The sequence below is a fragment of the Synchiropus splendidus genome, chromosome 7 (assembly GCF_027744825.2).
Source record: "Synchiropus splendidus isolate RoL2022-P1 chromosome 7, RoL_Sspl_1.0, whole genome shotgun sequence".
NCBI classification, from domain to species: domain Eukaryota; kingdom Metazoa; phylum Chordata; class Actinopteri; order Syngnathiformes; family Callionymidae; genus Synchiropus; species Synchiropus splendidus.
In genome coordinates this window covers 18,772,141-19,040,143 of record NC_071340.1, presented here as the reverse complement: position 1 = coordinate 19,040,143, position 268,003 = coordinate 18,772,141, and the positions used below count along the sequence as shown (strand labels likewise).

The 268,003-nt window shown below is 46.5% G+C and overlaps 36 protein-coding genes across 75 annotated transcripts in view; 19 read left to right on the top strand and 17 right to left on the bottom strand.

Annotated features, from left to right (window-relative positions):
* Nucleotides 1-4,261, top strand: part of LOC128762299 (AP2-associated protein kinase 1-like) — a 15,973-nt gene extending 11,712 nt beyond the window's left edge. For 4 of the 10 annotated variants that reach the window (XM_053870457.1, XM_053870458.1, XM_053870456.1 and 1 more), the window contains one exon: nt 2,225-4,261. In XM_053870457.1, coding sequence (XP_053726432.1) covers nt 2,225-3,018 — 794 coding nt within the window. In that variant the 3' untranslated portion in view covers nt 3,019-4,261. Of the gene's footprint in view, nt 2,203-2,224 lie in introns of those variants that run through there. The other 6 variants (XM_053870460.1, XM_053870453.1, XR_008415551.1 and 3 more) reach the window with 5 other exon arrangements.
* A 278-nt stretch (nt 4,262-4,539) lies between these two features.
* On the top strand, nt 4,540-7,250 carry med22 (mediator complex subunit 22). 3 transcript variants are annotated; one of them, XM_053871161.1, is made up of 5 exons: nt 4,540-4,646; nt 4,848-5,005; nt 5,078-5,158; nt 5,593-5,801; nt 6,868-7,250. In XM_053871161.1, the coding sequence occupies exons 2-5, from the start codon at nt 4,883-4,885 to the stop codon at nt 7,046-7,048; spliced, it is 594 nt and encodes a 197-aa protein (XP_053727136.1). In that variant the 5' UTR covers nt 4,540-4,646; nt 4,848-4,882; the 3' UTR covers nt 7,049-7,250. The 3 variants fall into 3 exon arrangements, with proteins under 3 accessions (XP_053727136.1, XP_053727135.1, XP_053727138.1); XM_053871160.1 differs by having other exon boundaries at nt 6,862-7,250; XM_053871163.1 differs by lacking the exon at nt 6,868-7,250 and having other exon boundaries at nt 5,593-6,778.
* Nucleotides 7,251-7,440: 190 nt separating this feature from the next.
* Nucleotides 7,441-9,774, bottom strand: c7h9orf78 (chromosome 7 C9orf78 homolog). Its single transcript, XM_053870279.1, has 9 exons — nt 9,614-9,774; nt 9,406-9,465; nt 9,281-9,332; nt 9,135-9,205; nt 8,951-9,028; nt 8,573-8,770; nt 8,361-8,497; nt 7,862-7,966; nt 7,441-7,790 (listed from the first exon to the last, which is right to left on the bottom strand). The coding sequence occupies exons 1-9, from the start codon at nt 9,688-9,690 to the stop codon at nt 7,690-7,692; spliced, it is 879 nt and encodes a 292-aa protein (XP_053726254.1). The 5' UTR covers nt 9,691-9,774; the 3' UTR covers nt 7,441-7,689.
* On the top strand, nt 9,727-13,585 carry nfu1 (NFU1 iron-sulfur cluster scaffold homolog (S. cerevisiae)). The gene is made up of 8 exons (XM_053870280.1): nt 9,727-9,886; nt 11,623-11,723; nt 11,819-11,954; nt 12,585-12,651; nt 12,718-12,835; nt 12,909-12,972; nt 13,042-13,216; nt 13,325-13,585. Exons 1-8 carry the CDS (start codon nt 9,828-9,830, stop codon nt 13,358-13,360), a joined length of 756 nt encoding a protein of 251 aa, XP_053726255.1. The 5' UTR covers nt 9,727-9,827; the 3' UTR covers nt 13,361-13,585.
* Nucleotides 13,586-13,947: 362 nt separating this feature from the next.
* Nucleotides 13,948-29,044, top strand: gfpt1 (glutamine--fructose-6-phosphate transaminase 1). The gene is made up of 19 exons (XM_053871606.1): nt 13,948-14,035; nt 16,626-16,733; nt 17,315-17,422; nt 17,511-17,636; nt 17,774-17,832; nt 18,857-18,988; nt 19,067-19,128; nt 19,299-19,378; nt 19,464-19,572; nt 20,315-20,478; nt 21,639-21,734; nt 22,044-22,141; nt 22,253-22,373; nt 22,621-22,778; nt 24,896-25,010; nt 25,179-25,306; nt 26,235-26,402; nt 26,595-26,756; nt 27,821-29,044. The coding sequence occupies exons 1-19, from the start codon at nt 14,029-14,031 to the stop codon at nt 27,863-27,865; spliced, it is 2,046 nt and encodes a 681-aa protein (XP_053727581.1). The 5' UTR covers nt 13,948-14,028; the 3' UTR covers nt 27,866-29,044.
* A 1,864-nt stretch (nt 29,045-30,908) lies between these two features.
* antxr1a (ANTXR cell adhesion molecule 1a) lies at nt 30,909-51,732 on the bottom strand. 3 transcript variants are annotated; one of them, XM_053869947.1, is made up of 18 exons: nt 51,551-51,732; nt 48,631-48,702; nt 48,503-48,574; nt 48,133-48,214; nt 48,021-48,054; nt 47,556-47,635; nt 47,215-47,283; nt 45,935-46,015; nt 44,923-44,983; nt 44,744-44,842; nt 40,711-40,780; nt 40,551-40,629; nt 39,964-40,059; nt 38,060-38,101; nt 35,910-36,005; nt 35,295-35,462; nt 34,657-34,737; nt 30,909-31,875 (listed from the first exon to the last, which is right to left on the bottom strand). In XM_053869947.1, the coding sequence occupies exons 1-18, from the start codon at nt 51,730-51,732 to the stop codon at nt 31,504-31,506; spliced, it is 1,836 nt and encodes a 611-aa protein (XP_053725922.1). In that variant the 3' UTR covers nt 30,909-31,503. The 3 variants fall into 3 exon arrangements, with proteins under 3 accessions (XP_053725922.1, XP_053725923.1, XP_053725924.1); XM_053869948.1 differs by lacking the exon at nt 51,551-51,732 and adding an exon at nt 50,040-50,249; XM_053869949.1 differs by lacking the exon at nt 51,551-51,732 and adding an exon at nt 50,046-50,249.
* Nucleotides 51,733-53,547: 1,815 nt separating this feature from the next.
* On the top strand, nt 53,548-71,668 carry limk2 (LIM domain kinase 2). 4 transcript variants are annotated; one of them, XM_053869944.1, is made up of 16 exons: nt 53,548-53,997; nt 55,030-55,126; nt 60,576-60,711; nt 64,403-64,512; nt 64,581-64,766; nt 64,976-65,081; nt 65,726-65,937; nt 66,011-66,197; nt 66,371-66,457; nt 67,602-67,733; nt 67,938-67,994; nt 68,141-68,206; nt 69,468-69,642; nt 69,715-69,770; nt 69,846-70,003; nt 70,685-71,668. In XM_053869944.1, the coding sequence occupies exons 2-16, from the start codon at nt 55,086-55,088 to the stop codon at nt 70,878-70,880; spliced, it is 1,905 nt and encodes a 634-aa protein (XP_053725919.1). In that variant the 5' UTR covers nt 53,548-53,997; nt 55,030-55,085; the 3' UTR covers nt 70,881-71,668. The 4 variants fall into 4 exon arrangements, with proteins under 4 accessions (XP_053725919.1, XP_053725920.1, XP_053725918.1 ...); XM_053869943.1 differs by lacking the exon at nt 53,548-53,997 and adding an exon at nt 54,580-54,912; XM_053869945.1 differs by lacking the exon at nt 55,030-55,126 and having other exon boundaries at nt 53,552-53,997.
* Nucleotides 71,669-86,450: 14,782 nt separating this feature from the next.
* Nucleotides 86,451-92,407, top strand: LOC128762261 (eosinophil peroxidase-like). Its single transcript, XM_053870375.1, has 14 exons — nt 86,451-86,519; nt 86,708-86,767; nt 87,646-87,733; nt 87,803-87,978; nt 89,044-89,176; nt 89,532-89,661; nt 89,756-89,962; nt 90,085-90,445; nt 90,534-90,694; nt 90,769-91,027; nt 91,097-91,267; nt 91,374-91,611; nt 91,685-91,884; nt 91,969-92,407. The coding sequence occupies exons 2-14, from the start codon at nt 86,710-86,712 to the stop codon at nt 91,977-91,979; spliced, it is 2,193 nt and encodes a 730-aa protein (XP_053726350.1). The 5' UTR covers nt 86,451-86,519; nt 86,708-86,709; the 3' UTR covers nt 91,980-92,407.
* A 13,996-nt stretch (nt 92,408-106,403) lies between these two features.
* LOC128762279 (eosinophil peroxidase-like) lies at nt 106,404-111,448 on the top strand. The gene is made up of 14 exons (XM_053870412.1): nt 106,404-106,443; nt 106,630-106,689; nt 106,947-107,034; nt 107,096-107,271; nt 107,921-108,053; nt 108,337-108,466; nt 108,561-108,767; nt 108,890-109,250; nt 109,340-109,500; nt 110,078-110,336; nt 110,406-110,576; nt 110,689-110,926; nt 111,000-111,199; nt 111,284-111,448. Exons 2-14 carry the CDS (start codon nt 106,632-106,634, stop codon nt 111,292-111,294), a joined length of 2,193 nt encoding a protein of 730 aa, XP_053726387.1. The 5' UTR covers nt 106,404-106,443; nt 106,630-106,631; the 3' UTR covers nt 111,295-111,448.
* A 1,476-nt stretch (nt 111,449-112,924) lies between these two features.
* On the bottom strand, nt 112,925-118,677 carry LOC128762217 (noelin-like). Its single transcript, XM_053870299.1, has 6 exons — nt 118,432-118,677; nt 118,154-118,303; nt 116,843-116,998; nt 115,185-115,404; nt 114,431-114,537; nt 112,925-114,306 (listed from the first exon to the last, which is right to left on the bottom strand). Exons 1-6 carry the CDS (start codon nt 118,498-118,500, stop codon nt 113,644-113,646), a joined length of 1,365 nt encoding a protein of 454 aa, XP_053726274.1. The 5' UTR covers nt 118,501-118,677; the 3' UTR covers nt 112,925-113,643.
* A 192-nt stretch (nt 118,678-118,869) lies between these two features.
* LOC128762265 (formin-binding protein 1-like) lies at nt 118,870-124,801 on the bottom strand. Of its 3 annotated transcripts, none has more exons than XM_053870382.1 (17): nt 124,470-124,801; nt 124,036-124,151; nt 123,790-123,840; nt 123,560-123,707; nt 122,701-122,763; nt 122,533-122,628; nt 121,710-121,838; nt 121,498-121,644; nt 121,222-121,395; nt 120,847-121,032; nt 120,705-120,719; nt 120,516-120,625; nt 120,227-120,359; nt 120,020-120,153; nt 119,811-119,941; nt 119,570-119,728; nt 118,871-119,437 (listed from the first exon to the last, which is right to left on the bottom strand). In XM_053870382.1, the coding sequence occupies exons 1-17, from the start codon at nt 124,497-124,499 to the stop codon at nt 119,409-119,411; spliced, it is 1,851 nt and encodes a 616-aa protein (XP_053726357.1). In that variant the 5' UTR covers nt 124,500-124,801; the 3' UTR covers nt 118,871-119,408. The 3 variants fall into 3 exon arrangements, with proteins under 3 accessions (XP_053726359.1, XP_053726357.1, XP_053726358.1); XM_053870383.1 differs by having other exon boundaries at nt 120,847-121,002; XM_053870384.1 differs by lacking the exons at nt 120,847-121,032; nt 121,222-121,395 and having other exon boundaries at nt 118,870-119,437.
* A 605-nt stretch (nt 124,802-125,406) lies between these two features.
* Nucleotides 125,407-128,454, bottom strand: med27 (mediator complex subunit 27). Its single transcript, XM_053870972.1, has 8 exons — nt 128,145-128,454; nt 127,223-127,367; nt 126,890-127,020; nt 126,620-126,713; nt 125,922-126,029; nt 125,800-125,841; nt 125,658-125,735; nt 125,407-125,587 (listed from the first exon to the last, which is right to left on the bottom strand). Exons 1-8 carry the CDS (start codon nt 128,345-128,347, stop codon nt 125,453-125,455), a joined length of 936 nt encoding a protein of 311 aa, XP_053726947.1. The 5' UTR covers nt 128,348-128,454; the 3' UTR covers nt 125,407-125,452.
* A 1,193-nt stretch (nt 128,455-129,647) lies between these two features.
* On the top strand, nt 129,648-136,610 carry LOC128762574 (netrin-G2-like). Of its 4 annotated transcripts, none has more exons than XM_053870908.1 (15): nt 129,648-129,754; nt 129,881-130,224; nt 131,242-131,500; nt 131,562-131,707; nt 131,773-132,011; nt 132,076-132,242; nt 132,316-132,339; nt 133,962-134,300; nt 134,579-135,049; nt 135,442-135,639; nt 135,721-135,795; nt 135,865-136,032; nt 136,101-136,241; nt 136,306-136,392; nt 136,460-136,610. In XM_053870908.1, exons 2-15 carry the CDS (start codon nt 129,988-129,990, stop codon nt 136,606-136,608), a joined length of 2,700 nt encoding a protein of 899 aa, XP_053726883.1. In that variant the 5' UTR covers nt 129,648-129,754; nt 129,881-129,987; the 3' UTR covers nt 136,609-136,610. The 4 variants fall into 4 exon arrangements, with proteins under 4 accessions (XP_053726883.1, XP_053726882.1, XP_053726879.1 ...); XM_053870907.1 differs by having other exon boundaries at nt 132,804-134,300; XM_053870904.1 differs by having other exon boundaries at nt 132,801-134,300.
* Nucleotides 136,611-138,726: 2,116 nt separating this feature from the next.
* On the top strand, nt 138,727-140,742 carry endog (endonuclease G). 2 transcript variants are annotated; one of them, XM_053870393.1, is made up of 6 exons: nt 138,727-138,931; nt 139,608-139,795; nt 139,866-140,007; nt 140,075-140,184; nt 140,244-140,325; nt 140,384-140,742. In XM_053870393.1, exons 1-6 carry the CDS (start codon nt 138,761-138,763, stop codon nt 140,585-140,587), a joined length of 897 nt encoding a protein of 298 aa, XP_053726368.1. In that variant the 5' UTR covers nt 138,727-138,760; the 3' UTR covers nt 140,588-140,742. The 2 variants fall into 2 exon arrangements, with proteins under 2 accessions (XP_053726368.1, XP_053726367.1); XM_053870392.1 differs by having other exon boundaries at nt 140,232-140,325.
* LOC128762270 (transcription termination factor 1-like) lies at nt 140,632-144,180 on the bottom strand. The gene is made up of 11 exons (XM_053870391.1): nt 144,081-144,180; nt 143,491-143,832; nt 142,364-142,509; nt 142,112-142,291; nt 141,969-142,047; nt 141,779-141,903; nt 141,522-141,717; nt 141,280-141,372; nt 141,145-141,210; nt 140,994-141,079; nt 140,632-140,917 (listed from the first exon to the last, which is right to left on the bottom strand). The coding sequence occupies exons 2-11, from the start codon at nt 143,799-143,801 to the stop codon at nt 140,754-140,756; spliced, it is 1,446 nt and encodes a 481-aa protein (XP_053726366.1). The 5' UTR covers nt 143,802-143,832; nt 144,081-144,180; the 3' UTR covers nt 140,632-140,753.
* Nucleotides 144,181-146,422: 2,242 nt separating this feature from the next.
* LOC128762269 (myosin light chain 4-like) lies at nt 146,423-147,028 on the top strand. 2 transcript variants are annotated; one of them, XM_053870388.1, is made up of 2 exons: nt 146,438-146,452; nt 146,495-147,028. In XM_053870388.1, the coding sequence occupies exons 1-2, from the start codon at nt 146,438-146,440 to the stop codon at nt 147,026-147,028; spliced, it is 549 nt and encodes a 182-aa protein (XP_053726363.1). The 2 variants fall into 2 exon arrangements, with proteins under 2 accessions (XP_053726364.1, XP_053726363.1); XM_053870389.1 differs by having other exon boundaries at nt 146,423-147,028.
* An 80-nt stretch (nt 147,029-147,108) lies between these two features.
* Nucleotides 147,109-149,575, bottom strand: LOC128762948 (uncharacterized). Of its 3 annotated transcripts, none has more exons than XR_008415594.1 (8): nt 148,915-149,575; nt 148,297-148,378; nt 148,079-148,184; nt 147,962-148,013; nt 147,806-147,857; nt 147,604-147,746; nt 147,359-147,516; nt 147,109-147,293 (listed from the first exon to the last, which is right to left on the bottom strand). XR_008415594.1 is itself a non-coding variant. In XM_053871556.1 (8 exons), exons 1-7 carry the CDS (start codon nt 149,137-149,139, stop codon nt 147,362-147,364), a joined length of 837 nt encoding a protein of 278 aa, XP_053727531.1. In that variant the 5' UTR covers nt 149,140-149,258; the 3' UTR covers nt 147,109-147,293; nt 147,359-147,361. The 3 variants fall into 3 exon arrangements, 2 of the variants coding, with proteins under 2 accessions (XP_053727531.1, XP_053727532.1); XM_053871556.1 differs by having other exon boundaries at nt 147,359-147,538; nt 148,915-149,258; XM_053871557.1 differs by lacking the exon at nt 148,915-149,575 and adding an exon at nt 148,435-148,575 and having other exon boundaries at nt 147,359-147,538.
* A 457-nt stretch (nt 149,576-150,032) lies between these two features.
* LOC128762946 (disabled homolog 2-interacting protein-like) lies at nt 150,033-156,926 on the top strand. 3 transcript variants are annotated; one of them, XM_053871552.1, is made up of 18 exons: nt 150,033-150,734; nt 150,954-151,056; nt 151,163-151,335; nt 151,555-151,829; nt 151,893-152,101; nt 152,185-152,329; nt 153,267-153,411; nt 153,473-153,709; nt 153,768-153,963; nt 154,105-154,310; nt 154,391-154,482; nt 154,567-155,004; nt 155,080-155,345; nt 155,595-155,705; nt 155,788-155,910; nt 156,009-156,088; nt 156,155-156,242; nt 156,324-156,926. In XM_053871552.1, the coding sequence occupies exons 2-18, from the start codon at nt 150,991-150,993 to the stop codon at nt 156,492-156,494; spliced, it is 3,021 nt and encodes a 1,006-aa protein (XP_053727527.1). In that variant the 5' UTR covers nt 150,033-150,734; nt 150,954-150,990; the 3' UTR covers nt 156,495-156,926. The 3 variants fall into 3 exon arrangements, with proteins under 3 accessions (XP_053727527.1, XP_053727528.1, XP_053727529.1); XM_053871553.1 differs by lacking the exon at nt 150,033-150,734 and adding an exon at nt 150,735-150,877; XM_053871554.1 differs by lacking the exon at nt 150,033-150,734 and adding an exon at nt 150,765-150,864.
* A 1,030-nt stretch (nt 156,927-157,956) lies between these two features.
* Nucleotides 157,957-162,481, top strand: pomt1 (protein-O-mannosyltransferase 1). 2 transcript variants are annotated; one of them, XM_053870259.1, is made up of 20 exons: nt 157,957-158,102; nt 158,283-158,428; nt 158,502-158,608; nt 158,678-158,728; nt 158,801-158,947; nt 159,023-159,131; nt 159,205-159,264; nt 159,350-159,443; nt 159,545-159,700; nt 160,038-160,168; nt 160,230-160,325; nt 160,398-160,484; nt 160,554-160,650; nt 160,771-160,863; nt 160,930-161,041; nt 161,115-161,212; nt 161,279-161,392; nt 161,474-161,600; nt 161,676-161,853; nt 162,150-162,481. In XM_053870259.1, the coding sequence occupies exons 2-20, from the start codon at nt 158,316-158,318 to the stop codon at nt 162,331-162,333; spliced, it is 2,154 nt and encodes a 717-aa protein (XP_053726234.1). In that variant the 5' UTR covers nt 157,957-158,102; nt 158,283-158,315; the 3' UTR covers nt 162,334-162,481. The 2 variants fall into 2 exon arrangements, with proteins under 2 accessions (XP_053726234.1, XP_053726233.1); XM_053870258.1 differs by having other exon boundaries at nt 160,392-160,484; nt 162,150-162,478.
* Nucleotides 162,482-163,159: 678 nt separating this feature from the next.
* snapc4 (small nuclear RNA activating complex, polypeptide 4) lies at nt 163,160-170,564 on the top strand. Of its 4 annotated transcripts, none has more exons than XM_053870372.1 (21): nt 163,160-163,269; nt 164,768-164,872; nt 164,934-164,959; nt 165,101-165,197; nt 165,280-165,338; nt 165,406-165,522; nt 165,584-165,709; nt 165,769-165,853; nt 165,917-165,998; nt 166,067-166,168; nt 166,238-166,310; nt 166,389-166,553; nt 166,633-166,783; nt 166,860-166,966; nt 167,656-167,750; nt 167,819-167,913; nt 167,978-168,072; nt 168,147-169,229; nt 169,316-169,853; nt 169,924-170,178; nt 170,279-170,564. In XM_053870372.1, the coding sequence occupies exons 2-21, from the start codon at nt 164,770-164,772 to the stop codon at nt 170,293-170,295; spliced, it is 3,471 nt and encodes a 1,156-aa protein (XP_053726347.1). In that variant the 5' UTR covers nt 163,160-163,269; nt 164,768-164,769; the 3' UTR covers nt 170,296-170,564. The 4 variants fall into 4 exon arrangements, with proteins under 4 accessions (XP_053726347.1, XP_053726346.1, XP_053726349.1 ...); XM_053870371.1 differs by having other exon boundaries at nt 165,277-165,338; XM_053870374.1 differs by lacking the exon at nt 163,160-163,269 and having other exon boundaries at nt 164,855-164,872; nt 164,934-165,025.
* Nucleotides 170,565-171,353: 789 nt separating this feature from the next.
* ccdc180 (coiled-coil domain containing 180) lies at nt 171,354-183,767 on the top strand. The gene is made up of 34 exons (XM_053869687.1): nt 171,354-171,437; nt 176,003-176,076; nt 176,153-176,208; nt 176,281-176,384; nt 176,460-176,579; nt 176,886-176,996; nt 177,065-177,160; nt 177,222-177,385; nt 177,461-177,580; nt 177,640-177,713; nt 177,782-177,870; nt 177,953-178,072; nt 178,155-178,328; nt 178,987-179,240; nt 179,312-179,441; nt 179,507-179,582; nt 179,644-179,717; nt 179,835-180,016; nt 180,327-180,496; nt 180,616-180,796; nt 180,876-181,025; nt 181,134-181,278; nt 181,529-181,645; nt 181,719-181,796; nt 181,861-181,944; nt 182,003-182,265; nt 182,331-182,405; nt 182,474-182,540; nt 182,595-182,730; nt 182,798-182,958; nt 183,021-183,146; nt 183,202-183,323; nt 183,389-183,476; nt 183,554-183,767. The coding sequence occupies exons 2-34, from the start codon at nt 176,072-176,074 to the stop codon at nt 183,683-183,685; spliced, it is 4,044 nt and encodes a 1,347-aa protein (XP_053725662.1). The 5' UTR covers nt 171,354-171,437; nt 176,003-176,071; the 3' UTR covers nt 183,686-183,767.
* On the bottom strand, nt 171,573-175,860 carry LOC128761987 (trichohyalin-like). Its single transcript, XM_053869686.1, has one exon. The coding sequence runs from the start codon at nt 175,757-175,759 to the stop codon at nt 171,638-171,640; it is 4,122 nt and encodes a 1,373-aa protein (XP_053725661.1). The 5' UTR covers nt 175,760-175,860; the 3' UTR covers nt 171,573-171,637.
* entr1 (endosome associated trafficking regulator 1) lies at nt 183,707-186,109 on the bottom strand. Of its 2 annotated transcripts, XM_053869692.1 has the most exons (8): nt 185,911-186,109; nt 185,691-185,850; nt 185,565-185,625; nt 185,422-185,495; nt 185,188-185,299; nt 185,059-185,121; nt 184,639-184,778; nt 183,707-183,924 (listed from the first exon to the last, which is right to left on the bottom strand). In XM_053869692.1, the coding sequence occupies exons 1-8, from the start codon at nt 185,939-185,941 to the stop codon at nt 183,810-183,812; spliced, it is 756 nt and encodes a 251-aa protein (XP_053725667.1). In that variant the 5' UTR covers nt 185,942-186,109; the 3' UTR covers nt 183,707-183,809. The 2 variants fall into 2 exon arrangements, with proteins under 2 accessions (XP_053725667.1, XP_053725665.1); XM_053869690.1 differs by having other exon boundaries at nt 185,422-185,625; nt 185,911-186,105.
* chek2 (checkpoint kinase 2) lies at nt 185,602-191,338 on the top strand. The gene is made up of 15 exons (XM_053870834.1): nt 185,602-186,586; nt 186,642-186,766; nt 188,569-188,701; nt 188,772-188,862; nt 188,938-189,034; nt 189,092-189,145; nt 189,218-189,282; nt 189,341-189,440; nt 190,125-190,211; nt 190,296-190,459; nt 190,527-190,639; nt 190,702-190,787; nt 190,839-190,904; nt 190,975-191,100; nt 191,231-191,338. The coding sequence occupies exons 1-15, from the start codon at nt 186,280-186,282 to the stop codon at nt 191,336-191,338; spliced, it is 1,722 nt and encodes a 573-aa protein (XP_053726809.1). The 5' UTR covers nt 185,602-186,279.
* A 40-nt stretch (nt 191,339-191,378) lies between these two features.
* Nucleotides 191,379-192,876, bottom strand: gstt2 (glutathione S-transferase theta 2). Its single transcript, XM_053869693.1, has 5 exons — nt 192,418-192,876; nt 192,261-192,348; nt 191,884-192,034; nt 191,648-191,824; nt 191,379-191,588 (listed from the first exon to the last, which is right to left on the bottom strand). The coding sequence occupies exons 1-5, from the start codon at nt 192,539-192,541 to the stop codon at nt 191,442-191,444; spliced, it is 687 nt and encodes a 228-aa protein (XP_053725668.1). The 5' UTR covers nt 192,542-192,876; the 3' UTR covers nt 191,379-191,441.
* On the top strand, nt 192,142-195,280 carry LOC128761993 (putative uncharacterized protein BRD3OS). Its single transcript, XM_053869694.1, has 2 exons — nt 192,142-192,803; nt 193,152-195,280. Exon 2 carries the CDS (start codon nt 193,383-193,385, stop codon nt 193,659-193,661), a length of 279 nt encoding a protein of 92 aa, XP_053725669.1. The 5' UTR covers nt 192,142-192,803; nt 193,152-193,382; the 3' UTR covers nt 193,662-195,280.
* LOC128761990 (bromodomain-containing protein 3-like) lies at nt 193,769-203,094 on the bottom strand. 2 transcript variants are annotated; one of them, XM_053869689.1, is made up of 12 exons: nt 202,958-203,094; nt 201,154-201,433; nt 199,525-199,636; nt 199,267-199,404; nt 198,554-198,701; nt 198,306-198,469; nt 197,839-198,234; nt 197,622-197,750; nt 197,271-197,477; nt 195,280-195,500; nt 194,910-195,208; nt 193,769-194,837 (listed from the first exon to the last, which is right to left on the bottom strand). In XM_053869689.1, the coding sequence occupies exons 2-12, from the start codon at nt 201,243-201,245 to the stop codon at nt 194,722-194,724; spliced, it is 2,022 nt and encodes a 673-aa protein (XP_053725664.1). In that variant the 5' UTR covers nt 201,246-201,433; nt 202,958-203,094; the 3' UTR covers nt 193,769-194,721. The 2 variants fall into 2 exon arrangements, with proteins under 2 accessions (XP_053725664.1, XP_053725663.1); XM_053869688.1 differs by having other exon boundaries at nt 193,769-195,208.
* A 249-nt stretch (nt 203,095-203,343) lies between these two features.
* On the bottom strand, nt 203,344-207,253 carry qsox2 (quiescin Q6 sulfhydryl oxidase 2). Its single transcript, XM_053871369.1, has 12 exons — nt 206,821-207,253; nt 206,524-206,624; nt 206,387-206,435; nt 206,207-206,312; nt 206,048-206,138; nt 205,142-205,287; nt 204,928-205,071; nt 204,732-204,861; nt 204,538-204,660; nt 204,328-204,478; nt 204,055-204,240; nt 203,344-203,982 (listed from the first exon to the last, which is right to left on the bottom strand). Exons 1-12 carry the CDS (start codon nt 207,053-207,055, stop codon nt 203,501-203,503), a joined length of 1,944 nt encoding a protein of 647 aa, XP_053727344.1. The 5' UTR covers nt 207,056-207,253; the 3' UTR covers nt 203,344-203,500.
* An 85-nt stretch (nt 207,254-207,338) lies between these two features.
* On the bottom strand, nt 207,339-216,383 carry ddx31 (DEAD (Asp-Glu-Ala-Asp) box polypeptide 31). Of its 3 annotated transcripts, none has more exons than XM_053871366.1 (21): nt 216,260-216,383; nt 215,372-215,489; nt 215,217-215,306; nt 214,457-214,533; nt 213,445-213,520; nt 212,925-212,968; nt 212,442-212,512; nt 212,273-212,382; nt 212,142-212,183; nt 212,007-212,071; nt 210,825-210,944; nt 210,659-210,765; nt 210,390-210,598; nt 210,189-210,332; nt 210,069-210,128; nt 209,953-210,003; nt 209,748-209,887; nt 209,139-209,223; nt 208,654-208,765; nt 208,357-208,561; nt 207,339-208,276 (listed from the first exon to the last, which is right to left on the bottom strand). In XM_053871366.1, the coding sequence occupies exons 1-21, from the start codon at nt 216,289-216,291 to the stop codon at nt 208,168-208,170; spliced, it is 2,067 nt and encodes a 688-aa protein (XP_053727341.1). In that variant the 5' UTR covers nt 216,292-216,383; the 3' UTR covers nt 207,339-208,167. The 3 variants fall into 3 exon arrangements, with proteins under 3 accessions (XP_053727341.1, XP_053727342.1, XP_053727343.1); XM_053871367.1 differs by lacking the exon at nt 216,260-216,383 and adding an exon at nt 215,680-216,198 and having other exon boundaries at nt 207,340-208,276; XM_053871368.1 differs by lacking the exon at nt 216,260-216,383 and adding an exon at nt 215,834-216,198 and having other exon boundaries at nt 207,340-208,276.
* Nucleotides 216,384-217,112: 729 nt separating this feature from the next.
* Nucleotides 217,113-221,133, bottom strand: ak8 (adenylate kinase 8). The gene is made up of 14 exons (XM_053870813.1): nt 220,979-221,133; nt 220,815-220,896; nt 220,673-220,722; nt 220,523-220,612; nt 220,162-220,209; nt 220,007-220,082; nt 219,710-219,781; nt 219,304-219,504; nt 218,959-219,081; nt 218,799-218,888; nt 218,583-218,724; nt 218,434-218,514; nt 218,237-218,366; nt 217,113-218,178 (listed from the first exon to the last, which is right to left on the bottom strand). The coding sequence occupies exons 1-14, from the start codon at nt 221,042-221,044 to the stop codon at nt 218,089-218,091; spliced, it is 1,341 nt and encodes a 446-aa protein (XP_053726788.1). The 5' UTR covers nt 221,045-221,133; the 3' UTR covers nt 217,113-218,088.
* Nucleotides 221,134-223,045: 1,912 nt separating this feature from the next.
* Nucleotides 223,046-225,922, top strand: LOC128762556 (bile salt-activated lipase-like). 2 transcript variants are annotated; one of them, XR_008415563.1, is made up of 13 exons: nt 223,046-223,118; nt 223,197-223,344; nt 223,428-223,547; nt 223,621-223,818; nt 223,880-224,010; nt 224,094-224,201; nt 224,262-224,382; nt 224,465-224,651; nt 224,719-224,922; nt 224,989-225,186; nt 225,254-225,361; nt 225,426-225,573; nt 225,782-225,922. XR_008415563.1 is itself a non-coding variant. In XM_053870876.1 (12 exons), the coding sequence occupies exons 1-12, from the start codon at nt 223,047-223,049 to the stop codon at nt 225,508-225,510; spliced, it is 1,680 nt and encodes a 559-aa protein (XP_053726851.1). In that variant the 5' UTR covers nt 223,046; the 3' UTR covers nt 225,511-225,613. The 2 variants fall into 2 exon arrangements, 1 of the variants encoding a protein (XP_053726851.1); XM_053870876.1 differs by lacking the exon at nt 225,782-225,922 and having other exon boundaries at nt 225,426-225,613.
* A 1,495-nt stretch (nt 225,923-227,417) lies between these two features.
* kazald3 (Kazal-type serine peptidase inhibitor domain 3) lies at nt 227,418-229,061 on the bottom strand. The gene is made up of 4 exons (XM_053871379.1): nt 228,515-229,061; nt 228,295-228,455; nt 228,076-228,223; nt 227,418-227,764 (listed from the first exon to the last, which is right to left on the bottom strand). The coding sequence occupies exons 1-4, from the start codon at nt 228,978-228,980 to the stop codon at nt 227,685-227,687; spliced, it is 855 nt and encodes a 284-aa protein (XP_053727354.1). The 5' UTR covers nt 228,981-229,061; the 3' UTR covers nt 227,418-227,684.
* Nucleotides 229,062-229,899: 838 nt separating this feature from the next.
* LOC128762550 (glutamate receptor ionotropic, NMDA 1-like) lies at nt 229,900-242,743 on the bottom strand. Of its 3 annotated transcripts, XM_053870869.1 has the most exons (21): nt 242,289-242,742; nt 241,529-241,785; nt 240,449-240,583; nt 240,214-240,390; nt 239,727-239,789; nt 238,889-238,986; nt 238,517-238,638; nt 236,341-236,515; nt 236,122-236,272; nt 235,578-235,664; nt 235,362-235,497; nt 235,168-235,295; nt 234,930-235,094; nt 234,734-234,852; nt 234,033-234,145; nt 233,822-233,970; nt 233,471-233,628; nt 233,238-233,399; nt 233,061-233,170; nt 232,844-232,989; nt 229,900-232,757 (listed from the first exon to the last, which is right to left on the bottom strand). In XM_053870869.1, coding segments are annotated over exons 1-21 (2,718 nt in total). In that variant the 5' UTR covers nt 242,290-242,742; the 3' UTR covers nt 229,900-232,691. The 3 variants fall into 3 exon arrangements, with proteins under 3 accessions (XP_053726844.1, XP_053726843.1, XP_053726845.1); XM_053870868.1 differs by having other exon boundaries at nt 235,168-235,497; nt 242,289-242,743; XM_053870870.1 differs by lacking the exon at nt 239,727-239,789.
* Nucleotides 242,744-243,215: 472 nt separating this feature from the next.
* On the top strand, nt 243,216-246,259 carry ciz1b (cdkn1a interacting zinc finger protein 1b). Its single transcript, XM_053870903.1, has 8 exons — nt 243,216-243,544; nt 244,823-244,958; nt 245,034-245,116; nt 245,175-245,306; nt 245,534-245,628; nt 245,695-245,788; nt 245,864-245,968; nt 246,024-246,259. The coding sequence occupies exons 2-8, from the start codon at nt 244,910-244,912 to the stop codon at nt 246,129-246,131; spliced, it is 666 nt and encodes a 221-aa protein (XP_053726878.1). The 5' UTR covers nt 243,216-243,544; nt 244,823-244,909; the 3' UTR covers nt 246,132-246,259.
* A 3,407-nt stretch (nt 246,260-249,666) lies between these two features.
* prdm12b (PR domain containing 12b) lies at nt 249,667-254,149 on the bottom strand. Its single transcript, XM_053871395.1, has 6 exons — nt 253,936-254,149; nt 251,024-251,089; nt 250,837-250,961; nt 250,593-250,748; nt 250,416-250,530; nt 249,667-250,341 (listed from the first exon to the last, which is right to left on the bottom strand). The coding sequence occupies exons 1-6, from the start codon at nt 254,147-254,149 to the stop codon at nt 249,884-249,886; spliced, it is 1,134 nt and encodes a 377-aa protein (XP_053727370.1). The 3' UTR covers nt 249,667-249,883.
* A 5,266-nt stretch (nt 254,150-259,415) lies between these two features.
* LOC128762310 (far upstream element-binding protein 3-like) lies at nt 259,416-264,861 on the top strand. Of its 2 annotated transcripts, XM_053870482.1 has the most exons (18): nt 259,417-259,555; nt 260,339-260,444; nt 260,511-260,541; nt 260,670-260,716; nt 260,827-260,898; nt 260,975-261,032; nt 261,155-261,317; nt 261,395-261,493; nt 261,828-261,929; nt 262,005-262,107; nt 262,182-262,282; nt 263,103-263,241; nt 263,587-263,747; nt 263,810-263,880; nt 263,951-264,036; nt 264,112-264,183; nt 264,287-264,381; nt 264,444-264,861. In XM_053870482.1, the coding sequence occupies exons 1-18, from the start codon at nt 259,466-259,468 to the stop codon at nt 264,450-264,452; spliced, it is 1,605 nt and encodes a 534-aa protein (XP_053726457.1). In that variant the 5' UTR covers nt 259,417-259,465; the 3' UTR covers nt 264,453-264,861. The 2 variants fall into 2 exon arrangements, with proteins under 2 accessions (XP_053726456.1, XP_053726457.1); XM_053870481.1 differs by having other exon boundaries at nt 259,416-259,555; nt 263,951-264,183.
* Nucleotides 264,862-268,003: the final 3,142 nt, after the last annotated feature.

Here is a 268,003-nt window from a genome sequence, read left to right as displayed (position 1 = left end):
ATATTCTTGTCCGAGTATCAAGATGTGGCGTGATGATAGCCTTCCACAGTTCAAGATGAAGGGTACGTGAGTGAGATGCTGATTCACTTTGGGAATCAAGGGGATTTTAATTCATAGTTGGTGCTTTCACATTTGCTCCTCAGATGTGGTTTGAGCACTATTGTTATGCTTTTAATCTTGACATTAAAGGGGCCACCGTTCTCAGTCATGCAATAAGCTCTGCTTCTGGAAGCATTGCACAGTCTGAGTAAACATGGGAAAAGCCTTTCAAAATAATGTCTCGACTTCACCAGTGAAGTGGCCGATCCCATAGATGAGTGCTGGTCAAGGTCTTCTTCTGTTGTGCTCACGTCCATCTCAGTTATCAGGTCAAACTCAATTACTACTAATGTGTTTGAAAACTTTACTGTTGTTTTTCTTCTTTGGTCGACTTTTCTGCTGATTCGTGGCCACGACTTTTATCTTAACGACAGTAGAACGATTTGGATAGTCAAGCTTGAATTTAAGCCAGCATCACCAGTGTGGACTGGCTGTGTAACAGTGGAGTCAATGTGTGGTTCAGGTTACTATGATGTCGTATCGGGAAGGGAACGTGGTAGAGATTGAATCAACAGCGTCGCGCTAAAGACCTGAAACGTCTCTTCAGAGAGGCAGTTTTGGAACAGTTTACCACGCTGTGCTGCTTTGAAGCTAGAGATCATTGCTACATTATCGGTGACGTTGGAGCACGCCTTCCTTCATGATGTTCACGAGCAGATTTGGTCCCTCTTACACAGTTTACCCATCAAAGAATGATCAAACTTCCTGTGAGTAGATGTCGAAGCTTTTGTCTTCACTGGTGGAGGAAAGTGTGTTTCATATGTGTATCATTGATGTGAAGGTTCATTGTGCTTTTGTGTGAATGTGTATACTCTGATATGTGACATTAATATGCAGTGATTTGGCTTTTAGATCTGAGAATTCTTTTATTTTCAAATTTTTATTTTCAAAAGTAAGGAAGCTCACTCCTCAGAGTAGATCTATCCTGGTGCGTTTCATGCCTCCTTGAAGAGAATAAACCAGTTTGTTTCTCACGCCAACAAAATCTTCTCTGTTTGCTCATCTATGCAATCCCATGATGCTTCATGTTTTCACCTGTCACTGAAGTGCTGTGTCTCGATCTGGCCTCCGCTGTTCAGTTGTACTCCTCTTGCAGTTTAGACTAATGTTCTGAAAGGACTGCGGCTAGGTTTCAATACTTCAATTCTTCATGTTAAACATGATCTAGGGTCAGGTGTGTGGAAGGTGTGAGTACTTTGCTATTCCGTCTCTCTCCTTTATCATGGCTGGTACAGTAAAATAAAATAAAGTACCTTCATAAAAATCTGCATCAGTGAGTCAAGTTTTCAATCATGGATGAGATAATGCCTCATTTTCTTTTGGTGTTGTCGACATTGGATTTAGGAAGAAATGCTTTTAATAAACTGAAGGGGCATTATGTTTTGAAAAATACACATGTTCAATTATTTTCACCCTGTGTTGAACAAATACTAAGCCAAGTCATTGTTCAGTGAACAATGTTCACCTACAGTAGATTTTCATCTAAGGACATGTTGTGATGGTTGTGTGTCAAGGAGTAGAATATTACACTTTGGCTGTGTTCCAGATCACTGTCTGGTTCCACGACTGCAAGTCACTCTCTTTCAATGGAGAGCGGCGGTGTGAGGGCTGGCTGCCTGCATCACAAACAGGAAACCATTGACTTTCATTACTCTGCTTTGTTCAACCTGGGTGGATGTCGTATGATTTAAAAACCTCCCTCTGTAGATGAAACAATAAGCTGTCAACCCAGAACCTGTTGTTTTCCTCTAATGTCTTCAACTAACCTCCCCAAGATCTGCCTTCTAACAGCTGCCGTCCACTGCTGAGGTAAGACTGCCCTGTCTGCTCGCCCGTGCTGACCTGTCTGTCTCTAACCGCCTCCACCTGTCAGTCTCTGTTCCCACGGACGCACTCTAACCTTGTCAGTCAGATCTGTCCTGTTTATAAGGACCAGTAGAAGCAGGAACTGTCAGAGAAGTGCTGCAGCTTTTCCCTGTTGTGTGTAGTTTGTATTTGACTGTACTGTGGTAGTTCGTTTCTTGCTGTCGATCCATCGATTGTGCGGCCGCTGCTATGTCAGTTGAAGTGCTATGTTCTCAGCTTAGTCTGATCTGCTTCTCTTCATGTCTGTTCTCTGATGCAGAGATACCTGCTGAGAGTAATGGCTACTCCGTGCTGGCCCACGACCAAGACACCGACTCTCAAGCGGCCGAGGGATGTGTGCACTCCAGCGATGAAGATGAGGGAAAGGAGGCAGGTGAAGAAGAGCCGCATGATGAGGAAGACACAGAGCAACCCGTCGCTGCTCACGACTGCAGCGGCTCCAGACCTTTGCTGCAGGACTCTGAGGATGAAGAGGACCAGTATGTCCAAAACTCCAGTGTTATCCCTCCTCACACCTCGGCGACCTTCCATCAACCGTCGGCATTTACAGAAAATCACTCCCAGCCAGAGCACCAGCCGTCCGCTGCAGACGTTTTCTCCAAAGCGCCGTTCTACGTCACGCAGGGAGACGCCAGCGACGTCTTTGCAAACGCTCCGTTTCCTCGGGGTCCTCACCCGCCGCCACAGCCGCACGACGTCTTCTCTCAAGCTCCCTTCGGGAGACGGAAAGACACTCCAGCAGCTCAGTCCAAGCCGGCCTACCCTCATGCAGGCGGGGTGCAGAGTGTCGCTCCTGAACATGGCCTTCTAGCTCTGGCCGGTGCTCATCCATTCCGCCCTCAAGCTTTAGCCAAATACTCCCGACACTTTGAAGGTCCGGTCCCTCCTCAAGCTGCTCACGTCACCACCACCAGCAGCAGCAGCAACAACAACCAAACTCTAGCTGGAACCATGGCTGCTGGGCATCCTCACTCATGGACTTCAGGAACGAGTGTCGCAGACCCCTTTGTCTCGGCTCCTTTTCACCTCAGGGCCCCGCAAGACAAGCCCTGAGAAGAAGATGTCAGCAGCACTGGCCTATGCAATATCAGGCTGTCTGGACTCAGCTGCAGCTGGACTGCAGGCCTGCAGGGGTCTCCCTCCTCACCTCTCTCTTTATCGCTACTGTCATTTCGGTACGAGTATCCTCATCGGTTTGGTGTTCAAGCATTTGATTGTTCTCTTGCCTACCTCATTGACTTTTTGTCACAGTAAGGGAAGCCCAAGATCCAGCGCAGCTTTGCCGAGTAAGCCTTCATCATCATCATCATCGTCATCATCATCCTCATCGGCTTCACTTTAGTGCTGCTGCCGCCTTATTCCCCGCCTGACCCATCATGAAATGGCTCACTAGAGCAGATGGTGCCAGACTCAGGAGGTCATTTTGCACAAGAGGCATGAATCAAACGTGGACTGTCGTGATTATAGCCACCTGGTCATTGGTGTAGTCACGGGGATGCAACGACAGGTGACCTGCAACCACTCAGCGGAAGAAATCGCTCATCATTTTTTTAAAGATGTTTTAAGATATTTTTCTTTACCCTCTTTTTTTTTTCTTCAAATCTGATCATTTTCTTTCGATATGGGTTTTAGGATTTCTTAGTTTGTCATGTTTTTCCGGTGCAAGATGCCCTTGATCGTCTCGCGCAACTTCATTCCTGATGCTGCTCTTCACTTTGTTGCTCACCAGATGGAGTGTCACTCACACTCACTTTCTTATGCAATGAATGCACTTGAATTCATCATGACCACGAAACAATGTTTTTGCCGTGTGACATTTTAGTCATGATGTTCGCTCAAACATTTTTATTTGCAGCAATACAGATAACTTTTATTTTTAAATAACTACAGTGGGGCATGGGCAGTGTCTTCCGGACCCTAGATTTCTTTGTTTTCTGTTGCAATGTAACACCAAGGATTTGAAGTCTGACAGTCTTTATTTTCGTCTTGTTCCTCTCCCTAATCATTCTTGGGTTAAATGAAGGTTGCACATGGTCGCTGACTCTCTTTCCCTAAGAATGTTTTGATTGTGACACTGCTGGCAACTGTGTTTGCCCAAGCCTCGTCTAATCTGTTGGACCTAACATGGAATTGAAGCACTCTTAAGTTCTCCATGCTGCACATTCTGCCTTTGAAACACTCTGTATGTCTTATGAAATATTAAATGAATGTAAACCTGATCTTATCGTGTTATTCACTTGAATTACAAGATAAAACAAAGACTGTATGTGTGTAAACATTCTACCAAAATGTCAACTGTTTCTTGGCATCACTCTTCGCCGGGTCTCTGCATGAAACTCATCATCTGTATAAGACATTGAACCACCTTGCCTGGACCATGACATGAATCTGGTGGATCTACACCAAGTCAGTTGCAGATGCTTCAGCTTCATACGTCTATTTAAACCATAGTGTTTTCAGTGGTTCAGCATATGTTTCGTCGTTGGATCCAGTTATGTGATTACACTGCGGTCTTATCTCCTTATTTATTGGAATTAATATCTATGCGGGATGAGTGGCCTGTCGCTAGATGGCGGTGATGAGCAGACCAGCCCAAATCGCGGCATTTCTAGTGCAGTAGAAGAAGAATTTTGACGCTTGACTGTTGTGATGCTCATATAGTTTACAAAGCATGTGATTAAGTAAGTCAACCAAACTGTTGTCTACTTTATAACCATAATATTGTCTTTTGTTTCTCTGCATTAACGCAATGATTCTCACCAACAGCTCGAATGATAACGTGTAGATGTTGAACGTAGCGATGCTAACTCGTTAGCTGCGATGCTAATAGTTTCGCGGTCCGTCGTCGATTTAACTTTTCACCCTATTTTTTTTAAATTCAGGGACTTAAAGTGGTGCTTCTCCTTTGCTGGGTACAATGGCCACGCAGAGAGCGCTCCCGCAGAGCAAAGAGACTCTTCTCCAGAACTACAACAAGAGACTGAAGGACGACATCCGCTCCATTATGGACAATTTCACCGAGATCATCAAAAGTGCCAAGGTACACTGGAGACGCGTGTCTGACTCCAGTCCACTGTAATAGGTGGTAACAACGTGCTGCACAACTCTCCAGATCGAGGATGAGACGCAGGTCTCCAGAGCAACACAAGCGGAACAAGATCACTACGAGATGCACGTTCGAGCTGCAAATATTGTGAGTAGTCTTTTTTTTTTATTCGAGGTTCTTCAACATAAATAACAAAAAAAAGCAAGAACAACAATGACAATATAAAAAGGATACAATATACAAAGAGTATGACTTGTTCACACCAAAAATAAAACAAACCCACAAGCAGAAAGAGATGCATAGCGAAACTAAACAAATGACAACCAAAAATACACCAGTTCATGGTAATACATTTTACTTATTTACCCAATGTAATATTTTACGTTGAATAAGACTGTGTCTCGCACATGTAGATGATGTATGTACACATCTCAAAACATTTCTCGAGAGAATACTGTGTTCCTTTTTTCTTTAGAGGTAGTTGTGGCAGTATATTCACTATCAACTGCTGTTACAACATACGTGCGGTGGGTCCCTCCACCTGAACTCTGACCGTTTTTCATCTGCTCTCGCTCACCAAGGTGCGAGCCGGAGAGTCGCTCATGAAGCTGGTCTCGGACCTGAAGCAGTTCCTGATCCTGAACGACTTCCCCTCTGTGAACGACGCCATCAGCCTCCAGAACCAGCAGCTGCGAGCTCTGCAGGAGGAATGTGACAAGAAGCTCACGTCTCTCAGGGACGAGATCGCCATCGACCTGTATGAGCTAGAGGAAGAATATTACTCCTCAAGGTACAAGTAGGACACTTTGTAGACCCACCACCCCATACCCTTCTGTCGTCACACATCCAGTCTCACCTTCCATCCCCGGTCACTCGAGCAGTTCCAGTGTGAGAGTTGCTGATGTGGCACGGGGGGTTGACGGGAGTCCAAGTGCCTTACGTCAAAACAGGGTTTTAGTTCGTAGTTTTACTTTAATATCAATAAATATGTTAGGGAAGTAACATAAAAGTTACAAAGTAACTTTTGCATTTTAAAAATATTTAGATATAAAACTGTTTTTTAATCATAGTTAACAACGCTGTGTTCTATATGCTCAAGTTTCTCTCACTTTTCGAAACTAGCCAGGTGCTGTGTCAAGGTTAGTTTATTGGGAGGAGTATTCCTCCTCCACTAAAGCAGCGCTGACTGAGATTACCTTTAGAGGCTGCTGCCACTGATAGTGACAGCTCTGATAGTGAACTCTGGCTTGGTAAACGCAGCGTCATCTCTGCCACAAATATTATTGAATTGATTTCCAGGATAATTTATGTGGCAATGATAATGGTCATTTGAATCTTATGATGTCACAGTGGACTGACAATATTTATTTTCTTAAAAATGAATGTTTTTATCGACTGCTATATTTGGTCGTCCTCAGTTTGTCCCGATAAATGAGCCTCGGGGGGGTTGAATGGTAAAATGATTCACATCCATCGTCATAGTTTTTGTGGCTCATTACGTGTGTATTGGTGCTGGAATCTGATGTGCAGCTGTTTCATGAGATTAAATATGAAATTTAAATAAAGTAGAAACCTGGACAGTAGTTGGTCTGGTGCAGTTTGGAGCATGTGCAGTGTGGCCTTCATCACTCTCTGCTATCGCTCTGCTTTCCATCAGTTGCTAATCTCACTGAAAAGTCGTTTTAATGAGCTTGGTCCGTGCGCTGGTGCTGGTGTGTGTGTGTGTGCGCACATGTGTCGCTGCGCTGCTTCTGCTGTGCATCATCCTCTGTGCTTGTTCTGATCTGCTCCTCTCCTCTGCTCCTCTCTCTGCTGACGCTTTACCTCCTGCTGGTTTTTGCTTTGCAAAGCTACAGTCAGTGGGACAGCACTGACCTCCCCCTCTGTGAGGCCTATCGGCGCCGGGACAGCTGGGCCTCTCCTGGCGGCAGCTCCACACACGAGGAGCAGCAGGATGCAGATGCAGCTCAGGCTCAGGAGACCAGTCAGCAGCTGCATCACAACGGGCACAGCAACGCTGCTCTGGAGAAACCTTGATGTCGATGACTCAACCTGTTACTAAAAAGCATTTTTTTGGCACGTTTTTGGCAGCTTAGTTCACATTCCCATTTTTGTTTTCTACCCAGAGAAGTGGCTTCTGAATCAACTCTGAAAACATTAATTCAGCAGCAGTTAAAGTTGTGTTGCCATTTTTGTACTGTGTTCATTTTTCAGTGTTTGTCCCTCAATAAACCCCTTCTCCAGCAGCGTCTCTCCAGTCTTTCTTTCCCTCCAACTCTGTCACCGAGACCTGTAATTTTTTCATAATTATTGAGACAAAATAAAGTCATTCAATTATAATATCCTAAACAAAGGCAACAACAAGTTGCTCTTTGACAAGTTCTCCCACACGTCCATCACACTGCGACACTGATGATCAACACACAAGCTCGAGTTTCCATTTTTAATTAAAAGTGAAGAACTTTCTTCGAAAATAAATCCTGGTTTTTGCATTGTTTCCACATCACTAACACCATTTACCTTAATTCACATGAAGATATTCTAGAAAGAAAATGGAAAAAAACATATTTACAAGTGACAAAATTCATTCTCCATCTTTAAGGTTTCAGGGATGGATTTGATAAGAACCAGTCCATGGTGAGCTGTAATACATGAATGCATGAGCGAAACTACGTTGCTTAATAACGTCGATTCATCTTCTTGAACTTTTCATAGTGGTAGTCGTCCGTCGCCTTCTCGTTGTTGGGCCGCTTGCGGAAATTGGGGGGCGTCGGTGGAGCTGGGTGACAGGGATGGATGTTTTATTTCTGTCACTATGACACCATGCCACCTTGTGGAATCGACGCTTACCTTCAACACCTGGCTTCTCCGTGTCGCCCACTCGCAGCGGCCTGGCTTTGGGCTCCTCTCTGTGTCTCTGATGCCTCTGTGGTGCGTTTGCATCCTCGTGGTAAACTGGAAAAAAAGAGATTTTTAACACTCACACTTACAGCTGGAAAAAAAAAACAATTCCTTTGCATCAACTACAAGTCCCATATTAGTCAATCCATCTTGAGTATTTGATGGTGCTCAAGAATGTACGATGAGGAGGATTTTCTCAGACGTACTTTACTCTGCTACTGATCTATTTGATCTAACAAAAAGCTTGTTACCACTGTCACTTCCTAAAAACATAAGGAAGGAAGTTTCAACTTGAGTTCAAAATATTTATTTTGAAAACAGGTTAACCGGTATGAAAGAAACCACGACTCAGGATGTGGCAACACTGGCACTGATGCAGGACATGTTGAATATCAGTGGGGCACATGCAAGTCTAACCAGTATCTGAACAATAAAGACATGGACTCACAGCGGTTGTGTTGAACGTAGTTGACAGCGATGTTTGTGGGTACGAACGACGTGCCGTTGTCCTTCTTCTTGTTCCTCTGCTCTGCCAGAAGCTTAGCTTTGGCCTCCTCTGTCTGGATGATGTTCTTAATCTTTGCGCTGGGAGGAAAGAGGAGTAACACAAGATAAATATTCAGTGCCTCTCCATCGTCTCTTGCAGAGTTCTTGACTCACTCGATGCCCAGATCCACCTCGGGGATCCCACTCAGCATCTGATTGGACAACATCTCCTCCGTCTTCTTGGCTGAATTCACTCGAATGTTCTCCGGAAGCTCGTACAGATGATCTTCAGCATCCTTCACCTTCACTTTTTGCTCCTCGGCTTCTACAAGGCCTTTCTTCCTTTTCAGCTCCGTTTCAATGTATTTCATCCTAAATTGAGCAATTTAGAGCGTTTTATCCTCAAGATGTAATGTATACGGATTTGGTCAAAGCACTTTCATTCTTTAACCAACTACGGTTTTTATAGTCCCATGAGGCCTTTTGATGACAGCAGTACTGCTTGTATACATTTTCCAGTACTTAGTAAAAGCGAGCATGTGTGTTACATACATGTCTGCATCCTCATCCCTTCTGTTGGTTTCAGCTGAAAAGGAGGTTCCCAGGTTCAAGTCTGTTTCTTCTTCAGTCCTGTGCGATAAACAAAAAAAGCGTAGGCATACTCACATGGAGCTACTCAATGACTAACTATTGTCATCTGTTATGACAATAGTTAGGTTATATTACTGTGACTTACATGTCCCTGTTTCTGTCCTTCACTTTCTTCATGTCTACTACACCTCCCGTCTTCAGTTTAAAAGGGTCATTCTGAAAGGAAAGGAGAGTAAGAAGAATAAAACCGCAGTTAAGCACATAATGTCAACAAACGGCGACATTTCTTACATCAATTTCCGCCTCGGGTGGTAGTTTCTCCCCAACCAGCAGGGCGGTCACACTAAAACGGTAAGACAAAGTTTTCAACATGAACGATCAACCGATTATTAGGATGATCCAGCGTGAAATTTTACCTGACTCCCTTCTGTCTCTGGCGCATACTCTGTATTTCTTTCAGCTCGTCCACTTTAGATCTAAATTCAATACAATACAAATTAAAAACAAAGTAAGTGTATGCGATGCCACTTATTAGCATCAAAATTGTCAACATTAGCTCCGTTTGCTACGATGCGACAACACCGACGTGTGCGTTCGGGTATACATGAATCGACACGTTTTCACCTGACTTCTTCTGCGGTTTCATCGTCCTCTTCGTCGGATGAGTTACGTCTCTTTCTAAAACTTTTGTTTGATGGCATCTCTGCAGACTATTCGCGTGTTTTCGCAGTATTCGAGCGGACACTGGCTTTGGCGGTAGGGGAACACATTAATGTGCGCACAATAACAGTGCGTCACTTCCGCCTGCATCCGCTTGCTTTAGGTAACCAAAACAATCATGGCGGCGAGCAGGAGACTCGTTGGGTTGCTCAAAATTTCAACGAGACTTTCTCGTCCGTAAGTGTCATTTTTTTGTGACAGCATCTGATAAACAGCAACAGTAAGTGCTGCGGTTTTGCAGGGCAACGTTTTAAAGTTTTCATTTCTGTCTGTTTATAGCGTGCGCGTAGATGACGCAGTGAGTTAGCGGTCAGCAAATGACTGAACTTCAGTGTGGAAGTTACTCAGAAATGAATCGAATGTTGGGTACATTCAGTTAAGTACATGTTTTTTGGCGATAAAATACAGTCATGCAATGTGAGTGCTCCAACCGAAGCATCGCATTTAACAGGACGTGGTTAGTTGTTGCCATACACATGCACTGAGATGCCATGTGATGTAGTATTAGTTTAATTTTAAAAAAATGTACAACGTGTTTTACCTAATCATAATCATATATCATACTTAGCAGACATTACAAGATATCTACACTCTAGTGATGTTGCTTAGTGCTTGTTTGTTTTGTACTCATTTTTGCTGTAAAGTGGCTTAAAAAACTTCCTTTTAAACTATGAAATGTATAATTTAATTTTCATACATTATTGCTTTCATAATTGTTACAATACAATATGCTCCTATAATTGTGACTTTATATCATTGTTTTAAACGTAAACATAAATCCATTGTTGTCAATAAAAAATAAAATTGTTCCCAGTAAAAACAGAGACATTTACTTTCTTTTGTATGTGGTCCTCAGAAATCAGTTTAAATAAATGTGGTGGTTTTTATCCTGAGTCCACTTTTTACACTTTTTTCTTGTTGAACTGTTGATTTGCAATTGTCATGAGTCTGTTCTGTGCCAGGCTTTTTGCAATTGCTACTACAGTGCTACCTCAGTTTTCGAACATCTTAGACTTCGAACAGATCAGAGTTTGAACAAAGATTTTGAGATTTCTTTGCTTTGGATTTCGAACGAAAATCCAGAACTCGAACCCCCCGAAAAAAAGCCGGAAAAGACATAACGTGCGCGGACCGATCAGCTGACTCACAACGCGCTTTGTTATTGTGTGTAATGCAGTTGTGTCCCGTTAGCTGCATTTACTGGCTGTTTTTTTTCTTCATGTTGAGGTGTAAAACCTTTCCTGTCTCCGCACTGGACCGTGGTAGAGTGTCACAGGGGAGGTGCTCGCTCTCTACACCTCTGAGGCTGGAGTGCACACTCCAGGGTTTGATGTCCTGTTGTGGGCTGGAGCTGGGACAGGGATGAGGCGAGTCTGGGACAGAGCGTTACTTGGTTTATGACTTTGTCACAGCCAAACTGCACAGAAGCGCACATTCAGAGCTGGACATGCACCGGGCACCTCTTCACTTCTGGAGAGACGTCACTCACTCGGCAACCCCTCCCACATGCAGCGGCCACACACATAGAGGAAAAATCAATTCAGATTTCGAACAAATCGCTTCTCGAACAGTGGTCTGGAAAGGATTGTGGTCAAGAACCGAGGTACCACTGTATTTGCTTAGTACCGGTAATCATTCTTTTTGTTTGTGTCCCATTATATTAAAGAAAAAAAGCCTTAAATACTACTTATTAGTGAAGGTGCATCTTTGTGCCAGGGGGGATTTGAGCCTGGAACTTTCAGCAACAGCATAGGACACAAATAAACGAAAAGAAAAATTAGATTTGTCCATGTGTTCCAATATGAGTATAGAGTATTATCAAATACAGGTTACTAGTTTATGGTTGTTGGAATGCAATGACTCATGAATTTACGCCGGTTAAGCTTAATATTTTCACCCATGTTCTGTCTCAGTCTAGCTGTTGGTGGTTATCAGAGTTCTGGGATTCACTCTCTGTCACGCAACACTGGAGTTTACGGCAGATATCCTCAACCTCCCCTCTGGGTGGTCCCAGGTCTGTATGTCTGCTTTGTCTGTGTGGTTCTTTAGGTGAGATCACCATGTAGTGACCTTCAAAACAGTCCCATGTTCTCATTTGTCTTCTCTCAGAGAGGACCATGTTTGTGCAGACGCAGGACACGCCGAACCCAAACAGCTTGAAGTTTTTGCCTGGTCGGCCTGTCATGGAGTCTGGGACCATGAATTTCGAAGGCCCTCGTGATGCATACTGTTCACCACTAGCCAGGTACACAGCGCCTTTAGCTTAGAATGTGAAGTAGCACAATTTACAGTTTTTTCCTATTTACCTAATTGGAAGTAATAAAAAAAAAACTAAAAAAACGACCTGAAATTTAGCAACAAATGAACAGGAATTGTCACCAGACTGCTAGAGAAGTACAATATGTTTGGAAAGAATTAGGTAGATTCTCACAAGTGGATACATTTAAGATGCTTCATTTTAACTACAGAAATATGCTGACAGCCACTGCTGTGGTCACCTGCTTTCTCTTTTCCCTTCCAAAGTGTTACTACTCACCTTTATTCTCCCAATCCAAAGATAATAATTGCAGCAGTTTGGTTCACTCTGTGTTCCTGGAGGAGCTCATTGCTGACCCCTGTGCTCCATCATGCCAACATGACCAGAACCACCCGCTGCAATCATTTACTGCAGCAGAGCTAGTACGTCACCTTCACTGAAGATGTTGTCATCAATGGGCTCCATTAATTCCTTCAGTGCTAAAATCTTGGAGATTAGAAATACTACCACAACTAGTACTTGTTAATTACTTGAACAACTGCTTGGAATTGTATATTTGTGGGTAGAATTCCGGCAATAATTTGAACCAGAGGACTTTTATTTTCCTTGTGTTTTCAGGCAGCTCTTCAGGATTGATGGCATCAAAAGTGTGTTTTTCGGTCCGGACTTCATCACAATAACCAAGGTAAAAAGAGGTTCATGTCAGTTGGCTCCGGAAAATGAGACGAGCTTCTTCCTTTCAACTGTTTAGTCGGATGAGAACATGGAGTGGAGGGTCATCAAGCCAGATGTGTTCGCAGCCATCATGGACTTTTTCACCTCAGGGCTCCCTGTTGTCAATGAGGAGTGTGCACCCAGCGCCGACACAGGTAACTTCACGTCTCACATCTCAAGAGACAGAAAAGTTATGGCCGCTGCTGATGGGTTCCTGACTTATTTCAGCCCCATCAGAGGATGATGATGAAGTGGTGGCCATGATCAAAGAGCTGCTGGACACCAGAATACGGTAGCTACCACGGTTACAATGACGATACCTGCCTCTGATCAAAGCCTGAAACCTTTCATCCTCGCTCAGACCAACAGTGCAGGAGGATGGCGGCGATGTTATGTATCGCGGCTTCGAAGACGGCGTGGTGAAGCTGAAGCTGCAGGGGTCATGCACCAGTTGCCCCAGTTCCATTGTTACACTGAAGAGTGGAATCCAAAACATGCTGCAGTTTTACGTCCCCGAGGTCGAATCGGTCGAGCAGGTTTGTGTTCACGCCAGATGACGTACTCACTCACTGGTGAAGAAAGGAAAATATTTAAATGTCACTTGTCTTTTCAAATGAGCGCAAATATTTCTTTTTCCCCTTCAGGTGAAAGACGATGAAGAAGAGGCTGCTCAAGTGTGAGACATTTCAGCAAGCAAACAAGCACTTCAGCAGAGAAATGAACATGAAATCAGCCTGTTATCCACGTTACGCCGACAGTGTTTCCTATTTGTGGGGCAGAAGCAGTGATTTGTCAAACCGTTGTTCCACTGAAGTGGCACTTCTCTTTCCTACAGTAGTTGTACAAGCCGCTTAACCGACGTCATGTGGGTTAAAAACGCACACCGTAAATAGAAATAAAGATGACTCAATTTAATATATCTGTAAATGGCTTCTTTACTTGCTACTCTCACTACTGGACGCCCAATAAACCAATGTGTGTGTGTGTGTGTTGACTGATAAAATAAAGAGTGCCCCGGCGGTAAAGACGGTCGCCGCTGTAACAACCGCTGTAACAACAGCAGGCACAGATGACTATGCCAACCTTCAGGTGGCAGACATCAGGGACCCAGTCCCGCCGCGGTGTTGACCTTAGGTGTGCCCGCGCGCTGTTCTAGATCCGGATCCTGCTGCCTGCCACGTCAGAGCTCGCTGCGTCACGGAAGAGCGCGTGGACGTTCCAGCCGCTGCAGTGTTCGACCAATCGCTGCGCGCCAGAAGTGAGAGGCGGGGCCAAGAGACCCGGAAAGTGCCGAGGCTTTCCTGACGGGCTTTCAGTGAAGCTGTAACCTGGCAGCCCGAGCGCAGACATGTGCGGTGAGTGCGGCACCATTTCTACCTTTGCTACGCGGTACAGGCACGAACATTGGGAGGAGTAAACTTAACTGGCTCCCTGCTCAGCAACACATTCAGGAATACATTGGCCCATCATTTTTCAGGGTGGCTAGCCCGAGTTAGCAAACACGGGCTGCTGAGATGATGCTTTGGTCGCCTTCATCCGTTTTCTTAAAACTACGAATTTTTCGTACGTTTCCTGTCACATTTTTACATTTGCATGTGACGAAATGATCATTTGTCTAACGTTCTGCAGATTCCCATAAGATGTAAAGTCATTTACGAGAGCGAGTAAAACTATATATATATAATATGTTAGTAATCTGTATACATACACTAACAAACACGTTTGTTAGTGATGTGTTTCCATAGGTTGGTGGTTCTGTTAAAATATCACCAATTAAACTGCACACAGGGAATTTGAAGTTTTCATTTGTTGGGTGTCACAAAAGTACCCTGAAATACGACCTCCAATTTTTGTATGTTGGTTTCTTTTTTAGATGGTCTTGTTTTCTTAATGTGTTGCTGATCAATCGTCTTGAGTCAGTTATTCAATGCAGTATTCAGAAAACCTATATATGTGCACCAATTTTCTATGCTTGATTTGGACCCCATGATTCTCCGTGTGCTGTCAGTCTTATCAGCTGAGGATATGTCACCTCACTAATGCTCCCCACGGACTGACAGCAGCCTCATCTGTCTCCCATCATTGTCATCCCAGTTTCTCACACCACCAGCTCGACCCGATTGTGTGGTATCCTTAACAAAACAGAGGGCTGACTATTCATGTCCCGTTTTACAGTTCACTGTTTTGACTTGTTAAGTGAAGATTTAAATTATGCTATTTTCAGGGTTCATAAAAATATTACCGGTGTCATATCTTTCAATTAATTTCATTTAACACAACCATTCCATCTCGACACTCAATGCCTGCAAAGTGTTGTGTACTGTACAACAAAAGGCTTGAATGTGGTATGTGGTCCAGGTATTAGTCAAAGACATACCTGGGAATCCTGTTTCTTTGACTGTTATCTGGACCAGTTGTCATATTTAAACCTTGTGTTGCTTGATGATCCAGATCACCAGGCTTTCTGACAAACATTGTGAATATATTATATACGTCAAACACCTTCTTTTTGTTCCAATCAGGTTTACACATTTAGGGAATTTATCTATTTGTGTTTTGAGTTGTCTATCTGGCATCATAGGAACTTTCATTTCATTTATATCCAGACATATAGGTAGGCAAGGCTTTGTCCGGTTTCTTAAACCAGATATATAGATATATACTACTTTTCTTTTGCTTCTCCAGAACAGAGGTGGCTTGTACAACTTTTTTTTCCCTCTCAAAGCCACAGCTATTTCTCCAGGCCTCGCTTGCATCAATGGCTTCTCTGTTAAACAGAGCTGGAAACAGGTTTTGCATCTGCGTGTAGATGTGTGTGACACCCTTTTTGAATTTTGGGTGGATGATATTCAACCGTCGGCTAAAGTGTCCGTGCGTTAAATCCCATCCCATGATGTTACAGTTAGTTTTTATTTCTGGGAGAGCAGAGGATGCCTTTACTTTACCCAGGGCGAGTAATATCCGGTTGCTTGAAGAAAGTATCATGATACAATCTATTGTTACTGAGAACGCTTTACTGCCCAAAGGAAAAACTAGATAATCTCATGTAAAACACATTTGACTCACACTTCCTGATGTATCAGTTCACCGCAGCAAAAGGACCAAAATTAGCTGAAACCCTCAGCTCACATATAAAACATGAAATGAAACTGTCCTTTCACTTTTTCAGTAACCGACTATTACCAACTATTCAAATGGCAGTAACATTTTTCCCCATTTTTTTTTTATAATCAAATTCGATTTCAATGCATTTATGTTTCCATTTCTTAGCTTAGGTTATCAAGATGAATCCACTCACTTAATCTCTGTCACGATGTGATCAGTAGTTAAAGAAAACCTGTAAGTCACTGTCTTTGGCGATGACGTACAGTAAATATGCTACATTATCGTACCCTGCTCCAATCACTATAAATGGGGAGTGATCCGGGGAGGAGAGTGTTTAGACTACTGGGGTTCTGAGAGAGAAGATCTTTTTCTTCTGTCGATTATGCAGTATTTTATTGAAGGAAAGTTACTATAGTGCTCTGAAATTTAATGTAAATTTAAAATGCCCTGAACTTTAATAACGGGGTGTAAGAAAATATGGATATGCTCAAATATTGTGATACATAATTGTGCAATATTGTATCGATATTTTTGCAGAAATATCACACTTTTTAAATAATATTTTATTAGAAGAACATCATCATACGATGCAGACATACTTTCACATATATTTTCTTTTTTTTTTATCAACCAAAACAAAATTCTTTGCTCCATTCCTTACCTCTTCCTATCTTCAACAAATAAACATCTATCGAAATATGTGAGTCAGACATAAAGCAATAATAACATTGACAGAAATACGAGTGAGAGAAGAATACAAAAACAAATGAAACAGAATGTACAACAGCAAAAAAAAAGTCACTGACATGGAATATTAAATATTACTTTTTGTGCCCACAGGAATCTTTGCCTATCTGAATTACCATGTGCCAAGGACTCGACGTGAGATCCTGGAGATCCTTCTCAAAGGCCTGCGACGTCTGGAGTACCGAGGATATGACTCTGCAGGTGGAGATCAGCTCTTATCATTCATGTGCTCTGCTTTGTTTATCTCACCCATTTGCCACACCAGTGTTGTCTACACGATAGTGGACAGACACCACAACGGATGCAAACCAGAAAGGAAAACCAGTGGATTTCAGTGTTACGTTGCTCTGCTGTGTCGCTTAAAAATAGCTGTGCCATCATGCTGATGAGACGACATCCAGCAGAACAAGAGCAGAGAAGCTTGAAGGAGCAGCCATGGGGATACGTTTTTGCAAATTGAAATATGTATCAATGTGTTCTGGAGCAGCAGGAACGATGATTAGTACTTTTTTGGCAGAAGTTTCTGGCAGGAAATCGCTCCAATTTTAACATCAATAGGGATTAAGTGCTGTTTTTGAGTGGCCTGAAAAATGAGCCAGTAGCTGCCCTTGCCTCTGAAAATCATGGATACCTTCATATTAGGTTGGTCTGCAGAGACTAGTAAGACTCACCCGCTGGGGTGGATTACACCTTTATTACCTACTCATGATACAGACTGATAGGAATATTGACCAGTTTTCTGAAAGTAGCTGTTGATGTGACGTGGTTCTGGCTTGCATCAGGTGTGGGAATCGATGGTGGCAACAGCAAAGAGTGGGAGCTGAATTCCAAGTCCATTCATCTGATCAAGCAGCGTGGAAAAGTAAAGGTCCTGGATGAAGAAATCCACAGTAAGTTCTTCTATCATTTGGTCCGGGTGATATTCGGGTGAAGTTATTCCAGAGCCTGACACCTTGTTGTTGAATGGTGGTTTAACAGAGCAGCAGGATATGGACCTTGATGTGGAGTTTGACGTTCACTTGGGCATCGCTCACACGCGCTGGGCCACTCACGGTGTGCCAAGTCCGGTCAACAGTCACCCGCATCGCTCTGACAAGACCAATGGTCAGTAGCTTGTTTAATTAACATATGAAGAAATGTTCTGTTCGCTTGACCTTGAGTGACTTCAGTTTTTGTGTCATTCCTTAATTCTGGTGTTAAAAGATTCTAGGCTTATGTGTTTTCACCTTTCATGTCTGCAGAGTTCATCGTCATTCACAATGGCATCATCACCAACTACAAAGATCTGCAGAAATTCTTGGTGAGGCAATGTTCTGTTGTTTCTATTGTTGTTACAGCTTCAAATGTGAAACCGCAAAAAGGTCTTTACTGCTGTTGCATGACAGTAATTGGGCTTCATAACACAATATATCCGTCAGAGTTATATTGGCAAATAATTAATCAGTCATTAATGAAGTATTTTGTGATGGGCTGTATTGAATATGAGGCGTTTGCAATGGTGTTTCATCATCTTCATCTTCTTTTGGTGCGAGACAAAGGTCACATGTTGGCACTTCTGGCCTGCACCATCCAAGATATGGAGATCTGGGAAGCTCTAGGTGGGAGTCAGGTTGGCGGGTGGGCACCAATACATCCATGTGTTCACCGACGTGACAGGCTGGTTTGGGACTTGTGGGTATGGGGAGACACACCTCAGCATAAAAGGAGATGCCTCGAGATGGTCACAGTTGAAAAATGTTATTCGCCACCTCGCCGCTCATGCCACAATGGTGGAATTTATGAACAGGCTGGGAGGCGTGAGGTCACTGCATTTGCTTCGAGTGGTGGCCTCCACTCCCATCTAGGCAGATGTGAAGCTTCTGCCCCTGCAGGGTCATCACATCCCCAGCTCCTTGAATGTGAGTGCAAACCAGATGATCTGTCACCTGCAGCAGAGTGAGGTCTGGTGGGGCGGGTTTTCCTCTTTGTGAAGTTTCTGTGTCTCAGCCAAGAGGGAACTCATCCCTTTATAAACCATTATCAAGGTTCTGTTAGAGGCCCAGGTAACTATGTGCAAAATGCATGTAAGTAAGCAATAAGCGACTCACATGACCTGGCGGGATGATTCATCTTATCTAAAATGGATTTCAAAGTGATTTATGAGCTTGTAAAATCAACACTGTTGAGTGTAGTGGAAATGGGTTGATAGGTTAAGAGTTGAAACTCAATTGATGAATGAAACCTCCACCCGTTACGTGTGACTTGGGTTTGTGGGCTCCTGAAGTCGGCTTTGTGTTATGAGGAGTCTTTCTCATAGCCGGTGTTTTTCTCCTCTTTCTCCACAGCAAAGCAAAGGTTATGAATTTGAGTCGGAGACTGACACCGAGTCCATTGCCAAGTTGGTGAAGTATATGTATGACAACCGTGAGGCCGATATCAGCTTTGCCACCCTGGTGGAAAGAGTGACCCAGCAGCTGGTAAGCACATCCACATGTGCCCCTATTTAAATGCGCTGACCAAGTATCAGACAGCCATGCTTCTGTTTTGTATTCAAGGAAGGAGCGTTCGCTCTGGTTTTCAAGAGCGTCCATTACCCTGGAGAGGCAGTCGGCACAAGGTAAACAAAAGAATCCATTGTAATAGCTCTCAGAAGTCATTAGTGACCATAAAAGATATAATCTATTCTGTTGAGTTATCCTGTCATGCTCTTTCCTCTGCTTCATAAAAAGTGGGCGTGTCCTCTGCACCTTCCAGCGAATGTGCTTTAACCTCCTCCACTTTGTGTAGGCGAGGAAGCCCATTGCTGATCGGAGTACGGAGCGATCACAAGTTGTCCACCGATCACATCCCTGTCATGTACCGCTCCTGTAAGTGTCCCGAGCTGCTCCCAGCGGCTTCCTCCCCTGTAATCGGTTGGGCAGGAAGTAATGAATTGAACTTTGTTGTTTCCAGCCAATAAAGACAAGAAGAGCGTCACTGCTTTGCCCAGGACAGACCAGGACACGTGCCTCTTCCCTGTCGATGAGAAGGCTGTGGAGTATTACTTTGCTTCTGACGCAAGGTAGTGGCGCTGCGCCAGTCAATCATTCTCCCAGTGTTGGCTTGCTCCAATGATAGTGCTGTTGTTTGACAGTAAAACCTGGTTAAGTACACCCAGCACTTGGGTTATGATGTGGAGGTCTTTTCCATTATGTCTTCCAAAAAAGCTGAACATAACCTGGTTCATTTTGTTCAGTGGCAGGCTGCCAGTTATGCTCCACTGAGAGTCACCTTTCCATTTGTTTCTCAGATTAAGAGGTGTGTTTCAGCAACACCCACAGTCAGTGAGGACATTATGAAGCTACTAAATCAAAAACTAATATCCCCTGACTGAGGCTGGGAAATTCTCTCTGGAAAAGCTAAAGTACAGTCCAACATGAATAAGTCTGACTGACTACCTTCTGTAGAAGCTCAGTGCAACATCCACTTTTTTTTTTTTTTTAAACTGTGCATTAGATGGGTTAAAGCTTCACTGATCTTACCCCCACTAAAAGTGTCAGGTAATACATAGTTGTGAGTAGCATGGAGAGGAAAACACTAATAATGAATGTTGCTAAAATGGTTTCTATCAATGTGTCTATGGAAGCCACTTCCACTTACCAGCGAACCAACAGTATCTACATCAGTAACCAGTTGTTTAAACAATTTCAATATTTTGCCCGTGAGTCAGTGATTTTGGGTTAAGTCTGCTACAAATATGTCTACGTTCTTAAATACTAGTGTCAATCTCATGTCGTTTTTTTTCCTCCTATCCCTCGTGACAGTGCTGTGATCGAGCACACAAACAGGGTGATCTTCCTGGAGGACGATGACGTAGCTGCTGTGTCCGAAGGCCGACTCTCCATCCACAGGATCAAACGCACAGCAGGAGACTACCCGGCACGAGCCGTCCAGACCCTGCAAATGGAGCTGCAGCAGATCATGAAAGGTGATTTAAACGGCCGTTGCCTTCTGTTGCTCCCATCTTGCTTCTGGCTATATTTACAGCGCAATCCCTCATGCTCAGCCCTTTAATTCATCCTGGTTGTTATTGGTTCAAGTCGTAAAAAGAAGTCCATCTCGGTTATACTGGTCACCCTTGGGCTATTTCACGTTGCTTTATTAGGTACTAATGATGTGGCCTGTCCCCCACAGACCTGTGAACTCCCTCCAAAGGGCTCTCACCTATACAGCCTGTGGGCAAGGCTGCTGAATTCCACTCAGCACGAGTTCATTGTTCTGTTTGTCTGTACCAAGCAGAAGCCCATTTAACTCTGATACAGGACACATTTACCACACTGTAAGAACATCTGGCAGTGTATTCATTTAAAAACACCTCACACCCCGCGCAACTTTGAAACAGGTTTGCTTCATTGCTTCTTTTTAAATGGTTACATGTCCACGGTTTGGCATCTCAATAGTAATAATTTCTGATCTCAATTCATCGCAGCTTAATGGTATCAGAATATTTGCCACAAGAAGCCACATTTTTTTCAATTTGAATGAATTTGGTATATTACTGAATCAAATGATGGACCCATACATACATTTAAACAACATCAGTTTGACAATAGCACAATAAATCATGATGGTGTCTATATTCAAGGTTTTATATCTCCTTATTTAAACTAAAGCTCTTTTAATGTCTTGAAAATACTTGTATAAGAATTTCGAATACATTCAGAGTAGTGGAAACCCTGGCCATTGTGTAGAGAAAAAGTCACAAAGTCCCATAACTAATCCTCCAGCAGAGGGCAGAGCTCGCCAGCGCAGTTGTAATGAAAAATTCCATTCTAGTCCTGTCATTACTCACCCTTCCTCTTCCTCTCCTCTGGAGCCGTTCTGCTGAATAACCTAATTTATGTGACCCAAATTGCTGCCGGGGCTGTCCAAACACACAACCCACCAAGTCAAAGGGTCTGTCCTGAAGGTTAGCTTGCCCCGTGGTTGGGATTGTATCATAAAAAAGAACAATAAAAGAGTTACTCCCTGCGTCTAGGAACTTGAATGAGCCGTGATGCATTGTAAAGATAACTCCTGCTTCTCTGTTGTGTCTTATATATTAAGGCACTGTTGTTTGAAATGTGTCCCTCTGTTCTTGTGTCTCAGGAAACTACAGCTCTTTCATGCAGAAAGAAATCTTTGAGCAGCCAGAGTCCGTGGTCAACACCATGAGAGGAAGGGTCAACTTTGATGACAACACAGGTGAGAGAGAGAGACGGCCGTCTGAGTGGAGCCCGCCTGACATTAATGAAGTTCTCCTGGTGTGACACCTTGTAAACGCACTAACTCACTCCAGATGTGTTTGTTTTGACTCAGAAAGTCTCAGATATTTGAATATGTGTTGTTGGTTTTTTAAACTGTGGTCTTATGTTGGAGTGACCTCTTCTTCTTACTGTCTCTGCTGCTGCTCTGATATCATCTGGAAACGTTCCGTCACCAGTATAATATGATGAAAAACACAGAGCGCCACACATGATTTTATAATTGGTGAAAATGATTCTGGTTTTCTAGTCACCCTGGGTGGACTGAAGGACCACATCAAAGAGATCCAGAGGTGTCGCAGACTGATCCTGATTGCCTGTGGCACCAGCTACCATGCCGGGGTCGCGGTGCGTTGATACTGACTCAGCCTTTTTGTCATTTGAGTGTCTTTGACCCTACGTGAGCTGTTTACGTCTCCTATAAGAACCGTTCCTGAATCTGTCTTGCTTCTTCGACAGACTCGGCAGGTCCTGGAGGAGCTGACGGAGTTGCCCGTCATGGTGGAGCTGGCCAGCGACTTCCTGGACAGGAACACTCCAGTTTTCAGGGACGACGTCTGCTTCTTTATCAGCCAGTCAGGCAAGTCATGAGCCCCATGTGGTCGGCATCTGGTGCACTGTTTAAACGCATCAATGGAACATCCTCTGCTATACAGTTTGAGAGCAAGCAACTGACTTAAACACCTTCAGTTTGAAGTCGTCTGCTGACTTATGCCAAAGCTGTTTCATATCCCAGATATTCCCCCTCTGTTTAATAAATCATTGTCATTTATCATCCAAAGTGTTACATGGCCCAGATATTTATTCCGTGGCTGCCTCTTCATCAGGGGAGACTGCCGACAGCCTGATGGCCCTGCGTTACTGTAAGGAGAGAGGGGCTCTCACCGTGGGCATCACCAACACAGTGGGCAGCACCATCTCCAGGGAGACTGACTGCGGAGTCCACATCAATGCTGGGCCTGAGATTGGAGTAGCCAGCACCAAGGTGAGGCTGCATTTTTCAACCCGTCAGTCAGTCTTGTTCTTTTTTTTTTTTCCAAAATGTATTTATTTATCATTTCAAAATATTACCAGACACAAACTATATTACCAGTAACCAGTAAATACAATTATTTCTATAGACACAAGTGACAGATGACAACAATATTGAACACCCACCCCATTGCTTCTCATGCAAACTTCAACTTCATGCAGTGGCTTCATCATAAACAAGATTGTAGTCTTTACCAAGTCATTAGTCATTTTTTTTATATGTTGTGGTTTGTCCTTTTTCCCCCGTTCCTACTACACACAATCACACTCGTTCCAAAAATGTATTTATAATCAGAGTACTCCATCACGTGTCCCACCCACTGCCACTCGATGAAACCCAGATGAAAACTGTATCCAATGTCACACTTTTTTTTTTTTTCATAAATACTGTTTTTCCCGACTCTGCTTTGATCATTGGGGGACCCCAGGATATAGTTTGATAATCCCATCTCATTGATCCGTAATTCTCAGTTCCCTCCTTGATCCCTGAACCTGAAAGGACTTTGCAGGTTTTAGTGAGGGAAAATCTTGGAGACTCACTTACAGGGGGAGGATCAGGTCCTTGCCTGGCTTCAACAGTCATATGCTGCTCCAAGACACCAGCACACGCCTCAGAGACGCCACTGTTAACTATTTCGTTGGCCCGGCTCCACAGTCGCACTGAGGCCAGCCGGTCCGGAGCAGAACAGCCTGACTCATCACATTCATGAAGAACAAGTTCTGCACCCCAAATCCGAGTTTTCATTCTACTTTTGTTTGAGTTTCACTATCTTCATGACCACGTCTGTTTCATTACTCTCTAATTATCATTGGAATGGGCAACAGACATTGCGGTTTTGAACTTTCAACATCAAACAGATTGAATTTTATGCAACATCAAAGCTGACAAATGTGTCTAACAAAGTGCTGAGGGACTGTGATTAGTGCGTTTCTTGGAGGGAAAGAAATGAGTAGAGGGTTTACAACTGTTTTCCTGGCCAACCACTCTGGGACTTCTGGCTCCGGAGGGTCCTGTGAGAGGGCTTTGGCTTCAGATGGACCGCAATCGAATTGTTCAATTGGGCATGGCCTGTCTCCAAACATGCCATTAGGCCATGTGAGGCGGGCGATCATGGCAGAGAGCGCGTTTCAGCTGCGCTGAAATTCTCAGTGCTGACAGTTTTCAAAGTTATTCACTGATGTCAGAATATGTAGGCATGGTTTTCCAGGCTTGACGGAGCTCCATGCGACTACTGCGTGGCATAGTAAAATTCCCATCTGGTGCCGATTAACGGATGGAGACCACAGTTTTTCATGCAAGATGGCGGTTAGCATGCAAACCTAACCGAGTCTATTACAGGCTACACTTCTTTATGGATCAGGTTGGCTGTAACTAGGTTCTGTCTCAGCCTGCTCCCCATCAGCGAGGACCACCACCCCAAACAGATCCGCTTTGATTCAGCTTTAGTTCATTTCTTTCCGTCGCTCTGTCCATCGGCAAATCCACTGCAGATTCCCATCTCTAAAACATTTCCTTAATCCGATCCAAAAAGGCTCATTTTGCTCCAAACTGTATTTGTGCCCATTTTTATCCTTCGATTCAGGTTCTTCTGAATGAGACCTCAGCAGTGACATGGTCATGAAGTCAAAAAGAACGTTTCATTCACTCACTAACACGCCAAATTTGGCTTCGGCCTCTTTCCCTGCCGAGGCCCTCTGAACTCTGTCCTGCTTGGGACTTTGGTCTGTTTGGTGGCATTTTCTATCCTTTCTGTTCACATCAATGCAAATTTCAAATATTTATTTTTATTTGTACATTTCTTCTGTTCATGCATTGGATCAATATCTTGGACCAATATAGCCTCTGCTCTTGGCTTTAATAGATTACACTAAATGCTTTTTATTCATAATAAATCACTTTCATATGTTATTATGTCACGTTTCTTTTGTCTGCTTTTTTAATAGTCAATTTGAACACAGATGTTTGATTTTATATGCAGGCAAATGTAGCATAAATGATGAGTGCTGACCTCCTGTACCATTTCTGTGGAGGCTTGTCTCAGTTGTGGCTCCTCTGTCCGCCCCCCGCAGGCCTACACCAGTCAGTTCGTGGCCTTGATCATGTTTGCGCTGCTGATGTGTGACGACAGGATTTCTGTGCAACCCCGGCGACGTGAGATTATCCAGGGCCTGAGGGTCCTGCCAGGTCAGTTCCAAACGCTCCCAGCTAATACTGACTCACCACCACATGATGAGGGAAGCCTGAAGAGCTCAGAGTCCATTTGTTGCTTCAATTCAAATCTAGAACAACACCATTTGTCATTTACTTCTCCCTTTTATCAGATTTTAACCCGACTCTTCTGTGTCATGTCAGATTTGATCAAGGAGGTCCTGAATCTGGATGATGAGATCCAGAAGTTGGCGACAGAGTTGTACCAGCAGAAGAGTGTGCTGATCATGGGCCGGGGCTACCACTACGCCACCTGTCTGGAAGGAGCACTGGTCAGAATGTGCAGCTTTTTCTCTTCCAACTCAAACATTTTAGAAGTATTTCCTCCAATTTAGCTGAGGCCTGGTGGCCACCCAGGCGTGGTCAGTAGAGCAGCGAGTGTTCTGGGCAGTTTTGTAATTATAAAGATCCAGACTCCAGCTAAAATTGTTATAAACATTATCGACGTTTGAACAGGTTATTTGCTTGTGTTGGTTGTTTTACTATGTGTGTTATTGTTACGGATACATTGATACCTGTGTGCTAGTACTTGCATTTGAGTACTTACCGATACGGGGTACTTACATCATTACCCATAGTTACTTTGAGTTTTTAAAATGTTCCCATATATAGTTATTTGAACAATATTCCTCAGTGTGTTTTCCTTGTACATGGGTGACAGTCACAATTTCAGAAGTACACACACAACTTTTCATAAACTGACATCCAAAAACTGCGCACTGGTGTAAAGTGGTATCGGTTTCAGTGCCATTCTGTGAGTACAAGTACTCAAGCCCCTGGTATGGGACCGATACTGGTATTGGTATGCAGTGCATCTCTAGTTATTGTTATGATAAAAGGAGCATAGAATGTTAAAAACAAATTCATTGTTTGCAATGTTGTATGCGAAAGAAAGTTCCTGTTGGTGGTGGAAATGAGCTAAAGGCAACATTCCTTTGCAATACAATCCTGTGCTGGAGCCGTTTCTGACCTGCTTCCACATCCCTCCGAACCAAAGTCAATGTTTTCTGGCCCAATTGGATGCCTTTAGTTCAGCATGCTTCAGTTTGAGTGTGGAATCTCATTTTCAAATCACATTTTGACTGAGTTTGTGTATTTATTCTGCCCTCTGGGTGTGATATCATTTGGAGTTGGGGCTCTGAAAGGAGCGCGAATGTTTGTGTCCAAACATCACAGTTGAAGACTTTCTTTTCCCTGCAGAAAATCAAGGAGATCACGTACATGCACTCGGAAGGCATCCTGGCTGGGGAGTTGAAACATGGGCCACTGGCTCTGGTGGATAAACTCATGCCAGTCATCATGATCATCATGAGGGACCACACCTATATCAAGTGTCAGAACGCCCTTCAGCAAGTCGTCGCCCGCCAGGTACCAAGAGATGTATTCTCAAATGGATGAAGATAAATATTGGATGACAGATAATAAACGTGGGGGTTGTGGAGCATGAGTTTTGGAGTAACTCAACGGAGCGGCTGGTTCCCCATGATGTCATCTTTGGTTTTAATCGGCAACAGACCTCGGTGTGTAAGGTGTGAGGCAATGTTTTTGGTGACCCGGCAGGGCCAGCCCATCGTGATCTGCGACAAAGACGACTACGAGACCATCAAGAACTCCAGCCGCACCATCAAAGTGCCTCACTGTGTGGACTGTCTGCAAGGCATCCTGAGCGTCATCCCACTGCAGCTGCTGTCCTTCCACCTGGCTGTGCTCCGAGGATTCGACGTGAGTGTGTCAGACCTTCAGAATCGCATTTTGATACTCAAATGTTGCAAAATTTATCTATTATCGGTTACGCCGTTAATGAATTTCAGGGGCATCACATGTAAAAATTTTACACATTGAAGACATAAATAAACTAAAACTCAATGTTCAGACACACAGTGACTTTGAAGTCTCTTAAACATTGTAAACATCTGCAATGATAATGAAGTATATGAGAAATGGTTCTTATTAATTCACTTTTGAAATTCATAACTCAATCCTTTTGCTATCAGATGAACAGATATTTTATGGGCCCCTTCTATTGCTTCAATTGTGCGATAACATTTGGCAAAAACATTGCCAATAGGTCCAGATGCAACAAGTCATCCTGTGTCCAGAGTAACATCCATTGGGTTTGCAATTAAAAAATCATTTTAATTCAGACACGTTTTAACATACCCCTTCAAGAAGACAAAAAAAATGAATGCAGCGACTATGCTGAGAAACATTTCATTTGATGTGAGACATTGCAGTTTGGTGAGTCCCTTGAGACTTTGCTATGTCTGTGGAATATTTACATACTGACTGACTCCCAAACAGAGAGCACAGCATTAATGGAAGTTGAAACTTTGGTGAAAAAGCGCAGAAGTGCTGGCGCACGGAAGCGTCCGTCTACTGCTGGCGCTTTAAATGGCATGTTTAATTTGAAGGCACTTCCCTGTGCAGCATTGTCCCGCGCATGTCCTGCAGGATGTGAACTTTAAATGATCCACGGCAGACACAGCGCTGGCTGTCACATGCGATCGGCAATGACAGGTAGTGATCGGCATTCAGCGATCACGATCGGTGACCAATCGATCGGAGCATCCCTAGTAAAAAATGGTCTGCAAAAAAAAGACCCACACTTTACTGAGTCACAAACGGTTCTCACACTGAAACCTGGTTCAAACTTGCTGAATTCAAATGTAAACAATTGAGATAAGCCTCTGGTGTCCAAGCACCTTGCCTTCCTTAAGACAACACTTGAACAATATCCCCTTTCATCCTGTCATTCTTCTCTTCTGTTCTGCTGTAATTGACCGCAGGTGGACTGTCCGCGAAACCTGGCCAAATCCGTCACAGTGGAGTGAAGCTCCATAAATCATCTCAGCTGCACCTGAAGGATGTGGGTGTGCCGACACACACACACCAGCTGTGTACTGATAGTGTACCTAGAGAAGATGATGTCACCTTTCATAACCCGCCCCTTTAAAGCAATGTATATGTGACAGTAGCGTGCACCGCTGTTTAGTTCATGTAGCTCACGTCTGTGTTTTTTCAGTGCATTTGATCAGAGATGACGTTTGTCTGGCGGGAGCTGGGCTGGCACAACTCTCTCTCGCTCACTCTCTCACTCTCTCTTGGGACTGGAAAATCTGGTCGTGATCTAACCTGTGAGCAGATTTCAACGCAGTAGAGCGACTAGTCTTTGAATCGATCTCCTTCTTGTGCACTTCCGTGAGCTTCAGTCGGCGTACTTTCTGGCAGCTAATCATGTGACATGTCTTCACTGAATCCCTGTCTGTTTGTTGTAGCCAATGACTGTAAATCAGTAAACAACGCTGTGATTTGCTTGGTAGTGTGACATCATGGATCATTATGGGATGGGGCTGCCCTTTTAAACCTTTTTATCCTTTCCTCCAGACTGACTGTTTTTACGCTCTAGTTTACACAAAACTGAAGTAACTTTGTTGAGCTGAAGTGCAAACGGCGGGCGGCCACTCGCCAGCCCAACCCCTGAATTCACGCGTCACAATACTGGGACCATTTTAAAGTCATGCTTTGTTTTCTTTTCTAAAGATGATCAGGAAATGTTGGTATTTATCCCTGTTGATAACGTCCTCAACCAAAAAAAACGTCTTGTTTCATTTTTGTAAACCAAAACCATTGTATGAAACATGTGCATCCTGGCCTCAACAAGGTGTTGTAATGTGCCATCTGAAGTAACATGTGAGTAGCACTCACCAGTACGTCCCACTTCCTGTGTCCTCAATCAGTTCACGACTCGACATTTCATTCTAGAGTTACCTTTTCTCAACCATGCCTTAATTTCACGTCTTGCATGGAGTTGGGGTGCGTAGCATGACGCGACTGCTGCTTGTGATCCGGCCCAGTGAGGAGAATGGTTTCTGCTGAGGCATTGATGAAGACAATACACTGAAACATCTGCTGCTGTTTAATATCGGAACTGACACAGAATAAATGGTCGAGCAGCTTTTGTGTCTGTGATTGTTCATTTAAAAGGTCACTTTTGTCATGTGGTGAATACCCTTCTTTTCCCAGTCTTGTTTTGTCTTATGAATTGTGCCGGCATGCCTTGTTGAAGGTGTGTGCTTTGGACTGGGCGTCCAACAAACCTGGTCTTCGCCAAACCACCTGGAGACTCTGAATAAACAGTCTCGACTTTTTTTCATGGCCTGAACTTCTCCCTTTAACAGCACGGAAGGAATCCAGGTGACATCTTCCAATAGCTTTTGATCAAGAACAGATTGGACAAACAGAATGTTGACTTTGTTTCCTCTCTATTTAGTAAGTGCTACTTGATACTATAGCTATGTGCTTGTTACATGTTCACAAGCGGAACACTTTCTCCTTATATCTACACAATTGTAGTGTTTGTAAACACTACAAAGTAGAGAAGTGTGAACATAGTTTTAGATTTTACTTCCTTTTCTCGGTGTTTTGAGGGTTTATATTAAGTTCTGTTTCTCCTCAGGAATTGGAATTAAAATTGAAGTTGGAGACCCAGATGTCTAGGTAGGAGGCGTATACCTGTAAGTCATGAAACTCCCTTGCAGCAGAACGGTAACGTGTATTATATATTATTGTTTATTTTTTATTCATTTATTTTTAATTTATTTTTATTCATTATTATTGTGTCGTGTTCATTGCTGGACGTCGTACCAAAGCACTTTCCTAGTTGGTGGGATCCTCACTGACCTTGGCAGTAAAGTTGATTCTGATCTGACCTCTTACCGAACGTCTCCTACCTGCAAATGTGAGGGGAAAATAAAAAGAAGGATTTGATGGCGCTTTCTACCACGTGCGTAATATTTATTTCCGTACAATCCGACGTTTGTCATTGGTCGTTTATGAAGTATATGTCCATTCGACCTTGGACTGCAAATCTTAGAGCTGCTGTTTCTCGGCATTAGGAGTTGCCACTGTAGGTGGGTCCATGTGGGTTAGTGGGTTTGGGCCTCTTCACTGTAACCTCACTATCTTCATCTGCACAATAGAAGCTCTCTAAATCCCCCGGCTGTCGGCATCGGACAGGTGGACCCTAAACCGTGGTGACCAGGGTGAGAGGCCTGTTTGACTCTCTCATGTGAGAATTGGAATATAGCATGATGCAACAACATGCATTTGCTGTCAATTCCCTCTGTAATATAAACAGCTGCTTCAGTCTGTTACTCTGAATGAAAATATGGTCTGCTCTTTGATGATCTAATCCACCACACAAGGCCAGCAGACACCGCTGAACGCTGGCATCACCTTGGGCTTCAAAGCAAAATATCTTTCCACTGACATATCTGTGTCGAATGAAATCGTTCAGCTACTCTGTGTTGAAATAGATGTGACTTTTTGGAAGACTTGACAGTGAAGAACATTCTTGAGGAGCGACCTTTGTGATCACATTGCTCTTCTCAAACGTTTTCTGTCAGTTGCTTATTCCACTTGTCCTCTGTCTCTCTCTCTTCTGTCTCATAAATCATGTTCAGCAACGTTACTTTCCTGCAGCCTGTCCACGTTTCCTGAAGAGAAAATGTCTCAAATTTTCCAAGATACTGCAGCTTGCTGCATTTGTGGATGTGACATAATGCAAAATATGACCATCTGGAAGTGATTAGCTTTCCTCTGCAGACGCCCCCCCCTCTCATCCTCAGACAGTGGTTGTGTTGAGCCGCTTTCATCTGAATGAGGCTGTTTCATGCTTATGCAGGACTAATGCATTCACGTTTACAACGGCGCTCAGGTTTGTGTGGTGGAAACAGGTCAACCTATTTAAATGTCAGGCAGGATTGAATGGTTAGGTCTAGGGTAACCCTTTTTTTTTTTTAAATAAAAATACTTTTTCAAAAGTCAAAAAAAGCAAAAAAAACACGTTTTTTTCTCCAAATTGTATTTTGTACAAAACATAAAGTTAATGGTTTGCTGTTGGACAAACAAGACAGTGTGCAAAATGTTTCCCTGATTCTGATGTTTCTGCTTTACACTCAGATATAGTTCAGCGTTCCAGCCAAAGCAGTAACTGCAGACACCGATTCCTTGCTCCCTCGCGCAAAAGCTAAGCTGCGACTCACACAATAGATCCCAGTGAAAAAGCTCTGTACGCGACAACTGCGCTTGCTTGCATTGCCCGTCATTCCAAAACAGAGTCGGCAAAGATAAGGCAAAACAGGTACCAGTATCAAGAAGTGATATATTAAGGGGATAAATTGAAGTATATTTATTGGGGCAGGGAAATGACATCGGCGCAATGAACTCGGCCAAAATTCACTTGATGGTTTGGTCGACATCATCCCGGCTCATCTGAAGCAAATGTTTCTGAGCCAGTAGATTGTTTTTGGAGGAGAGTAGTCAAACATGTGAGCAATTGCACTGTCGCACTGTACGTGTATGAATGTCCCAGTGGACGAATAGCTGAAGACAAGGCCTCTGGAGTCAGGTGAGCCTGAAGGAACTGATGCTTCTGTTTTACTTTAGTCCTCTTTTCCTGGCTTGACTTCTACAGGCCAGGTCGTGGTGGGGGCCGGGCTGGTGGTGGAGCTCGTCCAGGTGGGGGCCCCTGTGGGGGCGGAGGTAAAGGACCAGTGGGGGACGCAGGTGGTGGAGATGGTGGCACGGGGGGTGTGAAGAGAATAGCATAAGGCGGCGGCGTGGTCGGAGGGGATGGAGTGTAGGAGGACGGAGGGGGTGTTGACGGCAGCAGGGGAAGGGTGGAGGAGAAGGACTGAGGCGATGGAGGGCTGGTGGGTGTCGGTGGAAGAGTTCCCTGCGGTGGAGGTGGAGTTTTGCTGTAAAGAGATGGAGCCTGGCGGTTGTAGTTTGGGTAGCGAGGAGGCGGAGACTTGATACGAGTGAAGTTGATACATCTGCCCTGAAATGAAAGAGTCGCACGGATCAGATGCAAAACACTCCAGAGTTGAGCGTGTGACCCGTTCACTCTTTAAGGTTTCCCCATTTGGCCCCAAGTCCCCAGTATGGCACCTAGATACACACACATATATGGGCTTGTTTATGCTACTTTGTGGGGGGACCAATTCTTGACAAAACACTATCCTTGTGAGGACTGTATGACACTATGGGGACATTTTGCTGGACCCCATGAGCTTGAGGATGAAGACTTCAAATTAACTGGGTCATTATAACTGGGTTTCAGTTTGGTCCTGGTTAAGGTGAGCCATGGGTTTTGATGGTTAGGTTTAGGGGGAGAGGCTGGGGAAAGGGTGATGGCAATGAATGTTCTTGTACCTCTGTCTTTGTGAGAACCTGTATGAGATTTTAAGACATTTTGGCTGGTCCTCACTGTGTTAAGCCTCATTTTAAGGGTTAAACCAACAAAACAGCAATGTTTTTACAATTGAGTTTTAGTTTGGTTAAGTTTCGCCATGTATAGCATACATAGATTCATAGTTGTGCTGAGTAGGAGCTGTCTATTTTTAGTCCGACATTTTGGCCCTGAGCGAATCAAGAGGTTTGTTTCTGGTCTGTGTGTCATTAGCTGATCTAAGAGATTGACATAACTGAAAACAGCAAAATGTGGCCTCTCGGGATTTGTTGACTTGCATCTCTGTCCACAGTCGCTCCCCTGCTATTCCTTTCTAACAGCTCCAACACATCCAAAACAAATGGTCAACTTGGTTTTTAAGGGACTCCACACCCTTTTTTATAAGCTTTTATATGCTTTGCTTTGTAAAACCTAGTTTTGTAAACGTGTGTGTGTATGCATGCTTTTTTTTTTTTTTACTTTTACAACATTATTACAATTAATTAATTACAACCAAAAATAATTTAATTTAATTTAATTGAACAGTTTGCTCTCCAGACAACAGGGAACCTTTGTAAGTGCAGGAGTTCCTGGTCCACTGATCACACTGATGCACAAGACACGTGGCAGCTAGGATGATAACAACAACAACAAACATGGAGGAATCCCTGAACAAAAGCAAACAAAAGCATCTGTTTGCTTTTGTTCAGGGATGTTTTTCTCTACACAATGACCAGGGTTTCCACTACTCTGAATGGACTTGAAATTCTTATCAAATTGAAATTCTTATACAAATATTTTCAAGACATTAAAAGAGCTTTAGTTTAAATAAGGTGATATAAAAACTTGAATATAGCCACCAATGTGGTTTATTGTGCTATTGTAAACTGATGCAAAATAAACAATATATTGTTGTTTAAATGTATGTATGGGTCCATGGGTGTTTTTATTCAGCTATGCTTCCTCAAATGTCCTAAAGCGGAGTCGGACAAAACCGACAGCAATGGGTTTCCTGTTGACCAGCTGAAGGGAATAATAAACAATACACGCAACTAATATCCTGTTCGACTTTATCACCATAATCCAATGTTATTCGCTCTCACTGAATTTTTTTTTAATAAACTAGACTGGGTGAGTGATTATGAGGGTAAAAGCTTAAAGGATACAACCAGTTGGATCACTGAGCTCCTGAACTTCTACTGCTGAGATCACATAAAGAGAAGTAATGAAAACAGGCAAGAGAACTGGCTTGTGAACTGCAGCTTGTCGAAGACACCACACTCAAAAGTTTATTTACTCTGAGAGCAAATGAAGCTGTTTCACAGGACATGGGAGTTAAGTTCTAGGGAAAAACAGCAGTGTGGACGTGATTGTTACTCAGACTTATTACAGGAAACTTGATGCATCGATAAAGAGTTTGACTAAAAAATACAAAAGACAGCACAAAGACAAATGGAGCGAAGCATAAAAACTTCAAACTAGTGATGAATAAAGCTGAGTTGTTATGATCAAGTCTCCTTCAGTGAAACACACAATCTAGGTACCACAGACACTAACAGCATCTGAAGCTTCTGAAGCTAAGCACTGGAAATATTGGACAAATATGAGCCACAAAGATGTGTTTCTAACACGATAACACTTGAGATTCTGGGGGAACATGTATTCACTATGAATAAGCATGATCTTTACTGTGAACTTTTGGTGACTATTCCAGGGTAAAATCTAGTCACTTTTAACAAGACACTTAATATTTTATAATGATGAATTACTGGCTAATATGCGACAAATACACATATGAATAAGTCACTTATTTGGGGTAGTGAATGTTGCCTCATCTGAAGTGTGAACATCTTTATATTCTACCAAGAAAACAGTAAGTTTAGCGTAAACATGGTCATGGGTAAAGTGATGTAGCAAACTTTAGGACAGATGCTAATATGTTGTTAAGGCTTAAATGGCAAACCGGACTTCTAAGCTGAGATGTTGAGGACCACCATAGGAGATTTCGAAGTATGTGATTCATTTTATGTTGTTAATTTACACTTATATTTACACTTATATTGACAATTTAGATTTGAATCTACACGCTCTCAGAACGTCAGCGCTCTCCATCATCCCTCTGTCCACGGCCGCCAACACTGGAGCGCCTCTTTACATTCAGGTCTCGTGACTCCTGCAGACCTTTGCATTGCAGTGAAATGCAGCCAGTTCCATTCGCAACTCACCACAAGTTTTCCCATGACTGTGTTTGCCCCTCATCGTTCGCAGCTGCTCTCCTCTCCCCACAAACATTAAGCTCCTCAAAGGTTGCCAATGCATGACGTCACGCACCGACAGGCTTTCCTGGTGAGTGGTTATTGCTGAGTAATGTGATGCGTTGGTGTCCCTCACCTTGTCACCAGGATGTGGCCTCATCACCGACACGCGGTCGTAGCCTCTTTTGAGCAGAGTCCAGAGTGCATCCAGTTTACTCTGCAGAAACAGTCATGACATCAATTCATCATTCATTTCCTTTTTTGCCAGGGAATCTTTTAAACCCAGTGCAACATCCTGGCTAATTTAACATAAATTCCACTCGTGCAACAGGCTGATCGGTATTGTATCAAACCCCGGAGGGTTTCTTCGTTGGAACCTGAGAGAAGGACTCGAGCTGCAGCTGTTTCTCCTCACAAATGCGCTGGCCGAGCACTCTCCCTCCCCAGAGGTCACTCCGCCTGCCGTCTGGTTTCTATTAGCCGTCCCCCGCTGACCGGGGTTCTTTAACCCAGATCTGGTCCGGAGAGCGAGTCGCACACCAGTTCTCTCAAAATTCATCTTTATGTTCTCATGATATTGCTGCACTTAAACATCCTCAAGAAGCGATAATGTCTAACCGATGTTAGAGTTGCATGCAAACAACCACCGGAGCTTAACTTAACAAAGCTCTAAGCCGATAATCGGCAAACCGGGAAACTCATTTCCCATTTAAACTGTTTTGTTTCTGTCTTGTTTAGCTGTGAGGCACTTTTCTAGACGGCATGGTGCGGTACCTGGATGGGTGAGTACCACTTCTGCGGGCCTGGGGCTCTGTACATGCCATTGTTGAGTACCCTGGTGGGAGGGTCGCTATACTCCTGCTCTGGCATCTTGACCTTGGCATTCTTGGCTTTCTCCAGTTTTGCTCCTTCTTCTGTGGAGCCTTTCTCTCCCCAGCGAACCTGAATGATCACATGCATGCAGTCATCCACCAAAGAGTTGCAGCAAAAACCCCGCAAGCTTGAGCCAAAAGACCCTTCAGTTGAGCTCATGCCTCAACTTAGTTTCACTGAACAATGACTGTCAGGTCTAATTCCTCAAAACTTCTCTCAATTTTGCCCTATTTTCATGCAAGATTCCATCAAAGTGGACTTGTCGAGAGCTGAAGACATTCAGCTTCAAGAAATACAGACGATTGCAGGACAAATGACTGTTATTCTGAGTAAACTACCCAGCAACAAGCAAAAATAAATGTCCCCCCTTGTTGTTTCGGTCCATTGGGTGGACCAGAGTTTCTAAAGGGTGTAATGAGTTCCTGCTCCACATATCTTATCAGATTGAGCCCTGATTTGTGAACTCCCTTTCCAAGGTGTGTCAGCATGAAAGAAAGAAATGTAGCGTAAAACTACCTCCATTCTTTTAATCCCACCAACTCCTCTCCCTCCATAGTAGGAGGCGTCTACCGTTGGCCATTTCTTCTTGGGCGTCTCGAAGTCGTCGTCATCCTGAAAGGCAGTGACAGGACACTTTATCACACGGACACCAGTTCGACCTCCTGAATTCGTCACGCTGCATCAGTTCAGTCTCGCGAGCTTGAGCCATCATCTGCACCATTTTAAACAAGTGTCTGTGCATAAACAGCAGGGAGGAGCCCACTTTACTCAGGCCTCTCACACGACACCACTGGCTTTGTTTCTAAGGGTCCCCATCATCTGTCTGCACTCACCACAACACCCCCCACCCCTCCTTTGTCTTCTGGTTAGAAGATCAAAGGCGAGATGCAAAACCCAACGGCCAGATTTCACGATGGTTTGAGTCTTAAATGCTTCGGGTAATGATCTTCCCATCAAGCCAGGGAAGCAAAACACGGAATTCCACTTTGTTTTTTTTTTTCCTTTAGGACTAATTCTTAGATTTGCCTCCATAAAACAACAGTAGTTAGAGTTTGAACTTTCCAACTGTGTTGTTACTGTTGTTCAGAAAGATGCTTGAAGAGACTTTGACTTCTATTGAAAGGAGACACGCTCTTCAAGGAGTGTAGTCAAGTCAGCTTTGCTTGTTATTTCAGAAGGGCGTTAACACACCACGCACATTTGGACTAGCGTGGATCTTATGCAGCTTTTGTTGTTAATCAAATCCATCAGAAACTGAACTCTGACTTTGAGAATCCATGCACCTTTCATTCATTCGTTTTTTTGTTTCAAAATAAAATCAAAAGAAAATGGAATTGTTCTTTCAATTCCATCCGACACAGCTGGCGTGCATTTGATCATCAGACTTTCCATGGATATCAACCCCTCCACGGCAGCTTGTGTCGCCAGATGGTTTCTTCGCTTCCTAATGGTAAACTCTCCCACTCCTTCTCTCTCGCCAAGCTCCCTTTAATATTCGAAATTCCGTGCGCGCTTGATTTCCGTTTCACCCGCCTCCTTTGTTCTCGTTCTCCTCGCTTCATTTCTGTTTCATTTCCAGGTAGGTCTCACTTTTTGTTTTCTCATCTATATAGTTATTTTTTTGTGTGTGTATTTGTGTGTGAGTGTTTTCCACCCCCGAGTGCTTTATGTTTATTGGCGTCGTGATTAACTTCCAAGTGCGTTTTTTCCCCAGCCACAGGTTCGGGCGCCTTTCGTTCTTCGTTCCTGGGTGTCTGTGTATTACTTCGTCTCTGTCCGTTAAAACAGAATGTATGTCTCCATGGTCGACTGAACTAATCCACGCTTGCAACTCGTTCGTTCTGACGCTGCAGGTGTCCCTGGATTGTGTTTCGGGATCAAGTCGTGAATAAAGTAGTACGGGAAAAAAAATAAAAAATTTAGCCTTCTATTGTTCTCCGTTTTTCTGTTTCACCTTGTAAACAATGTTTTTTGTTTTGTTTTTCCATATTGTGTTTCAAAACAGAAAAACAAAACCGTTTATTTGATTTTATTTTGAAACAAACAAATGAATGAACGATAGGTACCCGGATTTTTGAGGAATCTGCATCAACTTGGTTTGAATTTAACCCAGTTCACCTTTATGCCGGTGACTGGATGTATCCTCATGTATTCAAGTGCTCATGCTGTAGGTCATACAGCAAGCCGGACAGATCTGGGTGGTCTGGAGCTTTGTGCTCATATTGATGCAGAACTAGCCAATACCAGAATGTTCAATATCAAATTGACAAGTTTCAGGGCCACAGGCAGCCGGAGCCTTTGTCCACACCCCATGAGAACAATGTCAGAATAGGTATGGCATTCAAACATAAAGTGTTTATTCACTCATGCTTATTTTCCTTAGTTCATAATTGCATTAATATGGATTGTTGCAGATGTGTGTCGGCCATTTTTTTAATTGCCCCCCTCTGATTTCTGTCAGGAAGATGGTGCCAAATATCCCAATTTGCTCCTCTATTATTGTTTGTTTCTTTCACCACTGACATTGTTTATTTATCATTTTCATTGATAACGGTCATGTTTTTTTTTTCTACCATCCATTCCTTATCCCAGCTAACCAGGGTGAAAGGCAGCAGGACACACACACACGACAGGCAGCCACTCACACCTACAGACAAAATGCTCACCGAACTGTCCTCTTCAACTGGTGGAGGTGGCTCATGGATTATCTGTGGGATCATAAACAACATGTTTGTCATTTGGGAGGAGTCTCGTTGTAACATGTTTTAAATTATCGCTTCTTCCACAGTGTTGTCTGCCTACAACCGGATAATTACACAACAGCGCATGGATGAGGAGTCATTTTTCCTCTGAGTCTCCTCCATTCACCCAAACCATAAACTGACCTAGAAATCTGCCGTCCAGATTTCCCTGAAGAGATTTTTGAAGTTGGAAAATGCAACAGGTCCATAAATACTTCTTTCATTTTTCCATACTCAAGATTTACATATTTTCAACCTCTGATGTTTTGCCTGCCAACTGCAGCAATAAGGATAAATTATTTAGGTTATTTCAGGATTTTGCCATCCAGTAGTTCTGCACCTGACAGAGGAGCCAGGGTTTTAAACAGAGTAAATAAATACTGCACTCGACGAATTAGGCCATTTAGATGGTTTCTTCTGATTTTTCCTTCTATCTGTACGACTGCTGGAAACAACAGTTTTTCCCCATGGTAACGCCGCGCTGCTTTTCCTAAACAGAGCCACACAAATTTAAACTGAGATGAACTGGACATGGACAGAAGAAGTTGAGGGAGAGCAGCCACGTTTTTAAAGCTGACTCCTTCCACTGGCTGGTTTAAACGGCCCCGTTTCCAGAGATGGAACATTGGAATCAATTCAACGAAAGAAAACGTCTTCATTGTTGAAAAGGGCAACGTAGATCTACAAAGTGTGTTTTCAGAATGTTTTGACGTTTTTTGTTGTGGCACTTTTGACTTCAGCTACTGTCACCTTCTTTAATGTAAATCAAGTCCAAACCTACTTGTTTGAGTGACCGCGTGAAATGTCTGCTGCTTCTGGCAGAATGACAGCATTCACCTTCCATGACCTTTTTAACACCAAACCATCTCAACAGACTCATAGTTAACTGAAACACACTTTCATCAGTGGGCCTTGACCTTTTTGAAATGCAGTCAGCTGGAAGGCTGCAGGTCACACGCCCCTAATAACTCTGAGAGCCTGAACTCTTTACCACCACGCTCTTGTTTTCAAGACGCAGCTGCAGTCATGTCTGCCAAGACAACATCATCCACCCAGGTAGCTTCAGCAACATGTGATTCACTATTGCTACCATCTCTTTGGGGCGACATTATTATTACAGAACCCAGTTTTTATTTTTGCTGGCAACTTGACTTCAGACTGTTTCAAAGTCAACAAAGATTTATCAGGAATTCTTTCTATCTTGCTTTCTGGGTCAGCAGGGCTTTATGCAGCCTCACTTCTGCGCTCACTCTGACAATGGTTACTCAGCAAAACGTTTGCTGCGCTTCCAGAATGCAACTAAAATAATGTTTGAGATTAGTGCATAGATTAAATCCAAGGTTTCCACTGAGAGTTTTTGAAGCTGTGGACCCATAAAAGACAAAAAAAAACAAAACAGCCAATCACAAAGCGAAAGAGAAGCAGATGGGAAAGTTTCGCTGAATTGGTGACAATAAAAAGATTAGTTTTTAATCTCTCTCCGATTAGCAGCGGTCCATCTCTTCATATGTCCGGCTGGAATGCACGACTTGAGCAACAGACTTCAGTATTACTTCCGTGATATTTCAGTGAGAAAATCACCATAATCATGTCCACTTCCGTAACGTGTTTTCCACTTGTTTTCATGTTTCCACTTCAGTTTAATACGTTTGATCACGTGAGATTTCATCTTTAAAAAGAGACCGTTTTTCTGAATGGCATGTTGGTGCGTCACCATCGTTGATATGTAGCGGAAACCCTCTATTAAATAGGCAAATTTTTTCACTCTCACACACAATTGAACGACCTGTTTTGGTGACTTGTATAACCTCAAATATCCGGTCACTTACCACAGTGCAGCAAAGAGGCCAGAACCACCAAAGTAGGGCCAGAACCAGAAGCAGCATCAGAATAAGTAGCGCGACGGCCAGGATGGTCCCATCAGACTGCAGCACAGACAAATGCATAAACACACACAGTCTTTTCTGCATGAATACGGTTCTGTCTTCATGCGGCGGCGATGTCCTTGACTCAGAAAGCTTGTGGCCTACTCTCACCACTTATCCAGGTCTTTAGATCTGAATTCTGTCTCTTGACAAGAGTAAATAGTTACAGAAACATTGATTTGTAACTCTTAATTCTATCCCACCATCGATCAGACCTGTGGTCCCCTCCCAAACTGGAGAGGCGTAGAGAACCTCCTGAGGGCGGGAATGAAGTCGAATTCTTTCCCGATGACACGTGCCTTTCTATGAGTCACCAACAGATGACTGAGCTCCTCGCCCTATCTCTTGGAATTTTCAGTGATGAGCTGGAATGCTTTGGCCCTTTAGCTTAGCTTGTTTTTCTGATCAGCAGCTCCCTCGCTGAGTGAAATCCCTCCTGACTCTATGTTGATGTGTGAGTGACTTTCACAGAAACAAAAGAAGGCACTTACACATCTGACGGTCGTGATGGTGACTGAACTGGATATGAAGCTCAGACCTTCGTTCATGCTGACGTACAGGTTTGCTGCCCTGCCAAAACAGTGCTATCATTTCAGTCATACTTGTGTGTGAGGCCGAGCATAATCCGAGGAAACAAGTGTTGAGACTTACATCCCCTCGTCTTGGAGCACTGGCGCAGGACATAGCAGATACGTGTCTTCGACGACCAGGGGCTTCACCACTAAAGTGAGGAAGAGGTCGACAGACACGATCACAACCTGACAGTCTCACCTGCAGCATGATTCAGTCATAAAAACCACATGGTTTGTCCATGATTTGATGAGGCAGCTGGTCGCACCCTTAATAAGGCTAAATGAGCAAGATGAATATGAACCAGGCTTTTGTTGTCAGGCGCTCCGCAGACAGCTGCTGCGCAAGAGCCTTTTTGTGCAGATATTTCCCCCAGCTTTTGTTTTAAAACTGAAATCTAGGTCCCTTCTTCTTCCAGCTGGCTTTTTGGACAGCAGCTCACACAAGCCCTTGTTTATCCTGGCAGCGGGAGCGTGGAGTCCAAGACTGAGGAAATTACAGCATGAGCCACATTGGTCAGGGTTGTTTCTCGTCGCATGTTGCTGCTAACAAAGCCATGAGATCAATAAATAGCAGATATGGTTCAAATCAGAGTTTCCCTCGGGGTCTGTCCTGTTCACAAATAAGCCCTCCATATTTTGCGATTGTTTTTCGGAGCAGTCAGCAGTTTTGGGATGCGGCATCGCAGATCTGGTTCCGCGATGATTCATTCGGCCTTGTTGAATACGTCAACAGTGAAAACTAGTTTGAATAATAGTGCTGATTGAAACCCCAAAAGGCAGATGAAGATGAATATGAGAATCCGTCCAACCTTCCATTGTCATCCGTTTATCTGAGGTTGTGCTGCAGGGGCAGCGGCCCAAGCATTGAGGGCCAGACATTCCCCGTAACAGCAAACCTCCTCCAGCTTCAGAGGCTTTGCCAGGTCAGCCTTGAAATCGTAGTTTGTCCTAGTCTCCTCCTAGTTAGACGTGGTCCAGGGAGGCTTCAATGCAAAAGGGAAGCAGTGGTGGGCCTTCTAGATTGACTGAGTATCGCCATATATCTCAGAGGGAAAAAGCCAAGGCACCCAGCAGGAGTAGACGGTTGACCGATAAATGGCCGATAACTCCAATGTTGCCTTTTGCCTAAGCTCCAATATGAGTCTCAGACGTAAACTTCATACACCTTATTCCATTCATCTGTCTTTTTAACACACATCTATCTATTATCCAGTGGCTGACCGCAGGTTTGTTCCTTCACATGCCACTACGGGAAACACTAATGGCCCCTTCCCACTATCCCCGTTTGCTTGCTTCTCCGACTGCCCAGTTGAGTTGCTATCATTGTTCATCCTGACAGTTTTTTTTTGGCCACGGCAAGTAAGTAGGGAACAAGTAGGTGCAATATTCATCTAGTAGATCGAGTATTGATGAATAATCCTACGATCCAACTGTATCGATCTGTGCTCGATAGGTTGCCCTTTCTAACAGCATATATCCATCTAAAATCATTAAAAAAATTAATCAAATTGTATCGACATCAGGAAAATACTCTGTGTATTTAGTCACAGCAGACTTTATGTCAATTTGTTTTTCTGCGCTTTTATAATGAGAAAGACATTAATCGTCGCTCACAGCACACGGATGACGGTGTGGAAGCAGCGGATCGAGCCAAGAGCATTATGGTCCAGTGTTAGCAATCATTTTGCAATAATTGAGATATAATATATAGATCGTGGTCGTGGTTTGTAGGAGGTGTAAAGGTGAAGTAAAGTAGAACTGCAACATGACAAATCTCTCCAACCGACCGTCGCGACGCCTCCAACACTGAGGTCAAGTGAGCCGCCAACCAAATGTGAGCTCCCTGTTCATTAAAGTGAGAGTAGTACCAGGTGCAAGGACTGTGCAGTTAAACTGGAGAAATGTTTTACTAAGCTGCAAATAAGACTTAACCTGGCTGTACTTTAGTTTTATTATTATTCGTATAGTTGAGGTTTACTTGCTGTTGATTCAATCTCAGGTGTTGGTTGCACTTTTTTTCCCAAATAAAATGCGACGGTATCTGCCTATGATTATTGACTTATTTGTACCCAGGATTCATTTATACTTGATTCCCTGACCAGGAACAGACGCGCTAGTGCAGTACCCATGTTATTATTTCACTTTTATACTGGTTAGAATTTCTGGCTTAAAAACTACTGAATCGATTTCATGTCACTCAATCGTAACTAACTGTATTGTTCTAAATAAACTGATATTGTTCTTATCGGCAACCTCCAACCGTGATGTGAACTGAGACTTAGTCATCCCCAAAAACACCCAAAGTGGAATAACTGTTCTTTGTGTCTCCAGCATGAGGGAATCGTCAAAACCTAAATGACCTCACACACCATGGTTGGTAATAATTGAAGAATAATGGTGACTATCTTAAACAATCGAGATGATAAATGATGTCCTGCTTCAGATTATCGCATTAGACTGAACAAGTCATCATCTGGCTCAAGATTCATGAACAATAATGATGCAGTCCCACGAGTGTGTGCACTTATCTGGATGTCCATGTAAAACCCTCCTCTGGTAACATCTGTCACCGAGGTTTAGCCGAGCTCAGCACAAGCCAAATGCACTTGCAGTGTTTACCGCTACTATTTCCCAGATTCTCAGACTGAAGCATCAATTCATCTGTTCGACATATGTATTTCAGGAGTCATCTTGAGCTGATCTAAGTGTATCAAAGGGACAGTCGTATTACTTAAACAAAGTCATTTACTCCACTCAGGGCAAGTTCTTCTAGCTATTGTAAATCAAAATGTACTTCTGATGTGAATAAACACCAGCTGCAGGACTGAAGTTAAAAGAATGTACAGAAGTGCGGAGGCAGGGCAACATCAGTGGGCGATTGTAATGTAATTGTTTCCGTCCTGTCTGCAGGCGGTGATTCAAGTCCTCCAGTCAGATATGTGTTGACCTGAAAGATTATAGTTTAATATAGAGGTGGGCAATTACATTTCCTTAAGGGCCACAGTAGAAACTCCTAAGAGTTGTGAGGGGCCATCATCAAAAGAAACACGGCAATGACTGCAAAACATGACGGAAAAATACATACTAAATACGAGGACAAAATGAACCTAAAAAGATTAAATGTTAGTAAGGATTTTAAGAAGTGTCAGTATAAACATATGCATTCAATTTGAATATAAATCAACGTAACTATGGACCAAACATTCCAGATAAAAAGGCAATTAATTTCTAAATATATTTTCAGTATTTCTTCAATGTATTTTGAGGAACAAGAAAAACACACAAAAATGGCCAATGAAAAGAAGACCTTTTTTAGTCTTTTTTAGTCAAAACAAAATCATGCTTTATTTACTGCTGAAGTGGTGGTGGTGGTGACTAAAAAACAAAAAACAAAAAAAAATGTCAGTTATAGTTTTAGTCTGACGTCAAAAGGGCCTCGAAAAATACAGGCATCGGGCCGCATATGGCCCCCGGGCCACACTTTGCCCAGGTATTTAACCTTTGTTGATGTGTCTGAAAAACATGGCAATGTTTATATAACTAGCAGTCCATTTAGGGCATGTGGGGAGTCTGTCTGAATGACACACTCACTGATCATGACTGTACAAAAACGTGGGTTTTTTTAGACGACACAGGCTTAGTCGGAAGGCCGGATGCATCCATAGTTGCTGCCGAGAAAATATGCTGCTTTGTAATTAGCTACAGATGAACATCAGGTCGGATGTGGTTTCAGCTGCTCTCATATTAAACCACTGGCGATGCTCGGTGGAAAACTGGAGGAACTGTATTCATCCCACTGCCCTGTGTGTGGCACTGGCCTCAGCAGGCTGTAAAGCTCCACCGCAACACCAGTAATCCACCAGCATGACGCCATGTTTGATCGCAGTTAGTACAAGCTGCTTTATCACCCATGGGGAGGCTGATCATGAGGTGCCCACCCGGATGGGTCAGACTCTCCTGCAGCAGGAAGGATGCCTTGCAAAGTTCTACTGAGCTGGGACGCCAGTGAAAAATGGAAACTGTGACTATTAAGTTGTTAATTCAGATTCTGCTTGACTCAACTGCGGTCATTTCCATTAGAAGTTTAAGTTCGGCTACTCATACATACTTACTCTTCGTCAGGGTGTCATTGATCCGAAAACTACACAAGACCTTTTCAGCGTTCCGTGCATGGAGGAACCCATTCCCTCTCACCACCACCTGGAAGGACTCTGAGGAAATAGATGTCGACAACGTAAAACACTTGAAAATGAAGTGTCGTTGACTGCTGACATGCATTTTCTTGTCTTACCTCCTGCGCAGATACTGGAGGGCTCTGCTGCCAGAATCTCAATGCAGGACTTTTTCAGGATCTGGTGGAAACAAAGCTTAGTTTTAATGTCACCTGGGGAGCCATTTAGAAGACCTGTTTTTGCACTGCCCCTTCCCTGTCCTCCATGGTTGTTGTACGGTATTGCTCTACTGTCAATGCTGCTGCAGTTCAAAACATGGTGCTGCTTTTCAGGAATATAGCTGCAGACGACACACTAGACAGACTCACAGAACACTGACCCCCTCACATGGGGCTAATCACAGCCAGATGACTGCCAGATGCCCGACCTCCTGCTCAGGTCTGACACGGAAAAAATACCCTCTCAAATGAAGAAATACACCTAGTTCTGCACTGGCCTTTAGATACACAAGAAAACCTGTTGAGTGAAACAAATGCACATAGTCTTGACACAATTTTCAGAGCTCAATGAGGTCATTTCAATTCTTACCAACACAGACAAAGCTTTTCAAATGAAGGTTAGATGCTTCGAAAATGGAAACTTGACACAGACTGTGCATACATTGCACAGTCTGTGATTTCAAGCATGCACGACTGGCCTTACCAAGACTTTAGTACCACCCATACTAAGGAAAGAAAGGCCATAACTGATGACCAACATTCCTCCATGATCATGCAGACCTATGTTGCTCAACATCAGGGGCATGTGTCTCTTTCTATCCCAGAGTTCTAGACCTGGCTCTTGCCATCTCAACAACAACAACTCCCTCCCGTCTGGGTTTGTCTGCTTGAGTGATCAGCTCGTCCAGAATGCAGCAGCTGGACTGGATGTCAACCAGCCAAAACTCTCCCAGACTTCCTCCTCCTGATCTCCAGCAGCCCACCTCTACCAACTCTCAGGCCCCGTCCAATCCCATGGTTGCTTCTTCACCAAACCTTTTCAAGGTACTGTCAGACTGAAACTGTCTTCTGTTACATTATTGTCTGAACATATTTTTTATCCCCACCAACCTCGCGCCAAGGCAAAACTTACAGAGTCGATGACCCCTTGTAAGGCGTCAAATCCATCATTGACTGGAAAGACATGGTCCTTACTGTCTGCGATCTTTGCCAGCTGTCGTGAACAAAATAGAGCCAACGGTCAGTCAAGTTTCAAATGTCTTCATAAGCAAGAACTGGACTTGTTTCATCAGATATTAATGTGTTGTGTAAAGGTTCGTCTTGATTGCAAAAGGGATGTCTGCAACCTTATCCTCCTTTAGTTACATTTCAAGGTGAAACACTACATTGTTTATAAATGGCTTATATTCAAATGAGAGGACAAACTCAAGGACAAGCCTCAAAATGTCAGCTAGTGTCCCTGGACTTATGTGCAATAACCTGCTATGTGAGTACACTGTTAATACTGTCAAGCTTAGTAGTATACATTATGTCTTTATTTTATGAGGGAATACACTGCAAATACTGTTCAGATGGTTCTTTTTATTTGCTCTTAGTAGTATATATTATTATTTATTTGTAGTAGTAGCATTATTAGTAGTATTTATTTTTATTTCTATCTTGCATGTTTGTTTGAGTAACTTCATCTTCATTACTCTTTTATTTTCAGCAGGAGTTGTGGTTGTAACAAAAAGCAATTCCCCACCGGATAAATAGTGTTTCTGATTCTGATAGCAAGGGCTCATGAAAGTCTTTGCACTTGCCCATATGCAAAGTAAAAAAAATATTTTAAAACATTTATAGTTGTGTGCATCAAATGGCTGATGGCCCGGTTTACACTCCTCATCAGGAGGAGTCATTTCAAACATGAGAAAGCTACAGAAGCAGAGTGCGACAGAAAGCACACACCTCCTCCAAGCAGCTCCTTTTACCACTTTGTAAAACACACCATACATGCAAATCAAGATGTGGACTTCCATGATAGGAGAATGAAGAACTATATTGTCATTGTCGTTGCCAAACAAGTCAGTGACAAGTCCTTTAAAAACCTCTTGGATTGAGATGGAACTCCAGAACCACCAAAATCCACTTTTTTTGTTCCATGTTTTTTGTATGTTCCAATCTTTTCAGCTTATTTTGTTGCTGAGAGACATACCAATATCTTATGATGTGTTGGTCTTGTGGTGTTTGTTTGTGCTGATCAGAAAGTCGTGTATTTCTCATAGATCAACAGATTAATCATTGACACCAAATGGTCCATATTTGTGAACATGCAGGCCTGGATAACTTTGCCAAGATAAAAACACAACATTTAGACTTAATGTTGCCCACAACAGAAGCTGTGAATGCAAATATACAGGAAGGACCATATACCTGAGTCTCATTGAAGTCTTTCACGCCCACACAGTAGACAGAGGCTCCGAGTGTTCGCGAGCGGTTTGCCTGTGAAAAGATTCACAACAACAACAGGAAGAGCATCAGCACCTGGACTTAATTACGACTCTGCATTTCACAACATTTGACCAAAACATGGGCCCGAACACTTGTTTATGACTGGAGTGTGAGCTTGAAAAGCAGCTGAGCAACACTGTGTTCCTGCTTTCAGCACCACCACCAGGAGAAGCACATTGACAGTGCTGAATAACTAATATATTCGTAGTGCTCTAGCGTGCGTGCCGGCAACTGGTTTGACTTCGTGTGACCTTTTCTCTCACCTCTCTCTCGGCGTAGTAGAAGAGGTCCTCGTGCAGCTCTCCATCTGTCAGAGCAATGATCACACTGGCGGTGCGATAACCTGAGAGCAGATAACAGTCTCACGTCAGCTTTGTAAGTGATAGAACAGAATCTACTTCCAAATCAAACTGACAGTAATGATCTTTTTCTACACAAGTGACACCAAAGATACACAAAACGTTAGCTCCAGGTCAGGGACAAAGAGCTGCTCATGTCAGGACTGAAGCTGGCTGTCATGTGCTGTGATGTGTAATCTGCTGAGATTTCCATTCGAGAGAGGAGAAGGAGAGGAGAAATGTATCCATGTTAAAAAGTCATTATGTTTTCGAACCACTAAAAAAATAAAGGGATATTTTATACTCATTCCATAATGTATGGCAACTTTTAAACGCTAAAGTCTGGCTTCCTTTGAGAACTTTGTTTGCGAGGCTTTTGTTGGTACACACCTTCTGTGTTTCCGTAATAAATCTGCTCACTGGCCTGTTGGAAAGACGGTGTTGGGGTTAAAAAGCAGCCCGACAGCTCAGACTTTCAGATGCAGATGCTGCATCTTCTCACCCTCAGGATGCCCTCATGCATGAACGTGTCTCCTCCTGGTTGAACCCCCTGGAGCTCCTCCAGGCCTCTTCGGATGTGTTCCCTGTGAGAAAGTACAAAGTAAACATTCACTATTCTAAATATTGAGTTGTTCCTTCAACAAAGAGCAGTTGCTCTGTGAAAATAAGTTAAGCAACAGCTGCAATGCTCTGGGAAACACCATGGGCCACAAGCAAAGAGCACATAATGAAGCAGTGACCAGCACAGGCAGATACAGTAAAGAACTGTGGCCGGCTGCAGCCACTCTGTGGTCAGAATGCATTGGACTTTCAGCGGGACAAACTGGGAACTAATGGATTTAGTGATGTTTGGAAAGGAGATGTGAACCCACCTGTCCTCTGTCAGACTCATTAAAATAGTTCCTTCAGTTGAGAACACGATGAAGGACATGCGCAACTGTGGACTACAGAGAGACATCAGTGATTTTTCTGGTCCCAAGTCTTGATATTTTCACCTTACCTTATGAATTTATGGGCAAGATGCTCAACAAAGTGATAGATTTCAGTCCAGTGGTGTTGTACACTTCCAGATCTGGAAGGAATTGAAAACAAGAAGTGCATCATTCCAATATATTCAACCCCAACTTCAACTTGTAGACTAGATATTCATATCAATTCTTGGTCTTCATGATTCTAGAGCACCATGGTAGCATGAAGACCAGGGGGCAAAGCTGTCTGACTACCCTCAGCTGTGGGTATGAACTCAGGATCAGGACTGAAGCGCATAAAATGGGCCACAATCATAACGATTATCAGATTGTTTTGTCCGGATTTTGCTCTTTCCTGACCAAGGATGGTAAACGCCCCATTACAGTAACTCTTATAAGATCATCCTATCAGAGAATCCTTATGTCTGGGGTGTGCTGAGAGACTTTGTCCAGATTATCGGCAAGTAATATCGGTATTGGTAAATAAAAACCATAAACATTAAACATGATCAACATCTTTACATGTGGTGCGAGCCATCGCTCCCGACCAAAACTGTGATGCGGAATGGAACGCAGCCAAGCAAGAAGCGACCCCATTTTATTTTATGTCATGCGTCCAGGTCTGAGAGAACACATATTTCATCCATGCGAGTCCCAGTCGTTTACTTGTTATAATGTATCAGTCTAATTCGTCCGTTGAAAGACACGTAAAACCATTAACATTGTGACAGTTTTACTACTTTATAGGACGTTTGCTCTTACGAGATTTCGGGCTTTGATGTCAGAATCTTTATGTGTGTGGTGTCAATCAGCACACGCCACACACAACAGCCAGCGGCAATTTTTGTCTTCATGTGTTTGGTAACTGGCATGTACAAAATCGCTCAAGATAAGATCAAAAATCCTTATGTGCGTGCCAGACTTAAGAGAAATGCCAAAACAGGGTTTGCATAGGCAGAATGCCAGGACAAGATGAGCGGAGGTGAAGACCTCAGCTGAGATGACTTGGGGATCATTTGAGGGTCTTATTATTTGGTTTTTCCAGCCACAGTCGGTGGGCGAGACACTCGGCCCACATTGAATCCGTTTTCATGAAAACGTGAGGACCACCCCAGAGACTTTGGTACGAAAGAGGATTAGGGCCAGTGAAGAAAAAAAATAATAATAATAATTTTATAATTATTACGTTTTCTGACTTTAAAGTCAGAATTCTGAGATTAAAGTGAGAATTCTCTCTTTAAAGTCAGAATTCTGAGGAAAAAAAGGTCAGAATTATCAATTTTAAGTCAGAATTCTGCCAATTATTTTTTCTTCTTCACTGGCCCTAATCCTCTTCCGTATTTTGGCACAGTGAGATGAACTGAAATAGTATGACAGTTAGTGATGATGTAATCCTATTTCTGATCACTTTCTTTTGCAAACTAAACATTTTCATGCTGACCTTTACCATGGTGCCGTTTGACTCTGGGCTTCAGTGGCTGGAATCAGAAACAGCCTTTTATGCCACTTCGCCAAGATGAAAGATAAAATCTTGACATAAATCTTGAAGTGCTCTTTCGGTGCCTATTGCTGAATAACAATTAAACGCTAATGTTGCACTAAATATTGGCCAGTGACCCAAAAACAAAGTTATACAGATGAGTCAGATGACCCTCTCCACTCACCAGAGTAGTAGGACATGCCTTTATGAAATGATTGCCTTTGTGAAATAAATTGTTCTTAAACTGAACCTGCAAATTCTTTGTGTATCATTGTCCTTCCTGATCGTGTCTTTTAGTTCAGCCCTCATAGGAAGTTCCCACAAACTCAATTTAATCTTCTGTTACCATGACGACAGCAAAGATTGTAGGGCCAAGGAGCTGAAACTCCCAAACATCTGGACCTGATAAAGAGTGGATTTTGCAGAAAAGAGATCTGACTGATACTGGGATTGGTCAGCTGGGGCAGGTGGGCTGAAAATATAATGCAGATCACATGGGAACTGCTTATTTGGACCACTGAACTGTCACCCTTTGAGGAAAATGTAATACAGAAGAGATTCATTACTCTACAAGGGTCTTGTGTTTCATTCTGAAGATAAGCAACTTAGTGCACTTTCTTAACAACCTGCAGCCAGTAGATGGACTGTTTTGCACAGGTTATTATACATGTTGCTGAGGCATGTACAGCTTTAATATTGCCATTAAAGGAACTTCTCTAACGTCCTGCGGTGCTGAAAACACTGTCCACATCTGTTGACATTCAATGGGCTTTTGGTCCAAATAGCAATTGTTCATCAACAAGTTATGCAAAATGTTGACATTGTGCGCTTTATATTTGTTAGTTTTTAAAGCACCAAAATCTTCTTCTCCAGGGTCACGATCTTGAGATGGATGTGGACGTGGATTAACATTGTCAAACAGAACACAGCATCCATGGTTTCCAGTAAATTCCTATTTGTCTGACGCTAAAAAATATGAATCACGTTGCACTTTGACCTACATTTTTCATGCTACCAAGTAGAAAGCTAATATTTTTCACTAATTTGATGGATAATTTGAACAGTATCTTTTTGATGTACATATGTAGCTACCTCTCCAAGGGACATTCCTATCAGTTCACAAACACCTCATCCATCAGCTCCCGGCCCGGACCCTTTAGTTCAGACCTTGACCTTTCCGACCTGGAGCAACCTTCTTTATTGTGTCAAGTTTGATCAAGGGCTACACATTGCCCTCGATCCTGATGTTGGACATCATCATCTTTCTTTAAAATTCATTTCATTATTTTACTATTTCATATTTTACATAGCATCGCAACTTTGTAGGTTGAGTTACGTCAGTATATCCACTCCTGATTTGTTTACATTTTAAATCAGCAAACAGAATGATACAACCAACACAAGCACATGTGACAGGTTGCATGCAACTGTTCACATGTTGTCTGGAGATAAATGATGATAACAATACTCACTTGTCTAAAACAAAGTACAGATCGAAGCCTCCGAAGCATGAGGAAGACTTTGCCTCTTTCCTGCCCTGGTTGGGTCCAACATTTCCAAAAGTAAGAACCAGCAGAGTTGCAGCAAACAGCACTGCAAACCAGGAGCCTCCACTCCAGCTCACAGACATTCTCCCATATGAAGACACACACATGCAGGTGAATATAGTGAAGTTCCTTTAGACTGCAAGGAGAGAAAAAAAATCCTTATTGTGAATTATTCCTCCCCAAAAGTATTCAGCATCCAGGACAGTGATGATCCAGCATTAAGCAGAGAGTGAGGGAGATGGGGTTGCTGCGGGCACCTCTGTCATCACTGAACTCAACTCAACAAAATGTGAGGCACAGCACCACCTCTCTCCCCACACTCTTTTTGTTGGTCAGCTGCAGCGCCAGAGACCGTCAGACTCGGATCACACACTTTTTCTAAGGGAAAACACGGCGGTGTGGTGAAGACAGCGCGCTCTTTGGTGCCACCTGGCGGGTTAAAGGCTAAACTGAAATCAGGGAAATTAAACTAGGTATGTACATTATGTGTTTATATATATTTATGTTTATATGCGTTTATATTTCAATTAGGAGACTGCTTTGGAATAAAGTGCTGTCATGAACAAAATAAAATAAAATAAAATAAAATAACAAAGACTGATCACCAATTCAACAGTCTGATGGCCGAGGGGAAGAAGCTGTTCCTGTGACGGGAGGTTCTGGTCTGGATGGACCGTAGCCTCCTGCCAGAGGAAGGAGGGGAAAACGGTCCATGACCAGGATGAGAAGGGTCGGCTCTGATCCGACCTGCACGTCTCTGGGTCCTGAAGACATCCAGGTCCTGAAGAGGTGGCAGGTTGCAACCGATCACCTTCTCAGCAGAACGCAGGATGCACTGCAGTCTGCTCTTGTCCTTGTAGGTGGCGCTGTTGTACCAGATGGTGATAGATGAGGTGAAGATGGACTGGATGGATGATAACTGTGTAGAACTCCACCAGCAACTTCATCGGCAGTCGTAGTTTTCGTAGCTGCCTCAGGAAGAACATTCTCTGCTGGGCCTTCCTGATGAGGGACCTGATGGTTGGCTCCCATTTGAGGTCCTCGGTGGTGGTGGTTCCCAGGAAGGAGTCTACAATGGGAATGGGCGAACAAGCCAACATGAGAGAGGACAGAGAAACTGTTACTCTCCTGAAGTCTATGACCATCTCCACTGTCTTCTGGGCATTGAGCTCCAGGCTGCACCAGGACACCGGCTGACTCATCTCTATCTGAAATGAGCCTGATGATGGTGGTGGAAGAATTGTGTTGAAAGCAGAGCTGAAGTCCACAAACAGGATCCTGGTGTAGGTTCCTGGGGAGTCAAGATGCTCCTGAATGAAATGAGGGGCCTGGTTCACTGCATCGTCCACAGATCTGTTGGCTCTGTAGGCAAACTGCACTGAGTCCAGCAGGGGAGCAGTGATAGATTTCAGGTGGGATAGAGCCAGGTGCTCAAAGGACTTCATGACCACAGACGTCAGTCCCACCGGCCTGCAGTCATTCAGTCCTGTGATCCTGGCCTTCTTGGGATCAGGGATGATAGTGGAGGACTTAAAGCAGGCAGGAACATGAGAGGACACCAAGGAAGCATTGAAGATGTCCGTGAACACTGGAGCCAGCTCAGTAGCACAACGCTTCAGAATGGCAGGGAAAACTCTGTCCGGACCCGATGCCTTCCGAAGGTTCAGCTTCCTGAACTGACTAAGCACTTCCTCCTCCATGATATGATGGGGGGGGGGGTTTGTCTTTGCTGTCTCAGTGACATCGTTCGCCTTTGTTGTGTCACTAAGAGACAGCATAGTCCTTTGCTGCAAAGTCAAAGAGGGGGCTGGAGAGGCCACAGAGGTGTTGGAGCAAAACAAATCAATAAAACAAAATGACCTTGTCAAAATAAATGATAATAATAATAATGACAAAAACTTCTTGACGGGACAGTTGAACCATGCCACATGGCATGCCAAGAAAGGAATAAAATGAAAAACTCAATTTAAACAATGACCAATAAACAAACAAACAGTTTTTCACTGATTCCAAAACAATATGCGAAGACGAAAGGTAGAACGTCTGGCATTATTGGATCAGGTGAACAACGCTAACAGCAAGGTCTTCCTGAAAATGTAAAACAAATCGACATGGGAATGAAAAAAGTCATTCATTAAATATTAGTCTTTGTTTCTTTTTCATAGTTATTACGTTACTTCTCAACTTCACACACATTTTTATTCACGTGTTCTCTCGCAAGTCGCCCCCTTTGATCACGTCTGACGTCATAAAGACGAACCATTGGGCGATGCAACTTTGTTAATCATTCTGATGCAGACGCCCAGCTGGCTCAACGCTCCCAGAAGCTTCTGAATGTCCTGAGGAAATAATACTGTCCGGTGACTAAAAACGTAAGTGAATCATTGACCTTCTTATCTCGTGTATTTTACCGTGTTGTGTTTCTGCCTTCCGAGTTTGTTTCATCGCCCAACGTTATGCCTCTAAATAACACATGAAGTAGCATTGTCGGTTGCTAGCAAACAAACAGAACGTAAACGAGCTGTCAAAAACGACTTTTTGCGTTTTACAGTCGTTGCCAATACATTCTGTACCCAGCTCATCTCGTGTTGAATGGGAATTTAGTGTTGTGTGCACACCGCATATACAGAAGGGGGCGCTGCATCCAGTCTATCGTGTAGACTGGCGGATTTGGACGTGTGTTTTTTTCCCCACTTGCTTCAACATGTTGCTACGGCTCACAAAATATTCTGGTTCCTCTGAAAAATGTACGTTATTGTGAATTATTTTGAATTTATAACAGACGAATGGACAGGTATTTTCTTTCATGTTATATCGTCACTCGTCTTTTTTTTTTCAAAACAATTGGCAAGGTCGACCTGTTGGTGCTAAGAGAAGTATTTAATCGAAGGTCTTGCTCCCTTCTTCTCTCTTTTTTTTATTTATTTATGAATCCCTTTATGTTGACGTAGTGCGACTTTATGGCCTGTAGGGGGCTCGCGTGTTTCCAGGTGCTACATTTAAGCACTTCCGCTCTGCAGGCAGGAATGTGGAGAGTGCATGACGTCACCGATCCTGCCAGCAGCGAAGCGCTTCTCCCTGCTGCCAAGAGTGTTTGGTTACACTTTTTCTGTAGGGAGCTGAAGGAATTTGTGATTTTTTTTTCCTGGTCGCGGAGACCTGGACTGTGTGGTTAGGTGGTTACACGACGGCTGTGCAGCGGCTCCTCGGTCCATTTATTCGCTATGGCGCTCTTTTAAAAGCTGTAAGCGACGACATTTACAGAAGGTAGATGGACGACTCAGAAGGTGAGCAGTGCTCTTTAGGTGTAGTCCATATTCACGTCGTTCCCCTTCTTAACTCCTGACGGTGGGTAGCACCAGACCGCGCAGAGGGTCTTCACGTTGTGTTGTTTATTCGAGCAGGAGCAGACGGTCGCTTCTGTGCGGGATGCGGTGGTCGGATTCAGGACTCGTTTCACATGAAAGTCCTCCAAGACTCCTGGCACCACGCCTGCTTTCAGTGAGTGTCCAAGCTTCATTATTTCATACACAACCTCCAAGAAGACTGGCGACTTCACCTTCATCTGGCTGGAATGCGGATTCTTTTGTGCATTGCGCTGTTGTGTTCCTCCTGCTGAACAACATGGTTCTGTTTGGGTTTGTTTACAATTGTCCTTGGGGATCGTCCGAGAAGCGTCGGCATTGTAGTCTCAATATTCTACTTGTTGTTGACTATGCACCAGTTGGTGTTGAACGTTTCTGTCTTTATGGGGCGCACTTGTTACCGTGCTCCGGGGGTGACAGTCTATCATTGACAATATAAGTGTCACTTTGTCCTTCAGAGCAAGAACTTGACTGCAACACCCTTTTGAAAGCTTAATGATTGTTCACCCTGAGCTGATGTAAGATGTGTGGTTTTAACAGGTCACTGCCCCCTGGTTAAATATCTGTGTTGAGTAATGTAACGATCTTTAGTTGTTAGTCCAGCGATAGGATTGTGAACGTACGATTCACATATCATATCCTTTGTTGATTCACAGGCCATGTTGAGGTTAAAGGTCTCTATGTAGTGTCCAGTGTTTGATAAATGACTGCAGAGAGGGCTTTAATGTTGTGGCTTTAGTCCAAAACTGGGTATGTGCTTTAGTGTGGTCGTCATTAGTCAAAAAGTATAACATCAAGCTCAACATTTGGTCGCAGGTGAGAGACTGGAATCACGGTTTGTTGTGATAATTATTATTTTTTGTATGTTTGCGTGTGAATCAGTGTTTTTTTTCTGCCCTTTTGTGGATCTTGATTGTAGCCCCCTAGTTTACCACCGAACACTGAGCTGTCTGTCCAACATCCAAGGTGCTTACATTGGTTTACTTCATACAGTAAAATAGAGATGCAGTCTTTTTGAAACGTTGTATGAATGTTTTTTGTAAATAGAATTAGGGTGCGCCTAATTGTTGTATATCTAGCCCTTGTAGCTGGGGCCACTTTATGGTTGCCGAAGCACAAAAATCTATTGTGTTTAATAAGAATTGACACATTTCTAAAACCACATGAATAACATTGTAAAATTGTGCCTGTTCTTTAAATTTAGAACTGGTGATTTGTACATGCCTAACATGAAGTGTCAATGCATTATAGTTCATTCCATCTAGAGCTGGATGTTTTGGGAAATCTCACTGATTGTTAACTCCAGATCATCTCACGATCATTAGTCACTGCCATTATGTTGTTGACTTCCTAATCATGTTGTGGTTTTCTACTCTGTCCTTTTGTTAAGCCAAATGTTATGTGGTATTAAGTATCTCAGCTAAAGTTCCAGTCCTTTTAATTATGGTGCCACCCTGCCCTGTGTCTGGAACCAACACGTTGAAGCATTCCTGCACACTGACATCGCTCATGTTCCAGTAAGAGTTTTTGAGAACTATAGGTAACAGCTCAGTTAAGCGGTCTGCATTCCTTAAAGGCGATTCATAAGTGTGAGTCTGGCTTTTCAGACACTGTCTGAAACATCAATAAGGCCATTCATATGCTGTGTTGTCCTCTGAAACGTAAGGTTGATATTATCCCCAATCTGAGATATGAAGTTCATCATATTTATGATATAGTCATGAAACATTTCAATGCATTTCCTTTTTATGATTTGAGGTTGTTGTAAATATGGCTGGTAAAAAAGCTACTTCTTCACCCTGCGCTGTCAGTTCAGACTTCAGTGCAGCTTCCCACTTTTCTTTTTGAAGGTCAGGAGGTTAGTTGCAGTGAGGAGTGAACGGCTGATTCAGGTGTAGTGTGGTCAGCCAATAGTTTTCTCTGTGCATCAGTTCAATGACAACATAATTAATCAGTTGAATCTCATGTCCGTCACCAGCCTGTGACTAGTAGCTCTCACGCGTTGAGTCATTTTGATTTCATGTGCGCAGCTAGCATTGGCACTTCTACACAAATAACACTGAAGTAGGAGAACTGACTCACATGCTGCGTGTAATCAAGTGCTGCTGAGCCGTACTAACCAGGGTTGCCCCCTGGATTTTCCCCCCAGTGTATGGTGGTCAAAGCCCCAACGCTGCTAAAGTGCTGGGCAGAACCATGTTAACTGTATGAAATATGCCTGGGCAGAGTAGATTTGCTTGGTTAGACATGCACATTTCTGATTTCCATTAGTTCAGGACTGAGGCAGAGATACATCATTGTGGACAGGAAGGCAATCGTATTTGGAAAACTATAGCCCTCCCCCCGCCCCTGAGATAAAAATCTACTAAAAGTGAAGGTCATTAAGTCCGCTATTAATGGTTCCTCCCTTACTCCAGCCAAAATGCCAACAGCGCCGCACAGTGCAGTACCAATGTGGATTTAAGGAAATGACTCATGTATATTTTGTTGTGTGGGCAAGAGCACTCCATTGTTCATTGACAAACCACCTGAGTTTGTTCAGCCTCCCTCTGTTCATCCGGAACAGATGAAAGGAAGCGTGGAGTTTTCATAAGGTCCATTACATAATGAATTTGAAATATATGCTCCGGCCTTAATGGCTAGTAATTACAGCATATCAGACTTTTTTTTCCATGATCGCCCTTTTGTGTTAAGGGAGGTTTGTTTTTGTGCTGCGCCTGAACAGATACTAAATGTCTGACATTCCAGATGAAACGGTGGGCTCTTGGAGTGTCTGCCAGTTCGAGCAGAGCAACTTATTTCATTGGTAAACACATCCTGCCAGCCATCACATAGTCTATGTGCTAAGAAGGTGGCTCAAACATGAAGTCCTGTCAGTTCTAGTTTGTTTTTCAAAGACAGAATCTCCAACTGCAGTCGCCAGAAAGAGGATTTTCAAATCCGTGAAAAGTACTGTTGCAACTGTTGCATGCCTGCTGGTGTCTATGATGGAATCAGGTTTATACTTCAGATTAGGGAACATGTATCACCATAAATAAACTATTTACATGTGTGTTAGCGACATATTAGCCTGTAATTAAACATTATAAAGCACCGATTATCATCTTGTTCAACCAGATTATACGGAATGGTCACCGAAAGTTCATATTAATTGAATATTATCCTGCAACTCGCTTTATGATAGTTAGTATAAATTCACAATTATTCACCATTATGTGCAGCAGAAAGCCCTGTGAATAGTCTGTTTAAGACGCAAGGCACCTTGGGATTTTGCCTAGAAAATTAAATGAGATCAAGCACAAGAAAACCCACGGGTGGGTCATGGGCGGCCAAGGATTCCTGTTCACCATGTGAGCAGCAATACATGGTGACATTTGGCCTGACCTTTGATTATAGATAATAATCCGTGTCGCTGAGCATGCACTTCCACATATTCATCTGGTCTCTGCTTCAGGCAGAATTGGGTTTTTTAACAACTACACCCCCATTACTAGAGGCGTCATTGTGGGGAAAGGCTTGGGTAACCTTTGCCTCATTCGTTTGCCCTATGGGGACCGTATATCTTCTCAGAATCATCTGGATCTGGAGGGACTTAAGCCATTCCACACCCACATTGAAGTCTGGAATCATCTTCATCCTTAGTGATCTATATATGTGGGCATTAATGCTCCTTGTTATTAAAACGGTGACAGTGTTCTCTTCAGTGCTAGCTCCTCCCTCACTCTCTTCTTCTCATGCCACTATGGAGAGTCAAACATATGGTCTTCACTTAGCTCTCTCCAAACTAATGCCAGAAAACTCAGAAATGTCTTGAGCTGATGCCAGAGTCAATAAGCCTGGGTTTTCGTTACCTGCAAAACAAAGAGCAAACGGCGGACATGTACCACATGGGTTTCTTTATATAGTAGCCAAACAAGGTTGTCTGATGTCTATTAGGTAGGATTGTTTAGACTTCAGTAACAAAGTTTGTTGCTTTCACTGGAAGAATGTTAATTATGGTGTGTATCCATGTGGTCGTTAATCACACCTGACATTCTGTCTGCTTCAGGAAAAATGTCCAATATTTCATATATGGTTGCAGCACCTTGTCAGAGATTTCAGTCTCCGAATCTTAGTCTGAGTTGCGGGGCCTTATTTCTGCAGCTAAACCTGCTGGCAGATTTGCATAACCAGTAAATCTTGTCTGATGGCTGTTGACAGACTGCAGGTGCTTCCCAGGCTCCTAGCAGCTCCAGCATTCTTCCGTCTGGACCTTTTTCCCCCCAAAATTCACCATCACAGGAAATTAAACTAAAGGATTTCAATGCTCATTTTAGATGCTTTATGTGAAATGTGATGCGTTCAGTTTCATGGGTGTCCAATGATGATGGCTTCCTGAAGAGCAATAAATCACTTAATGAGACATGTGTTCACACATCAGATATTTATTTGTGCCGCCTACATTTAGTCTTTTGGCTGAATCACTTGGATCGACTCCACCTGCTGGTTTTACTTGGGACGATTTGAATTGTTAATAAAGATTATGAATGATGGAAACTGTCAAAGTAGCTCTCTTGACCCAGATCACCGATCTGTGTTGTGATCTGGGTCAAGACAGAAATATGACCATATGGTGCTCTAGTTCATCGTGCCACCGTTTCAGGCAAGAACGTGGGTATTGCTTGGTTTTACTGAAGAATTCTAATATATGTATTAGCATGTATCAACTACTTATTCACATTAGCATTAGAAGCATATTAACCCATCATCAATCATTCTAATGTATTGATGGTGCAAGTCTCGCTATATTTTGCTCTGGAATACGCACAACACTGTAATGACTGATTATTAATAGTAAATTTTATTCATGTTTAATGTTTTATAAGTGTAGCACTCTAATTTGCCGTCCATCTGTTACTGTATTTATGTATTTATGGCATGTTGCTGACTGAAAGACTTGGTTATCTCAGCTGGTCATAGCTGAGATGTGAGTGCTGCTCTGGGCTCACTTCACGACTCCTCATTGTCCAGTGTTCATGATCCTAATGCTCAGGTCATTGGATCATCTTGAGGAAGAGGTTGTGTTCATCACGTAGAGATCCAAGCAAAGTATGGGCCAAGCAGAAACTAATGTTCCATTTGGAACCATGACAACACATCATAATCTTTATTACATACAGTGCTACTGAGTGTTGAGTGTGACCTTTGACTGTGGGACTAAGAACATTTGTCTACCATCAAGCCAGACATGAAAGTGCTCAGTGTGAGTGAAAACCTATCAGTTGTGTTGATAACCTTTGCACCCAATGATTGTGCTGCAGACAGAGAGCGAGAGAACCGTTCTTTGTGTCGTCGCTCTCTTTTCATTGAATGAAAACACGCATGCAAGACCGAGCACATTTCAAGTATGTGCCTTGTACAGTAACATGCCCAAAATGGAATCTGAAAACCCCCCCGAGCTAATGTTCCGAACCTTAGCTAACCTTCTACCTGATGCGATGTATTGTTGTAAGAGAGTCAGAGAAGGGGAAAAACAAAAAATGATTTTTATTTTTTTGTTTTGTTTTGTGCCACCTCTGACTTAACGCTGCTCTCGCTCCACTCAGGTGCTCTGTGTGCTGTGATCACCTGACAAACTGGTACTACGAGAAAGCTGGGAAACTGTACTGTCGCAAACACTACTGGGAAAAGTTTGGAGAGCTCTGCCATGGTTGCTCCCTGCTCATGACTGGACCTGCCATGGTGAGACTCCCACACACACCTTTGTCAAATACATTTCAACATTGGTTAATATATTGTCTTGTTTTGAATAAATATGTGCGTTTGCCCAGTACAACAGTCACATGTTCCATTAGCGGGTCCCTACAGGGGTGTAGTAGATTCAAAAACAACATGAGTGCTATTTATTATTTATTACCATGGCATACCGTGCTGTCACTCAGTAAATGTGTAGAATTTATGGACTAGATACACAAGCTGTTAGAAGAAACTTGTTAGGTTCCTCATTTGATGATATATTGGGAAAAAAAGAGGACACTCGATTTAATGAGAATCTGGAGCCTTTCTTATTCCGTCAACCTTATGTTGCCGGCATTACCGGCATATTATTTCCCATGATCTGGATGCAGTAATATGGAGTATGTTTTGAAACTTTTTTGCAAACTAAAATGGCATGTTCAGGAACACAAGCCTGTAAACCTCCATGTGACTTTACAAAGATCAATAATCAAAGCAACGTTCACTCACCTTGGATATATGAGGTAGTGTATTGTTGTTAGTGGTGTATACAAGTACTTTTACATTGGAACATGTTCATTTACAGTTAATACTTGTGTTGTTTGACTTCTCCAGGGAAAAATCTAGTTCGTCCAATACTTTATGATGATTAATTACTGGCTAATATGCTGTGAGTACACATATGAATTAGTAGTTTAAATAAACCGCTTATAAATGGTAATAAATGTGCCATAATCTGAAGTATGGCCATAAGAATGAAAACAGAGGCTGATGATTTGAGGAAAGGGGGCGTGGCCTTGTTTTCTAAACTCAAGAGAATCAAAAGCTCATCTTATGTCTGACTCGACTAATTGTGTCGGGGTTTTTCAGAGCTGCATGTCAGGTTTGAAACCAGGCCTCTGCGAGAGCTGCCAACATTTCCCCCCCTCTACTTAAATAATACCAGAATTCCCTCGAAGCGTTTCAATGCTCTCTGTGTTCCCGTCTCTCCCTTCCACTTGAGATTTGTAATAACATGCATTAGAAGCAGGGGAGCTTTTATTATGACGATTACATTCGCAGATGAGCTTTGTCAGTCACTCCATGAAGACCTGTCTGCTGCAGTGCCAAGTTCTGTGAACCTATTTTATCCTGCCATTGAAACATTGCAAACCTTGCTCCAGTTTATATTCTCAGTGTTAACAGGCAGACGTGAAGCAGCGTCTCCCCCAGAGGCCATGTACAAAATAATATTGCCTTCACTTGTCCAGCGTGGATCCCAGCTGAAGTTTTCTATTTTTTGCCGAAAGGCAAAACATAATGGGCTCCTTTATTTGCTGTTGGCATTCGGCTCATCAGCCAGAGTGTTTTTGGCAGAACAGACTTGGCATCAGTGCTTCTTATCCAGAAAGAGAATCATTGTGGCGACTTGCAGAGGAGGATTCTGCAGAGCTGCTGGTCCAACTTTCCACAAGACTATTGTTTTTCTCCTGTTGTTATTATTTGTATTTGATGTCCTGCCTGGCCAGTGTTCTGTGGAATATTTGCTTTTGGCCATTTTTGTAATTCATGTGTGGCAGGCCTGGCTTGTGAATAGAAACATGAATTCCATCTAGCAATTTTCATTCTTGCATTTTTTCCCCCCCTGAACATTGTATTTTGATGAGTTAAGTCTGGCTTGGAATGAGACTTCAGATGTGTGCTTTGTTTAATCTCAGAATTTTTTTAGACTCATAATAGTAATTTAATTCAAATATGTGTGAAGTGCTGAAAACGAAGTGTTCCAGTCAACCACACACATAGGAAGAAGAAGAAGAACTCCTCACTGCTCACCTTCCATGTTTTTAAACAGAGCCATGTCCAGTCTTTCTTAATATACCAGGGTTTTTGCTACGGCTTAAATGAGAGGCACCACGCCTTCAGAAAAATCATTTCTTTCTACAACTGAAATCTCATATGATCTCGTTTTGAAGTGAAGTGGAAACCTTGAAACGAATGAATAACACATATTGCAGACTTAAGTCGCACATTCCGGCCAGATATATGAAGAGACAGACCGCTACTGAATGCAGAGAGATTTCCCATGATTTAAAAACTAGCGTTTTTCTTGTCACCAATCTAGTAAATGTTTTTAAAAATCCTGGTGGAAACCCTGTATACTGTGTCAGCTGAGATCAAAATAAGCCTTGATGCTTCTTGGCAGTGTTGCTGGCGCTGAGCTCTCATCTAGTGAGACGACTCAGTGGTCAGGAACATCAAAGGAGGCGCCCTTTTCTCACCGGGGTCTCAAAATCCAGACAACACAGACCATGTCACTTCCTGGCATTGTATCTAGTAAGCCAAATTGACTGATGGTGACTGTTTATCATGAAGCTGTTGGACGTTGTATCATGATGAGGTGATATTGTCTGCCGAGTCAGTCATTTTAAATGTCATGTCATGTCCCATGAACTAAATGTTTAAATGCATTAATGGTGAATTCATTTCTGTCCGCAGACATCTCAGACTTTGGTGTAAAAGTTGGGTATTTTATTTCATTTGATTATGGTCTGCCACGGTGGAGTGGTGGTCTGTTTGCGTTTGCAGCGGAATGTGTGTGATGTCACTGGCTGTTGGCTCAGAAGCAATGAAGTGCAGTCAGACCAATGTCCAAACGCTTTGGCTGACATCACTTGAGATGTCTTTGTAACGCAGAAGAGTCCTTTCCCAGGCTTGGCTCTGGAGTTTTGAATGAGAGAAAAGAGGGAGAGAGAGCATGAAAGAAAGTCCACATTGTTGCAGCATCCTGCCACGACCTTTTACTATTGCGTTACAGTTTTTATTCTGTGTACTGTGGCTTGCATTTATTCATCGACAAACATCCTAAAGATTGGGGGGGGAAATTAAGACAAAAGTAGCAAGACATGTAACTGATTTGTGAACGACTTCAGAAACTTTACAACACTGGTTATTTATTAGGGCCTTGTTTGTTTTTAGGCAGGATAACTCCAAAACAGACCAACATATTTCAATAGCTCTTCCATGGTTGACTGGAAATGGGCTAGCTTGGAAGTGATTTGATGTTGGTGGTATCCTGTGCACCCTATAGTTTCCCCCTGTTTATTTTCGATGGGCCCAGTGGTGAAGAAAATGGACGTACTGGTTTTATAAAATGCAGCATACAATCGCATCACTGTACTACATCAACATCCATATGACTATGATGACCAGATGCAGCTTGTCCAATGTGTTGAAGGCTTTCTCCTGGCTGCATTTTTCTACTCCCAATTCTTTTTTGTCTTCATCATAAATCTCCTTAGTTTCCAGGTTTCCTAGGCAGACGGCCTGCAGTAGGTGCCGTTAGTAGCCTAGACCAAGATTATATTACGCATCACCCCAAAACCTCATGACCTCAAGTTGCGTGAGAAAATGATGAAACCCAAACAAGCAATCAGCAGCTTAGTCACTACATGAGCGAAGAGAGTGTGAATGTTACTTTTTTTTTGAGAAGAGTGTCTCAATGATGACATCATAGCAGATTCCAGACAGACTGAGAGTGAAGCAGGTGTTGAGGTAGTGTCACTACGTGCAGCGAGAGGAGGTGGGGCCAACATTAGCACGCGAGGGAATGAGCTGGTGTCACACAGTTTGAGCACAGCAAGACTGAGCCAACGCTAAATCCACTGTGAATTTAGGTCTGCATTGGATTTGAAGTATCTGATTTGTTTCTGGGCTTCAGGTGGCAGGTGAACACAAGTATCACCCCGAGTGCTTTGTTTGTTTGAGCTGCAAGGTGGTCATCGAGGAGAGGGACACCTACGCCTTGGTGGAGAGATCCAAACTCTACTGGTGAGTCAATATTGCTCTCTTTTGTTTGGGTCTGTTCAATCCCTCACTGTCACCTCTGCTTCAATTAGTGGAAAGTGCTACAAGCAGGTGGTTCTTACACCCATGTTGGAGAAGCGTTCGCACGACTCAGTCCTCGACTCCCTGCCCCACACCGTCACACTTGTTTCCATGCCCTCCGCCGCCAATGGCAAGAGAGGGTTTTCGGTGTCTGTGATTCGGGACGTCAATGGATCCGCAAGTGTTCAAGTCAAAGAGTGAGTGGGAGCTGACTGCAGACGTATGTTGTGCGCAGCATGAGCAACGCCTTATGTAATATGTCACCTAGCAAGTGAGGAGATTTCCCTCTGAATTGTGGCACTGAATGAGTAGCAGATGCCCTTTAATAGTTTCATAGTAGATGGACTTTTTTTTTCTGCCTGCCCGTATATTCTTGTCAACTTGTTGGCTGCTGTTGTCCTTCCAGAGTGAGGGGGATGCTTATTAGTCCAGAGGTGCGGAATGCCATCCATGTTGGAGACAGAATCCTGGAGATTAATGGCCTTCCAGTGGGAACCTTGCTGGAGGAGGAGGTGAGACATGTCTCCGCACACACCTCATGCAGTTATATGACCTGATATAAAAGCTGACAGCTACAAGGTAATGTGCAACCGATGTGATCGTTCATTAACTATATGCAAAATTCCTCACATTCCCCGTCGTTTATGACATAGTTGGACAGGGAGAGACCGGTATGTTCAATGGCTGTCGCTCTCTTTCCCACAACCTCGCCCAGTCACATTTGTATGCATGCCAATCCAGCCCTTGTTTGCCTTGGTGATTGTTTACACGAGTTTCTGCTCAATAACATTAGCATACAAAGTCATGGCTGCGTCCAGTCCCGGCGATACCCCCAGCAACTACTGCATCTATTTACCACACTACTCCTACCACCATTACTGTTTCAATTTGTGTGCACTGGCCTTTCATATCCTGCTATGTATCTAAGTACAACCACTGCTACTAATGCAGCTACTTTGAATTACACTGCTACTACTATACTACTGTACAATACGACTACTTCTAGGAATGTCTGTACCAGCCCTGCCACTACTTTTATTATTACTTTCTTACATTACACAACTGTACTTGTGATGTGTTTTTGTTCGACAACAAGATTATCTTGTGAAACTGTAAAACCAGTCTGAAGTTTTTTTTGTCATTTTGTCTGTTGAAGGTGGACGATCTGATTCACTGCACGAGTCACACCCTTCAGCTGCTGATTGAATACGACCCAGTCAGGCAGCGTTTGGACCGGCTGAGGCTCAGCTCACCTGGGAATCACCACGGGGTCCCAGCAACCTCCCGCATGCGTCTGTCCTCACCGTCTAATGCCGTCCTGGAACGCACCGACGCTGATGATGGCACGCTCAAGCGCCGCTCGCTGCGGTGAGTGAAAGGAGCCAAAAATGCAGCTCCCATCCTGGCACTCGATGATTGATGAGGTCATGACCCCCAACAGGCGCAGTAACAGCATATGCAAGTCTCCAGGACCGAATTCTCCCAAAGAGTTGCCCTTCATCACGCGGGATATTGGACGCTCTGAATCGCTGAGGTCGTCGAATAGCTGCTCACATCGAATCTTCAGACCATGTGACCTCATTCATGGGGAGGTTCTGGGGAAGGGCTTCTTTGGGCAGGCCATTAAGGTTAGTGGCCGGCCCGTGCTTTAGTCAGCAATCCAGTTTTTCAGTTGTCTGAAAAATAATGCTGTTGAAACTAAATACATCATTCTGTGCGACGATATGCTTGCTTGTGGCACATACACCTGTGGTGATGTGTGGAACTATCTGTGTGAGACTTTGGTCTTTTCCTCCCTCAGGTGACTCACAAAGCCACTGGAGAAGTGATGGTGATGAAGGAGCTGATCCGCTGTGATGAGGAGACTCAGAAAACCTTCCTTAAAGAGGTAAGTGGTCGCAGCACTTCCTCACAGACTCTGCTGTGTGGGATAAGAGCATTGAGTGGCATCTTTTCAGACCTTGATGAAGACACATAGGGTGTTACCTTGGAGGTAAAAAAGGTGGAATGGAGAAATGCATCAGAAAGCTTTGTTATTGGAATGAAGTGTGTCACAAACAGGGATGCAGTACTTTTCCTTCTGATCATTACTGACTGCAGTAGTGAATACTAACCCTCCCAGAAACATAGGTGCTTTCACTACTCCTTTGTAGAACAAAGTGTTGTTTAGACTTGAAGATGTTGCCAGAGATCAATTCTATTACTTTGGATTGTGTCTTTTATCTACTTTGCAAGATTAAGACAAACTATGTTGATCTGTTTATAAATTGAATTCTGCTTTCTGGAGATGCAATGTTATAAATAATGTTCACTTGTTAGTTAGAGTAAGTCGTGCTGCTCTGATACGACACTGGCCTTAGTCGCAACAGAACCAACGCCATCCTGATCTTACGACGTGGGAGGTATAATACATTTGGCCTGAGGGTGGCAATAATGCGCCCTCAACGTTGCTCACAATGAGAAACCTCTAACCCAGAGGTGGGCAATTCAATTTCCTAAAGGGCCACATGAGAAACTGTAACTGTTGTGAGGGGCCACCATCAAAAGAATGACAGCAATGACTATAAAACATGCTGGAAAAATATCCAAAATATATACATAAGTAACAAGGGCAAAATGAACCTAAGAAGATGAAATGTAAATAAGGATATTAAGAAGTGTAAATATGGCATGAAACCTATTGAAAGATTTCATTTTATATGCACTTAATTTGAATATAAATCAACTGTGGACTAGACATTCAAGATTAAAAGGCAATTTATTTCAAAATATATTTTCATTATTACCTCAATGTATTTGAGGAACAAGGAAAACACAAAAATGGTCAATGAAAAGAAGAAAATTTTACATGCTACATTTACTGCTGAAGTGGTGGTGGTGACTATAAGAGAGAGAGCAAAAAAAGGCAGAAAAATTTGGACATGTTAGCTTTAGTCTGACGTCAAAGGGGCCATCGGGTGGCATACAACCCCCGGGCCGCACTTTGCCCGGGTCTACTCTAACCGCTGGCCGTCTTCCTCCCTGAACTGCAGGTCAAAGTCATGCGCTGCCTTGACCATCCTCACGTCCTGAAGTTCATTGGTGTCCTCTACAAGGACAAGAAGCTGAACCTGATCACCGAGTACATCGAAGGAGGCACGCTCAAGGATTTCATCCGAGACACTGTGAGTCAGGCCTCCGACAGACGAACACAAAACCCACAGTGTGGGAGGGGTAGTCTGAGTGACAGGGGCTTACCCCGAGTCAACTCTGGTGGAGGGGGCAGACTGTCACCTGGAGACATTTCGGAGGCCTGCCCTGCACCTCAACAACAGGCCCCTATGAAGGGAGACAGAGTCAATTCATGCTCTCATTCCTCCTCCCACCAGGACCCATTTCCCTGGGAGCAGAGGGTGAGCTTCGCCAAGAGCATCGCCTCCGGCATGGTGAGTAAGCTTCTGCCCACCGCTGTCTTTCGCCTCCTGAATTCACTGAATTCACAGTCTCGGTTAAGAGACACAAACAACCTGAGATTGGTTTTCTTAATCCTGAACTAAATTGTGTTAATTCCATAAGCATCTGTGTCTTTCAGGCTTATCTTCATTCCATGAGCATCATACACAGAGATCTCAACTCTCCCAATTGCCTAGTCAAACTGGTAAGTCGTGTCACCACTATGTTTTAGTGCCACTGCTGTGACCATCCCAGGGGTCCAGTGGTGAGAGAGCTGGAGCGTGGACTCAGTGCCTCACTAATCTGACTAGACACTAGGGATGAGTGATAACTTATCGTACACGATATACCGCCAAACACAATCTCCAAACACACTACACACTCGCTGCATTGGACCTGCACACGTGAGCATGACGCCGGCATTTGACAGTTGTGGAGAGTGTGGTGGACTTTGGTTCACGATCGCAGTTTTCAACGTATTTTTAATACTGGGAACCTTTGATAATGACACTGGTCGACTCTGAGTCTCTGAATCCGTGTTTATTTTATTAGATGGAGTGGTCCTCATAGGTTCTCTGGCAGAGTCGTCTGCCTTGGTTCACATCAACACATGCAGGTGTCCTGCTGCGCTGGCGCTCTGTGGTGAAAATAGTTGTACGGACCTCCGCTACGGTATTGGCGGCGGCAGCAGCGTCCTCTTCCGCGTCCCCATTAGGGTGCACTGGTCGCAGACACACTCTCTCATGCTATGACCCGGCATCAGTTAGGGACCATCAACAAATTCTAAAGCGGTAAAAGTATTAGTGAAATCTTCAATACGGCAATGAAAAACAAGCATTTTAGGAGAGAGAATCGTGAAAAAGGTTTGTCAAGAGAAAGGACTGGCAGTTTGTATAATGATTTGGAGAATAGAATATGACTAAATGATCATTTATTCACATGATTTCTAATATTCCTTCAATAATATCTAGGAAATGTGTCCAGACTGGTTCATAGTTCAAGTCAACTGCTAAGAGACGTGAGATACAGCAGACAGACGGCTCAATTTAACCCCTAAATAAAAGTGGCAGAGCAGTCTGTCAGACACCAGTGGCTTCTACCAGAGACGTGAAACATTGAATTTCTCATCTCTGCACTTAGTTAACTGTTATATTTAAACATAAACAAATAATGATATTGGAGACAAACTCCACTAATACCTTTCATCATAAAACAGTTTCAAGAGAGACTGCAGTGTCCAACACATGGGATAGAATGAAAATGTATTAATCGTGATAATTATTATTAACATTTATGGCGATAACTTATTATCACCCATTGCTACTAGACACAGCTGCAGTCAGGAAGCTACAGGTCCACATCGTGTTCACTGTCAAAGGTGTGATGTAAGAAGGTGTGGCTCAGGAGCTTCAGAGCTCCACCATCAAACTATGTCCATGCAAACTGTGAGCCGTCTTCATCCACAGGACAACACCGTGGTCGTGGCTGACTTCGGCCTCTCGCGGCCGATCGTCGAGGAGAAAATCAAACCGTCCAATGAGAAGACGTCCAACAAGAAGCGAGTGTTGAGGCGCATCGACCGAAAGAAGAGGTACACCGTGGTAGGGAACCCTTACTGGATGGCACCGGAGATGCTGAACGGTGAGTGGGGACGGGGTTTCTGCTGACTCGGCATGTGCAGCGTCTGACCCACATGTTGTTTTCCGTCCCCAGGGAAACGATATGATGAGAAGGTGGACATCTTCTCCTTTGGAATTGTCCTCTGCGAGGTAAGACGGCGACGGATATTTGGATTGTCACTTGAAGCAGCGCCCGTCTCTCACAGTGCTCTGCTTGTGGGTCAGATCATTGGGAAAGTCTACGCAGACCCCGAGTGCCTCCCCAGGACTCTGGACTTTGGCCTTAATGTGGGAAAGTTTGTGGAGAAGTTCCTTCCTGAAGATTGTCCTCCCGCCTTCTTTCCGCTGGCTGTAGCATGCTGCGACCTCATACCTGACAACCGGTGAGTTTTGTCTCGGTCCCTGGCTTGAGTTTGAAGAATCAGGTCCCTGTTCCATGTTCCATTTGGGACTGCACTGTTGGAACTAGGGATGCTCCGATCCATCGGTCACCGATCATGATGGGCCGATACCTGCAGTATCGGTGAACTGCCGATCACAACAACCGATCACGTGTGACAGCCGCCGCTCAGATGAAGCCCCACGGCTCGCTGCTCGCTGGCCGGCAACATGTCTGCCATGAAAGTTTTTTCAATCTGTCATGTAAAGTTTGCATCCTGCAGCACATGCACGGGAAAATGCTACGCAGGGAAGCGCCCTCAAATTAAACACGCATTTATATTGCCAGCACTAGACAGAGACAGAGCAGAGAGCAATGCAGTGCTCTCTGTCTGAGTCCCACTACAAGCAGCCATTATGTGAACAGTTCACGGACACAGCAAAGTTTCTAGAGATTCACCAAACTTTGACTTCTCACTTTCTATTTTCTGCCTCCTTGAAGAGGAATTTAAAACGTGCCTGAATTAAAATGATTTCAAGGTTCATTTCTTCACATCATGCACACAGAAGCTCAGTCCATGTGATCGGTATAGGTGATCGGCGGCAGCTAAAGTCCTGGTCGGAGCTCCCTTAGTCCGCAGCGCTCCTCAGCCTCCTCACTCACTCCTGCTCTGGCTTCTCCCCAGTCCGTCCTTCCAGAAGCTGGAGGACTATTTTGGAGCCTTGTCTCTGAATCAGGAGCTGGGCATCCCACTGCCGGGCGAGCTGGATGAGTTCCACCAGAACCTGAGCCAACTCTACTGGCCCAAAGATGGTTCCCTGCCTGGTGGCTCCCAGGCGGCATCGCCGGACTGCTCCAGCACCACCAGCGGCAGCGGCTAGCGCCTGTCCGTGTTTACACCTGCCACAAACTGCTGCACTAGAAACAAGAGGAGAGAAGCTGTAGCCGAGCCAATCTAGAGAACTGGAGCACCTGATGGAGCTGGACCAACCACTTCACCAACGCCACGTGGTGATGATGGACGACGCATTTCAAGACAATAAATAGTTGTTTTGGGTTTTTTTTGTTTTTTTTAGCCAAGTTTCTGTCGGGGTTTACAAATATCAGTGTTGAGCGATAAAACTGCTGACTGCAGTCCTCCGAAAGCCTTCCCCACCTTGGGACAGATTCCCACGTGACAGCAGTTGTTTTTGTGCTGCTAAAATTGGGGTGGGGAAACGTGCGGGGCCCTTATCGACCACTAGAGGGAGCACTTCACTGCTGACGCCGCCGCTGTCTGGTTGGTTGACACATGCCTGTGCGCAGGAGGCGGGTGGAACGAGAGCCGCGGTGACAGGACGTTCTCCGATGCAGATCGGGAAAAGCCAGTCCAGCAGAAAGAGAGGATTCTGCACGTTGGTCTGACCGAGACATTGATTCCTTGAAACCTTTTGTAGCCAACTTTGCCTGGTTGTGACCGACGCTGTACATTACGGGATTGACTTTGTTGCCATGGATTTGTAAATAGGTTTGTACATAAGCCTGTGATCGGTCGTTTGCAAATGGGAAACATTTCGTTAACGGTGGACGTGGTTCAAACTTGTTAGCACCTCATGCAGGGTACTAGGACCTGTAACCACTATTATTTATATTGTGATAGTTTTTTCATGAATAAACTCTGTGAAATGGATTCTGGCCGAGCTGCTTCTTGTGAGTCGTCCTTGTGGTCTTTTTAGGTCGTTTGGACTCGTAAAAATAAACTTAAATAAACTCTGGCAATACACAAGAATTTAGAACATCACGGGGGAGGGGGAGTTGAATAATATGATTGTATCCTTGGCAAAGTGATTCATGAAATAATGGTGTGGTGAAAATATTTATTTCAAAACTCGATTGATTCAAATGCAAAAATCGGAATTTTGCTGATTTTTATTTATTTTCTTTTTCTATACCGCAAAACGCAAATGACTTAAAAACAACTTGTCTGGCATCCTTGGGCCGCTTGAACATTAAGGGAAGCAAAGTATTTTTATTTTTTTTTAATTGGTCCAGCCAGAATAACGCTGACTAAAAATGCCAAAAAATGTTGACAGGACTGAAATTGCTGAAAAAATGACTTAAAAACAACTTATCTGGTATCCATGGACCACGTGATCATCAAGGGAAGCAAAAAAAAATGTTTAAAATGTATAAAAAGTCGAAATTCTGGTGATTTTAAAAAGGACAGAACAACACTGACTAAAAAAAGTCATCTTTTTCAAAACTCAAGAAATTACTTAAAAGCAACATGTCTGACATCCTTGGGGCACGTGAACGTCAAGGGAAGTGAAGAAATGACGCCTGGATAAACCTCACAGCGGACTTTCCTGTGCTGCTACTCGGCTTAACTCACGCGCCAGCAGGAGTCTTGTCCGCTGGTCACTCGCGGTTCCTTGGGGTCAAAAAGCATGCGAAATAGATTCTGAACCTCAGGAAAAAATTTAAAATGAATGTATCAAACTGAATTGATAATAAAAAGTAGAATATCCTAGATACCAGTTAAACACCAATGTCTGTAAATGAATAAGAGACTACAAATAAACCAACTAGTAAATCAAAACAAATGATAAAAAAAAATTTAATACTGTTCAATTCATTAATAAAAATATAATTTCTTAAACAGAAAATCGAATTAAAAATGCACCATACAAAAATAAAGGTTAGGGCTAGAGATATAGCAGTTTAGTGTCTAGTATAAGGACTGGGTGTCAGGGTTTTGAACTTTGTTGTGTTTTTCAATTTACACGTTTACTAAAAACTAATGAAATTTAAAAACAACACCAAAAATAAATAAATAAATAAAATCTTCCATAATGACAATTGTGTAAAAACTAAATGGTAAAAATATATTTTAAAAACAATATATGTTATTTCGATATTATTTTCTTTTATCAATCTGCTTTTCAAATTTTTTAAATGCATTTTTAACATCCACAAGAGAGATGATGAAAATCCGAACATAGTCAGCAGATGGCAGCACATTTTCATGAATAGAATCCGCGGTTCACACTAAACAGCGAGGCCATGTGAGAAGTGTGCCGTCAAATTCAATTTAAAAAAACAAAGATAACACTTAAGATGTGCTTTTATTATGATTGTGGACTTTTGAAAAAATAAATAAATAAATAAACCTACACCTCAGTTCAAATAAATGTACACGGTGTCTAACAGATGGACAGAGTAGTGAAGTCTGATGCAATACATTTTGATGTAAGTTAAAAAAAAGTTAAAAAAGACATAAAAAGACATTAAGACTACATACGTGGAGGGCATTAAAAATCACTTTAATATAAATGCATTTTTATGTTAAAAAAAAGACAAATCACAAAAGCAATAATAAAATCAAAACATTTGTCAAACATGACATGAAGTTCATTTAGTACAATATCGGCTTCATAAAAATTCATCACAAAAAAAATGAAAGTGATACACACATTTTGTGTTAATAGTATTTGTATTTTCTCGTTTAGAAATTCATTTCATGTCCGTGAAGCCAGGGGGCAGCCACGAGTCACCTTGCAGCCTCGTCTTCCTTGAGACTGCGGCTCCATGTTCCGTCTGACACCAGCACCAGCTACATACTGGCGACACATCCAGGTGATTGGTTGAGGCAGACAACAGAAAATAAAACACATTTGAGTGAAATGTAATTTCATCAACACAGAACAAACTATAGTTCAGAAGTTGTGGAAAGAGAAAGTAGTGCAGCTGTGGTGAGGTAAACTGCGAAGACTGTGAGCAGCCGTCTGGTGTCGCTGAGACAGAGAGAGACAGAGAGAGCACCACAGGTCTGTTGCTGCCTCCAGGATGCTGACAGAGAAGTGCAGGCAGAACATAGGAGTGTAAATGAGAAACAAGTGTATGAGAGAGACAGCTCATGAAGAAAGGTTTCGGCGGTGTACAGCTCAAGTGTTGCAAGTGTGTTTAGTCTGTCAGGGCCTGAATGTCGGTGCGACACTGCACAACCGTGGCTGCAGCAGCCGGGCCGCTCCTCTCTTGGTGATGCCAATGAAAGAATGCAGTCAACTGTGAAACTGTCAGCGGAGGTGGGACCCTGCCAGTCAGGCTGCCCATGCATCATTCCTCCCGCCATACGGAACATCTCCTGGTTCTGTTTTTAGGTTGAAGTTCCGGCTCTTTGTGATGCGAGATAATGGGTGTATGACTGATTCTTGGAAGACGGCAGCATTTTTCGGGCTTGCCATCTGAGACAGTGACGGTGCATCATCTCCAAGTCCAGTTCACAACTAACTAACTATCTAAGATGCATGAAAGGCCAACAGACACTCAACCCTCAGAAAGCACTGACCTTTTCCATGGTTTCTAGCCGAATCAACAGGAAGGCAAACATGGGAACTCTCCGCTGGAGTTCTCTGTGCGGTGTATGAGATGCTTTTGATAAAATAGAGATTGTAATGCGACAATAGAGACAGATTATGGGAGCAGCTGAGCAGTACATTTGAAGGTATTTCACCTTTCTCAAGCCAAAGGAAACAACACAACGCCACACCTGAAAACATCATTGCAACCAGATCAATCTGTCCGCAAACCTGGCTCCATTGTTCTCCTTACGTCATAGCATCAGGTCATGAGCAGGTAATGGCTGGGTTCTTTTGTTTGTCTGTTTTATGAAACTTGTGCTTTTTCTTGTTGATTCAGTCGACGAAATGCCTCGGAACTTGGCAGTTCCAGAGACAGAGGTTCACTCTGTGAGGAGACCAGAATCTGTCCCTCACTGAGGAATACGACCCTCTCACAGCTGCGACCACCTTGGATGGAAATGAAGGATCTCTGTACTGAACTATGGAGCAGCTCACTGGGGGCCATTCTTCTCCCCCCAGTCTCACTCACCGCTGAAGTAGACATGGACCACTATCACTTGACTCTGAGGTTTTATGCAGACACAGCTCAACAGTGGCCATCCATAACAAACAAGTGTTTCCACCTGCCATACACCATATCTCCAGTGCGTTCAGGGTCCGTTCACCCCCAGAGGAGGGAGATTCAGAGAGAGTCCGCTCACTGGCTAACTGTGGCCCATTAGCGACTGTGATCCACTGCTGTTGGTCACTGAGAATAACAGACGGAATGCTGATGAACTAGTAGACCAAGAGGAGTGTTGCCATTTGGCCAAGCTCCTTATTCACCATCAGAGAATGGCACAGTGCCCGAATCAGGAGCATATGGCATAACAGGCAGAACAGGAACTGAGTTTTCAATCATCAATCGTTTTTCATAACTGCAGAAACTCCAGGCTTCAGGTGAAAGTAAGGGAATGGAGCAGGGTTTTTCATTGAAAAGGGTTCATTGAAAAAATCCAGAAATCCAGAAACAAATTGCAGAAAATGTAGTTGCTTCAAATGAGTCCAGAAAGTGGTGGGCAATATGGCAAAATATATCATGATCTATGTCTGTATTTACTGTTTGGATTTTATCACTTCTCTTTTGCATGATTTTATAGTAGTTTTGAGTTTCCAGACAAATCCTTAGCATTCTTTGCCTGAACTTGCTTCATAAAAACAATATTTCTTTTTCCCTTCACATTTGGGAGCACATTTGTTTTGTTGTGTATTTAGTTTTTCACCAACTTTTAAACCACAAAGCAAACTTTGACAGTCTATGAGTATCAATAAAGTGTCACGTTAGCTGTTAGCTCTGTTAGCTTGCAGTCCAGACAGTCTTTGGTGTCACAGGTCCGACAAGGATCACTCCCTCCATCGATCTATGGTGAAAGTGTGTGGTCAAGTTAGAGGTAGCGCATCAGGTTTAAAAACAGCAGGAAGCTGCGCATGTGAGCGGCTTCTTGGCTGTAAGTGTAAGTTTCGTGACAAAAGGCATGAGATTGATATCTACTCTCACTGAAATGCCATCAGTGCTTCCCCTCCATGTGGCAGGATCAGTTTAACCAAGAGTTCAGCTTTCTCAACATGGCAACAGGAGCAGGTCTGTCAGCTCCCTGAAGAACAAGGCTTTTATTAGATGAACACCAAAGCATCTCAGTTCCCCGCAGCTCACCATCCCTCAGAGCATGGAGACAATGTGACAACAGCATCTACCCAACTGCACACAAAATCCTTCACAAGTTAAAAGACTGAACTGTACTGTTGGTTTTTTGTCAACCATCTGACCAGATTTAAAATGGTTTACACCAAGTTGACTATGCACAGAACCACTGAAGAAAAAAGCTGTGCACCAATGGCCTACTTCCCGACACAGACGTGGGTGAGCGCTGTAATGGCTCCCTCCACTCTGGCTGAGTCATGGCTCGTGACTCAAGTAGCTGGGTCTAAAATATTGCATTCAATGTTGTGCTACATGACTCCTGTCTTTCACTCAGTTGCAAGTTGCAAAGTGGATTACAACCAGCTGTATTCCAGGTGTCGAAGACCCTGTGGTGCACCACGGCCCACGTCTGGTTTGTCCCGCCACTGAATCATGAAGAACATGTCAGTGAAGGGTTTTGACGTCTCGCACAGGAATGAATGGGATGAGAGATGAATGTGATAAAACATCAACACTGCTGTCAAGAAAGGTACATACAGTAAAGTGGAGTTCTCACTTGCTCCTATAGATACTTATTCTATAGAATACTTGGTGTCCTCTTTTGTTTTTCAACATTTGCTCCGAGGAGACCACGCCCCCCACACACTAGTGGGGAGACTTGGTCTTGGTCTTTTTAAGAGGCATTAATTCTGACTTTATTAGCTTTGATTGGAACGACTGCTCATTGCAGTACGGACATATCTCCACCTCTCTAGCTCATCTTCCACTTGCTCCCTGCTCTCACCACAGATCACAATGTCATCTGCAAACATCATTGTGCATCACTTGAACATACTTCTCTGCCACTCCAGACGTTTGTTAAAACACTGTGTCATTGAATAAAACAACAAGAGGGCAATTGGCCCACGGATGCTTTAAAACACATCAGCCATTTCCAGAACCTCAGTCCACAACATTGGGGTGAAGAAAAATGGGACACTAGACAAGCAGTCTAGTGTCTAGAACAGGGGTCACCAACCTTTTAGCAACCGCCAGCTACTCCACGGGAACTGTGTGATCCAAAGGGCCGCCATCGGTTCAGTACACGCTTCTCAAATCCCGATATATAAAGAATGGTACTCAAATACTTGTGTAAGTGCTGAATTTTGACAATACTTACCAATGGTGTCACAAAAAGGAATCACAATATCAAACATAATAAGATGGTTATTACATGATTTCTTTTTTTTCGTGGGCTACTCCCTTGGTCTCTGCGGTCTACCTGGTGCCCGTGGAGGTTCCCGCGATCGGTCATCATGTTGGTGACCCCTGGTCTAGAACATCAAGTCAAATTTTTCATATACAGTTGTCCATATTCTGTTTACTAGCACTTGAAATCGGAATTCGAACAAAAATTTCGAGATTTTTTTGCTTCGGATTTCAAACAAAAATCCAGAACTCGAACTCGAACAAAAAAAGCCGGAAAAAACATAACGTGCGCGGACCGATCAGCTGACCCACGACGTGCTTTGTTATTGTGTATAACGCAGCCTCTGTATGCAGACGTGTCCGTTAGCTACATTGACTGACTGTTTTTTTCTTCATATTGAGGTGTAAAACCTTTCCTGTCCGCACTCGCTCTCCACACCTCCGAGGCTGGAGCGCGCACTCCAGGGTTTGATGTCCTGTTGTGGGCTGGAGCTGGGACAGGGATGAGGCGAGTCTGGGACAGAGCGTGACTTGGTTTATGACTTTGTCACAGCCAAACTGCACAGAAGCGCACATTCAGAGCTGGACACGCACCGGGCACCTCTTCAATTCTGGAGAGACGTCACTCACTCGGCAACCCCTCCCACATGCAGCGGCCACACACATAGAGGAACAGCGCACCTGCAGCAGACACTCTACATTCACTCCTACAAAAGCCTGTTTTAAGGCTTGGAACGCATTATTTCTTTTTCCATTCATTGTAATGGGAAAAATCTCTTCAGATTTCGAACAATTTGCTTCTTAAACGGCCATCTGGGACGGATTGTGGTCGATAAATGAGGTACCATTGTATATGATATTGAGCAACCTCCACAACAACTTTTTTTTTTTTTTTGCCATTGGCGTTTCTTGTCTGGTGTCGCCAGAGGAACATAGGTCCTGATCATCCATCTCATGGCCTCCTTTACCTGAACATGACTGGTTGTCATCCTCTTCTTCTTTCATTTTTAACATTCTGTAACTTTATCTCCAAACTTTTCCACCGACCGTTCCTGCGATATACACAAGTGTGTTACACAAATGATTTAGGGAGCGAATGTTATGTAAATGATGTTGGATTTTGCATACGAGACCAATATAAGCAGCAAATACTGTATCTGTGCTACCTAAGCCTGTCATCCATGACTCTTATCCATCACTTCCTGCAAGAAAGGACACGTTTGCAAAAAGTGTGTGAAGTTGTATAATATCCAGCAAACACAACCTTTCTGTGCAAATATTTTCAGTGTATTACCTTATCACTCGGATTGACAATGATGACAAGTGATGAAACCTTGTGTGTACATGATGTGAAAAAAGTAACCTCCTCCTCCTCGAGGAGGCCTCATAACATGCTTCCCTGCAGAGCATTTTAGCTTCCTGCTTCCTGCTGTTTGAAGCTCAGAGTAGATATAGTTGGATTACCTTCGACTAAAAATTGGGTCTTGACAATGAAATTCTCCTCACCATTCTTTTCTACTCTGAAGTTCTCCAGCACTTGTGTTCTTCCTGTAGAAGACGCATTACAGGGCCCATTTAAGCATGTTGAGGGACAGATGTGTAATAAGTGATAAACAAAAACACACATGCTTAGCTATTGAGGAAGTGATGTCCACGTTAACCACATTTGTAGCACGCTTTTGTTTCAAGACAACAGTGCTAAGCCATGTTGCCAACGTCCTGGTGGAGGGAAACACCTGATTCAGTTCCAGGCAGGAATGTGACTAGCACTTCCTCACAGACTGGAGTCCGAACTTTCCTGCTCATCTCATCTCTGACATCACGATGAGAGGATCACGTAACGAAACTATTTATTTATTTACCATTTTTTAGTCAGTCCTTTTGAGTATTACAATGGATCTTAAATAGTGAAACCCTTTCCTCCATGTAACAGTCAGCTCAGCACCAGTCTGAACTGACTCCTGAAACAGAAGACACGTACCAAGCAGAAGCTGCTTCCGACAGACCAACCAGATCCTCCTATCTTCGCCCCTCCATCATTCATCGGAATTCTAGCTTAACATATGTATATCATGCTGGCGCCGCATTCCAGGTTTAAGGCACAAACATGCTGAGCTGCATATGTAGAGGTATGGTACATCACCAACTCCTCCCTAACACATGATTGACCTGCTTTATTCGGACAGCCATGCTCTCGTCTGATGTTGTTGGAGTAGTGATGATGGAGCAGTGAAAGACTCAAGGTTATGATCTACTTCTTGGAGTGCAGTGTGACACAACATTGAAACTAAACCATTAAAAAATGTCTTTCAAAACATAAAGTGAGACAGTTATTTATCTCCAGAGCCCAACATCAGCGGGAATCATCTCAAGAGTCGGGTGCCATTTTGCTGGCAGTGGAAAAGGGACCAGCCTCCCTACGTCTTAGGCTTACAGGAGGCAAAACTCTGTTGTTTGTGCATCTGCCCCAAACAGTAGCTGATATTATCCTGGATTCTTTGGCGTCCTTGGTGGGGTCTTGTGCGGGGCCCCGGCCACCTATTCCACTCTCCTCCTGGGACACTTCAATGCACACGTCTCTGCGTTTAAAGAAGCCAGGTGACGTGGTTTGAGAAACTTATGAGGATATCCACCTACCACCTCCCTTTGACAGAGGGGTGGACCCAGGACCAGGTAGAGATTATACCTCATGACTGGCCTGGCAGCGTCTCAGGATCCCCCAGTCAGAGCTGGCGGACGTTGGACGGATGTTCGGCACGACCTTTTGAAGCTCCGCAACTGGGTGTGGGATATGTGGGTGAAGGTGGTTCGACGGACAGTGAGACAGTTAATAAACTCTACAGTTTGGGTAGACGCAGAAGGATGCGGGATCCTGTATTTGATGGTGAAATCATTCACATAGACAAGGATTTAGATGATTTTGAGTCATAGTCACTCACATTTCCCTGTCAAATGTCAATCATCACAAACATTTTCTAAGTTCTAAGTCCTTTCTGCAAGTCTTCTGGAAAAAAAAAAAAAACTTTATTAAGGTTTTTGTTTACATTTTGTTATATGTGTCCATCAAACAAACCAGACGATGGTAGCCGCGGGTTAAAGACTCGCACCGTGAGGTCTCCCGTACGCTTCATTGTCGACCAAATCACTACTTAAAACATTGCGTGACACCTGCACTTTCGTTATATCACTATCAAGAAACAGGAACCAACTTAGTCTAAATATAGTTGGAGAGTTTAGTGCCAGGACTTGCTCCAGGCTTGAAAAAAGCCCAGCCATTCACTATTGAGGGGACTTCTGGCAGAAATGAGCATTGTATGTGAGTATGTGCGAGAATAACATCTCATCTTACGAACATTGTGGTCAACTCTTAATACACGCTGACGCGTTATAGGGCCCATTTAAGCACGTTGAGGGACAGATGTGTAATAAGTGATAAACAAAAACACACATGCTTAGCTATTGAGGAAGTGATGTCCACGTTAACCACATTTGTAGCACGCTTTTGTCTCAAGACAATAGTGCTAAGCCATGTTATCAACGTCCTGGTGGAGGGAAACATCTGATTCAAATCTGTTTCTGTTCAGTTACAGGCAGGAATGTGACTAGCACTTCTTCACAGAAGAACTTTCCTGCTCGGCTCTTCTCTGACACCACGATGAGAGGATCACGTAACGAAACCATCAATGAGAAATTACTCCGTTTGAGTGGATGTTAAATAGCCAAACCCTTTCCTCCGTTTGACAGTCAGCTCAGCACCAGTCTGAACTGACTCCTGAAACAGAAGACACGTACCAAGCTGAAGGTGCTTTTATCCATTAGTTTTTTTCACGGCGTGAACGTGTTGACAGAGCTGCCAGATCCAAACCTATAGCTACATTGCTGTATCTTCTCACCTCCATCATTCATCAGAATTCTCCCTTAACATATGTATGTCACATTCGCGACCACATTCCAGGTTTAAGGCACAAACGTGCTTAGCTGCATATGTATGGTACATCACCATCTCCCGCCTCACACATGATTCACCTGCTTTATTCTGACAGCCATGCTCTCGTCTGATGTTGAGTCCAAGCACTAACCCTGCAACAGGAAACTGAAACTGTCGTTGAAATGAATGACGGTTGCCTTTATAATGAGGAGTATAACGTGTGGTGCGTATGCAGGTGTTGATTAAGCTCGGGTGTGTCTCTTAACAAAGAACCAATTTCTCGACAGTCAGGTCAGCAGTTCCCTTCCCGCAAGTCTCCTCCCATAGCAAGTTCAGTTTGCCGCCACACGTTGTTCACCACAAATCTCATGACCGATTCGCAACAAGTGAAAAAACAACCAAAGCCCTCACAGTCTGTGTCGCACTGTTTGAGTCACGTAATTATTTATAATGCACTCAGACTCCATCATCAGCATAGAAATAAAGGGATTATTAGTTGAGTTTGTATTCTGTTTTCTAGAAAGTATCCAATCATCATCACCACCAGGGGTTTTCCAACACTCACATGCTGACCATCTCAGGCTCCCTCCACACGAGTCCGCCGTATCGGCCCACTGTATCCGATCGATACTTTTTCAAACCAGGTCCCAGAGTGAATGATCCTACACGGATATGAAACTTCTCTGAGCGGACAGTGGAGCCGAATACTTTTGAAAAAGATGACGTCACTGCTTCTGCTCTCTCCCTAAAAGTCGCGACCTCACAACCATCCCAGTGATGAAGAGAGCAGTATACACAACAATTGTTCAGTTTTCATTAGTATTAACAGGAAACCTTCAACTACTCTGTTGATGTAATGAGCAACAGATGATCACTGTGACACGGACATGTGAGCAGCACACACCACAGAAAAGCCCCAAACCCAAGTGTAATATTTCAAGTAGTGGTGGGACTTAAACAAGTTAATCGTGAATAATGAATTAATCATAATTAACGCATTAATTTAATTTAATTTAATTTAATTTAACAGTTTGCTCTCCAGACAACACAAGTTCCTGGTCCACTGATCCCACTGATGCACAAGACACGTGGCAGCTAGGATGATAACAACAACAACAAACATGGAGGAATCCCTGAACAAAAGCAAACAAAAGCATCTGTTTGCTTTTGTTCAGCGACGTTTTTCACTACACAATGGCCAAGGTTTCCACTACTCTGAATGTACTTGAAATTCTTATAAAATTGAAATTCTTACACAAATATTTCCAAGACATTAAAAGAGCTTTAGTTCAAATAAGGTGATATAAAAACTTGAATATAGCCACCATCATGATTTATTGTGCTGTTGTCAAACTCATGTAAACTAAACAGTATTTTGTTGTTCAAATGTATGTCTGGTCCATCATTTGATTCAGCAATATACCAAATTCATTCAAACTAAAAGCAAATATTCTTATACCATTAAACTGCGATTAATTGAGATTAATTAATCACAAATTCTCTAATTAATTAGATTTTTTTTTCCAATCCAACCCCTAATTTCAAGATTATTTTCTTAAAGTAGTAGTACAACTGCGTCGTCTGTAGACTCCAATGTTTCTTGTCAATCGATTTGTGTATGCTATCCAGTGAACCGGCTTCAATTGTGCATGTGCTGTGTTGTGTTGTGTTCTCATTTGTTGCTAGAGCATTACAGTGCCTCTACAGTCCTGGCATGAGTATTACAGCGTTTCGATTCATTTTACTGGATCCATGTGGACGGCAGAAATGGTTTCACTTTAACAGAGTACTTTTTTGAAACTGTGCAAGTAGGAAAATGTGCGGATCCATGTGGCTGTAGCCTTGAAGCCAACCTTGCAGGTGCAGATATCTGCCCTAAACCAGAAGAGGCCTTTAGATGGGACGACTCAAGGCAAAGTTCGGAGACCAAGAATGGGAGATTGTTAGTTGCAGCATGCAGAAACACTGTTGCATTCAAGGGGTGTCGGACAATTGAAGTTGGCAAGCTGGCAGCAACAATAGAATGAAATAACACTGTAATCAGTGACGACTTTCACGTCACTGTGCAGCTATAAAGAAGCAAACACCAAGAAGAAGATGGTACGGCAAGATTCCATACTGAGTGCTTATTGTCTATGTGAAGAGCTGTGTGTAATCATACATCTCCATCTCTCTTTTAGCTTGTTGTTGACGTCCTTGTGAAAAGAACGCTGAACTGAAACATGGAAGTGAATTGAATGAGTTCGTAGGGTGAGTGGGTTGGACTTGGCCATCACTGAAAGGCTTGGAATTTAGGGGGCGTATTCTCGACACTCCATCATTAGACAATGGGATCCAGTTCAACATATGTATGTCAACACGAACCAGCTTCGCTGCATGTACATGGAGCGGAAGCTGAAAAATGTCCTACTTAAATCATTTCTCATATACAGTGGTACCTCGGTTCTCGACCAGAATCCATTCTAGACGGCCGTTCAAGAAGCGATTTGTTCAAAATCTGAATCGACTTTTCCCATTACAATGAATGGAAAAAGAAATGATGCGTTCCAAGCCTTAAAATAGTCTTTTGTAGGAGTGAATGTAGAGTGTCTGCTGCAGGTGCGCTGTTCCTCTATGTGTGTGGCCGCTGCATGTGGGAGGGGTTGCCGAGTGAGTGAGGTCTCTCCAGAAGTGAAGAGGTGCCCGGTGCATGTCCAGCTCTGAATGTGCGCTTCTGTGCAGTTTGGCTGTGACAAAGTCATAAACCAAGTCACGCTCTGTCCCAGACTCGCCTCATCCCTGTCCCAGCTCCAGCCCACAACAGGACATCAAACCCTGGAGTGAGAGCGAGCACCTCCCCTGTGACACTCTACCACGGTCCAGTGTGGAGACAGGAAAGGTTTTACACCTCAATATGAAGAAAGAACAGTCAGTAAATGTAGCTAACGGGACACGTCTGCATACAGAGGCTGCGTTATACACAATAACAAAGCGCGTCGTGGCTCAGCTGATCGGTCCGCGCGTGTTTTTTCTGTCTTTTTTCAGGGGCGTTTGAGTTCTGGATTTTCGCTCGAAATCAGATGCAAAAAAATCTCGAAATTTTTACTCGAACTCCGATTTGTTTGAATTCTGGGACGTTCGAAAACCAAGGTACTACTTTATATCATTCGATTGCATAGTGACTGTCGTATGGTTGAATCAGACGTGGCTATATAACTGTATAATTACTGACTATAAAAAATGACTACATAAATGACTGTAAAATTAGGAATGAATATCAAATTAATTTAAATATTTTAAAATCTTTAAAAAGTCAATGCAAATCTAGATTAACAGTTATATTCACATGAATCCATTAGAAATCATCATTTAACATTTAGGATTCATTAGACTTGAGATGAGACCCGAATTTTTAGAATATAAAAGAAAAAAAAAAGTGTTCAGAAGGCGTATCTTTGCCACTTCACCATCGGAGTCCTTGCTTAATGTGTCTAAGTCACCATGACCACATTGCAAGCTTCCAGCACAAAGTAGGTCAGCTGCATATGAGATGATATGGCATCATATAGCATGTTGGTTTATCACCTGACTAATGGTTGATCATTCTGACAGCCATGCTTTCATCTGAAGAGCAGCACAAACCCTGCAACAGCAGCCGCTCCATGTCCTGTCCGAGCATGAGCTGCTGAAACACAACAGACAGCTTGGCTTGGATGAGGATTGTCTTGGAATGTCTTAATGTGTCTTCATGACTAATAAGGAGATGGTGTCCACAGTGGAGCATTGACACTGCTCAGACACACCTGTCATTGAAGTGTCAGTCATAATTCAGTTTTTTTCTGCGTCATCATGAGGAGTAGTGAAAGGTTCAAGGACATTGTCCTCTACAGGATGTCAGGTAGGTTGTTCTTAGTTTGGATTAAAGGAGAAACCATTTAAAGGCGATGAAAAAATGGATTTGTCATTAGGTTTTCCACCCACTAAATATGTTCCATCAACTGAGTTTTTCTGTCTGGGACAAAAGTGGACAAAAATGGTACAGTACAGCATAAAAAGGCTGTAGAAAGACACTAGAATATTTTATGAAGAATGAAGAAGACGATGATGATGTGGAGGTTACATAAATAAAGAGAAACAACTTGTATTTTGCATTTTCTCATACTCTGGCCTTGGTCAATGCAATGCGTTTTGTTTATTATCAAGGCATTATTCCATAATTTCAAACTTTATTTTACTTAAACCACGAATGAGATTTTGCTAAGATTGACCACGTGACCGATTCACACGGACACAAACATGGATCCTCACAGGGACCAACACTCTCAGGAAGATAAAAACACAATAAAAAAATGTGGCCCCACAATGAATGTTCTCCAAATTCCATTCAAAAGTCCAAGGATCAGCACCTAGGTGCTGTATGCTGCTGATCTGTTTTCTTCTGAAACCACACTGCCAGATCAGCAGGGCCATTGAGGCGCTTGGTTAAACTCAGCTGGCAGCCCGTCATAAAATGCTTCTGTCAAAAACAACTGACACTAATTACAAAATACATTCTTTCTGTGAAGCAGGAAGAGCTTTCCGAATAAATGTTGGTCGAAACCAGTTTTGAACGTCACGTGAGGAGAACTGTTTATTACGCACGTTTTAAACTTCTATGTCAACATTTAAATAACGCAATAATACACCGTCAGTTTCAAATGAAGCAGAGATTTGCACTCGGCTGGGGAGGAGTTTAAATCTTATCTTCCCATCTAAGGCAGATATTTAGGGAAAAAAGTTTTGGTTTACATTTAATTAAAATGTTTAATTACGACATACAGAAAAAAAAAATGCAATAAATTGTAAATTGCTTGTGAACAGCAATAGTTTTGCTCTTTCATCCAAATTGATCATGAAGATTAAAAAAAAAAGTGTGCCAAATATACATACATAGTCAATTAACCAGCGCTTAGTCCTGTTCAGGGTTGCAGGGAGTGCTGGAGCCTATCCCAGCAGTCACTGGGCGAGAGGCGGGAATACACCCTGAACTGGCGACCTGTCCATCGCAGGGCGCGCACACACACCATTCACACACGCCTACGGGCAATTTCAGAGTGTCCAATTAACCTAGTGAGCATGTCTTTGGGAGGAAACCTGAGAAAACCACCGCAGCCACGGCGAGAACATGCAAACTCCATGCAGCAAGGTCATCCGACCCGGGTATCGAACCCGCAACCTTCTTGCCGCAAGGCAAGAATGCCACTAGGCCGCCATGTGGCCAGGATGCCAAATAGTTAAGAAAGAATTCCTGACATGCGACGTGTGATGACGCTTCAGCGCGTATTTAAGACACAAGCAACAATCGAGATCCACCAGTGTCTGACAGAAGCTTGGCAGTTCATCACTGAGAATCCTTCCGCTGCAGGTGATCTTCCTCTCTCTCTGTTTATATTGATGCTTTTTAGTTTACTCAGCGCAGCAAGCAACGCTTATTTCTTTTAACATTGATTGTCTTTAAATATGTTCTTTAATATATTAACTATTACAATATTGGAATAGAAATATCCCAATATTAGCCGTGTAATCTCTGACTGCAGATATTTCTGGTTTCAGATATGAGTTGGTGTGTGACTTTGTTCACTCTTCTCGTCCTACAAACTCAGCTGACCTCAGGTGAGTATGGAACGATTTACACCTGCTTGTCACGGTTGCGGAACGAGGAGTGAATGCCACGTGTTGAGGACGTGGAACTGGACCCAAGTGCAAGTGGTGAAGGTTACAGTGAGGCAGGAGCGAGTTAGAAATAATATTTAATAATTAAACAAAAACACAACAGAAAGCGTCACCGAACCAGGAGAAAACTAACTTAAACCACAGGGAACTAGGAGAGACAAAAACACAATGGACCAAGGGTCAAGCACAAAAGAAACCAGGAAAGACGAATAGACAAGAAGAAACAAAACACTAACTCAGGCACCAGGGTTTAACACAATGTAATCCAAAATAAGCTAGCTCACAGAACGAGAGACCAAACAAGGAGAGCCACGAGAATCAGGAGTTATCACGGGGAACAAGAAGAGTCCAAATCTCAGGAACTAGAGGAGCAATCACCAGGAAAGGGAAACAATGGGAGAAACGCAGGAACTGGAAGAACACGATCTCGTAGGCACAAAGAAGAGAGTCCAGGAAACTAGAAGACGATCTGGCACACGTTGCTGGAGTCCAGGTGTTTTTGTAATTGGGTGATCAGGGAATAATTGGCTCCAGCCATGTGCCACACAAACAGGAAGGGAGGCGGGAGAAACCAAACATAACTCAAGGGACAAAATAAAAGCAGGGTCATGACACTGCTATGAACCAAAAACAACTGAAGTCACCAATGACACTTATTCATGGTTTATGCATAATGTTAGATGAGACAGTGACAAAACACATGCCTCAAAATCAAATGAATTACTAAAAGAAAGGAAGACCACAAGAGTTTTAGGATTCAACAGAACCTCAGCTACATCAACGATCTGCACCACTGACATTTTGTTGTCACATTTCAGTGTCTGGTTTGAGCCGGGATGAGATCGAGAGGTTTGTGCTGCTTGCCAAAACCGATGTCGACGCGGCCTACAAGTACTCACGAACTGTGTAGGTACTTCTCATACAAGAGTGGTTGAATCCATGTGAACATGACCAACCAAACAAACCCCGTCACAGGTCCCTCAGCCGCGTGAGAAGAAACGAAGCCACAGCCTCAGATCTCCTGCGTCTGGAGAGGCAGCCGTCGGGTCTGACCAGGTCTGCTGCCCGTGCATCAGACTACATGGACCACGCTGTCAGACTGATCAAGAGGTCGCTGTCTTCACGTCACAAGCGCTCGCTGAATGCAACAGGTAACTGCATGTCTGCCAGCACATGCACAGACTTAACGAGGCGAATATAATAACACCTGTCTCTCATCGGCCAATTTTCACGCTTTCACTCTCAAGTCATGTGCGATATCTAGTAACTTTAACGATTTTCATTGAGGCACCATCTGAAATGCTGCTGGGGAAATTGCACTGGTGGTTCCAAACCCAGACAATAACCTTGCGTTTGAAACACTTTTTCCAACACTTTTTTTTTTACAATTCATAGACTTCCACCAAAAACTTTCTTTCACCACAGATCGCAGTGACTCTGACTGAGGAAGGGAAAAGGCGTCCCTCCTGTTGTGTCAGTTTAGTCACTTTTTTGAAAAGGTGTCATACGCGATGGAATGCTTTTTCGGGTTGAAAACAGCCACAGTCCTGAGGGAATTGACCTGAAGGCAAAGTGTATGCGTATGACATCACCAGGCAACAGAACTGATATTCTGCATTAAATCAAACCTGTCTTCAGCAAAGACGAGAATACAGGGTGTAAAAGTCTCTTTACAATTCAAAACATATACACACACTTTCAGTGTTTATCAAAGTTGGAATCATGTGAATGTGTGATGTGAAATTATGTGCAATCGAATCATTGATCCATTTTTCTTCCGCCTCCATGATGTATTATGTGTTACCCTTTTTTTTCGATGTTTCCACTTTATTTTAATACGTCTGATCAGGTTAAATTTCAGCTTTATAAAGTGATGGCGAGATTCCAATGGCGTAGCGGCTCTCACGCCTTGCTAGTTTATATGTGGTGGGAACCCAGTTGTACACTCATTCGTGAGGTCACAGTTTCATGTAAGACTCGGCCACATTTTGCTGACAGCGGCACAAGAAACGTGTCTCATACAGAGTACAATCACACAGCTGCGCCAGCGTGCCCACTCATGATTTCTGGTTATGTTAGGCCAGTACAGAAGGCCCACCACCGTTACAATGGAACAAATGTGAGATCATTTCATTTGCAATGACTTTTTGAAATTGTCAAGAGACTTTAGGGACACCCTGTATAACACATAGTGAATAACTGCGCTCTCCACTCAGATGGGCTGCCGGAGGAAACGCTGAAGTTGGTTGCTGAACTGACAGGCTGCTCAGCCAGGCACCGGGTCCCTGTGTGTGAAACTACCGGCAACTTGAACACATTTCGAACAGCAAGCAGCGTCTGCAACAACAGGTCAGCTGCAGCCGCCTCCTCCGTCAATGAATCAAGTTTGACTGCTTTCCTCCAGAGTCATTGTAGACAACCAATTATTTAGTTTCTAATGTGAAGGCAGCAGACACGACTGACATTAACTAACAAAGGGCACTGGTGTACAGAGTATTTACTCTGTGGAAACATTGCGTGTTCAACAACCATGCTGATTCATCATAAGGTTCTTCAAGTAGCCTACATTTTCTTTGTCCACTCACTGTGCCGACTCGGGCAAAAATATAATAATATAATAAGAGTATTATTGTGTAAGTCATTTGACAATGTTTGCCCCTATAAGAATAAATGAATTTAAAAGTAATTTCTGTTCTATGGATAGAAAAAACACCCGTTGGGGAGCCACCAACATTCCGCTCACCCGCTGGCTGCCTGCAGAGTACCAGGATAATATATCTCAGCCCAAAGGTTGGGACGCCCAGCGGACAGTCAACGGCCATCTCCTTCCTTTGGTACTTTGTCCAGTTTAAAAATTCATCCGACCATATTATGTCATGTTTTCATGATTTAATCCCAACAGCTGTTTTCCTTTGCTGCACTTCAAAGGTCAGAGAGGTGTCCAACCGCATCCTCCGAACAACCACCTGTAATATCAAGAACGACCCACTCTACTCCGACATGTTGACCATGTATGGACAGTGGATTGACCACGATCTGTCCTTTACGCCCATGTCTGCCGTCATCCGCTCCTTCAATAATGGCATGGACTGTGACAAAAGCTGTGATCGGACAGAGCCCTGCTTCCCCATTAAGGTCGGTGTCACTTAATACAGTACATGGAAAATATTGGATCACCTTGTCTCTCAAAGTGTGTTTACCACTGTCGGCAATGGTGGTCTCCAGTAGCATTAGATAAAAGTTTGTCTTCTCCACAGATCCCCCCACAAGACCCTCGCTTTGGCAGGAACTCAGACCAGTGCTTGCCCTTCTTCCGCTCAGCTTCGGCTTGCGGTACTGGTACCACGGGTTACCTCTTTGGCAAAGGAGTTGTCCGGGAGCAGATGAATGGCATAACCTCATACATTGATGTGGATCAGGTTTATGGCTCTGATGACAAGAGAGCCACCGCTCTGCGGGACCTCAGCTCAGATGATGGACTCCTGAGAGTGAACCCCAAATACAAAGATGGTGAACGTCATCTCATGCCCTTCACCAGTGCTGGTGCCAACATGTGTGCGACTCGCTCTCGCATCACTGGCGATAAAGACGTTGAAGAGACACCCTGCTTCTTTGCAGGTGAGTGTATTACATAACTCAAATACCAATGCTTGAGGATTGTGTCATTATTTTCACAAGAAATGAATTTCATTATCTGACCATTTAGGTGACAAGCGCGCCAACGAGAACATTGGTCTCACATCTGTGCACACACTGATGATGCGAGAACACAACCGTCTGGCTCGGGCTCTGAGGAAAATGAACGCTCACTGGAGCGGAGAGAGAATCTACCAGGAGACCCGGAAGATCATGGGAGGATACTTCCAGGTGAGACACGCAGGACATGGAGCACTCAAGTTCAGGTTTGTCTTCATGCTCTTAATCGCTCTGCCGTCCTGCAGGTCATCACCTACAGAGACTACTTGCCTCACATCGTTGGGAGAGAATTCATGGACAAGAAATTAGCCAACTACCCAGGGTATAGTGAATCAGTGGATGCCAGCGTCTCCAACGTGTTTGCTACCGCTGCCTTCCGCTTTGGTCATGTGGCGATCCAACCCATCCTGTTCCGGCTTGATGACAAGTACAAAGATCACCCGACTTATCCTAGCCCCATGCTGCACAAAGCTTTGTTCGCCCCCTGGAGGATCCTCCATGAAGGTACCACTTCACTTTTGACTTCATCATTTACAGCAGAAATGTTCAACAGACCTGTGGATCCTTCTTCAGGGGGTCTTGATCCCATCTTGAGGGGTCTGGTGGGCGGACAGGCCAAACTCAACACGCAGGACAGCATGATGCCTGATGCTCTCAGGGACAGGATGTTTGAATTCTCCGCTAACCTGGCCCAGGATCTAGCATCCCTGAACCTGCAGAGAGGAAGAGACCATGGGCTTCCTGGTACTCACAGCTTCACACGTAGATTAAACCTAAAGAGTACTGTGATACTGTAGTGCTGCCCTTGTTCCAGAAAGTAACACAAAGTGTGCCTCTATTTTTTTGTCAGGATACAACAAATGGCGCAAATTCTGCAACTTATCAGAACCAACAAATGTGGCAGAACTGACTGACGTCATGGAGAATGCCGAACTTGCCCACCACTTGATGGGTCTGTATGGAACCATCGACAACATCGACGTGTGGCTCGGAGGAATCTCAGAGCCGTTTGTTAAAGGTGGAAGAGTGGGACCTCTGTTTGCCTGCCTTATTGGAACTCAGTTCGAGAGGGTCCGCCAAGGAGACCGGTACTTAAACCACAGTGCGAAAGTATGAGCAGATGTTTCCACAGCAGATAGCAAACATTTCTATCTCCATCAGGCTTTGGTGGGAGAAGGACGGGGTGTTCACTGCAGCCCAGAGAAGCTCCCTGAAGGGAACATCATTCTCCCGCTTCATCTGTGATAACACTGGCATTGATGAGGTTCCAAAAGACCCCTTCCTGTACCGCCCCCGAGGGGACGGCTACACTAAATGTGAGGACATTCCAGCGTTCGACCTCAGTCCATGGAAAGATGAAGGTAAGTTCACCGATATCAAACAACAAGGAAGATACTTTTGGAAAGTTTCAGTCGCTGATTTCCTTGTTTCTGTTTGGATCACAGCAGCCCCTTGATGGCATCAGGTGAAACCACAAGCCTCATTGTCTTCGAGATAAACCATGAACCTAATTTTGTAGTTGTTCCTGAAATCGACCTCCTGATTTTCATCGACTAGTGATGACATCCACCCAATCAATGACGTCATCCAGCTCAATAACTGGACTCTTCCAATGACAGCACTTCAATGTTCATTATTTATATTGTCAATTAAATGTAAATAAAATAAATGCATTAATTTAAATATTCATATGTTTTTTGATCAAATGGGTCCCAGAAAACACCACCTGGTGCTGTGGGGAACAAGGTGAACTAGTGTCACTAGAAAAAGAAAGGACACCAATAAAATGTGAAGTCATTCATTCTTTATTGTGACATAACGTGTAACACCCTCTATTTTAATTTATGTTGATATATTTTTTGTAAGCAGTTGTTTCACAGTCAAATAAAATGAAAGAAGCTAAATCTTGTCTTGAGTCTGGCAATAAAAAAAAACTCTATTTAGAGTTCATCGTCTGTAGTCAGAATACAAAATACAACCGCAACATTGACTTACTCGACAGGCTCCATGTGTCACGGCTTCCGTCACACGGCATCAACACAAATAATGCAAGAGCATCACAGCAGTTCCTGTACTGGCCGCACTGAGGCCGCAAAACTCTATTCAGAGTCTGCTCCAATTTGACATTTCTCACTGAATCAAAGGGTACTCTAGTTATTTTATCCAACTTTGTTGGTAGTAGTCCCAAGGCGATTGCTAGTAAAGCATGTGAGAAGAGAAAGAATATTTTAGTCTCGACAGCAGTGTAGGATGACAATGATGAATCTAGAAGTTCAGTATAACTCGAGGGACGAGGGAGCTAAAGCCACGTAGGAGGACGTGGTGTAGGACCCAAGTGCAAGTGGTTATAGGCACAGGAGGCAGGAGGGAATTATAAATAATATTTAATAATTAAACAAACTAAAATAGAACAGAAAGCGTCACCGAACCGGGAAGAAACAGAGCAAACGCAGAGTGTAAAAACAGTAATGAAACTAACAGAAGTGCACAAACATTAGTAAAAAGTCAAAACAGAAAGCGTCACCGAACCGGGAGTTAAATGAACTTAAATCACAAATGAAACCGAGAATAAACTACAAAAGAAAACCAAGAAACACACGGCAAACAGCAAGAAACCAAAAACACTAACTCAGGAACCACAGTTAAACACAGAGAAATCCAAAATAAGCTAGCTCACGGAACGAGAGATACGAGAACCAGGAGTTAAACGAGCTAGCTGCACACAAAACAAAAAGCTGAACAGAGATGGAGCGATACGAGAACCAGGAGTGACCACAGGGGAATGAGAGGAGCCCAAAATCACAGGACACGTCACAGGGAACGTGCAAACACACAGGGACTAGGAGAACTGGCAGGAAACAAAGACAACGATCTGGCACACGTTGCTGGAGCCCAGGTGTTCTTGAAGACAGTAATCAGGTGGTAATCGGCTCCAGCCGTGTGCCAAAGGAACAGAGGGAGAGAAGCAAAACCAGGACTCGGAGCCTGGAAGCGGAGCCATGACAATATTGCTTTTAAAAAAGGAACTGATGCAGTCAATAAAATCACAATTAACAAACAACAACACAACAACTCAAAGAGTATCTATGAGGGAGCGGATGTGTCTGACTAGTGTCTCTGTCTCTGCGTGTGATATCGTGCATTACAACCGAAAATGGCTCATTGTCGAATACCACGAGTTCCATGAGCTTTGCGCTTATGGCGAACCAGGAGTTCACCACTGACTCCTGCCTCTGCTTTGCTCGGGCAAGTTGGAAGTGAGATACAAGACTGGTTGTGAGGACTCTTCATTATTGGCTTCGAATGGCGTACATATTGCGATTGTCTGCGAATGAGTTCTAACTCCACACTGACACATGTTTTCTACATCATGACCGGGGGAGCGGTACAAAGTTTTCACGTTGGAAGTTCGGCTGGGCCGCGAGTGTGTTTTGGTCGGCAGCACGTCTGTCTTTTCTGTAATAAGAGATTTGTTTCCACTTTAAAACTTGCATCGCTAAAATATGTTTGCTGGAATGTGTAGCTGATGGCTGTGGAAGATATGATCAGAAATGACAGTAGCATCAGTTTCCAAAAACGGAGTCCACCGATCACCGTTCCTGCAAAACGTAGGATATCGGCAGCGCTGGATTGGCGCATCCCCAATAAATATATTAATGCTGTATACACTGTATAATGGAAAATGTTGCTACAGTAGCTTGGTGTGTTATGGTCGAACAACCTGTAGAGAGCGAGAGAGCGACACTTGAGTGCAGTCATTGATAACTGATAACAGCTGGTGATCCAACTACCCGTCTATAACACTTGGAAGCTCTTTAAGTTGTTTTTGGACATGAAATATTTTTACCCGACAATAACGCTGTGATACATTATAACAGTTACACTCCATTAAGTCATTACGCTGTACAAATGCAGTGGTGCAGTAACATTATTATTACAAGCTAACAGCATGACTTGACTAACAGCCTGAGTTCGGAATTCACCTTTTTACCAGCAAGCACGAGGAAGCTAAAAACCTGTTGACTTTCCTGTCTTACAGCAACATACCACATAAAACCTCAGACATAATTGATGGGACATTAATGACTCATACTCAGCGCGAGCCATAATAACAGGAATAAGTCAATCACCCATTAGAACCAGTAGTTCCACACTTGCAGCCTGCGCTGCTGCTAGCTTTAGCGGGACCTGCATTCCAGGTTGTGTGGAGACCAGATGGTCAAGCTGATGAATGAGATGAGTTATTAACTTCGCATGATTTACATTGTCTGCAACTCACACTGAGATAAGTGCTTCCTACTGTCTGTGAACGCATCGTGATCGGAGCAGTATGGTAGGGTTTTTCTGTGATGACGTTCGGCATAGTGGAGAATATGTCACTGACGGGAAAGCAACTCCTGAGCTGTAACTTACTGGCATCATCTTTTGTTCTACCACAGCAGGGAGTTTTGCCTTAGAGACTTTTCAGTGAGAAGATACAGTCCATATGTGTTGGAGGCAATGCAGTCTGTTAAACTGGTGTCTTTTAAAACCAGAATATTTTAATTTTATTAAGTAGAAATATCTGAACAATTCAAAGCCTCTCAAGGTTTTTTAAAAGTGATAACAGCCGTTGAGTGACAAAATACGAAACATGTTTCAGATGAGATTAGATTGCCCTCATGCTTCAACTTCAACTTCAAGCAGCAAAGACAAACATTTATTTACATTAGATTACAATGAAGATTTCTTGATTTCCCTCTGTTTAACCCTTAAAAAATCTTGTGAATGACTTCCTCTTGCAGCTGGGACACTGGTGATGGACTTGTGAACGTGATGGAATACAACTGAGCTGACATTGGGCCAGGTAAAAGGGTGTGAAGGTGGAGATAAAAATAACAGCAGACACAACTGCTGTTTCCTTGAACGACTAGCTTAAATTACTCGGCACTGCCAGATCAAAATATCTTGTTGGATACGAATGTCAGCACGCTTACTGTAAATGATATGTATCATATTAACATGCTGACTTGTTTTAGGCACCAGTCTGTGCATTATGATACTCGAAATAAATGGTGTCGCCTGAGGCTACGCTTTCCACTCATGTATACCGAAACAAGATCCCGCAGACTGAAAACGATTCACATTGGAACCGCGATTCTCATTTGCTGCGATTGAGAGTCAATGTAAAATGTCCCAAAATGTGCAACATCCTGACATTGTTGCGCAGCCTGTTCTGGTCAGTGTCAGACCAGAAATTAACAATACTGTTTTGACTCGAAAAATTCTCCAGTCAGCAGCGGTCCGTCTCTTCATACTGTCCGTCCAGAATGCGCAGCTTGAGTTCCGCGAGCAACAGACTTCATCGGGATTTTTGCATAAAAAAACACGCAGATGACCGTCATGTTCATGTCCACCTCCATAATGGTAGTTTGAGGTGCTTACCAAGCCTTTGACAGCAACAGCAAAGTACAGACTTTGACAACGCAGTCAACACTGCAGAAAAAAATGTAGCATATAACATTGAGGGAGCCCAGTCAGTTTTGCGTCTCACGGAAACGAGCGTACATTCAAGTTCAAACTCTCACCAGTGGTAGAGTCAGGCAAATTTAGTTGGACCTAGCAATTCCTTGGGTCAGCTTGTATGAACACAACCAGCAAAGGACGTATTCACTGTCCAAATTGTCATGTGAGAGAGTGACAGAAGTAAGTATGATGAAAACATGTACCTAGAAGAACCACAACATCTTCTTCTTTGTTTAAAAATACTTAATACAAAACCTACCTGACCATAATAATAATGAATGTATTTTTACATAATTTTTTGTATAAATGAAAATGATGTTGCTACTTGTTTATATGGACACTAGAGAAATTTATTTTTTAAGCATGTTTAGATTCTCAATTCAACGGACGGGAACTCATAATTGTGTGCATGTCTTCACATGTAATCTTAGTAAATCAGTAAAACAGGTGTGTAACTTACATTTCCTTTTTTTTTTTTTTAATCATCTTGACAACCGCATGTCTTGGAACTAGTTTCGAAACAAACAACATTCCAAGGAAAAACGTCATGATGTCACACACAGCCATCACTCTTCGCCTTAAAGGTTAATTCTATGTAAGCAAGAGAATTCAATAGAATTTCAGTTGCACAAACTACCATAAAAAACATTGTGTTTCTGATAAGGTTTCAAAAGTAGAGCAAACGCTGGACCCTGGAGGAACACTGGTGCCATGACATCAGCAAATAGCAACGGTTTTGTTTAGGTTTGTTGAGGAATAAGAGCAGGTACATGGAATGTAATGGATGAAGTGTCTGAACGTGATGTGTATCTACTGTATATCTACTATAACTACTTTCTTTTGGTCCTCAATCCAGATATTCTGCTTGGCCAATTAGCGTCACGTTCGGGATCACTTTGAAACTCCAATTATTCAGAATCATATTGCATTATTTTAGCATAGTTTATATTGCTTTTGTGCCACACAAATAGATAGGTTTTTCTTCTTTTTGATGAGTTCCTTATCATAATTTTCTGAATCGAAAACAGAGTAACAACAACTGTCACATCCTGTGAAAAATAAAAAAACGAAAGTAAGTAACCCATGTATTCATTATTATATATTATTATATTTTCTGTTCAAGTCAACTGAAACACATTCTCTCAATTTCTGAGACAGTGAGTGTGTGGAACAATGACTGACACTGAAATCTGACCCCAGGAAGATTTTACCCGTCCACTTAATGTGCACATACTCGATCCTGCTGACTGAAAAACAATACGTATGAATTCACAGCCATCAGATAATCCTTTTACAGGGGACAAAATAGCCCATTTTGAAGAATCTGTTTGGGTTTTTCAATATATATAATGAAAGAGGTAGTGTGTGAGTAACACACTTGCCTTATTCTGATTCTGTAGCTTTCTGCATCACAGAGCCGACTGTACTTTCAGGAGTGAAGAGTCAATTTTTAATTTGATGATAACAATGATAACAATGACATCATCCTTCAGACGTTTTCTAGCTTCCTGCCAGCAAACATGTTGTCAATCTGCTTTGTTTTTCCGCTTGAAATCCCGACAGGACACGTCATCACCACTGTGTATAGGGAAATTCACTCTGATGCCAAAATCTCAAACATGCACATGTAGAGTCCACATGGTCAAAGACAGTGTCAGAGACACAAGCCTCTTATGCTAATAATAAATAATAAAATAAATACATTTCTACCAGCTCAATAGTTTCATTGAACTTCATCAAAAACATGAAAAGTCCCTTTTGGAGAACCAGATTACATGTCTGGCCAAAAAGAAAAGAAAAAACAAAAACCTTGTCAAATATGCTAAAAACCAATGCAGTTTATCAAGAATCTTTTCAGTTGAGCACATTTACATGGCCGTTAAAGTAGTTGTTAGTGAATAAAATGTGAGCTGCTGTTTGGGCCCTCACTTGTCTTCGGTCCTCTTCCGGCACAAATGTACCAAGTTGTCCTATTGTCCAGCAGCATCCAAACTCTATTCCTTTGTGATTCTATATGAACAATACGCCAGGATTTTTTTTTTTTAACCGAGTCCGAGAAAGACAAACACTAAACGGAATGTGGACAATCAAGATGTGACAGAGAAACAACGAAACAAAGGGGAAGGATTTGACATTTACTGAATTGAAATTTCACATTATCATATTATTCAAAAGTTTCTGTGACCTTGCATTAAATGGACTATGATCAACCTTTGAGCTTGCTGCCCCCTTGTGGTGACAGAACGGACAGCAATGGTTTGCTGTTATGCAATTTAAGTCAATATCCCTGAACATGGAAGACATTGTTTGATCTAATGAGTAAATAAATGAAATGATCAATGAATCAATTCAGTTAACCTTGGACAATATGTTCTTTTTCATCCATAACACGTGATGTGTTTACAGGTTGCCACATCTGGGTCTGTCCTGCTGTCTCCCGACGTAGCAGAGGAGGTTATCACCATTAGTGGTGCATTGAATGTGAAATGGAGCAGAAATATGATGAACAGAAAAATCCTTTCTGAATTGTTACTATTAATTGACTAAGTGGTGGTTAATTGAAATTTTATTTCTGCACATTATTATTGCAAAAAAAAAACAACAACTGTCACACTGTGAAGAAAACACAAATAAATAACCCATACATTCACTGTGTAAAACGAGAACAGTGTTGTGAATATGTAAAAGATATTCTCTCTCTCGATTTCTGAGACAGTCAGCGTGTGGAACAATGACACTGAAATCTGACCCCAGGAATATTTTACCCGTCCACTTAATGTACACATACTCGATCCTGCTGACTGAAAACAATACGTATGAATTCACAGCCATCAGATAATCCTTTTACTGGGGACAAAATAGCCCGTTTTGAAGAATCTGTTTGGGTTTTTCAATATATATAATGAAAGAGGGAGTGTGTGAGTAACACACTCGCCTTATTCTGATGATATAACAATATCACTGTCTGGTACAACAGCGCCACCTCCAGGGACAAGAGCAGACTGCAGCGCATCGTACGTTCTGCTGAGAAGGTGATCGGTTGCAGCCTGCCACCTCTTCAGGACCTGTATGTCTCCAGGACCCAGAGACGTGCATTCACTTCTCATCCAGGACATGGACTGTTTGTCCCTCTTCCCTCTGGCAGGAGGCTACGGTCCATCCAGACCAGAACCTCCTGTGACAGGAACAGCTTCTTCCCTCGGCCGTCAGACTGTTGAATTTATTTTATTTATTTATTTATTTTTATTTTTATTTTCTTTTGGTCAGCACTTCCAAATTGCACAACACTTTCCTAGTTGGTGGGCTCTGACCATGGCAATAAATTGAATTCTGATTCTGATTCTGATTCAGTTAGTTTTCTGCCTCACAGAGCCATCTTTACTTTCAGGAGTGAAGAGTCAATTTTTAATTAAAAAAGATTTTTTTTTTTTTAAGTTAAAAACAAAAAGTATATTTCATTTTTGTTATGGAGTTCATTTTTTTCAGTCTGTCTTTGTTTCTACATTGTCTTTCATTTTTATCTCTGATGTCTTTTATGTCAGCATGTTGCCATAACAACCAAATTTTCCTCGTTGTGGGAAGAGTAAAGGTAGTATAATCCAATGTGATCATTTGCTGAGATTATATGCATGCATGTTTGTGTCTCTTTGTGAGGACCGCTCATTGCCAAAATGCTTTCCCTGAACTCTCACCCTTAACTTAACCGTCTAACATTAAGCAGGACTCTGATCAGAACCTAAACCGAATTATAATGATCCAGTTATTTTGACATCTTCATGCTCAAATGGAGGGTTGGAATTGTGGGGTCTGGCGAAATGGTCCCCACTAAGGCATAAGGCTCCACAACTGAGGGTCAACCAGGTACAGACACAGACACGCATACTTGTAGCTCGATCCTTAGCAGCAGCTCTCATTTCCCCAGCCTCTCCCCCTCAACCTAACCATCCAAAACAAATGGCTAAACTTAACCAGCTTAAATGGCACTGTCATTTGACGTTTTCACTCTCAAAACTATGTGGAGCGTTGAAAATGTTGGCAAAAAGCCTCATAAGATCACTGTCAAGAGTTGTCAAAGGCCCATCCATACAAGAATATTCTTATAAACACACATATTTGAGTTCACAAATGAGTAACCAGTCACACCGCACAGCAGGGGACATCCTTCTCAAAATAATCGAACATGCTTCCATCATCCCCACAAAGATGTGCGGACACACAAGGGATACAATGTCGCATTTAAAGAGAGAAATGAAGCCCCCTGTTAAAAATGTATCATAAAACAGCTACAATTATTTCAGGAACGTACCCTCCCACTCCACTTCACCCTGTGAATATTCCTTGCTTTATTGTTCTCATTGTAGCCCGGACCAGGTGCTGTCTATCTGTACACCACTTGGTGGCCCTTCCCACCCAGACAGACGGATGCTGGGACTGAAGAGGGTGTCTACCTGTCTGAGCCGGCCATGCTTCCATTGTTTACAGTGTCACTCACACCTTCATCACCCTGGGGCTGAGCTGAGCTCCAGAGGCGCCTGTGCTTATCTTCTAGCATCCCGGTCTCAACACTTCCACTATCTTTGGACCTGCAGGACCACATCAAACTGTGCTACGCGCATGTGCTAGAGAATTGCCATTTTCTTGTCAAGTGATGAGGATGTGGGATGTCACCCTTCATAGACGTCAGACACCAGCTTGCGGTTACTAACTGCTGCAATGTTATCTTTGATCTGAGCAATTATGAGCTGTAAAATCACAAGATAAAGACTGAGCGTGATGACAAGACAAACCTGTTCTCTGTTATAAGTTAACCACAGTGTGAGAATGATGAACCGTCACGCTAACATTTATTGTAATGTGACATCACGCTGTTGCCACCTGACCATATAAGGAGTGACAGCTGAGGCAAGCTCAGAACCCAACCATTCTGTAATTACATTTCTGCAACAGCATAAGATCAGGACTTATGATTGACAAACTGCTGCTCTTTGTGAGAGAAGACGCTGCTCAGCAGACGCAGAGAACTGTTTATCAAACAGTTTTCTTACTCAACAGTAGACTCTTCACTGCAAGGCCTAAGTTGGATTATGGGACCGGCAGAACAATAAATACTTGTGGTTATTTGAGGTCGTGCTTGCTGCCAGTAAAGTAATTCACTTTAACCAAGCCAAAGGAAACAAAGACTTTATTATCATACGACGTGCCAGTCAATGCCACACCTACAAATTAAAGAGACCACAGACCATCAAACTGTCTGAAAACTTCCATCACCTCCATCACGCATGGTGAAAAGGAGGTCACGAACAGGCAACTAGTTTGGTTCTTTTCCTGGTGTGTGTCTCCATGTTCTCGAGTGGTGGCATGTTTTTTGCTTTTTTTTTATTGATTCAATCGACCTTGAACCACCTTGAATGGAAACAGAGTCTCTGTACTGAACTATGAACCGACTCTTTGCTCTCAATGGGACCATCCTTCACACCCAGTCTCACTCACTGTGTAAACAATGTATCACTATCATTTGACTCAAACATCTGCCTGAACAAGATTAGATTAGGGTTGTTTCATGCACCATTGAATTTCATGCAACGGAACTCTCAAAAAACAGTGGAACAATGCACAAACAAGATCAGAATCAGAAAACTTTATTAATCTCAAGGGGAAATCTGTTCGTAACATGCTCTGTACACAACATATCACAATAAATGAAAAAGAAATAGTATTATATATTAAAGTGTAAAAAGCTATACAAAAGATGAACTACTGACAAACATGACATCCCTGGAGAGACTGCCTTGTACTGTCTTGCCAGTGACTAAGAACATGATGGAATGTAGATGGACTAGTAAATCTGAGTGTTGCCATTTGGCTGAGCTCCTCCTTCACAACGAGAAAATGGCACAGTGACCATTGTAGAAGGCACTGAAGGGCAACACTTTCACACCTAAGCCTTCAGTGATGCACTACTTAGTCTGCCTTCAATAAATACCTCTCATAATATCATCCACTTCTGACACCACGTCTAGAGAAATAGCACACAGAAATACACTTCGCACTAGAATCATTACATGACTTCAGTTGTGTACAAAATGTGCCACTTTGCAACCGCATTTAAAGATCAATAAACCTGCTTGCAATTGAAACGTATCTTTATGTGCTTCTGAGAACATTTGAAAATAAAAGGGTATTTAAGATTATGTCTCCAAAAAGTCCTTAAAGAATATGCAAGATTTAGCTAGATTGTTTAGGAGGGATATCACTGCTGTTGAGTTTTCAATATGTTAAAAAAGAAGGTTTGAATATGAAAAAAGAAAGATTTGAATAACAAAAGACTTCTCAATATGAAGTGAAGCAAAAGCTCCTGCCCTTCTCAGAAACATGATCAGGAACACCTAGTGATTAGCCTGACATCGTTGCCAAGGTTTTAATTTATTCTTGTAGTAGGAACTGTGACCAACTGACTCACAAAAGTATTTGTGTCAGTGGAACAGTGGAGCAAATGCTGCGCTGTTTTGTTGTTCAGCAGTCGCATGAGTAATAAAGCTGGAGGGTCATGATGTAGAATGACGGCTGCAATTTGAACCCAAAGGGATTTTTGGTAGTTACAACACAGTGTTAGGTGCATAGCAGGGATGGGCCAGATGGACCAAAAAAATCACCATGATAAATGTAATTTCGGCAATAATGATAATTATCAGGATTAATACATTTTCATTCTATTCCATGTGTTGGACACCACAGTCTCTCTTGAAACGGTTTTATGATGAAACTTATTAGTGGACTTTGCCTCCAAAATCATTTTTTGTTTATGTTTCATTGTAATAGTTAACTAAGTGTCCAATGAGAAATTCAATGTTTCCCGTCTTTTGTAGAACCCAGGAATGTCTGACAGACTGCTCTGCCACAGGGGTTAAATTGAGCCGTCTGTCGGCTGTATCTCATGTCCCTTAACAGTTGACTTCAACTATGGACCAGTCTGGACACATTTCCTAGATATTATTGAAGGAATATTAGAAATCATGTGAATACATGATGATTTAGTCCTGTTCCATTCTCCAAATCATTATACAAACTGTCTTGTGTGATGAAAAACCTGTCCACAATTCTCTCTCCTAAAATGGTTGGGTTTTTTTTTTTTTTTTGCCTTATTGAAAATTTCAATAAATATTAAAAATACTTCGACCAAATCAGAATTTGTTGATGGTCCCCAACTGATGCCGAGTCGCAGCATTAGCGCTGCCTGTGAGATTGTGTCTGCGATCAGCGAACCCTATTTGGGGACGCGGAAGAGGACGCCGCCACCAACACAGGAGCGGAGGTCCATTGAAAACACAGTGTTGCGCCGAGGCGCCAGTGCAGGGTGAGACCTTCATGTGTTGATGGCAGACGACCGCATCAGAGAACCTATGAGGACCACTCAATCTAATAAAACAAACACCAATCCAGAGACTTAGTCGACCAATGTCAGTTTCAAAGGTTCCCTGTATTAAAAATAAGTTTAAAACTACGATCGTGAACCAAAGTCCACCACACTCTCCACCACTGCCACATGAGCACATTGTGCCATCACGGACTTGTCTTATTCATGTATGCAAATCCAGTGCTGCCAGTGTGTTGTGTGTATCAAATTTTTTAGGTTTATCGTGTATTATAAGTTATCACCCATCCCTAGTGCAGTGTAGGCAGTAGTGAACCGCGAGCATTACAGAAGGGCCTTCACCTCAGCCATCACCTCCAAAGTATGCCAACAACAACCTCCCAATTCACAGTTTCAGATCAGCAACCCTCTCATTACTGGTGTGAACTTGACTGCAGGGAGGAGCTGACATGGCACAGACCATTTGATGTCAGAAATGAATTTAATACATTGTAAAATCCAAGTAGCTTTATAATATACTGACATTGGGAAAGTGGTCCCCGCCTGGGATGCTACGTCAAGATACTCCTGAGTGTCAACATGCAAGGCACAAGGCTGACTTCCACATCAACATAGGACACAACTGTCCAAATTCAATACAGTAACGCCATGGGAGTGAGCCATGGGCTGGTTTCAACTGATGGAAAATATCGATAATTGAACCACGGTCATCCTGGACATAGATTCATTTTTGTCTTTCACTGCCTTTCAGTTTAAAAAGTTGACCAACGAGCCACATTTAGGGATGCGGCCCTAAATGTCTTGTAGTGATACAACATCGGAGTCATTTCAGTGAAAATAAGAAGGGATGCAAACATATGCTTTACCAAGACACAAGACTCGTGCAACAACTCAAAACCGAACAGAACAGAAACAGAACAGGATGTTCGCCTTTTGAGAATGAATCTAGTGTACATGCAATATGTACAATAAAGTCACAGGTTTAATATGACATGGAAATCTGACATATATTAGTTATAATAAAACAAACAAAGACAATCTTTTTTTTCAAAAACAACTCTCCTTACACAACAACGTTTAATTCCTATCTGAAATTGTGAAAAGCAAAATTCAATAACTGGGGTCTTATGTTGTGTGTGTTAAAACCACATGATGTCACACTCCCAAGAGACGATTTGAGCAGCAGTGAGATGTTCAATCCCTCACTCAGTTCATATGTTTGTCCTAATCGTGTTATGGACAACATCAAGTTCACTGTTTTTCTCACTTAAAAGGAGTTTATTGCTGTATTAGCACCTGGCCAAATCATGCATCCACATCAGCGACAGCAGCTACACAGGATGGATTCAGTGATTCTGACAGACATAAAACTTCAGAGCCAAGATGAATCTTTGAAAATCTCCTTTATTGAGCATGAGTAGTTTTACCACAGAACTGATGTGATCTGACCTGTCTGTTATGAAATATTCACTGCACAGACTGCAACGCCGCAGAGGAAGACTCCTGCAGCGACATCATCTAGAACAACCTTCGTAATAGGGTCTTGAAGAAAGGAAAATGCCTTTTCCCCTGTTCTCTCAGGTTAAAGAAGTGGGCAAAGGGTGCTCTACAGGGCCACAGTAATGTCGACAAAACGACTACCTTTATATTGCATGTTACCTCTCTCTCATCCTTTGTGTTTTCCCACGTTTTTCTCACTATCAGGAAACAGGAACTAACTTAGTCTATCTATTGAGTGTTTGCTGAAAACTGGCAGGGGCGACACTTAACTGGTCATACCATCCACAAGCATGAGGTCACACCCTTTTTGACATGAACCTAGCTTGCCAAAGATTAGGTAGGTGTCTTTGGTGATTGTTCTTGTTGGTAGAAGGGCATGTCACTTCCAGTGAAAATAACAAAGACAGGTATGAAGTGAGATGACTGATGAGGTTTTCACTGCATAAATTAGGTCAGAAGCACACCTCCCCATCTCTCAGTTTGAAACTGCAATAAAAAAAAGTTTCTCCATCAAGTCAGGGGTGAAAGGTCCTAACTGTGCGGGAGTACAAAAACAAATATTGTTCTTTCACACTACAGTATTTCCTAAGATGTTATTGCTGTGCTCCAGTGGTTACTGAAACAATGGTGGTGTGGTGAAAGGGTCAAGGACATTCTTGGATAAGTAACACAATAGGGGATTTTAAAGGCAATGCATTTTAACATTATTATTTTATTACATTATTCACCCACAAAATGTGTTCGTACCCCAGGTTTTGATGTATTGCACAGTACATTTACGCAACATGAGGTTCGGGTTCAATGTTGAATTCATGTTGAATGTTCAACGTCAGTCACCCTTGAGTGGATAAATATGGTACTGTGTAGCATAAAGATTATTGTGGGAAAGGCTGAAGAAAGACACTACAATATCTGATGAAGAAGTAAAAAGAAAATGATGCAGCACCTTGTCAAGATCCTGTCAGTCAAATTACCAGTGAACCATCTGACAATAACTCATTGCAAGAAAGAGAAACCTTTTCTGAGAAGCAGGAAGAGCTTTCCAGTTAAATATCGGACAAAACCAGTTTGAAACAAAGCGACCTTGTTTTGAACCTCACATGAGGAGAACTGTTTTAAACTTCTATGTCAAGATTTAAATAGCGCAATAATACACCATTTAAAATGAAGCAGAGATTTGCACTCGGCTGTGTTTTGGTGAAAAAAATACATTATTTTTGTATTACATTTAAAGTCAAAAAATACAAATAAAAGACAAATATGTTACAAGTTACAACATACGAACAACCATTAAAGACTCCCCACCCCAAAACATAATAGTGATGATAGTTATGTGATGATAGTTATCTGAGCAGGATCTGTTTCACTCCAACACCTGAAATGATCCTGAAGATTAAAAAAAAAAAAAACATGCCAAAACAGTTGCCTGACATGCGACGTGTGATGACGCCTCAGCGTGTATATAAGAGACAAGCAACAGTCGAGATCCACCAGTGTCTGACAGAAGCTTGGCAGTTCATCACTGAGAATCCTTCCACTGCAGGTGATCTTCCTCTCTCTCTGTTTATATTGATGCTTTTTTGTTTACTCAGCGCAGCAAGCAACGCTTATTTTTTAACATTGATTGTCTTTAAATATGTCCTTTAATATATTAACTATTACAATATTGGAATAGAAATATCCCAATATTAGCTGTGTAATCTCTGACTGCTGACATTTCTGGTTTCAGATATGAGTTGGTGTGTGACTTTGTTCACTCTTCTCGTCCTGCAAACTCAGCTGACCTCAGGTGAGTATGGAACGATTTACACCTGCTATGAACCAAAAACAACGGAAGTCACCAATGACACTTATTCATGGTTTATGCATAATGTTAGATGAGACAGTGACAAAACACATGCCTCAAAATCAAATGAATTAGAAAAAGAAAAGAAAAAAGGAAGACCACAAACTAAAAGAAAGGAAGACCACAAGAGTTTTAGGATTCAACAGAACACCAGCTACATCAACGATCTGCACCACTGACATATTGTTGTCACATTTCAGTGTCTGGTTTGAGCCGGGATGAGATCGAGAGGTTTGTGCTGCTTGCCAAAACCGATGTCGACGCGGCCTACAAGTACTCACGAACTGTGTAGGTACTTCTCATACAAGAGTGGTTGAATCCATGTGAACATGACTAACCAAACAAACAGGTCCCTCAGCCGCGTGAGAAGAAACGAAGCCAGACCCTCAGATCTCATGCGTCTGATAAGGCAGCCGTCGGGTCTGACCAGGTCTGCTGCCCGTGCAGCAGACTACATGGACCTCGCTGTCAGACTGATCAAGAGGTCGCTGTCTTCACGTCACAAGCGCTCGCTCAACGCAACAGGTAACTGCATGTCTGCCAGCACATGCACAGACTTAACGGGTGAATATAATAACACCTGTCTCTCATCGGCCAATTTTCACGCTTTCACTCTCAAGTCATGTGCGATATTTAGCAACTTGCAAATTTAGCAACGATTTTCATTGAGGCACCATCTGAAATTCCGGAGACATTGCACTGGTGGTTTAAACACCAGCTGTGAAGCAAGAGATAACAACCTTGTGTTTGGAACACTTTGTCCAAGTCACACTTTTTTACTATTCTATAATTCTTTGAAAAGAGTCATACATCATGGTATGCTTTAGGTTGAAAATAGCAGCAACTCTGGGTGAATTGACCAGACAGCAAAGTAAACATGGGACATCACCAAGCAGGCTTTTAGCTAGGATTCTGAAACAGGGCGTCCAAAGCCCTGCCCTCAGCCTAGACAGTTTTGTCCATCTTCTTTAATATATTTATGCAATATATGCATACAACATCAGCTGCTAACTGTGATGGTTTTCAAAATGTTCACACCCTAAACAAACTACATATATATATATATATATATACATGGGGTTCCCCCAGTACAACCCCCCAGGACTACGATGAGAATATATAGAACCAGAGGGAGAGCCAAATGACACAATGAATAACTGCACTCTCCATTCAGATGGGCTGCCGGAGGAAACGCTGAAGTTGGTTGCTGAACTGACAGGCTGCTCAGCCAGGCACCGGGTCCCTGTGTGTGAAACTACCGGCAACGTGAACACATTTCGAACAGCAAGCAGCATCTGCAACAACAGGTGAGCTGCAGCCGCCTCCTCCGTCAATGAATCAAGTTTGACTGCTTTCCTCCAGAGTCATTGTAGACAACCAATTATTTAGTTTCTAATGTGAAGGCAGCAGACACGACTGACATTAACTAACAAAGGGCACTGGTGTACAGAGCATTTACTCTGTGGAAACATTGCGTGTTCAACAACCATGCTGATTCATCATAAGGTTCTTCAAGTAGCCTACATTTTCTTTGTCCATTCACTGTGTCGACTCGGGCAAAAATAAAAGTAATTTCTGTTCTATGGATAGAAAAAACACCCGTTGGGGAGCCGCCAACAGTCCGCTCACCCGCTGGCTGCCTGCAGAGTACCAGGATAATATATCTCAGCCCAAAGGTTGGGACGCCCAGCGGCCAGTCAACGGCCATCTCCTTCCTTTGGTACTTTGTCCAGTTTAAAAATTCATCCGATCATATTACGTCATGTTTTCATGATTTAATCCCAACAGCTGTTTTCCTTTGCTGCGCTTCAAAGGTCAGAGAGGTGTCCAACCGCATCCTCCGAACAACCACCTGTAATATTAAGAACGACCCACTCTACACCGACCTGTTGACCCTGTATGGACAGTGGACCGACCACGATTTGACCTTCACCCCCATGTCTGCCGTCATCCGCTCCTTCAATAATGGCATGGACTGTGACAAAAGCTGTGATCGGACAGAGCCCTGCTTCCCCATTAAGGTTGGTGTCACTTAATACAATACACGGAAAATATTGGATCACCTTGTCACTCAAAGTGTGTTTACCACTGTCGACAATGGTGGTCTCCAGTAGCATTAGATAAAAGTTTGTCTTCTCCACAGATCCCCCCACAAGACCCTCGCTTTGGCAGGAACTCAGACCAGTGCATACCTTTCTTCCGCTCAGCTTCGGCTTGCGGTACTGGTACCACAGGTTACATCTTTGGCAAAGGAGTTGTCCGGCAGCAGATGAACGCTGTTACCTCATACATCGACTTGGAACAAGTTTATGGCTCAAATGATGCCAGAGCAGCTTCTGTGCGGGACCTCAGCTCAGATGATGGACTCCTGAGAGTGAACCCCAAATATAAAGATGGTGAACGTCATCTCCTGCCCTTCACCAGCGAGGGGGCCAACATGTGTGCGACTCGCGCTGGCATCACTGGCGATAAAGACATTGAAGAGACACCCTGCTTCTTTGCTGGTGAGTGTATTACATAACTCAAATACCAATGCTTGAGGATTGTGTCATTATTTTCACAAGAATTAATTTCCAAAAAATGAAAATTTTAGGTGACAAGCGCGCCAATGAGAACATTGGTCTCACATCGGTGCAAATACTGATGATGCGAGAACACAACCGTCTGGCTCGGGCTCTGAGGAAAATGAACGCTCACTGGAGCGGAGAGAGAATCTACCAGGAGACCCGGAAGATCATGGGGGCATACTTCCAGGTGAGACATGCAGCACAAGGACTACGGCCGGGTATCGATTCAAATTTCAAGAATCCATTCGATTCAGATTCCCGTGAATTAGAATTGATTATCGCAATTCAATCCGATCCGATCCGATCTCCATTCCAAGGAAGGTCCAATCCCCTCCCAGGTGGTAGCATTGGTTCGTGAGGTTGGTCGTAGTTCCACAATACTACACCTCCATTTGGCAAAACCTGCAAATGGCTTTGCTTTTGTCTAGCGCATTTTCGTCTTGGTCGCTTCTGAACCCAAAATGGTGGCAGACGGTCGCTTTGAGCGTTTCAGGCGTTTTCAAACCTGTCTCGTCGCTCGTGTTGCCACTGTGAGACACCATATTGTTTTGACTATGTTGTCACAGGTGCACGCCTGCGTCAAAGGGGTTGGACTTCACCCGGGGAATATGTATTAAAACTTTTATTAATGAATCCGATCTTTGGACCTGCCAATCAATTTTAAGGAATTAATGTACGAATCGATTCAGATTTTTTTCAACACAGCAAGGACCACTCAAGTTCAGGTTTGTCTTCATGCTCTTAATCGCTCTGCCGTCCTGCAGGTCATCACCTACAGAGACTACTTGCCTCACATCGTTGGGAGAGAATTCATGGACAAGAAATTAGCCAACTACCCAGGGTATAGTGAATCAGTGGATGCCAGCATCTCCAACGTGTTTGCTACCGCTGCCTTCCGCTTTGGTCATGTGACAGTCCAACCCGTCCTCTTCCGGCTTGATGACAAGTACCAAGATCACCCGACTTATCCTAGCCCCATGCTGCACAAAGCTTTGTTCGCCCCCTGGAGGATCCTCCATGAAGGTACCACTTCACTTTTGACTTCATCATTTACAGCAGAAATGTTCAACACACCTGTGGATCCTTCTTCAGGCGGTGTGGATCCCATCTTGAGGGGTCTGGTGGGCGGACAGGCCAAACTCAACACGCAGGGCGGCATGATGCCTGATGCTCTCAGGGAAAGGATGTTTGAATTCTCCACTAAACTGGCCCTGGATCTAGCATCCATGAACCTGCAGAGAGGAAGAGACCATGGACTTCCTGGTACTCACACGTAGATTAAACCTAAAGCAGCATAATAACACCACGACCATCTGGTGAATGCTGTGATGCTGACCTTGTTCCAGAAAGTGATCTGTTGTTGTTTGTTTGTCAGGATACAACAAATGGCGCAAATTCTGCAACTTATCAGAACCAACAAATGTAACAGAACTGACTGACGTCATGGAGAATGCCGAACTTGCCCACCATTTGATGGGTCTGTATGGAACCATCGACAACATCGACGTGTGGCTCGGAGGAATCTCAGAGCCGTTTGTTAAAGGTGGAAGAGTGGGACCTCTGTTTGCCTGCCTTATTGGAACTCAGTTCGAGAGGGTCCGCCAAGGAGACCGGTACTTAAACCACAGTGCGAAAGTATGAGCAGATGTTTCCACAGCAGATAGCAAACATTTCTATCTCCATCAGGCTTTGGTGGGAGAAGCACGGGGTGTTCACTGCAGCCCAGAGAAGCTCCCTGAAGGGAACATCATTCTCCCGCTTCATCTGTGATAACACTGGCATTGATGAGGTTCCAAAAGACCCCTTCCTGTACCGCCCCCGAGGGGACGGCTACACTAAATGTGAGGACATTCCAGCGTTCGACCTCAGTCCATGGAAAGATGAAGGTAAGTTCACCGATATCAAACAACAAAGAAGATACTTTTGGAAAGTTTCTGTCGCTGATTTCCTTGTTTCTGTTTGGATCACAGCAGCCCCTTGACGGCATCAGGTGAAACCACAAGCCTCATTGTCTTTGAGATCACCACATCAACAACATCATCCAGCTCAATAGCTTGATTCTTCCAGTGACAGCACTTCAATTATTTTGGACGTTCATGTTTTTTGTAAGCAGTTGTTTTACACAATCAAATAAAATGGAAGAAACTAAATCTTGTCGTCTTGTCAAGTGCCAGCCAATAAAAGCCCACGATACATACTGATGTCCATAACAACCATGATTCAAAACATCAATGTCATGTGACATTCAACAAACTTACGGAATATTAACGGAAAATAAATTACATTAAAGTACAAATCCAGCTTTAGCATTAAAACTGCTCTCAATGCAAACAAGAAACCATGTTAAATAGAAATTCAAATGTTCCCACCAAGTTACCATCAATTGATATGATACCTAAGGTCGACATACTGCAAATCATTCGTGAAAGCTAAAGTTATTTCAAACCATTTTAGAATTAACTACATGGTTGAGATTTAGCAATAAGCAGGATATCTTTTACCTTATCCCTTTTTTTCCCAGCATAAATCTTCCATTCCGAATTCACCAGAGGTGGCAGTGTAACAGCGGATATCACCGTTGACAGAGGGTTATGGGTCAACGGCTCCAAACATTTGGGTCATTGACACTGTCTACAGTAAGTGGAGCAAGCACTGAAGTCTGTCATTTCCATATTCCACCTGAGTCAGTATCACAAGCTGAGACTCTCAGCTCTTCAGTATGGAAACTTTTCTGTTTAGCTAATTCATGAATCTGAGATGCATCTTTGTCAAATAACATCTTCAGTTCATCGAGGGTGAAACATGTAATAAACACAAACTGTAAAATTAAACCTTCTCATGCAGATTCGTCACAGAAGCAAGTTCAAGACAGAAATATCTGGAACTCTGGAGGCTCTTTCTCAGGTACATGCTACGTAGCTTCCGTCATTGTCACGTGACATTCAATAAACTTTATTGACCGACCGTATGACCCAAACCTAACTGTGCTGTACAGCCTTGGCTCACACATGTTCCCAACTACTTTGCAGCATTCACATAAAATTAGAGTTAATTGTGTAACGATTTAAGACGGGAGACCCAAGTGCAGCGGGGAGGAGACTGAGTCCAACAATTTCACAACAAAACAAACCCAATACACTCAACTTCTGAACTAGGAGGCAGGAAAAACAAAGAATGCACAAACTGAATAGCACTCTACATCTACGCTAGAAGGAGGTGAACAGAATTACTCTCTACTTCTATGCTAGAAACAACCAAGTCCAAGAAACAGAGGAAGTCCACAAGATTGGGGGAGAGGAACCACGATGCACAGGCACAAGCAGCGAACCTCAAGCCAGTTGTCTTCTGGCTGGTGTTCAAGTAGCGGACGATGACTTGAGCTCAGGTGTGTGTGGGAGTCTGTGACACCTGTATGGCGGGAAGAAGACCCCCAATCCTGGAAGAGAGGAGGAGAGAAAGGCGCAAGCAGGATGCATGAATCTTTGAATATGACCGGACGGAGGGGGTTCGTGACAAATTGTCTACTTTATATGTGAGGATTTGTGACCGTATTCTGTTGTGCCAAATGCGTTCTTCTGAACATGTTGGAACCCAAAGCAACTGTGACAATCTGCTTTTCAAAATGGTTTATTTTTCAAAGTTCATGTACAATGACATCCACCATCAGTTACTTTATTGTCACAAATATCCTTTCAAGCCACAAGAGAAAGACAAACGTTTATCGAATATGGCTGTCACATTAAGATCTTTAAAAATACAAAAGCTGTTGACATATATTGGTCATATTGCTGTAAACATGTTGTAAACTTCATTTCAGCTGGCAGGCAAATTTTGCTCTCAAAAAACCTGTATTGCATTGGTTATCGGAACTATTGTGATCAGTGACAAAAAATGTTTTTCATTTTTGCAAGTAAACAAGTAAAAATGTCATGCTATGAAGTATCTGCTGCTGTGAACTTGGGTCGTACCGAGGAGGAAGCATGTGCTGTGACATCACCATTTGGTATGGTATCACACCATGCTTCCCCTGGCAAACACCAAGCACCAAGTATCCTTCAGTCAGGTGAGCACTCTGTGTCAGGTGAAGGTACCGAAACTGACAAAACCAAACTTACATGGGACAAAATCTCTGACAAGCTGCTGTGCTTTTCATAGAGTGTCTTCTGATCATGACTGTGCTCACCGATGTGGCTTAATTCGCTCAGTCTTCTCTGGACTATGCGTCACTAATATGTCTAGCCAATACACATGAGTTCTACATTTAAATACAGGCATTGTGGTCCTCAACCCGGTCGACCAGAGCCTGGTTCTGGCAAGTTTGGTGACCTTTTCATTGGATAATGTGGTAGAGCGTGACGTTGTACAAAACCTGATGTCCATTGTTCCAGGCATACAGCGCCCTGTCCCGGGGGTTGTAGTCCAGCATTGACAGGTGGCTGTATTTGTTGGTCAGAGGGATGTCGATGTATTCATACGTGGAGGTGTTGGTCGAATATGCATAGTACACTTTGGTTCCACCTGAGTATCCATTGGTGACGTACAGCGTTCCACAGATCATGAAAGCCTCGCCTGCACTGCGTTTTGGGTGGTTGGTGGTCCAGCTGCGGATTATTTGTAAGGTGTTTGGATTGAGCTGGCTGAGAACAATGTTGCCAGCGTTCTGATTGGTTGCGTACACCGCCCAGAGCCCTCCCTCATCCACCATGAGGTCAATGTCGGAGTGACCGCCCCAGGAGTAGTGGTACATGTTGTTGTAGCCAGCAAAGTCCAGCTGCCGCGAGCGACTGATCAGTGAAGTGCTGAAGTCAAACTTGATGATGGTGTGACTCTGAAACTTGTTGAAGTAAATGGAGCCATTATACACCACCTGACCAGTTCCAGACCACGGGTGTGGGAGGCGGTGAGACGTGAAGTTGTCTGAATTCATGAAGTCATGTAATGATGGATATTCTCGGACAAAGCGGTTGTTATGGTAGCCATCCATGTACCAAACCTGTGGGGCACAAAAGGATTCCACTCATCAGCACATGAAGGTTGAACTCAAACACATCGCACACTGCTCTCCTTGTCAAAGGAGAATAGATGACGTTACAGCTGAGGTAGCTGAAAAAGCTCACCCTGTTGTCTCCAGGGGGAGCGAGCGGGTCAGTCATCCACGAGCCAAATCTGGATCCCGAAGTCTTGATTGTTACCGGTTCTGAAATGCCCGTCAGTTTTCCACAGGCTAAAACAAAGAGGTAGAGATGTGAATATATCTCCAAGCTTTTGGATGTGTTGTGGGTTAGAAAACACCCTTTTAAAAACAAAAACATACACCTCCCATACACCACCCTTTTAAAATAAAAGCAGCCAGGAGGTGGTACACAGGCGCTGTGAGGCACATGAGTGACGCACGCGCAGCTCAGTAAACGACTGAGCCGAGCAACACTGACTTGTGTCGTCCTCATCTGTTTCACAGTTAAGCAGTTAAAGCGAGGTAGAAGCGCTTCTAATCCCGTGAAAGTAAAAGCACATTGTTTGTGAGTGATTATATGTTTGGTTAAGGTCATGAGAGTTTCACCAGTCGTAAGTTAGTTTCCTGAATCTAATATAGAACCGGTCAGTACAACGTGGGAAGCGTGTGTGAGTGAAATGTAAATTGTTTTTGATGGCAAAATGTGTGTGAAGATACAAATTAATGTTTATGTATTAAGTGTTTGAATCCTTTTATTTAGCACTATATTGTTTAATGTGCAAATATAACAGTTATTGCTTCTTATTTTTGTTGCTGCAAATATATTTTGAAAATGTTGAATTCTTCAGCTCTGTGCAGGTGGTTGACCACTCAATCTCATCGCTGTAACTAGTTACTTGAGAGTTGTGCCAGCTCACCAAGCCGCTGCATGCAAGCTCGAAGGCGGTCCTCCAGATCCAAAACTCTGCTGTGGACTTCCTGATAGTCCAGCCCACCAAGCTGTTCCTGGAGGGATCCCAGAAGCTCGGTTACATTTGCCGCCTCCTCCTTGAACTGCCGAACCAGCAGAGCGTCGGCTTTGTAGGACTCCAGGACTGGGATCAGAGGACGCAGCTCCTCCATCTTTGTCTTGATGGACTGACACAGAGATGGCAACAGGGTTCGGATTGATATTCAGTGTTTATAGAGTCAAATCTATCTCATCTCGCTCCTGTTGTTTATGACACTCTACATATCAGCAGTTACTGTTTTAACTCACTGTTTCAACTCGCCTTTACCTCTCAGACTCTGCACTGTCTCCCATAAAACTAGTCATGAAACATCATAAAAAAATATATATATTTCAGATATAATATATTTCAGACTTATTTCATCATGATTTGTTTTTCTTCAGCTTGTACTTATAAATGACTTTTGTTCATTCTTGTCTGTGTAAGTAAAGCATATTTTGTTTAAAAAAAAATAATTCCAGCCTGGACTAGTTTTACAAGCTAATTTGCCACGGTCCTTACCTCATGTCATGTTATTCTAGTTGATCATGTTTCATTTCATTGCATGACTTTTTTTTTATCTGTCACAAAATCAGGGAGCAGGTGCCTACAACAATGAAAAATATCTTTGTAAGTGTTTATAGACACTGTTCTGCCTCTAACGCTGAAGTTTCTGGAGGTGGATGAAGATCCACAGAGATGTGTCAATACAGTCCACAGACATGAGCAATCTTTTCAGTTGAGCAACAAGCACCCATAATACTTCCATATGGCAAGTGTTTTTTGCTTTGTTACATTTGTCTGTGCTTCGACCAGTCATAACCGAATCATGCATTTATTTTCTTATACATTCACTGTTGTAATATGTTACTCTGTTCGTTATGATCAATGTTCTCTCTAAGCTGCGCGCGTGCGCAATTGCGCACTGCTGATACGATCTCAGCGCACAAAAATATCGACGCTGCGCAACAAAAAATCATCCTAAATTTAATATAGATTACCGCAATTTCAGGAATACAGGGGCTTCTGACATCGCTACATACACAACGGGACGAATAGCAACTAGAATAGCTGCTATTTGAAGTGAACTATTGGAGCTGGATGATGTTTAAGAGCTGATTCCTCATAAAGTCGCTCGTGATTGGTCAAAATGTGCGCATGCCCTGAGCCAATTGGGCGGAGTTACGCACAGGAGAGAGAAACGAGAATCGCTGCTGCGCAGGCTTCAGGCTACTATACACAGAGAGTACACGCAAGTTAGGCGAGGGAATTAACAGCGAAGTCGGTGAAAGAAACCTGTTCCTTCATCATTTTAGCGTGATTCACACAGGCTCACTGTTCCGTCAGAGAATACGGTGGCCTCCAGTGGACAAATTTTTTTTATAAAGAATTAAAGTATATATATATATATATATATATATATAAATATATATATATATATATATATATATATATATATATATATATATATATATATATATATATATATATATATATATATATATATATATATATATATATATATCTCCCAAATATTTTTTTTTTTTGGAGCCTCAATTTGTCCTCAATTAGAGAAGGTTGAGTACCTTGTACTGCCGGACAATGTTACTCTCATGTCCTTCTTCCAGCTGTTTGAAACTGTTCTCCAGGTTCTTCAGCTGAACTTCCATCCTCTCCACAAACTGCAGATCCTTCTGTGTGCGCTGATCCAGAACCTCGATGGACTGACTCATGTTCTGCACCTAGACAAGACACCAACAGTTGTTCTATGTTGTGCAACATCTTCTGACAGAAACCTGTTTGTTGCCAAGTGGCTGACAGGATTGATGCGTTGCTTGACAAACGGATTCAGGTACAGTGTTCACGGTGCATTGAGGTGAGATGATGCTGACATGACTGGATGGATTGTGGCTGTGAATACGAGAATGTTAGCTGGAAAATGTCTGAGACCACTCTTTCCAAAACACCTGCAGCCATCCCACCTGCAAATTATGTCATCAAACGAAATATATATATATATGACAGCGGCCTAGCCTGGCTAAATGTCTTAGCGTGCTGACTCAGCGATATGTAATACGGCTGGTCCAGTGGCATCTCTGCTCCACAGCGACATCAGGTCCATAGTTCATTTGGTAACTGACATCAGCCTGGGCCTTCATCTGGGACAATACTCTTGCACCTCCTGACTCCTGATGTGTCGTATCAACCTGACCATAAATGTTTCTCCTAATGCAGAGTCGCCTCAACCAGAACTTGAACCCACAGGCTTCCTGCAGTGAGGCTGTCACGTGAACGGTGTTGGAGAATAATTGGTTAAATGATATAAAAGAGTGTGTTCAGGACAGCGAGACTCACCAGGCGTCAAAATAACACATGCATCTCACTTAACATCTGATACTGTTGAGTTTGCCAAGATCCGAAACAAGAATCTCACATGCAAAGCTGCCAATTTGGTCTCCCTTGGACATCTAGCGAGAACTCTCTAAATGGATGTGTTTGTGCGTGATGATGAGTGTCTGGTGCGAGGACCGCCCTCGGTCCAGTCTCTGCTTCATTTGTCTGTACTTGGAACAATTTGATGCAGTTGTCAAACAAAGCCTGCATCTCACCACATCTGTGGCTTCTTCTGCTCCTGACTCTACACCGCTGAGAGGTGACTGAGCGGCTGAGTGGGTGGACAACAAACCAACGATGGTGGCCGAAATACATCTCTAACACCTGTCACACCAAGAGATGATCATGTCTAGTTCCACCAGTGACCTGACATTTAGAATCCAATTGAATCTCGTCCATCTCTGCACCTACCCACCTTCCTTCTCTTCAACCAGACCAATGTGATGTTGTCACCAGGACACAAATGATGGCATGCAACAATTACAATGTGCTTCAACTCAGACCTTGTCCAGTAGGTGTCTCAGGTGCTTGCTTCGCGCGTCCCGGGAGCAGACGGTCTGTTGTGGGGCAACAACAGTACAAACACAGCGGCCATCTGTGTCCTGGGCGGAGCTGTAGACCTGCCAACCGTCCTCCGGAACCGATGGACCAACCTGTGAAACCGTAGCATTATAGAAATGACATATTGATGTCAAAGAAATGTAGAGCCAAACGGGCAAACACAGCGCGAGCCAGACCAGAATATTATACAGTCATTTAGATTACACCGGAAGACGGTTACCATGGTGATGTAGCTTGAAAGCAGCAGCAGAAGCAGAGAAGTGTTGATCAGATTTTCCTCTGACTCCATCTTTTGTTCTCTTCTTTTATCCCTGTGGTGCTGTCGCTCCTATTCATGGATTCTTCTGTCCTTCTATCTTCCTTATCCTTCTGTCTCCACCCTCCAGCCCTCCGCCCGCCTCTCTCCCCCGCTTCAGCTCCGATGCCAAAAAGCATCCATGTGGAAACGTATTCTTCGCGTGTGTGGGGGTGTGTGTGTGTACGTGTGAGTGTGCGCGCAATGATCTCAGATCTCGGCTGGGGAATAGATAAGTGGGTGAAGCAGGAGGAGGAGCCGTTTTTTTTTCTCTGTGTGAGCCTGTCGCAGGGAACCATTTGTCCTCTGGCAGGAAAATTCCTGGCTTCTCATGTATATTTTATTGATACATTCGCACTCACACAGATATATATTTACACAGAAAGAGCGAGAGAAAGAGAGGAAACATTCATTTCAAGATGGCCGTCTCAAGAGGAAATTTTGAGAGCAGAGGGAATGTCTCCACTTACAGCGGATCTCAATGAATTGGCAGCTGAATTCAAAGCTCAGCAGTTATCGGCCGGCAGTCTGGAGGTTTAAGCTTCAAGCATATGAATGTTGAACTGGAAGCAGAAGAACTGCAGGCAAAATACACATTGACTGATCATATTCATCTGATGAACAACAGCTCCTCAAACATGATGGAACAATCTTTTATTTCAATGAGGTTCTTTAGATCACTGGTTGTGATAAATGTGGTCTGCACCAGTTACATCAGTAGTGGTCTCCATGGCAACCACAACTCAGCTCATCCCCCTGCGACGGACTCGCCGGAATCCTGGTCCGAGTCCAAACAGTCCCAGCTCAGGGAGGCTGAGACGGAAAGAAATGATGGTCCCTATGGACACGGCGGATGAGGGTGAGGTCAACTTCCTGTCCGAGGCTGAGGAACTGGGACAGGTCTAGACGAGTCGACTGGTCTGAACAAATCCTGCAACACACACACACGGTTGTTGAGCAGCCAACTGAATCTCTCCCTTCTTTAACCAAACTCTTTTTCATTCTCTTGTCTTGTTTTATTTGGGAGTAAAAATAAAGAATGCTGTTGAAGGCAGTACTCCACCTTTAGCACTTGGCTCCAGAAAGACCTTGATATAGGAGGTGGGAACGTAACCTTCCTCCTCCAGGTTCCTGCGCACTCGAGTCCAACCATCTCCTTTGTCCTCCTCTACCACAGACAGCAGTTCTCCCTCCACCATGGACAGTGTTCCTTCATTCTGTCCTGTAGCAAACAACAACCTCTGAGGTAGAACCAGACGAGGAGGAGGAGAGGAAGAGACCAGGGTGAGGAGGAGAGGCTCTACCTTGAAAAGCATACAGCGACCTGCAGCTCCCAATTGGTGGTAAAACGTCATCTTCATCAAACTCCTCGTCGAAATCCGAACATTTGAAATGCATTTCAGCTGAAGGCGGTTCAGTGTAGCTGCCGTCTGGACTGTACAGACACACACACGCATCCATCACAGTCATGAGTCACGTGATCAGGCAGGGAAATGGCTCACTGTTTGATCACCTTTCTCTGCTGGCCGGACTGTTGAGGTGTTTCAAACTGCAGCTGCTGTTGCTGCCACCAGGCGTCGCAGAAACACACCCTCCGCTCTGCCGCCTCAGCATGGTGAGCTGCTTGTCCGTCTCTGCCAGCCACAACTGCTCTCACACATGAAGTGAACACCTTTAAAACCACCCTGCCCACGTGGTCTGCGTGTGTAGGTGTTTGCACCTGGTTCTTGTGCAGCTCTTCCTCCAGCTTCTGGATGGTGATGTTCACCTCCTCCAGACGAGGGTCCAGGCTGCGGGCATCTCCCATCTGCGGACTCCTTTCATAAACCTCCTTCATCTTCAGCAGCGCATCTCTGCAAACACATTTACACCTGGTTGTAGCTCACATTTGTCCACTTCTGCTCTGATCCACTTCTCCGGGGCTTCACGTATCGGTGCTCCTCTCTCAACTCCTTTAAAAAGCAGTCACCCAAACACCACCAGGGAGAGATGTGGCTGTAGAACCAAACCTCTGTTCTCTCTCTCGCTGCATCTCCTGCTTGATGTGATTGACTCGGTTCTCCAACTTCTTCCATCGCTGGTCTGGAGGGAGGTGGCTGCAGTCTGAAGGACCTGCACCCTAGAGGAATCACAGTGCTCAGCTTGTTAAAACCAGACGTGTCAGGTGCACCAGGAGTGCCATGCAGTGTGCTACTGACCAGTTTGAGCGACAGCTGTCATTCCAAACGCAGCAGAAAAGAAAGAATATTCAGTTTCTCACTAGCAGAAACAGAATCTCACTGAACAGAAAACAGTGCTAGATCAGCAAAACACAGACAGGAAGTGACATCACGTGCATACCCCTCGCTTCAGGCTGCGGAGACACTGCTTTCGGGTTTTGGATCCGGAGGACATGAGGTCGTTGAAGCGCTGTGTGATGGGTTCTCGAGAGGGCAGAGTGGGTGACAGGGGACTGTCGCCACCCGGGGAAGGAGAGGTGGGTGGGGGAGGGGGAGGCTGGCGGGGGGAGGAGAGGAGAGTTAGGAGCTGGAGAGAGGGAGAGGTAGATGGAAAGAGAAGATGATTGAGAGACAAAGTGACAGTGACAGAAGGATGACAGACATATAAGGTGTGGACAGTGAGGGATACACACACAAAAAGAAAGACACACAGAGACATAGACAGGTTAGATGAGTACAGCAGGGAGGTGACGGGGTCAAAGGTCACACAGGTCACCTTGGTTTTGCGGATGAAAGGCCAGAGCCTGCGTCTGCTGAATCCTTCCATCCGATTGTCCAAGTAACTGGACTCGGAAATGCTGCGTCTCATGGAGGCGCTGTAGTCTTCAAACTGGACATCACCCGGAGGGTCGAACCCAGATTTAAAAACCTCCACGACATGCAGCGTGTCCTGTAAGTAACAGGCCCTCGTGTCACCCGGGTCTGAGTCTGGGACGTCAGGAATGTGAGCCTCAGCCTCAGCGAGCGGTCATCTTCCGGTTCCCATACTCACCTTGCTGGGCTGGACACTCTCAGCTGCATCCATCATGGCCTCAAGACAACAACTCAGCCCCGGAAGAGTCTTCCGCTCTGCGTCGGCCGTGGCACGCATGGCGTCTCCCACTCGCTGAATGCGACGCTCCTCCATGTCTTGAATCCGCTGGAACACAGAAGGTTCCGTTCAGATCTGGACGTCTGCTTCGTCCAGCTCAAAGCAGAACCCACCTGATAGATGACTGGTACCAGCGTGTGGTAGTGCTGGTGCTGGTCCTGGTTGAACTGGTTCAAACTTAACATATATTCTTTTTTGGCTTCTTCGGCGGCTTGTTGTTTTTGCTGACTGTTGTGGCGAGCCTGAGACGACAACATTGAGCGCACATGATCACATGCCATGACAACTTCTGACAAGGCAGAAGACATGACATGACAAACTTGTCAGGTAGAACCTTTCAACCGTTACGATGTTGCAGTGCTCATGCTATTCAGAGAACTGAGGATGTTTGTCTCTCCTGGTGGAGTCAGAGCACAATGTGACGTCACATCGCGCCACTTCAAAACGGAGAATCATCATGATGACTTCAACATTTGAAACATATGCACGAGTCAGAAAAGTCACATCTGCAGCTGAGGTCCAGTGCAGAGCCAAATGACTTCCCCGTATATCAGACCTGGAGAAAGTGCGGCCCTCATGAGGTCAGACTAAAAGTATATAACTGATAACTTCTCATTTTTGGATGTTTGGTCCATAATTTTAATATGATTTCTATTCAAATGACAATGTTTTTTTTGCCATATTTACACTTCGTTATATCCTCGCTTCCATTGAACCTTTTATGGTTCATTTCGTCATCATTACCAATTGATTTTTTCCGTCACATTTCACAGTCATTGCCGCCGATCTTTTGGCATGATGGCCCCTCACAACAGTCACAGTTTCTAATGTGGCCCTTTAGGAAATTTCACTGCCCACCTCTGCCGTGTTTATAGCATGAATGAGGTATGGGATTTGTCAAAACACTCTCACACTCAATAAATAGACTCGACAAACCTTGTCTCCATCCGTCTTGTGGTCCAGTTCCATCCGGTCTGAGACGTGCTGGGCTCGCTCTGCCTCCTTGCAGTTGCGCTCAAAGCGTCGCTTACTCTGCAACACATAAGCGAGAGAGTCACAGACAGGTGCGGGACAGAGGGCAGACGCCGGCTGTCGGTCACTGACCGTCTCGAGCTGCTTCCAAGAACTCTCCACGTGCTGCTGCGCCCGGCGGCCATCATGGAAGTGCTGAAACACAAACAAGGACGCAGAACATGTATCTTGTCAAATAACGTGTGGCAGCTTGTGAGGGTGACTCACAACAAAAGCGTTTTTTTTAACCATTGCGCCTCTGATTTCTATTAAAATTAATGCAAAAATACAAACAAACCAACTTGCTGAGTTTTGTTTTTTCAAGTTGTAGTTGAAATGATCATTCATACAGGAAATCAGTCAAAAAAGTAGCAAAATAAATCACTGTTTGACTGATTTAACTTTGAAGTATAAACATTGTCACAGCGCACGCGCAACAGTAGTGTTGGACAGGTTCAATTCCGAGGAGAGTCGCGGTCCTCACAGACTTGGATGATCATCAGGTCGTTGAGTTAACATATTCAGTTGTCAAGACATGGACAAACGTGACATGTATTTCATGTCCAGTCATATTCGCCGCAGAAACTCCACTGTCAGTGACTGGATATAAACTAAACGTATTGCAGGTCCGTGCTAAATCTGAATCAATGTAAATAAAACGTTTTCTCAGTGAAGAGTCTGCTGACGTCACACACGTATCTGAGTGGGTTCTGGTTTTATTTAGTATTTAACACAAAATCACTCTGTAGTATGTCGCTTCACTCATTTTGGTCTGTAAATGCGTCCGGCGTGTTTCAGTGAACCGTTTCTAGTGTGAGTCTATCTATTTGGTCAGAAATAGATGCAGTTATTGGTACTGGAACCTTTTAACGTGGAACAGGTGAACACTGAGGTCCTGCTTCAAGGTAAAGGTCTTGTTTAAGACAGAGGTCCAAGTGGAGGTCAGACTCACAGTCTTTCTCTCTGCCTTTAGGTCCTGGATGTATTTGGTCAACTCTGACACCACATGCTGGTTCAGGTCTTCTGCCAGTTCTTCCTTCTGCCCCGCCACCAGATTCAGCTGCTGGAGTGTCGCGACGAACGCCAGACACCAGGTGTACCTGCAGCGGCCCGTGAGAGAGAGAGAGAGAGAAGGAGAAGAATCAGAGAAGAGCCAGAAACAAAGCAGGTGAGTCAACAAACCTGCTTTCATCTTCCCGAGATTTTTTGGGATGAAACTTCTTGGCAAGGTTCCTGCAGAGAAACAAAATGAATGATGAGCAGAAAAGCCAAAGCCATAAGGACAGGACGCAGAGGAGCCAACGAGAAGCTGGAGAGGAGGAGAGACGTGTGAGGAGCATCAGAAGAGTAGTGTCAGGAGAGGAGGAGCATCAGAGGGAGATGAGGGCAAAAGGTAGCTCCTGCAGAAGAGGAGGAAGAAGAGCGCACCTGAGCTGTTTGGCGTAGTTCAGCTCAATCTCAGCTCGCTCACGGACAAACTTGCTGTACCTCTCCAAGAAGTCAATTCCTGCACTGGTGTGTTTCTCAAGATGGTCGAACTGATCCTGAAACAAACAAATGCAGTCACCAACTTCTGATCAACACGACTGTCCATTAAATCAGACGCTCCGGTGTGAGCATCACACATCTCCTCCTACTGCTGAAGCTGGGCTTCAGTTAATAAAAACACTAGGGTTTCAGACACCCCTCATCACACTAGCCGACATCTTTGTCCTGTAGCCGAGTGTTAGCGCCAACATTGATCTCAAACGGGGACAGCCGTGGTCAGGACTGTTGCTATGGAGGAGACTGTCAGGACAGTGTTGCTATGGAGGCCAGTCTGTCGGCTGCGCGTGAGATGCCGCGCTGCGTCTGGTTCTTACCCACAGTTCGGTGCCCCAGGTGCCGCTCATGACTCCGCTGCCGTCCTCTCCCTCTTACAATCACCGGAACATGCGCCTGGAGAGCGCCAGCATCACTGACCGTCGGTGCTCTGCGATGGTCCGCCGTCGCGCGCCGCTCGGGATCCGTGGGCCTCTCGTCTCTCCCTGCAGCGATCGCGAAGGCGTGCACGCGCGGCGCGTGGCCGTCAGCATCCTTTGTGTACTGCACATGCTCAGACGGTCCAATACGTAAACGCTAATTCAATTACATTTCATGACTTGTTCGTCTTTTCGCCAGTATCACAACAAAGAAACATGTCCGTCGTCGTGTTTCGGTCTTTTTCCTTGTTTCTCGCTTCAATAGAAGACTGCACTACCCATGGTGGACAGCAGAGGGCGCCAGCAGTCCAGAGGAGCCGCCATGTATGTCTTGGTCTTACGCTTCACATCTGCTACAACACTGCAATATTGTAAGTTTGTGAGGAGATGTGGTCGACCAGAGGGCACCAGTGTGTGTGTAGTAATATTCCCTTATGGACCAAGACACAAGAGCTTGTGAGGACGTATTGGCTGGTCCTCATAGGGTTTTGACGGTTTAAACGTCAAAATAACTGGGTCATTATGATAGGATTTATGTTGAGAGTCTTGGTTAATGTTAGCCATGTGTTCAGGTTATGTTTAGGGTGAGAGGCTGGGTAAAGGGTTTGAGAAACCTCACAATGTCCGAACAAGGATATAAACACCAGTGTGCGTGTGTGTGCGCATGTCATTGTCCATTGGCAGCTAACAAAACAAAAGCAACTACATTGACAATCTTAGTCCCCATTTCGAGCCAAAAGAACCTGTTTTCATCATGCATGGAAAACATGAACAATTTTTACTTTGACAGAACCAAAAACCAGAATTGAACAGAAGGAAAGAAAAGCTTTATTTTCTCACATGATTTCAAAATCCATACGCTCAAACACACATCAACTCAGAGTTCACATACGGCAGGTGTCATGAAAAGCCTCCAGGGTCCTAAAGTCTCTCCAAGTTGGAGGAAGACCATCCTGCAGGTAACGACCACATCGCTGACAAGGAGACTGAAAGAGCTTCACGTAGCTGCGTAACCACGTCTGCAAGTGAGACAGGTCCGACAGACCGTTAAGAGACAGACAGGTGAGCCAGGGGAAAGTGGAGACTCACCATGAAGGAGCGCACAACCACTTCAGGCATCTGAGGGAGCTGGTAGTGCAGAAGAGCAGTGGTGGCGTGATCTGTTACCTGGTAACCAAAAAAAACTATCAGTAACCTGCATGTGTCAGAGACTAGTCAGCCGTTCATTCACCTTCTGAAAGACCTGGTACTGAGACTTGGTCCAAATGTCCAGCTGCAGATAAAAAAGATACAGGTTGCAAGCTCAATGTGACTCTTGACATCACCGTCACCTTTGCATCTGTGACCTCTGACCTTTCCATCCTCGTTGTAAACATTCTCGTTGAATCCTCGAACCAATGTCCGGTCAATGAAGAGTGAACGCATGACAACTACTGCTTTGAGCACCTTCCCAAGAGTTACCTGGTGAACAGAAGAAGATCATGTGTGTGTGTGTGTGCGCTAACTTGTATAGCTATACTTGTGGGCACCAAATCTAGAAAACACACCTTTTGTTATTTGTGGGGACCTTTTGCGAGTTCTCACTATTTAAAGCCTCAATTTGAGGATTAAAACTTCAAAATAACTGGGTCATTATAACTGGGTGTCAGTTTGGTTCAGTTAAGGTTAGCCATGTGTTTTGGATGATTCGTTCTAGAGGGAGAGGCTGGGGAAAGGGTTATGGCTATAACAATAATAAAACATAAGGTGTGTGTGCGTTTGTATAATTGTATATCATGCCATGACTAATTTTTGACAAAACGCTATCCTTGTGGGGACCTTTTGCATCCCAAAACCTCAATTTGAGGATGAAGACTTTAACATAAATGGGTTATTGTAACTGGGTTTCAGTTTGGTCCAGGGTCCTGGTTAAGGTTTGCCATGTGTTTTGGATGGTTAGGTTTAGCGGGGTGTGGGGTTATGGCAACGAGAGGTCCCCACAAGGACAGCGATACAAACGTGTGCGTGTGTGCCTGACTGGCTCTCTATTCTTCTTAATGCATGTGCATTACCAGCAAAACTGCAGATGTTCCATTGGGTCTGAAAAGTTCAATGATCATATCAGGAAACATTCTTCCAATTCGAGAGATGACGTCATCGACGTACCTGTTCAACAAACGAAACACTTTCAGCTTGTGATTCAGTACATGCACAATGGCTGTTTTTTTTTTAATGTCTAGAGAGATTTCATCTTTAAAGAGAGGTCATTTTTCTGAAGGCCCACGTAAACAAGCGTGTGTTTACATGCATCAGAAACCCTGGTGCATGTGTCGTGTACTCACTGGGGTGGAAGAACAAGTGTACTTGGCTGGACTTTGGGTCGTCGCTTGGCTGATGCTCCCATTTGATTGGCTGATCGCTTGAGCGACTGCTGGTTGAGGAGGCTGGAGGCCAAACTGGCATGGTACTGCAGCTGCACAGGAAAACACATCTCAGTTGGAGTGAGTGTCCAACCCTCAGTGGCTGAGGACAAGCATCCACTGGCCATCAGCAAAACTAAAACGTGAGACTGATCATACTGGTGCCGTTTTTGGACCCCTTATGTCTGTTACAACAGCTGGAATTTTCACTTTGTCTACATAGAAGCCCTACCACAACCCCAGCATCAACCCAACCTTGTTGGACCACTTGTACGCCTGCAGTAGCTGGGAGTAGAGGGGAGTCTTGTCCTGGACTGGGTCCAGACTCAGGAGGCCGCTGTTGTGAAGGGGATGAGATTCTGAAGGACGGCCCACCAGCCCACTGAGACGCTCCAGCTCACTGCAAGAAAGTCAGGTCCAGAGGGTAACACATGCATGCAGACATCATCATCCTCATCATCACCAATGTGTGGTTCATAATCAGACCACCCTCTTTCTATCACACAGTATCTCTGTCAGTGGATGTAGTACTGATGTCTATGTTAATGTCATTAAAAACGCTAAAAGACTATATACTGCTTCTGTCCACGTGAATGCAGCGGAACTGACAAATGTAAAACAACATCAGAGCCAGTGGCTGAAGGCTGTGAAGCGCTGCAAGAGAGAGGGAGAGGAGTTGGAAGCTGTTGTCCAATTGGCAGCAATGTCACAACACACTTGACTTGTCTCACTTGTAACCAGCAGACAGTCAACAAGGCCTCGCTATAACACGAACCAACATGTGCTGTGAATCAGTTGTTGATGTAGGATTGACCCAGTCACTCACACAGTGGGCACAGGTTACATGGCTTCAGTCCACTCCTCCCATTCCTCATGCTTTTTTAAGCTAGAAAAAATGGGCCTCAGCTTTAATGAACCCAGACAATAGACCGTATAGTTGCGTTGAGTTGCCTTCTGTATAGACAAATGCAGAAGCAGACAATGGGCACAGAACATACTGAAGCTTCATTGCCCGGGCTGTTGAATAAGTGAACACGCTAGTGTTAGCATGCTAGTTGCACTTCAACCACAGGGTTAGAGTTAAGGTTTACCCAGTGGATATTGTGTATGAAAGCAGTGCTCGACTCTTGACAGGTACGTGCCCCAAACTCGACGTTCGGATTTGCCGCGGACTTACTTGAGGTCCCTGTTGACGGCTTGAAGATGGTCCTGGAACTCAGCAATAAACTGCTTCTCCCGACCTTCCAGAGTGTCCCGGTTTTTCATTCCATCCTTCAAGAACTCAAATACGCGGCTGACGCTGGAGCGCAGCGCCTGGATGCCGCTGATGGCGTGACAGAACCCGTCCAGGTTGACTCCAACCGACACCACATCCGCCATTGTTGTTGTCGTCGGCGCGTAGTGATGAGCTAACCAATTGTAGTCGCCAGGCGACGGTGCCGCGAGAACGCCTGGTGGGTAAGCGTCGTTGTTGTTGTTGTCAGTGCAGGATACGGGGAAGCTCTGGTGTCAGTTCTGCGCATGCACGGGAGTGTCGCATACTTGATGACGTCACTGAGGTTCTCATACAGGGCCAAATGTCAGTACAGGATCGTTACAGTATCGGTCCATTTTTTTAAACAACAGTTTTATTGAAATACCGTGAGACCACAAAGCAATCACAAACAGTGACTGAAAAAGTGCCGTAATGCAGTGAACACGCCACGAACAGCAGATGTTTGCTGGCTTACGTTGTATTTTGTACATTTTACTTTTATACTATTGTTTTGAGATTAAATCTTTTTTGTGAGGATTTCTATCATTGGTTATTTCCTAAAATTAGTGAGTTATCTAACATAACAAAAGAGAATGTCTGTATGGTATGTATGGAGTGTTAATGGAAACAGAACCCATGAGCTGGCTATTAATACACTTATCCTTGGAAAATGGTTCATCCATAAAAACAGATTTATGAAAACAAACCCTTTGTTTTTATCTTCCACAAGGAGTCTTGTCATTACTTTTCATCTCTAAAGCTCTTGGAGAAAGAAAATAGTGCGAAACTGCTGTTTTATTGAAGAACTCAATCTAACTGAAGCATGTTCACCACCATTTACAACCTGCAGGGTTACATAGCAAGGGAATTGTTTTAGCTGAAAATATTAAGCATTAACAGTAGTATTAGTTTTGATAATGTTAATTTTATTTTAATATATAATGTATTATTAAGTGTGCTAAAAAGCTAATAAAAAAAAATACTGCATGGTTGTCATCAGTTGACCGACGTTATAGCATGTCTCATCACCAACTGAAATTGAAAGATGTAGTGTCTCCTCTCATGAATTATTCCAGGGAAACAGTCATCCACATTTGAAGAATATTGCACAAATGCACTGTCAGAAAATCTTTTATTGGCATGTGAAACACACACTTTGAAGTAAATGCAGGGACGCCACAGGAATCACCAGGTCAGAGAAAACTCTGCTCACCTTATGAAGAAACCACTGCATGAAGACACGACCATAAAATATGACCGTGTGATATTTCGGCAGTTACTGCCACGTAATTTCTTTCCTGTCTGATTTGGAGTTGAGACAGTCCTGGCGTCACCCTCGCCTTATGTCTCTCACCCACCTGTGTGATCTGTGCCATTTCCACTCCCCATAATTCCCAGTGATTCTAGGTGAAGTGATTAGATTGTCGGGAAAAGGGGAGGAGTGAGGAGAAAAGAGGATGAGGCAGAAGATTACAGGGGAAGGAGGAGGGCAAGAACAGCAAAACGAAAAGGGGAGCAAGAGGAAAAGAAACGTGAGTGTGACACACCGGATTCACTTGTGACTACAAGACTTGTGACACTCTTTGTGAAAGTACATGTTTAGGAGTTTTCTACTTGTGTTTGTGTGTCATTGTATTGTCTGTAATGTGGGGCGACAGGTGACCAGCACAAGGTGGCATCCATGGTAACATCCATCCGTTACCATGGGGAGCGTCACAGAGAGGAACACCTGAAGGTCTGGAAGGCTGTGTGAAGCTTGGCCCACATGTCTCACCTGTCCATCAGCCTTCTGCCCCTCCTGCTGCTGACGTCCCTCTGTCAGGGTCAGTATGATGAGTGCCGCTTTTCAGGAGGGACCGCTGGAGCGAGGCTGCAACAGGCACCAGAAGGGGACTTCTTTGCCTGCCAGCCGCCCCCATCCAACATGAAAGAAGTGATGCAGATTAGAGTGGACCCTCCTGGCATCACCTGTGGAAATCCACCAGAACGATTCTGCACCCTGGTGAGAGATACACACGTTTGTTCTGCTATCCTTGTGGGGATACTGTTAGGTTTTTCGTAGCCCTAATGCTTTCCCCAGCCTCTCCCCCGAAACTAGACCCAGGCAAAGTGCAACCCGGGGGCCATATGCGCCCCGATGCCAGACTAAAACTATAACTGATATGTCCAAAATTTTCTGACTTTTTTCGTTCTTGTTCTTTTAGTACCAAAGACCACTTCAGCAGTAAATATAGCATGTCCTCGTTTTAAGACTAAAATTTTCTTCATTACATTGGCCGTTTTTGTGTTTTTCTTGTTCCTCAAAATACATTGAAGGAATACTGAAAATATATTTTTAAATAAATTGCTTTATCTTCTGCTTCACGCTAAACTATCAAAACTAGTTAAGCTACAATGTTTTATACTTGAGTTACAACTCAAGTCCATAGTTGATTCATATTCAGAGTGCATATAAAATGAGGTATTTCAATAGGTTTCATGGCAAATTTACACTTCCTAGTAGCCTTATTTTCATTTCATCTTCTAATGTTCATTTTGTCCTTGTAATTTAAGTATATATTTTGGATATGATATCGCCGTCTTTATTTTGGCCTGATGGCCCTCACAACCGTTACAGTTTCTAATGTGGCCCTTCAGGAAATTCAATTGCCAACCACTCACCCCTAAACCTAACCATCCAAAACACATGGCTAACCTTAACCAGGACTCTGAACCAAACTGAAATCCAGTTATAATGACCCAGTTATTTTGAAGTCTCCATTCTCAAATTGAGGCTTAACCTCTTGGGGTCCAGCTAAATGTCCCCACAATGTCATACGGTCCTCACAAGGATAGTGTTTTGTCAAGACTTGGTCACCACCAAGTGGGATAAACGGAGCGCACACGCACACACGCGCACACATGAACACACACACACACAGCCTTAAACATCCAAAATACATGGCTAAGCCTGACCATCACAAGAAGGTGGCTTGTCAAGAATTCCAGGTTGACGTGCATGTCTCTCTCGTGTGTCCAGGAGAATCCATACCTCTGCAGCGACGAGTGTGATGCAGCGAGTCCAGATCTGTCTCACCCTCCTCAGCTGATGGGCGACAGGGAACGAGGGGGGCTCATCACCTACTGGCAGACAGTCACCTGGTCCAGATATCCAGAGCCTCTACTGGCTAACATCACACTGTCATGGAACAAAAGTCTTGAGGTTGTGGACGACATTGTGGTGACTTTTGAGTATGGCCGCCCGACAAGCATGGTTTTGGAGAAGTCTGTGGACAAAGGTGCAGTAGAGGGTCAATTGTGATGGTGATATTGATGATGATGATGATGACTCTTCTTCAGGACTAAGTTGGCAACCATTCCAGTTCTATGCTGACGACTGCATGGAGAGTTTTGGAATGACACCTAAGAAAGTGTCTGACCTGGCACCGAGTAACTTGACACGGGTCATCTGCACTGAGCAGTACTCGAAGTGGGTCGGGGCCAAGGTGGGTTCTGACCCCTCGAGCGGGCACATTCAGAACAGAGATTAGAACCATGTCTTCTCTGACAGGAAGAGAAGAATGTGGTGCTGGAAGTCCGCGCACGCCTCCAGGTGTTCGCAGGTCCCAAACTCATAAACATGGACGCAGTCTACACTCGCATGGAGACCATGAAGGGTCTGAGAGACTTCTTCACCTTTACCAACCTCAGACTGCGGCTGCTACGACCCGCCCTTGGGGGAACGTATGTCCAGAGGGACAACCTGCTCAAATACTTCTACGCCATTTCCAACATCGACATTCCCGCCAGGTATTCACCTGTTCTGTGTGGTCGCATGTGTTGAGAATTGCAAGTGTGACTTTGTGTCTTCCAGGTGTAAATGTAACCTTCATGCAGCTCAGTGCAAGTTAAGAGAAGCAACACTCTTTTGTGAGTGCGATCACAACACAACAGGACAGGACTGTGAACTCTGCATCTCATCATCCAGCATCTGGCGGGCTGGGTCCTACCTGCCATTTCCACGAGGCTCCGCCTATATCTGTACGCATCATCACGCCACGCAACACACACGTATGCAGATGCAGCCTGTGTAATAACTGTGTGTTCCTCTCAGGTGATGCAGCGGAGGAAACTGGAAGTAAGTGTGAGTGAACGTGCCTGGATGCACATGTGTAGATGTGCCAGCTCTAGAAACATGGGAGGTGGGAAGAGCCTCAGATACTAAGTGTCACAAGAACAGGAGCAGATGGACGATAATCTGAGTTAGTCTGCACTAATCTGTCAACACACACGCACACACTCACACTTGAGGAGGTAGAGAAGTTATGGGAGGCTTGAGCAGATTAAGAAGGTTTGAGGTTCTCAAGGAGGTCGAGATTTTGCAGGAATGTGGATTTAGGGATCTCAGGAGTAGCTTTTAGGACCATGGTTCTTTTGGAGGTTCATATAGTTTGAGGCACATTACGAGGGCTCATGTGTGTCAGGGGTCTTTGGGACCTTTGGTGGGTCACATGTGTCAGGGCTGTTTCTGGAGTGAGATACAATCTAATCAGAAACTACTTTTTAAATTTCAGTTTTCTGAGATGTTCTTTCTTTCAGCAGAACCCGAAGAACCTGTTGGATCTGTGACTGCTGCCAACAGTACTTCTAATACTGCTACTGACAGTACTACTTACAGGCCTGACCTTATTGCTGACAGAACTGCACCAACTGACACTACTAACATTCCAACTGAAAGTACAACTGCCGTTACTAGTGCAACTGAGACAAGTACTACAACTGATGTTTCTCAAAATACCATTGCTATTGATAAATCTATTGGTAGTACTACTGATGGTCCTGATGCTAGCACAGATATACTTGATACTCGTGAAGCTACTCCCGCTTATAGTACCATTAGTCTTTCTACTGACAGTCGACCTGATACTGCTGGTGGTACTGTTAACTCGCCTACTGTTTCTGCCTTTGGTACTGTGCAATTTGATAGTACTGTTGAACTCACTACTACTGTCGGATTTGATAGTACCAGTCAATCCACTAATACTGTCGGGTTTTACAGTATTCCTGAATCCACTACTACTGTCGGAATTGATAGTGCTCCTGAATTCACTACTACTGTCGGAATTGATAGTATTCCTGAGCCCATTGCTACTGAAAGATTTGATAGTACTACTGAACCCACTACTACTGTTGGAATTGATAGTGCTCCTGAATCCACTACTACTGTCGGAATTGATAGTATTCCTGAGCCCATTGCTACTGAAAGATTTGATAGTGCTACTGAACCCACTACTACTGTTGGAATTGATACTACTCCTGAGTCCATTGCTACTGACAGATTTGATAGTACTCCTCAGTCCACTACACCTGATAGACTAGAAAGTATTCCAGAATCCACTACTGCTGACATGCCCGATAGTAATGATAAGGTAACCGGTACAGATATTATTTATAATGACTATGGATTCAGTGCTATTACTCTAGGAACAACTCCCAGTTTTGATGAAACCACCATTAATATAGGTCCGAGTACATCTACTACTGAGTACACTTCTGACGCTGGTGCTGACCCAGTCGCTAATTTAGTTACTGCTGACAGTAATATTGACAATACTACTGCAGTTGCCACGAATGAGGCTGCAATACCCACTTTGGACTTCAGTAGAACGACAGAAAACTCCGACACAACTACAGCCTGCAGTTCCACCAGAACTTGTGACTCTCAAGTGTCTGTTTCTGACCCAGTGACGTCTCCTTCAGACCCCGCCTCCTCACAAGGCGTCACAGACCGTCCTCAGTCCGGGACCTTCAGCAGAACCAGTAGTCCTTTGGAAACAACTATCATTTCTACAGCCTCTTCTCTGCTAACAGAGTCAGTCTCGACCAGTCAGCCTGAAGATAATCTTCCCACTGAGTCACCAGCTGCAAATCAACCTGCTGAAATGTGGCTTCCCAAGTCAGAACTTGACAGTCAACCTGAAGATACTAAACCCATGGTTATTGCCCCTGATGCCACGTCATCCCTACCTCCGAGTGGACCAAGTGTTGAACTTCAAGGGACGCCGCCTGCTGCATCTTCTCCTGACTTTACAACTCTTGGTATGTTTTCATCACGTCTGGTTCAAATGGACCGTCTCACATGAGCCATTTCCTACGTTGTCCTCTAATGTGGCCCTCTGTAACGTGTACCAGAGGTGAGGAAGTTAACTCACCTCCTCACCTCCACCACAAGTATTGTCTCCATTAGCCTAATGTACCTTTTGATGGTGTGTTTTCAATTGTACCTTCTCCTGATCTGTCTCTTCTTTTTGTACCTCTGATAGAAGTCTGGCATGGAATGGAAGTCCCTAATGCTGTTTCCTTTTCACCCCCCTTAGGATCTCCCACACTGATAGCAGCTCCTGACCCTGCTGATGTTGAAGAGGCCCAGTCTACAGTGACGTTACCTGATGGAATCCCCCCATCGTCTGCAGAATCTCCGGGTGATCTTTCCGAAAGAAGCAACGATTTAGCTGAGACCACCAACGGATATGCGCCGTCAGATGTGACCACCGTTCGTTCAAAACCTCCTTCACTTGAGGTCTCACTGAGCTCTGAACCAGGTCTGGGAGAAGATCTAGTTTCAAATCCAGAACCTAACAATGACCCTGCAAAGCCACTGGAGGAGTCCAATCCTTTGTCAGGTGGCGATGCATCCAGTTCTATGGATGAATTTCTGCCGTCTGCCTCCTCATCAAGTGAGCCAGGGCCAGCACCTGCCGAATCCGACTGCACAAACTGTGGTCCTACTAAACAGCCCCTCCCTGACTTGGACAACACAAGGACTGACGACCAGCGACAAGACATCTGTACGTCAAAGTTTCTGGAGATAATGGCATCTAGAGTCATACACATCCACCCACGGCTAGTTCCCTAGAAGCTACAATGACTATAGGGCAGGGAGTTCTGGGTGAAATTCCCACTGAGGTAGGGTCTTTTGGCAAGGTCCTCAGTGCTATATGCCGACTCATTTGAGTATCTTCTAAATGGCATGTAATATTATGGTATGTACGCAGTCAGGTATAAGATTATGACAGGTGTGGCAGCAAATACACCGTGGGGTTGATGTATCACCGTTTAAGGTGGAATGAAGATGTACAATGTAGGTTAGCGTCCATTTCACAAGATGAGATAATGGGTCATGGATGCCAGGTGTTATGGAATGTTGAATGTTTTAAACCGTTTCTACTCTTTTCAACAGCTGCTGTACAGGAAACAGCAGAGGAGCCAGAAAATAAAATAAAAGACAAACCAGAGACAAGAGACGGACAAAAGGAGCCGCTGGAAAGCACAGACAGAGAGAAGCAGCCCATGGACACAAAAGATAAGACTTCCGAGAAGGAAACGGACAAGGAGGTCAAAGCCGAACAGGAAGAAGAAAAGGGTTATGAGAGAAAAGGTGGGCGGCCTAAGTCACAGTCACACATTACTATGTGGATTTCAGGCCTCTGCAGTGACAGCTCTTGTGTTTTGGCCACAGGAACGCAAAAGATTTTGATTCCTGGTGGACCGAAATTCAGTCAACTGTCCAAATTAGCCTATGTGACCTTTGAGGGTGAGACCACCTGCACTGACCCCTCACCTGTCCGACTCTTTGCCTCAACACGAGTCTCTGTCTTTTCAGATTGCGAATGTAATGGCCACTCCAACCGCTGCAGCTACATCGACTTCCTGAACGTTGTCACGTGTGTTAGCTGTAAACACAACACGCGCGGACGCCAGTGTCAGTTCTGCCGCCTCGGTTACTACAGAAACACTGCGGTGACCTTGGACGATGAGCAAGTGTGTGTTGGTCAGTGAGCATGGCATACGTCATATGGTCACATCTTTGTTTTTCTAATTCCATCACTGTATTCTCAGAATGTGGGTGCCACACGGTCGGGAGTTTGTCTCCTCACTGCTCGGATGTCGGCATGTGTTTGTGCAAAGAGGGAGCCACAGGGAGGCGCTGTGATTCCTGTCTCCCTGGATACACCTGGAGAGGACTTGTTGGCTGCACAGGTGCGTGGAGTAGATTCAGCATCGAGTCAAATGACTGACACTCACTGATGCATGTTTGCTCTAGAAAATGTTTGTGACGAGCAGCGAGTTTGCCAGAACGGAGGAACTTGTGTAGACTTCCAAAGCTGCACATGTGCAGAAGGTTTCACAGGTAGTCGACGGCACACACACCTGTGATGAACAGAATGGTCAGCTAATGCTGTATTCTTGTCCGGCAGGCGTGTTCTGTGATCAGACTGTATGTCTGAAGAAAGGCGGGTGCCTTGAGAGCCGTGCGGGCCCCTCATCCGCTCTGAGCGTGCACTTGCTGAGCTTTTGCCTGCTGCTTCACCTGACCCTGCCTGAAGCTGCTGGTGCTTTTTTGTAAATGTGTTTTTCTGGTTTTAGAATCAGATGGTTTGCATTCTTGTTTTCTCATTAAAATGTTGACTCTGAAATGGGAAAGAAATAAAACAGCGTTCGCGCTTTCCTTTCACTGATCAAACGAAAAGTGGTTTTTGATACTTTCCTCTTTGGACAGAATTCTATTGCTCTTGTTAGCTGACACTTGTTTCAGGTCAGTTCATGATGTCATTTGCTTGCATCCTCACACTAGGTGCCATCAACTGTGTCACAGACGAGGCAAACTGTGGCCTCCTGATGCTCACTCAAGTCATAGTCTGGGGACAGAAACATGACAATGACAAAAGATGCTTCACACATCTAATGCACATACCAGCACTCAAGCAGTCAACATGGCAACAAGAGCAGTTACAAATAAAAGGACCTTGCTTTGACAGCATTTTGCTCATTAACCACAACTTCACACCCATAAATATAGCTATAAAGTACAGCGCATCCTTCCCTGTTTCCACATTTTTTGTCCTGATAAAATCCACTTTCATTAAAAAAGGCTGAGGTAGTTGGCAGCCCATGGTATCGCACTGAGTAAACCATGCTCCAAATCAAGATCCTTTTCACCATTGTTCCCAAGTGACCATTACTCACCACCATTGGTACGTAAAGCTGCATCAATGTGTGTCAGAAGCGTCAGTCACATAATAGTAGATTAAAGTTTAAACATGAGAAATGATCACACGCCAAATAGTACGAACAGTGAAAGTAAAATAGATCTTATTATAGGAGACAACATCACAGAATCATATTCTGAATCATCAACTATTCTTCGTTTCATGAACATAATACAATTCTAATAAGTAAAATGGTAATTAGTAATATCATATATAATATTGTTCAATATTATGAATATATATTCAGATATTTCATATATTATTTCATATATTTCTGCTGTTGCGCAGTCCAATATTTATTTATATATCCCACATGTGGATCTCGTACAGATTCAGAAACTCCAAATTATGTCCTTGTCAAGTAATTGCAGTGATGTCATCAACCAATCATCACTCCCGCAGTTTTTTTTTATTGCAATTTGACATATTCAAGAAAATATACAAATCAAAATAAAGAATGCAAAAAGAACTGGAAGTTTTTTCTCGCCTCCTCCACCTTTTGCCACAGTTGTGTGTGTTTCTCTGTCCTCTTTACAGAAGCCTTCTCTGAAGCGGATTTTTATCTCTTGACAACTTTTTCTCTCAGATCTTCCACTTCCTTCTCCTGGACACCATTCTGCCTCAGTTTTTGCTCACCTGCCTTGACTCACATGTGAACTTCCAATTCCTAAGCCACAGGGTTCAATAGCTCGGTCCACCTTTCGCAGCTATTACAGCTTCAACTCTTCTAGGAAGGCTGTCCACAAGGCTGTGGAGTGTGTTTATGGGAATGTTTGACCATTCTTCCAAAAGTGCATTGGTGAGGTCCCACACTGATGTTGGTGGAGAAGGCCGGACTCTCAGTCTCCGCCCTAATTCATCCCAAAGGTGTTTTATCAGGTTGAGGTCAGGACTCTGTGCAGGCCAGTCAAGTTCAACCACACCAGACTCTGTCATCCACGTATTTATGGACCTTGCTTTGTGCACTGGTGTGCAGTCATGTTGGAAGAGGATGGGGCCCGCTCCAAACCGTTCCCACAACAAAATGTTTTGGTATCCTGAAACATTCAAAGTTCCTTTCACTGGAACCAAGGGGCCAAGCCCAACTCCTGAAAAACAACCCCACACCATCGTTCCTCCTCCACCGAATTTCACACTTTCCGAAATGTACCGTTCTCCTGGCAACCTCCCAACCGAGACTTGTCCATCAGATTGCCAGATGGAAAATGGAAAACAACATTCTTCCAAAAGTTATTAATAAGTCACAGAAAATCTTCACAACGGGGCAAAGCCAGAAGAGTTGTAAAGTCGATTCTGTAAATGATTTACAAAAATTACAAGTGGCGTCGATGTCTTTCTGAAATCGTTTCTTAAAAAGGTATTTGCGCTTGAAATGTTAAATATGATGATGACTGAAATTATGACGATCTACTTTCCCGGATCCTGTACTGACACGCTTCCGGTCCAAGCGCCTACCATAATGCATTGCGCACCGGTCGGCGCTTTGACCGCCTGGGGGTCGCGACCAAGATGTACCAATGGTGGAAAACCGGGGCGACGTTGTTGGTCGGAGCCGGTATCGGAACTTTCGTGACACGTTTGGCTGCAGGTGGAGGCGCGGAACGGACCCAGGAGTGTGAGGGGCTACTGAGAACGCTGCCGGTGCTTCCGGTGCCGGCGGTTCACGCCTCCGAGCTGACGGTGGGGTCAAGTGTCAATCTCTGGGTGAAATTCAGACGCGATTGTTTTACCGTCCAGTGAACACTTACTGTCGATGCTTTTTGTTGTGGTCATCACCCTGCTGTTATACTGGTGAAGCAAAGGTTCAGTTGCCCCCCTTTAATTCTGCGACCGACACGTGCCCTGCGAACTAAATACTGGTCTTATTATTTCATACTGTGAAATAGACGATCGCTCAGTGTCCAATATCCGAGACTTTGCCCAGAATGAGGTGTCCGAACTAAGTTAACCTGAACCAGCTCATGTGACTTCACTCCTTGTGGAGAAGTCCAGAAGAACTTCCATACACATACCACCACCAACCTACAAACACAAACATACAAAAACATTATTTATATACATAACATCCTCCAGTCGTAGGTATTAGCAAGTTTCTCCAGTGTCCATTGAAGTTTCAAAGTCAGTCCATTTTCTCCAAGTCTCTGAGGACATCTCTTCTTTCAGTTGAAGTATAAAGGTGATTCTTCTCATGCTGTATATTTTCCTGTGTAATATTGTCTCGCAATCAATAATATGTTCACTGGTTACAAATCTTCCTTGTTCACATGTTCAGCATGTCATAACCCTAAACAGTTTGTGGTGTGGTCATTTTTCAATGATGAACAGCCTGTCTGATCCAAGCGTTCCTGTTGTCCAGGTGAGTTCGGGCACAGCTGTGATGAAGTATGGCTTCCCGTCACTTGCCAACATCAAATCCAGGGAATCGTATGTCACCTCTTACGACCCGCGGACCAGAACCCCATCCTGGGTTGTGGAGAAGCTAAACTCTGCGTCGCTATTGGGAAACTCTGACAGAAAGCTGTGCGAGTTTAAAGAGGATGACAGGTGAGACGTGGCTGTCCAATTCTGCCTTGATGACCTTTGGTGACTGGTTATCCGACTGTGGTTGTTTCAGCATTCACGTGTTCCACCGGGCCACTAACTCAGACTTCAAAGGCAGTGGCTTCGATAGAGGTCATCTGGCTGCAGCTGCAAATCACAAATGGAGTCAGAAAGCAATGGCAGACACCTTCTATCTGAGCAACATTACTCCACAGGTGATTGACACAAGCAGATTTCACAGATGCTTGGAACGTCCCCCTTAACCATGACCCATTGCCTTAGAACCCTCACCTGAACCAGAATTCATGGAACAACCTGGAGAAGCTGTGTCGCTCACTCACGAAAAGTTACCTCAACGTGTACGTGTGCACGGGACCACTCTATCTGCCCAGGTAACTCCGACCACTCCAGTCGAGGCTTAGGCCCATCAATGGAACAGCGTTTTCTTCAGGCAGGAGGCAGACGGAAAACTCTACGTACACTACCAAGTGCTTGGTCGGAACCACGTTGCCGTGCCAACACATTTCTTCAAGGTGAGTTCACATGCACGCTCACACAGCTGGTCGACCCTAACCGATGTGGCATCCTCAGGTGCTGATCCTGGAGCGGCCGGGCGGTCAAGGGGTGGAGCTCCGTTCGTACCTGTTGCCAAACGCACCAGTGGATGAGAAGATTCCTCTGGAGCACTTTTTGGTTCCCATTGAAACCATTGAGAGGGCATCTGGACTTCTGTTTGTCCCAAACATCATGAAGCGGAGTGGCTCTCTCCAGTCCATCTCTGCCAGACCACAGTGACAAGAACCTTGCAACAGACACTCTTGGAACACTCAAATGGCACAGAAAACACATTTATTGATACAAGGGACCCAAAAGCGCGCTTTTCAACTGTATAACCAGTAGGTGGCGACCAAACTCCAATCTTAAGTGAAATAAAGTTCGTTTTCACATTACGTCCAGGGTCTCATGAGGTGTTGTCAAGCTCCATGAACTCTCGGTCCTCCAAGCTGATGATGTCTGAGAGTCGGTACGTCTCTCCTTCATGTGGCCCCTGCAGGTCGGACTGCCTGTCTTTCAACATTCTCTGAAGACGTGGTATTTCGTTCTCCCAAAGGATGTCGATGATCTCTGCAAACAGACGGTCCACAGACTTCCTGAAGTGTCACCTTCAAGTCAAGCGTTGACAACAGTTGTCAAGACGCACCTCCATAGGACAAGCTCATCCAGTGAGGAACCTTGGTCAACTTCAACCTCATGAACATCTTCTGGACGCAAACTGGAGTCACATGACTGGAAGACAAGAGGACCACTGTACCAGTGTCACACAGCTGACTGCGTTAGTAATTGAACTTTACCCCATGATCCGCACGACCTCATCCCAATTGATGTCCGCCATGTCATCCACTTGCATGTTGTACAACCTCAAGTCAAAAACAAGATGACATGAAGACAACCATTCCTCGTCTGCAGTCACCTGACTGCACACTTACGTCTCGATGAGTTTTATTTTGGACTGGAGCCCTTCAGGTCCACGGTTGAAGACCCTGCGTCCATGTGCAAGCTTGTTCCGCACGAGGCCAAGCCTGAAATGGTGTCAAGAATGTGTCAGACTATGCGGTTCTTTACGTTTTTATTACTACATGACAGACATTTTAAGAGCAATTCTACTACACATTAAAAGACCTGTCCCGTGATGTGGGTCCAGCTCCAGAAGGACTATGAAAGTACCAACCACTTCAGCCGACACTGGTTCCAGGACCGCGACCCGACCTGCTGGCTGATCTTCCTCCATGGCAGATTGTTGCACATCTGTTCCCGAGTCAAACCAGAATGGACAGGATCCTTCTGGACTAGAACTGCAAGGTGACTCTTGATAGCTTGCAACAGTTTGGATTCCTCCTCTGTTGTCCATGGACCACGTCCTGAAGCTGTAGAAGAGAGTTGTCAAACACCAAAAAAAATGCTGCACACTTGGATCTAAACACTGACAGATCAAGGAGAAACGCTTCTCAAGCGCGAAGGCACTCCGGTCCATCTTGCTCGATATCATGGACCAGTTGTTTCCATGGAGATGCTGCAGCTTCACCAAACTATGAAGCTCCTCTTCAGAGAACCTGAGACAAAGACATCAGATTGCAGACATCCAGCAACAGCACAGGCCAGGGGTGGACTCTCTCACCGTCCCAGTTTGTTTTGTGGATCAAAGAGTTTCCTGGCTCGGAGGCACACTTGCTGACTTGCCCTCGGGATGCCCTCGGCTGGGTACAGTTTGTGTGGAGATCAGTGTGACGTAGGCGACAGGACGGCCACAAGAAAACTTACAGATCCTTTCCATGAAGTGGTGTTGTGCTCTGAGCTGACGGATGTGGGCCTCCTCGTCACCATGAGGGAAGAGTAGAAGGCCAGGTGAGCTGATCCCCGTGAGAGCCAGAAAGTCAGCCACATTCTGCTGGATCTGCAGGTTCTCCTCTTCAGTGAAGCGCCCCTTGCGAATGCTCACGCCTCCAAACATCCTACATGTTAGTGGCCGGCTGACACGGAAGGCCAGGGCAGAGGATCACAGAATGTACTCACCTTCCTCTTTGAAGCGGCGAAAGCGAGGAAGATCATAGTGCAGAAGCTTTCGGATATAACCCGCTGACCGTTGCTCCACATCTGGAAAAAACTCCTTCAGTTCCTGAAGCTCACTGGAAGCCAGTGCTGATCCACCTTCAGCCACACTACACAGAAAGAAGCATCATTTCAATGGCCAAATACAGATTCACATCAAATCAAACGGTACTGTGTTTGGGTACTTGAAAGCATTGTGACAACGGTGATGTCACCCACACAACAACTGAAGGAGACAAATATGGCAGCAGCTAACCATCATAACAGCACGTCTTCGATGCTGCTTCGGCAGCTCCATGGCAGGACCGTGGCTAAGCGAGCTGCCATCCAGTCGGCAGGCATCCTGACTGGAGCCGTGGATCCAAAACAAGGCAAACTTAACAGCGCATTCAATTTACCCTTAATGTACCTACCAAACGTAACACTAGTTTTCTTTTTAGCGGAATGTGTCGCTGCTTTATAATGATAGCGACCCACCAAATCCCTAACCCTCTTAAGGTTGATGTGTCTGGAAAAGTCCACACAATGGAGCTAAGATGAAAGTAAAACCGTGATAATGCTGTCAGCAAATCAGTTGTGTCTTTTCTGTGCAGTTCGTCGGTCATTTTTCACTTGGCTTTTGAATTGAATTTGTCACCATCAAGTGTATTATGTGGGATATATGTTTTGTCTCCTTGGACAAGATGGATTGTTTTTACAAGATCTACGACACCACTCAGAGTTTCGACTCTTTCTTAGTTCTTCAGGTCGAAGAGCGACGGTTACATGTGGCCAGCACTGGTGATCGCCTCCTGTCATTGGTGACTTATATTACACATTTACACAATGAGAGCACAAAAGAGACTTTTCTAATTCTCAGCTCATCCATGCTACATTGTGCAGTTTTTGGTTGTAAACATCCACAACTCTGCAGTTGAAACAATGAATTAAACAGCACCATGTCTTGACGCCACAGCAAAGCGGCCCAAGGGGAAAAAGGACTGGACCCAACCCGACGTGGACCAATCAATAGAAAAGTGACATTATATATCCGTGTAGACTGGAGTTTGAGGTGACACACCGTTTGTAAAAAGAAATGTAGTCATTCTTACTCTTCATTTTCTGCTCGCTCCTTGTCCTCCTCTTCATGTCTCGTATGCACTTCTGCCCTGATCACTTTGTCAGCATCATTTCCACACTCTGCTCCTCCTTCTTCTTCCTCTACGTCCCTCTTCCTCTTCTTTTTCTTCTTCTTCTTCCGTTTCTTTGAGTCAACAGGAGAGGAACATCGGATCTCCTCCCCTGCAACCTCCTGGTCCTTACTCTTCCTCTTTCGTTTCTTTGTTTTGGGGTTAGCGAGCGAGCCGTCCTGAGGAGATGAGACCTCCTCTTCCCGTGGTTCAGTGGGTGTCTTCTTTGTCATCTTCGAGTCGACAGGAAGATTCTCTGGGTCACTTCAATACAAGAGCAAGTTTTCAGAGGACGTTTGGGAGAGTGCATCTGTCATGCAGAATAGAACAACTGCTCCATGAAGAGAAAACCGAGAGAGTGGGAGAGGCCCACAAACTAAGCTACATTACGTGAGAAATAAGAGGAAGATATTGAATAAATGCTTCGAAATGAGTTTCATTTTCATGTGAAGGCATTTAGCAGATGGTCCAGTGTGTTTGATTGTACACATGCGTAAATTCGAGACACTCACCTCGTCGCCACTGTCGCCTTCGCTCGGACCACGCTAGTGTTTACTTCCGACACCAAGGTGCATTCTGGGAGCCGGCGTCACTTGATCAGCGCAATGCATTGTGGTATCAAGGGGCACGAGTTTGCTTTGAAGAAATGCGTTGTCAACAAGTTAATGTGAAATATTCATGGATGATAAAATCGATAATGTGAATACGATGAATCAGCTACCGCCCTTAACTCCGGTGTCAGAAACAATAGCAGGACATGGTCAGTGGAAGTGCTCACTCCTGCGCCTTTTAAATCTATGTGAAATCAATGTAAGAAGTTTGTTTGCCCATACACTGTAATGTATCGGAAGCAATGCATTGCGCATATCAAATATATTGGTGGCGTTTGAAATGATTATTGGTTCAGTAATGCTGGATTTAGAAAAAGTCGGAATATATGATAAAAAAAACAGTACAATTTCCAGATTAATATGTTAATGTTGACAATTGTATTATTATTATGAATAATAAGACTAATAAACATATTGACAAAGTTGCATGATTTAACAGTGAGTGTATGCACTTGCCAGTAAACTGTCAGTACAGGATCTGGGATAGCTTTCCTTTTTTTTTTTAATATGAGAAGACAAAACTATATGTTCCATACAGGATGTGCATACACTAATAGATAAACCTAAAATACAACAAAACTAGACATTTGATGACAATGAAATACAATTTAATAATAACAGTTTTATATATATATATATATATATATATATATATATATATATATATATATATATATATATATATATACACACTAAAAACTAACATAAACATTAAAGAAAAGAAAGAGAAGAAAAAGTAAGAAGGGGGTTGAGAGATATGGTTTTTCAGCTAGATTGAGTTCTTCAATTAAACAGCAGAGTTTCAGAACATTTTTTAGAGATGAAAATTAATGACTAAAGACTCCTAATGGAAGATAAAAAACAGAGGCTTTGTTTTCATAAATCTATTGTTATGGATGAACCATTTCCAAGAATGATAAGTGTCTCCATTCTCCTGAAGGATAGATGTCATTCCTGCGTGTATTACCTTCACTTTTCAAGCAATAAGCTATTTAAAAATATATATATATATATCTCAAAATCTCAATGTCTTTTGCAGAAAACTAATGCTGAATTGTTATGTTTGTTACGTATGGATAGAGTTCTTTATTCCAAATTGAAACATTATTTGTACCCATGATGTTGTACCCATTTATCAAAATAGAAGGTAGAGTTGGATGAATTTCACTGCGTGACAAATGATAAGACATCTGAAGATCGGGGTGAGGAATTGCCTTGATGACCTCATTGTACTGTTTCCTACAGCAAATCTTTACTGAAGAAAGAAGTTATATTTGGAAGAATTTGAAATATTTGCTTTTCTTTGCAAAAAATAAATCTCTGAAGTATTAGGATTGATAAAAAGGGCGACTGGGATAAGGAATACATATGGCTATCCAGTTTTAATTGAAAATGCAGTTACATCTGTTAAAGGTCAGGAGAGAGCTGAGGTTTTGATACATGTTTTAGTGAAAGAAAAGTGAAGAGAACACCTCATGTTCCAAGCAAATCACATGGTCCAAGGTATATGCACCACCCGCACGCACCAACACATACTTACACACACACATTGCTCGCCATGTATTGCTCACCATGTGGGGATATTGTGAGGTTTCTCATTGGCATAACCCTTTCCCCAGCCTCTCCCCATAAACCTAACCACCCGAAATACATGACTAACCTTAACCAGGAGTCGGAACCAAGCTGAAGCCCAGTTATAATTACCCACATACGAAGGCATAAGGTCCCCATAAGGTATTACACAAGGACTATAGTACTTTGTCCCCACAAGGTGGGATATTTAAGTCGACACACACACTCCCTAACAATAACCAATGTCTTCACTTTCCAAAGTTGTCCCCACTCTGTTGGATAAAAACTCATCCTGGTTCTCACAAAGATAGAAGGACAGGAACTCACACACACACACGCCCTTCGGCACACTGACATGTGGTCTATTATTTTGAGTTTCGTGTCAGGAGCTTATCTGTGCTGATGTCATGCTGTGAAGTTCCAATCCTTCTGGACTTTCTCTATGTGCCCTTGTGCACAGCATCACACCATCTATCCACAGACACGGAGGCGAGGTATAACACATCTAGGGTAACCATGTCAGACATCTGAGGGGCACACATCACCAGACAGCGATAAAGGCTCCAGAGCAGGTTATCAGGAGCTGCGGTTCTATTTCCAGCCATCTCCATCTTTGGTCACACTCTCTTGCTGCGGTGGAGGCCTTTAAAACCTCGCCTCAGCGGCTCAGCAGTGCTCTTACCGCCATGGCTCCCAAAAAAGTTGAACCGAAGAAGTCCGAAGTGAAGAAGGTGGAGGCCAAGAAGGAGGAGGCTGTCCCCACACCAAAACCTCCTGAACCAGAGCCCAATCCCATGGAGGATCTGAAGTCTGTGGTGGTGGAATTCACCGCCGACCAAATCGAAGAGTTCCGTGATGCCTTCTCCCTGTTTGACGAGACGCCCTCCGGGGAGATGAAGATCCGATTTGCCCAATGTGGTGACGTGATGCGTGCGCTGGGACACAACCCGACCAACGACGAGGTTCTGAAGCTTCTGGGCCGGCCCAAGCCCGAGGAGCTGAACGCTAAGATGCTGGACTTCGACACCTTCCTGCCAATGCTGCAACATGTGTCGCGGGCCAAAGAGCAAGGCAGCTTCGAGGACTTTGTAGAGGGACTGAGAGTCTTTGACAAAGAGGGGAACGGAACTGTGATGGGCGCAGAGCTGCGTCACGTTCTGTCAACGCTTGGCGAGAAGATGACTGAGGACGAAGTGGACCGGCTGATGGTTGGGCAGGAAGACAGCAATGGTCACATAAACTACACTGAGTTTGTCAAGCACATCTTGGCAGGTTAAGAACCCACCACTGAATTGTCTTTGGCTGGATTAGTTGCTGACTCTGTTTGAAATAAAACATTCTCCAAGCCTTTCCGGGAATCTGATTTATTTCTCTCTGCGTTAGATAAATGTGCCACCCATGAGGACAGAGCAATGACATACATACAGCACTGCGGGTTAAAGCACTACATGTTACAAGAGACTGCAAAAGAAAAAGAGACTTGGGGATTCGATGCCAGTTGTCATTCCACCAACTGAGCTTTGGCAGCTGACTTGTGCTCCTCTGGGGACCAGAAACACAGAGTCACACAACTTATTGACAACCCATCAATGCTCTCAGAAATTCACCCATCAGTCAGTGGTGGTGGAGAAGGGGCCAGGAGAGAGCACGTGTCCCTCCTTCCTGGAGGTGTGAGGTGAAGATGATGAGAATGGAGTAGGGGTGGGCAGACAGTTCAGAGAGAGGGGGCGTGGTCGCCTGACCCATTTGCGCAGGGTGCATGTGTCTGAAAGGGAGGTGGGGCCAGTCTGAGGAACAAAAGCGGTGTTTTAAAAAACACATTCACGAAAAGATAAGTTCTGGAGGTTCTGACCTGGATGAAGGTGTGTAAGCAGAGGCAGTTAGGTGGCTTGGTGACGTAATCTGCAGGGAGACATGTGATGGCGCTGCAGCAAGCACTGGCAGGAGCTTTGGGCCAGTGCCGAATGGTTCTGGGCAGAGAATGGCACTGACCGTCTACAACCAAGAAACAGTCAGTATTTTGATTCAAACAAGCAAGGGTCATGAACACTGACCGGTCATGAAGTTGCTCAGCCCAGCTGCCATCTCTCCGCCTTCAACACTGGGCTGTTGGGGCAGAGAGAGAACCACAATCTCAGTCACACACCTGACTGGACATAAGTTCTGGAAGGATCATTCACACGGTTGTAGTTTCACTCTTTTAGTCTCACCTGCTCGCAGGTACCTCTCTGTACGACCAGGTGGACCTGAGATGGGCACGACCTGGGTGACAGAAGCCGACATGAAGGACGCTGAACAGTGGTGTGCCTGTGTGTGGCCCTGCTGACCTGATGGTTCTGGCCAGATCTGTGGAGCTCCAGAAGTCCACAAGAAGTCCATTCAGCTGTAGTATGACATCCCCCTGCTGGAGACCTGAATGTCCAGCTGGCCCACCTAAATGACCACAAGCACACTGTTGCCAAGGTGACGTGGCGTGAAGCATCCCCTATTGGTGACACTCAGGCTGCAATGGAGCAGGATTGAGACGAGTGACGCCTGCTCTCACCAACATCGACAGACTGCACTCTGACAGGGGAATCGCAGAAGATGGTGAACCCGAAACCGGCCTCTCCCCGGCAGATGTGGACCTGCGAACGAAGATCAGAACCACAGAACACTCTTGTGGACTCCAACCGCCCCGCACCTTGCTCCGCCAACAGCCCTGGTCACATGAACTTGATGATGAATGAGACTGGTTGTGGCGTCGAGGGAATTTTTTATGAACAAAAGGCTTGTGAGTCTCCTGTCTACAGGACAGACGGTCCTTTGATGACACCATTTTGGCTTCTTTTTAGCAAAATGCTACTGCAATATGGTACGTTTGTGTAGTTAAAAGTAAAAAGCTCCACCCACCTGCACCGAAAATCGTCAGTCAACAAACATAGTGATGTCATTTCCTGCCTCATTCAGTGGGAGCCGACCAGTCTGAATGAATTTGCCTCGGGTCTCATTGTTTTTTTTGTTTTTTTTTTCAAACCTAGCTTTGTTATTCCAACAAACCGGGAAATACCCCATAAATCACAGGAATTACTTTTGATTTCATAAAAGACACTATAAGGTGAACACTCCAAGGTCGGAGTAGGTCGCCGTGGCACCCAATTCTACAAGAGTTCTGTGGACTCACCTGCGTCAACATGCTGTTTGAGCAGTTTGGAGCGTCAGTGGTTCCCTTCCACATAGTGCCGGCCCTGGTAATGGCCTTGGTGCTGTGTGGTTTAGTGGCCCCTGGGGTGGGGATTTTGGCCTGCTCTCGTTTGGGGAATGAAGTTTTCCATATCTCTGGATCAAGCCAGATGCCACTGTCCTGATTGTCCTGGTTCCAGAACAAGGCAGCTGTTTTCCAGAACATGGCTGATCTCAAATGTGAAGCCGGTGTGATTCTGTGAGCCCTGTAGCCTGGCAATAATGAAGGCGACCCTCCAACTCTCCAGTGAAGGCAGAATGGCCCCCAGCGTGAAGCCACAGGGGGCGGAGCCTCAGCTGACCGGACAGTTAGTCACTTAAATGTCACATAATTGTTGAGGGGCTTGTCATTGCCATGGTAACTTGGGCTCAGGCCGAGAGACAGACATGAGAGAGGAAGAGAGGTGAGAGGGAAACAGACATGAGTGGGACAGATGAGAGAGTGAGACAGGCACAAGAAGAAGACAGACACAAGAGGACAGGCACGATTGAGGCACAGACAGACAAGAGTGGGAGAGACAGGAGAGGGAAAGACTGACAAGAGAGGGAGAGACAGACAAGATGGAGAGACAGACAGGAGCGGGATAGAGAGAGTGTGAGAGAGAGACCGGAGAGGGACAGACAAGAGAGGGAGAGACAAACAGGAGAGGGATCGACAAGAGAGGGAAAGGCAGACAGGAGAGGGCCACATGAGAGAGAGAGAGAGAGAGAGACAGGCACGAGAGGACAGGCACGATTCGATGGACAGACAGGAGTGGGAGAGACAGACAACAGAAGGAGAGACAGGAGAGGGAAAGACCGACAAGAGAGGGAGAGACAGCCAGGAGAAGGTCAGACAAAAGAGGGAAAGCTAGACAGGAGAGGGACAGATGAGAGAGACAGACAGACAGACGGGTACAGATGGGAGAGAGAGAGAGAGAGACAGGTACTAGAGGGGTACAGACAGACAAAAGAGGTACAGACAAGAGAGGGACAGAAAGACAAGAGACTGAGAGAGAGTGACAAGAGAGGGGGACACAGACAAGATGGAGAGACAGATAGGAGAGCGACACACAAGAGAGGGAAAGACAGACCGGAGAGGAACAGATGAGAGAGAGACAAGAGAGGGACAGACAGGAGATGGAGAGACAGACAAGAGAGTGAGAGAGAGACAACAGAGGGAGAGACAGACATGAGAGGGACAGACAAGAGAGGGAAAGATAGACAATAGAGGTAGAGACAGACAGGAGATGGAGAGACAGAAATGAGAGGGACAGACAAGAGAGGGAAAGATAGACATGACAGGGAGAGACAGACGAGAGTGAGTGAGAGACAGACAGGAGATGGAGAGACAGAAAGGAGAGGGGGACACAAGAGAGGGAAAGACAGACAGGAGAGAGCCAGATGAGAGAGAGAGAGAGAGAGAGAGAGGCACGAGAGGACAGGCACGATTGAGGGACAGATTGGGACAGATGAGAGAAAGACAAGACAGGACAGACAGATAGGAGAGGGACACACAAGAGAGGGAATGACAGACATGAGATAGCGAGAGAGGCAAGACAGACCGAAGTGAGTGAGAGAGAAAGAGAGAGAGAGGGAGAGACGCATCGAGTCGCCAGCACCGACAACACGGGCACGAACAGGCAGATGTAGAAACAGACAGGTGCATCCACCATCATTATTGTGGTCGGGGACGAAGCGGTTGAACACGAAGCCCCGCCCCTCCGCGAAGATGCGCCGTGTGTGGAAGCGCTTTGTCCTGTGGATGCTGCAGTGTGCTACGTGAGTATTTGACGAATGACCCGCTAGCTGCAGCCTAGCATGTGGCTACCTGCTAACGTGGACGGTTAAACGTGTAGCGCTCTCACACTGGCGAAGATGATCGTGTCTAATGGAGCCTGCATCAATAATGGTGATGATCAAGGGTATGACGAAGTGGCTGATGGCGATAGTTGATGATGATGATGATGATGGCGGTGTGGTCTTCCTCTTTGGCTCCAGGCTCCTCTAAACTTCGAGTGTTAAATTGAAAGTGAAAATGGACCAAACAGTGATCATCAAGCCTGTTCACTCCTCCCTGCTGGGCCAGGACTACTGCTTTGAGGTACACACACGCCCGCGTGCACGCGCCTGCACACCTAGAGACTCACAAATGAAATGCACACACAGGCCTGCACCACACACTAACATGCACACTTGTGATCTCCTAGGTAACGACGTCCACAGGAAGGAAATGTTTTTCGTGCCGCTCTGCAACAGAACGGGACAAATGGATGGAGAACCTGAGGCGGGCCGTCCAGCCCAACAAGGACAACATTAGGCGCCCGGAGAACATGCTGACCATCTGGGTCCTGGAGGCCAAGGAACTGCCACCCAAGAAGAGGTAGGGAGGTTTTTGACTGGTCTGACTCATGGGTCGGTCCTAGCTCTGGTTTCGACTTGATGCGTGACCCCAGAGCTAACCTCGACCTGACTCATTCAAGATATCAGTCTATTGTCTTGTGCCTGTTGTACTGAAGAAGACAACCAGAGGTTTTTCTTTTCTGCCATGGTCAGCGCAAGGCCTCCGGGAGTAGCTTCTCACAGACATGCTTTACTGCAGGTACTTTGTGGAGGTTTGCCTGGACGACAGCCTCTATGCACGCACCTCTTGTAAGTTGAGGACTGACAGCGTCTACTGGGGCGAGCGCTTCGACTTCACGGGCCTTCCCTCCGTTACCACGGTGACGCTACATGTGTACAAAGACAGTGACAGGAAGAGGAAGAAGGACAAGAGCAGCTACGTGGGTCTGGTTAATGTCCCGGTTGCCATGGTGACTGGGAGACAGCTGCTTGACAAGTGGTACCCACTGAGCACGCCCAGTAGCAGTAGCAGAGGTAAGTCATACTGTACCCACGAGTGCGGTGCAAAACATCTGACCATGACCATCGATGTTGCAGGGAAGTCAGGCGGTCCAATGGTGCGGGTCAAAGCTCGCTATCAGAGCATGGTGGTGCTGCCAATGGAGCAGTACAAAGAGTTTGCAGAATACGTGAGCGCCAACTACCTGCTGCTCTGCACCACTCTGGAAGGATCAATCGGATCCAGAGTCAAAGAAGAGCTGGCAGCTGCGCTTATCCACATTCTGCACAGCACAGGCAAGGCCAAGGTACTGTACCACTTTTTACTGGCCCCAAATCAGGGTAACACAGGTACCATCCCGTGGGGCTCACATCAACTCTGTCTTTCCAGGATTTCCTGACCGACCTGGTGATGTCAGAGGTCGAACGCTACCACGACAATGAACAGCTCATTCTCCGCGAAAACAATCTGTCGACAAAAAGCGTGGAAGCATATTTGAAGCTGATTGGACAGAAATACCTGCAGGACGCACTGGGTACTCAGTTGCACCATGACTACACAACTTATCCTCAAACTACAATATGACTTCACACAAGTTAAAAAACTCTACAGAACTAAAAAGTATATGGCACCACTGCATATTTGGATTCAACCCACCACAACCCACCCCTGCTAAAAAAGATGGAACACTGTGTACGTAATGCGGTACCAGTATCTCAGATATTATATTTGACTAGATGGCCTTTACTAGTCCCAGAGTGTGGAAATTCAACAATATACATCACAGTATATATATGTAGATCGCCCAGGCTAAACTTGAAGTGTTCAGTGAAATATGTGGCAGTGGTGTCATGTTTGTGCAGGGAACATGTGCTGGACAAAGATGTGCGTGTGCTTTGTTCATCCTACTTTGTGGGGACCAATTCTTGACAAAACACTAGGATGAAGTCTTCAACATAACTGGGTCATAACAGTTGGGTTTAGGTTATGTTCTGGTTGAGGTTAGCCATGTGTTTTGGATGGTTAGGTTTAGGGAGAGAGGCTGAGGAAAAGGTTATGGCAATGAGGAACCTCAGAATGTCCCCTCAAGGATATCCATACAAACATGTATGTGCATGTGTGAGATTGGTTTATCTATTCATGTCCTCCTTGTGAGGACAGTTGTCTTAGTTAGGATCTTATTGCCGGTTAACTAGTTAACCCCGAGTTTGAGGATGAAAACTTCAAAATAACTGGGTCATAACAGTTGGGTCCTGGTTATGGTGTTTTGGATGGTTAGGTCTAGGGGAGAGGGAAAGGGTTATGGAAATGACAGGACAACGCAACGTCTTAACAAGGATAGAAATGAGATTATATTACATTAGATAATCTAGATTGGTGCCACAGTGGGGAAATTCAACATGTTACAGCAGTGACAGTGAGTAATGAGTGGAAATACAAACGTGCGCGTGTCTCTGCGTGTGTGTGTGCAGGAGAGTTCATTAAAGCCTTGTACGAGTCGGATGAAAACTGTGAAGTCGACCCGTCCCGTTGCCTGACCTCTGACCTTCCGGAACATCAGTCGAACCTCAGGATGTGCTGTGAACTGGCGTTTTGTAAGATCCTGGACTCCTACAGGTACACGCCCTCACCCACACACGGTCCTGGTCCCCTGCTCACGTCGTTTGCCCCCCTCCAGAGTGTTTCCTCGAGAGGTGAAGGAAGTGTTTGCATCGTGGCGACAGGAGTGTGTGAACCGGGGAAGCGGCGATGTCAGTGAGCGTCTCCTCAGCACCTCTCTGTTCCTGAACTTCCTATGTCCCGCTGTGATGTCACCATCGCTTTACGAGCTGACCCAGGAGTACCCGGATGAGCGGACAGCCAGGACACTGAGTCTCATTGCCACAGTGATCCGGACGCTCGCCACATTCAGCAGGTACTGTCAATCATCCTGCCATCTCTGTCACCCGCTCTCTGACATGCCGATCTTGCAGATTTGACAGACAAGACGATCATCTGCTCTTCATGAACGACTTCCTGGAGCTTCAGGTGACTTGTCTGCAGCGTTTCCTTCAAGAGGTCTCAAACCCAGAGGGCCTTAATACCAGCGCCACATCCGGATTTGACGGCTACATTGATGTCGGCAGAGAGTTCTCTATCCTCCATTCGCTGCTCACTGAAGTGGACCAGGTACCAGTGGTACCAGCAGTACCATCTCGACTAATGCAGATTAGTACTGAGCAGAAGTGATCTTCACTGACTAATACTGTCCCCAGAGCAGTGACCATGACTGACCTGCACCATCCTTGCTGACTGGTTGTCTGTTCACAGTCGGTTCTGGCCAAGCTTGCTCCTCTCCCTCGAATCTTGCGGGATGTTTCCATGGCGCTTGCTAACCCGGGTGGCGTGATGACAGCGCCACCACCAGACTCTCACCGCATGGTGTCGCCGCCCCCCCTGTCTCCGCCTCTATCACCACCTCTGGCTGCATGTAATCCCTCTATTGGCCTGCAGGGGGGAGTTGGTCTGGATGGAGGGTCAGTGTCTCACCTGCGAGAATGAGCTGCAGTGAAGTCCTGACAAACCTTAGTCATGAATTGTGCTTGTGTGTCCGCAGTCTCTCAGACTTCACCAGACTTCCATCTCCAACTCTTGAGAATAAAAATTTATTTTTTGTGACAAAAGGGTCGAGTTTGCAGCCGACCTCAGGTAACCTTTCATTTTTCCCGACACCTGACTGACCTGTCTCACCTCCTGCTAACCACTCCTTGTGTGTGATGTCCCGCACTGCAGTGCTACGAGGGTCACCTGCTCCAAGTTCATCATACTCTGAACCCAACGAAAACGAAGCGGGGTACGACGCGTCCACCAATGGCCGCCGCCCAGAGATGACGGCTGAGAGTCGCAGTTTGTCTCTGATGGACCTGCAGGAGAGCGACTGTCTGGACGACACTCACTGGCAGCGCCGGACAGGGCTCCTCCCGCTGTCCTTTCAGAACCCTGTCTACCACATGACCTCCAGTTCGCCACGGCAACCGCAGCAGGCAGATGCTACGCCGTCCGACGGCTCCGTGGGGTCACAGGGAACAGCTGAGGTCACGGTGGCGACCAAACCCACGTTCCTTACACAGATGTCGGTGGGTGGCAGCGAGAGATGTGACCGGTTGTCGGCCATGTCAAGCAGCAGCAGCGGTGAAGAATATTCCAGAAGGATGAATGAGAACCAGCCAGGTACAAAGACACCAATCACGCATAAGCTACTTGCCCCCCCCTCACGCTGCTGTCCTGCGCTGGTTCCTCCTGCAGGAAGTGCAGCACCTCCCCGTCAGAACTCTGGTCCCCAGAGACGGATCGATCAGCCTCCACCTCCGCCATCGGTTCCTCCTGGCCCGCCGCGAGGGCGCACTCCTCCAACCGTGCTGGGTGGAGGTTCTGCTTACCCTCCCAGACCCAACTCGGGCAGCATTGTGTCTTCCAGTCCTGACTGGCCGACCGGCGGGCAGTCTCGCCTCCGACAGACATCCTCCTCCTCCAAAGGCGAAAGTCCGGAGAAGCAAAGGCCGGCTGCCAAGGTGCCAATGCCTTCCTATATATCTTGTTAACACTCACTTGCGGCACTCTGCTTGTGGTGATGTGCTTCAATAATTACTAACAACAATTAATAACATTTATGTGCGTGAACAAACACAAATGTGCTTCAATGAATCAAATGTGGTGACGAAAACTGGGACCACACTGGCCTCACTGATGGCGTCACTGATGGTGACATGATGTGTAACTGTATTCAGTTGTGTAGACATGACACAGTTGTTTACGTTCAGGCTCCCTCTCCCTGCGCTCTGGACCGGACTGCAGCCTGGTTGTTGAACATGAACACTGCCCCCTACAGCGAGCTGGAAGACGAGCGCCAAGACGACGCCCTCACTGAGAAGGTATGTGTGCCCACAACACCCTTCTGGGAATCAAACTAATTCTGTGTGTGTCTATGTGTTTATTGCATGTGTGGATGTAAAGTACCAGCAGGAAATTTTGTTGCTGCAAGAGAAACTTCGATTGTCGTCGCTGCGCCAGGAAGAATGTGAGACTCGACTTCTGGTTCAGGAGCAACAGAACCAGCGGATGCTTCAGGAGTACCAGGTACCACTGACTAATACTCACACAAGCATAATGTGGAGCCTGAAGTGCAACCATAGTTTAGAGGATCACGTTGTGTGTGTGTGTGTGTGTGTGTGTAGGCTCGGCTGGAGGACACTGAGAGCAGGTTGAGGAGGCTACAGGACGATAAAGATCTTCAGATGAACAGCATCATCAGCAGGTTGTACATGCTGTGTGCGTATGTATATGCAAGTGAGTGTAAACGTGTTTCCTTTGAACTATTCAGACTGATGGCTGTGGAGGAAGAGTTGAAGAAAGACCACTCTGACATGCAGACGGTGGTGGACTCCAAACAGAAAATCATTGAGGCTCAGGTCAGTCTTTTCCAGCTGTCACTGTCACGTCATGGTCGCTGTGATAGTGAGTGAAAGTTCAAGTTTATTTTCTCCCCTCAGGAAATGCGGATTGCGAGTCTGGACGCCGCCAACAGCCGCCTCATGGTGGCACTAACGCAGCTGAAGGAACGTTATGGCATGACGTCACAGAGGAACGGTCTGTCCCCTAGCAGCACGTCATCCCTGCAGATTACAGAGAACGGCGAATTTAGAAACTCCGGAAATTGCTGAGCATCCACGACCATGTCATCCACTGCTGAGTCATTATAAACTGACAAGTCATAAGTTGCAAGCTAAACTGCTGCCATATAAACTGTTTAGTCATGATATTTGAGATCACTAGCAGCATCACAAACTGAAAATTTATCAGAAAATGTATCACTATAATCAGCTACACTGCTATAAATTGCTGAGTCATAACTGCTCACCTCCACACCTGTCCCCACCTTCATGTCTGCATGATGCCATCCGGGTCTTTTAGAAACTTTCATTAGATTCCATTATTTCCATGACACTAGACTGTTAAGTGTGTCTTTTTTATCTCCCACCAAACACCCATGTAACACGAGTGGAGACGTACATCTTGTATTTATGAGATTTGGAAATGTTTTGAGAAATATTTGTGAATATTGGAGCCAGTACAGTAAAACTATTGATGTGTGACTGTGGTTGTTTACTCTTTATTTGAAAGGACGATGCATGTCAATCTTCCTGTGACAGTGTGAGCCAGCGGGTTCATTTTCTACTGTGGTTCCATGACCAGCTGTTCGAAGACAAAAATACAAGCAAATGTCTCATCCTAGAGCTATTTCCTAAGTTCTGAGGTAAAAAAAAAAAATAGACATTCATGTCGAGAACAGCAGCAGGAGGACAAGAGCTCCATAGCCAAGCTTCCAAGCTCTTGTAGAGAAGCATGGGTCTAGTCTCTTGTTTTTGTGGCATTTGCCGTACCAGACTGGTCACAGAAGCCATGTCAGTGTAAGTGACAAGAGCTACGACCTTCTTCTGCTGATGAACAATGGTGGGTTGATGTTATCAGTTGGTACAGTGAAGGTGGCCACGGCAGCAGAGCAGGTGATTGGCCGAGTCACATCAGGGAGAGATGACTCATGTTGCTGTGAAGAGATCGGTACAGAAGCCTTTTTTTTAATAGAGGCTAATAGAGTTTAAAGTATGAATTTGTAATGATTATGTAAATATTAATGTAAATTATATATTACAAGGCCATTAAATATAAAGTTGATATCACTGATAACAATAATAATCAAAATATCAGTAATCAGAGTGTATAGATATATTCTTAGAGCAATTGTTTAAATAAAGATAGTAAATAAATTAGTATTATATCAGGTCATTATAATAAAAGTATTATAATAATCGCAATTATAAAAATATGACAATAAAACAAGTAATGCTAAAATAATAATAATAAGATTGATATTATTATCAGTTTTAAAAACTATTAGTGTGACAATAATATGAGTTACAAAATGTAATATTAATATTTTCAATATTCATAATTGTACTAATAATTAATAAAAACAAATAAAGGCAGTTAACTCTAATCTAATAACAATAATAGCAATGAAATGCATTTGTCTTGCCTTGTGCTCGTTGCCTGATGAAACAACAACTCACTTGAACCTGCCGCGGTGACAGCGGTTCGACCTGTTCCAAGATGGCGGACGTATAGCGCTCGGTGTCTATGGTAACAGCCACGAACGTCGATCGTCGATATCCGATCGACAGACAGCAGCAATCGAAAAATAAACACAACACCGGCTGAGAAACCGAACCCGCGGGGAAGTGGCCGCCGCGGAAGCCTCGGAACGTTATTCGGTGAGCTCAAACATCATGTTGCCGAAATGAGGCCACACGAGCGCTCCCGACTAGTTACTTAGCTAGCGGCTAACCCTGTTTTAACAGGGCCAACCACATGCCTCAGCTACATCAATGCTGTTTTGTTGTTATGTTTTAGTTGTATTTTGCCCTCAACTATTCCATTGCTGTTCCTTTAAGGTCCAGGTGCTTGAGTTCACCTGAGCAGGCGCCATGCTGCAGCATCCACTGGTGGTCACGGCCCGGGTGGACCTGCTGCTCCTTCTCCTGACTCTGTTGTCTCTGTGGACCAGACTGAGTCAGCTGACCTACCCAAACGCTGTTGTGTGAGTGTTCAACGCCCTGAGAAAGCTAGTCATTTGTGATGCTCCTGTTGTGCCTCTAATGTTGTGTGTGTAGTTTTGACGAGGTCTACTATGGACAGTTTGTGTCCCTTTACACCAAAAGAATATTCTTCGTGGATGACAGTGGGCCCCCACTTGGACACATGATCCTGGCATCTGGAGGTAAGTTACCATGTCCAACAACTCAGCAATATCCAGTTAGTGTCTGAGGCCACTCTTGTGCCTCTTCAGCTTACATCGGAGGGTTTGATGGAAACTTCACCTGGAACAAGATCGGAGCAGGTAGAGACTGGCGTGATACTGGAATCATGGCCAGCAGCGAGTGCATGTTTGCATGTGTGTGTGTGTTCACAGAATACCCTGCTGGCGTCAGCGTGGCCGGCCTGAGGTTGCTGCCTGCGCTCTCTGGCTCTCTCTGTGTCCCTCTGGTGTACCTGCTGTCACTGGAGCTCCACCCCTCTCACCTGTCAGCAGTGGGGTCAGCGCTTCTGCTGCTCCTCGGTAACTGGCCACTCTCTTCTTCTGTGTTTGATGCGTCATTGACTTTGATTTTGTTTTTCATCTGTTTGTGTGCAGAGAATGCCCTGATCGTCCAGTCACGCTTCATGTTGCTTGAGTCAGTGCTCATCTTCTTCATTCTTCTCACCTCCTACTGTTATCTGCGCTTCCACAACTCCCCATGCTGGTGACACACACACACTCACACACTCCCTCCAAGCCTCCCTCCAAGCCTCAACTCAGAGTCTCCTTCCTTGCAGCTCCTGGTCCCGGTACTCCTGGCTCCTCCTGTCTGGTGCTGCTGCGTCTGCAGCTGTTGGGTGAGCATCAACCTCCTCTGTGTGACATCCATTCAAATGCGAGTCAAACCTTTCAGTGAATGTTGTGACGCTTTGACTGTGGCAGTGTGAAGTACACCGGCCTGTTCTCCTACCTGCTGTTGGTGGCCGTGGCCTCTCTGCACACCTGGCGGTTAATTGGAGACAAGACTCTCAGTCATGTGAGTCGGGTTTCATGCCATGAGCTTTTCTGTGTCATGGTTTTAATTATGTGTGTGCATGTGTGTGCATGTGTGTGTGTGTGTGTGTGTGGTGAGCGCAGCTGAATGTGTTTTTGCAGTGTGTGGGTCGAGTTCTGTGTCTGCTGTTCATTCCATGTGTGCTGTACGTGTTCTGGTTCTTCCTTCATCTGAGCATCCTGAATCGAAGCGGCCCACATGACCAGCTCATGAGTCCCGCCTTCCAAGCAAGTCTGGAGGTAAGACGCACGCACACTTGTATACACTATTCTTGTGGGGACTTCTCATTGCCATACCCCTTTCCCCAGCCTCTCCCCCTAAACCTAACCATCCAAAACACATGGCTAACTTTAACCAGGAGTCTGAACCAAACTGAAACCCAGTTATAATGACCCAGTTTTAATCCTCAAATTGAAGCTTGACCATGTGGGGATCAGCAGAAATGTCCCCACAAAACAAAAGTTTTCAAGAGTTGGTCCCCACAAGTGTAGCAAAACCAGGTACATATGCGCAGACAGACACACACTCTGCGGGTCAAGTCCCTGAAAGTTTTTGCTTTGATGGGTTCATTCACAGGGGGGTCTCTCCAGGATAACCCGGGGTCAACCGCTAGAAGTGGCTTATGGAAGTCAGGTGACATTACGCAGCTCTGCCTCACTGCCCCTCCCATGCTGGCTCCACTCCCATAAAGCCAACTACCCTGTGAGGTGAGAGTGGAAGACACCAGGGCAGCTGAGTTAACTTGAGCGACAACTAGGGTCTGTGCAGGTATGAAAGTGGGAGAGGCAGCTCCCACCAACAGCAGGTCACATGCTACCCTTACAAGGACGTCAACAACTGGTGGATTATCAAAGAGCCGGGCAGGTGAGCTGCTACTACGTGACAGCTGACTTGGTCAGATGATGACTCTCCATGTTTCGGCGTCTTAAGAAACAGGCTGAAGGTCTCCAGTCCTCCTCGGGTAGTTCGACACGGGGATGTTGTTCAACTGGTCCATGGAATGACGTCACGCTTTCTCAACAGGTAACAGGGGTGTCTCTGTCTGAGGTGACGCTTGCTCTCTCTGCATGTGTGATCATGTCATGTGTGCAGTCATGACGTAGCAGCTCCCATGAGTCCTCATGCCCAAGAGGTATCGGGTTACATCGACTTCAATGTTTCCATGCCAACGCAAAATCTCTGGCGAGTGGTGAGAACACACAAACATAATTTCCTTTGGGATTAATAAAGTTTTTCTGATTCTGAGACAGCTGACCACAACAGTGAGACAGTGACAGCCAGACTGTCAGCTGATTCATTTTGGTTTCAGGAAATCACCAATAGGGATTCAGAGTCGGAGGCGTGGAAGACAATCATGTCTGAGGTGCGACTGGTCCACGTCAACACTTCAGCTTTTCTAGCGGTAACAACAAAGATAAGTGAGCTGTTGTCTTGGTCGCCATGACTAACTGGTGCACATGTGTTGCAGTGTACTGGTGTCTATCTTCCAGATTGGGGTTTTCATCAGTTAGAAATCGCTGCAGAGAAAACACTGAAGTCTTCCAGCGGCTGGTCAGTGGAGGAACATCGCTACGGCACCAGTACGGTATCCATGACGACCACGACCAATCACACTGCGACATGGCGTCAAGTGTAGACGTGACTATTTGACAGGTCAGGAGCAGAAGGAGCGGGAGGCAGAGCTGCATTCTCCTGCTTACATTGACGTCAACAGAAAGATTAGCTTCTGGGCCAAATTTGTGGAGTTGCAGGTGTGGCATCATGAGAGCTGCTGTCTCAGGGTCAGTGCACGATGCCATGTTGTGATGTCTTCACAGTGGAAGATGCTGTCAGTCAAACAGGAGCGCACTGAACACAAGTACAGCTCCACGCCTTTAGAGTGGATCACTATGGAAACCAACATAGTCTACTGGCTCCATCCGTCGACTAATGTCAGTTTCATACACACTCACACACACACACACACACACACACGCACACTTAGGTGGTTAAGTGTGTCTTTGTGTTTTCAGGCTCAAATCCATCTGATCGGGAATCCAGTGTCCTGGTGTTTGGCCCACCTCAGCCTTCTGATCTATATGGTTTTAGCGGCCGTGTACCTGCTCAGAAGGAGGCGGGGCTTCAAGGACATGCCTGATGGTGCGCTCTCACACAGACATACTCTCACACACCGTCATTCCCAACTTCTCACCTGTGTGTGTTTGTTCGTGGCAGAGGTGTGGGATCACTTTCAGACGCTGGGCTGTGTCTGTGTCGGTGGTTGGTTGGTCAATTTTGCTCCATTTCTTCTCATGGACAAAACCTTGTTCCTGTATCACTACCTGCCTGCTCTATGTGGCCTGCACCTGCTGAGCCCTGCCCTTCTGGAGCACGCTCACACACACCTTCTCAGGTAACGCACACACACACATTCTTTTTACACACATCTTTATCTCACGCGCACAAACTAATGTTGATGAAGTCTGTCATCTCACAACCAAGTCAAGAGGACATTTTGTGGTCAGTTTTCACACCACAAAGACATCACCTGAGCTGGTTCCTCATGTGTCAATACTTGAGTAGATTTCCAACTGCAATTTCTCAAATCCAGGAAACGGCACATATTGTATGGTCTTTGCCATGAAAAAGGGCACATGCCATGTGTTTGTGACACAAGGCCCCTGGTTCGTTTGTCTGTCTGCGCCGCAGGGGCACCCTCAGGTCTGGCGCACGTGTCTGCACTCTGCTGCTTTTTGTCATCGTCTTCAAGTCGTATCACAACTTCTGCCCACTGACCTTTGGGAGAATGGAACTGTCAGCCAAGGAGCTCCAAGATCTGAAGTGGAAGAAGGCCTGGGACATCTTGTGTCGCATGAATCGTCCAGTCACATGACCCAAGGAGGGTGGTGTGACCACTTGTCAAACAATAAATGCTTTTTTATGTGTACTGACCAAAATAGCCTGACTTTGTTGGACTCCACTCTTCACCAGAAACAGATTTGGCTTCCTCATTAGTCCTGCATCTCCTTCATGGACCACCACTTCTGTGAAGGTCTAATGGATGTAAAAGAGATTGAAATAGATTTGTACCCATAAACCACGAGACACACGTGTGGTGAGGTGTCTCGTAGTGAAACATAAAAGTAATGTTATGAGAATTGTCTGAGCACGTTGATCTGAGCAACTCTTAAAACTGCAATTGTGAGTCACTGGTTTTGTGCCTCACTCAGCGCTAAAATACGTACGCAAAAGTTCTACACACTTGTAACGTGAGGTTTGAGTCTATACAGAACATACACAGATACAAAAACAAAACTGTTGTATGGCGAGAAGTTGTTTTTTTAGAGAATTAGTTTGGATTGAATTGGATGAGATATCAGGAAACGGGTAATAATTCCAATCCGTGGAATAAATTACTCACTTAAGGAGTGATCTGGATCACTGACTGGATCCACTCTTTTTTGGATCTATGCTTTTCTAGTTGTTGGTGCCCCTGAAGTGTCGCCCCAGCATCCATACCTGCTGTGCAACTGTGCGACAAGGCGCAAGGCCCTGCACTTTTGTAGCATTGACGTTCAGGGAAAGGTCATTTCTCTGTCTGACCTCTACGTCACTCTGGCACCACAGAGCAGTGGCGCTACCTGCGCTGTCAGTGGTACATCTTGCCGCCGGACGCTCGTGGCGCTACAGTTCGGCCAATGCTCCCAAATCACAAGCGAAGAAGAACAAACGGGAACCCACATGACTCGGAAACGCTCCGAGAACCAAATACGTCCTACATGGGAAACGTAAGAAGAACGGTGGCGGGAATCGCTTCCATCGCCGACAAGTAATGTTTCATTTTAATAGTACTGTTGTCTGTGGCACCGAGGAGGCAGTTACCATTACTTTTATCGCGGTGGTGATAAGTAGATCTGAAAAGTCTAGATGGCTGTTGTCTGTGACCATTGTTGTTGTAGATGTTTATTTATTAATTACTTCAGTGATGTATTTCATGTCTTACCGGTCACCAGTCCCGTGACTCAGGTTGTTAAAAGGAAACATTCATATTTTACTTTTATCACGTATTTGCCGGTGCACGTGAAATATTTTCATTTACAAACAAGTAGCAAAGCATCTTCTTAAAGTGAACACGTTATTTGCGTTCATGTCCAACACATACAATGTATGTATATATATATATATATATATATATATATATATATATATATATATATATATATAAACATGATGGTAAAATGTCTGAGCTACAGTTGAAGACGACAATCACCTGTGACATTTTGACTGGCAGCCTTTTCCTTCAAGCTTCCTTCAAAGGTGCTTTCACATTAGGGGTTCTGTCGTCCTGAATAGAGGGATATAATAGATAGTCGAATGCTTTCTTCACCTGGGTACAGCACTTTGTGGCCGACACATGTTCTTTCTTAATGATTTATAAATAAATGTTTTAGTACTAGTAACTCAACCCCAGGCTCCCTCCTGTCCCATGTAAGCACACTGAAGTGTTGTTTCCACAAGACCAAAATCCATGTCAGTCATGATGTCTGAAGTGGATGTCCACATGTCTTCATATCTAGTGTGTGTGTGTGTGTGTGTGTGTGTGTGTGTGTGTGTGTGTGTGTGTGTGTGTGTGTGTGTGTGTGTGTGTGTGTGTGTGTGTGTGTGTGTGTGTGTGTGTGTGTGTGTGTGTGTGTGTGTGTGCGCGCGCGCGTGCGTGTGTGTGTGCATGGCTGCTGTGGGCCTGCTAGCTGGCATGACACTGTGTGCTGAGCTCAGAGTGTGTGTTGAAACTACCTTTAAATCGACAGCTACACCAAACATGACGATTGACACATCAGCTGACTCTCATCCACCCTGACCTCCCAGCCCCTCATTTCACTGGAACCTGCTTTGGAAGTCTATTTCTCCTCACTGTGGCTGACAGCCAAAAAGAGACCAAAAAACATTGACCTCATGACTGGGAGAGTGTTGACGTGAGTGGCAAGTGCTGCGATGAAGGTGTGCGTGCACGTGAAAGCATGCATGCACGTGCATTATTAGTGCTGCTGGTCAGTCACTCAGTATAATGTGAGCAAAGGCTGTCAGACCCTCTGCTGCCAGAGGTGTGTGTGAAATGCTTGAGAACTGACATCAGAGTGAGAAAACCCATCCTCTTGAAGTCAGAATCAGAACTTTGGCAGTGCTGTGTGCCATGAAACGGCAGGCTGCCCAACAGTCTGCATGGAAACAGTTGTGGGCTGGAGCCAATGTTCTGCTCAGCATAAACAAACTGAATTGTTTAGCGTCTGTATGTCTGTGTACTAATTCTGAGCGCGCTGTTCTCACAGACATGAGTGTCTCATTGTCAGAAGAGAGAGACCGACTCCAGCGACAAGTTCAACAACTGGAGCAAAGTTTGGTTGCCAACATCGACCTGATGAGCAGTGAGACAGGTCTGTTCCCAGTGTGTCCTCCCTCTGTCTCTTCGTGTGTTACAAATCTCCTGTGTTTTAGATGAAGACTCGGACGAAGATGACCAGGTGAGTCAATATTTCAATTGTCATCACTGTTGCATTTTGAAAATAATCGAGTGAAATACAATTAAGGTAACAACTAATGAAGTCTTTGTCAGTTGTGACATTGTGTTGCTGCTGGGAGACATGACAATTGTCTGTGCACAGATGCCATCTGGTCTCCTGGCCCAAAGAGACAAGGTTCAGAGTGAGATCCAGGACCTGGAGAACGTCCTTGGAAGTTACAGCCCCGCCTCTAACTCCGGTATCTGCAGAGCGACTTGAGTCCAGTAGATGGTGCTGTTCATTACTTCACATGAACTTTTTCTTTTCTGTTGTTGGAGAAGATGGAGATGATGCTGATGCTGATGATGATGATGATGATGAAGAAGACAGCAACAGTGAGGTAAACAAACACATGATTTTCTCCTGTCTGATGGCCATGCACTGATGTCACCGTGTGCGTGTCTTAGCTGGGTCTGTCTCGCTCCGTGGACTCATGTCTTCAGATGAACCTGGTCTATCAACAAGTCCTCCAGGAGACGCTAAATCAGCTGGAGGTTTTGCTGAGCCAGAACCACCGAGAGCAGGTCAGAACCACCCATGGTGCATCCGAACCACAGACAGCCAACCGGAACCTTGTGTCTGCAGAGGCAAGTGGAGTCGCTGTTGAACGGACCAATCAGGGATCAGCCCCACTCTGCTCAGCAGCAGCCCATCAAGTTGTACCTGGGTCACTTCATGAAGCCCTACTTCAAAGACAAAGTGACCGGCCTGGTGAGTGTCAGTGAGGTCCCCATCTGTGCCATGGCAGACGCTAACTCCTCCATCTTCAGGGTCCTCCTGCTAACCCGGAGAGCCAGGAAAAGAGCCGGCGAACCTCTGGGTGTTTGGACGAGCGACTGGTGAAGAGCAGAAAATGTAAGGGGGTCAGGGGTGGTCACTCTGGCAGCCTGTCCCCTGGGTGAACTGTGCTGTGTGCAGGGGAGAGCTGGCAGAAGACCCTGCTGATCCACGCTGTGAGCAGAGACCATCTTCGCAGGCTGGTCCAGCCCAAACTATCCAAGTAAGTTCAAAAGGAGGAGCTGTTCCGCCCCCCGCCCCCCCAAACTCACCTTCATCTCTTCCTGGTAGGGTGGACTACCTGACGCAGAAGCTGACTGCTGTTGTGGAGGCAGAGCGCCCCCCACTGAGACTTCAGATTGAAGCTCTGGAGAGAGAAGTGGACCTGCTGAGGTAGGCAGAACCAGAACATCTGACTTGCTCTAGACTACGACCACAGCTGAGTGTGGGGGGTCCCGGCAGGCAGCAGAACCAGGAAGAGCTGATCGGAGATCGCTACTGCGATCATGACTGGCAGAAGATCTCCAACATTGACGTAAGAACGTTCTCCTGTTCGCCTTTGCTCCTCCACTTCCCCCTTCCACTCTGGTCACACGAGCTTCTGCTCCTTCAGTTCGAAGGCAGCCGACTGCCAGGCGACCTGCAACTGTTCTGGCAGAACTTTCTTCACCCATCCATCAACAAGACCACTTGGAGCCGGGATGAGGTGCAGAAGCTGAAGGAGCTCTGCAACACACATCAGGAGAGGCACTGGGAAGAGATCAGCCAGGAGCTGGGGGTGAGTCCCAGACTGGTGGTCCGGGTTACATGAAGTCCCCGGCAGTGGTCAGCACTCTCTTTTCCTTGTCCTCTCACAGACCGGGAGGACGGCCTTCATGTGTCTTCAGACCTTCCAGCGTTTCGTGTCAGACTCGCTGAAGAGAGGCGCGTGGACTCCAGAGGAGGATGCACAGCTGCGACAGCTGGTGGACAAAATGAGAATTGGAAACTTTGTCCCCTACACTCAGAGTGGGTCTCTGACCGGAAGCAGGTCGTGGTGGGTCCTGGTCAAAGTGGTTTTTCATTGTGAATCTGTTTTCTTTAGTCAGTTACTTCATGGAGGGCAGAGACGTTAGCCAACTGGTCTACAGGTGGAGCCATGTTCTGGACCCGAACATCAAGAAAGGACCATGGACCAAGTTTGAGGATCAGGTGAGTCTGCACAATGACTTTCTGCTGGATGATCTCTTGGTGGTTCTGGCCTGGTGGGTGCCTGTCCCACCATGAACATAGACATGGTGTCTAGTCTGACCACAAGATTCCTGTCATCCTCAGTGAGCGATGGTCACTTGACCCTTGTCTGAGGACAAATGTATTTCCTTGTACCTAAATCCTGGTCAGACTGGACCACGTGCATGGTTTTGCCCTTGTTTCTGATCTCTCTCTCTGTCTGTTTTCATCTGTCTCACCCAGCAAATTGACAGTGCTCTATTTCAGTGATACATAACCAGAGGGCCGGGGCCCATGGTCGGGCCGCGAGCGCCTCCCTGAGGGCCGTTAAAAGTTTTTTTGTTTTACACCTTTGGGCTGCGAGACGTTCAGTTTTAATACTTTTGCCACATATGGTGGCGGTGGTGTGTCACTGAATTGACTTGACAGCTGTAAGTCTGTGATAGTTACCAACTATGGAGAAGAAAGTGATGGCGCCCTCAACAGTAAACACTGTTCATGAAAATTAATGACATTTAATGGCGATACTTTGGAGTTAAAAATGTTTTTTATGATATTTAGACATGGTTTTATTATAGTTATTTTATTCAGAATTCTTTTCAGTTTTTCCCATTTTTTTCGATAGTTTGCCTGAGATTAAATAGGTTAAGAACCCCTGCTCTATTTGACAGCTGCTCCTCCGGGCTGTGTCCCATTATGGAGAGAAAAGCTGGTGGAAGATCCGAATGGAAGTCCCGGGTCGCACCGATGGAGCGTGCAGAGACAGGTGCGCTACTGTCTCACATCAGGTCTGCTCAGGCTCTGGTCTGACTCACTAAACTCATTCTCCCATAGGTACTACGATTGCTTGAAAGCTGGAACCAAGAGAGGACCATTTGACCACCAGGAGAGGGCGCTGCTACTGAAACTAGTGAAGGCTCACGGTGTGGGTGAGTGACCGGTGATCCACCTTAGTGGATGTGGACCTGTTGACGGTCGCTGCTGTGTCTTCAGGTCGGTGGGCCAAGATCGCAGCAGAAATCCCCAACAGAAACGACGGTCAATGTCTCAAAGCCTGGAAGACCCTGAGCCGCACCGTTGACTCCCAGGTACCTCCGGGTCATCACCTGACCTCACCTGTCAAGCCTCCACGGTTTCCACCATTTGACCTTCTCCTCAACAGTGCTGGAAGAAGAAGGCGGTGCATGGGAAAAATGGAAAGAAAAGGAAACTTAAAGTTGAGGAGAGTGAAGAAGAGGAATGTGAGGAGGAGGACGAGGAAGATGAAGAGGAGGTGCCATACATGGACAGTGATGAAGAGCAGAAGAGCAGCAGGAGCCGAAAGAAGCCGCTGAATGAAAGGGAGGATCAGGAGATGTACCAGGTGCCTCGACTCCTGGAGTGGATCCCCCAAGATCAGCCTGAAGAACTCTTCCAGCAGGTGGAGCTATCCTCTGTCTCCAGCGGCCCGGAGCGGGAGAGGAGCACACTGGCCGGTCAGTCTGGACGCTCGGTCCATGTGGGGCCGTGTCCGCAGGAGGTCAAGTGGGCGGGGCCAGAAACTACGTTGATGCAGATGCTGACTGCGCAGAAACTGCAGAGGCAGCTGGTCACCAAACAATCCGGGTTGAAGCAGGCCATGCTCTCTGTCGTCCTGCCATGGGTCGGGAATGTTCTGTTCCCCCTGAAGACCCAACTCACTGCTGCGGATCTGGTGAGGGAGGAGACGCGGCGGAGCATTCCTTCTGTGACTTTCTTCCGCCTCCTCCTGCAGCTGATGAGTGTGGATACAGTGGGTTGCAAGGAGGTGATTGGGCAGAGGAGCTCGGGCCCTGCGCATCCAGCACCTCCAGATGCCGCCGCCATCAAGGCACCAAATCCCAAAACAGTGAGAGGGATGTTGCAGGCACAGAGGGACTGCAAAGAGAAGCAGGTGGTGCAGGACAAGGCAGCTCCGGTCTATGTGAAGTTGCTCTCACCGCCGCATCTGTCAGCAGCTCCTCTTCAGACCTGGATTCTGACTCCACCCACCACGCTCCTGCCACTTCCTCCTTCCACCTCCTTGTCAGCCAGTCAAGGTCCAGCTAGTAGTCCAAAAAACGCTCCTCTTGTATCTACAACTTCACCTCCCGCTTCTACAGCTTCTCCTGCGCTCAGAACATCTTCAGAAGAACCAGTCCCTTCCCACCTTCATCAAGAACAAACAACCACCTTAGGCAGAAGACGCGTCCGAAAAAAGACCCCGAAAGCTCAGGACTTTTTACAGGTCAGATCTCTCCACCCATGAGTGTTGACTTGCCATGCAGCTTAAGAACACTGCCTCCAAACTGATAAATGTCTCTCTGGTTTCAGAGTCAAACCCGGAAAAAGTGCTCTGGTCGTTCAGGTCCAGCGAGGAGCTCCAGAAACCAGAACCAGCGTGGAAATGTCTTTCCTGCTCCTCTCCGAGGAAAGCAGCTTCTTCTGCCTGTAACTGCAACCCGGCCTGTCACCATGGTTCCCAGCTCTTCCATCCTGGTCCTCCAGCCCCCTTCCCCTGCTCCTAGACCTCAGAGCTTGGGGGTCCAGACTGCTTGTCCACTCAGGGACTGTCTCAGTGGAGATCCCACCCTGATGTTCATTGAGTCCAGGGAGGAGGTGCGCGCCTGGCTGACTGGTCCGGAGGCTGTAGCTGTAGCAGGCCTCAACAAAAGACTCCCATACCTGCCTCCCTGTCTCAGCAGTCTGAACATGCTCAGTGAGCTTCTGCAGGCCAGGGAGTCCCTCATCAGGTCATCTGCGCTTCTTTTGTGTCCCACCACGGGACCTGAGCTCACCACACCAGACATGGCCAAGACCCCTTTACTGCAGAAGGAACAGTGTGATTCTAGAGCATCAACTGAAGACTCAGGTAATGACAATCTGCTTGGTATTGATAGTCCTCGGCCAAACCATCATAAATAACCTTCTCGTTTCCTCAGTTGTCCAGCACGAGGAGGTGGCTGAGGAGCAGGTGGACGCTATCCGTCTCCTAGTGAAGGAGAGATACGCAGGAAACCCAGCGTACCAGATGTTGAAGTCCCGCATCCTCTCCTGTCTCACCCTTCCCAGTTTGCTGGCGACAGTGGCGCCATTCTCAGAGAAGGCGAGGTCAGTGGACACAGATGGGGAGGAGGAAGGGGAAGAGGAGGAGGATGAGCAGGAGGAGGACATACTCAGGACTAAAGAGACAAGAGGTGAGTCCTGAACGGAGCCGACCAGGACTTGGTCTCGCCAAGTCGGACAGCTGCAGTCCAGACCTAGTCTTCCTTAACACAGCAAAACGTGTGTGTGTAGGAGCAGCCTGGGCCTGAGAGAACGTGGACCCTGACCTGACATGTGGAACAGCAGTCGAAGGGCAAATATCATGGAGAGGAAAGTTGTTGATTTATTCACTGTCTTGTTGACGGAAGACTGCAGCTGGTTTTTAAACAGTCCTGTGACTGTAGGCCCTGGTCCTCGTCCTGGTCCTGTGACATCACATGGGCTCCGCTTCTCCAGGTGTCTTCTGTGCTCAGACCTCGGTCCCCTCACTCATTTTATGTTGTTGAAGTGGAATTAAAGTTTTCTTGTGTGCACCTGCTGATGATGCCGAGTCCCTCTGTTTAGTTTCCAAATGGTATATCAGATGAAAGCTAAATCAGATCCCCTGAGAAGAGGGTGGCCGGATGTGAGCTCTCCAGACCAGTTGAACTTCATGGATGGTTAAGTCCGGAAGGCTGGAGCTGGTAGGACTGATGAGGCTATGTTTCCACGGTGATGGCACCAGTGAAAAGGACTGGATGTGAGAAACTTCACACCTATTGAAACCACCAAAAGCACACTGCGCATGCGCCACCCAAGCTTTTCCGAATGGGTCTTATTAACGTATCAGATGCCTCAGTTGGTAATTGCCGGTAGCTCCGCCTCCAGAATAGTTCAGTAGCCGAGAAAATTATTAACCGACGGAAATGGTCATCTTTCTACGAAGGTACAAGGTAAATGACATAGTCATGAATATATAAATCAATGTATAAATGTTGAAATAAAAAATGTGATTTCATTTTTGTCAACGAATGGTTTCTGTGTGTGTGTGTATATATACATTTATTTCTACACTTTGACTTTATTTGTACATTTACTTTATATATTTTGTTATTTCAACATTTGTTTATGCATTTCGCTTTTTTAGTTTTTTTTTTTCATTTTTGACTACTATTTATTTCGACATTTCGCTGTCATTATGAAAATTAAGTAGGCGGGACAAACCTCAGTTTAGTCTAGTCAACATTATATATATAAAATGTTGAAGTTCCTCCCGAGGTCTGTGGAGGAAGTCCCTCTTTCCTCCACAGACCTCGGGGTCTTCCAGTTCACCACACGCCGCCAATTCACTGACACCGAGTGGTTGTCATGGTGACCGAGAGACGCGGACCGAACGTCTCTGGCGGTCGAGCAAGCGCCTTGGCTGATTCGGGTGAGTTCTGCTAACTCGTTAATCTTTCATGGACGTGTTGTGCCGTGAGAACTAAGGGAAAGTGTCGGGTCCGTGGTTCGGGTGCGATGGAAGAACCGGGCCTGCGCCGATGTTAGGAGCCGAGCGAAAATGACGCCACACAGTCTTTCAACAGCCTGTGCCTCTGCATTCATTTAATAAGGAGCTCATGGGTTCAGGGCTCAGTCGTCTTGGTAGAAGAAATACATCATGGAAACAAAGAAAGAACAGGCGAGAGAGACGGTGGCCGCCAGCAGCATGCACAGCTGCACCGGCGGCTCTGACTTCACCTCAGCCTGGAGAGGCGCCTCCCCCTCGCTCTTCTCCACTTGGGGCGTCTCTAAGATCTGAGCCGGAGAGGGAGTGTGCGAAGACCTGTAGCGCATTTGGCGTTCACTTTCAAGGCGCTGCTCTGGATGTTGCCAGGCTGAGAGCTGTGGTTCTTGCTGGTCAACCGGGCCCTGTAAGTGATGGTCACCTCTCTCAGGTGTTCGCATGACTGGTTTAAAATCTTCCTCGGTGAGCGCCCCCTTCTGTCCTCTCTCAGGCTGTTGACCTTTGGAGCTCTTGTAGCACATTGTATTTTCTGTTTCCTGATCCCTTTCTTCTTGCTGGTCAACTAACTCCTCTTTTAGTTGGTCATCTGACCGTTGCTCCTCGTCTGACTGTTGCTCTTGGTGTTTGTCAATTGACTGTTGCACTTTGTGTTGCTCATCTGACTGTTGCTCCTCTTCTTTTTGGTCAACTGAATGTTGCTCCATCTCTTGTTGGTCAACTGACTGTAACTCTTCTTCTTGTTGGTCAGCTGACAGTTGCTCCTCTTGGTGTTGGTCAATTGGCTGTTGCTCGTCTTCTTGTTGGTCAACTGACTGTTGCTCTTGTTGTTGATCAACAAACTGATGCTCCTCTTCTCGGTCAACTGACTGTTGCTCCTCTTCTTGTGGGTCAACTGACTGTTGCTCTTGTTGTTGATCAACAAACTGATGCTCCTCTTCTTGGTCAACAAACTGATGCTCCTCTTCTTGGTCAAGAAAATGATGCTCCTTTTGTTGGTCAACTGACTGTTGCATCACTTCTTGTAGGTCTACTAATTGTTGCTCCACGTCTTGTTGGCCAACTGACTGTTCCTCCACTACTTCTTGGTCAACAAACTGTCGCCCCTCGTCTTGTTGGTCAACTGACTGTTGCACATCTTGATGGTCAACTGATTGTTGTGCTTGTTCTTTTTGAACAGACTGGTGCACCTCTTCTTGTTGGTCAACTAACTGTTGCTCTTGTTGGTCAACTAACTGATACTCCTCTTGTTGGACATCTGACTGTTGCTCTTCTTGTTGGTCAACTGACTGTTGCACATCTTGATGGTCAACTGATTGTTGTGCTTGTTCTTTTTGAACAGACTGGTGCACCTCTTCTTGTTGGTCAACTAACTGTTGCTCTTGTTGGTCAACTAACTGATACTCCTCTTGTTGGACATCTGACTGTTGCTCTTCTTGTTGGTCAACTGACTGTTGCACATCTTCTTGATGGTCAACTGATTGTTGTGCTTGTTCTTTTTGAACAGACTGGTGCACCTCTTCTTGTTGGTCAACTAACTGTTGCTCTTGTTGGTCAACTAACTGATACTCCTCTTGTTGGACATCTGACTGTTGCTCTTCTTGTTGGTCAACTGACTGTTGCACATCTTCTTGATGGTCAACTGATTGTTGTGCTTGTTCTTTTTGAACAGACTGGTGCACCTCTTCTTGTTGGTCAACTAACTGTTGCTCTTGTTGGTCAACTAACTGATACTCCTCTTGTTGGACATCTGACTGTTGCTCTTCTTGTTGGTCAACTGACTGTTGCTCATATACTGGTCGGTCAGCTGGCTGATGCGCATCTTGTTTGTTAACCGACTGTTGCTCAACTTCTTGTTGGTCAACTGACTTTTGCGCTTTGTGTTTGTCAGCTGACTGATGGTCCTTGTCTTGTTGGACACCTGGCTCTTGCTCTTCTACTGGTTGGTCAACTGAGAGTTGCTCCTCAACCGGTTGGTCAACTGACAGTTGCTTCTCTTCTTGTTGACATACTGACTGTTGCTCCTCTTGTGATTGGTCAACTGAATGTTGCTCCACTGCTGGTTGGTGAAATGACTGCTGCTCCTCTTCTTGATGGTCAACTGTTTGTTGCTCTTCTTGTTCCTCCTGTTGGTTAACTGAATATTGTTCCTCTCCTTGTTGGTCTTCTGACTGTTGCTCCATTTCGTGTTTCTCATCTGCCTGTTGCTCTTCTTTGTGTTTGTCAACCAATTGTAGATACTGCACTTGATGATAAACTGACTGTTGCACCTCTACTAGTGGTTCAACTGCCTGTTGCTCCTCTTTGTGTTGGTCAACTGACTGTTGCTCCTCTTCGCATTGGTCAACAGTCTGTTGTTCCTCTTTTTGTTGGTCAACTAAATGTTGCTCCTCTACATTCTGGTCTACTGTCTGTTGCTCCTCTTTGTGTTGGTAAATTGTCTGTTTCTCCTCTTTTTGTTGATCAACTGACTGTTGCTCCTCCACTTGCTGGTGTACTGGATGTTGCTCATCTACATTCTGGTATACTGTCTGTTGCTCCTCTTCGTGTTGGTCAACTGTCTGCTGCTTGTCTACTTGCTGGTATACTGTTTGTTGCTCCTCTTCGTGTTGGGCAACTGTCTGTTTCTCCTCTTTTTGTTGATCAACTGGCTGTTGCTCGTCTACTTGCTGGTATACTGTCTGTTGCTCCTCTAAGTGTTTTTCAACTGTCTGCTGCTCCTCTTTGTGTTGGTCAACTGTCTGTTGCTCATCTTTTTGTTGATCAACTGTCTGTTGCTCCTCTAAGTGTTTTTCAACTGTCTGCTGCTCCTCTTTGTGTTGGTCAACTGTCTGTTGCTCCTCTTTTTGTTGGTCAACTGTCCATTGCTCCTCTTTTTGTTGGTTACCTGACTCTTGAGGAATTGATTGTTGCCAGTCTACAACTGAGTATTGCTCCTCTACTGGTTGGTCACCTGACTGTTGCTCAGCTGGTAGTTTGTCAACAGATTGTTTTGCCTCTACTTGTTTGCAAGCTGACTGTGGCGGCTCTGAATGTTGCCAGTCTGCGAGGTGTTGTTCTTCCTTGTCAACTGGGCCCTGTGCGTGATGGTCGCCTCTCTCTGGTGTTTGCTTGACTGGGTGAAAATGGTCCTTCTGTTGCTGCAGTTGTTGGTCTCCTCTCTCTGCTTGCTGATCTTTTGAATTTTTGTCCCCCAGTTTTTGTTGTGTTTTCTTTATCTCCCCTGCTATTTGGTCAACCGAATGTTGCTCCTCTTGGTGTTGGTCAACTGACTGCTGCTCCTCTTCTTGTTGGTCAACATAGTGGTGGACAACAGTCTCACTAACAGTCTTTTGGACATTAGGCTCCCCGCTCCTGCTCTCGTGGCTGAGTAGTTCTCTGAAACTTCTTTCCAAGCCTTTCTTTCTGATGGTCACCATGGCATCCAGACATTCACGAAGCTTCTTCTGCTCGTGAGTGACCCAGTGCTTTTGCTTCCGCTGCTCCTCCTCCAGGCCCCCCGCTGCCCATGCCTCAGCGCATCCTCGCTCTCTCTGGAAGACTGGGTGTTCATCCAGGAAGGTCAGCTGCTTGAGGTGCACGATCATGGTCTTCCTGTAGTTGGGGATTTTTTTTACCACCTCATTTCCCGTTAGGTACAGGACTCGCAGGTCAGGCATCGACTCCAGCACAGAGATTATCTCGGGGTCATTCAGCCGATTATAAGACAGATCCAGTACATTGATAGACAGACAGTCCTTCAGGTGTCGTATGTCGTCCACCGTCTCCAGCTTGTTGTGGGCGAGGTTGAGCGTGCTTAGCTGCCGGAGGCAGGCGAGACCTTCCACTCTGCTGATATTATTGTTGGAGACATTCAAAGTGCTCAGACAAACCAAGTGTTCCAGATTCTCAAGTTTGCAGATGGAGTTCTCCTGGAGAAAGAGACATCGCAGCTCTGTCTGCGCGCTTAGGTTTTGGATGCACCGCAGCCGGTTCCCGTGCAGCCAGAGGCACTTGAGGCCGCTGAAGTCCTCCAGGTTCTCAATGGCTGAAAATCCTTTGAAGTGCAGATACAAGTTGTCATTGTGTTGAGGTGTGGGGCTGAGCTTGAACTTCTCACAGTGCTCCTTCAGAAATGCTTTCGTCAGCCGCTGATGGTAATTCTTTCCACCTTCCACATTTTCTGGATCTCCGCCCATCAATTCTCGGGCATCCTGTGAAAGTTCTTGGGACATTTCTGAACAAGCTTCACCTTGTGTCTCCACCTCCATCCTGTCTGTTTTTCTCTTGTGTAGCGCCACCCCCTGCCGTTCGGACGTTCGTCAGGTATCCTGCTGGTTTGACTCCTGTTTTCGCAATTTATAGCTTTAGTGAACGTGTTTGATGATCTTTGTTGTTATCTGTGTCTTTGAGTGATGATGTCACCTGTCACCTGAAGGACTTCAAAGTCGTAATGTTCTACATTGCTTCATCATGTTTTCTGCATAAGAACGAGTCACCTTTGGTCTGCGCAGCCACTCTGTCAGCTGAGCTGTAGGTGGCGCTATCGAGCTGGAGCGTGTGGAATTCTTCGCCAAGTTGTGATGAGGTGAACACAGGCTCACACTCCACTGCCATGTCACTGAACGTGGTGTGTAAGAAGAAGAAACATCCTTGTCTTCCAGGAGGAGACAAGTGACAGAAGACCATGACGACGTCAGCAAGCTGCCTGACGCGCCAGGTCCGTGTCTGACACACTGTCCTGCCAATCACAGGTTGTGGTGATGAGCTGTGTGTGTTGGTGTCTCGGCAGCTGTGGGTCATTCAGACATCATCGACCACATTGCAGAAAAAAATAAGAAGAAACACGACGATGCAATACAGCAACTTGACCAAGAGCTGAGAGCCATCGATGAGGTTGGTTTACATTCACGCCCCTCTGTAGAATATACAGTATGTTGACTCTGGTGTTGTTGTTGTGTGTGTATGCAGGACCACACAACTCATGTTGTCTCGGTCAGTCGTCAGCTGGTGTCGTCTCTGAGGGACGTGGACGAGCGCTTGAACACATTGAGGGACAGTCTGGATAAACTTCATGACGCCAGCCTGCAGGTCATTAGCTTCTGTCACAAGCAGGATAGTTGGCTCCACCGTGCATCAGTGGCTTCTGAGAACCTGTGTGCCAGGTTGATCCTTGCATGTGGGGACCAATTCTTGACAAAACACTATCCTTGTGAGGACCTTATGCCTTTGTGGGTGCCATTCAGCCAGACCCCACACTTCCAAACGTCAAAATAGCAAGCTGAAACCCAGAATGAGGTTTAGGGGGACAGGCTGGGGAAAGGGTTATGGCCATGAGAGGTCCTCACAAGGACCGAGATACCAACATGTGTGTGTGTGTGTGTGTCCTGAGAACAGGGTGTGTGTGATGTGTGGGACCAGCTGCTGGAGGAGTTGTCCGTGAAGAAGAAAAACATCAGTCAATTCCGTCAGAGCCTGCTGGACAGGGAATGTCTCCATGGTAGACAGGTGAGATGGACAGGTCCAAGAGGTCATGTGAAAGAGCATCCGGGCTAAGCAGTGTTCTGCCTCTGTAGATAAGAGCAATCCTGGCCTCATCCTGCCACGTGCTGGAGAACCTGAGCTTTCTTCCTCCACTCAGTGTCCGCCGACTGATCCTGGACAAAGCCATGGTAGACCCCATATCCCTGACCCCCTCACCTTGAGCCCCTGTGATGACAGAGTGTCCCGCAGGGCCTGAACACGTCTCTGTTGATGGAGCGCCGCAGAAGTGCTCAGCTGGTGCTGCTGCTGCAGGAGGACGTCCTGCGGCAGGAGTCCCTCATTCGTCTCCAGTGGGAGGACACGCTGTCAGGCTGGAAGACCAGACGGGTCCAGCAGGTGATAGATGGTTTCAGGTGGGTGGATCAGTCGTCCCAGCGTCTGTGTCGGTCAGCGACTGGTCCAGCCTCTGACCTGTGCTTTCCTGGCAGGACGTGTTGCCGTGGCGATGATGACGAGTGTTTGTGGGCGGAGCAACAAGTGTTTGAGAAAATGAGACAACGCCTGAGTCACCTGACTGAGCGGCGCCGTGACATCATCACCGACATCAGGTCAGTCGAGGTCCGTTCCTCAAATCTGGACGTCTTAACCAAATGTCTTCTTCCTCCAGAGGTCTGGTCCCACCCTCTGTGGAGCTTGTCTCTGATTGGCTTAACAAAATGACGGCTGTCAATCAACAAATTGGTATGTAGCGTTGTTTTTATTGATGAATTTCACACACTTGAGTCTCTAAGTGTGTGTGTGGCACGCAGATCGGTTCCACACCCTCCTGCTGGAGCAGGTACGGAACTGCACTGAGCGCGTGCAGGAGCATCGTCTGGCAAATATTGTCCGCTGCAAGGTAAAGACTTCTGATCTGGAGGTTCCCACCTGCAGCTGTTGTCATGGAGGACGACATCATTGGTGCTGCCGATGTCTTGCAGGAGGCCCTCGCAGCACTGCAGCTCTCAGATGAACAGGTTTCTGAGGTTCTGAACTCAGAACTTCTGCCTCTGATTGGTCAAAGCCATAGGCACGATGAAGAACGACAGACTGCTACTGAGGTCAGTGTCCATCTGAGTCATGTCCCCCAGACCGACCGTCGGTCTGACACGACCTTTGACCTTCCTCTCACTCCCTCAACAGGTCTGGTTGAACTCTGTCTCTCGCTCATCCTACCGTCTCAGCAACTGCGTGTTTGTGGTGATGCGAGCCGTGGCGTTGCTCTGGGAGATGTACTGCAGCAGCGTCCAGAGACGAGAGCAGGAACTGGATCGCCACCTGGACTTTCTCACACACTCCCAGAAGCCTCAGAGGATGGTGACTCACTCACTCTCCTCTGTTGACTCTCTCCTCTGGTGACTCTTCTGATGACTTGCTCCTCTGTTGACTCACTCATCTGTTGACTCGCTCCTCTAGTGACTCACTCCTCTAATGTCTCACTACTCTGATGACTTATTCCTCTAATGACTCGCTCCTCTAATGACTTACCTTTCTGATGACTCGCTCCTCTGATGACTCATTCCTCTGTTGACTCGCTCCTCTGTTGACTCTCTCCTCTGTTGATTCGCCACTCTGATGACTCGCCAGTCTGATGACTCACTCATCTAATGACTCACTCCTCTGATGACTCGCCAGTCTGCTGACTCGCTCCTCTGTTGACTCGCTCCTCTGTTGATTCGCCACTCTGATGACTCGCCAGTCTGATGACTCACTCATCTAATGACTCACTCCTCTGATGACTCGCCAGTCTGCTGACTCGCTCCTCTGTTGACTCGCTCCTCTGTTGATTCGCCACTCTGATGACTCGCCAGTCTGATGACTCACTCATCTAATGACTCACTCCTCTGATGACTCGCCAGTCTGCTGACTAGCTCCTCTGTTGACTCTCTCCTCAGTTGACTCGCTCCTCTGCTGTCTGATGACTCTGTGTTAGCATGCATATGTCAGCGTGTGGTGTCTCACTGCTGCCCCCCAGAATATAGCAGCAGAACTGAACTTGCTGCTCGCGCGACTTCGTCAAGAGAGCAACATGGACGCTTTGCTGGCGGCTCTTCACCCGGAGGCCGGCAAAGAAACCACTGAGGCGGAACGGCGTCAAGAGGGCAAAAAGGACGGTCTGCTGACGGAACGGCGCCAGGAGAGTAAGAAGGAAACAAAGCTGTTGGAACGCCGCCAGGAGAGCAAAAAGAAAACGCTTCAGGAACAGATGAAGGACATCCAGCAGAAGTGGTGCTGATGCTTCCGTGCCCGGTCCATTTGAACCTCTGGGACTGAGCTTGGTGTTTGTGTGTGAACCCCAGGGGCTCACAGCAAGTGATGGACCAAAGCAACTCGGTGTTGGACCGCCTCCCGTGGATCTTCGTGGACGAACTGTCCTCCTACAGTCGAAATCTGGCCACTTTCTTCCGCCTCAGTGACGCCTTCTCACCGGTGAGATGGTCCCAGCTAACCCGGCTCACACAGCCCTTTTTAAGACGATATCTTCACTTGCCCAGAGTCCAGAAGAACTTCAGAAGCTCCGGCCCCGATCCATCGCCAACATCAACAAGAAAGCCAACAACAAAAACACTCGTACGTGAATGACATGTCGATGATGATTTTGATCTGTGTTCACTCTGTTTGCACCTTTCAGAGGAGCTGTCAGACGATCGGGCTCCGCGGCGCCAGGACGATGACGACCCCATGACCCACGATTGGCTGATTGAGGTGATCTATGGAGGCGTTCCTGCCGCAGCTCCATTGTCTCCGTCTAGTGACTGAGCAGAGTTAGCAACAGGTGAGTCTGCACGTGCTCACGTGTGTCCGTCTTCCTGCTGTGTTCAGGCAGAGACTTGTCTGCGAGACATCAGTGACTTCAATGTGTGGGAGAGCTTCACCTCAACAAGGGGCGTGTCCTACACCGGCCCTGCCTTCAGATGCTCCGCCCCCGACATGCCGGACTCAGTTCCTCGGGAAACGGACCTGACGGTGTTTGACGTGAATTTGCTCACTCACACACTCAGCTCGTGCGTACAGACACACAAGTTTGTCTTTCTATCTTAGTGAGGACCGTCATTGACATAACCCTTTCCCCAGCCTCTCCCCCTAAACCTAACCATCTAAAACACATAAACGTAACCTTTACTCTTAACCAAACTAAAACTCAAATATAATGACCGAGCTATTTTGTAGTTTTAACCCTCAAAATGAGGCTTGTGAGGACCGGCCAAAATGTTCTCACTCTGTTGATTAAAAACTCACACAGGTCCTCACAAAGCTAGAAGTACAAGAACACCATCACACACACGCAGGAAACAGCGGGTGGTGTGTTGTTAGGACTCGGACTTTGCTGTTGGAGCACCTGGAGGAGCGCTTCCACGTGGTGCTGACCTCCGCTGGCTCCATGGTGAAGGAGCGCAAAGAGGCAGTGCGTTTGGACCAGACGCTTCTGAGCAAGGGGCTCAATCCAGAACTCCTCTGCCTCCACGTGACTGAGCGGCGACTCGGTAACACACTCGCAGATGAGTCACAGAGACTGACGTCCATGTCCTGTCAGCTGTGATCGATCATTGGAGTTTGCGGTGGGCCCAGCATCGTGTGTATGTATGTGTGTGTGTGTGTGCAGCGGAGCTGCAGACACATCAGCAGTGCTGGGACTCGCACAGACATCAGGTGACAGAAGAGTTGAATTCCTGCTTTTCCGACTTCGAGCAGCATCAGCTGTCAGTCACCTCCAGGAACCAGCTCATCAGCGACATGCTGACCTGCATGGAGGGGGACGTGCAGACGGCCAAGACCAGCCGACGGTATGTCTCCCCCCCCGACCCACTCTCTCCTGCTCGCCCGCTGCCTGGCTGACTGACTGTGTCTCTCACCATATTTCAGAAGGCTGTCGGAGCTGAGCTCAGCCCTTCAGGACGGATTGGACAGTCACATCCGAGACCTTCAGAACCTCCAGTCCTCCTTCAGCGAATCAGTGCAAAGTCGAGTTCAGTATTTGCGAGAGGCAACAAAGTCGCTGCTCGGCTCCTTCAGGTCAGTCCGACTGTGGTCTGCCGGACACACCCCCACAGTGAGGAGGGATGCGGTTGGGACCCCGATCCTCGGTCACTGAGTCTCACCGACGTGTGTGCGTCACGGCAGGGTATTCAGTGAGGGGGGCCACTTCAGTGTTCCGGAGGTGAAGCACTACCAAAAACAGCTGGTAGAAGAGAACAGGAGGATCAAGGAGAACGAAGAAGCAGTCCACGCCAAACTGGAAGACTTCAGCCGCACCAGCCAGCTGAAGGTGACACAGCCGGGCGTCACGCCGCCGCTTCCCTTGTTCGACTGCACGTAGAAGTAAAGAAACATGCCGTCTTTTTCAGTTCACGCAGCGCAACATATATTGCGTATATAAGTTTGTCCGTCGTGGTTGCCTGTTTTTATCCACCTGGCTTCCACGCGCCTCTCACAGTTGGATTCTTCAGTTTTTGATGGGCCGATGTCAGATGCGGGAGTCGGGGCATCCATAGTCTGACCTGTGACTCCCCATGCAGGTGAAAGTGGCCTCTGCGCGACTGGAGGAAAAGTTATCCATCATGCTGTCAGAAGCTGAGTTTCAGGAGAAGGTCCAAGATATTATTACCCGGAGTAGACTTCAGATGAAGGCTGAGGTACCAGCGCGCATGTGTGTGTGGGCTTGTGTACGTGTGTGTTGACCGAGGCCTCTGATCGCCATGGAAACAGGAAGCCACCAGCGTCCAGCAGCAGTTGAGGATTAGAGGAAAGCTGGAGCAGCTGAGGAGAATGATGGACGACCCGCAGGTGAGTCGGAGATATGTGTCTGTCGGGGGCTGCGCCAACTCTCTCTCTCTGACTCGGTCTCCAGGAATCCCCTGATGAAGTATGTTCGTTCCTGTCCTCCATCATCGATGACCTAAACCGCCGACGCCACTATCTGGACCACCCACTGGTATGTGGGCATGTGGGTCATCAATGTCTGGGCCGCTCATCTCTTTCTGTCCCTCCAGGACCCTTCTGAAGGCCAGGCCCCGGAGCAGGAGGTCTATCTCCAGCTAGCACCTCTCAGTTCCAAAAAGCAGGTGCAGGCTGAGACGCCCTTTGGGTTCCTGCAGCCGTCCATGGCCAAAACCTGCATGCTGAATGACCAAGTTGTGGGCGTGGTCAAATCCCTTGGTAAAGTGAAGGGGGGCACAGATCCGGCAGGAGACCCAGGCATGAGGTCAGAGAATAAAGTTCACGAGGTCCAAAGTTCGGAGTCTGGTCGACACAGGTACAAAAGACACACACACACACACTCAGTCTCATTCGCACTAATGCCCACACCTGCACACGCAGAAGTCACAGGTCTGGCGGGGCAGACAAGCGAATCCAGGTGTTTGGATCCAGACCGGCGCCGGACCAGACCCCAGAGTGAGCAGAGGAAGCATCTTTGTTGTGTGAGTGGTCTGCTGCTGTGACCTCACCGGTGTCTTCTCCAGGTCCTTCCTTGCTATTGTGACGTCGCTGCTGTGGAGAGCCAATGACGTGCTGATGCAGGAGGCGGAGGTAAAGGGTAAGAGGGTGGGGCATGAGAGGTGGTGACCTTGTGTCTCCCTGTAGGAGTTCTACCAGACGGAACGCCGGGGTGAACTGCGTCTGCTCCCCAACCGCCAGGACCATTGGGCTGAGAACATGCAGCAGAGGCTGCTGGGATACCTGAGTGGTGCTCACACCCTTCTGAGCATGTGCAGAGAAGGTCCCTCTCACACTCACCGCGCTCCTGTCTACCGCAGCAGTACCTGACCTTTAACCTCCAACCACAGAGTTTGTGCGACAGGAGTGTCACCTGGGTGAGATCATGAGTTCACTTCCTGCCGTGTTGATTCGGAACCATGAGCGACAGCAGGGGGCGCTGCTGAGACAGGAAGTAAGTCGCGCCAAACTGGAGTTGGAGGAGACGATGAGCACGAGCGAGACAGTTAAGGTAGAGTCACATGACGTCTTCACACAAGCACAGAGATGGACACCGCGCTGCACTTGTTACAGATGTCAAAGGTCAAAGAGTTGCGAGCGTGGCTCAGGGGGGAGAAGCTGCAGGAGCTCATCAGGGTAGAGAACAAGCGACAGGAAGAGTTGCAGAGCGCCATCTGCTGCTGCCACAAGAAGCTGCAGGTGAGCGCTTCCAACTGAGAAATGACCCCCACGTGACCTTGAGCCGTCCTGCCAGGAGTATGTGAAGGTCAGGAGGGAGCAGTTTGTGTCATCGCTGATGGTTCTGACGGAGGGGCTGCTTCGCCACATGGACCAGCTGTTGATGCCCAACGGAGTGGCGCACGGCACCGCAGTCAGGTGGTTGAGACTTAGTGTGCTGCTGCTGCTGTGACCGTGTGTGACCATGTGAACGTGTGTGTCAGGGCCTGGTCCACTGTGCCCGTGGCCATCTCCACCTCCATCGCCATGTGCAAGGTGGCCATGGGAAATGAGAGAGACGCTGCTGTGAAGGTAACACAGGGACACTTGCCGACTCGCACTATTGCCCTCATTTATTTTTTCTCTGCGCGTCTCTGTGTGTGTGTCAGAGCTTCGAAGAGCTGTGCAGGACACTACTGTCTGACTCCGACTCAGACAAACGAAGACGCCTGAACGAACTGGAGAGCTGGAGGAAACACTGGAGGCACCAGATACACACCCACACTGAGACACACACATGAACACACACACACACTGGTGTAACACCTTTATTAAAAGTTTTATTAAAAAGAACATTCCCATCAGTCACAGAACAGTTTGTGTTTTCCATGACAACTGGCTCCTGTAGTGTGTGTCTAAGTGTGTTCAGGCTGTGTGTGTGTGTTGAGCATGTGTGGGAGGATTCAACTCAGAGATGCGGTCAATGGATTGCAGCAGCTGTGAGATCAGATGTAACGTCTCTGTTTCATCCTGCAGCCGCCTGAAACAGAGGTCAGAGGTCAGCAGGATCAGGCATCCGGGTCCAATTTAGCACCTGATCCAGATGTTATGATGCTGTTTCACCCACTGCCCTTCCCTATTTCAGGGACCAGTATGTAGTGGCTATAACTTTCAGTTCCAACGGTGCACACCGAGGTCATATGACCATGGGAACCTTTCCCTGCTGGCTAAAGAGGTTTAGATGTGAGTGCTGCACCAGGGAAGGGACATGTTTGGGGCTACAGGGTCGCAGCATCAGAGCGTGTGAAGCGACATTGTGCATTTGCCAATGCAGAGGGGGTGCGTTCACCAGGAAGTGACATGGACGAGAAGCTGAATGTAATGGGCGCTAACGTTCACAACTCAAGCGGCAGAATGGATCTCTGAAAGTGCTGATGGTCCAGAGACAGCAGGTCCAGGTTGCTTTCATCTCTAGTCTAGCGTACGCATTTGCCATGTTCCCTCTATCTTCAGATCCGACCTCAGACTGGGCGACTTTAAACACAAATAGAGAGACCAATGGCGCAAGTGGCGCTTCAAGTTTCCCCAAATCATGTTCGTCTGAGTGCGCAGGTGACTCGCACCTTCAGTGAGCCTCAGCAGTGACACCATGTGGCCATCACCTGTGAGTACAGCGTGTGCACATTCCAACTGCGGGTATACAGCTAGACACTCGCAGCCTTTGAGAATGATGATGTCATCACGACGTGTGTACCTTAGCGATGAGTGGGCGTGGCTCACAGTCTTGTTCAGGTACTCCGAGGCCAGGTGTGTATTGTGTTTCATTGCCATGACAACATCAGAGTGCGAGGCCTTTAGTCGCTCATTGTCCAACTGCAGAGACTGAACCTGAATCTGACACAACACAGAAGTGAGATAGAGAGTGAGTGTGTGGCCTTGTTTATCCGACTTTGCGGGACCAATTCTTGACAAAACACTATCCTTGTGAGGACCGCATGACATTCGGCTGGACCCCACAGGGTTAAGTCTCAATTTGAGGATGAATACTGCAAAATAACTGGGTTCAGTTTGGTTAAGGTGAGCCATGTGTTTTGGGCTGGGGAAAGGATTATGGCAATGTGACACCTCACAATGTCCAAACAAGGGTAGAAAAACAAACGTGCGTGCGTGTCACCTGCAGCTGCGTAACCTCGCTCTTCAGTTTGGTCACATGACTTTCAGATTTCTTTGCTCGTTTCTACGGGAATGGAAAAGGAAAACCCTCGGTCAAAGTTCTTGTCCATTCTGCGCTCTGGAGGGTCACCGTCATCTGCTCCAGGTTCTGCTCCACGGACTGGACCACGTCCTCCAGAACTCCAGCTTCCTTCTCCTCCCGCCGCTGCCGCTCGGACAGCTGTCGAGACAGCCTCTCGGCCCTGCAAGGCATGATGGGAGAGTCTCAGGTTCGCACCTGTTGTGTCACCACTTCACTGGTGACACAACAGGTGAGTGCAGGGCTATAGCTCATCAGATCAGATAAGAGCGTGTGACATTTCACCTTTGCTCTTCCTTGTGTAATTTAGTTTGAAGATCTGTGATGATGCCTTTCAGTATCCTGTTTTCCTGCTGCAGCTTCTCACAGACACACACACATGAACAGGTGCACACAGTCTGGGCAGGGTGTGTCGGGGGCGGGGTCACCTGCAGGATCTGCCCACATGACGTTGGCGCTTCTGATTCTTCATCAACCGGCACGAAAGAACTGAGGAAACCAAACGTTTGTGCGTTTCTGCGACCACGTGACCCGCGAGCGTCCACGTCACTCACCTGGTCGTTTCCTGCTGGCAGAGGTCCCGCCCCTGCACCCGGGCTGCAGCTTCTTCTCCGTGTTCTTGAACCTGAGCACAGTCCTCATCCGGATCCCGAGTTTTGGCGCGCAGGAACTGCCGGAACGAAAACGGGTTCGTGTCCGCTTCGTTGTCATCATCTGAGGCAGAACCAGAACCGTCAGCGCGGGCCGGCGTCAGCGACTGTCAAGGGAACTCACCGTCTGCGATGATCAGAGTTTTCCGGGACATAGCTGCATCGTTCAGCTAACTCGGAAGAAGCCGAGCGCTCGCGCCACATGACCGGCCTCGTGGCCGGCGATTGGCCCAGGGCGTCACGTGACGACAGAGGAAACCGCCAGAGAGTGCGTCGGTGACCCTCGTGTTCGCCGCTACGTCCGGTACCCGAAGTGTCAGTTTCCTCCCGGCGGTCGGTTCGATTCAGATGAGATCCGCGCGCGGCGATTTAAGATAAGAGACGGCGCGGTCCGGACGAGGTCGACGTTCATCTGTGCCGATCCGACACCGAGCCCCACCGGCGAGGTCTGGTGGTGGAGGGGGCGGGGTGTTGTGTTTGAGCAGCAGTGGAAATGTCCCAGGAGATTCCGGCGGACGGGACTCAGTCCATGTCCACCCAGTCCCAGTCCCCGTCCAGGTCCACCCAGTCTCCGTCTAGGTCCACCCTGTCTCCACAGGGTCACTCTCAGCCCAAGGCTCACTCCCAGACTAGTTCCAGCTCCTCCAGCGCTCCAACGTCGGGCAGCCAGTCCTCCACAGGCTCTGGGACGCTGAGCAGCGTGGATACCCTCCCCGTGACGCTGCCGTCCGTGCCCGAGGAGCCAGAACCACAACCCTGGGGCAGGTTGCTGCCCATGGCTCGCGGGTTCAGATCCCACGGTGAGTCTGTTGACCCCACCAGACGAGGCTGGTATTGACGCTTGACTGTCTACAGACTGCCTGGATGAGGAGTATCTGTTTGGCCGGGACTCTAAGTGCCACTATGTTCTGGACGATCCAGATGAACGCGGGTCCAAACGGTTCAGAATCTACAGCAAGAAGCACTTCAGGATCTACAGAGTGAGCGCTCCAGTCTGTCTGTCTGTTAACCACCTTCTTCTCAGCCACTGGCAATGTTTGTATTCCATATGGTGGAACCCCACTGGAGAGATAGCAGCTCCTGCCGTCATGCTATTGCTCATATCCATGCGTTGTTTACATGCGTTTCTCTACTGGAGGCTAAGCTATAATAGCTTGCACTGCTGTTGCTGGGAGTCTCCCCTCAGCATGCCTCCATCACACCGGTTCACAGGTGGAATCCATGGAGGTGTGTAGTCTCCTTTAAGTGACCCTGCCTTCCCTTGTCCATGGACGCCTTTAGGTTGTGTTGAAGGTGGTTGAGCTTGTCCTAGAGTCTGTTCAATAATGTTGGACAAATCTCTGCAGATGCTGCATTTCTGGTAATATAAACATCATCGACTCTATTCTTGAAGCCAGACTTGGGGAAGGAGCCTGTGACCTGTGTGCAGATGTTCTGAACTCAGTATTTAAGATTGTTGTCGGTCCACTTAAGGAGCTGGGCTCTCAAACTCCATTGACCCAGGGGCCGCCAGAGGCAAAGGCTTGGTGAGAGGGTGCCGCAGAGGGAACCTTTCCCTGCTGGCTAAAGAGGTTTAGATATGAGTGCTGCACCAGGGAAGGGAAGTTTTTCCTCAAACTCCCATTTATTTTCCTCCATATTCTGATTTCTTTCAGCTTTGTTTTTGGTAATTCCATTTTTTTGTGTGTCTTTATTACTATCGCAGATTAAATTAACTGTTTTGAGGTGAGAATATAAACGTTTTTTCTCTGTACTGTGCCGTACATTACATTAGCAATAGTCAAACGTTTAAAATCGTTGAAAACGAGTTATCCAAGCTGTAAGACTAGTTCATCCTCGTGCCTCTCCTCCCCTCACTTTGCTGGGCTTTGTGCAGGCTTTTAGCTAGGGGGCGTATGTGCATCCTTGGGAAAAAACATGGAAAAAATGTCTGATTATTAGTGCCTGTATAATGCACTACTCATAGTGTCATCACACTGATATGTTTCCGCCCAGTAATTTCACCATATATGACAGAAATTTGCCGTTGCCATATTTGTTTGCCGGTGTAATCTCGTGGTTATCCACGTCTCGCATGTTGCCGCACTCACAGTATGGAAGCGCTCTGTGATTGATGGAATGTCCGACACTGAGAGGAGGAAATGCAGTTCCTGACTCCAAAACAGTCGTTTATAAGACTAACTCATAGCTTTTTAAACAGAGGACTATTTAGCTTTTTTTTGGCACTGAAGCCCACGCACCCAACTCCCCAGTGTCGTGCAGAGAACTGCGCTGGGGAGTAGAGGCGCACAGCGCTCGCCCAATACGGCAAAATAGCTTAACAAGGATCAACATTCCGCGACCACCATGGCGAAGCATTGGCTACAAAGAGTTGTGAATCGCGATTCAGAAACCGAATTTGATCATGTTTGGCAAAATTACCAGCCGGAAACACTCTTTTTACGGATACCAGTGTGATGACACTATGAGAAGGGCCTTATACAGTCACTAATAATCGGAAATGTAGGGCGTCCTGCTGAGAAGAACCGGGGATTCAATTTTTCATGTTTTCATGTTTTTTTCCCAGGACGCCCAGACGCCACCCCGCTTGCTAAAAGCCTGCACGAATCCGTACCTTCTGGTGGTACAGCTGAGCTCATGGCCTCCTTCCACATAGGTGGAGTTCCTGAGTTTTTAATACCAAATTAAGCATTGGCAATATTGATCTCAGTGAGACACTCTTGGTCCACATCTGGAGCTCTGATATCTGAAACATGCATGGTACTGTCCACCTGTCTCACAGGAGGAGGGCGAGGTCTTCATTCAGGACTTCAGCAACAACGGAACGTTTGTGGATGGACTCAAGATTGGGAAGGACAAGAAGCTCCCGCTGGTCAACAATGCAGTTTTGTCACTTTCTGAAGTCAAGAACCGAGGTGAGGTGGTGTGGCCGCTCTGGCCGAGTGTCCTGGTCACTGAGAACTCTCTCTCTCTCTCTCTGTGCAGTGTTTGTCTTCATTGACCTGTCCAAGGGGGATGAGTCCAGCCTCCCGGCCGACCTGCAGGACAAATACCTGCTGACTCGACGCATCGGAACGTGGGTGGGACCATGTGAGCCATTTTGATGTCACTTCCTGTTGATATGCCTTAATGTGTGTGTGTGTGTGTGCAGAGGAGTGTGTGGAGAAGTCAAACTGGCCTTCGATCGAGCCTCCTGCAAGAAGTTTGCTGTGAAAATCATCGAAAAGAAAAACTTCCAGTCTGAAGGGGTGAGTTGGCGCTTGGCACTCGAGTCTGCCCCGTCACATCATGTGACTTGTGTCTAGACAGCGACCCGCAACGCTCAGACGGAGATCGAGATCTTGCAGCGAGTCGACCATGTGAGTCCCATTCCAGAACCAGAACCAGAACCAGATCCTGGTGGAGCAGCTGACTTCTCCTGTGTCCCACAGCCGTGTCTCATCAAAACAGAAGACTTCTATCAGACGGACGAGCGCTACTTTATCGTCCTGGAGCTGTGAGTAACCTTCGACCTCTCACCTGGTGTCCCGTCTCTTCATCTCTGACTCTTGCAGGATGGAGGGCGGTGAACTCTTCCAGAGGGTCAAGTCTCAGCAACAGCTGCAGGAGCCGGTCGCCAAACTCTACTTTTACCAGATGCTGCGAGCTGTGGAGGTGATGGCTGTTCCCATGGTGACACACACACACACACACACACACACTCGCTCGCTCACAGCCTTTTTCTCGAACAAGGCTACAGATTCTGCAAGCATGAACTTCAGTTGCCCAAAGCTTTCAGTAGGATTGTCATCAACAATATAAGACATAGATGGAGGTAAATTCTATAATGGTGTTTGAGAAGACATGGATAAGATGTACACACACGCACAGCAAAATTTAATTTTAATTATTTGTATTCAAAAATAGATTTGAGCCTGTTTCTTTTCTTTGACAGAATTTCCCCCGATGTATCTGTAATACATCGTACTAACCTTGTTGGCAGAGATAAGATCGACGTGTTCCCAAACCGGGGGAAACGTTCTCTTTCTCTGGGTCCATGACAACAGTAATTGATAATCAATACAGAGCTGCTCACAAAACATGACAAAATGGAGAACCCCCATTGCATTTCGTGCCGCTTAAATCTGGAATTTAACTGCTCGATCCACTTCCTGAACCGGTCACGTGATACGGCCAGTTCGAGGCTTCGACCGTCTTCTGCTACGTCATTGGAGAATTTCGCGGTGCGCTGTTCATATACAAGCTGCCAGATTACGGGTTCGACACAGCGAACACGTCACTACTCTCTAGTCACTGATACCCACCTCCTACCCCCTGTGTTTGTGTGTGCATCTCCAGTACCTTCACAGCCACGGAATCATACACCGGGACCTGAAACCTGAAAACATCCTTCTGTCGTCACATGAGAACATCTGTCTCATCAAGGTACACACACACATGCACACACTCTCAGTCTGTGTTCATAACTGTGTGTGTGTGTGTGTGTGTGTGTGTGTGTGCCCATGCTAGCTCACTGACTTCAACCAGTCCAGGATCCTGGACTCCTCTGCGCTCATGAGGACGTTGTGTGGAACGCCGTCGTACCTGGCCCCTGAAGTCTTCACCCACGCAGCAACAACAGGCTACAACAGCGCCGTGGACAGCTGGAGTCTGGGCGTGGTGCTGTTCGTGTGGTGGGCAGCGCCTCCTGTGGCTCCCTAACACGCCAGCCGGCTAACAGGCTTCTCCTTTGCCCGCCAGTCTGGGGGGTTACCCGCCGTTCCACGAAAACTTCGGCCACTCGGTGACGGACCAGATCGTGCGAGGGCAGTTCACCATGGTGCCGTCCAAGTGGAGACACGTCACGGACCAAGGTGCTGACCCCTGACCCACGGAGGTGACCCCCAAAACTAACGGCCTTGTGTCTGCGTTGCAGCCAAGGATGTGATCAGGAAACTGCTGGTGGTGGATCCCACCAAGAGGATGACCATCAAAGAAGCCCTGCAGCACGAGTGGCTGAAGGTGAGCAGTGATGATGTCATCCGGAGGTCGCTCTGACGCAGGTGTCTGCAGGACCAACAGATGATTGACCAAGCTCATCAGCTGATGTACCCTGATAAGAACATCCCTGATGCTATGGTAACCACACACACACATACCTGTATATCAATCTTGTGAGGACCTCTCTTTGCCATAACTCTTTCCCCAGCCTCTCACGTTTAACTTCACCATCCAAAACACATGGCTAACCTTAACCAGGACTCTGAACCCAGTTATAAGGACCAAGTTATTTGGGCGTTTACACTCTCAAAACTTGATGTGGACCATCCAAAATGTCTTTACAAACCTAAATGTCCTCATAAGGTCAGTGTCTTGTCAAAGATTGGTCCACACAAGAATATTGATACATGTACACACACATACACACAACATGCCGTGGTTTGTGACATGTCTGCCCCCTACAGGACACCCAGCCGCCTGCAGCTTCTCCAGTCAGGAAACGCAAACGTAACCTTGACAACGATGGTGACAGTGAGCCTCCTGCCAAACAAGCCCCGCCCCCTGACATGTAGTTGCTGTTTATAGTCATCCATGTGTACAATAAAAAAACAAAGCCACTCATTTACAACACACTTTAGTGGTTACTCAGACTGCCATCATCACACGAGCGTGACGTCACAGCCGCGCTCTCTGTCGGTCTCTGACGGCGTACAGCACCGCATGTGCTTCGTCGAAAGCCTCGCCGACTGCCGACTGGACGCGGGTTCTCCAGCTCTGTAGCAGGGGGCGGCGCTGCAGCACGTCTCTGTTCCCTCCGAGTGGCTGCAAAGGAAAGCAGCGCTGGTGTGACCTACGGCAGAGGTTGACCTCTGATCTCTCACCTGCATGAGTTCACACACGGCCAGCAGGTCGGCCACGGTGATGTCATCCCCGCACAGGAAAGGCTGCCGGCGCAGGAACATGCTCTCCAGCTTGTCTAGAGTGTGGTCCAGCTGAGCCAGTGCAGAGTCCAGGCGGCCTTGGTCCACTGCAGTGCCCCCTTGAGCCGGCAACAGCACCTGGGAGAGCAGAGCAGCCGTGACACTTGCTCCCAACGGTGGCGCAGGACTGCTGCAACCTCCAGGATGAAGACTTTGGCCGCGTGTGGCCGAGTGTTGGTCTGATGCCACGATGTGTACTCGTCCACCCGTGCCCGCCGCTCCGGGTGCCGAGGGTACCAGTGATCCGGGACATCGTACTTAGTGACCAGATACTTCATGATCGCATCACTGCAACACACAGTGGGTGAGAAACAGACACATGTACTGTATCTTATTATTATTCTTTATTATTATTCTTATCTATTCTTATTAGTGAGAACCAGTTTGAGCTTTTGACCAATAGAGTGAGGTTTATGGTAAGAGGCTGGGGAAAGGGTTATGGCAATGAGAGGTCCCCACATGGATAGAAGCGCAACATGAGTGAGTGTGTGTATGAGCGCGAGAGACTGTCCACCTTTCAGTCAGAACGAACTTGTTGTCCACCAGAACCGGAACCTTCATCATGGGGTTGAGCTTGCTGAATTCTGGACTTCGGTTTTCTCCTGCGAGCATGAACCCGGGTGAGCCGACAGCAGGTGTCTCTCGTCTGCTGCTGCTGCTGCAGCTCTCACCTTTGCGCAAGGCCACAGTCCGGACTCGGTGCGGGATCTTGGTTCGGTCCAGAAGGATTTTCACGGCCCGGCAGGGCTGCGACAGAAGGTCCAGGTAAACTTCCACAACTCGACTGGTCGCCATATGGAAAGCCTTCTTCAGATTCTGGTCATGACGAACTTTGTACACTTGCGACGTCTTTCAGCGAACGTACCTACGTCACATCCGGAACATGTTGGTCCGTCGCCTGACCCGGAACCTTCTTCTGAGGTGTTTCTACACGGACTTCTTAACGTACCGATGCGCTGCAGGGTCGCGGACAGTTCGGAACTGATGCCGTGTTCCATTTACGTCACAACTGGCAGTTTCTCCATCGTCTCGCATCGGGAACCGCGCCCGCGCGCTGGTGAGCTGCCTCGTCACGTGACCTTTTCAAGAATTTCGTTGCGCGCGTATTGTACTTGGGGGTGAAGTGTGGGTCTGGTGTTTGTGTGTATGGAGGATTGTGTGTGTGTGTTGGGGAGGCAGCGCATGCGCGGAACAACCTCTAATGGCGTCATCTTGTGACGACTGACGACTCGGGATTTTGTGTCCGTCATACAGAACCTTGCCCAACATGTCTGGTAATTGTGTTTCTCTCAGTCTTTCCACTTTAATGTTGCATCACACGTGATTGTCCGGACTTTTAACTTTCCTGTCCCTTCCAATATCAAGCGTCCTCTGATTCATGTGTTTCCCTTCCCATTCATGAAAGGTACGTGAATCAAACCTGAGGAAACAAAGTGGACCCATGAATGAGGCCCATGAAGGTCCCTCCTCCTGTCCTCTCACCAGAGTCACGTGACCCTTGAACCAATGGCCGTTGCTCCAGCACAACGGCTGCTTTCCTCACAGCAGTCGGTTGGTTCTGTTTACTCAGCCAGATGAGGCTCCAGATCCATTCCAGCTCAGACCGACAGCCTCAAGGAACATTGCCATTTCTAGCATGTCGGACTTTGGCGGGGCCTCGAGGGACCCGCAGCAGGGCCTTCCTCCCCCGCTGGCCATGAAGGCTCTTTCAGAGGCGTACGGCCGCCTCCGGTACCGGGACACGTCTCTGCTCATCTGGCAACAGCAGCAGCAGCAATTCACACCCCCCACCACCTACCTGAACCGCAGCCAGTCCACCTGGTACGGCAGCAACGGCAACCAGGCGGTTCTGGTCCGAGACCGCAGGACTTTGGAGGCTCTGGATGGGCGGTCCAGAATCTGCACAATGATGTGAGGAGGACCAGTTCTTCAGACCGGTCACCTGAATAAAAGCTGTTGTGACCACTACCAAGTTGCTATTGACAAACCAATGGCAGCGGTGCGGGAATAAGAGTCCAGTCGTCACTTGACGTGTTTATTTATGAAAAACAAAGTAACTGAGAAAATAAGGATTGATATCAGTAATTACATCAATAATCACGTGGTCTAATGTCGGACAGCTACGGTACAACTAGGTGGCGCTCACACATACGTACGGCCGGAGTGCATGCAGATACACAAAATTACTTTTTTACTTTTTCGTATTAAAATACAAAAATCAACTGTCCATCGCAGGCCGTCCACAGACAGGGGGTTACCATGGCAACGGTCACTCACTCCCTGTGCGACAACAGCTGACCATCACTGAGGCCATCTCTGATCGGGCACCACAGGAAGCACCAACCCTCTCACTACACACACACCCATCCAGTTGGCAGAGAGACACCTGAAGGGGGAGGAGACTGTTTCATCAACCAATCAGCCTCGGGGGTGGAGCTGCGATGGGGAGCATGTGATGGAAACGTAGTGTTATAAGCACAAGTTCTGAATGGCCGGGCCACCGACTCCCCAGGACCGACCCGGTGTTAAAAATGAAATAAAATAAAATGCTGATCAGTCAGTGACCTTTGACCGGGGAACCAGCCGACACTGGACTTGGCTGTGGTTCATCATCAGGGAGAACTTGCCGTCATGGTGACCATCACCCATGAATCAGGCCTCACTGCCCCCTTCTGGCGATCACACACCCACTGAGGATAAGAACCTAAAAACGCTTTAACCTTAAAAACAACTTAAAAATGTCCTCTCCGAAGTCCAACAGAACCAAGGCAGGAAAAGAGTGGGGTCGGGGGGGTCGAGGGCCAGGAATCCAACGCTTGTGACGGTGGTTTACTCCCATCTCGCTCTGGGCATTAGGTCAGCTAATCCAGGGGTCAGAGGTCACATCCCCGAAACAAACTAGAAGCTAAAAACGTTTATTTACATCCAGTCAGAGTGTGTGAGATATACGTGCGTCCGTGTGCCCACGCGAGAGTTCAGTCTGTGTCAGAGGACGAAGATGTTCCTGTGGACGAGCTGTCGTCTGACGAAGAGGAGGAGCTGCCACTCAGACGACTGGCTCCGCCCCCTGAAGCCCCTCCAGCTGCTTTTTCTGGAAACAAGAGACGAAACACATTGGAGACAACATGTTCCGACTGGACCCAGCGATCGCGTCTGCACTTACGCAGCAGCTTTCTCTGCTTCTTCTGCAGACAGGACTTGACGTAGCGCTCCAGCTCTCGAAGGGTGGAGGGCTTCAATGTTTCAAAGTCGATCTCGATCTCATCGGGGTTGGAGTCTCTGAGGGATGGCTCTCTGGACTGGATGATGTGCACAACCCGACCTAGTTTCTCCCCAGGTAGCCTGTTGATGTCCAGACTGAGCTGCCTCTTCTCGTCGTAGGACATAGGCAGCGAGGACTCCTCTCCGTCGTCTCCGTTAGCCGACGCCCCTCCCGCCGTCTTGCTGCCTTTCTTGGTTTGTCTGCACACACATAGGGTCAGAGGGTGAGCTACTGAGTCTGACTGCATGAGTGAGGAGTGAGGTGGACCGACCTGGGGGCGGGGACCGTGCTATTGGCCTTCCTCACAGGAGCCTTCTTCTGGTTGGCTGGCTTTGGTTGCTGAGCAGCCGCTTTCCGTTTCTTCTCCTCTTCTGTCTTGGCCTTGTTCCCCTTCTCCTTCTTCTTGTCCTTGTCCTTCTTCTCCTTCTTCTTCTTGGGTTTATTGACGGGAGCCTGCGAGAGGACGGCCAGCTGCTCGTGCACCGCCTTCAACTGGTGGAGCAACAACGCGTCAATAATGCTTCCCATTCACACATTTAGTTACATGAGACTTCCATCCACTTTTCCGTTCGTCTGAGAATCCAGTCAGGACTAAAGACACAGGTTCTCAGAAAGTACATGCATCTCGCACCCAAGTCATGGTTACTTCCACAGATAAAAACAACTTCTCACTGTCCCTCAAATTGCATATAAAAAGTTGGTCCATCTGCTTGGAACAAGTCTATAGTTGATGTTGAGTCAACATGGCGGATCTGTGAGCCATAATCAGAGCCTCTCATCTAGGGAAGGACTGAATGGAAAATTTGTTTAGTTTATTTAATATCTTACATTTTTTATATCTCAGACTTTGTTTTCAAATAAAAATAACAATAAAATAGCAAAATAATCTGTTATATAATAGGCTGATGATGTAAACACAAGGCTCAAGATAGTATGGTTGAACACTCATTGCCGCAATTCTATTCTCAGCCGCCAAAAGTTTTAAAGAACCGAAAACTTCAACACACTGAAGCATTGCCATGACTAAGGTTGGAACCGGCCACGGTGACTACTTGACATTATGGTCAACAAAGAAGTGATCAAATGAAGAGGAAATATGTGATGCATGGGTCAGAAAGTCAAAATAATTTGCACTTGTGTTGAACCGCTCCCGTTCGGGCACCAGCCGACTGTGCAGCAAGCCACGGAGTCGGAGCTGTCACCGCTGAAAGTGGAGGATTGTGTTTCCATAATTTTGTCAGCGGTCCAACAGAGTTCATTTCACATCCGCGGCCCATTTTTGTATTTGAAAAACAAAGTGAAAATCATTGTTCAGGCTGACCTGCACAGTGTTGGATCGTGTCACATGCCACTGTAGCTTTTTTTTGCACCATTTGGCCGAATATATTGAGCCACAGAATGTTCAGTGCATCCCTACTCTCATGGACGTTGGAGGCTTATTAAAGCAACAGACGACTTGGACACTGCAGACTCTAGGTCCATCACTGTCACTTCATCTTGTTGATGAATTTCCCTCTCTGCATACGTCATTGGAAAGCTGTGGCTACAGTGACCCTGTCGCCCCAAACCTATTGCATCACCCACTCCTAAGTGTAGCACCTCCACAATGACTTTACATGTAGTTCCAGCTGCAGATACTAAGCTGCTTATCATTTCATCACTGGACATCACACCTAGCTAACGTCTCTCAGAAGCCAAGTAGCATTAGCTGTGGCACCCCAGAATAGTGTGCGTGCCTCTTCATCCTGGAGACATTTTGATGGCTCACTGTTGGACCATAGATGGTGACCACGTGAGGAAGTGTTCAGTGAGATCTGTGCGACTCATGAAAACCGCTTGTACAAAAGAGAAAATGACTTCAATTGTTCCACTGCTGAAGTAAACCACTGTTGACAAAGCACCAATCATTGAGGAACATCAATCTGGCCGACAGAGACAGGCATGTGTGACCCGACCAGGGAACACTGTGTGCTCTCTATCTGTAGAGTGTAGCCAGGGTCAGCTGCAGGAGGCCATAGATGAACGGGAACTTGCAGACCTCACTAGGAGCACACGCCTGGCCTGTAGTCATCCTGCAATCTTTCAGCGACGCATGCTAACAAAATCCCGTCTCATCTTAAAATGCACGTTCCTCTCAGCAGGTCCACGAGGGACCCTTCGACACGGTTACTGGTAAATCACACTGAATTTGGTTCTGACCAATATGACTGGACAATCAACAATCATTTATGAGGAAAATCAAGAAGAAAACTGGGTGTTGACCTGTGATTGGTCGGCAGCACCAACCTGCTCCTGTAGCTCGGCCAATCGCGTGGCTCGCTCCTCCTCTGAGTCAGACGACTCATCAGAGGAGGAGTTGTTGCTGCTGTCGGAGGAGGCGGTGCTTTTACTGACCACCGGTGTTGTGGATGGTACAGAGGCCTCCAAACCTTCGTCCGGGATTTTGGCAAAGCGCATCTCGAAGACGTCCTGGGAGAGGAGCAACAAATCAGAGGGTCCCAACATGACATGCTCTCTGCTCAACCAGAATCGTGTCATGTCACTTCCTACGGCTTGTGGATGTTCAAGATACCAAATGTTTATATGACGTGCAGGTCTTCATGGTTCCGCTACCTGAAGCTTGCGGGCCATGGCCACCACCTCGTGGTCGGGAGGGTTGTACTTGTAGCAGTTGGAGAACATTAACCGGACGTCGGTGGCGAAGCTCTGAGGATCCCCGTACTCGCCCTTGTCCATCTTTTTCTGTGTATGGAGCAAATTATGTTTACCAGACTGTTGAAGTGCAGAACATCTGAAATATCAGAGGAAGAGAAAAGTTAGGGAACTGTACCCGGACTGTACTCAGGTCCATTGGGTGTTTGATGATGTCATGGTAGTCGTGCAGTTCCAGTGCTGCAGCATCAACGGGCTTGTAAAAGGGCCAGGCGTACGCGGCGTGCTTCTTCGACAACATCTCCTTCAAGATGGCATCGCAGTGCTTCATCTGTTCACCCAGCTTCCCACTCTTCCTGCCAGAACCACCAAGAGGCCCTCCTGCTGCCTCGCTCACGGCGGGTTCCTCTCCAGTCTCCCGTCGGGCCTTGGCGGGTCGAGCTGCAGCTTCACGACGAGAAGAGCCCAGTTTGGCAGGTTTGCTATCCTGTGCTAGTGGCGAGTCAGCCCGACCTGCTGAGATGGCAGAAGTAGTGGGCGTGGTCGTGTCAGCTTTCCTCTTCACCCCCTTCTTCTGTAGGGCAAATGCAAGGCAGGTCAGAGGCAGACTACGGTTCCGACACACAGATTGAATCTCCCCGTTACCTTGACAACGGGCTGTGCAGAGGGCATCATGGTCGCGGGAGGTTGTGGTGCAGCGATTGGAGGTGTGACCTGCACAGGTGTGGGAGCTGTTGAAAGTACGGGCGTCTGTGAGGGTGAGGAGTAGGAGGCTGGGGGGGAGGCAGAGGATTCTGCCTGCTGACTCACTGAGGGGCAAAGAGAAAACTGACATTACTCTCAACCAGAACACCCAGGAGGAACAGAATTCCAGTACAGCAATGAACAGGCACCTGTGGTGGCAGCCGCAGGCTGTTTGCTCTTGTTCTTGCCTTTGGGCACAGGTGGAAGCAGAGCTACTTCTTCCTGTGGCATCTGGGCCACTTTCTGCAGGAAGATCTTCTCAAGGGCCTGAGCCATGAGGACGATGTCATCTGTGGGCTGGACGCAACATATTCAGAACCTGCTTGTAGAAGTGTCATCACTGGGGCTGCGCGTGGGAGCCTAAATGTCTGTATCACAGTAAGAAGGAAACCTTTCGCACTAGCAGTGTACAACGCAGCCAGGACCAGCCGTCGTGTTCTCTACCGCACATGCTGTGTGACATGTCACAGCGTGGCAGGCACATTCAGGTCTCCGACTGATTCACAACACAGTAAGTTAAGGTGTTCATTCAATATTTGTCTAAGTCTGCCAGCCATCAGTGTTACCATTGTGCGTCAGCAGAACTCCACCGCGGGGCAAATTTATACCATGTATACCAGCACCCCTTGTTGCCACGACACCACTACTGTGCAAAGACCTCACCACTAATTGCAACTGGTGCTTTAGCAGCCATAGAGTGATGTAAGACTACAATTTTAGGCACTGCATTGCGTGCACACAACATTCTTGAGACAACTATAGGGGCAAAGCACGACCATGTCACTTCACCATCACAGCAGAGTGATGAGGTCACTGCAACACATAAAATGAAGCGTAACTCCACTACAGCAAGTGCCAGCACCTTGTTGTAGATGTAACAGTTGGTGAACATGGTGTTGAAGTCCTGCATGGCTTCACTGGCACTCCAGTAGTAGTTGTTCTCCAGACGCTTCTTGATGGTTCCCATGTCCATCGGGTTCTTTATCACTTTGTGGTAGTCCTGAGAACAAAAGAGGGCCCATGTCAGCAGAGCAGAGGAGAACCAAAGAGCAGCCATGCACAGGAAGGGCAGTGAAGAGACAACTCTCTCAGAGGCCGACAGACAGGTGATGGGGCTCACCGCAAGACACAGCTTGATGGCGTCCACTGGCTGATAGAAGGGCCAGGCGAACTGATGCTTCCACAGTGTCTTCACCACCACGTTCTGCATGTATTGAAGCTGGTTTGTTTTCCTGGGGGGGACACAAAAAACACCAGGGTCCCCAATTATAAACCTGTGTGTCGGTGCACGCAAAGAAGGATACGACATTCATAGGCACAAAATCATCAATACCTACAACATCCAACACCTGTTTCAGTTTATAAACTACAGCCTAGTATTAAGATGGTGTACACAAAAAAGCACTTAACCCCACTCAAATTATGCCATGTCACGTACACCTCAAATGAATGTTCAAAGTAGCACTGCCATGACAAGGACTTGCTCCCGAGTGGTGCAGTGCCACCAGGGATGAGGATCTACAACAGAGTCCACCACTGTGGTCAGGTGGTGGGGCAATGTAGACAGGGTTCTCCCCACTATGGGGGTGTCTCTGGCTGCGGGATGGGGGAGGCGATGCATCGGAGTTTGAATACAGGAAATACAAAAGCAAAGCCCATTCTACATACTTCACGATCCTCTTTTAGGTCCTCTACCTGAAAAAGCGAAGTCCTACTTGACACATTTTTTGAGCTTCATGTTTTTGGCTGAAATTGCCTCCCAGTTAGCTGCTCTACAAGCTCACCGTAAAATGTGAAATGGACTCAATCCTGACTGAGGCATGTCTCATGCCTCTCACCAATGTACAGGAAATCCATTCCACCGTTTGCCGTCAGCAGGTCAGCTGTCTGGACCTCAGCTGAAAATATGCTGCCATTTAGCATGCAAGCTTTTTACAGAACACGTAGCCCTAAAACTTGCCTAACCTCAGTCCTAGGATGTGCTGTATTTATGAGTCAGTTGGAACCTGAAGTACACATAAATAAAGTGGCGCGGTGGTGTTCACTGACAAAAAATACAGGAGAGCGAGTCTGCAAGACATTTAAGCGAGGCTTTGCAGCATGTGAACAGACAGCGCAGCAAAACATGCCAGATGTTTTAGCTGCTCAAATGCAGTGTTGTTCTTGAATGAGTCAAATATCCCCAATGGAATTCAGACGCATGGTCTACGTCGCTCATTTAGACTGCCAGTCGGAAAATGTATTTATCAAAATCAGAAAAACTATATTAATCCCAAGGGAAATCTTTTTCGTAACTTAACATGCTCTGTAAACAACAAAAATGTAAATATAAAATGTAAAATATAAAATGCAAAATACTCTACTATACTAACAGTGTAGGAAAGAGGAAAAGAAGGCTATGCACATTGTGCATATTAAGATTCACATGGAAGCGGGCTATGTGGAAAAAATAAAAACAGATTATTTGCTACAGGAGCAAATGTATGATGTTTTGCTGAGCAAAACAGTGTCCTGTACGTCTGTCTTCATATATCTGTCCAGAATCTAAAAAATATTAAATGTCGATGAGAAACCTTCAGAGTTACAAATTTGTTTTCAGGAAAATATTTTACTGTCAGGATTTCATGTTTTCCTTCTGAGGTCTTACACTGAACTCCAGCTGCCTTTTCTAATTAATACACAATCAACAATAATTAAAGCTCTATCGGCAGATATCCAAATTCACAAACATGCAACAGTCAGCACTCACCTGCCAGGCTTTGTTGGATTGGTGACCTCAGGGGGGGGCGGATTGGTCAGGGCAGGGGGGCTGGGTGGAGCAGCCTCGGGGAGGTCCGACATCGTGGACGGTGACAAAGACGCGATGCACGGTGGGTTGCTGTACTGGCCTTAAGGTGAAAAAAAATCCCTCTCTGGTGCGAGGGCGTGATATGGAGATGCACACAAGCGTGTGGATGTGTGACTTCAAAGCCTCTTTGGTTGGTGTTGGTTCTTCTTTGCATCCACGACACACAGTCCCATCGCACGACCTGCAGCAACAGCCAGTTAGTTGAAATAGTCACGAAAACTACTACTAAATCTGGAAGATGTACTTCCGTGCACAAATCAAATGTGGGGCCAGAGAGTATCCAACACGAACAACAATTTACCAACAAGTTTCCATGAGGGAGAGGAACCAAAACATTGGTCTGTCTGCACAGAAACTTCAGTGAGAACAGACCTCTCACAAGTGCTTTCCAACAGATCTGCCAATAGCCCACAGAACACAATTAAAGAAAACAAAAGTTGATCATTGTGGAGCAGCAGAAATGTCACCCACATTGCAACTCTCTGAAGTCTGGAATCATGAAGGATTCATACATCAATTGCACCCTACTTCCCATGGCAAAGGTATAATAATTACCGGTGATAGATCTGTCATCTTCATCACATCTCTGCCATATCACCGCTCAACCGTTACATTTGACAATTATTCCTGATGACCCTCTCCTGTCAGCAGGAATTAAATGGGTGAAACTGTCACATTTGACACACACTCTTGTATCTTGTTTCACTCAGTGGTAGAAAGAAGTGGTGTAAACACTTTCAGAGTTGCAAACTCAAGATCAGTGTTGTGGCTCATCTTAAAAGTGGTTGATCAAATGCAGCATTTCAGATGACAGAACTACTGCGGAGCGTACAATTGTCTGAAGTTTTAAAGTCAATAGAAGCTGCCATATGTTATTTTTTCTGGTCTCCTACACTGCGGTTGCTTATTCATGTGAAATTCCAGTATCTCTCATGTTTGCACTTCAGCTGGACACCCAGGGAAACATGGTTCTCAGATGGACGGGGTTCTGTCACTCACTAGGTTCATCACTGACAAGCCGAGCCGCATTGGAGCAGGGTAGACTGTAACATGATATGTACACCCAGAAAGTAACAATAAGTGGTACTGGCCGAAAACAAGTCGGCGAGTGGCATTGCCCACTGAAATGCTCGCCATGAAGTGAGAAGCAAGCACCGAACCATGGTTACTTCAACTCTCCCACTCACGTCAGAAGAAGGGACGCTTCCCCGCACTTAGAGCAACAACGGTGGTCGGTGAACAGCTCGAGCTCGGTTCCGTGGGCCCCGGAACGCATGCTCGAGAGCGCTCCGGGTGCAGCCCTGGGAGCCCGTCCGAGCGGACTCCGGTACCAGCCTCCATCTCTCCAGCCGTGAAAAGATGGCGGGCAAGACAAACGCTAAGCTAGCGGGGCTAAGCTACCTAGCCGCGTTTGAAAACAAAATTGACGTTAGAGCGCGCGGATGGTCAGAACCACACTACTCGGCAACAACTGGCGAGAGTTTTCCAGACGGCGAGCCCGTCGAAGCTTGACCTTTCCACCTTCATGCGAAGATTCGCGTCGATGTCAGATGCTAGCGAGTCACTAGCTTTTAGCTGTTAGCAAATGTACTGAGCTTTGTCTGAAGGCGCCGAGCGACGGAGGCTCCAGCTCGGTGCCTCTGTCGATTGCAGACAGTAGTTCTTCCCCGACCCCGCAATAAACACAAGTAGAAGAGGGGTTTACTTGGGAATCTCTCCAGGGTGTCCCGCGGGGCTCCGCTTTTCGCTGCAGCTTCTATTTTAGCAGCATAATAGACGAGCTACCAGCTATCCGTCTGCGCAGGCGCACCGACGGGTGACGTCATAAATGTTGTTGTGATTTGATTGGCAGGAGAGTTCCGGATTGACGGAGGGTCACTGAGTGGCGTTTGTGTCGTCAGCTACTCCGTGATTGGCTGTCGATCGAGCATCTTCATCGTGATTGGTGGTGTGAGCGAGCTCACGCTGCTCTCCAACCAACTTCTTCATCACCTTCATGATTTTTGTCTTTTTCATCTTTGCCGGTCACCCAGGTGCGTTGTGCTCTTCTCGGGAGACGAGGTTTTCCCTGCTGTCCTCCTAGATGAGTGGGCTCACACCACCAGTCACCGTTGTTGACTTTTGTTTATTCAAATGTACGAACACCAGACACAAAAAGATAAAAAGGTTTCACATTAAAGTTGTTCAAATAAATTAAGGTTTGGGGCCTCAAAATATGGCACGTCAGGAGCCAGTCCAGAGTCCGGGGTCAAACAGGCAGACGGGGCCGTTTCCACCGCCGGGATCTGACCCTGAAGAAGAAGAAGAGGAGGACGATCACCAGGCAGGAGGACGCGTAGAGAAGAACGCACAGACTCAAGTCCACGCTGGTGAAGCCCAAAATCCACACGCCTCCACCCCTGCCCATTTCCAGGCCCCGCCCCTCTTGCTCCTTCCTCAGACTAGCGGCGGGTCTTGGCTGCCCCTTCCCTTCAAGAGATGCCGTTACATCTCTGGCTCCCGGCTGCTCCAGCTGCACCCGAACGGGGTCAGGATGAGAACCAGGGAGGCTGGGCGGGGTCAAGGAGTACCGGTGGGAGAGATTGGACACTCCATAATGGCGACGCAGGAAAGAAAGCACCTGCTCAAGGTTCCACTTGTGGACGCCCTCCTTCTCCTCGTGGCAGGATGGACAGAGCGCGGTGCTGGGCCACGGTGCCTTAGGGAAGGAGGGGTCGTCACTGAGGGAGCCTGGGAAAACAAAGTGGGAGGTCAAGGACCCAGGTTCCCCTCAGTCCACTTGCGCACTAGCAGCATGTTTACCTGCGAGGCGTGTGTTGACCAGGTTGTGTTGCCTCCACAGCCACAGCATTTGATCTTCCTTGTTCTTGATTGTGCTCATGCTGTCGGCAGCAGACTCAAAATGTCGTGCGCACTCTCGACAGCCAAAGAAGGAATGGACGTAGCGACGCATGACCTGCAGCACAGGGGCAGCCTCGCCATCCAGACCTGTACGCACATCTCCACATGAGCTGCTCCCACTCCATCTCTTACAAACAGTGACAATGTCATGCTCTACACCTGCGTGTCTGTCACCTGTGTTGTCAAGTGCTGCTGGGTTCGCATCATTCTGGACCGTCAGAACATGAAACAAGGTCCAGAGGGAGCATGGGTAGCCTCGGAGACCTGGTCTGCTGCCCTGGCAACCGACCCAGCGAAGATCCGCCCCCAGGAACACGCCTGAGATCTGGAGATGTTGAAGGAGTTAGAGGAGGAAAAGTCTGGAAAAGACTGGAACTGTCTCACCCTCATCTTGTTGTTCACCAGGTCTAAGACCGCCTGGTATGGGATTCGCTGCAGCGGAAGGCTGAGCAGCCAATCGGACAGCGTCTCCATCAGCTTGGCAACAGCGCCACCACCTGGATACAACTGGAGCCAGAGAAGAGAAGCTGGTGTACGGGCAGATGTTTATAACCAGTTGTGCACAGGCCCTTCTTTACCTTTGCGACTAAGGTAACAAAGTCCTTAAACACTTGAAGCTCCGCCCCCTCCAGTGACTGATGGGTGGCCATTTCAACTCTCAGTAGGTAATGAAGGCCGGAGTCCAAGTCTGCTAGGTACACGGTCGACCTGCAGGGCAGGGGAGACTTGTCGGTTTCTGGCCCGCAGAATGAAAGCAACATGGTTCTGCCTTACTTGTCAAAGTCTCTCCAGGGTTCTGGACTCACTTCTTGGCCCGGTGCCATCGTCTGACTGCGTGCCAATGAGAGTGCTGTGCGGCGATGAACCCCCGGTAGAGATCGCAGCGAGGATGCGAAGAAGAACCTGAAGGGCTTCGGACTAACATCCACTTCTGTTAGTGCACCTGCTTGGGTACGCTACTTCCTGTGAAGAGGTTTTTTTTTCTCACCTGCGCAAGTGTGCGTGCGAGCCGTTCGGATGCAGAAGATAAACTGAGGGGATGCTTGTGATGTTTAGAGTCGCCAGCAGGCGGCGATCAGAGCTGAGAGCTCTTCTAACCTGAACACCTGAGTAATGGAGCAGATCCAGGATCACCTGAGTGAGTGAGTGAGTGAGAGAGAGAGAGAGAGAGAGAGAGAGACAGTGTGACTCTTGCATTTCTATCCTTGCCAGGATTTAGTGAGGACCACTCATTGCCATCTCCCCTTAAACCTAACCATCCAAAACACTTGGCTGAACCAGAACTCTGAACCAAAGTGAAACCTAATTATAATGTAATTTTGAAGTTTTCATCCTCACACTGAGGATTGGAATTGTGGGGACCAGCAAAAATGTCCCCGCAAGGAAGTGTTTTTCCCCAAATTGGCTCTCGCACGCACACACGCACAAAACTATAAAGCACAAACATTCACATAAAAAGACTGCAACACAAAACTGACTGACATTAACGCACAGCATACAAAAAGCCCTCGACACCAGTTTACACACGGCGCACAACACTGTTCTGAAAAATAGGGAAAATGGGAATAAGCAGAAATTATAAAGTACTTCACTCTGCTCCTTTTCAATCTCAATAATCTGAGAAGAAATATTGACTGGATTGAATATAATATAATAGTAATGAAGCCATGTGATACAATAGTTACACATTTACCATGTATTCGAGGAGATCAAAATAAACATTCATTCATTGTCTGGCCCCAAACTGAGGTTTTACCTTAGCCAGGGCTGGACAAAATGTCCTCATAAGGAGTGTTTTGCTAAGGATTGGTCCTCACAAGCAAAGCCAGACCACTCTTGTATGGACAGATTTATCATCTAGCAGACATGCTGTGTGAGTGTGTTGCGGCCTCACCTCTCGACCAGTGTATGACTCAGGGTCTTCTACAATGATGGCGATGTAGTGATCTGACTTTTGACCCACCAGGGGGAGCAGCTCCACAGAACTAGACACAGGCACACATGATGAGTTACAGGCTCTGAAAACGTTCAGTAGGTCTGTTCTGTCTGACACCTGCTGGGGTCCATTGGAGGAAAGTTTTTGGGTCGATCCAGACTGGTGTGGTTCTGCAGAAAGTTAACCATCAATCGACGGACCGATTGGACCTCCCTGTCTGCGCCTGCGAAATGGATTGACTTGGTCAGTGGAGGAGCAACAGGTTCTCTGAGACACAGGCAGGAAATGGGGTCTGACCTCGGTAGATGATGCCGTGTTCTGTCTCCGGAAGATGAGCTCGGAAGTACTGGATGGGAACATGAATGGAGGGGTTACAAGTGATGTAGGGCTTGGACGGATGGATAGAGAGACAGTGTGTACAGTAGGTGTTGCACCTTGAACGTGGGGTAATACTTAATTCCAAACTCTTTACAGACATCAACATTCTCTTCCAGGGCGCAATCCAGAACCGCCACTTGGATCACTGGTTGCCATTCTGAGGACAGAAGGAAGGTCAGATTCCCGAGCGATAAAGTTTACGGCCCGGAAGGCTCGAGATTCTTCATGACTTCGAGTCCACTTTGTTATGGGGGGGACCGCACCATCTCAGACCGGGACACAAAGAGACAGCGAGTGGACCCCTCCCCCCATAAACTTTGGCCGTGAAAGGAGATCAGGATCGGGACCGGTACCTTTGACATCGTCGGCCAGAGCTTTCCACGTACTGGAGTACTGGATGCAGTGTCCACACCAGGACGAGTAGAACTGCACCAGCCAGGCGCTGGACGAGTTGATGAGTGAAGTGCGGACATTGCGGCTGCTGAGAATGACGAGCGGGTCCTCTTCCGTGTACAGCCGAGCGGCCGAACTGTCGCAGCCTCCGGCCAGACCCAGGAGCACCGCGGTGCCGAGCCAGTACCGGAACATCGTTTAAAGCAGCACGAAACGGATCAGCGACAGTCATCCACTAGAGCGCCGACGCGTTTGTCCATGGTGCACTTCCGGGTCCGACCGAACCGGAAGTACTAACTCGATGCGTGTGGTTTCTATGGAGACCGGCGTTTTGTGACCACGGTTTAAAGACGGCCCGCTCTATTTACAGGAGCTGCTGCAACGTCATCCGTGTTCGCATACCAGACGATGAAGAGAGACCTCTCGTGTATGTTAACCTACCACCCAGAAGAGGGCGCTCGTCAATGATGACTGAGGCTGTGGCGATTAGATTTGACGGCCTTTATTATGATGAGGCGATGAAGATGACGGCAGTGATCATATCATGACGATTGGTCCGAGCCTCCTTTGGGCAAAACCCAGTAGGGTGGTCGAGGCTTCACACTTGGGACGGAAGGCACAGCTGAAGGTGAGTGGACGACGATTGACCACAGCGTGATGTGGTAGTTCTGCTTCACTTCAAACAAGCAGCAGCAAGCCCCAAAGTTGATCAGTGGCCAACTTGTCACACGAGCGCACTTGCTACTGGACCATGTGACCCACAACAGTTCAGCCAAGAACTTCATGACACAAACCAGGTGAGGACAAGTGGAACATGTGACACATCTCACAGTGCAGTCCACTTTTATACCAGATACCCACACAGGAAAAGTGCAGTGTTCAAACACACACATGCACCACTCAGTGCAACACCGGGAAGCAAGGTGACACGCACAGACAAATAAAACAAACAATGCTTGTCAATTTTGAGTATAAAACTGCACGTGCTTCTATTAAAGGTTGCTGTCGGAGGCCACTTGAAACTCAAATCACATTCTCATCCCATAACGGAGGTGTTCCAGTCGTGCTTTTGATCACATGTCAAATCAGGGAGTTTCTCCTCAGGCTTTCTCAATGGACATGGACAACCATATCCTCTCAGTCCCAGACAGTTCTGCTCCCAGGTCTCTCCGCCTCTCCAGACCATCAGCTCGGCCCTCAGTCCTGAGGAAACTCTTCAGGGCCAGTGACATCATCACTGAGTCATTGTTGGGTGAGAACTTGAGGACTCCTGAAGACGACCTTTGACCTTCACTTTTATTCAGAAGTCAGTCGTTCGCTGTGCCACGCTTCTTCCCCCGCCTCTTAGTTCCACCTTCCAAGCCGCTGGAGAACTCGGAGCGCAGCAGTTGCATGTCACGCTGACTCGCTGTCGCTCTGGCAACCAAACGGTAACAGTTAGCATGTTAGCCATGGATAAACAGTGGGTAGTGAACAAGAGAGGCCAGGTGACTCACTTCGTCTCAGCAGGGTTTCGTTTCCTTGCCCGAATCTCCCCAGTTCTCCGACGAGGCGTCTTCATACCTGCGGCAGAGAGGCCCCTCGGCGCGTCTCTGAGGCCGAAGCTCTTGGCGCAGTGGCCGAGATGCAGCGCACGGATGTGGAAGCATTTCCGGAGGTGGGGGGGGTACGTGGCGTACGCTCGCAGGAAAGATTGCAGCGCTGCAATAACAACATTCAAACACCAGGAGCAGTGTGGCTCAGTCATTTCCAAGTTTTGAGGGTAAATATTATGTCAGTCAGAGGTCATGTACCTGTCTTGGCCGCCGTCAACGTTTGCTCGGATGAGTGAACAAAGTTCTCAAAGTTTGTCTGGAGAACCGTCGCTCTCTCTCGCTTCTCCTGTTCCAGAGCTGCTGCCGAGCTCTGACACACACACACACACACACACACACACACACACACACACACACACACACACACACACACACACACACACACACACACACACACACACACACACACACACACACACACACACACACACACACACCTTGGCATCTTTTTCTTTGTGAGGACCTCTCATTGACATAATTTAACTATCCAAAACACATGTCTAACCTTAACCAGGACGGTAAACCAAACAGAAATTATTACAGTTATTTTGAAGTCTTGTGTCCTTACCAAGCAAAATGTCCTCGTAAGATCAGTGTCTTGTCAGACTAGTCCATACAAGGATATTAATATATGCACACACTAGCATGAACCTGGCTAATGTGCAACCCCCTCACCCTCTCACCTGGCTGTGGTATTTGCCACGCCCCTTGTAGGTGTCATCCAGCATCAGGCTGCTCAGGATGTCAGACATCTTCACCTCCGTCAGGCTGGAACACAAAGAGGGCATCACACACTCCAGTGACACGCCATGGTGGTGTCTTCCTCGCAGCACTTTTCAATGCTCACATTAAAGTGGATGTTTCTGTGCTTGTATGTGCTTCGGTTTTGTGGCTATGAGATTGCGATCAGATGGGGAGACAGAGACTGCTGGACTGAGTGAGATCTGGACTGTGATTCCTTGTTCCGTTGGGACTGGACACTCGTGTGAGTACACAACTCTCTCACAGAAGATGCACCATCATGGAACAGTGTCTCAGAGTTTAATTCAGTCAATCTTTTTGGGATCCAATGCTCAATAAGAACTGGGATTGAAAATATTCATTGTTTTCACTTGATTTTTAACAAACAATGAAGCCATTTCCTCCAAAGAGGAGCACTGTGTGTTGTTGAAAAATGGAACTGTGTTGGAGAAACTTTTTTAAAGACCCTTACTTTTGTCAAAAGCCATTGGGTCAGTGTGAGTGTGTGCGAGGGTGTGTGTGTGTGTGAAGTGTGGCTGACAACATCTCACCTGATGTTGTGCGTGGCTAGTTCAGAGATGAAGGTCGTCTCTGCCGGGGTCAAGAAGAGAAGGCTGTTTCCTGCTCCTCCGATGCGCGCTGTCCGACCCACACGGTGCACATAGTCCACCGCTGCCATGGGGGGAGTGTACTGCGCACACACAGCTGTTAAGTCACGAGGCAGAGAAAGGCCGACTCAGCAGTTGTGGCTCTCACCTGAACGATCCACGTGACCTGCGGCAGATGCAGTCCCCGCGCCGCCACGTCCTGTCCAGCAACAGAGAGGTCAATCATTCGCAGGCCTGGTCTCCCTGGTCCCTGCCAATACTCACTGTGCAGATCAGAACTCCAGATCGGGCCGAGCAGAACCGCTGATAGACGTCAGAGCGCTCCTGGAGGAGAGGACAGGTGAGAATGGACCAGTACCAATGACAAGTGCCCCAGCCACTCACCTCTTGCTTCATGTTTCCATGGAGACGCAGGAGCTCCAGTGCCGGCTTGTGATTGGTCAGAAGGACGGAGGTGAAGAGCTGGTGCAGGAAGTCCACGCCCTCGCAGCTGGACACGAAGATGATGACTTTGTTCTCCTGCAAGGACTGAACAGAAGCGGTCAGATCAGACTGACCAGAACCATGGCGTGACCCGTCACTCACCCTGCACTTGTCCAGGATAAAGGCAGCCAGCACCACCAGTCGGACCTTACTCGGGACCACCACGACCGACTGACTCAGCTCCTCCGGTACTGCGAAACCTTGCCCATGCTCAGAGTGGACGGTCAGCTCGCCGTCCTGTGACGACGCAGGAGCAGACAGACGAATACTGACCGGGTCCTTCAGACATACGTCCACCAGCCGCGTCACACCTGAGACACACGCGCACGTCACAACGTTGCTCAGCTAGCAGGTCTGGGGGAACATGTTACCGTCTGTGAGTGTGGCGGACAGCAACACGTTCTGTCTCGCTGGTCCACTTGAGTTCAGGCTATTCAGGATGACGGTCACATCTTTTTCAAAACCCAAGTCCAGGATGCTGCAAAAACACACGTGTCAACCGACAGTGGCCACAGTGGGTCAGTGGCTGAGTGGTACCGGTCGGCCTCGTCCAGAATCAGCCAACGGACGGCACTGAAGCTGATGTTCAGTGTGTGTTTGATGTGATCCACCAGGCGCCCTGGCGTTGACACCAGGATGTTGATGCCCTTACGGATCCTGAGAAGGAAGGAAGGATGGGAAGAAAGGATTGATGACAGACCGACAGAGAGATTTGACTTTTCAAACGCATTCTTTTCAAAACGCATCTCACTCTGTCCTCTGCTTCCTCTTCTCTCAAACCTACAAACCTCATGTCCTCCTGCACCACCTCCATAAATCTCCTCTTTGGCCTTCCTCTCCACCTTCTGCCTCGCACTTGCAACCTCAACATCTTCCTACCAATGTACTGGCTCTCTCTCTCCTCTGTACATGTCCAAATCATCTCCATCTAGCCTCTCTGACTTTGTCTCCTAAACACCTGAGCACATGTGCTGTCCCTCTCATATTCTGCTTCCTGATCCATCCTGCTCACTCCCAGAGAGAACCTCAGCATCTTCATCTCTGCTACCTCCAGCTCTGCCTCCTGTCTTGTCCTCAGTGCCACTGTTTCCAAACCATACAACATTGCTGGCCGCACCACCCTTTTGGACACTTTCCCTTTCATCCTTGGCGACACCCTTTTGTCACACATCACACCTGACACTTTTCTCCAATGATTCCATCCTGTCAGCACCCGCTTCTTCACCTCTTTCTCACACTCTCCATCCTCCACAGTTGATCCTAAGTACTCAAAATCCACCACCTTCTTTATCTCTACATCCTGTAACTTCACCTGTCCACTTGGCTGCCTCTCATTCACACACATGTATTCTGTCTTGTTGGGGCTAACCTTCATTCCTCTCCTTTCTAAGACATACCTCCACCTCTCTGCCTTATCTTCCACTTGCTCCATGCTCTCACCACAGGTCACAATGTCATCTGCAAACATCATAGTCCAAGAGGCTTCATGTCTAACTGTCAACTCTCTGTCAACCTGTCCATCACCATCACAAACAAGAAGGGGCTCAGAGCTGAGCCTTAGTGCTGTCCCACCTCCACACTTCACCACTGTCTTGCACCACTCCAACATACTTCTCATTTTAATTATAGCGTGAAATTTCTCATAAAGTGCATAATACAATTTAAAACTCGAACACTATCTGTTTAAAAATTGTGCGCGACTAGAAGGGCGTGGCCTACCTAGCTTTCTCCGCCTTCCTCTTCTCGCCTCCCATCAGAACTCCAGCTACGATCCAGGTGAATGGCTGCAACAACACTTGAGTCAGATACAAATAAGGGTGAGGGAGAGGGAGAGAGTGTGTGTTCAGGTAACACCTTCAGAAGCTTCTGGAATGTCTGGAAGGTCTGCAGAGCCAACTGGGAGAGAGAATCAGAGAGAGACAGATGTAAGTCCAACCTGTATGACACAAGCTGGGCCCAGCCAAACTTGTCTGGGAAGCACAAACCTCTCTTGTGGGAACAATGACGACAGCCAGAGGACCGTCCGAGCGCTGGACCTTTGGCTGGACCTCCTGCAGTTTTTGGATCACAGGAACCGCGTAGCACAAAGTTTTACCTACAATCAGAACACGACACTGAGACTGGATCACCTCGCTAATGTCAAAGTGTCCTCACCTGAACCAGTCTGGGAGCGGACCACAGCATCGCGTCCAGAGAGGAGAACTGGGATAGTCTCTTCCTGAACACTGAACACACATCGTACCTTAATACATTGTCCAGTGTGTACTTGTTTATCCTTACTTGTGGGGCTTAATTCTTGACAAAACACTATCTTTGTGGGGACCTTTTGCCTTCGTGGGGACCATTTGACTGGTCCTCACCAGGATAGGTCTCAAAATAAAAGGGTCGTTTAATTGGGTTTTAGTTTGGTACAGAGTCCTGGTTAAGGTTAGCCATGTGTTTTGGAGGGTTAGGTTTAGGGCATCAAACTGTGTGGGCTTGTTTGGTTGGAACAAAAACCTACACTCACTGCGGCCCCTTTGTGGACCGGTTTAAGACCCCTTAGAGGGAGAGGCAGAGGAAAGAACTATAACAATGAGAAACCTCTCAATATCCCCTCAAGGCAATACAAACGTGTGTGTGTTTGTGTCAGAATACCTTGTCAGTACAGAAACGTTCAGAACTTTATTCAGCGTCGACACCTAAGGAAAAAAAACCGAGGAAATCAAAACAGTGTGTGTACATCCACGTGAGCGCATGGGCTTGTGCGGCATGTGTGTGGGCGCCTGGTTTATCCTTACTTGTGGGGACCATTTGGCAGGACTCCACAAATCCAAGGCTCAATTTGAGGATAAAGACATCAAAAAGCTGGGTCATTATAATTTAGGTTTAAGTTAGCGTTAGAGCCCTGGTTAGCGTTGTGTGTGTGTGAACTTGTGGAGAACAATTTTTTGCCAGTCCCCACAAGGTTAAGCCTCAATTTGAGCCTTAAAACTTAAAAATAACTGGGTAATTCTAACTGGGTTCCAGTTTGGTTCAGAGTGCTGGTTAAGGTTAGCCATGTGTTTTGGATGGTTAGGTTTAGGGGGAGAGGCTGGGGAAAGGGTTATGGCAATGAGAGGTCCCCACAAAATATAACGTGTGTGTGTGTGTGTGGACACGTGCACATGTCATGTACCAGGTGAGGGTGGAGGTCCAGGTCAGAGAAGGAGCCGGAGGAGAAAATCTTCTCAGTGACTTGGGACACTTCTGGCCTAAAGGAAGGGTAAAGCATAAGAGTGAGATTGTGGGCTGATCAGATGATGTCATACGCGAGTCGGTGACTGTACATTTTGATGTAAAGCATGTGCTTGTGTGTGTACCTGCTGGTGTCATGTGTGTCGGGTTGCCACAAGAACTGATTCTTTGGAACCAATTCGACAGCGAATTTGCTGCTGTACAGAATGTGGACAGAATGTGGAACTGATGAGGCAGTACAGGCGTGAGAAGAAGAAGCTGTCTTAAAAATTGCGGCTCAATTGGCAGCTGATTAACCAGGTAGCCAACGTGATGTGTGGAAGTACAGAGACGGACAAATGGTGAGCAGTTATTAACTCAACACCAAAAACAACATGTAAATACAGTTCCTCTGTTTTCAATGCGACACTGGGGAGGAAACTGGCGAAACACCTGAAGAGCTGCTCAGGAGTGACCTTCAGTCAACTATCATCGCTGTCAGACGTCTCTTCACCCGAATAAAGCAGCGCGATTTAGACTAGAGAGCCAGCTCAAGTAAACAGAGGTGGTGACTTTCTACTCTGGAACATGACAACACCATCATGTCACCTGACTTTTTGAGAAATGGGAATTATGAAATTCAGTCTACAGTTACAGGTCTGTCGTTGCAGCATACCCCACACACAGATCAGGTCTGTGTGTGTGTCCTTGTACTTCTATCTTTGTGAGTACATGTATGAGTGTTTAATCAACCTAGTGAGGACATTTTGGCTGGTCCTCACTTTGTCAAGCCTCATTTTGAGGGTTAAAACTTACAAAATAGTGATGTTATTATAATAGGGTTTTAGTTTGGTTAAGAGTAACAGTTAAGGTTAGCCATTTGTTTTAGATGGGTAGGTTTAGGGTGAGAGGCTGGGGAAAGGGTGATGGCAATGATGGTCCTCACCATGATAGGAAGACAAACGTGTGTGTACCTGCTGATGTCAGGGACAAGTGGGTTGTGCTTGAACAGAGAAGAGGTCTTGATGATGTCACTCTTCTTCCTGTCATCCTGCAGACACAACAATCATTAGTTGAGAGTGATATTCCACAGTGAATGACCTGGATATGAAAAATGCGGGCTTGTGTGTGTGTGGGCTTGTATATACTACTTTGTGGGGACCGATTTGTGACAAAGCACTATCCTCATAGGGACCTTATGGCCTCATGGGAACCTCTTGCCGGTCCCCACAGGTCCAAACCTCAATTTGATGATGGAAGACTTCAAAATAACTGGTTCATTACAACTGGGTTTCAGTTTGGTTCAGAGTCCTGGTTAAGGTCAGCCATGTGTTTTGGATGGTTAGGTTTAGGGTGAGCGGCTGGGGAAAGGGTTATGTCAATGAGAAACCTCACAATATCCCCACAGGGATAGCAATTCAAACATGTGTATTAATATTCTTTTATGTACCAATATTGATGACACTGATGTAATGAGGATTTTTTCCTTTGTGAGGACATTTCATTCTGGTTTGAGGATAAAGACTTCAAAATATCTAGTTCACAATGAGTGGGTATCATTTTGGTTAGTGAGGGTTCCTGTTTGGCTGGTCCTCACTTCTTTAACCCTCATTTTGGGAGTCAAAACTTCCAAAAGAGGCTGGGGAAAGGGTTACAGCAATGAGAGGTCCCCACAAAACGATACAAACGTGTGTGTGTGTGTGTGTGTGTGTGTGTGTGTGAGAGAGAGATGACCTTGCCGCTTCTTGGCCCTTCAGGTGTTCTTTGCCTCCTCTGTTTTGCGACAAGCCCCGCCTCCATATCGGTGCTCCGGCATCTCTTCTTCTGCAGATCAAGCAGCTGTCAGTCAGTCGGCTGACCAGTGAGAGTGGCCGGTGCTGGTGACTCACCTGACCCCATCGCTGCCGAGGTCGTGGAGGTCGTGCTACAGATGAAGACATGCTGATGTTCAGACATAGCTGACCGTCTGTTGATGACATCTGGACAGTCGACAATTCCCTCCTGGAGCTGCACAAATCAAATCAGAGTGATGCCAGTAACACTTCAGTTCCTCTGATACGATCTGGACTGTGAGTCTGTGGCAAGGACGAAGGGAACGACCACCAGGTCTGTCCCACTCAGATCCACGATCCCTTTGTCAAGCGAGACCTGGCCAAGAGCAGCAGCCCAGACACACCGTTATGAAGTAAGTAGTTACCTATTTACCCACTAGGGGTCACTTCACCACATACATTGATGGTGCTAAACACTGAGGGTAGTAGCAACCAGCAGGGTGAGTGGATGCTGACAGTTGTTACAGCCTTTGTGTGAACCTCTGCCTAATGACAACACAGCGTGCGCTAATAACATACCAAATAAAAAAAACAACCCGCTTCTCTGTCCATCTCAGAACAACTGACGTTTATGACAGACTGATTCCTATTTCTGCAGGTTTTTCACTCCACTGGTCACTTTCTCATGCGCACTCACTCGCTGGTGGGTTCTGGCTACACATGCTACAAGCTTCGTCGGTCGGCGTGCACATATAACACCGCGCGCGCGTGTGTGTGCGCGTGTCTGTGGGGAAAGCGTCCGACCGGCCGGTGATCAACACCGGTCAGGACACAGTTAGCAGGGGAGCTACCGTGGACATGTGAGCTCAAAGCCCGGCTGGAGCTCGGATGTTGTCAACGTCACAGAGGTTTCAAGCCACGCTCGTGAGCCTGTTTGAACGCTCGCTCCGTAAACACTCGGCGTAAACTCTCGAGGACTTGGAGGAAAGTGTGTTTAGAACTCACCAGGACGAAGACACGTGGTTGAGCAGAGTCATCAGAATGACGTCATAGCGCCCCACCCACAGACATGCGCAGTTTGTTGGTTAGGCGCTGGACTTTTCTTCTTCTTCTTCTGATTATTATTGTTACATTATTAGTATTGTTATTGTTATTATTCATATACAATATATGTGTATATAAAGCAAACATACATAAATACATAGACGTGCTGTTGATGTACTCATTGTATAAATACAAATACAAAAACGTGAAATTAAATGACACGGGAAAGAAAAGGAAAGTGACAAACAAATAGACAATGTAAATACCGAGCCTTACGATTTGGATAAGCACTGAAAATATTTCAAGTTTGGAGTTTTCTTGTTTTTTTTTTTATTTATTTATCAGCCTGAGGCTTAACGGTAACAACGACATCCTGGTCGATGCATGGGACATAATATCGGAAAAAATGGAGGTCTATAGGGTGACAAAAGTAATTTTCTGGTCCACTTTGCCTCATGCACTGGATCAAATATATGCTTACTTCAATTTAAATGATAAATAACGCTGTGAGTTTCGACGTCAGAATCAGTGCAGGTGAATTTTTATTCACCTGCACTGCACTTTATTTTTTTTCCATTTACTGTTTTACGGCACAACCTATCTGTCGCAGCTTACTGTTTTTGTCCTGTTATTGTTAATATTTGAAGTGTAATATCTATTCCGAAAAATGTAAATAAAGCCTTTGTAAGTCTGCTCATTGCCTGTTGCATTACTGGCGATGTCACCATTCAGAGAACTATCTAATACAGTTAAGGTTCATGTTTATTTATTTATGTTTATCTGCTGTACATCCTGTATTGTTCTTATGTTGTGATAGCACAATTTTTCCTCTTGAACAGTTTCAAAGAATTTGACCGCTTTACATGCTCTATCTAATAATGCAAATATAATGTTCACATGCACTTTAATGTAAACATGCTTTACTGTGTGTTTGTGTGTTCAGTATAAATCTTATTATATTGAACACTAAATAGTTTGTCTCTGTATTGTGACATCACTGGACAAGCAACATATTTTTGTGTATGTATTATTAGATTAGATGTCCCTAAACATCAAAGTTGAGCTGCAACAGATGGGTATGGGGCATCACACGTCATCAGTCGTAGACGGAAATGCCTGGTCGCAGCTGCTCGAGAAAATTTGAGTAGCCAAAAATACATACACAAAAACACGTCGAAAATCTGTGCACTGAGATTTATGGCATATTTCAAGATAGGTCGGAAAATAAGTTTCATTTCTTGACTCCTGTTCATTTTTTTTTTTTTTTGTTACTTAGGTCACAAGGCGGAAGTAGATGGGCAACGCTTCAGCTCTTCTTCTTTTCACAGACTAAACACTGTTTAGCGCATTGCTGCCCCCCGCTGGTTAATTCAGTCTGCATCATCTCGAGTCCTATATTTTGTTAATCAGGTCCACACCAGGATTTCATTGGCTCTTTTTCCTTTTTCGTCTTTTTATCCTGGACAGCACAAGAAAATTTGCTTTGCCGTTTCCTGCTTTTCTACACAGATCACTTGTTCCTTGTTAAATGATGCACCTGCAAGTCCACTTAATCTGATGTCTACTGGTGTCATTAGCTGTTTTCACAGGAATGTTTGTGGTCTTAATTGTAAGTCTCCTTTTTTCTGCTGTCCACTCCTGCCATTTCCCTCCGATGACGATATAAATATTTGCTGCTGCACTTCACACCATCACACACATTAATCATAGCTCTTCTGTCTGTCAACATGACGTGCTGGTGTTTACACTCAAGAACAACCAAACAAGCTGTAGGTGGAGTGATCCACTGATCAGGTGGTGGTCAGTCGCTGCTCCAGGGTCTCCAACACACACCCAGGATCCTGGTCGGCGTCGATTTGGATCATATCTGGAAAAGCAGACTGGACACACATGTGCACTGTCATTCTCTGAGACCCAGGCACATGCTCCACTATGTACCTGCAGGGCGGCCCTATGCGTCCTGAACTCCTCCAGCAAGCGCTTCACAGACTGGATCTGATCTTCTGGTCGGGTCAGCAGTCGCTTCTGGACCTGGTCTGTTGGAGCAGGTTGGGTCACAGCGTGGTACCTTCAGAGGGAATTGGCATCATCGGTGAGACAGCGGCATCACATCATCCTGGTGATGATGACGTCACCTCTCTCCGGTGATCGGGTCCGTTGCTCTCTGACAGACTCTCTCCAGGCAGATGTGGTCCGTCAGGTCCAGAAAAAAAACCCTGGAAGTCAAGTCGTTCTGGTCAGCAGAGACAGTACCTGGACTGGTATGACATACAACTCCCAGAACCTGTTGGGCCGGTGTGGGCCCTCCTGCAGCCACCTCAGCTGCTGCAGGTCTCGGGGTACACCGTGGAGGATCCAGCCTCTGCTGCTGCAGTCTGGTTCACTCAGCCGCTCCTCCAGAACCTGGAGCAGCAGTGCTTCTGGAACTGAGACAATCCTAGTTGTCACTGACTCATCCAGCCCACGAGACCATCATCTAGTCATGTGACTGCTTACATACCAGGCTGATCCTCCTCCACATACACTCGGACCCGAGTCCCCAGAGACGACCCGTCTGCTGCCACTGACCTCAAGAGCCGACTGGGGCACACTGAGACACACAAATTTCACACTCTTTACACTGAAGTTGCGGCATGACATCATGTCATGCGTGTGTATACCATCCACCATCTTGTATTTGTCTGCCAACAGCTGTGCCTGAAGACTTTTCCCTGATCCAGGCGGGCCCAGCAGCAGCACTCTGGGAGTTCTATAGCAGCGACCTGTGCGGATGAAGGCGAGGGCTGCAGACACACACACAAAAGACATGGGAGTCTTGTCTTGGTCAGTTTCAAACTCACATTCTGGTCCACATCAAGGGTTTGGGCTTTTGAACTCATTCATTTTCTGTCCCAGCTACTTGGGGTGAAAGGCAGGAGGACATGCGGGTCTACAGTCCATCAAAGGACATATAGAGACACACTCTACTCTCACTTTACTTTAGTGACCCTCTACCGCCTTAGTACCTTGATGGAAAAGCTCCAGGGGCGGCACGTCGGCATTGAAGGACCTCAGTGTGTGTTGGAAAGTGAAGCTCAGTCCGGTGACATCACACCGGTGTCGCAGCAACTCCTTCTCCAGCTGCTTCTCTGTTGGACCCGGCGCCAGAACCAGCCGCTGCACCACAGCATCATGGAGTGGCCTCACAAAAGTCTGATGGTACACATCTATCCACAGAAGACAATCATGTGACCACTGATGCCTGATGAAGCTCGATCGAACGGGTGTTCCCATTTCTGAGCCCACCAGTGGGCGCTCTCTGAGCCGTAACCGCTGTTTTAAAGCTATTTTAGTTACCAAGCTTCATTATCCCACCGTCAGCACTGCTTTGGCTCCTTGAGAATGGCTGGCGTGTGTCATTCATCATCTCACCTCCTGTCAGAGGATCCAGCATCCGGCCGCTACTCCTGACTGCCAACACATCTAGAGGAGCGTCCAGGAGCACTGACACACACACATATGAAGTTTGAACTTTTGATTTCAGTCCACATCAATTGCCACGAGTCATTCGATCCACCGGAGCTCACGCCTCAACGAGAAAGACCCGACTACCTAAGGACTTAAGTAACTTAACTTAGGTAATTCTGACTTCACCGTCCCTCATGCTGCTTTTCAATAGGATGAATGATGGAAACTGGAGTGTGCGAGTGCAAAGGGTGAGTCACTCACCAACATGATCAGGGAGAGCGCTGCCCTGCAGCAGACTCTGAATATGCGCCACAGTGAACCCATGAAGCACCCAACCCTGCGACACACAAACACAAGCCCTTTCATTATCCTGTGCATCAAATTTGGACGCACCCATGACACCGTGACCGACTCACCTTGATGATGCAATCTTCCCCCTGCAGTTTGTGATGCAGCAGTGCAACCTAGACACACGCAAATTCATGCACCATCAGCAGTGTGTGCATGTGTGTGGACATGTTTTGCCATATTTGTGGGTGCCAAGTCCATATAAGCCACCTCCTTGTGAGGACATTTTGCTTTGTGAATAAATTTTGGCCTGTCCTCACAAGGCTTAGAGGGTTAAAACCTCAGTCAAAGTAATTCATTACAATTGGGCGCAGTTTGGTTCAGAGTTTAGCCATGTGTTTTGGATGGTTAAGTTAAGGGTGAGAGGATGGGGAAAGGGAAAGGCAATGAGAGGTCCTCACAAAAATAGCAATGACTAAGTGTGTGTACCTGCTCAGTGACGGTCAGCTCCGATTGGCCCACTTGTAAACTTTCCAGGGTAACATGGACGGCCCCCAACTCGGCACACAGCTTCCGGGCCTCAGAAACACAACACACGTTGGCCACTTATGCAAAAATGTCCTACAAGACAAAACTCACTAGAGTTCGTTTTCCGACACTGGGAGGGCCGAGGATGAGCACCCGGGGGGCTGCACGCACACACACACACACACACACATACAAACACACACTGGTGAGAGACAGCAGCATCTCGATGCCCAGGTGTGACAACATCACGTACCGTGGCGTTTCCTCCTCAGCAGAGTCAACAGGTGACTCACAGGGTCCTCGGGTTGGTCCCGCAGGAGACCGCACACCAGTTCCTGGTATACACACACACACACACACTGCTTTGTCGGTAAACGGTCGAGGCTTTTGTCTGAGGTGGCGGGGTCATCTGCTCACCTGCACCAGGTCACGAATTTTGTGTTGATCAGCATACGAGGACAACTGACGGACAGTCTCCTCCATCCCGACAATACGCAGCTCTTTAGACGAAACGGATGCTGGTGAGCAAGTGGCGGGAGCCAGCCACAGCTAACAAATGGAGTAGATACTTAGAGACAGATGCTAGTAAAAGACAGATAGAAGGACCGGTGCTGCCACAACTAGCTAACTGTTTAGGTGTCTGCTGCTCTCACGTTGCCTGGCAACAGTAAACAGCAGTGTTAGGAGGCGGAGCAACAACTGAGCGTCACCAGGGCCTGGGCATTAGCAGCAACACATACCTTCTATCAATCCTAGGAGCCAGGCCACTGACCCACAGTGGTCACATGGCAATGGGTTTCAATTTTAGCCAGTGAAAGTGACACCACCTGCCGCACTGCTGCTCTGAAGCGCCCTGTGTAGTGCTCGCAGTCGAAGCTGCAACTAAGCCATTCATCTGGAGCTTCCTACAAAGCTGGTTTATTATTACCTGTCCATGTCATGCAGCAACGACTATTGCACCCTGTTGCTCAGCTCATGTGAGCCAGAGAGCCGGCCGAGTCTGACTTGGCAGCGCACAGCTTCTGTACAGCGTTAATTTTTCAATTTGAGCATAGTCTTTGGCTTGTGCCAAAGTTAGTAATTAGTCTCAGTCACATTTTAGCCAAAACATTTTAGTAATGCTTTCCATTCCAGAGATACTTATTGTTTATTTATTCCAGTTGACTTATGCTCCACAGCTAAAATAATGACTGAAACCTGGAATAATAATAATCAATAAACTGAATGAAAAAATGTTTTCCTCAATGCAACTTTGCTGTTAGTGTTTCCATTGTTGACTCAATAAAAATAAGAAATGGAAAGTTTTGACATTTATTGAACTGGTGACGATAAGAAGTTTTTAATGAAGAGAAGTAAATCTTTGCTGCAGCCACCATCACCTTGTTCGTCTCTTCATTTGTACAGTTGAATGCACAACTCCGCAAGCAATAAACATCAATTATTATGTTTAAGTTTGGATTTTTCCGCTAAAAACATGTCAAAAACTACCGTGATCATGTCCCACTCCATGATGCGTTTTGTGTTTTCCGTTTGTTTAGATGTTAGGTTGTTAACAATTAGAATGCGTTGCCACAGTGAGGAGATCGTATGGATTGTTTTGGTCACATTCTATACACTATAAATCTATGCTGGTTCTTCCTTGCAGAGGAAACACAGTACTCTCGTTCTACAAAACTTGTGGCCAGAGCAAACAAGCCGTTATTTGAGTGGTTTTCAAACCCAACGTGCCTCTTATTTGAGCACACTTTCAGTCCATGGAGTGATGGAGTGTCTGGCACGCGATGCCAGGGAGGATGTGAAAGATTTGTCTGTAAACTCCCCAAAACAAAAATAAACTGATGCGAAAGAAGGTAAATTAGGAACTGGACACCAACCCTCACACAGTTCTAGTCAGATAAAGTTGAAATGTTCAATGAGCGATTTCTTTGTCACAATGGACCCTATTGGTGACTTGATTAGTGGACGTTGGGGCCGGCATCTGAGAAAGTGTTGTCTTGGCGATCTGCAGCTGTTTTATAAGGGCAGCATGGACACGGCTCTGGGCAGCGCCGTGGTTCGAAGGTTGCCGTTGCTCAGAGATTAAATGTGTGTTTTGTGCTCTGTTGGCAGTCTGAGGACACCGGGAGCCTGGGACTTCCACCAGCTGTGTGTGCTCTCGCTTCCTGCCGCACACTACAGAGCTTCAATCATTAATCTGGCACCAAGCACGTTGACTGTATCCCCATGGACACATCCAGAACCACTGATCCACCTAGACAAAAGATCCATGTTGTGACTAAAGAACTTGGTGGTTTCTCTAACCTTCAGTTGAGGAACACATCTGGACTCTTAGGCCATCTATTCTGACTGTCTGGGGAGCACCAAATCTGTGGCTCTGTGGCCAAGACTGCTGCGCTGATCCAGGCACCAGCACACAGGTGGGCTGGGTTTGACTAGAAAAGATAAGATCTTCCCACCGCAACTCATAAAAGCAGTCATAATCTCCATGCCCGCTGGATTCATCATGCTTGTGCTGTTTCTGCTGAGTGTTGGACTGGACCTGGTCTCAGCCGCAAAGGTGAGTGAACATCTTTAAATTTTTGTTCATTTCCGTCCCACTTGCCTGGTTTGAAGTCATGTCCTCATGTGGGTGCAGCTGGGTGTGGTCCAGACGGAGGGTGGGCCGGTCCAAGGAGTCAATCGCGGAATGGGGCTATTCCGGAGCGTTGACATCTTCAAAGGAATTCCGTTTGCAGATGTCCCTGGGAAATGGGAGAAACCTAAACCTCACCCTGGCTGGAGCGGTAACACACAACCACCTGCGCACACACACGCTCATTTGTCGACAGAGGGAGCGAATCCAGTCAGCTGCTCTTGGGTCTTTCAGGAGTTCTCCAGGCCGACAAGTATCAGCCACGCTGCCTACAAGTGACACTGTTGCAGACAAAGACACAGGGCAGCGAGGACTGTCTCTATCTCAACATCTTCGTCCCTCAGGGACTCTCATGTGTGTCTTCATTGATAATAACACATCCAACCAGCTGCGCTGGGAATGAAAGCATCCGTCTCCACTCTCACAGTGTCCACTGACCTCCCGGTCATGGTCTACCTGTTTGGTGGCGCCTTCCTGTTGGGGGCGTCCAATGACGTAGCCATCCTCGGAGACTCACTGTACGATGGGAAGGAGATGGCTGACAGAGGTGGAGTCATCGTGGTCTCTGTCAACTACCGAGTGGGGACGCTGGGATTCCTTAGCAGCGGAGACTCCCGGCTGCCTGGTGAGGTCAAAGAGGGTCTGAAGCCTTAATGGTCCACATTTACGTTCTCCTCCTCTGGCAGGAAACTACGGCCTGTGGGATCAACACGCTGCCCTCTCCTGGGTTCGCAGGAACATTGCAGCATTTGGAGGAAATCCTGACAACATCACAATTTTTGGTCAATCCGCTGGCGCCGCCAGTGTGAGCTACCAGGTCAGAATGCAGTTCGTACTGCTGTCACCTGTGTGCCCTGTGTGATCCGACTCCTGTGCTGACGTTTCCCATCTGCGGGTCAGATGCTGTCTCCTTATAACAAAGGAATGTTCCGCCGGGCGATCACTCAGTGTGGTGTGGCCCTCTCTCCGTGGGCGCTCCAGAAGGATCCAATGTCAGTCACCAAGAAGGTAAGGGTGAGATAAGGCCACAGGTCCGTGCATGAGGTTATGTAACTGCCTCTACTTCAGATTGCTCGTAAGGTCGGCTGCTGGAGGAGCAACGAGGACTTGATGCTCGAGTGCCTCAAGATGACTGACCCAGTTGGTCTCACCATGGCAGGAAAGATTGACATCCTTCAGATTCTCGGTGGTAGGTTCTGAGGTCATGTCGCGCAGATCAAGGTAGAAGCCCTGCTCTCTTTCCTGCAGACGAATGTTCCTCTGATTTGCAGGTGTGGTCATGGACCTCTTGGAACTTGCTCCTGTAATCGATGGGGACTTTATTCCAGAACACCCCAGTAAACTTTTCCATAATGCGGCGCAGTTTGACTACCTAGCGGGCATCAACAGCATGGATGGGCATATCTTTGCGGGCGTGGATGTTCCCTCCATCAACCAGAAGAACTCCAACACCACGGTGTGAGTGCCAGGCACCTACTGAATGTCTGTCCCAGTTCTGCTGCTGACAGTGTGGGTGTTGACGCAGGGCACAGGTCAAACGCTTCCTGGCTGGTCTGACCAAAGAGAAGGGAAAGTCTGCTGTCGAATCCGCCTACAGTGTTTACTCCTCCCAATGGGGATCCAACCCAGACCCAGCAATGGTGAAGAAGACCGTTGCTGACATCGAGACAGACTTCCTGTTCCTGGTTCCAACTCAGATCGCTCTGGATCTACATGCTAATCACTCAGGGTCTGAAGCCACACCACTCCGCCTCCTGGCTGTCTGATGCAGAGTTCATGTTGTACGTTCTTTCAGTGATGCCCGGACCTACTCTTACCTTTTCAACATGAAAACTCGAATCCCAGGATTCCCCCGCTGGGTAGAAGCGGAGCACGCAGAAGACCTGCAATACCTGTTTGGAAAGCCCTTCTCCACCCCGCTGGTCTACTTCCCCCGACACCGAGATCTTGCAGGATACATGATAGCGTACTGGACCAACTTTGCTCAGACGGGGTAAGTCTCCAGGACCCAGTTCCCAAACCCTCCTGACGTGACTTCAAGAATCACTTCTTGTTTCCAGTGACCCCAGTGAGGGGAGCAGCCGAGTCCCTGTTGTCTGGCCGGCCTACACCAAAAACCACCGACCCTATATGGCTATCAACCACCAGATGGGCAAGACATCTGTCAGGTACTGACTCCTGGAAGGCATGCTGGTGTGTTCTGCTCTCACCAAGTCCTCTCTGCGTTCTTAGCTACGACTTGAGGAGCAACTTTGTTTCCTACTGGAGAGATCAGTACAGCGCGCTGCCCCCAGCCAAGTCACACGTGACGAGATGATTGTCACGTGGCAAGGGGACTGACGTGATTGACACATGACAGGATGATTGACCTGTGACTGAGGTGATAAAAGAACGTCACAATAAACATGAATCAATATTGATTTTTGCGTTACTCGTTGAGTCCGCGTGTGTGAGAGTTAAAGAGAGAACACACTTCATATATAGATCAGTTAAAGCATTTTCATGAAGTTTGTTTCCTTCTGCTTTCGGCATTTCCCACTGCCACAGCAAGTCACTTTCCTCCAACTTTGTCTGTTCCCTCACCCCAGACCAAATCGTCATGGGAGACACTCCCTGGAGCACCATCCATATTCCATACAACTCAGCTCTTGGGATCAAGGAGAAACACAAATCTTCCAATGTGGATAAGGTGCTGGTTCACAGGAAGCCTCATCCATATTGCACAGGGCAGCGGTGAAGGCAGTGGAAGTTTTGTGTGGTCTAGACCAATGATTCTTAACCATAGGGCCAGGGCCCATGGTTGGGCCGCCAGCGCCTCCTGGAGGGCTGCTAAAAAATGTTTGTTTTACACCTTTGGGCCGTGAGACGCAGTTTTAATACATAAGCCACGAATGGTGGCAATAGCGTGTCACTGAATTGACTTGACAGCTGCAAATCTGCGATAGTCAACAACTATGGAGAAGTTCTTGAAAACCAAAAAAAAATAAAGCGATTGGCCCCCAACAGTAAAAACTGTTCATGAAAGCACCTGTTGAAGCTGTTTTAAAAATGTATACGGCGATACTTTTATTCACACTTCACTTGTATCTTCTGTGGAGTTTAAATAAAATATATTACTTTTATTTTATGATATTTAGACATAGTTTCATTATATGTCATTTCACAAGGTTTCAGTTTGTTTACGTGTGAGTAGATTAAATATGGTTTTTGATCCCAAATGAAATCAAGAGGAATTAATCACTTCAATTCCTTGAATGGAACTCGGACCCATGTGTTGGGAAAGGTGGGCCGCAAGATCAAAGAAGTTAAGAACCCCTGGTCTAGACGAGCGAGTAACTCTCAGCACACGCAGCCAAGTGACATGAGGTGTTCATGGACCAACATCACAACCACGGGTCATTCCTCACCGAGACTACAAAAAAAACCTTGTTTTTCACGACCCAACTTCATCAGTATTGGACAGAAGCAGGTTTGTCACATCATCTTTGTGGGGACATTTCACTGACTTTCAGGCTTTCCTCATCCACTCCCCCTAAACCGAACCATCCAAAACACATGGCTAACCTTAACCAGGACTCTGAACTTAACTGTAGAGAAATGTCATTTCATTTGTGATAATTAAACATTATTGTGGTTGTTATATGCCCCTTTAAAAATGTTTTGATTGTGTTACATCCACTGTTTTTTTGGTATTGTGATCATATGACCTACCTGTGTATGACCTCCAGGTGTGTGACATTGTCTGATCTTGTTGGCCAGACAACAACCTAGGATTATGTCAAGTCCAGAGCAGGGTCTCCCACTCCTCCGAATGCTCAGACCTTTCATCAGCTCCCCTCTTGCTCACCCCTCATTGCACCTTCAGGATGCACAGACCAAAGAGCGGGCCCTGCCCCCATACCATCACCAGCTCTATGACACCATTGACGATCAACACGTCAGGAACAGCGTTGGGACCAATGTCAGGGTTTGTGGGGGGCGAGGAGATGCAAGAAGCCTGGAGGATCATGGTAGCTGCGGAGAACCACCACCTCTACACCGCTCAAAACCATCTCCCCAAGAAGAGTTCCATTCCTAAACCCGGGGCGGGGAGGAGAGACAGGGGTACCTGGAGGGGAACACAGTCCAGGTCAGCTCCACCAAAAACCCTCCCCTGACATCCAGTTGAACCCTTTAAGTCAATGTTAACTCAACTTCAGAGCAATAAAGTTTGACACTCTCTTTATTTTTATCCTTGCAAGCACACAGAGGCTACAACAGATACAGCAGGAGACAGAGAAGGGAATGGAGTAGGAAAGAAGCAAGGAGACAGAGTAGGAGACAGGTAAGGACAGAAGGAGATGCAGGAGACCATTTAAAGTCAGAGATCGCTCATCACCATGTGGCATCAGTCAGCCTTCTACAGGCCAGACTCAAACATGCAACATGGTTGTGATGTCATGTGAATCACACAGATTCTGACCCGGCGTGTAAGAAGTGACATCACAGATCTCAGTAGTAGTCCAGGTCATAGTCTGACTCCATCAAGTCCAACTCTGAGACCCGAGGAGATGTGGGGGATGAAAGGTCACCTGAGGGCACAGTGATGATGAAGATGATGATGATGATGGTGGTGGTGACAACGATGAAGATGATGATGGTGGTGATGATGACGTTGGTGGTGGTGATGATAATGATGAAGATGATGATGGTGGTGATGATGACGTGGGTGGTGGTGATGAAGGTGATGATGATAATGATGGTGACAAAGACAGTGGTGATGGTGATGAAGATGCTGATGATGGTGGTGACAAAGATGTTAGTGATGATGATGAAGATGGAGACAAAGATGATGCTGATGAAAGTCACCTCCACCCGCAAGACTCACACTCTGTGGTCTCACCTGAGGGCCGGACCTCTAACCAAGCCACAGCAGAAGCGGTCCCTAAATGGTTCCGAGCAGAGCACCTGTAGGAGCCGGAGTCCTGAGGTTGCGCCCCCTCGATCTGCAGCCAGCTGGACAGCTCAAACCTCCGGGGTCCACCCCGTGACTGTGGAAGACAAGGAGGACACCTAGCAACGGCCGGACCTTTCGCTTGCTCACCCAGTGACCTGGCCTCACCTGTACCGAGATATGGGCGTCGTCCCCAGGCAGCACTACGTCCCCACCCTCCTTGGTCCACTCCACTGCTGCTATAGGGAAAGCGAAGACTTCGCAAAGGAAGACCAGGCTGGTACCGGTGGACCGGATCTGATGCTGGGGGTGAAGCTTGATGACCGGAACTGACAAGAGAAGGACGTTTAAAATAGCGTGCATAGGCATGCACGCCATTGTGGTTTACCGGTCCTGCAGGCTCCCATCCCGATCATCTCGAGCTCAGGACTGGAGAACTTGGCCTGTCTGAACTGACACTCGTTGCTGTAGGTGGTTCCGTCCGAGCCACAGACCGGCTCCTGGAGGACGCACACACACACGCGCTCCTCCCCGTCCTGCTCCGATGCTCCCCCGGGGCCCGGATCCTGCTGGCACCGTAAGCCAGCACCGCACAGTCCGAAGACCCCGGCGCTGCGCTCCGCTGGGTCACATGCTTGACCTTCCAGGTTGCCGCACTCTTCGCAGCAGCCACACGCGTCCGGCACCAGTCCGGCCCGGCAGCCGCGGGTTTCTGGGCACAAGTCCGGATCACACTGCCCGCACGACCAGTTGCCGCGACCGAGTTCTTCGTCGGGGAACCAGTTCGGAAACGCGTCGCTGGTCCGGAGAGCGAGAGTCACCAGCAGCGAGAACAGAACTCCGGCGGCCGGCATCTTCAGACCCGGACGATGAACGACACAGAGCGGGACCGAAGAGTGACCAGGTCCGGCGGAGTTTAAACTGTGTGGCCGAACTCTTCCGTCATCAGCCCGCAGTTAACCAGCGACTTCCGCTCGGCGTGTCACAATAAAAGCACGAGCGGAGCCGATCTTCAGAGTTGTACCTAAGTGCAGACAGACTGGCCGACCTCAACGGAACGGAACCAACCCAAACGCGGCCAGTACGATATCATCAACTCATTTGCACATCGAGGATTCCACACAGCAAGTGACTTAAAGAAATATGGAAAGACAAAATGGTGAAGAAATAGCATTTGAATGCATGTAAATTTTGTTCCTTTTATTTGTCGAGATGCATGATGTTTAGGGATGTTTGCACACATTCCAGCGTGCATTTCCTGTGGAACTTGCGAGAAGAATCCAAACAGATTTTGTCAATATTTTACCACAGTACTTTATCTTATTTATATGTGATTGGCTGATGTTTTCATTCCATCTACGGTGTAGAGAAATGAGGTCGGCCATCTTGTCTTCAACTAGGTAGTCAGGCATGCTGCTGGGGAGAGATTGAGAACTGGGATACTAGGATAAAGCATCCCAGAACTGCATGTTGTCTCTGGTAGTTGGATTCCAAATATCGAACACAGTCTTGTGCGACATGACTGGCTTCCTTTACTCACTGATAGATGATCCACACAACCATGTGGATCTTTTATCCATGATGAGACTGTATCTTGGGGGAGCAGCTGTAAAGTAAAGGAGAGAGTAGGAAAGCTGCAGAAATTTGACTCATATTTTCTTTGTTGGCTCAGTTCAGACCTCTCTCACCAGAATGACAGCGGTCATAATGATGGGACTGGCATGTTCCGCCACAATGTCAGTCAGCAGGTCTGCGTCTCGGGCAAGCAGGATGTTAACATAACACTTTTTATTACTGATGATTGTAAACATACAGTTTCAGTCCTCATCACCATCTTGATATTCATAATTTCTGTACAAACATATTAAGTTTCAGTGTTTACATAAAAAAGTGACATCACAGTTAAAACTGGTACAAAGTCAGATTGTTGTCCGGACCACAGGGGGCAGTAGAGAGCCATGTTAGCACGTGAGCGAAAGCTAGCAAAGTGATTGAACATCTTAAGCAGATCAACATCAATGCGATTGTAACAGGACGGCTAGCCGGCTAGCTAGGTGATGAACTGTACAGCTGAAGGAATGAGTGAAACGCTACAGCGTTAGCACTGGCTGCTAACTGAGGATACTCTTCCAGAGTCGTGCCCACGATCCACGCATCAAGAGATAAACGTCCAGCTCTGCTGTAGTGGATGGAGCTCTTAAACACGAATGTTGGTGACGTTGTCTTTTCATGACGTACCTTCAGTAGACATCTCATCAATATGTAGACAGAAGCAACATTTCAAAAGTCAGGTGTTCATTTGTTGCCGTTCTTAGTTATGACTTGCAATTGCACCTTTAGCGTTTTGCTAGCGGCACGGCAGTGGTTCACTGCTGACACGATGGCTAAGATTTACGTGCTGCAATGGGTTTGGACATGGTTTCACTGGGCTAGTCACCGGTCGAGTGTTGCAAAAGTACAAAGCGATGACAACCAACGGTTAGCGTTGAATTAGCTGCACAGACGTCACATCGGCCGTGAAACTAGTGACGAGCACTTAACTATTTTCAAAGACTAAAATGTATCCATACAGTAGACAATGTCACAGTCTTGGAGGTAGGCGGGTCTGACATCAGCGGGGTTCATGACATCATCAAAAAGTCTCGGCAGTCAACTCACGCGTCAAAATGAAAGTCATATGATGCTGGCTTGACGTGGCTTGGCTTAAAACCAGACAACAAAAACTGCGAAACATTTGCTCGCCACAACGCTCCAAGATTCAAACCCACAACCTTTCAATCACCATCATCTGATGGATGACATCATGTTGTTGCAAGGAAATTTGGATAACCTTCTCATCATAATACATCAGGCAAAATCCAGCAGGGTCAGACTGGGCCGGACCAGATCCAGCGGAGCCAGACCCAGCAGGACCTCGTCTGGCTAGACCGGACCCAGCAGAACCTAGTCTGGCTAGACCAGAACCAGCAGGATCAGACCGGGCCAGACAAGATCCAGTGGGGCCAGACCCAGGAGAACCTAGTCTGGCTAGACCAGAACCAGCAGGATCAGACCAGGTCAGACCACATCCAGTGGGGCCAGACCCAGGAGAACCTAGTCTGGCTAGACCAGACCCAGCAGGATCAGACCAGGCTGGACCAGATCCAGCGGGGCCAGACATGACTAGTTTCACAGACAGGAAGCAGAAAGCCAGTCCAGATGTTTTGATTTACGATGAGAGGAACTGGTGGTCCGACACCAACAGCTACCAAACTAAAGCACCGTAAAACAGCTTATTTCAAAATAATAGCCTTGCTAGCTGGAAGCAGGCAGCTACAGATGACCGACAACGGTGTGTGACTCTGTCTGTATCTCTGTGTTGCTGTGTGTGTCTGTGTGTGTTTCTGTGTTTGTGTCTGCGCGTCCTTGTACTTAATTTTGTTAATCCTACTTTGTGGGGACCGATTCTTGACAAAACACTATCCTTGTGAGGACCGTATGACATTGTGGGGACATTTGGCTGGTCCCCACATGGTGATGTCTCACTTTGAGGCTGAAGACATCACAATAACTGGGTCATTATTATTATTAGGATGGTAAGGTTTAGGGTGAGTGGCTGGGGAAAGGACCATGGCAATGAGAATCTCACAATGTCCCCACAAGGATAGAACAACAAATCTGTGTGTGTGTGTGTGATTCTGTGTGTTGGGATGTGTGTACTTCTACCTTTGTAAGGAACTGTGTGAGTTTTTAATCAACTGAGTGAGGACATTTTGGCTGGTCCTCACTGAGTCAAGCCTCAGTTTGAAAGTTAAAACTACAAAATAGCTGGGTAATTATAATTGGGTTTTAGTTTGGTTAAGAGTAAAGGTTAAGTTTAGCCATTTGTTTTAGATGTTTGGGGGAGAGGCTGAGGATTGGGTTATGTTAATGTATGTCAATGATGGTACTCACTAAGATAGGAAGACAAACGAGTGTCTGTGTGTTTGTTAGTGTGTTTGAGTGTGTCTCTGTCTGTACCTTGTATCATATAATTCTTGGAAACACACTTCCTTGTGGGGGCCCTTGCTACACCTCACAAGATTAAGCTTCAACTTGAGACGTCAAAATAACTGGGTCAGCTGGGGAAAGGGTTATGGCCATTAGAGGTCCCCACAAGAATAGAGATACAAACGTTTGTCTGTGTTTGTTAGTGTGTTTGAGGCTGTCTCTGTCTGTACCTTGTATCCTATACTTGTATCATATAATTCTTGGAAACACTTCCTTATGGGGGGTCCTTGCTACACCTCACGAGGTTAAACCTCAACTTGAGGATGATGACGTCAAAATAACTGGGTCATTACAGTTGGGTTTCAGTTTGGTTCAGAGTCCTGGTTAAGGTGAGCCATGTGTTTTTGATGGTTAGGTTTCGGGGAAGAAGCTGATGGTTAGGTTTCGGGGAAGAGGCTGGGGAAAGGGTTATGGCAGTGAGAGGTCCCCACAAGAATAGAGATACAAACGTGTGTGTGTGTGTGTGTGTGTGTGTGTGTGTGTGTGTGTGTGTGTGTGTGTGTGGCTCAGCAGAAGCAGTGACTCGTCTGTGGATCTCAGACGACGGTGCTGACGGATGGATCCGACAGGTTCAACTGTCCAGTGATGTCGGTCGGATAAGGCTGCGGGAGACACGCACAAACAACATGAAGAGCTGCCACACTGGTTCCCGCGGTTCCTCACTCCTCCCTTCCACTCCTCCGCTCACCTGCAAATTCTTCCTCCACACGTTGACGGCAGCAAACGCCAGCTGCATCTGTTTCCGTCGGGCGTCTTTGTGCCGTTTGTAGGCGATTTCGATGAAGATAAGGAAGATCCCAGCCACGATTCCTCCGGCAACGAGCATGAAGACACCTGCGGCCAAACACCAGCAGGTCAGGGCGACAGGCGCGGCAAAAGGCGCCCTGGCCGGGACACCGACTCACCTGCCATGTTCTCAAAGGTCAGGGTGGCAGGGGCGTTGCTACGGGAGTCACACTCTTGGTATCGAACCCACGTCTTGTCCAGATCTTCCATAAAGCCGTTCTCGTGAGAGCTGCACAAAAGCAAGTGCGGCATCAGGTGACCGTCCACGACAGCGATGCTGGCCGACGGTGCTTTACCTGAGAATGGCCAGTGACACGTTCTGTTTCCACGGACTGTCCTTCCTCATCCCGATCCCGAAACCCGAGCGGAAGAACAGCTCTCCGGTCGTCACCAAGTCGCATTTCTGTGATGCCTCGAACTCCAGCACGGCGCTGTCCCAGATGAAGGCGTGCAGTTTGCTGCGGAGGGAGACGCACCGGTGACAGCAGGGCGGCGGTCACGTGACCCGCCGGACAGCAACAGCACCTACTTGTCTCGGACGGCTTGAATGGCCTCAGCTGCGCTCTCGTAATTGTGCTTCTCCATGTGCCTGTACATCGTGCTCAGTTCCACCTGTCGCCTGAAGTAAATGTCCACCGAGCTCTGCTTCACTGTGGCGTAGATGAACTTGTCTGACGGATTCCGAAGCTGCAGGAAACACACAACACCCACGTCAGGATGTCTGGTGTGTGTGTGTTTCTGGGTGTGTGTATGCCTGGGCATGTTTTGCCACACTTCTGAGTACTTGCCAAGCCACCTTCTTGTGAGGACATTTTGCTTGAGAGGTCCTCACAAAAATAACAAAACAAATATGCGTGTGTGTATGCTTCTGTGCAGTCACCCTGGGGTCGTTGATGCCAGTGATGCGCTCCTCAGGCCGGTCCAGCACCAGGAAGGCTGCCAGGTTGGCGGTATACGAGGCCACGATGATCATGGCGAAACCCGCCCAAACCATTCCTAGAATCCTGGCAGAGAAACTCCGGGGTGCTCCTGCAGACACACACACCAGTCATGCGGCGGGAACTTTGAAGCTTGAAGGTCATGTGACTCACCCTCTCCAATCCCGGAGTTGAGCAAAACTCCCCATGAGAACCACATGGCGGAGGACAGTGTGAGGGCATCTTCTTCCTCCTCCTCACTGTTGACTTTGAACCTTCCGAACGGGCTGGACAGGACAATCGTATGTGAGGGTCTCTGGGTGCGTGGTGGGCTTGTTTATCTGACTTTGTGGGGACCAATTCTTGACAAAAATACTATCCTTGTGAGGCCCATATAACTTTGTTGGGACAAAGGCTCGACCCCACGAGGTTAGCCTCAGTTTGAGGGTGAAGACTTCACAATAACTGGGTCATGACAACTAGGTTTCAGTTTGGTTCAGTTTTGGATGGTTAGGTTTAGGAGGAGAGGCTGGGCAAAGGGCAATGGCTATGAAAAACCTAACAATATCCCCACAAGGACAGAAAAACGAACATTTATGTGCGTGTGGGAGATTGGTTTATCTATTCATGTCCTCTTTGTGAGGACAGTTGGCCGAGTTAGGACCTTAATGCCGGTTAACCAGTTAACCCTGAGATTGAGGATGGAAACTCCAAAATAACTGGGTTTCAGTTCAAAGTCCTGGTTAAGGTTAGCCATGTGTTTTGGATGGTTAGGTTTAGGGGAGAGGCTGGGGAAAGGGTGATGGCTATGAAAAACCTCACAATGTCCAAACAAGTATAGAAATCCAAACGTGTGTGAGTGTGTGTATTGCTACCTGAACCGGTCTAGTAGGTAGAGCATCACTGCCACCACGTGGACCGACAGACCGACTAACAGCCACAGTGTGCTCTGGAACGGCTGCATGAACGAGTCCAGAGTGCTACGAGGAATTTCCTGCACACACACAAACACACACACATGTGAACTCAGGTGGCAGGAAGTGCTTCAGCAGCGATGGGCTGTCGGCACACCTTCTTGACGAGGATGGTGAGTCCCTGGTACTTGAAGGGTTTGGAGAACTCAATGTACTGAGCGCGCTCATTGTTGATGGTCAGCGGGGCCACGATCATGTCGGCCAGGCCCCCCAACAGCTCGCCCATCATCCCATTCCACTCCTTCTTATTGCTGTTGTTGACCTGCGGGGGCGCACATTCAGAGGCACGGTTGGAGGGGCCCTCCTGCGGTCGGGGGCCGTCGGCTGTCACTCACTCGCTCCTGAGTCCCGAATTTGCCGTCGGCAACCAGGTGAACCTCGTAGGTGAAGTTCATGCTCATGGCCAGCTTGATGAGCAGGTCGATGCAGAAGCCGTAACAACACTGCGGGACGATGGGCTGACCTGCGCACAGCCACCAACACACATGGGTCTTCAGAGAACCGGCTCGTCCACTCTCCCTCCTCTCACCTGGAATGGTGCCGTTGGGTCCGGTGCAGATGACCTTCTTGATGAGCACTCCGTTGACGGTGTACTCCTCCTTACACGTGCCGTCCGTCTTAGTGGGTTTGACGTAGACAAAGGGCTCCTGATGAATGGTCACAATCTGTTGCGGCCACAAGGCAACAGCAGCGTCAAGGACAACTTGTATCGTTCAAACTGTCTTCAGACTGCACTTGAACGCACCTTCAGTTTGGTCGACATCTGGTATCCAACTGGTTTCTCTGTCTCTCCCCCGGGCCAGATGATCTTCCTCTGAGGGTTCATCACCACCTGACACACACACACACACGTTTGTTTTGTTATTTTGTGAGGACATCTCATTGCCATAACCCTTTCCCCAGCCACCCCAATTATAATAAACTACTTTTACTGATGTTTTAACCCTCTAAACCCTGTGAGGAAAAGCCAAATGTCCTCACAAAGCAAAATGTCCTCAGAAGAATGCCCACATACACACATTTTTGTGCTCCACCTTTGTGGCGACCTCTCATTGCCACAACCCCCAGCCTCTCATCCTTAACTTAACCCTCCAAAACGAATGTCTAACCTTAACCAGGACTCTGAACCAAACTGAAACCCAACAATAATGAATTGTAGTTTTCGTCCTCAAATTGAGGTTTAACTTGAGGGGTCCTGAAATTGGACCTCACTAGGATAGATATGCTTACACACACATGCAAGCTGTGTGGTCTTAACTCTCCATGGGGGTATGTCTGAGTGTGCACACCTGTGACCCGTTGAAGACTCCGACTGGGACCATTCGGCCAATCTTCTGTTGGTAGTTGAGGATGCTGTAGGTGGCGAAGCGTCGGTCGCCGTCGTCGTTGAACTCGATGCGGCCCGTCAGTCCTTCAGGATACTTGGATGACATCAGCACTCTAGAGCAATGAGACAACAGTTGACAAGACGTTGAATGCATCTCTCAGCCGAGGGTTTGGCCACTGACCGTTTAAAGAGTGGGCCGGTCCTCCAGATGTTGGTGTTTCCCACGCAGCCACGTGGAGGTTCAGTGATGTTCTCCTTCTCGAAGAGCTCCTGTAGAGACTGGGCCACGACTGAGACCGCGTCACTGATGTGGGCCGACTCGTTCTTTCCGTTGATGAGTTGCAGGCCCAGCAGGCCTACACATGGGCACACGCACGAAAGCACCCATGCACAAACACACACACACACACAGGTGTGGATGCACACACACACACGCACACACACATATACACACAAGTGCAAACATGCACACGTGTTACATTGTTTTTTAAATGGTTGTCGTGGTAATTATTTTTTGATGTACACACACCCCGTCCCCTCACACACACACACACACACACACACACACACACGTACGCACGTACACACACATAGATGTATTTCTGTCTTTGTGAGGACCTCTCATTGCCATAACCCTTTCCATCCAGCTAACCTTAACCAGAAATCTGAACCAAACCCAGTTATAATGACAGTTATTTGGGAGTTATAACCCTCAAAGTGAGGCTTAACCTTGCGAGGACCGACAAAAGCAAAACATCCCCACAAGGAGATTCATTTCCAAAAATTTGTCCCCACAAGTATAGATATACAATTTCGCATACACACACATACACGCACAGACACACACGCTAAGGTTTCATGCTGGAACTCTCGCGTCAGCTGTTTCATGTCGGAAACTGAGTCCGGTCACAATGACGAAAAATATCTGCTTCCTCATCACGACGACTAGCATGTTAGCGCCCCCACTACAGCACCAGCCCGTTAGCTAGCCCGCTAGCTCACGCATTAGCAGGCCTCCTACAGACACAAGCCTGCCAATCCGTGGGCTCGTCTGTCGACAGGTTAGCCAACTGCAGCGCAGCTGGTGTAACAATGGGAAAGGCTAACACTGTTAGCCGACCTGCAGTTTGCTGAGGCAGCGGAGACTTTGTCGTCCGTTGCGACTCGGAATCTTCTGACCAGTCAATTAGGACAAAACCACCACTGACCCAAATCTCTCCATCAGCGAAGCCCAGTATCTTTGTGGGCCAGACTCAGCGGACTACGTAATATGACTGTGTGACCAACAGGGGGTGAAGTGTCTCGCACATCTGAGAACTCTTCCAGGACCCCTGTGCTGTTAATCGGCTGTCAGCCAACTGTGAGCTCCGGTTTGGTCCTCCAGTGGTCTGATAAAAGTGAGTCTGGTGTTTTAGTCTCTAATGACTCTCAGAAAAATAGTTCTCGCACAGAAACAGTGACCTTTGCTCCACTCTGGGGTACTGGGAGACAACCCTGGAGGCCAGACCACCAAATCAGAGACCCTTTTGAGAGTATGTTTGAGGTGAAGCGGTCTGGTTCCTGAGCAGTCCATTGATAGCCCCGCCCCTCCATGACATCACTCTGGAGCAGGCGTGGCCTCGGCTGAAGACCAAGCATCAAGCAGGACACAAGAAGCAGCGACGTAATCTTACCAGTGCTCGCGCTGAGGGTCGTCATGGTTACCACAGCAATCCTAGCTGTCTCTCAAACAACCTCCTACACCATTAGCTTGTTAGCAACGCCATACGTCATGCTAGCTTCCTCCACTGTACCATTAGCTAGCATGTTTGCATCCCCACTGACCGGCTAGCTAAACCGAGAGCGAATGGGCGGAGCAGGCGACACACACTAGAGATGAAACACACAAAAATGTTAGACACATTTGAAAAGAACAACAGTTACTAACAGGACGGTTTGAACCTTTAAACGCTTTCGTGTTTAAACATTCAACCATTGGAAGAAAGCTGAGAACGAGAAGAAGAGCGGGAGAGTCACACCGTGATGAAGGCAAGTGTCCTTCATCACACACGGACAGGTGGCCGTGTTTCCATCCAAGTCTGCTGCTGCAGTGTCCCCGTGACGACGGTTTAGTGATGTCATCACCGTCTGTGGTTGGACAACGCCCTCAGGACGGGACGGGACAACGAAGAGCCGGCTGAACTCTCACAACTTCTCTGGCGGCTGTCGACTTTTCTGGAGACTTGAAGTTATTTTTAGCGACTTTGATCATCGCAGCGACAGAATAGGGCCGTCGTCACGGCGACTTTCTGAAACTTTGGATGGAAGCAGAGCGCAGTGGAGACGGTACGGGAAGGAGAGGTTTGGGGGCAACATACCGTCGGGGGCTTCGGTCATGGCTTTGCCCGAGCTCTCCCGCTCCCCCACCAGCCACACATAGCCGGATCCCGTCATGTTGAGCTGCCGAGCAGCCCGGTACACTCCGGCGGCCTCGTCCTCACTATGGACACACACACACACACACCGGCGACTTGTCAAAAAACAATGTACTAACCAGAGAGAACAGAAGTCTAAAGGCCCGCTGTGACTGGGTTGGTTGTTTTTGGGTCAGAAGGTAAGACTTCTCGCCCGTGCTGGAAGCCAGTAGTGGACCTCAGTAGTAGGACTGTAGTGGACCTTAGTGCTTGCACTTTGTAAGGGGGCAGACTCTGGACTGGGTCAACCTCAACAAAGACCCTTGGTAGACTGACCTGGCTGACAGGATGATGACTCGAGCTTCAAGGTCTTTGGCCTCCAGCAGAAGAGCTGTTAAGTTGGTGTCAGGGCTGAAGAGCAGAACCTTCTCCGCCTGCAGGCATCCGGGGGAGACAGCAGGACACACAACATCAAGGGACAAACAGCATTAGCGGGTCCTGCCGGTGGAAAACGCCCACCCACCCCTCCATGAAGACACTGGACCCGCAATCATGCGACTCTCCCTGGGGGTGGGGTCGGTTGGGTTGGGGAGAGAGGAGGTGATGGGAGCTCGGGGTCGCTGAACAGAAATCAAACCAAAGTGGAAGCTCGCAGTCACGAGAGGAGGCGGTTGCTTGGTGAGGTTCGGGATGCTGTCAGTTCTCAGGTCCCGGTCTGGTCAAGGTCTGGTCTTGACTTGGCATGAGTCTGAGTCAGGATGTCGGTGCCCATCTGGGTCTGAGTGAAGTGGTGCACGTGGTGGTGGGACATGCAGGAGACGCTGTCAAGACTCCAACAATCAGGGACGTGCATGTTAGAGAGCGCTGATGCAACCGCAACTGAAAGAAAGACTCGGGGGGGGGCGGCGTGGACCAGATACCCGCCGGCTGCATGCAACTATTAGAAGGACGGGAACGGGGGAAGAGGCGGGTCTTCTCTCCCACCAGTCTGGATCCAGTGCAGGATCATGAAACTTAACAGAAAGGAAGATGGTGGCAAGCAGACCGGGACCAGGATACCAGTCTATCTCTGGAGCCGGGTCTGTAAGAGGACGGGGGGGGTGGGGCTGGTGGTCTATATGGCTGCGAGCTCATTGTTGGGCGGCGTGCATCATTTACATGCATGTTGTTGTACCTTCGGTGTTCTCCGGAAGTCAAAGTTGTGTTGGTCGCTGTTTTCAAAGTTCCTGTTTTTAGTCTGACGCAACGTGGACACCAGAGGGAGACAGAGATTTAGACACACACACATGCACACGCACGCACGAACAAAGACACACGCACATGAATATACAGAAACGTACACACACACACACCCACGCAGTGATGGGTGCGCAGCAGTGATGTAACTATCATCAGACAGTTGAAAGTGACTTCCTCCGCTGGTGATGATGAAGGAAAGCGACGGCTGAATGTCCCACTGGTCGCTGAATCTCTCGCTCCAGATAATCTTCTCATTAAAATTAGATCCACGATCTCGCTCTCTCTCTCACACACATGTACACACAGAGTCATGCACAAACACACACGCATGCACACACCTATAGGCACACACACAGATATATACACACACACACAGTGTTTTAACTGGAGCGTGAGTGTGTGTGAGAGCTTGTGTGTCTCACCTTGGTCTCCCTTTCCTCCAGCAGGGTCTCCAATCTCTTCTGGGCTGCTCGGCCTTCGTGGTCGTCACTGACGATGAGGATGATGTGGTTCCAGCGGAACTCTCTCATCAGGTCGAACCAGACTTGGGCCTGGTGGGCGTACGGCGGGACAGTCCTCAAGAAGGACAGGTGGATGCTCTGGAGAGGCAGCACACCGTGACGCACTGGAGCGGAGACCGGAGAGCCATGAGCTCACCTTGTCGGAGTAGATGGACATTCGAGTGGTCAGTCCCACCACAGGGATCCGGTAGAAGCCAGCAGTGTACGAGACCGGCGTCGGCGTCAGGTGGTCGTTGGACTGAGGGGGGTGACTGACCAGGATGGCATAGACCTGCAACACAGGAGGACCACTGTCACCTGGCACTGCTCAGGACTCAGTTGCCTAAGACACCTCATACACCTCATAAAGGATGTACACAGACAGAACGATACAAACCGGAAGTCTGGCTTCTGCTGCAAGGGATTTAAACTCACCAGTGGGTTACTAACTGCGTTATCTTACTGGCTCACTTTGGCCTATTGGCTTGACTGTGTCTATTAAAAATCGTTGTCATGGCTTGAAATAGAAATGTTTTCTTACAAAGGGAGGATGATCCTCCACTTCTGGTAGAAGTGGAGGATCAACACTTGAGCATTAGGGTCAGTGCTGCACAGCCTCAGAAAGAGTTTTGCCTCTTTGATGCAAACTCTACATCTCCAGCCACGTGTCCAGAGGAGTGTTTACACCGCGAGGATGCTGTCTTCGGAGCCAAAAGTTCCCACCCTGGCACCCAGTTGTCAGATTTAGGTGGTGACCGTGCCGTCGCCATGTAAACAAACATGGCATCTTACACAAAATGGTGGCAGATTCAATCACTTCCACCTCCGTGTAGGCGTACACATACAGATATCTAAGGAGCATGTATGTGTGTGTGTGTGTGTGTGTGTGGGGCATGTTTTGCCGTACTTGTGAGTACCAGTCTTGACAAACCACTTTCTTGTGAGGACATTTTGGCCTGTCCTCACAAGGATAAAAGCCAGTAAAAGTAGTTTATTATGATTGGGCGCAAGTTTGCTTCAGACTAATGGTCAAGGCTAGCTATGTGTTTTAGAATGTTAAGTTAAGGGGGAGAGGCTGGGGAAAGGGTTATGGTAATGAGAGGTCCTCACAAAAATAGCAAAACAAACATGTGCGTGTGTGTCGCCATGTTGGCTTGGTCATCCTGCCAGTGCTGCTCGATCACAGCAGTGTAACTTCCACTGAGTGTGTCGTCACAGATGAAAATTGATGGATCACCTGATTGGATATGAGGTCCTCGCAGACCGACAGCGCCATCTGGATCGCGTTGGGCTTGTGCGTGACGGAGATGGCGTTCATCTTGAACTTGTCACGGCCGAACGCCGCATTGGCTGTCGCCACCGCCTCCTTGAACACCTGCTCATAGCGCTTGTGACTCAGCACTGCGCCGATGTTCACCTGGCGAGGCTCGCAGCCACACAGCGCCACCGACAGGCAGTGCAGGAGCGCCAACAGGAGGATACCACGCACCTCCACTAGGGGGAGACAGAGAGGCGCAGTAGGGATGAAGAAGATGCATGAAGGTCCAAACCACACCTGGACAACGAGTCCGTCCACATGAGGCCGACGACAAACAACACAAATCCGTCTTCCATCAGGTCATAGCACCAGACTCAAATGTGGCTTCTATGACATCGGCTTGTGAGAAGACCCCCGACCAGAGCTTGAACGTGGAGGACGAGCACATTCATTCGGCTCCAACTCAACAGCAGAAGGACTCAGTGAGGCAGATTTGGCCCCCGAGCCTTGAGTTCGGCACATGCTTCTGTCAGATGAAGGTGATGAAGGTGAAGGTGAAGATGGTCAATGGCACTGAATAATATGTGCTTCGAGAAGTCGGCCATTGACGCGCGGATGGCAGGAGGCAGATGATGATGTGACGAGGCAGATGATGTCTCAATTGTTGAAGATGAAGGTGGTTCAGATGAAGATGACCGTGAAGGTGAAGGTGATGTCTCAAGATCAAAGAGCAGCTCACTCTCCAGAGGCCGTCACAACGTTCGTCCTTCAAGTCTCCTGTTGATCTGGTTCCGAGCACGGTTCGGTGTCTCGGGTCAGACGGAACGCGCGCTGGCGCGAGGATCTGGCGGTGCTGTGGACTCGTTGCTCAGAATCGCCGACGGCGTACGTGTCCTGTTGATCCGCCGCCACCTCGTGACGTCACCAAAAGCAACACGGCCGAAAACATCGACGGTCGCTGTTGTCCGTCGGCCGACGTCGATGACCTGATGATGCGGAGCGCCCTTAATCCGCCGCTCGTCGCCGCGCGTTCACGCTGGGAGGAGAGAGCGAAGCGCGCTGCTCAGCAGCCTCCGCGTGCACGCACAATCATGCACGACTCTTTATCTTCGATGTTCAATGTCGATGGCGTCACATTGCAAACAGGACACGTCGCATGTTGCTTTGATGACGCCGTACCGCGAAGCACACGCATGCGCAAACGCGCACACCCGCACTGACAGAAATACATCCCCGCGCCTGTGCACGCGCATGCACCATCCTTGAAGATGTCCTACTTGGAGAGATGCGCGTGTGTTCAGTTTGTTCATTTCACACACACACATACAATGTATTTCTATCATTGTGGGGACATTGCGAGGCTTTTCATTCAGAGTCATTGCCATCCATTGCCATAACCCTTTCCCCAGCCTCTCCCCCTAAACCTAACCATCCAAAACACATGGCTAACCTGAACCAGGACTCTGAACCAAACTGAAACCCAAAGATAATGACCCAGTTATTTAGTCATGCGGTCCTCGGAATGATTGTGTTTTGTCTGGAATTGGTCCCCACAAAGTCGGACAAACAAGTGCCCCCCAATCAAAAAGACAGTGTAGTGTGTGAGAGACAGGGAACGCGAGAGACGTTGTTCCTCCTGCCACCAGGAGGAGCTAATTCTCTCTATCTCGAGAGAGCTCGATGTTAGCTTTGTTAGCTCAAGTCAGCGACCCGCCCTGGAGGAGAGTTTATTGCCTCTTTACGTGATGTCAAGCCTGAAATATGTCTCGGTGTGACCTAAAGTGAGAACGCCAGTGGTCAGGAGCACAGTAGCGCCGGCAACTTCGCCAAAACACCAGTCCTCGTCTGATGTACTGCGATGACGTCAATTGTGCCACCCGCAACAGTAAGAGGTTCCGATGGCCACATTTGGGTCTGACTGACAAGAGCTATTAGCCTGGACCCGATGGAAGGGTGACGGGAAGCCATCAGTTCGACAGCAAGACGGCAGCCAAGGTTTCTCGCTCTCTCTCTCTCGCACCCACACGCGTTTGGACTGTTATCTTAGTGAGCTTCTCCCCCTGACTAACATTGCAAACAAGTGGCTAACCATAACATTAACCAGGACTCGGAACCAAACTGAACCCAGAGGACCAGCTATAATGTTCTCCGAAGATCTGTCTTATCAAAGATTGGTCCCCATATAAATATTCATTCATGTCCACTCACGCAAGTCATGTGTATGGCCACGTCTTTAGTGCATTTGTTCTCTGCAGAGTGACACGTGTAGAAGTTGTTTGTGTTGATGCCTGTGTGTTGAAGTTGTGCAAGTCTAGCGTGTCCAACAACAGCCAGGCCTCCTGTGAGGTCCTGGATGCTGTGGTGAAGACCAACAGGTGTGCGGTTTATTACCACCACTGCTTATGTCCTTATCATTGGACCTGTCATGGCACTTTGCCACTACCGGTTCTAGAACTTGTTGGGTTTTCCATTCATTCAATTTCAGTGCCACTAGATTAAGGACGACCTGGTCATCATGGTGCTGAATCCTTGAATAAAAATAAACAATGCCACCCGTCCATCACCTGTTTATAGTGTTGAACAGCAGCTAAAATAAATCACGGGACACATATGAAATCTATACATATAGAATTCAAGTGACCGAAGTGACATGAGTACAGATGGCGAGTCGAGTAGTGTTGGATTTAGACTGCGATCATTGTCAAGTCCACGAACAACACCATTTAAAGTCAGTTCAGCTTTTCACATTGCCATGACCTAAACTAAACTATGCCATGTATCCTGTGTTATTCATCCTAGAAGTCACCGTTATTCAGTGGAGCGGAGAGTCTGTGCCGCGTGGCCTCCACTCACATAGCTGCTGACCCATTTGGACATTAGCGGGTTAGCTGCAGTACTGCAGGGACATTGGTTGGATGGTGGTTTAATCCAGAATCCAGTCTGTTTTCTTCTGCACCCTGTGTGCAGAGGTCTGTCTTTATGAAGCTGTCTCGCATTCACTGAAACAATTTATCCCCAAACCTGTACCTTTAGAAGTTGTTCATGCACATTGCAATGTGACTCCAAAATTCAGGTGCTCCTGCTCTTGGTTATGGCATGTAAACAGCTCTCCCTATGCATAAGGAGTGAATAAAATAAACCAAAATAAACCATAAAATATACACTGAGGTGGCCCAGAGCAGATCCGGGAAGCTGAGTCCACCTAGATCCTCCACCTCCTGTGCTGCAGGAACCAATGGATGGGTCACCTGATGTCCTCTTCTCTGCTCTCAGTGGACCAGAAGTGCCAGGAACTGCTCTCGTCCCAGTGGTGATCCGGCACGGCCAGGACCCAGGTGGACCAGCTGACAAACGTCAGTGATGTTCCCGTCTTCCTACCATTCACCAGCTGAGCATATCCGGACACATGGTCAGTTCGGTGAGAAACCAAGTTTCCCCCAAACTATTTCTGAAAGACTGTCTCGATTGTTGGATGACATCACAGGCTCCAGATCAGCTGACACAGGTGGATGTTCCAATAGTCATGAGCAGCAGGGTGCAGCAGAGAGCGACGACCGCAGAGCCCAGGTGATGCTCAGGTGACATCCAATGTGCAGAGCAACATCCTAAGATGTTTTTGCTTCAGCTGCAGGGCGCGGGGTCACTCAAGGTCACCATCCAACACAGCAGTGGAGGTCGTGAGGTCGACACACAAACAGGCACACACACAGACGTTTTTCACTGTCACTTGTGCAAAGTCACCTGCAGATGCCTGCAGGTATGTTCAAGTGTGTGTGTGCGGGGGACTGGTTTATCTATTCTTGTGGGGACCAATTCTTGACATAATACCTCCTTTGAGGATTGAAAGTTCACAATAACTGGGCCATTGTAACTGGTGAGTCCCGGTTAAGGTTCGCCATGTGTTTTGAGGGTGAGAGGCTGGGAAAAGGGCTATGGCAATGGGAGGTCCCCACAAGGAGAGAGATACAAACATGTGTGTTGTAGTCTTTTCAGGATCACATGACTGGGCCAACACATTTAAATCGGATTGATGAGGTCACGAAACGCCTCGGCGCCATTGCCCCACCTCTGCAGAAAAGGTATGCACACTACAAACTAGCTCAAACCCACACTCCTGCACACTGGTGTCTGCTTACCTCCACCAGGGGCTGGGAACCTGAGAAACAGCGCTGGTGTGAGACATGTCAGAAGAAGTTCAGTGGTGATGTCATTTCCCACAGGCAGACCGCACAACATAAGGTGAGCTGAGTGACGTCTCACTTGCAGCATCACACTCAGCCCTCTGGGATTGTGTGCGCGGGTATGTGTGTGCAGGTGTGTAAGCGAAGCTCGCGCCCCTTCTGTCCGGTCTGCAGACGTCACTTGAGGACGCCGAGGAAGTTTGTGGAACATGTGAAGTCTCTGGAACACAAGCAGCAGGTGGGCAGGTCACCCAGCTCAGCTGATGAAGACTCTGATTGTTATTTGTCCGCAGGTCAAGCTTCAGGAGGAGGAGGAGCTTATCACGCTGGACGCAGTCGGCTGTTTTGAGCATGAAGATAGAGGCCTCAGGGGTATGGAGGGGGGAGGAACCGGAACTTAAGGGCATAGGGGAAAGGTACTGAGGTGTGAGGGCGGGTCTCAGGGGTGAGGATGTGGGGGCTCCAGTATGAGGGCAGGTCTTAGGTGGGCAAGAGCGGATCTTAGCGGTTAGGAGGGGGAGCTCCAGTGTGAAGGCAGGTCTTAGGAGTGAGGATGGGGGACAGGGTGTGGGCGGATCTTATGGGTGAGGAGGGGGACTTGCGGTGTGAAGGTGGGTCTTAGGGGTGAGGATGGGGAGCTCCGGTGTGAGGGCGGGTATTTGGGGTGAAGAGGAATTCAGGTGTGAGGGGGATCTTAAGAATGTTATGAGCTAAAGGTGAGAGAGGAACAGATTCATGTTAGCCATTAAGTTTGTACAGAGCATTGATGACGTTGAAGACGATGACAATGATGATGGTGGTGGAGAAGGTGAGGAAGATTATGATGGTGATTATTACAATGGTGGCAATGAGGAAGATTATTGGAGGTTGGATGATGAAGATGGCGGTGTTTTGGCAAACTGGTGACACACCCAGCTGAGGATTCAGCTCCTTCACTGAGCACAGTGGACACAGCACAGCACGCCAGAACACACACTGACTCTGAGCACACACCAGAGGTCCAGAGAAAACATTTGAGATTTGAGTGTTTCACTGGCGGCTTTGGGTAAGGGCTGGGCGATTATGGCAATAGTGAAAATCATGATTCAATGAGCCTTATACTTTGATTTTGATTAAGGTATGATTTGGTCATTGATTTATTTTATTTTTCCCAAATTCAATTGTGTTTTTTTTTTTTTACTAGCTGAAGTGAGGCCAACTTAAACATATTGAAGTGAGAAAACATTTTATTTTCTCAATCCCAGTCTCCAACCTTTTAGCGCCACACACACGGGTCAATAAGGACCAGCAAACAATACAAAGCTTCGGTACGTCAGCACTCTTTCTGCAGTCCCTACCTACCGGAGTTTGGAGCAGCGAGTTGTAAGAGACAAGTAGCAGCCAGTTTATCCTCAGCTGCCTCCATTTGAGCAATTGTTTTCATGCACTTATCCACTTCCAAATCGTCATTGTGGTTTCGGAACATCTCCAACAAGCAGCTATCACTGCTGTTGTGACTCAGGACGCTGCATGAGCGTCTGCTCCTGGGAGGTTCTGACACTGCAAGCCGTGCTGGTGTTGTACAGAGGAGGGGTCTGTGTCAGCACGGAACGGTGGCCCATACAACAGCCCCCCCCCACTCCAAGCCAACGGAGGGTCGAGCTCTCGCTGACAGGAAGAGGGTGCCTCGCCAGAATCAAGAGTCAAGTGTGTGGATCAAATAACTAATTCCATCATCACAATAGTAGTGTTAATACTTCATCTACAACCATCTTTAGTTGTCAGAGCATGGCTAATGGCGATCAGCATGGATCCTTGTCTGAGTGGTTGGTGTATGTTTGCCTCATGTTCTGTTTTGATTTGGGTTTGAAAATAAATATTGAACTTGTGTTTCTCATTGGCTGCTCTGTGGCGCATGGGTCCAACTCATCCGTGATACATTAAAGAGATGTCAGCACTGTCTGTCGGGACACTTAATGATTCTTGTGCTCGGGAGGGTCTGAAGAGAAATATTCAGTCCAACATGAAAGTATTGGGAGCGACGCCACCCTGTGTATTTCACTGTCCGTCTCTACTGAGAGGGACCCCCGCTGAGCAGGCTCCACCTTGATCAAACTTTTTATGGCACACACTTTTACGCGAGGTTACAGCAATGGCACCCAGAAACCACACGGGGGCGCTCGTACAACAGCTACACTCACTCGTTATTGTGTCAGGAGGAGCGGCTCTCCGCGTCGACGCCTGGAAGAAACAAAGATTAAACTCCGGCTCGAGCGTCACTGTGACCCCACAAACACGCACACCGTCCTTTCCCGGTCCTGTATTGACCTGCCTGGGTCATCCCTGATACCTGTAAATGCGTGCCTTCACGTGGACGCCCGCGAGACAGTCCGAAGTGCTTTGCGGTTTCAAACAGAAAAGCGATCCATTTGAAGAAGTTTTGAAATATTATGTTATTACTATCTAAATCAATGTAAAACTCACGACAATTATGGATATATGCAACTCGTGTTTCATTAAACGAGTGATCGGTTGACGCCAGATTGGTGGAGCTGTGTGTGCTCAGATGAGCTGAAACAAAAAGCTGCACCAACCCAGCTCAATGAGGACCGGGCCCCCAAAACTGGTGGCTGCAGCTGACAGATGGGGGGAGCTGGTCAGCAGGACCATGGACACCTGGCTGGATGGGTCACTGGGAAACACACACAACAGAGGCCCAGGCTGTAACCGGGGCTGGACTGGGACATAGAAAGGCCCCTGGCATTTTTTGCTGTTGGCGGCCCACCATGATTTCGATGTGCCAGACGTGCAGAAAAGGATATTGAGCTCAGTCGAAATGAGTCTCAGTTGTAGCCTACGATGACAAATACTGCCACTGAGCAGGTACTCTCTACTTGCTTAAAAATGACATTCAAGATGCCCTACTGGTGTACGGGGCCAATAAAAATAAAAAGACTAAATGAAGAATTTTATGAAGTGTGACATGCCTTCATCTTGTGTATTTAATGTTACACACGGAGTTTTCTTCAGACTCTATATATGTGTGTGTACTGTGTTCTATTTGTCATTTATTTATTTTTTAACACGTGTATTTGGATTTGTTTTGCATGGTGAAACGACCAGGTAGAACAGTTAAACCCACTCCTTTTCATCCCACTTCAAAAAAGTAAAAAAAACTCCACCTGACTCCCAGCTACATATAATAGTTTCAAGTTACTGTTACAGTTACTGAGATCACTGAATCTCCTTCACCAAAACAAATTATTTTCCTAATTATTTTTGTTCAAATGCAGTTCCCGAGTTTCGTCACATGGTGGCGACAGTTAATACTTCAATTGAATGGCTATTTGCAGATTGCTATCAAATTAATTGACTTTGAAATTAAAACACTTTGAACTCAGTTGCAATTTGTCTGGGTGTAAATATTAATGCCCATTTAAGCTCAGTGTTAGATACGGATGCAGATCTAGACCGGGCCTTTTGTCCATGATCTGTGTTCATTTCGTCTGTATTTCTCCACAAAGCTTAAGGATAAACGGACCAAACAGAGCAGTGTCGCCTTGAGACGCGAGGAAGATCTAACAATGGTGGAAATTCTCTGTCCTCCAGTCGCGATATATTTAACAGCCTCTTTTGTGTTAGAGGTACATGATCAATACGTCTTCCACAGTCGCCATGTTGGTTTAGGCGTTTGCCGTCGTCATAAACTTTTGACAGTGGGCTGCTGTGTTGGTATTGCTGTTCACTAATATATCCACAAAACGGGTGGATACCAACACAGAACGCATGAGAGCCTGATGCGATATGTGTGATCCAACCATTAGCATGGCTACTAAGTGAGTTGGGGGCTCACGCCGGTGATGAAAAGCGCAACTCTTTAGACTCTCCACATCTGTGATAGACAGACAGCTGAGTGACTTGATGACACCCGTCATTAACTTTTATTTAACACTGAAGTTCACATCCAAACACTGGAGAGAGCTTGCTAGCTTGTGCTCATGTTCAGGACACAGTACAACAACGAGAACAACAACATCAACAGCAGCGGTCTCATGCTCGCACGAGTGCTTGCGTGTCACATAGCTTGAGCACATCCTAGGATCGGAGTAGCTTTAACACGACGTGACGTCTCCACCTGGGATACAGCATGCAAACAGAGCCCTGTGGGCGGAGCTCACAGCACCATGGTGGGGATGTGGTGCACGAGTGATGCAGGATGTGCGACGGCAGTCAGTTGAGGGTGCTGGGGTGGCGAGGGATCCCCAGCCACCACAACCATTGCCCTGCCAGAGGTGCCGGTGTCTCCGGGGGGACGGTGTCTGGCGCTCTTCTGGTGCGCTCGCAGGCCGGCGAGCTGCGAGTAGGCCGACTGGCAGACGTGGCACTTGTATGGCCGCTCACCGGTGTGGAGCCGCACGTGGTTCCTCAGCGTGGATGACTGACTGAAGCGCCGGCTACAGAAGCGACACACGAAAGGCTTGTCCAGGGTGTGGATCCGCATGTGCGAGCGCAGGTTGCTGCGCGAGTTAAAGCCACGATGACAAATGACACAGCGCATGCGCCCGAGACTCGAGGAGGCGGAGGAGGACGAGGAGGAGGACGAGGAGGAGCCTTCGCAGGAATGGAACTCATCTGCCGAGAAGAAAAGTCTGTCACTCATATGCTAGCAGAAGCAAGCTAGCGCCTGCATGGACAACAAGGCTTACCACTCTTGCACTTCTTCCCCTGATCGTCGTCCAAGCCAGGAATGCCTGGGATCCCCAGGAATGTGTTGTGAGAGTTCCCGTACCAGACGAGCAGCTCCTGGTCTGGAGGGATGGTCTGAGAAGAGACAGGACATCTGTGGTGCCTTCAAGTATCTTGTCTGTGGTGCCTCCACTGACCTCCATAGCCTTGTAGTAGATGGTGCTGCCCGTCTGGACCACCTCCAGGTTCTGCTCCTGCTCATTGCGGGCACACTTGATGTAGGTCATCCAGCTGCGCTGCTCCTCCTGGCTGGCGTCCACGAAGAAGCGCACGCTGCCGTCCTCGTTGAACACCTGCGACGACGTCACAGGCTCAGCGGTTACGTGGCATGCCACAGGTCACATGATGCAGCTGACACAGAGGTCACATGACGCGGCTGACCTCCCACATCAGGTTGTTGTTCTTGAATGGGTCGACGTGCTCTGGTGAGATCAGGCGGCCGGTGAATGGACCCATCTCAGTCCCGGCTTTGATCCACGTCTTGGAGAAAATCCCGAGTCCCTCTCCTGTCACACACATCCATGAAACATGCACATGCACTGACTCTGAGCAGATTGAGGTGACATACCTGGAACTGAGCTCTGAGCGATGATGACTTCACTCGGCAGAACTAGACTGGACAGCTTCTGAACCTCTGTACACACACACACACACAAGTTTGTATCTCTATCCTGGTTAGGACACGGTGAAGTTTCTCCTTGCCTTAGTGCTTTCCCCAGCCTCTCACCTCAAACCAGTGGAGGCCAGGGCCTTCAAGGCCTCCTTATAATAAAGCTTTCCCTTTATCATATTCTCTTCATGTCATATTGATCTTCATGTCACATTTTGCTCCTTCCACTGATGTCCCATGTTGCGTGTGCCTCCGCTCAGAACCCAGGTAGCTTGCGTTGCCAGGCTGTATGACCCCGCCCAGGCAGGCGTCCAGCACCTTTATATATCGATTTTTATCACCTGGTCCTCTCAGACTCGTTTCACTGAGCCACTGTCGCCACGCTGTGGCCGTCCTGTTGGTGTTTCGCTGAATTTAAACTGTGACTGCGCGGTTTAGCTGATCAAAGCTTGCGCGTTCTTTGCGGACTTATACACTTTTCAAAATTCATTTTTATTAAAGATTTTATAGTTTATAGTTTAAGTTTTAAGTTAAGTTTTGGCAGTATCGGACGAAGATATAGCGACGGATTTGATTAATAAGTCTCTTTTGTTCACAATTCTGGCGATGGCTCATTCGCGCATAGTATTTTTCCAGCTGTTGCGTCAGATATAATGACATTATGAGAGGTATTTCTCGAAGTCGGACTAGGTACGACATCGCTGAAGGCCTCGGTGTGAAATGCACCCCGCCTCTGCGTGAACCAAACCATCCACACAACATGGCCAACCTTAACCAGGACACGGAACCAAACTGAAACCCAGTCGTTATGACCCAGTTATTTAGAAGTTTTGACGCTCAGATTGAGGTTTAACTTTATTGGGACGGGCCCAACGGGCCGAACTTAGCCTAATGTCCTCAGTGGAGTAGCCAATACACACGCGCGCGCGCGCACACAGATAAACAGACGCTGTGAACAATATAATTTGAATTAAAGCAGAGGGAGTTGGCGGTGAAATGTGTCGAGTCCCGGTGGCTTAATACATGGTACAACTTTGATGAAAAACATAGAAATCATACACGCATTCACGGAAATAAATTCTGAGGTGAGATGCATGATTTTTTTTTCATTGCAGAATAAGGTAAGAGATCGTGGAAGCCATCGAGTCCGGTTGCGTCGAGTTCGCCTGGTTTGGATTAGACGCAGTTTGAGGACCGAACTATTGAGTGACGTCACCTCCGTGGCCGGCGCAGTGAACTGTTCGAGAAGTGAGGTGAGGTTTGCTGGTCGCTGTCCATGGACCCCCAATTTACGCCGCAGCTGCTTACGCACTGTTGAGGAGCATTACACTATGATCCCGGAACGGATGTTATGTGAGCGAGCCCCGACTTTCCTAGCGACCACGTCTTTATTTTCAAAATCAACTAGAAAAGTGCGGGAACAGTTTCACCACACTGACCGATAACTTGCGACCAAGAGCACGGCCAGACGAAACGCTGTCAACGATCCAAGTCTTGCCAGTCAACTACAAAACCAAACACGTAAATGATTAATAAAGTCTGCTCATCTCCATAAACGATGGTGAAATCCGCTCCACCGTTTTCCTCCTGAAGACGAGACCTGTGGGAGCGCGTCATGACAACCATGGTGAACTACAGCAAATCCACCTGCCAGTGAAATCCCTCAAATGCACGTAAAACACGTCAATAATCAAGCACCCGAACGCACGCTCAAGTACCGATGACGCTCGCTCCACTTCTGCGGTAAAAAAAAAAAAACAAAAAAAAAACGCCGCTCGCTGAACGACCTGCGTATAAACAGGAGAAACGAATATTCCGAGATTACAAAGAACATTCCGGGCTCCGTGGTCTTGAATAATAATAATAATAATAATAATAATAATAATAATAATAATAATCATCGTCAACATCATCATAATCACAATAATAATCATAATAAAGAATACAAATAAAGAATGAATGAAACGGAGTTTTTATTATATGAACGATAGTAAACTAATGGATGAATAAAATAATGATTTGATAAAAAGAATTACGGAGCTTGAGTAAAATAAAATAAAATAAAAGAAACCCATAAAACTGAGTTTTCATAATATAAAGAACGAGTAAAATTACGAATGAATACTTTTTTTTTTAAATAGGGAGCTTTAAAAACATAATTCATGATAAAATCATGAATCATGAAATTAAAGAATTAATGAAACTACAGGACTCATGAACAGAGTTTAGACAACATAAATAATTATTAAAATCAATTATCAATAAAATTTTTATTTATTTTTTTTAATGAACCATTCATTAATAACGGAGTTTAAAGTTTAAAGTAGACAATTAATAAAGATTGACAATATAAATAGTCAATGAAATACAGAGCGAATAAAATGATAGAACGATAAATGGACAACTGTTAACATCCGACAGAACAAAGTGGACTGATGGAAAAAAAAAAAAAAAGAAAGAAAGAAAACGCTCAAGTTGAACGTCGCCATTCATTTTTCCCGGAATAGTTCATCGGAACGGAAAACGAAATCCGACGCAGAAAGGCGTCCGGCGGAACATTTATGGCGGGCAGGTACCGTCCTCGGCCTGGGTCCGTGGCGGGTGACAAATTAAGTTTCAGATAAACGGACCGGTCAATGTCACGCGAGTCACACTCAAGTGAGCATCCGAAACACACGCGGTGAGAGCGGGCCAGCTGCGGGCCGCTCAGAGGAGAACCATCGCAAGGTTCGACGTGGAAGAACCGAGAGATGAAATGAAGTGGCGGTAAAGGTCATAATTAACAGATTAATTGTAAATACCCGGATCGAACAGAAAGTACAGTTTCACAGAACTTTCCGATGACGCGACAGAAAAGTGTCGTCTCTCACCTCCGGAGAAGGACTGGGCCAGGACCTCGGCGGTGAACGCGGTCTTCGGGCTCGGTACCGTCCTCTCTTCCAGGTGCGGCTGCAGGTGTCGTTCCCCGATCACGTGTCTCCAGCGGCCGTACAGGAAGCTGTGCAGGATGTCGGAGGTGATGACGTCGGCCAGGGACAGCGGCGGCTTCAGGCCGGCAGATGACCCGGGCAGAACCGAACCCATGGCGGGCGAGGAGAGGACGGTCACCTGTTCCTGTCGTCACTGCGAAGTCAGAAGAACGAGTGGCTCAGAGAAGAGCCGAGATTTATACCCCGACCTCCTCCTCCTCAGCACCCTCTTCCTCCGCCTCACCCTCTTGCATCGCGTGTAGAGAGCAAGAGTGTATTTTGAGAGAGTGTCCATGCGGATGGGTGAGAGTGTGTGACGCCCCATGACAAGAGGCCCCTCACAATGCTGAAGATTTTTGATTGACAAATGCGGAGATGTTGAGGTCAAAGGTCGAGTGTAAGTGATTGGACTGTGGCCTGAGTGTGTGTGTATCTGTGTGTGCGTCACCTGGCAGCTTGAACACACAACACAAACCTGTTCATTCACCAGATGACAACAATGTTGTCGATATTTGAATAAAAGTGATTTTGAAGATAGGAAGTATCCACTTGTTCCGATGCAGGCGCGTTTAATCTTTGGCCATGTCGGTGTCAGGCAAAATGACTAGAGCAGTGTTTTACTTCATTCACACGTCCATTGAAAAGTCGTTTTTATTTGCATAACAATTGTAGGGACTGACTCAGCTATTTTGGCGTGATATTTGCAGAAACACACAGCAGAAAATGTTTTTCTTTACAAATGTGTCCAGAAAGGTGTGGGCAATGTGGCAAACATATATCAGGATTTATTTACTATAAATAGCTGTTTTATCTGTTTTATGTTTTATCCCAACCTTGTTCACTGGATTTTCTTTATCTCTTCACATTCTGGAGTGCATTTATTTAGTTCTGCATTTAGTTTTTAGCCAACTTTTAAACCACAAAACTTTGATGGTCTACAAGTGTCAATAGAGCTTTGAAGTGAGACGTCGTGGTAGCAGTTACCTCTGTTAGCTCTGCAGTGCAGACTGTCTTGGAGGGGTGTGGTCAAGTTCAAGGTGCATCAGGTTTAAAAATACACACACCTGACAGACGCTCACGGCACTGGAGGACTTGATGAGCAACAGTCTCACTCCTAAGGTGTCAAAGAGTGATGACTTTCAAGTGCAATGTTGTCTTTCATGTTAACTGATATTGATGAAGTCAAACGTCCCCAGATGCATGACCTTCCAAAACTCCCTTTATGTGACATGTTGATCTGGGTGTCAGGGATTGACACAGGCGGTGAAACACGTGCTGCAAGGGAAAGTGGTTACTGCGTGCCAGTCGGCGCAGTCTTAGTCGGAGATGCTCAATAGTTTGACACCTTGAGAGTGAGAATGTGTTGTGTACGTGCGGCTCGCTGGCTCATGCTCATACGGACACATTGCAAAGAACACTCGACACCTGCGGCAGGACCAAGCCTCCTCTTCATCTTCGCCACCGCAATCGACCAGAGTTCCTCATTATGTTGATGCTGACACACACACACACACACTTGTGGTTGGTGAGGTAGTTTACTGCCGCGACTCAGGAAACTGGACCTTGTCCAGACCACCATTAGTTTGATACACACTCATACTTACAGCTCCTTCCTGTACTTAATGACCACACACACACACACACACACACACACTCACACACACACGCACACACACACACACCTTGGCCACTGTCTAAGTGTGTGTTTACAGTAAGTGAATGACAGATGACATCACATGATTGGTCAGACCATCTGTCTGGACATGAATAAATAATAATTTATCAACCATCACACGCACACACACATTCCTATTTCTGCCTTTCTTAGGACATTCTGGGGACCTTTCATTGACATAACCCTTTCCCCAGCTTCTGCCCCTAAACCTGACCATCCAAAACACATGGCTAACCTTAACCAGGACTCTGAACCAAACTGAAACCCAGTTATGTTGAAGTCTTCATCCTCAAATTGAGGCTTCACCTTGTGGGGACTGGCAAATCCATACAAACCCACAAATCCGTAAGGTCCCTACAAGTAGGTGAGTTCAAAAAAATGGTCCCCACAGGTATAGCTATAACATGACCACACACACACATTCACATACATACACAAACACACATTCACGCACACACACACACACACACACACAGGGGATCTGAGCAAAAGGAAGCTTGACTTAAACATGAAGAAAAGGGTTTTGGCTCAATCATAACAGAAAATTATCCACACGATTAAGCTTAGAGTCTCTCTCTCTCTCACACACACACACACACTGAGAGAGAGTGAGAGGAATTCACATACACATCTCATGGACCATTAGCTTGCAGCTGTAATTCCTCTCCATCTTCTCTCTCCGCATGTGTTCCCACCCCCCGAGGAGAGTCTCCTGGATCCATCAGAACCATCTCATCTTGCTCTGAATTCTCAGCAGCACCAAACTTCTCACTCACTCAGAGAACGTGTGGTGACTGTGGGTGCGTGCTTTTATAGCTATCCTTGTGGGAACACAACACCTTGTGAAGAGATTTTGCTTTGTGGAGACATTTTGGCCGGTCCCCATGAATCCATGCCTTAATTTGAGCATAAAGACGTCAAATAACTGGCTCATTATGATTTCATTATGAGGGTTTCAGTTTGGTTTCAGTAGGTTTAGGGTTAGTGGCTGGGGGAAGGGTTATGACAATGAGAAAAGCTACTACCGACTACTGGAGAAAAATTGGAATTCCTCTTCGTGAATGGACACATATAGTAGATGGACAGTCGCGATAGCCAATCAGGTCACGAGCTGGGGACAGCTAGGCTTTCTACCTGGCCTCACGTTGAACATGACTTGTACACCTCCTGTAATTTCCGGACTAACTGCTACTTTTTTCTCACTCTCCAGACCTGTGGCTTAAACATATATGGATTTTTATGGGCAAACAAGCATCAGACGATTGAGATCACAGCTGTTCAGTGACATTCCAACGCTTCCCCAGCATCTACAGTCAGCTTGATAACCCTGGCGGAGAAAGGGTTTCTTCACCACTTCCAAGCAAGCGACTCCCACAGGCTTAGCCCTTGGTGAGTGCAGTTGTTTGAGATATTTATTTTTTCACATTTAATATGCTAATGATGGGCGCTCGGGCACAGCAGTGTGATTGTACTCTTTGAGAGACACGTTTCTTGTGCCGCTGTCGGCAAAATGTGGCCGAGTCTGACATAAAACTGTGGCTTTACAAGTGTACAACACATATAAACTATCGAGGCGTGAGAGTAGCAACGCCATCAGAATCTCGCCATCTCTTTTTAGAGATGAAATCTCACCTGAACATATTAAAATGAAGTGGAAACATCAAAACAAACACATAACACATCACATATCATGGAGGTGGTCTTGAACATGATGGTTTTTGCTGTTATTTGCAAAAAACATCCTTGGACTGGAAGCAGATTTACTTCTATACTTACAACCATCGATCTGACACGCTGATTCTGGAACTCTGGAAGTTAAACTAGCTGATCAGTCAGCAGGATCACTGTCTTCAGTGCAACAATCTGGAACGGCCGATGAACCGGGAGGACTGAAGAGCTCACAGCCCCACCCCTTGTCACGGAGGTGAACTATTCATCCTTCAATTGTCTCTGCACTGCATGTAAAGCAGGAGAACATGACGCAATATTGCCTAAGTCGGGATGCTCTCTGCATGTAGTCAGTGAGCTGGCGGTAGGTCTGGCTGCACCAGGTCACCCGGTGATGCACATCAGATCTGTAGTAGGACACGTCTCCAACCGAGACGAGTCCAATCAGAGTGGCAACATGTGGCGCTGTCTGCTGAGTCTGTGTCTGTAGTGAGAGACCACAGGAACGACCCACTGCTGGCGGTCCTGGAGCCAGGTCGCTCTTTCCACGGCTTGATCCTGCTCCTTCCTGTCTGACAGGAAGTCAATGGTTTGGTGAAGGTGTTAGGGCAGTTTGGCTGGGAAGCTTTGCTCTGGAGAAGTGTGGGGACAATGCTACAAAATGTGCAACTGTTTCAGGGGAGCAGCTTAAAAACTTTACCTTTGGCATTGCAGGCTTTCCAGTGGGTCCATTTTATCATATGGACCAGCAGCCGCCGGATTGTTGGAATCTTTTGCACTTTTCAACAAGTCACCTGCTTGGGTCAGCAGGGGATTTGACAGAGTCACCCACTGCCCTCTTGGAGAGTGCAGACCATTGAGTGGATGAGCCTTGAGAGTAGCGCCGTAACCACCCTATCAGTCACAGCAACCAAGTTCAACAGAGGAGAGAGATCCTGAGCCGCTCGTCACTGTGGTCACATCCCTATTTCACATGAATATGTATATGATTCATTGACTTGGTATGTGATTGTGACGTAATGGAGCTGTCCATGGTCATGACCCGACATGAGTCGGCTGGGTCAGAGCCTGATCGGTTCCAGGGCACCACATTTCCTTTCACTGTATCTTCAGACAGTTGTTATGCATGTTTGCCTGGACAACTGCCGTTGTGTCGCTCCTTCACTGCACCGAGGTTGGACTGTGATGACATCAACTCAGGCGGTGATGGCTGAGGTGAAGGCCCATCAGTCCTGCTCACCGTGTGTGTCTGGTGATTGTGAGAGAGACAGAGAGAGAGGGGGTTCCTGCTGTAGCTATTCTTGTGGGGACAAATTCTTGGAAAAACACCAACTTGTGGGGACCAGCAAACGGTTAAGATGCATATTTAATGATGAAAACTTTGGAATAACTGGGTCATTATAACTGGGTTTCAGTTTGGTTCAGAGTCCTGGTCAAGGTTAGCCATGTGTTTTAGATGGTTAGGTTTAGGGGGAGAAGCTGAGGAAAGGGTCAAAGTAAGAAACCTCTTAACGTCCCCACAACGATAGCAATACAAACACGTGTGTTTGAGTGTATGTGTATAAGATAGATTGTGTGAGAGACTGACTAAGTGAGAGTGTGACAGAGTGTGTGTGCGAGAGAGGGACAGTGAGAGTGCATGCATGCGCATGTTCGGACGAGCGCACGCGCGCAGGCAAACACGCGAGGCGATAGCCAACGTTCCACCTGTGGAGCTGGCCGCCCCACGTGACTGAACGCGGAAGCGGATGCGGGTGAAGTGAGTCGTCAACAGCTGAGCTGCAAAGATGCTCGTCAGGAAGACGTCTCACTCCGAAACGCGTGTCGCTAGTTCTGAGGAGCTGCCTGATCACGGGAACCTGTGGACCGGCGTCAACACTCCACTCCAAAGAGACATGAGAGGCGCCTCTCGCTACGCGAGTGCTGGGCAGTAACAAACACTCTCCTGGGCCCACGCGTCCTTTACGACCCTCTCCACTGTCGAACCGGGCCCCTTGATAGCGCACTGGTGATGGCCAGCAGTCAGAGTGAGACCTCTTGCTCCCGCTCCTATCTCTGCTGGCGGCTAACAGCTAGCAGCTAGCTGTGATGGCGGAGCTGGTGCAGGGACAGGCCTCCATGAACCCGCCGGGGCTGAAGTCGGACGGCCTGGCTGACGTCTTCCAGAGGGCCCGACAGGTAACACTAGCGCCGGGGCTCCGCGCGAGCCGGCTCGGGCCAGAACCCGGCTGCTTCCAGCGAGCTGAAGCACTTTTCAGCGAATTCTCCCGCAGAAGCACCAACTTCTGTGTGACACACAAACACACACTGACACACACATGCGAGCGCAGCCACCGCTCCGAGCTGTTCCGAGCGGACTTTCCTGAGTCCATTCGGACCCGCACCAAGTTTGGGGGGAGTTAGTGGCGCTGACAGCCCGGAGGGAGAGGGAGAGGGGGAGGACTGGGGGGACAGCGGCACCAAACTTTTGCCACACGTGTCACTGCCGGCTACCTGTTGGGCTTCGGACCCACAACCTGTCTCTAGAACTCGGGTCCCGATGTGGACCTGCCCCCCGGGCCCGGGACCCCCCAACAAGCTGTTTACTGTAAGTTTGAAAGTAGGTTGCGACTTATGTAACAGCGCATGTCAACTCGGATGGGGCGGGGCTTCACCAGGACTGACTGAAGCGTGTCACGTGACCAAACATCGCCGCACTCCGATTCGTTTATTGTAGAGCAGGTTTATAATTAGGACCTTCCACGTTTGTGTGACCAGACTCTCACCTGTACAGACGACGCTAACCTGCACCAACACTCACCTGTGCCAACGCTCCTCAATGTTAATGCATACACATTGACCCAGGGGTGGGTCAACCTGTGGTTTGTGTGCTGCGCTTGTCAAGCATCGCGCCGTTCGGACCGGTCCAGTCTGTTATGTTCCGAATCGTCCTTGCTGGGTTCAGCTCCTTCTTCTTCTCAGATTGTTGGGAAGATGGGAACAGAACCGCTGACTCACCTCAACAGCTCATCAGGAAGTGGGGACCCGCTTTACTACCCCGGACCCAAGAGACCAGGAGACGATGCAGGTATGACCCAGAAGCACCCATGCAACAGTGTCCCCTTGGTTTTAAACAATACTTTCTCTTTTACAGGGAGTCAGCTTTCAAACATGAGCCATCAGAGGTACATACTCACACACAACCCTCTCACGAAGATAGTGTTTTGTCAAGAATTGGTCCCCACAAGGCAGTATAAACAATCACACACACACACACACACACACACACTTCTAAGTCTGCGGTGTGTTACAGGGTTCTCACAGAGGACTACAAGGTTCCAGACCGGATGGTGGGCTTCAGTAAGTAGTTAGCTAACCCTAACCCAAGTTCCGACTCAGGACACTGGGCTCTGACTGGTGAATCCAGGATCTAATTGCATACCGGGTTTTGACTTGTGTGTGGTTGACAGTCATTGGCAGAGGAGGCGAGCAGATCACAAGGATCCAGTTGGAGTCTGGCTGCAAGATTCAGATTGCTGCTGGTGAGTGTTCACTCTGTTGCCATGGAGATGATTGTCATTCTCTCATGGGATGGAACTGACGTGTGTGCGTGCACAGACAGTGGAGGTCTGATGGAGCGGCCGTGTTCCCTCACTGGATCGCCTGAGAGCATTGAGTGAGTCTGCACATCCAAATGGTGTCATCATGCAGTCACCTGTTGCTCCAGTGTTTGTGTGTGTGTGTGTGCGTGTGTGTGTGCGTGTGTGTGTGCGCGTGTGTGCGTGTGTGTGTGTGCAGACAGGCTAAGCGGTTGCTCATCCAGATCGTAGATCGATGTCGGAACGGTCCTGGATTCCATGGTGATGGAGAGGGCGGAGCCTCTGTGCAGGAGATGTTGATCCCTGCTAGTAAAGTTGGATTAGTGATCGGACGAGGAGGAGACACAATCAAGCAACTGCAGGTGACCACATAGACACACAATCAACTGTCACACAGATGTTCACAAACACACACTTGGAATCTGTATGTGAGTGACAGGAGAGGGCAGGCGTGAAGATGATGATGATCCAGGACGGTCCCATGCCGACTGGTGCTGACAAACCCCTTCGTATCTCAGGAGATCCATACAAGGTCCAGGTGCGTGCGAGTGTGTGCGTCGTATGTGTGTGAGTGCATATTTTGCCATACTTGTGAGTACCAAGTCTTGACAAGCCACCTTGTTGTGTGGACATTTTGACCTGTCCTCGCAAGGTTTAGTAGGTCAAGACTTCAGTAAAAGAAGTTAATTATAGTTGGGCACAAGTTTGAGTCAGAGTCCGGTTAAGGTTAGCCATTTGTTTTGGTTGGTTAAGGGTGAGAGGCTGGGGAAAGGGTTATGGCAATGAGAGGTCCTCACAAAAATAGCAAAACACGCATGTGTGTGAGTGAGTGAGTGCCTAGACACAGTGTCAGAGTGTCTGTGGTCCACCAGGCGGCCCGGGAGCTTGTTCTGGAAGTGATCCGAGACAAGGACGGAGACTTTCGCTCAGGACGAAGCGACTTCAGCGCTCGGCTTGGAGGAACCAGTATAGACGTGGGTCACCTCTGCACATGTCTGACTCTGACTCGTGGACTATGAGCTCAGGTTTGGTCCCATTGGTCTGGTCAGGTACCAGTTCCCAGGTTCGCTGTAGGGATCGTGATTGGGCGGAATGGCGAGATGATCAAAAAGATCCAGAATGATGCTGGAGTCCGGATCCAGTTTAAAGCAGGTGTGTCTGTCACACCCACACCCACCCTCAACACACGCACACATATACAAGTTTACACCTGCAGATGTTTACAGATGACGGTATCAGTCCAGAACGTGTTGCCATGGTGATGGGTCAGCCAGACCGCTGCCAACATGCAGTTCACCTCATCAACGAGCTCATTCAGACAGCACAGGTAACTCACACTCTCTGACACACACACACACACACAGCTTCTATCTTTGTGGGGACCTCTCATGGCCATAACCCTTTCACCAGCCTCTCCCCCTAAACCTAACCAACCAAAGCACAAGGCTAACTTCAACCTGGACTCTGATCTTGCACTGAATGACATGTTGAAAAATTGACAATGTTCACAATATTAATATCGCAAAAACAACATCAAATCTTCCCTGACTCGTCCTGCAATGTAAAGCCGAGGCAACCATGACGTTGCTACTGCTCCCTCCCTGCAATGTGCAGCTAAGACCAACCAACTACAAACCTCCTTTCAAGTTTGCCTTTGATTGACAGCTGAGGTCAGACCACCGCCTTTGTGGTGCTGTGCGTGCGTGCGTGCGTGCGTGCGTGCGTGCGTGCTTGCTTGCTTGTTTGCTTGCACGTGCGTGCGGGAGGAGGAGCGGCATATTTGACACACGGTTTCCTCTGTGAGAGTCTGGCGAGGAATTCAAGATGAAATGACCGAATGATTTAGGTGGTACTTGAGAGAGAGGCGCATGTCCGGGTCACAGACTCTGTGGATGAAACGCAGACAAGACAGCGGACGGTGCGGCGGCAGTTCTGAGAGAAAAACTAAACTTAAAATAAATTAATTATATCTCAACATCATCACCACGAGTCAGGTGATCTTGCTCGTCCTATATTATCCTGATATTGAGATGTGACATTCTGTCAATGTACAAAAGTGCAGGAACACACATGCTCACATAGTGTCTCTCTCGCTGACACACACTTGCACACTGAAGGTTGCTTCTGATGTGTTTGTGTGTGTGCAGGAGCGCGACGGCTTCACCTCGTCTTTGAGGAGCAGCCGGGTCAGAGGTCGTGGTGACTGGGCGATGGGGTCCCCTGGCCCTCTACAGGAAGTGACGTACACCATCCCAGCAGACAAGTGTGGCCTTGTCATCGGCAAAGGTGTGTTCGGCTTCATCTGTGTGTGTGTGTTTCTATTCTGACCATGAGGAGGAGGCCGATTGTTGCTTCCGCTGAAAGCACCAGGGTCAAATCTTCATTAACTTCGCTGAATTATTTAACCCAGAGGTGTAAATGTCAGTCACTCCAGAAGACAAGGAGAGACGCGTCCCTCAGGCTGCCACTGTTCATGCTTCTTTAGATATTGATGTGTTGCGTGCATATAGTCCTTTGCTCACCGGTCTGTTCCTGACCTCCTATGAATCTGTGAGGGATCGGCCTCTAGATGAGGCCGTAGAGGTCCTGGTTCCGGGGGTACAGGCTCTCATGGTGTGGGTCTGTGAGCAGGAGGGGAGACGATCAAGAGCATCAACCAGCAGTCAGGGGCTCATGTGGAGCTGCAGAGGAACCCGCCCCCCTCCACCGATCCCAACACTCGCGTCTTCATTATCCGAGGCTCGGCTCAGCAGCTGGACCACGCACGCCAGCTCATCGACGACAAGATCGGGGTACGCGCACACAAGCACGCGCCTGTCTCTGCATGTCAGGTCATTTTGTTTGTCTCCTGTAGGGGGCAGGCATCATGAGCAATGGTAGCTTTGGCTTCAGTCCCTTCACCCAGGGACACACAACACACCAGAAGTAAGTGAGCCGTGTCACTGCAGCGTGGAGCGTGTCTCTGTCTCTGTCCCACTAAACTGTGCCTGTCCAGCTGTGGCAGTGGTCAGACCTTCCTGACCGGCGTCTGGGGGAGCACATACCAGACCGGCTGGCAGAGTGCTGGACAACAAGACCCAGGTAACACCGTCTGGTCCGCCTCACAGCTCCCGCCGGTGCTCAGTCTGTCTGTGTGTGTGTGTGTGTGTGACACAGGTCAGCAGAACCAGCCTCAGGGTGTGATGACAGACTACAGTAAAGCCTGGGAGGAGTACTACAAAAAACAAAGTATGGCATGAGTGTGTGTGTAATCTATGTGATAAGAATGTGTGGGCGAGTGAGTGAGATGGAGCGTGGGGGTGAGTTGAGGTTGACCAGAAAGTGTCTGCAGGTCAGTCGTCTCAGAGTTCAGTGGCAGACTACGGAGCAGCGCTCGCCGAATACTACAGACAGCAGCCGTACCTTTGGAACCCGGCCCAGATCCAGGTGGGTCTCAAGGCCTCGTCCATCCACCTGACTTGTTTCTGACCTCCTGTGGCCCCCCTCAGGACCACTAAAGGCTCCAGCACCGCAGAAGGTCCAGGATGACGGGGGCCACACGATGATGTTTCCCGCCAAGACGCTTCCTCCTCAGTAGAGAAACTCAAGTTTAACTGAATCACAACTTCTTTCTGTTTCACGTCACCTGGTGGATGTTTGGGGCGGTGCGCCACGTCTTCGCTGACTTGAACAAAAATCTATAAACTATTTTGTCTAGTTTTATTTTCCTATCAGAAGACGCTTCCAGAAGACCCCTTATTTTATTTTGTTAACTTTTAAAGCATGTTTGTGTTTCACTGCCGCAGAAATGTTTTAACAGCCTCCAAGTTTTTTACTAAATCAGCGTCGTCTGAGGACGAAATGACTTTTGGTTCCTTTAGCTCTTCAGCTCTGATGACGTGTACTTCCAATAAAAAAGGACCTGAACCTCTGTGTGTGTGTGTGTGTGTGGGTTTACCTGGTTTAGATATACTTGTGGGGACCAATTCTTAGAAACTCACCTGCTTGTAGGGACCTTTTGCCAGACCACACAAGTCCAAGCCTCAATTTGAGGATGAAGACTTCAAAATAACTGGGTTTCAGTTTGGTTCAGGGTCCTGGTTGAGGTTAGCCATGTGTTCTGCATAGTTAGGTTTAGGGGAGAGGCTGGGGAAAGGGTTATGGCTATGAGAGGTCCACACAAACACAGAAATACATATGTGTGTGTGTGAGTGTCAGTAAAAAGCTCTCAGTAGAGGATGATGGCTTCTGAAGTAGCCGTCGATGATCAACAGGAAACGCTAACAGCTTTAAGTGGTCAGGAATGAGTGTGTGACTGCACTTATCATTGTGTGTGTGTTTATACAAACACCAGCCTGATTCGCCAATACACTGAAGAGGATCTCATGCTTGTGATGTGATCAAGACACAGAGAGTGTGCGTGCGTGTGTGTCAGGAGGTTAGGGGGTGGGTAGGTCTTGGGGAAGAGGCTGGGGAAAGGGCGATGACAATGAGTGGTCCCCGCAAGGACATAGGAGATACAAACATGTGAGTGTGCGAGTGAGAGACCCCCCGGTGTGAAGTCTCTTCTGTCGCCGCAGTCAATCAAAACAACTTTGACAAAACTATTAGACTTCTCTCACCACAGGGAGTCTCTCTTCCAGTCTCTCTTCCTCTTCACCCTCTCACACACACACACACTTGTATGCGCACACACTTTGTCTTCATTTGAATGAATGACCCTGAACATCTCTGCTATTGTTTGTTTTTGTCTGTACGTTAATGAGCTTTCTATTTTCAATCATGTTTACAGCAGCTGTGTGGGAGAGAGTGAGAGTGTGTGTGTATGTGTGTGAGAGAGAATCTGGTGGTGTCGACCAGACATGAATATTTGTATGGATGTTCGTCTGTCTCTGGGAAACACCAATATTCTGGTGTGATGAACTTGTTGGAGGCAGCTGTCTGGACCAGACTCGGTGGACCTGACTCGGCCCTCACAAGTGCTGCAGGTCGGATGCGTGTGTGGATAATGGAGTCTGGCACAATAGGGGACCAGGGAGGGGGTGCAGGGGTGGGTGGTCTCAGGGGAGCAAGGTCTTTTGAGCAGTAATAGTTGGAGACTCGGAAATGAGCAATGAAAGAGGGAGAGGTGAAGTGCAGGGGAGGGGGGTTCATTGGCCGCTGATATTCATGACCTCCGACCTCCCTGATGCAATCTGATTGTTCCCTCTGTGTGCATGACTGTGTGTGAGCATGTGTGCGCATGTGTTAATATTCTCCAGTAGACCAGTCTTTGACAAGACACTGATCTTATGAGGACATTTTGCTTTGAAAGGTTTTGTCCGGTCCACATAGAGTTTTGAGGGTTAAAAACTCAGTAAAAGTATGTTTATTATGATTGGGAGCAAGTTTGGTTCAGAGTCCTGGTGAAGGTTAACCCTGTGTTTTGGATGGGTGAGAGGCTGGGGAAAGCATTATGGCAATGAGAGGTCCCCACAACAACAGCAAAACAAACATGTGTGTGTGTGTTTGTGTTTGTGTGTGTGAGTGTGTGTCCTCAGGTGTGTGTTTACTTGTTTTTGTACAAAATAAGTTGGAAGCTTTTAAAAAGCTGAGGCAAGCAAAGTGACTTTGAAGGACGAGTGTGTGTGTGTGTGTGTGTGTGTGTGAGTGAGTGAGTGCTTTAACATAAATGAGAAGCTCAATCGGGAAAATCATTATCGGTGAGGAACAATTATGTCCAAGGCCACATGGGACGACCTTGTTAACACACACACACAGAGAGACACACACACACCCGTGCATTCAGATGCAGATGAAGCAGCAGGTGCTTTTATCTTCCTGCCCGTGTTGCATTCAGGAAGCGCAGAAAAACACAAACCTTAATGAACCACATCATGTCAGTGGCACGACCTCCAGCACGAGTGTTTGTGTGTGTGCCTTTAAGCACATCTATCCTAGTGAGGTCCAATTTTTGGGAAAACACTTCCTTGAGGGGCCCTTAAGTCTGTTGGACCCCATAAGGTTAAGTCTCAATTTGAGGAGTAAAATGTCAACATAACTTGTCATTGTAGTTGGGATCCCGTTTGGTTCAGAGTCCTGGTTAAGGTGAGCCAAGTGTTTTGGATGGTTGGGTTTAGGGGGAGAGGCTGGGGAAAGGGTAATGGCAATTAAAAGTCTCCACAAGGATAGAGATACAAACGTGTGTGTGTGTGTGTGTGCACTTGTCATCAGACATTTCACATGAAGCAGAGTGAATGAAGACAGAAAAATGCTGAAGGCATGATGATGATGGTGATGATGATGATGCTGGTGATGATGATGATGGCTGTGGGAGGAAACCAGAGAAGCCAGAGAAAACCCACGCGCACACGAGGAGAACATGCAAACTCCACACAGAAAGGTGGTCCAGAAGTGATCATTCAGAAAAATTTGTGGCCTTCTTGTTGATTTTCATGGTGCAGCTGCTCTAAGGTCGATACACACACCTGGGTGTGAGTGTGTGTGTTAACTACATTTTCACCTCAGACACAGAAGCTCTCTCTCTCTCTCACACACACACACACGTGTTCGTGTTGCTATGTCTGTGGGGACATTGTGAGGTTTCTCATGGCCATAACCCTTTCCCCAGCCTCTCCCCCTGAACCTAACCATCTAAAACACATGGCTCACCTTAACCAGGACTCTGAGCCAAACTGGAACCCAGTTATAATGACCCAGTTATGTTGCAGTCTTCATCCTCAAATTGAGGTTTGGACTTGTGGGCACCGGCAAAAAGTCCCCACGAAGACATAAGGTCCCCATGACGATAGTGTTTTGCAAAAATGTCCTCACTCTGTTGATTAAAAACTCAGACCGGTCCTCACAAAGATAGAAGTACAAGAACACGCACGCACACCATCCCACCTGTGTCCTGCTCTGTCGATCGATAAGTCATCTCACTGCAGCAGGTCCTTTTCTTCAGGAGACCTTGGAGTATTGAAAGACCTGTGTGGGTGTCTCTCTGTGTGTGTGTATGCCTCGTGTAGATAAACTTGTGGGGACCAATTCTTGGAAACACACCTCCTTGTGAGGACATTTTTCTTTGTGG

Coding starts and splice junctions, on each gene's coding strand:
- LOC128762574 (XM_053870904.1), top strand. CDS start 129,988: ATGTCTCACCTGTCCATCAGCCTTCTGCCCCTCCTGCTGCTGACGTCC. Junction 131,501..131,561: donor GGAGAAGTCTGTGGACAAAG/GTGCAGTAGAGG, acceptor ACTCTTCTTCAG/GACTAAGTTGGCAACCATTC. Junction 135,640..135,720: donor AAAGGGTTATGAGAGAAAAG/GTGGGCGGCCTA, acceptor TTTTGGCCACAG/GAACGCAAAAGATTTTGATT.
- entr1 (XM_053869690.1), bottom strand. CDS start 185,941: ATGTCCCGGAAAACTCTGATCATCGCAGACG. Junction 185,626..185,690: donor TGCCAGCAGGAAACGACCAG/GTGAGTGACGTG, acceptor TGGTTTCCTCAG/TTCTTTCGTGCCGGTTGATG. Junction 185,300..185,421: donor TTACACAAGGAAGAGCAAAG/GTGAAATGTCAC, acceptor CATGCCTTGCAG/GGCCGAGAGGCTGTCTCGAC.
- ciz1b (XM_053870903.1), top strand. CDS start 244,910: ATGTTCCCGTCTTCCTACCATTCACCAGCTGAGCATATCCGGACACAT. Junction 245,117..245,174: donor GCGACGACCGCAGAGCCCAG/GTGATGCTCAGG, acceptor TTTTTGCTTCAG/CTGCAGGGCGCGGGGTCACT. Junction 245,969..246,023: donor CTCTGGAACACAAGCAGCAG/GTGGGCAGGTCA, acceptor ATTTGTCCGCAG/GTCAAGCTTCAGGAGGAGGA.
- ddx31 (XM_053871366.1), bottom strand. CDS start 216,291: ATGACTCTGCTCAACCACGTGTCTTCGTCCTG. Junction 210,766..210,824: donor ATTCTGGACGAGGCCGACCG/GTACCACTCAGC, acceptor GTGTTTTTGCAG/CATCCTGGACTTGGGTTTTG. Junction 209,224..209,747: donor CTAGCCACGCACAACATCAG/GTGAGATGTTGT, acceptor TTTGTGTTCCAG/CCTGACGGAGGTGAAGATGT.
- prdm12b (XM_053871395.1), bottom strand. CDS start 254,149: ATGGGTTCGGTTCTGCCCGGGTCATCTGCCGGCCTGAAGCCGCCGCTG. Junction 250,962..251,023: donor CGCTCAGAGCTCAGTTCCAG/GTATGTCACCTC, acceptor TGTGTGTGACAG/GAGAGGGACTCGGGATTTTC. Junction 250,749..250,836: donor ACAACAACCTGATGTGGGAG/GTCAGCCGCGTC, acceptor ACGTCGTCGCAG/GTGTTCAACGAGGACGGCAG.
- ccdc180 (XM_053869687.1), top strand. Junction 177,714..177,781: donor GGCTGTCAATCAACAAATTG/GTATGTAGCGTT, acceptor TGTGGCACGCAG/ATCGGTTCCACACCCTCCTG. Junction 179,718..179,834: donor CCCACGATTGGCTGATTGAG/GTGATCTATGGA, acceptor TGCTGTGTTCAG/GCAGAGACTTGTCTGCGAGA.
- LOC128762550 (XM_053870868.1), bottom strand. Junction 234,853..234,929: donor TCACCATCCTCGTCAAGAAG/GTGTGCCGACAG, acceptor GTGTGTGTGCAG/GAAATTCCTCGTAGCACTCT. Junction 233,971..234,032: donor CAACTCCGGGATTGGAGAGG/GTGAGTCACATG, acceptor GTGTGTCTGCAG/GAGCACCCCGGAGTTTCTCT.
- LOC128761990 (XM_053869688.1), bottom strand. CDS start 201,245: ATGTCGGACCTCCCCGAGGCTGCTCCACCCAGCCCCCCTGCCCTGACC. Junction 199,637..201,153: donor AATCCAACAAAGCCTGGCAG/GTGAGTGCTGAC, acceptor TGTCCCCCCCAG/GAAAACAAACCAGCTTCAAT. Junction 197,751..197,838: donor TGGACCTGAGTACAGTCCGG/GTACAGTTCCCT, acceptor CTCCATACACAG/AAAAAGATGGACAAGGGCGA.
- chek2 (XM_053870834.1), top strand. CDS start 186,280: ATGTCCCAGGAGATTCCGGCGGACGGGACTCAGTCCATGTCCACCCAG. Junction 190,212..190,295: donor AGAACATCTGTCTCATCAAG/GTACACACACAC, acceptor TGCCCATGCTAG/CTCACTGACTTCAACCAGTC. Junction 190,460..190,526: donor GGCGTGGTGCTGTTCGTGTG/GTGGGCAGCGCC, acceptor TTTGCCCGCCAG/TCTGGGGGGTTACCCGCCGT.
- LOC128762217 (XM_053870299.1), bottom strand. CDS start 118,500: ATGGAGTCAGAGGAAAATCTGATCAACACTTCTCTGCTTCTGCTGCTG. Junction 118,304..118,431: donor TTTCAAGCTACATCACCATG/GTAACCGTCTTC, acceptor ACGGTTTCACAG/GTTGGTCCATCGGTTCCGGA. Junction 116,999..118,153: donor TGAGACACCTACTGGACAAG/GTCTGAGTTGAA, acceptor TGTCTTGTCTAG/GTGCAGAACATGAGTCAGTC.
- med22 (XM_053871160.1), top strand. CDS start 4,883: ATGGCCACGCAGAGAGCGCTCCCGCAGAGCAAAGAGACTCTTCTCCAG. Junction 5,006..5,077: donor AGATCATCAAAAGTGCCAAG/GTACACTGGAGA, acceptor ACAACTCTCCAG/ATCGAGGATGAGACGCAGGT. Junction 5,802..6,861: donor GAAGAATATTACTCCTCAAG/GTACAAGTAGGA, acceptor TGCTTTGCAAAG/CTACAGTCAGTGGGACAGCA.
- LOC128762270 (XM_053870391.1), bottom strand. CDS start 143,801: ATGACAAAGAAGACACCCACTGAACCACGGGAAGAGGAGGTCTCATCT. Junction 142,048..142,111: donor CCACTTCATGGAAAGGATCT/GTAAGTTTTCTT, acceptor AACTGTACCCAG/CCGAGGGCATCCCGAGGGCA. Junction 141,718..141,778: donor GAAGCGTTTCTCCTTGATCT/GTCAGTGTTTAG, acceptor TCTCTTCTACAG/CTTCAGGACGTGGTCCATGG.
- med27 (XM_053870972.1), bottom strand. CDS start 128,347: ATGGCGGATGTGGTGTCGGTTGGAGTCAACCTGGACGGGTTCTGTCAC. Junction 126,714..126,889: donor ACACTTGTTCTTCCACCCCA/GTGAGTACACGA, acceptor TTTGTTGAACAG/GTACGTCGATGACGTCATCT. Junction 125,842..125,921: donor TTTACAACGAGGATGGAAAG/GTCAGAGGTCAC, acceptor TTTTATCTGCAG/CTGGACATTTGGACCAAGTC.
- gfpt1 (XM_053871606.1), top strand. Junction 17,833..18,856: donor AAGATCTGCAGAAATTCTTG/GTGAGGCAATGT, acceptor CTTTCTCCACAG/CAAAGCAAAGGTTATGAATT. Junction 18,989..19,066: donor AAAGAGTGACCCAGCAGCTG/GTAAGCACATCC, acceptor TTTGTATTCAAG/GAAGGAGCGTTCGCTCTGGT.
- c7h9orf78 (XM_053870279.1), bottom strand. CDS start 9,690: ATGCCATCAAACAAAAGTTTTAGAAAGAGACGTAACTCATCCGACGAA. Junction 9,029..9,134: donor AAGGACAGAAACAGGGACAT/GTAAGTCACAGT, acceptor TTTATCGCACAG/GACTGAAGAAGAAACAGACT. Junction 7,791..7,861: donor GGAGAAGCCAGGTGTTGAAG/GTAAGCGTCGAT, acceptor CCTGTCACCCAG/CTCCACCGACGCCCCCCAAT.
- LOC128761987 (XM_053869686.1), bottom strand. CDS start 175,759: ATGGAGGTGGAGACACAAGGTGAAGCTTGTTCAGAAATGTCCCAAGAA.
- LOC128762269 (XM_053870389.1), top strand. CDS start 146,438: ATGGCTCCCAAAAAAGTTGAACCGAAGAAGTCCGAAGTGAAGAAGGTG.
- snapc4 (XM_053870371.1), top strand. CDS start 164,770: ATGAGTGTCTCATTGTCAGAAGAGAGAGACCGACTCCAGCGACAAGTT. Junction 164,960..165,100: donor ACTCGGACGAAGATGACCAG/GTGAGTCAATAT, acceptor GTCTGTGCACAG/ATGCCATCTGGTCTCCTGGC. Junction 165,198..165,276: donor CAGCCCCGCCTCTAACTCCG/GTATCTGCAGAG, acceptor CTGTTGTTGGAG/AAGATGGAGATGATGCTGAT.
- gstt2 (XM_053869693.1), bottom strand. CDS start 192,541: ATGGCGACCAGTCGAGTTGTGGAAGTTTACCTGGACCTTCTGTCGCAG. Junction 192,035..192,260: donor AAGTTCGTTCTGACTGAAAG/GTGGACAGTCTC, acceptor TGTGTGTTGCAG/TGATGCGATCATGAAGTATC. Junction 191,825..191,883: donor CCAAAGTCTTCATCCTGGAG/GTTGCAGCAGTC, acceptor CTGCTCTCCCAG/GTGCTGTTGCCGGCTCAAGG.
- kazald3 (XM_053871379.1), bottom strand. CDS start 228,980: ATGCCGGCCGCCGGAGTTCTGTTCTCGCTGCTGGTGACTCTCGCTCTC. Junction 228,224..228,294: donor ACGCCCATATCTCGGTACAG/GTGAGGCCAGGT, acceptor TGTCTTCCACAG/TCACGGGGTGGACCCCGGAG. Junction 227,765..228,075: donor GTTAGAGGTCCGGCCCTCAG/GTGAGACCACAG, acceptor CTGTGCCCTCAG/GTGACCTTTCATCCCCCACA.
- ak8 (XM_053870813.1), bottom strand. CDS start 221,044: ATGGAGGAGACTGTCCGTCAGTTGTCCTCGTATGCTGATCAACACAAA. Junction 220,210..220,522: donor AGCTGACCGTCACTGAGCAG/GTACACACACTT, acceptor GCGTGTGTCTAG/GTTGCACTGCTGCATCACAA. Junction 219,782..220,006: donor CGCTCTCCCTGATCATGTTG/GTGAGTGACTCA, acceptor TGTGTGTGTCAG/TGCTCCTGGACGCTCCTCTA.
- LOC128762948 (XM_053871556.1), bottom strand. CDS start 149,139: ATGTTCTGGAAAACAGCTGCCTTGTTCTGGAACCAGGACAATCAGGAC. Junction 148,379..148,914: donor CAAACAGCATGTTGACGCAG/GTGAGTCCACAG, acceptor CTTCGTTCGCAG/GTCCACATCTGCCGGGGAGA. Junction 147,539..147,603: donor GCTTACACACCTTCATCCAG/GTCAGAACCTCC, acceptor TTTGTTCCTCAG/ACTGGCCCCACCTCCCTTTC.
- LOC128762265 (XM_053870382.1), bottom strand. CDS start 124,499: ATGAGCGGCACCTGGGGCACCGAACTGTGG. Junction 123,841..124,035: donor AACTACGCCAAACAGCTCAG/GTGCGCTCTTCT, acceptor GTTTCTCTGCAG/GAACCTTGCCAAGAAGTTTC. Junction 119,438..119,569: donor TCTGGAGCCAAGTGCTAAAG/GTGGAGTACTGC, acceptor TGTGTGTTGCAG/GATTTGTTCAGACCAGTCGA.
- LOC128762261 (XM_053870375.1), top strand. CDS start 86,710: ATGAGTTGGTGTGTGACTTTGTTCACTCTTCTCGTCCTACAAACTCAG. Junction 87,979..89,043: donor GCGCTCGCTGAATGCAACAG/GTAACTGCATGT, acceptor CTCTCCACTCAG/ATGGGCTGCCGGAGGAAACG. Junction 91,028..91,096: donor CTGGAGGATCCTCCATGAAG/GTACCACTTCAC, acceptor ATCCTTCTTCAG/GGGGTCTTGATCCCATCTTG.
- limk2 (XM_053869943.1), top strand. Junction 55,127..60,575: donor TGGCACCACGCCTGCTTTCA/GTGAGTGTCCAA, acceptor CGCTCCACTCAG/GTGCTCTGTGTGCTGTGATC. Junction 69,771..69,845: donor TTGGAATTGTCCTCTGCGAG/GTAAGACGGCGA, acceptor CTTGTGGGTCAG/ATCATTGGGAAAGTCTACGC.
- LOC128762279 (XM_053870412.1), top strand. CDS start 106,632: ATGAGTTGGTGTGTGACTTTGTTCACTCTTCTCGTCCTGCAAACTCAG. Junction 107,035..107,095: donor TACAAGTACTCACGAACTGT/GTAGGTACTTCT, acceptor CCAAACAAACAG/GTCCCTCAGCCGCGTGAGAA. Junction 110,337..110,405: donor CTGGAGGATCCTCCATGAAG/GTACCACTTCAC, acceptor ATCCTTCTTCAG/GCGGTGTGGATCCCATCTTG.
- LOC128762310 (XM_053870481.1), top strand. CDS start 259,466: ATGGCGGAGCTGGTGCAGGGACAGGCCTCCATGAACCCGCCGGGGCTG. Junction 260,717..260,826: donor AGACCGGATGGTGGGCTTCA/GTAAGTAGTTAG, acceptor TGTGGTTGACAG/TCATTGGCAGAGGAGGCGAG. Junction 263,242..263,586: donor TGGCCTTGTCATCGGCAAAG/GTGTGTTCGGCT, acceptor GTCTGTGAGCAG/GAGGGGAGACGATCAAGAGC.
- qsox2 (XM_053871369.1), bottom strand. CDS start 207,055: ATGTTCCGGTACTGGCTCGGCACCGCGGTGCTCCTGGGTCTGGCCGGA. Junction 206,625..206,820: donor TCTGGCCGACGATGTCAAAG/GTACCGGTCCCG, acceptor TTCTGTCCTCAG/AATGGCAACCAGTGATCCAA. Junction 206,139..206,206: donor CCTCCAATGGACCCCAGCAG/GTGTCAGACAGA, acceptor GCCTGTGTCTAG/TTCTGTGGAGCTGCTCCCCC.
- nfu1 (XM_053870280.1), top strand. CDS start 9,828: ATGGCGGCGAGCAGGAGACTCGTTGGGTTGCTCAAAATTTCAACGAGA. Junction 9,887..11,622: donor TCAACGAGACTTTCTCGTCC/GTAAGTGTCATT, acceptor GTTCTGTCTCAG/TCTAGCTGTTGGTGGTTATC. Junction 12,836..12,908: donor TGCACCCAGCGCCGACACAG/GTAACTTCACGT, acceptor GACTTATTTCAG/CCCCATCAGAGGATGATGAT.
- LOC128761993 (XM_053869694.1), top strand. CDS start 193,383: ATGTCGGACTTTGGCGGGGCCTCGAGGGACCCGCAGCAGGGCCTTCCT.
- antxr1a (XM_053869947.1), bottom strand. CDS start 51,732: ATGTGTGTGTCTTCATATGGGAGAATGTCTGTGAGCTGGAGTGGAGGC. Junction 34,738..35,294: donor AGTGGTACTCACCCATCCAG/GTACCGCACCAT, acceptor CTGTTTCTGCAG/AGTAAACTGGATGCACTCTG. Junction 31,876..34,656: donor GGCCACATCCTGGTGACAAG/GTGAGGGACACC, acceptor CTTTCATTTCAG/GGCAGATGTATCAACTTCAC.
- endog (XM_053870392.1), top strand. CDS start 138,761: ATGTACCAATGGTGGAAAACCGGGGCGACGTTGTTGGTCGGAGCCGGT. Junction 140,185..140,231: donor GGACCACTCTATCTGCCCAG/GTAACTCCGACC, acceptor TCAATGGAACAG/CGTTTTCTTCAGGCAGGAGG. Junction 140,326..140,383: donor TGCCAACACATTTCTTCAAG/GTGAGTTCACAT, acceptor TGGCATCCTCAG/GTGCTGATCCTGGAGCGGCC.
- pomt1 (XM_053870258.1), top strand. CDS start 158,316: ATGCTGCAGCATCCACTGGTGGTCACGGCCCGGGTGGACCTGCTGCTC. Junction 158,429..158,501: donor ACCTACCCAAACGCTGTTGT/GTGAGTGTTCAA, acceptor TTGTGTGTGTAG/TTTTGACGAGGTCTACTATG. Junction 160,864..160,929: donor ACACTTCAGCTTTTCTAGCG/GTAACAACAAAG, acceptor CATGTGTTGCAG/TGTACTGGTGTCTATCTTCC.
- LOC128762556 (XM_053870876.1), top strand. CDS start 223,047: ATGCCCGCTGGATTCATCATGCTTGTGCTGTTTCTGCTGAGTGTTGGA. Junction 224,011..224,093: donor CCGCCAGTGTGAGCTACCAG/GTCAGAATGCAG, acceptor TCTGCGGGTCAG/ATGCTGTCTCCTTATAACAA. Junction 224,652..224,718: donor AAGAACTCCAACACCACGGT/GTGAGTGCCAGG, acceptor GTGTTGACGCAG/GGCACAGGTCAAACGCTTCC.
- LOC128762946 (XM_053871552.1), top strand. CDS start 150,991: ATGGACCAAACAGTGATCATCAAGCCTGTTCACTCCTCCCTGCTGGGC. Junction 151,830..151,892: donor GCCCAGTAGCAGTAGCAGAG/GTAAGTCATACT, acceptor TCGATGTTGCAG/GGAAGTCAGGCGGTCCAATG. Junction 152,102..152,184: donor ACAGCACAGGCAAGGCCAAG/GTACTGTACCAC, acceptor CTGTCTTTCCAG/GATTTCCTGACCGACCTGGT.